This window comes from Macaca thibetana, chromosome 5 (assembly GCF_024542745.1).
Source record: "Macaca thibetana thibetana isolate TM-01 chromosome 5, ASM2454274v1, whole genome shotgun sequence".
In the NCBI taxonomy this organism is placed as follows: domain Eukaryota; kingdom Metazoa; phylum Chordata; class Mammalia; order Primates; family Cercopithecidae; genus Macaca; species Macaca thibetana.
Window position 1 is genome coordinate 13160254 of NC_065582.1, and position 288358 is coordinate 13448611.

Below are 288358 nucleotides of genomic sequence, written 5' to 3' on the forward strand. Positions count from 1 at the left end.
AGAAAAGTTTCACCAGAAAGTCCTCCCCTACAACAGTGCTCCTACTCAATCCTCTCATCAAACAAGGGCAATATGGCTGGACTTCCAGTGGAAAGTCATTAGCCATCCACCTTACAGTCCTGATTTGCCTCCTTCTGACTTTTTTTTTGTTTTCTAATCTTGAAAAATCTCTGTAAAGAACATCCTTTTTTTTTTTTTTTTCAGTTAATATGTAAAAAGACTGCATTTACATGGTTAAATTCCTAGGACCCTCAATTCTTTTAGTATAAACTAAATGGCTGGTATCATCACTGATAAAAGTGTCTTGAACTTGACGGAGCTTACTATGTTGAGAAATAAAATTTATATTTTTTATTTTTATCTTTTAATTCCATTTTTCACAATCTTTTTGAAATCCCCTCATAATAACTGGGCTTCCTGAGGACAGTTCCTATTAATTGTTTTTTTTCTGTGCGTGGGCCATATTTTCATTTTTCTTCATATGCCTCATATTTTTTGTTGAAAACTGGACATTTAGAATACAATCCTGCACCATTTAACTATGGGAATACATTCTGAGAAATGCATCATTGGGCGATTTGATAGTTGTGCGAGCATCATAGGTTGTGCTTATACAAACACAGATGGCATAGCCTCCTACACACCTAAGCTATATGGCATAGCTTATGGTCCTAGGCTACAAACCTGTACAGCATGATGCTGCACTGAATGCTGTAGGCAATCGGAACACAATAGTAAGTATTTGTGTATCTAAACATAGAAAAGGTGCATTAAAAAATATAGTCTAAACAATTTTTAAAATGGTACCCCTCTATAGAGCACTTACGGTGAATGGAGCTTGCAGGACTGCAAGTTGCTGGGTAAGTCAGGGAGTCAGAAGTATGTATGCATGCTGCCTGACCCTTTGGGAAAGTCTCTTTACATGGAAAAGTCACTACCATCTTCTGATGCAATAAATAGAATACTAGCTCTTCTATTTATAGCTTCACTATAAATAGCTGTTCTATATAGATGTCTGGAGCTAGAACAACTATATTGGTATGTACAGTGAAGGGCAATGAAGGCTAGAACAGGAGCAGGGGAAGAATATGTTGTTCTCTGTCCATCATAGAGTTACTCACTATCCCAGTCTTGGACTATCTACCTCTGCACCTTTTCTATGTGAGGAAAGAAACATTTATATATTTAAGCTACTGGTTGTCATTAGTATTGTCAGTGGCTTTGGTTTTTTTTTTTTTTTTTGGTTTTTTATTTGTTTGTTTCTGAGACAGAGTCTTGCTCTGTTGCCCAGGCTGGAGTGCCCTGGCGCAGTCTTGGCTCACTCAACCTCTGCCTCCCAGGTTCCATCAGTTCTCCTGCCTTAACCTCCTGAGTAACTGGGATTATATAGCTGCCCACAACACATCCGGCTAATTTTTGCATTTTTAGTAGAGATGGGGTTTCACCATGTTAGCTAGGCTGGTCTCGAACTTCTGACCTTAAGTGACCCACCTGCCTTGGCCTCCCAAAGTGCTGGGAGTACAGGTGTGGGCCACCGTGCCCAGCCTTGCTTTGTTTTTATTATCTGATATATGCAGAGAAATCTGATCCCAATACAGGGGTAGTAATGTACTTATCTCATAGAAGATTTTGTTATAATTTAACTGAGAGACAAGTGTGGAGCACTTAGAGTGACACCTATTGTGTAGTACTTTTCTGTAAGTACCAGCCATTCTATTACCTAGTTCTCTCCTTAGTTTCAGAGCCCAGGAGGAAGGAAGCAAGTTAGACCTCACTACTAAGAAACCTAGAGAAGAATGTAGAGGTCAGAGAGGATTATAGGCCATTATTAACAGAAATAGGACAAGAAAAGACCATTAAAATATTGAACCCATTTATTTAGGAACTCACATTTTTAACTAGACATGGCTGCATGATAAAGAATTTGGCTAATCTTTGTCCCCAGTTCCTGATAGATAGCCTTTAAATTCTTGGAATTTCCTAAGAGATAGGAGTATCTTTCTTAATCATAGTGAGCCCTTCAGATTACACTTGATAGTTTATACTAACAAAGATGACTCATAGTGGGCTCTTAGTTTAGGCTAATTAGATGAATTAGAATGGGATTACCAGAAGGATCAACTATGTAATTAGAGGGTTAGGCCTTTGAACTGGGTGATAACAGCCTAATCCCTGAGGGAGGTAGGGAGGTTAGAGATTGAGTAGCATGGCCAAAAATTCAATCAATTACACCTATGTAATAAAGTCCCAATAAAATCCATGGACACTGAAGCTCAGGAGAACCCCTGGTTGCCAATACTCTTGAGTATTGCCACACAAGTGTCTGTGGAATAGAATGCCATCTAGGACTCCATAAAGACAGGACAATGGAAGCTTCAGGTTAGGCCCCCGTCAGACCTCACCCTATGAGTCTCTCCCTTTGGATGATTCTAATTTCCTTTTGGTATAATAAAAGTATAATAAAAAAATACAGCACTTTTGTAGGTTTGGTGAGTGAATCAAATGTGAAGAGGTTGTGGCAACCCCCAGATTTGTAGCCAGTTGCTCAGTAGTGAAGGTGGCCTGGGGAACCTCAAGCTTGGACCTGGTGTCTGGAGGGTGGGCAGTCTCATGGAGGAGTGTGTCCTTAACTTGAGAGGTTTGGCTCAACCCCAGGTGGTTGGTGTAAGAAGGTCAGGGCAAGGGCAAAATAAACTGACTTATTTCTCTCTTCATTCCTTGTATGACATCAGCTTTGAAAGGCAGTGGTTTAGTTCTGGGCTTGAATTCTTCCTGTATTTAGCCCAAACTGCCTAGATGTGCCCATACCACATTTATCTTTGCATCTATTAGGCATTATGGAGTAACATTGAACTGCAGAAAATCAGTTCTCAAAAAGGGAACTGTCATGACTATCAAGAATATTGAATTTTAAAACTAAGGAAGTAACATAGCACCAGCTTAATTTGATTTGGGATTATATTACTTCTGTGGCAGATAAAAACCACAAACTCCTTAGCTTAAAGCAAACATCTAAAATAGCAATGTGAACACTCTGCTGAAAGGTCTTAACTTCAGAATAAAAATTGTGCCAGCTTTGAAACAATTTTATCTTCTTGCCAGCATAATTCATAACCCTCAATTTAAGAGCAAAACACCAAATTACTTTTAAACTAAATTTTTCTTTAGGACTACATTCCTGGAAATAAAATTTTTATAACGAACTTAAATTCTTACAGAGAACTCCACTTGTTTGTAGAGTATAGTCCTGACTTGCTAAGTAAGAGACAGTGTCTCACTCTGTCGCCCAGGCTAGAGTGCAGTGGCATGATCTCGGCTCACTGCAACCTCTGCCTCCTGGGTTCAAGCAGTTCTCCGCCTCAGTCTCCCGAGTAGCTGGGATTACAGGCACACACTACCATGCCTGGTTTATATTTTTTGTATTTCTAGTATAGACAAGGTTTCACCATCTTGGCCAGGCTGGTCTTGAACTCTTGACCTCATGATCCACCCGCCTCAGCCTCCAAAAGTGCTGGGATTACAGACGTGAGCCACTGCAACCGGCCGAGCTAAGTTACTTTCATGGATGATTATTTCAATTATTTATATTTTTTATATCTATGTATCCATTTTTCTCCTATAGAAAAATGAGAGCTTTCTTTGACCCTCAGAAAACCAATTTTTTTTGTACAGAACTTACACAAATAATTAAGCTGATTGCCAAAATTAATGAGTTTTCCAGCATATAAGCATTTATGTGCTCAATTCCAGACATCCCTCTCATCAAGCGCTCCTATTTTATTTACAAGTATTCCCAAACATCATTAACACAAAATTCATTGCTCTGACAAAGTTTTGGCAAAAGTAAAATGGTGACTTAATGACAAGTTCCTAGAACTGAAGGGTCATTATTGATGTGAGCAGGCAAGGGCCAAGTCTGTACTCCAGGGAATTTAAGGATTCTTCTCAAATTACCTCCTACTATGGGTTTCTGGCCAGGAAAACCTGATAGTGAGAGTGGTGTCTGATTCACAGGCTGGGAGGTCCTTGAAATCTGAATAGGCAAGATAGGAGTGAGGAGCTAGGTTTTGAAGTCTGAGTTGCTGGGGTACATCAGGCCAAAGCAGATTCAGGGATCCTAACATGGTGGTGACTACACAGCTACGACGGGGTTCTACTGGCTTCATTACATCCGGCACAAGGACTGGTCAGTGGTAGTCTTTCAGTCACGGCCCCAAAACTATCTTATAAACTTACACTCTTCTGCATCCTTGGTTTCAGATGGTGCCAGGCTGCATCTTATCCTGATCCCACATTCCTCACTGAGCAGCTCATGTGTCCCACATTGCTGATCCATCACTTTTTACCCCACACTCACAGATTTGGGTCAACTCACTCTGAACACTATTTTGATCACAACCACACATCAGCTCAGTCAGAATTAGGGCTAAAATCGAATCAGTAAAATTCAAATGTACCACTTTGGTAGTTTCCAGACATCTTGATGTTGAATGTTTTATATTTATCTAACCCTTTCAAATCTCTTACTATGTGCTAGGCAGCATATTAAGTACTTTACAAATATTAATTCATACAGCTCATGATTTAGTTTTATAAGAATTATTCCTGATTTGCAGATGCAACAAGTGAAGTGTAAATAGGTTAAGTAACATGTCCAATGTCTGCCGCATGGCAAGTGGTAGAACTGAAACTCAAACCCAAGCAACTGAAACCCAGATTTCAGAATTGCTTTGCTCTGCTATGTCATCACCTGGATCTTCGTTGGATTGGGTTCTCCCAAGGCAAGACATTGTACTCAATTTGTTATTTCAGCAATCATAACTCACCTTATATATCATTTGACAATTTTCAGAATACTATTACAAACATCATTATGCCAAGTAAATAATGTTTTATTTGATATAACATGATTCAATATTTCTATTAAAAATTTATAAAAGTAAAAACAATCAGGGATCAACAGTTTTTGGTGTCTGAGTTTTTCCATCTTTGAAGGAATAAATACAGAGATTGTTTTTTTTCCTGTGGAATTCTTTGGTAAGAAATAACAGAACTTTTTTTTCTCTATTTCAGCTTTTAGGTTCAGAGGGTACCTGTGCAGGTTTGTGACATGGGTAAATGGCATGTCATTGGAGTTTGGTGTACAAACGACTTTGTCACCCAGGTAGTCAGCATAGTTCCTGAGGATAGTACCTGATGGGCAGTGTCTTGACCCTCACCCTCCTCTCACCCCCAACCCTCAATGGGCCCCAGTGCCCACTGTTTCCTTCTTTGTGTCCATGTGTACTCAATGATTAGCTCTCATTTATAAGTGAGAATGTGTGGTATTTGGTTTTCCATTCCTGCATTAATTTTCTTAAGACAATGGCCTCCAGATGCGTTCATGTTGCTGCAGAGGACGTGATCTCGTTCTCTTTTCATGCCTGCGTAGTATCCCATGGTGTATATGTACCACATTTTCTTTATCTAGTCCACTGTTGATGGGCATCAAGGTTGATCCTATATCTTTGCTATTGAAATCACAGAACTTTGTTAGTTCTTAAAGTATGTGTTTCTTACATTTCATATTACATGTATATTCCTACATGTATACTTCATAGGAGCATAATTTATGTAAAAATCACTATTTCTCCAACTCATCTTAGGTTTTGATCCTTAAAATTTTCTACTCACTTTATCATCACTACAAAAATATTGATAGTTATTTTTGAAACTTTACTGAAATCTTGCCTCATGAAAATTTTCTCTGATTATCTCAGGCCCAAATCATGGCCTTCTGTAACACTATGTTCTGTCAGTTTATTTTTGTTTCAAAGCATTTCAAAACTGTATTCTGAAATTTAATTTATCATTTAAATTTTATGTTTTGTTCTTGTTAACTCTCTCACTATGTTGCAAATTCTCTGCAGACAGGAACTTTTCGTAGGGTTTTCAGTTCCTCAGTAACTCTGTATTTTGTTCATAATTGATGTTTATTCAATGATGTGAGAGGAACAGATTTACCTTTATTTAGGACCAACCCTGCATCAGATAAGACAAGGCACTGGATATATGCCAGTCCAAAAAAAAAAAAAAAGTCCCTGCTGTCATGTTGCTTACGTTGTAGTGGGGACAGATTGACAATACATGATAAACTCATTACTGGAATTGCACATGAAACATAGTTTATTCTACAGCCATGGAGCTGTCCAAGCCTGATTTAAGCATGGTGGCCAGGCCTCAAGGAGAAGCAGTGAGGTGCAATGCAGGAAGGTGCCTGGCTGCAGGGCCGCATTGAGAGTACTCCACACACAGCCCATGGCAGGCCCAAGTCATGAGGGGCTGAGGCATGGTGGAGATGAGGGAGGTGAAGCCTGGAACATTGTCACCCATGGTGGCGAGGACTTTGAATGGCAGTGGGTCAGATCACAGCAGGCTTTTGGGATCAGGGAAAGAGGTAAGGCACTGTTCTAAGTGTGATGGAAACTGACTGATGTGTTTTAAGGTGAATGCCAATCTCATTTTCATTTGTAAGAAGCACGTTGACTGCAGTGTGAAGGAATTTTACAGGTAGTCATTTAAATGGCCTCAAAGTTCGGTCTCTCCCCTGAGTCCTACTTTCTAAAGAAGGGAAACAAATATTCCTAAAGCCACAAAATCAATCCAGAAGCAGAGGTCGAATTCAAATTTAGGTATGCGTAATCCAGAGCCTCTGATCTTTGATAAAAGAGGTCCTAATAATCTTTCAAATGAATTATTTCACTTTATCATTCAACTTTAAGTCAAGATGGCAATTATCTTTTATAATAGCATTGAACAGGGTCTTCATCTATGTTGTGTAGAGAGACACACGCTTTACAGGAAGAAATGGTTTTCTCTTGTTTACTGACTTTTAAGAGGTCTAGTGGCACATCTCTGCCACTTAGGAATCAGGGGCCACTAATCTAGAATCTAAAATCCTACACATCGATAGTGAAATGGCTATTTTACTCATCTGATAAGCAAAGTGAGCCAAATCTAAATTTTCATAGAACAATACTAATGTTGATAAATGTTAAGAAAAGGCTATGTTTTCTGTTTTGTTGTTGTTGTTGTTGTTGTTTTATTTTATACTTTTTTAGAGATGGAGTCTCGCTCTGTCACCCAGGCTGTAGTGCAGTGGCGTGATCTTGGCTCACTGCAACATCCACCTCCCCGGTTCAAGTGATTCTCCTGCCTCTGCCTCCCGGGTAGCTGTGATTACAGGCGTCCGCAACCATGCCCAGCTAATTTTTGTATTTTTAGTGGAGATGGGTTTCACTATGCTGGCCAGGCTAGTCTCGAACTCCTGACCTCAAGTGATCCACCCATCTGGGCCTCCCAAAGTGCTGGGATTACAGGTGTGAGCCACCACACCCAGCCCCATTTTTACTTTTGATGCATCTTTTCATATTCCTGTTTATCGCAGTTGTCTTGTGATCATTTCTGTAGATGAAACAGCAGTGAATTGGCCACTAAAATGGTATGCCTTGTGAGTATTCATGCCACTGGGATTCACAATAGCAAAGACTTGGAATCAACCCAAATGTCCATCAGTGACAGATTGGATTAAGAAAATGTGGCACATATACACCATGGAATACTATGCAGCCATAAAAAAGGATGAGTTTGAGTCCTTTGTAGGGTGATGCAGCTGGAATCCATCATTCTTAGCAAACTATCACAAGAACAGAAAACCAAACACCGCATGTTCTCACTCATAGGTGGGAACTGAACAATGAGATCACTCGGACTCAGGAAGGGGAACATCACACAATCATGGGGAGGGGGGAGGGGGGAGGGATTGCATTGGGAGTTATACCTGATGTAAATGACGAGTTGATGGGTGCAGCACAGCAACATGGCACAAGTATACATATGTAACAAACCTGCATGTTATGCACATGTACCCTACAACTTAAAGTATAATAATAATAAATAAATAAAAAAAAAAAAAAAAAAAAAAAAAAAAAAAAAAAAAAAAAAAAAAAAAAAAAAAAAAAAAAAAAAGAAAGGCTTTCAGCTTGGTCGTATTCAGCTTGTGTGAACTTCTGAACACGATTACTGTGACACTGATGTATTCGGGACTATTGTATTCGTATTACTAAAGAGTCACTTTAAAATACAATATTCTCTTTAAGAGGCTCTCAGGCAAAATAAGGACTACAGATGCCTGAGAAAAGGAGTTAAGTGTCTAGAAAACAAGATTATCCTTCTTTACTTGATCTTTGGGAAAGAAAATTGAGCTGGAATGTTTCAGTTGCAGACAGCTATCAAGAATTTCACTTTTTCTTTGCCTTTACTAACTCAAAGAGCAAAGGCAACAGAGATTTCTTCTCTTTCCTTGTCTCGCTGTTTTATTGTATTGCTACCCTTGTAAATAACCTAACATAAACGTAATTGGTAGATCCAGCACCCTAACACAGCTTGATAGCAGCTCAGCAGAAAATGCCCCAGATTCTACCCTAGAAGTATTCAATAAGATGCATCCTCATGATTAGCTACAGGTAGCATTTTATCTACTTTCTCTGTGTACAGAAACGTGGAAAATAGAATAGTCGTTTAAAAGACAGACACATCACATTCACATGTTTTGCTGTTTGATTTATCACATAGCATGGATACTGATGGCAGGTACACTGTGTTTCCAAACAGTTATAGGAAGAATTAAGGGCCAATATTAAAACTATATCTACTTTTGCAATCCAGTGGTTTTCTCTTGAAGACAAGGCATAGTTGATGCTTTTGTTTAAAATTCATTTTCTTGGCATAAGACCCTCATATCTTATTTTAGAATATTTATTTGAAGTCAATATGAAAAATCAATAGCAAACTCAATGCCCAATCTTTTTGAATGCCCAACCTTTTGAATGCCTTTTTATGGATTATATAGTATATTCCACAAGTGCAAACTAGCTTCCTAGCACAGAATATAAAATTTTAAATTAATTGGATATGAAAGGAATACTGAGAAGTAAATTAATTTTCTGAATTTTCTGTCATTTTCTAATCACAGATAAACCTGTTCTTAAACTTCATATGGATTTTATTATTATTATATTTCTCAAGCTTGCAAGTTGGATTTAATTTGTCCAGGTAAGTGAGAAAGTTGGTATATTTCTTTAGCATGTTCTATTGTGTCAAGTATGTTTTCTCTCCTTGGATAAATTCATAATAAACAGCATGGTCTCACCCAATAATGAAACTCACATTATGAGAGTATGAACAGAGTTTTGATTTCCTGCTTTACCAGCTTGAGAGACCAAAAAAATCACAGTTCTTTTACTAATTACATTAATGTGAACCTACATGTCCTGGGATAATCCCATTTACTTGGAAATGTTGATCATATCATTCAGGCATTTCTGCTCCTGAAATAGAGGTAATGTCAGAATTCAGGAGCATCATCTTGATGCTGGAGGACAGCACAGTGTCATGAGATGCTGGTTGCTTATTTTTGAACAGGTGTTGCCAAGCTGGAGACTCCAAGCCTGACCAATAAGAAGTCCAGCTTTACATACCACTACCAACAGCATGGATGCATCAGAGGAATGTCCTGAAAATATCATTGCCATGGAAACTTGATGTGCAAGGCAGTACTGGTTCCAAATACCACAGGCAGGAAGATCTGGAGCAAGAATCACCATTGTATGCAAAGAGTATTGCATGTGGTTCCTGCTCACTGCTCTGCAAGTCTCATTATCTTACTACTGATCTAGCAAGGCCTATTGAAGGTAACCCTGGGAGAAGGGAAAGGTAAGCAAATCTCCTTGATCCCCCTTTTCCAGTGTTACATCAGCGATAGTCATTCCATACTTTTAGATACCTGAATTCCTAGTTTCATGCTAAAAAAAATTATGTGTGCATGCCTGTTAAGCACAAAGCACTGGGCGAGTGCATTAGAGACTGAACACAGAGAGATTTCTGTCTTCAGGAATATTGATCCCACAAGCAGCCCTTCCCCACAACAACCTAGGCTTTGGCATCGTGCCTGGTTGCCAGCTTCAGCTCTGTATCAGGATGAGATGCCCCAAGAGAAAATCTTAAACTTTCCTGCTTACTCATCTCTATTGGTATTACCTCAGAAGGAAGAGGAAATGGGAGCTTGAAATTTTCTTTCACAGGGAGACAATTTCTGTGCTTTTTTGCAATGTTTCCCACCTTTTTCCCAGCGAATCTTGAGTTGTTCTGTACACCAAGAAGTAGCTGGAGTGAGGAAATCGCAACCTATGTCAACTTGCAAAATTTCTTGCCTTGGGCTGACTGATTATAGCTACAACAACAACAGCATCATCATCATCATCAGCAGCAGCAATAACTTTAAATAAAGTGATCTTATTTTAAGTTTTTAAAATGAAATACCAGGTGGATAGCAAATATTTCTTTCAGAAAGGCTACTCCTGCTCTCTTTCCACCTCAATTTTGTCAGGAACATTCCAGAAGAAATGAAATTATGTCTATATTCATACTCCTTCTACATTCATACACTTTCATTTTCCTTAAACATCGTAACTATAATTGAAAATGTCAGTGAAAAGTCATGAACTCTATTTAGAAAATTTGCATGAATTTCCAATATAAATGTAAACCTATAAAAAAACTATCTCTTTGGCCCAATTTTGTAATCATATATAGAAAATGTTTTCTTTAAATTTTATCTATTTGAGGATATATATTTAAACTCTAGCTTTTTCATTTGAAAATACTTTTTATTGTGACATTTTCTGTTTTTCTGGAAATAGTTCTGTAAACCTAATGCATTCTAAATTGAATTTTGTATACTTTCACAATTGTTGGGGCCATTTTGATAGTTCAGTCAGCAAAAACAAAATCAATCCATACAGGCAAAAAACTTTGAAAGATTATGCTGACAGATAGAACATATACATTTTAAAGAATCTATGACTTTTCTTCTCTATATAAACTAAAAATAGCTGTTTCTCAAAATCTTTGGAAGGAGTAAGCAAAACTTGAAATAATCTCATAGTATGAGAAGATAAAATAATTTCAATGTTTACTAAAAGAGAGTTGAAAAACTAAAAATAAATAGTTTGTCATTACAGAAATACGGTTCACAACCCTTGCCAGAGAAGCAGCTGAGTTCATGAGGGTGGGGTAGGATTGCCCCTCAAGGATCCAGGACACATGGTCCCCTCCCGTTCCCAGCAGTCAATTTAGGAGAGAATCATAGTTTCCATATAAACCACTGAAGTATAAAAGGTGTCAAACACACATTACCTTCAGGAAAAATAGGTCCATGTACCCTGCACTCATCCTTCTGAGGATTCCAGAGTCCCTAACTCTCCCCTTTTCTCTAAAGCATCAATGGGATGCTTTCAGTTGGTCATAGACATTTTCTGGCATGGTCTATCTTAAAAATGGATCAAGGGGCTATTCTCACAAATTTAATTTCTGGTGAGGCTCTCTGCTACATTTGTTTTATTTTGTATATTGAAACTCACTGCTAATTTCATTTCTAAAAATCATTCTGCTCTAAAATGATGCATGTGAAAGTCTCTGATACTGTCAATAGGAAGTGGATAAAATATTCTAAGCGTAAGGATAAGATAATCAGCTTTACAATTCACAAGAGTATGTTAACAGCACTGTGGCAACTGGTTTGCAACCTGGACTCAGGATGACCAATACTGATGCTATTTGTAATAGTATAAAGGTAAGGGCCTGAACTAAGATGCTGATTGTGAATAGAGAGAACAGGGGAGAAATTCAAGAGAGATTTCTGTAGAAGTACCGGAATCTGATTGCTTAAATATACGGAATGAAGACGTAAAGCGGGGAGGGGATAGCTCCCAGTTTTCTATTTGTTGACCTTGATAGTAAAGACATTAAAAAAGGGAGACAATGTGAGGAGAAGAGCAGGGAGAAGACAATAACAACTGCAGAAATCAAGAAAGAGACAAGAAATATGCAAGCTAAGGACAGGACTGGAAATGCCGGTACTGGAGCTAGCAGGGTACACGCTAGTTAAAGCCATGGAGGCTGATGGAATCACCCTGGAAGGGTCAACAGAGGCATGTAGCAGTGTCAAAGCTTGGAACCAAGCTGAGCTGCTCCTAGCATGCTCATATGTCCGAGCATCTTTGAAGTGAAATGGCGTGGAACAGGTCTATCATGGGCCTACTGTAACAGGAAACACAAAGAACACCGCAAAGGCCCTGATCTAAGGTAACATCATATCCTAGAGGCGGTTTTTAGCTCTGCTGACATCTGTTCCTTAGACCATCCTCAGACCAGGCTCTGTGGACTTCTGCCATCCATGCTCAGTACATAAATGTGACTAGGAAGAAGAAAGGGTCTAGAGGCAGAAGACAGAGGATTAGAGTGGCTGTACCCTCAATGTAGCTCAAAGAGTGAGGATGAGAGACTGGCCACATTGAAGGTGAAAGTGTGAGAGGTTGTAGTCTGAGCGAACCATATCAAAAACATAAGCATTGAGAGGCGTAATGGATGCATTCGAATGCGAAGTCCAGAGTCTGGTCTTGAGATGGAATGACTAAAGCTGAGGAGAGAGGAGATACATTTGATTTGAAGAGACCAGGGAACTGAGAGTCAAAATGTGAGTTGCTTATCCACATAAACATTTAAATGATGTAGCTAATGCAGAGTTAAAGACGAAGTAGTGAATTGAGTATGCAACGTTATCAATTAATAGGGTATGCAAAGGGATCGATTAGTGTGGACTTCCTTAAGAAACAGTATAGGTTAGTGAGAAAAAGAAATGTGGCTAGATAGTGTGGGCTGTACTGCAGGCGAGGGAGAATAATGGTTTAGAACTGTGCTGTGCACTGCGGTGGCCATCAGCTTCACGTGGCTATTGAATACTTGAAAATAGCAAGTCTGAATTGAGATGGGCTGTAACTAAAAATATATACCAGATATGCAAGACTTACTGCAATTAAAAAGACTTCAAAATAAGTATTCAGTTAATAATTTTATATTGATTTCAGGTTAAAATGAAAATATTTTGGATCTATTGGATAAAATGAAATACACTGTTAAAATTAATTTCACCTGCTGCTTTTTATTCTTCTTTAAGATGGCTACTAGAACATTTAGAATTTCCTCTGTGACTCACGTCTGTGGCTTACATTATGTTTCTATGGACAGGGCTGGTCTAGAAGTTTAAATGATTCTAGATAATCACTCTTTGTTCTTTCTTCCTACTGAGCACTGGTACATACAAACCCCAGAGCTATTCATTTTTATAGTTTTGATATGTAGCCTTATGATATAGTAACAAAAATAGTTATTGAAAGTACATGAGTGCGGCTGGGCATGGTGGCTCACGCCTGTAATCCTAGCACTTTGGGAGGCCTAGGCGGGTGGATCACCTGAGGTTGGGAGTTCAAGGCCAGCCTGGCCAACATGGAGAAACCCCGTCTCTATTAAAAATACAAAATAAGCCGGGCATGGTGGCACATGCCTGTAATCCCAGCTACTTTGGAGACTGAGGCAGAAGAATTGCTTGAATCCAGGAGGGGGAGGTTGCCGTGACCTGAGATTGGGCCATTGCACTCCAGCCTGGGGAACAAGAGCGAAACTCCGTCTCAAAAACAACAAAACAAACAAACAAAAAAAGTACATGGGTGCTAGCTAGGACAAAATACTGAGGATACACTTTGTTCCCACTTCTTCCCTGATTCTGGGCATGGATTGGCGTGGGATTACACGGTTGGACAGTGAAACTATAACTGACACTACTCTACTGACCCCGGTTCCCTGTCCCTTACTTCCCTGAATATGTTCTCATGCAGGTACTTTCTTCCCTGGAAGGAGGATGTCAAGTTGGGTCACAGGTCATGTTATAGGTAATTTTACATATTAACATAAAAATCTAAAAAGTTAAAATTTTAAATAATCCATATTACTAAACATATAGCCTGCAATGTAAAGTGATATAATAAAATTACTGTATCAGAGATTTAGGACATCAGCCAATTTTAAGTTGTGACCTCCAATACATCTAGTGTTTTAAAATAACTCTCTTAACCATTAGTCATGGCTCATATTCACAAAGAATAAAACAGCGCTCTCTTTTTAATCACACAAACTCATTTTTTCTTTACATGTACTTTTCCCTATTAAAAACAAAAATACGGTGTCTAAAAATAATTTCATGGAATTTTTTCATGGAAGTAGTCACCTTTTCCTTTGTGGTGACAATCTTTATAGACACTGTAATAAAGCACACTGAAAATCTAAAGTGATACATAGCATAGGTTTAAGAGCAGGCCAAGGAAGACAAGAGGCCAGAAAATGATAATAATAATAGTTGTGAAACAAGAGGAAGCTAAGGAAAATCCTGGTCAATAATATTTAATTCATTTCTTCATTGCTAGAGGTAGGCCAAATATTTGCCAATGAGCTTCACAGCAGTCAGAGAAAAGACAGAAACACAATCTGATGAAATATTCACAGACCATGAGACAAGAATAAACCAGTTAGTTTAGCAAACTATATCTTTTCCTTATAATGAGCCTAAAGAAAAATTCCTGCTATAGTTCTTTAAAAATAACATACTATGTGATAGTGTTTATTCAGTCCAAGGGGAAATTTTAGTTTTTTTTTTTACAAAATCGTAATCAAATATCTGCTGGCATAAAGGCAGATACATTGACCAATGGAACAGAATAGGGTGCCCAGGAATAAACCCATACATGTAAGGTCAACACATCTTTGACAAGAGAGCCAAGAATACACATCGGGAAAGGAAACAAAGTGTTTTCAACAAATGGTTTTGGGAAAACTGGATATCCACATGCAAAAGAATAAAACTGGACCCTTATCTTGAATCGTATGTAAAATTTAACTTGAAATGGATTAGACTTAAATCTAAGCTCTGAAACTGTTCAATTCCTAAAAGAAAATGTAGGGAAAACCTTCATGACAATGGTCTTGGCAATGATTTTTTGAATATGACACCAAAAGCACAGGCAACAAAAGGGAAAATAAACGAATGAGACTACTTGTTTCAATTGGAAAACCTTCTGGGCCGGGCATGGTGGCTCATACCTGGAGTCCCAGTACTTTGGGGGGCTGAGGCCGGCGGATTACCTGAGGTCAGGAGTTCAAGACCAGCCTGGCCAACATGATGAAATCCCATCTCTACTAAAAATACTAAAAAGTTAGGTGGGCATGGTGGCTGGCACCTGTAATCCCAGAGGCTCAGGAGGCTGAGGCAGGAGAATCGCTTGAACCGGGAGGCAGAGGTTGCAGTGAGCCAAGATTGCGTCACTGCATTCCAGCCTGGGTGACAAAAGTGAAACTCCGTCTCAAAAACAAACAAACAAACAAATAAACAAACAAAAACTTGCACAGGAAACAACCAAGAAAATAAAAAGGCACTGTATGGAATGGGAAAAAGTATTTGCCAACTATCTGACAAGGAGTCAATCTCCACAATATATACGGAACTCAGACAACTCAGTAGCCAAAAAGAAAAAAGCAAAAACAAAAACCCTCCAAATAACCCAATTAAAACTGGGCAAAGGACCCAAATAGACATTTTTTCAAAGAAGATACCTAATTGGCCAACAGGCATATGAAAAAATGCTTAGCATCACTAATCACCAGAGTTGCAAATTAAAACCACAAGGAGATATCACCTCACACCTATTAGCATGGCTACTATAAAAAAGAAAACAGGTTACAAGTGTTGGAGATAGGGAAACCCTTGTACACTGTTGCTGGGAATACGAATTAGTCCCACCATTATAAAAAACAGTAAGAATAATCCTCAAAAAATAAAAAATAGAATGACGATATAATCCAGTAATTTCATTTCTGGGTATACATCCAAAGGAAATGGAAATTAGTATGTTGAAGGGACACTGCATTCCCATGCTTGCTGCAGCATTACTCACAAAAGCCAAGATATGGCAGCAACCTAAGTGTCCATCAATGGATGAATGAATCATGAAAATGTGGCACATATACATAAGGGAATATTATTCAGCCTTCTGTGACAATGTGAATGAACCTGGAGGCCATTATGCCAAGCGAAATAAGTCAGGGGCAGAAAGATAAATACTGTATGATCTCACTTACATGTGAAATGTGGAAAAAGTCAAACTACGGAAACTAAGAGTATAACAATGATTGCAAGGACTGGGGAATGAGAGAAATGGAGAGATGTCCATCACAGGCTGTAAACTTTCAGTTATAAGATGAACAGGATGTGTTCAGTAATCTGATTGTGATAACCATTACACAACATATACTAAATAAAAAAGTCAAAAAAACATTTTTAAAAGGAGGAAATTTAGTTTTTTTAAAAATATGAAATTGAGTATCTATATCTATATTGACACATATGCATACACATATATAATCCTCTTAATCAATACTTTTCTTTCCATTACCCTGGCTTCACAAATAATTCTCTGACTGTCCAAGTTTCCCTATTACATATTAAAATTGGGTCAGTTTTATCAAGCTATTAAAAGTTAATTTTCTGGTTTTAATTGTTTAGCACCCTGTTCTCTCAAGTAACCAATCTGATTAATGGATTCTTTCTCAGAAGCAATATATGATTATGGGTTAGTATGTTACCTTTCCTGAGAACTGTATGTAATTTGATGACCTCCTGGTCATATGCCAACCTAGAGATTTTCAATTTTTAATTTTATTTAGCAGAAACTGTTTTCCCAAAGAAAAGTCAAGTGAATCTCTAATCTAACACATGGACACAGTGGGGGTTACCCCAGTTGAAGCACTGGGGCTCTGGAGTCCAGCCCTGTTAGCTTTGCCTTTTACCACACACAGTGGCTATAGAAGACGCTTAGCAGCACCCTGGCATTATGCAGAGTATGGCTGGTTTCCACACTCCTGCCTTTAAAAAAATGCTGTGCTTCTCTAGCACAATGGTAATATTTGAGAGTTTATCAACCCCTCAATTCTCTCCACCTAGAGAGAGTCCTACTCTGCCTTTGACTGGAAGCCCCCTTAACTCCCATTTTGTATGAATGTCTCATAAATATAATAGTAAATGTGATCACCAGATGCTACTAAGTTCATTAGGATATATAAGGATTACTGAGAGGAAATAGGATTGCTGCTATAAAATAGAGTCACAGAACTCAATATCAAAGACGCAAATGATTATCTACACTAGGGCAGTGTTTGACAAGCCATTAATGAGGAATCACCTGGAGAATCTGGTTAAAATGCAGAGTTAGTTAGAACGTGTCTGGGTTGGGACATCAGATCCAAAATTTCTAACAAATTCCTAGATGATGCTCAGGCTGTTTGTTGGAGGACTACCCTTTGAGGATTGAGGTTGTACGGCACCTCTTAGTACTGCCTTATACGTTCACTGATGGGTACTGCAACTCCACACAGATAGGACCAGCAAGTGCTCAGAATTTTTGGCAATGAAGGTCTAGATCACCTGATATTGAATCCTGAACAGTTACAATGTTTTCTGAGAACAAAGCACATGTGAAATACAGGGAGATGGAGGAAGTTATAAATAATAACCATGACCTCATGATGTGTTGCAGATATCATGACTCATTAAATTTTTATGATTTTGTAATATACCAATTTATTGTTTTGACTTTTTTATGTCTGCAGTTTTACTTGAGGTGAGACTGGTAGATTACAATCAAGTAAGGATTGTGGCTGAAGTGTAAGATGAATAATTAGAAATTGAAAACCATGAGACATAAACTCTTGCATTTTGCAAACTAGAATTATAGTTTCAATTTGACATCATGTTTAATAGAATTATACAGGGGACAGCAATCATTATGAATTGTAAGGAACAACAAAGTATAATCTAATTCACATTTACAATAGAATGTGGCACTCAGAAGGTTTGAGGGATAGTGATACATTTAATAATTCTTGGCATAACCATTCAGAGTGGTTATAGTCTGTACCGTATACTAGTCTATGTAAATAGAAAAAAATGTAATAAAAACAGTTTACTCTAGAACTTTCCCAAGGGTCAGATTAGCTTTTAAAATATTGACTGAAGCATAGATGGATTTGTATATAATGTGTATGTGGTCTTTTCTGGAATATCATAACATAATAATTTTGGATAGTTAATCCTTAGACTATGAATTTCATTATTTTGTTTTATGTTATATCATACCATAGAAGGTAAACAGAATATAATGAATACTCATTTGCCATTACTTAGCTTCAATATTCATAAATATTCTGGTTTTTTTTTTGTAAGACAGGGTTTCACTGTGTCACCCAGGCTGGAGTGCAATTGTGCAATCATTGTTCACTGCAGCCTCAAATTCCTGGGATCAAGAGATCCTCCTACCTCAGCCTCCAGAGTAGCTGGGACCACAGGTGTGCACCACCATGTCAGGCTACCTTTTAAAATTTTTTGGTAGAGATGGGGTCTTGCTATGTCACCCAGGCTAGTCTCAAACTGCTGAGTTTAAGCAATCTTCCTGCCTCAGCCTCCTAAAATACTGGAATTACAGGCATGAGCCACCATGCACAGCCACATTCTGCTATTCTTAAATCTATACTTTGATTGATTCCCCAATTGCCACTCAATACTATCAACAAAGATAGTAATTAATGATAATTATCTTATGGTTAAGAATAATGACAATTACTATTATTATAAGTCCATTTTAGGTATAAGATACATACACTGAATGTACTGAAATCTTAGCTGTAAAATTTTCACAAATGTATACAGTTATATAAACCCAAATCCATTATGGTATAGAACATTTCTACCTTTCCAGACAATGACTATGTTCCCCTTGTCAATTACACCTCTCTCAAGGCAACTGTTCTGATTCTGTCCTTAAATTAGTTTTGTCTGCCTAGTCTAGAATTTCAATAAATGAAATTATAAACACAACATCCTAAAATTTATGAGATGCAGCAAAACGAGTGCTAAGGGGGAAATTTATAGGTACAAATGCATTTATCAAAAAATACAAAAAAAATCTCAAATCAACAACCTACATTTACAATTTAAAGAACTAGAAAAAGAACAAATTAAACACAATGCTAGAAGAAGGAAGTAAATAATAAAGCTAGGTGCAGAGATCAATGAAATAGAGAATAGAAAAATAGAGAAGATCAGTGAAACCAAAAGTTGGTTTTTAGAAAAGATCAACAATATTGATAAAGCTTTTAGCTAGATAGACTAAGAAAAAAGGAGAAGACTTAAATTGCTAAAATCAGAATAAAAATGGGGATATTACTACAATTGTAGTACACCAACTGTACACCAACAAGCTGGATAACCTAGATGAAATAGATAAATTCCTAGAAATACAAAACCTACAAAGGCTAAAGCATGAAGAAATAGAAAATGTGAATAGACCTGTAACTAGTAAGAAGATTGAATCACTAATCAAAAATCTCATGAACAAAAAAGTTCTGGACCTGATGGCTTCAACAATGAATTCTACCAAACATTTAAATAACTAATAATAATCCTCCCAAAACTTTTTCAATAAATTGCAGATGAGGCAACATTTTCTAAATCCTTCTATGAGGCCAGCATTAATTCATACCAAAGCCTGACAAAGCACTGTAAGAAAGGAATACTACAGACCAATATTCCTTATGAAAATTGATGCAATAACTTTAAAGAAACTCTTTACAGCTTGACTTTTGTTCAAACTACTTTATAGACATTCAGAATTATTGTTGCCTTCTTAGACATGATTGTCATTTTTAAACACTATAATATTCTGTGAATTTCTTTCAAAATAAATGTTTTTATTAAACATTTGATTATTACAGAGAAAATATAAGATGAAATGTAATTATTCATGTATGCTGTCAACTCTAAATGACCTATTCAATACAAAAAGCGAGTGATGTTATCTACAGTGTTTTATGGTGTTCTTTCGGAAAAAAGGCATTTCCTGTGATTTCTTTTGCAGCTTATCTGTATTCTAAAACATAATAACTATGGATGAAATCATTCTAATTTTAAACAACAATATATTTATATGTGTGCCAGTTTGTTATAATAAAATTCCTATAAAAACCTTATTGTTTTCTTTAAAACTGAAGTCTTAAAAATAACCTATTAAAAAACAGATGGCTAAATGTATTCTGTCATGAACTTAAGGTTGTCTTTAAATACAAATAACCATTTGGATGACTACACATAAAAATCTCTGATAAAGTAATTCACTCAAATATATTTGACGTTAATTTCACGTACTTTTAATTACTTCTTCTTTGGTCATTTGTCATCTTATTATCCTAAGCTTATTTAATTAATATTAATTGATTTTAGTTTATATACTGTTTACTCAAAATTGATCAAAGACCTAAATATAAGATCTAATCGTATGAAACACTTGGAATTAAACACAGGGAAAAAGCTTCACAATATTGAATTGGCAATGATTTCTTGCTATAGCACCAAAGGCACAGGCAATCAAAAAAAAAAAAAAAAAAAAAAAAAGACACACTGGACTTCATAAAAATGTAAAAAAAAGTTTGTGTATCAAAAGATAATATCAACAGAATAATATAAAGCAACAATAAAACTGTCATATTATAAACTGCCATAAATTATCTGAGAAAAATAGGGAGAAATAGAGATCATTAATAGATAGAGGGATGGCTTCACAGTCAGATAAGGGAAAATCATTATACAAGAAAAAAGAGGATGGAAAGGAGGAAAGTGGATGGGTAAAAAAGAAGGAAGGCAGGGAGGAGGGAAGGGAGCGAGGAAGGGAAGAAAGAAGGAATAAAGGAATGAAGGAATTTCCATCAGTATTTTTGGGTTAAAATCTTTGGATTGAATTCCAGAAATGGCATTAAGAAGACTACTGAATTCTGTGTGTGTGGTATACCTTAATTTATTGATGTTCCCTCTGCCAAAAAAAAGCCCCAAAAAAACAAAAAAACAAAACAAAAAAACACCCAAAGCAATGAAAAAGACTTGGACATTAACCAAAAGTAGTGCTGTACTCCCCTATGTATCCTGCTGCAACTCCAATTTCAACAGATCCAAAAGTTATTTCTCCCTACTTCTCTATATTTTGGTTTGGCTTTTATGTCTTCACAGGGCTGTATATAATGTGTTGAGTAGAAAAATAAGACAAATTCTGGAGATACACACATAAGTTTTGTAGAATAGTATGAACTCAGAGAAATTAATATTAATATTTCTAACTCTGTTTCCTCATCCATAGAAAAGGTAATAAGCCCCCCACTGGATTGCTAGGTGAAACTAAGATGATGATTTGAAAATTCGATTTCCCCCGCTTTCACATAGTAGATCTTCAATGAGTAACAGTACCCTCATTTACTCATAGTCTCCAGCAATCCTTTTTAAGTTCAAACTCACATAATCAACCTAGTTTATTTCTTTGCCATCTGTCCTGTAAGTTTCTGGGGAAATTTTTTTTATCCTATTTCTCTACATTCAAATTCATTTTCTCTATCTCCTAACATACCTCTATTCTGGCCCAAATAATGATAAAAATTCATTCTTCAAAAATGCTCTTCTTATCATGTCACTTTACTGTTTAAAATTTATTAGAGGGTGTTCATTACAATCAGAGTAGTAACCAAACTTACGGTCAATATCAAGCGTCTTTTCAGTTTCAGCTAATTCTAATTTGGCTTCCTTTCTCCCCAAATTTTGCAGTGTCATCTTACATCCTTCCACATGCATCTCCACCTTTCTACCCAACTCCACCATGTTTGATTCCGATCTGTATGCTGCCTGCATTCCAGCACCTTTCCCCAGAACATGCAGATTGCTCTTTTCTCATGGTCTTGCTTTTCCAATTCCCCGCTGGTCTTGCGAAGCCTTGTTTTCACTTCCTTCATGATTATTTCTTCTCATTTCCCTCCAACCTTGATTGCTTCTTGCAAAATTACTATAGTTTTTTACTATGCTTATGATCGTTCAGGAATTTATATAAAACTTTATCTTTAATTAGTGTTCTATATTGTTAAATACAGTGAGTTCCAAGTTTCTCTTCAAAGAATCAGTATGTCAGTATGGTAAGTTTCTTGTCCACTGTTCCCCATTTTAAAGTTTAACTTCCTCTTTCTCTTCGTCTCCTTGCCCCTAGTTTCAGTAAAAAACCTTTCCGCCAGTTCTAATCAGTAGTTCACATCTGTTCCCCTGGTCACCTGCTCCATCCTCAATCACCTCTGGTCACCTGCTCCATCCTGAGTCACCCCTGGTCACCTACTCTGACCTGAGTCACCTTTAGTCACCTGTTCCTTAACTGTCCTCCCTGCCGAAACTGCTCACTGCGCCACTCTGGCTCATACCCCACTCTCTTTAAAACAGCCAATCAAAATTAGCTTAGACTATGTGGTCCAACCCTAGCCAATAAGGGAATGACACAGCAGTAGGGGCTACCTGGGTCAGGAATAAGAACCCCTTCCCCTCCCTTGTTCAGGTGAGCTGTCACCATGGCTCCATCCATGAGATGCACCTTTCTATAGAAGTAAAATTGCCTTGCTGAGAAAATTCATGTTTCAGTGCTATTTCTTTTGCAGCACTGAAAATTTATTTCTAACATACATGCTAGCAATTTCATACGTATTTATTGTCTCAGGGAAAGAATGTTTTTAAAATTAATTGTAAATCAATATTCCCTAATTGTGAATATATATAGTATATGTGTATATATAGTATATACATATATACCCCTATGTATCTATGTATCTATGTATACGTATACATATGCTATATACACACTATATACATATCTGTATATACATACATATACATATGTAGAGTATATATGTATACACTGTATACTATATACATATGCTATATACACAGATGTATACACATATATGTATATATGTATAGAGTATGTATATATAGCATGTGTATATAATGTATATATGTATATAGTACATATTCTATATATAAGTAGTGTGTATATGTGGCATATAGTGTATATACCTGTATACTATATATAATATACATATACTACATATACACAATTAGTACATATTGATTTAGTATTTATTAACTATGTATATATCTTGTGAAATACACAAAGAACAATACAAGAAAAAGTCATTCTCCAACCTACTTTCAAGAGATAAACTGTTAAAAACTTACTGTATTTTCTTAGTCATTTTTTCTTTGCTTGTACAGTTAACAACTAGAATAATATTTATATGTTTATTTGAGTGCATTCCTATTTTATTTCTCTTTATCCTGCATATCTGCCCATGAAAGTCTATATTCTTTAAAAACATAATTGCACCGCACACATCATATTTAATTAAAGATGAATATATCAACATTTGACCTCAGTTCCCACACCAGCTACCACTTAACCCTTCCCCTCATATCCGTATTTTCCAAAAGCATTTTCCATGCTCATTGTCTTTATTTCCTTGTTTTCTTTTCTCTTTTCAACCTACTGAAATCTGACTTATGCATCCAACATTACAACAAAATATTTTAATGAGATCAGCAGAGAAATCCAGTGAGTGTTTGCCAGAGCTCATCTTACTTAATTGGCAGGATTTTACATTGCCAGTGGCTACGTCTATCCTACTCTATTCTCATCCTTTGACATCTGTGACAACCCAGTTTCTCAGCTTTCCTTCTAACTCCTAGTCCACTTGTCACGTGCCTTTGTGGACTCATCCTCCTCTTCCTGACTTTTATGATAGTGTTTGCCAAGGATTGGTCTCAGGCTTTTCCATTCTCTTTATTCCTTCTCTCAAAGTAACTAGCTTCACTCCCCCAGCTCTAATTGGCAGGCATTAATGACTCTCAAATGTAGATCTTCAAACCAGGCCCCTCTTCTGGGCTCCACTCTATTATATCATTAGTTAAGTATCTGATATTCCCATGTGGATGCATCACCGGTAACTGAAACTCCACATATCTAATGTGGAACTCGCAATCTCCCTGCATAACTCGGTCCTATTCAGCTTTCATATCTTGCTGAATGGCACTTCCAATAATCCATTGGCAAAAGCTTTAAACCTGACATTTAGGCCTACAACTTTCTTCTTGTTCATTCCCATGCCCAATAAAACAGACAATTCTGTAAACTTTAACTCTCCTGAGTCTATCCACCTATTTCCACATCTACTGCCAGTACTCTCATTAAACTTATGATCCTCTCTGGACTGAATTCTCACAATTGTATTCTGACTTTTATTTGCTCAAAAACTCTTCCAGTCTATTTTTGTCACTCTTGTCAGTGTATTCATTTAAAAGTGTATGTTTGATAATGCCACTCTCCATCCTTGGTCCATCCTAGGACCCATGTTTGACTTATCATTAATTTCCCTAAAATTCATATCCTTAACAAGTCCTACATGGCACTGTGTGATCTGGCTGAGAAACGGCGTAAGCCCTCGGTTGGAAAATTAATAAATCCACGCAGTTCAAGCAAACTGTAGGTGTAATACCTCCAGTGATAAGAGGGTTTTCAGAAAACCAAAATAATCCAGGAGAGTGAGCTCTAAACATCTGCAACCTGAAAGAAAATTATTTCCTGACTTTCGCTAGTCTAATACTGTGCTTTCAATTAAAGAATACCGAACGCACAGCTTTAGAACAGTAAAAGTGAGGAAATAATTTTCCTCCTTCTATTCTTTTGCCCCTCTACCTTCTTCCTTTTCCTTCTCTTATAGTGACTTGAAGCTATCAGAAAAGGTAGCAATAAAAAGGAGGTGGAGGGGTAGCAAAGTAAAACAATGAGAACTACCCCTTGTCTGTTGTTGGTATTGAGACTGTAATACCAGTAGGGAGAGGATGAAAGTGGTGATTTTTAGCAAAGACAGGAATTCTTTTTCAGATATGATTGTTAAACTGAATTAGGATAATAAGTTACAAAACTCAGACTGTTTCTATGTCTAGAGGACACAGGGAGACTTTTTATCATCTAGGAAAAGTTAAACAACTCATTTGGCTTGTCATCATTTTGATTCAATTGGCAAAAGTAAATTTGAGTATGTGGTAGGGAAAAAGTAGAGTTGTTTTCTAGTTAGACACCACAAATCTTACTTGTTCAATATGCCAGTTTGAAGAAGCAACATATGTGGGATTCAGTGATGGAATGGTAAGTGAGAATGAGAAATCTATACTATGCATGTGATGTCTTCTATCTTGTGAGCATGGGGCAATCCTGAGATAGGAGCCATGTGGCAAAGCAGAGAGCCTTACTAACCCTGTAGCTCTGGGGAAAGCAGAGCCACCGCAATCAGCATGTACTTCTCACCCACAGTCCCTATTATGCAAGAGAAAAATATTTCACCACCATTTTCAACATGGATTGAATATATGCTCTCAGGACAATTTAGGTTTATTCCTATTGTTCCAGTGTAATTATCAAAATTTTAATTCTCAAAATGTCTTCTTTTCCCGACAGTATGTTACATAGTCATATATAACAGAGATTAAAGATACCTGAAGCAAAAACTGATTCAGCTGCAAGAAGAAATGGATAAATCCAGTTTGAGATATCAAAACTCTCTCTCAACAATTGATAGAATATACAGACAGAATATCAGAACATCAGAGGGCCAGAGGGGATATAGAAAAATTAAAACTATTCATCAACTTGACCTAATTGACAAGTATAGAAAATTCCATCCTACCATAGCATAACATACAATCTTTTCAAGTGCAGATGAAACATTTACCAAGATATATAATGTTCTGAGCCAAAAAATCAAGGCTAACTAAATTTCAAAAGATTCAAGTCATAAAAACTATGTTTTCTGCTCATAATAAAATTAAGTTAGAAGCAACAGAAGGATTTCCAGGATATCCAAAAATATTTAGAAACTATATGCCACAATTATAAGTAACCCACAAATCAAAGAAAAAAAATCAAAAAGGCAAATTAGAAAGTATTTCTTACTGAATGAAAATTATGAATATTAAAGCATAACATATCAGATTTTGTGGGAAGTTACTAAATCAGTACTTACAAGGAAAGTTACAACACTAAAAAGGCAAAAGATCTCAAATCAGTGACTTGTTTATGTTAGGATACTAAAATATATATACATATATGTTTAGGCTGGGGTTAATTATATATATAAATGTATATATTTATATGTAAGTCTATGTAAATTTACCTTGAATCTTATATATTATATATACATATATAAATATATTATATTTATATATAAGCATATGTAAACATATATGTATATAATTACATAAAGTTAACTCCAGTCTAAACTGAAGAAAAAAATAATGAAGATGAGAGCCAAAATCAATGGAGTAGGAAAAAAAGGAAAACAATCAGAAAAAACAATGAAATAAAAAGTAATTTTTAAAGAAATCAATAAAATTGATAAGCCTCCAGCCAGACTGATGGGGGTTGGGGAGAGAGATGATAAAAGCTATTAAACTACTAATATCAGCAACAAGAGAGGTGACATCATCATAGGTTCCACGTATATTAAAAATAATAAGGTAATATTATAAAAACTTTATGCCAACAAATGTGACAACTTAAATAAAATAAAAACTATCCTTGAAAGTTATAAAACACAAAAGCTCATTCAAGAAGAAATAAATAATCTGAATGGACTTATATTTATTAAAGAAACTGAATTAACAGTTAAAAATCTTATCACAAAGAAAACTCCAGGTCCAGATGGCTAATTGAGTTATGCTAAACATTTAAGAAAAAATAAAACCAATTCTATACAAACTCTTGGAGTTATTTCAGCAATAAAAGGTTGGTTTAACACTCCAAAACCGGTAGGTATAATTCATCGTGTTAAGCAACTAAAAAAGAAAAACTATATGATCATCCCAACAGATGCAGACTCTCACAACTTCTGTTCGATATTTTATTGATTATATCCAGTGGAATTTCTTTCTTTCCCGAAAGAAAAATAAATGCATCCAGACTGGAAAGTAAGAATGAGAACTGTCTTTATTCATAGACTACATAATCAGATATTTAGAAAATCTTATGGACTCTACAAAAAGTCTACCAGCATTAATAAGTAAATTTAGCCAGGTGGCAGGATACAAGATCTATATACAAAAATCAATTGTAATTAGCAATCAAGAATTGAAGTTTTAGGCTGGGCACAGTGGCTCACGTCTGTAATCCCAGCACTTCAGGAAGCAAAGGCGGGTGGATTACTTGAGGTCAGGAGTTTGAAACCAGCCTGGCCAATATAGTGAAACCCTGTCTCTCTCTCAAAAAATAAATAAATAAAAAAAAATTAGCCAGACGTGGTGGCATGTGCCTGTAATCCCGGCAACTCCGGTGTCTGAGGCAGGAGAATCGCTTGAACCTGGGAGGCAGAGGTTGCAGTGAGTCCAGATCATGCCACTGCACTCTAGCCTCAAAAAAAAAAAAAAAAAAAAAAAAAAAAATCGAATTAAAAAAAATCAGTACAATAGCATAAGCAATTAAAAAATTGGGGAACAATCTGTCAAAGACATACAAGACCTGTAAAAAGAAAACTACAGAATGTTGCAGAGTGAAATTAAAGAAGACCTACATATTTGGCAAGATATACCTTGTTCATGAATCAGAAGACTCAATATTGTTAGGATGCCAATTGTACTCAAATTGATCTATATCAAGTTTTGATCATTATGAAAATCGCAGCAGACTTTTTTTGGTAGAAACTTATAAGCTGGTTATGAAATTAATATGGAAATACATATTATACATATGTTTGGGTAGATTGGTCAAAATATTTTTGGCAAAAATTAACAAATTGGATGACTAACATTAGACAACTTCATGACTGATTTTAAAGCTTAAGTTATCAAGACAGTGTGGTGTTGGGCTAAAGACAGACAAACAGATCAATGGAACAAAATAGAGATCCAGAATAAACCCATACATATATGGACAATGAATATTTGACACAGGTCCAAATGCAATACAGTGGGAAAAGCATAGTCTTTTCAATATATTTTGCTGGAAAAACTGAATCTCCATATGCAATTAGGAAAGGATGGATAGACAGAAGGAATATAAGAAAAGTTAACACATGAGCTTCTCCATAGCTCAGTGTCCTTGCTGATATATATATAGAGAGATTATAGTAATTTCTATATAATAATATTTTGGGGAGTACTAAATATATGAGCAATTGCAACATCCCTAAAAATATAGCCAGACACATAGTAGGCACGATATAGCTGTAAGCTATTATTATAAAGGTAAAATGTCAATATCCATATGCAAGAAGTTCTAGAGAACTCTAACAAGAGAGATACTTTGTATAGATTATTTGACTAATAATTTCTTAGAAAATTACACACACACACACACACAAACACACACACACACACGCACACTGATTAAACGGGCTGAAACTGTGCTAAAAAAGTTATGAATGACTCCCTATGGACAAACAATGGTAAAATTCAATATAATAGAAAACAAAGAAAATGTTCTAAAATTTTCCAACAAGAATGGCCAACCATCTAACAAGGAAAAGTATCATATTTACATTCATAAAGGGGCAGGAGAGGACAGTGCCTAATCTCCTGAATTTAGGCTCAGTCAAAAACTAGCTCTGAAACATTAAACAAGATACTTCTTCATCACTCAATTTCCTTGTTGATATAATATAGATTATAATAATTTCTATATCATAAGATTTGGGGAATACTAAATACATTAGAATTTGTAGCACCCCTAAAAATACAGCCAGACACATAAGAGACATAATATGGCTATAAACTATAATTATGCTTAGATTTCTTGGTACAATATTCGATGAAGGAATACAATAGAATGACATTTTTGAGGTGCTTAAAAAAGAAAGTCAATCTTCAAATCTGATACCATTTGAATAGTCACTTAAATGCAAGGGTAAAACAACAGAAAAATGTCATAAATATAAGGAAGAAATAAAGATTAGTATATCAGACATGATATTAATAACACACAACAACACATCTGCCATTATTAATGCTTTATCCAAAATTTATTGAGAGGTTACTAGATACTAGATATTATTTTAAGTTCCTTATACATATTAACTAATTTAGTATTCACATAAACCCTATGTGACAAAAAGAGGTTCACCAAAGGTCACCCAGGGTATATATGACAGACAACCAAAAGAGTTACCCCCTTAGTAAGCCTTCTTTGCAAGATTTGTAAATCTGAGTCAGATCTCAAATACAAACCATCTGTTCCTTGTTCCCTTTCTGAGGCTTTTCTCCATGAAAGTTTGTTTGCAGATGTTATCTTTGAGAAAGGATCCTTGAGCATGATTTCAGTGGAGGCAGAAACTTTTGGTTACCTGCTCTGTTGTGTTCTCTTTCACATAAAAATTCAATTAGTGGTTGAGTCCAGTCATGAACGAAATCAAGTATTTCATAACAAACGACTGGTACTAGCAGGTTGGGACACACAGGGAAGAGTGTGCTTGATTGTTGGTTTTGGCCACCTCGTGCATGCATTTCTCTTGATATTTGAGTCGTCATGTCAAGGAATGACTAAAGGTACAGAAAGCCACATTCAAGTTAGAGAACATGAATTTTTACTGGGTAAGAAATAACAACCATCGGTTAACTATGCAGATTCTTGAGCCTTCAATGATGAAAGAAAATATAGAAGGAAAAAACGAAAAAAAAAAAAAAAAAATACCCTGCAGAATCAAGCATGGCCATGTGGCCCAGTCATTAGAATCTACTTTTGTAAGTCTTGTAAAACTGTAAATTTTGTAAGTCTTTTGTAAGTCTGGATTTCTTTTTCTTTCTTTCTTTCTTTTTTTTTTTGAGACAGAATCTCGCTCTGTCACCCAGTCTGGAGTGCAGTGATGCGATCTCGGCTCACTGCAAGCTGCCTCCCAGGTTCAAGCGATTCTCCTGCCTCAGCCTCCCGAGTAGCTGGGACTAAAGGCACCCGCCACCATGCCCGGCTAATTTTTTGTGTTTTTAGTAGAGACAGGGTTTCACCGTTGTGTTAGCCAGGATTGTCTCAATTCCCTGACCTTGTGATATGCTCGCCTCGGCCTCCCAAAGTGCTGGGATTGCAGGCGTGAGCCACTGCGCCCGGCCAAAAGTCTACATTTCTATGAAACTGCAGTTCATACTTGTTGGTGATAAGACTGAGTATATTGTGTGAGTCCCTTATAACGCCTTGCCATGTCTGCCCAAAGTATGGTGGAGCCCCAAATTGGGTAAGAAATATCCAAACTTCAAAGACTTTTGTAAGTCACATTTGTGAGTCTTGAGTGGAAGCTGTCCACATCCTGCAGTTGCCATCTTGAAACAAAGATTCGTGGTAGAAACTGTCTCTATTCCAAGAGCCATTTGCTTTTGAAAAATCTTTAGAATATTTAATTTTAAATCTTCTAATGAGAAGAATGTCAATCCTTTTGTCAGTGGGTCAAATCTTGTGTCTTTTCAGCTGGGAGACATGAATCCAGGCATCTATACCCTCAAGTTTAACTGCTGTTCTAGTCAAATTTATCTGCTATTTCTTTCCAATGTGGTTTCTAGGAATTTTTTTCTATGCTGTCTTTTCCAGATGATAAAGTCTTTGTTTTTCAGGTCATGCCAAGGTTCCTCGGGAGAATATGAAGAAAATGCAACTCATACTTGTTGGTGATAAGACTGAGTATATTGTGTGAGTCCCTTGTGGTGCTTTGCTATGTCTGCCCAAAGTGTGGTAGAGCACTAAATTGGGTGAGAAATATCCAGACTTTAAACATGTTACTGTCAGAATCTACGTTTCTAGCAAACAAAAGTTTCCTCTCACTTTGGAAATTAGCAAACATTGACTAGGATATTCAAAATCCATACCAAGGAGGTGACTGTATGAAACCCATTTGTAAGGGTTCAAAAGTACCCTGACACTTGAGTTTTTGTTCAGTCTCCACCTTTACAGTTTAACTAGATTATGCTGGTGCAGAAGAGACAAGCAACCGGAGACCTTCTCAGCAACCTCAATAAAATTACCCCACCAATGTCGACAAAGCACAGTGATCAATTTGTCCTTCTTGAGGTGGGAAATTTAATGAAAACTGTTTGCAAGGTTCCACCTGAGGTCCACTGGTGACAACAAACTGCCATTCTGAAAGTGACAGATTATGAAGAACATTCCTTAGTAAGGTCTGAAGATGACAGGCACAGTATGAAATGGGGAGAATTTGTGGATTATTAGAGATAGCCACCACTGGAGTCATTTAACTTTGAGAAAGAGGTCATGTGACAGTGGCAAGTCTTTTGGTTGATATGATAGTGCCAGGATCAAACATTCGCAAGATCACCTTTTAAGACACAGAAATTCTCCTTGGGCATTTAAGGGCAAATAAGAAACTGAGTCCTTGATACTCATTTGGAAAGGCATCACTGATTTCCTACTTCCTTTTTCTCCCCTTTAGTTTCATTCCGTGAGGGTGTGGAGGTCTAGCAACAGGACCATTTTCCTTTCCAGTTTTTGCTTGTATGTTAAATTTCCCTATTTCTGACATCAGGCCACTCAGAGAAAGTGAGGCAGGAGCTGACGCTGCACATGCTCCAGGACCTACACCTGAATGTTTTCTACAGGTGAGCAGGAGCATCCCCCTGAGGTTTCCAACGCTGTCATCCTTGTTTTGGTGTGTAAACTCTGAAAGTTTTGTCTAAAATTTATAGCTTTTTAAAGTTCCTCTGGTTTTACTCTGAAATGTGGAGTCTCTTAAATCATACTCAAGGTATTCACACTGCCTTTTTCAACACATTTTGTTGCATTTGAGGTTCCTAATAACCTATAAATCACTTGATAGAGATCTGGGAACCCTGAATTATGTGTTTCTAGAACTACTGCAAATTTCTCTGTAAATTTATGCCTATCTTGCATAGACTTTTGAAGTTTTTGAAAATGACATTTAGCTTAGACCCAACCAGGGTTTAAAATCTGCCATAATGAGCTTATTCTGATTTGGTCAACTTTAAGAGCCAATTGGCATTTAGTGTTTCTAGATGGCCAGAAGAAAAGGGACATCAGAAAGAGTGTCAGGGAAGAGGAACTTGGAGGGCAATTGGGTGAGAGAACCGGAATAGTAAAGATAAAAGCTTCTTGAGCCAAGTGGTGATTTTGGGCACATCTAAAAAAGAGCTTTTCACATTTTTCTCACTTGTGTCTTCCATGGAATACTTACTGAAGCAATTGTGGAATCTGGATTTGTATTTTAAGATTTCTTATATCAATCATAACATATATATCATTGAATGTTTGGAATTTCACTCTCTTTCCGTAAGGCAGCTCTCAAATGAACAGTTTTGTTCTTACAAAAGGTTTCTCAAATGGCCTCTGAAATTCTAGATTAAGTCATTTAAATAGAGATACATAGTATTAGTTATAGTGCAAAATACATGTAGGAGGCAGGAATATGGCTTGGAGGGGATATGAACTTGGGTTTAGTCTGAGACAAAGGCAAAATGATCTGGCAATGGATAGTCAAATGCGTTGTTTGTGTACCTCCTGCCCTTGGCTCCCCAAACTAAAGGTTAGGTAGTCTCCAGTGGCAAACCTGATAAATGTGCAGTTGGGGAAGATGGAAAGTTTGACCAAGAGATCTCATTCAAAATCAGTGTCTCACAGACAAAACAAGACTCCAAATCGTTGTATAAGCTTTTGATAAAGTTTATGGCAATATCTGTCTAGTCAATACCAATCTGAGGAAAACACCTTCTGGGCATCTAGTCCCAAGGGATGGCTCAGTGAATTGACTTAACAGGACCTGTGCTTATTCTCTTTCTTATGAACTTCCTTTTTTTGACTCCCATGAGAAAATTTTGAAGAACGCAGTGACAAAAAGCAATAGTTAGTAATAAGGCAGATATCTATTGAGGATAAATTTGTTCAAGTCTGATGAAATAATCAAAGAGTTCTTGAGAGGAGATCTTAGGGGATAAAATACATTTAGCACTTGGTAGCTTGATAAAAAGAAAGAGGGACTGAAATCTAACAGAAGACTTAACCCTTTGTTGTAGTCAGAGTGATTGGCCCCGCCAAGCCAGGAAGCTCAAGAGGCCTCAGTGATTTGCATTATTTTGAATTTAGGATCTTTGCTTGAGCAACAAGGGATTTCAATGGGACCTCCAAGTTGTCGAACACCCCAAAATATCAGTAGAAAACCTTTCGATAAGCAAAAGTTCCATTTAGTCGAACCTACTGCAGTAGGGAGAGCGCCACCTGGACGGGGTCCTAGGGTATTTTGGGTAAGTCAGAAGCAGAACAGTCGTCGAGCTTTGGAGTCTGGACACAGTAGTTGAAGGCGGGTTTTTCAAAGTGGGGAATGGAGTAAGATTGGGCAAAGTTCATAACCTACTAGTTTAGGGTCGGTTAACACCTGTAAGTGAGAGTTTGGGTAAGGAAACTGTTATTAATAAGCAGGCTGTTTACCAGAGTCAGAATATTATTGTCTTCAATATATTGTTTTGCCAGCATTTCCTGAAGCAAACAGTGAATTTAAGTACTGGATTGCAGTCTTATCTTTTCCAGGCTAATGTTTCCTAGAAGAAACAACTAAGTCATGTGTACATAACTGGTTCATAGTTTTACCTAAGTCATGTTCACAGCTGATGCCAATTCTTAAAGCCTATGATTTTAATATCAGAAAAAGTAGAACTTCAAGTAAAAATATCGGAAGTTAAAAAAATGACATTATTTACTACTAAGAAGAAAATTAGATCAAAATGATATGGTATCACATTATGTTAAAAAATAACAGAAAGAACTACAGTCAGAAACAGAAAAACATGTCAACAATTATAACTGGAGATTTTAACAAGTCATTCCCAAACGAGATTTGAATATTATAATAAGCTCAAAATTAATACCCAACAAAAATAAAGCACACACAGAATTAGTTGCAATGATCCGCTATATCCAGGACTACAAAGAAAGCCTGAATGCATTTCTGAAAGCAACATCATTTATAGCAAAAATTAAATATAATAAAATTAGAAATTGATAAAAATCATATAGCCCTAAACTAAGAAAACATAAATAACTTTTGGGTTAAAAATATAAACAAATTAAGATATATTTGTGACTGTTTGCCAAAGGAAGCACTACGTGTCAAACTTGAGAAACGCAGGTAAAGCAGAATTTAGACAAAACTTGTATTTTAGTGATCAACTGACTGATTGCAGAGATGGGGTCTTGCTGTGTTGCCCAGGATGGTCTCAAAGTACCTTCAAGTGATCCTCCTTCCTCAGTCTCCCAAAATGCTGGGATTACAGATGTGAGTCACCACACATGGCCCGAAACTTGTATTTTTAAACTAAAAAGAAGAAAAATGAACTAAGCATTCAACTGAAAAAACTTGAAATGAAGCAACAAAGTAAAACTAACAAAGCAAGGAGGTAGGGAATAACAAATCAGAAGTAAAGTAGATGGTCAGAATGGATATGAGAGAATGTACAATGTATATACTATCATCATTATTTTGCCATCCAAAACTGTCATCTCCCATATCTACATGGGAGGCTGAGGCAGGCGAATAGCTTGAACCCAGGGGTTGCAGTGAGCTGAGATGGCGCCACTGTACTCTAACTGCACTCCAGCATGGGAGACAGGGTGAGACTCTATCTCAAAACAAACAAACAAACAACAACACATACACACACACACACACACAAACACACAACAAAACCTATCATCAAAGAAAACAAAAACTCAATATGTAAAAGAGGTGTTATTCTGGCTGGGGCTCTGCTACCTAACTCTCTTTCTCCACTGACTGAGCAATGCTTTTTGAAAAACCAGATTGAGAAGACCTGTTGTAAAATAGGTCTTGCATGAAGCTAGTGATGAACTCACAAACCAGTGAAAAGGACTTTCTTAACCTTTAAAATCTGCTAGTGGCAAAAAGTGTTTCCACGGGCTAATGAAGAAAAACAAGAAAAAGTCCTGAGCAACTATTCCTTTTTACCTTAAGACATTCTTACACAACTACTGCATGGTTGTTTCTGGAGACCTTTTTTTTTATTCAAGTAAACTTTTTGCCAGCATTTTCTGACTCAAAATATAGGAGCAGGAAGATAACATTTTTGTGAGAAAAAAGTTTAAATACAGCTTCCTGCTGCATTTCAATAGTATAGTAGTTAATATGATACTAATATACTTTGGATATATTTTGAGTTTGTTGGTTTTCCAGTATTCACCCACTGCTAGGCCTGTGGGTGTTGGACATGCCTGTGGTTCTCAATTTTGCTTGACTGTTAGAATCCTGATGTCCAAGTCTTACTCCAGTTAGACCAGTTCAGCCAGAAAGTCAGAAGGTGTACTCAAGCATCTGTTTTTTCAAAATCTCCTTTTGTGATGCCAAGTGCAATCAAAGTTGAGAATCATTGTAATAGCAAATGGTTGAATGGAAACTCCACCTTCTATTTAAATCTTACCCCAGTCTGCCCTTAGCTGTTCTCTTTTCACAGATCTATCAGTGTCTGAAGATAACTACGGCAGGCTGATCAAATACGCATATAGCAGGATGACAGCAAGAGAGTGATACACTGCCTGTGTTCCAAATCACAAAACATCTAAACAGGCTGGATGATGGACTGAGTCTGATGGGATGGAATTTCATAAAGATACATAAAAAAGCATCTTGGATACAGTAAACTTAACTCCACAAATACAGGGTAATTTAGATGTGACTAAGTAGCAGTACACATGAAAAATTATTGAGGAATTTTGTTGACTTTAAGGGTAGTGTGAGTCAACACTGTGATTTGGCTGCCAGAAAATAAACTCAATCCAAGGCTGTGTCAACAAAGGCATACTGTCCATTCTGCATGCTCATTATAGCACTAAGTACTGAGCCATGTTCTCAATCGCATACTTCACGAACATGGAAAGCTAACAGTATGGTTAAGGGGGGAAACTGGAACTGTCATCTTGGGGAATGAAAGGGATATTTAGCCAGGAGTAGTTAGCTTAGGGAGACCATGACAAATATTTTCAAAATATTTGAAGGACTCAGTTGTGGAAATGAGATTAGATTTATTGTGTAAAACTCCAGAAGTGGAGAGCAATAGAGAGATGGAAGGAAATGCTTTTCAGCAGTGTTGCTCATCGACAAATGGATTGAACAGCCACAAAGAATGGAGGGTTCCCTGTCCTTTGAGATATTTAAGCCTTCAAGTGAATTATGGGTGAGGAGTTTCAAATCTTCTAGAGTTGAACCAGATAAGAAAGTCTCTTCTTCCGGTAAGATGTTATGGACCTATAACTTCAGTGTACTTAAAAGTAGATTGGGAGTGAAAGGCAGACTTTTGATGTTATGTACACTGCTGAAACCCCTTAGCATGGTCTTCTGTAACCTGCTCACCCTGCCCCAAGGAGGCAGCCAGCCAATGCCACCAGCCCCACGGAGACCCTAGTGCTTTTCCAATGGGGAAATGCAGTCACTTTTCTTCCGATATTACATCCTTTCTGGAATATGTCTCACACACATGTCTCTTTACCAGCCCCTTTTTCAAGTAAACCAACTTCTCGCAGAAGCTGACAATATGTCTCTTTACTCTCCACGAAGATTCTGGCCCTTCTCCTCACCTGTCAGAAGTGGAGGATTCCAAAGGGATCATTAGCATCCATCCCAACAGCCTGCACTGCATCCTGAGAACTGCAGTTCTTGCATCCTCAGGCAACTTTCAACTACACAGACCAAGGGAGAGAGGGGATCCCTCCGAGGTCCCATAGGGTTCTCTGACATAGTGATGACCTTCTTTTGGAACTTTTAGAACCCCCAGGACATTTCCAAACTTTGAGCAGGGCGCTGGGGCCCAGGCGTGCGGGAGGGAGGACAAGAGTTCGGGAGCGGCGAGGATAAAGCGGGGACTCCCTCCACCCCACGGTGCCTAGTTTCTCCTCTCTCCACGTGGTCCAGGGTGGTCGCATCACCTCTAAAGCCGGTCCCGCCAACCACCAGCCCGGGGACTGAACTTGCTCCTCCGGCCGCCCGCTCCCGGCAGGGGACGGGGGGCGGGGAGGGAGAGATCCAGTGGGGGTCGGGGGAGGTGGGGCCGCCGGGGAGGAGGCGAGGGAAACGGGGAGCTCCAGGGAGACGGCTTCCGAGGGAGAGTGAGAGGGGAGGGCAGTCCGGGCTCGGCACGCTCCCTCCCTCGGCCGCTTTCTCTCACATAAGCGCAGGCAGAGGGCGCGTCAGTCATGCCCTGCCCCTGCGCCCGCCGCCGCCGCCGCCGCTCAGCCCGGCGCGCTCTGGAGGCTCCTGCGCCGCGGCGCTCCCGGGCCCCGCCGCCGCCGGCCGCCCCGCCGCCCTCCTCCCGCCCCCGGCACCGCCGCCAGCGCCCCCGCCGCAGCGCCCGCGGCCCGGCTCCTCTCACTTCGGGGAAGGGGAGGGAGGAGGGGGACGAGGGTTCTGGCGGGTTTGGAGGGGCTGAACATCGCGGGGCGTTCTGGCTCTCCCCCCCTCTCTCCAAAAAGCTACACCGACGCGGACCGTGGAGGCGTCCTCCCTCGCCCTCGCTTCACCTCGCGGGCTCCGAATGCGGGGAGCTCGGATGTCCGGTTTCCTGTGAGGCTTTTACCTGACACCCGCCGCCTTTCCCTGGCACTGGCTGGGAGGGCGCCCTGCAAAGTTGGGAACGCGGAGCCCCGGACCCGCTCCCGCCGCCTCCGGCTCGCCCAGGGGGGTCGCCGGGAGGAGCCCGGGGGAGAGGGACCAGGAGGGGCCCGCGGCCTCGCAGGGGCGCCCTTGTCCCCACCCCTGCCCCCGCCAGCGGACCGGTCCCCCACCCCCGGTCCTTCCACCATGCACTTGCTGGGCTTCTTCTCTCTGGCGTGTTCTCTGCTCGCCGCTGCGCTGCTCCCGGGTCCTCGCGAGGCGCCCGCCGCCGCCGCCGCCGCCGCCGCCTTAGAGTCCGGACTCGACCTCTCGGACGCGGAGCCCGACGCGGGCGAGGCCATGGTAGGTTTGCGTTAGGGTTTGCGGAAGACCCGAGAGTTTGCTTTAGGGTTTGCGGCGTTAGGGTTTGCGGAGGACCCGAGAACCTGCGCGGGGGAAAGTGTGTATGTGCTTTAAGCTTGTGTACGTGGGATCCAAAGTTACTGAGCTCAGTGCAGGCTGCTTTGGAGAAAAGTTTTCTTCTTTTTAAATAGAAACTTGTTGCTAGAGAGGCAAGCAAGTTACACGAGTGAAGGGCCCGGAGGAGAGGTGCCCAGTGAGAGATCCCGAAAGCTATTTCAGACTGGTTTCCTCTGGGCCAACCAGGGGGTCTTGAACTGTGCCCAGTCAGCGGGGCTCTGGCGAGTGTGAGTTCATTTTGGTCGGGAAATGCTCGTTTCTTTCCCCAGCGGATTCATGGGACTCCAGACAGATTCTGGGACACTGGTTATCAGTAAAGCCAGCCTTACTTTCCCGGAGTGTGCATAGCTGCGGAGCACCAGGCGCTGTGCGCGACTTTAGAAAAAAAAGTGTCAGGGACTTTAGTAACCAGGCTCCAGGGCTTTCAGAGTTCACTTGAAATTGGTCAGACTTGAGATGTAACAGGAGATTAGAGTCAGATCACAATCAAGCAAGGCTTGTTTCAACTTTATAAGCTCTTCATTCCTAAAATCTGGTCATGAGATACTGAAAACTAAGGTTTTTTTTTTTTTTTTTTTTTTTTTTTTTTTTTTTTTTTTTTTTTTTTTTTTTTTCTTGTTTGGGTTTTTTTTGTTTGTTTTATTTTGTTTTGTTTTGTTTTGTTTTAAATAAGAGGTGTTTAATCCTTTGCCTACAAATGTTGCCGAAATACTTTTGAGGCATTCTGATTTTCAAAAAGGATTTGTGTTTGTTCCTACTTCTTACTGGCTCATCTAAAAGAGTATATATTTATCTAAAAACTTCATACCTGCCATCGCCATAAAGAGTACGCTTAAGAGAGTTCTTAAAGAAGTTATATTCGTCATTTCAGTTCAAACACTTGCAGTATCGCTTGTTGGAACTACACTACAGTGGTTTATTTCAACAGATGGCAAGTGGAGAGGTATACCTGTGGTGTGTTACAGTCAACTTTAAGTTGACTATTGATTAACACATACACAATGTGTAGAAAATAAGTAGCCTTATATTTTGAAATATTTTATTTTTATTTTGAAATACACTTTAAGGTTGAGAAGAGTAATTTTTGAAAATCAAACTACCTTTGTATTTAAATTTTGGGGAAACATTAAAATGTTGGAATGTGTAATAATTTAAGATAGGGGTTAAAGGAATGCCTCTTAAGTAAAAACAATATAAATGAAATAGCAGAACAGACTGCATTCTGTGAATTGCAAAAATAATTTTCAGTGCCTATACTCACATTGCCATAACTATAGTGATGAAAATATCTTTCTGTTCTTAAATACCACAGAAATGTAATATTGGGCTCAATAACACTTCTGATAATTTGAGTCCTTGATTTTGCAGTACCTATTTGCTATTTCTGCAAAGGCAAAACTAGTAAAAGTATGATTTAGTAAGGCAACATCTCTGTATTGGCTATGGTCCCTTCCTTTGGTTTACAGTAAGAAAATGTGCAGTAGAAAGTAAAATGAGAAGCATTCCCTGATAAGCCAATAGACTGTATGAGAGTCACTCACTGCTGGGTGAGTCTTGAATTCATGTACCCTGAGTGTGTGTGTGTGTGTGTGTTTACGTGTGTTATGTATAGGTATGGGATTGGAGAATAAAAATGTTAACTTATTTTTAACTTTCAAAAGTGTCTTCATTGGTGATGTAAAATTTGCCATTGGTGATATGGCAAATTTTACCATTGCCGTGAAAATCTCTATGCATTTTTGTTTGCAAATGTTGCTTTTGATATTTAACCATTTTTATATTCTGTATAGTGAATATGGGTTAGTGTCCTGCATGTGATGTGGGTTCTTTTCCCATGTGATGTAACATCACTTCCCATATGAAACATCATCTCTCAGTTCCATAGACCACAAAGCAGTATTTCATTGCTCCATTAAAGTTTCGTTCCCCAGTGGGTGAATAGAGCCTTGACAGGGCATGTGTCATTAATGTGTTCAGTGAAACTGCTGTGTCCTTGCTATGAAACATGTCACACAACTGCCAAGAAACTGATGTGAAGACTCTATGTCTCTCCCTGGTGGCCTATACAAGTGCCTCATTTAGATTTAAGCACTAGAGAAGAACTGGGGAGAAATCAATTGTTAATTTTCTATAACTACATGAACCCCAAGAAAATATTTCAGAAGGCAAACAGAAGATGCTAAATATCTGTAGGACCAATAGATGCAATTTTTTCATAACTTTCACCTAGGAACTTTTTTAATATTTAAAAAATCAAAAATAGCACACAAGCTATGAACCAAAGTTAGCCATCCAGCCCTTCACCCCACCTGTAAAGCCATACAAAAGATTGTAGGTAAAAATCAGAAATGGAATGAAGTTCTCCTTATTCCTTGACTTGTATTTGCATTTACTGGATTCCTATTTCTAGTTATTTGTGGTTGCATGACTTACTGAAAAGTCTTAAAATGTTTCTCTGAAGGATGTTAACACAAACAAGACAGTGTCAAAAAAGTAAGGCAGGCAAAAGTAAAATTAACTGGACATGATAGGGACAAAAGAGAATAGCAAGTCCAAAGCTGTTATATTTACAGTTTTACTTATAGTATATGATTGAGTATGTTTGTCAACATCCACTCTTATAAGAGATTTCTGACATTCCTCTGAGTGATGCGGGCCATATGAGGTTTTAGATATAGAAAGTTCAATTCATCTTTCATTTTGATTTCTACTCCATTATATTCTTCTGAAATATGAATATCTGATTGGTAGCTATTTATTCACAAGACAGTTATCAAAATTGCTTTATAGGAAGCCGTTAACTACTGATTTTAGTGGCATGTCTCTAAGACCCATAGATCTCTATTCCTGTCCTTTTGAGTTCAGTGGAGAAAGACAGAGGGTGATGGATTTAGATTTCATTCTGGACTTCCGGTTCTGATTCCAGTTCCTCTTGAGAGTAAGGTCCTGGCCTCCTAGTTATCTCCATGTGTCCAACCTGGAATGCTGTTTCTCAGCTCTTGCTGGGGTTTTCTCCAACAGAGGAACTGGCGTGAGACTGATGAGGGTTTCCCGAATCCCTGGGACTGTGCTTGCCTGCTTGCCTTTGGCAGTCCTGGGGTTCTTACTAGAGTAGGAGTTTGTAACCGTTATCTGTGATGTCCATAACGTGTGTTTTGCACTTCGCAAAGAGCTTTGCAAGTTAGCTTTGTTTTTCGCTACATTTCCATAATACAGACATTATTTTATTTCATTAAGGATGATGAACCCAAGATTTGAATGACTTAACCAGGAAAAAGAATAGATTTTTTTTTTTTCCTTTTCTTCTTTTAAAAAATGTTTTATGGCATATAAAGACAGTCTCCGACTCAGAATGGTTCTATTTAGGACTTTTGGACTTTACAGTGGTGCAAAGTCAATACACATTCAGTAGAAACCATACTTCAAGGTTTGAATTTTGATCTTTTCCTGGGCTAATAATATGCAGTAAAATACTTTCTCTGGATGCTGGACAATGGAAGTGAGCTGTGACCAGTCAGCCATGTGATCACGAGAGTAAACAATAGGTACACTGCTGTATATTAAATGTATTTTCAACTCAGGAAGAATTTGTCGGGATGTAGCCCTGTTGTAAATCGAGAAGCATGTGTGTTTTAGAGAAATGTGGTATGGTTTTGGGCCTTTGGGCCTGTGATTCAGACTCCTTTCAGCCCCTCTGCTGGTGTCTGGCACACTGTAGCAGCATACAGGAAGGCAGAGAGAAGCACTGTGTGTGACTTTGCAGTTAGGGGCACCTTGTTGCATTTATTTAGGTCCTAATTCCCCACAACGGGACAAACGGAAATAAACCCAGACTTTCTTCCAGGCTTTACCACATGGTGTTCGTTTGACTAAAGATAAATTATATTGGCCGGGAGCGGTGGCTCAAGCCTGTAATCCCAGCACTTTGGGAGGCCGAGACAGGCGGATCACGAGGTCAGGAGATCGAGACCATCCTGGCTAACACGGTGAAACCCCGTCTCTACTAAAAAATACAAAAAACTAGCCGGGCGAGGTGGCGGGCGCCTGTAGTCCCAGCTATTCCGGAGGCTGAGCCAGGAGAATGGCGTGAACCCGGGGGTGGAGCTTGCAGTGAGCTGAGATCTGGCCACTGCACTCCAGCCTGGGCAACAGAGCGAGACTCCGTCTCAAAAAAAAAAAAAAAAAAAAAAAAAGATAAATTATAAATGACCTAATCCATAGTAATATCATAAGAATGGCTACTTAACTGGAGGCTTAACAAGATTTCCTGACAAACAGTTTTTCAAAGTTGCGCTAAAGTAACTTCAGTGAAAGATTGTGATTTTCCCTCTGCCGAATGACCTTTCACAAATAAGTGGATTTGGAAAGAACAAATTTAAGTTGGCAGAAGCATTATTATACCTCCTCTGACTTCTGAGCATATATTGTTTCACCTTTCACCAGTTACATTATTCCTTGTAGATGTGCATTTTATAAATACTATATGGGTCTACCTTTTTTTTTTTTCCTTACAAACACATATTTGTAAGTACAGATTTGTATAAATTGTGGATTAAGGTATCATTGATTTTTCTCACTACAAAAACATATATAGCAGGGAACTTTAAACAAGGAGAGATGCCGATGAGTTTGATTTATAATGTGATTATAAAATGTACTATAAATATTTTAGGTTTGTGTAGTTGTTTTTCTGAAACTTACTAGTGTAAATTTTTGGGGTGACTTCTTTCCTCGGTTGATTAATTGTTTTTTCAGAGTTTATGTTTAACCATGAGAAAGCAGAGATTGTTTTTATTTAATTAGCTTTATTGGGCATCCATCATGGAATTAATCAAGTTGTACATTAAATACTTTGTCAGTGGATTCATACTGTTTCCTTGTACTGCTCATGCCCTGGTGGCTTTCAGGTGTTAGGAGTTATCCACTATAATTTTTTTTCCAATTTTGAAATCCAAAAGTTCATTTTCTTTTTTTTTTTTTTTTTTTTTTTTTTGAGACAGGGTCATGCTGTATTGCCCAGGCTGGAGTACAGTGGCATGATGTCCGCTCACTGCAACCTCTGCCTTGTGGGTTCCAGTGATTCACGTGCCTCAGCCTCCCACATAGCTGGAATTACAGGCATGTGCCAATAGAGCAGGCTAATTTTTGTATTTTTCATAGAGACAGGGTTTTGCCTTGTAGGCCAGGCTGGTCTCGAACTCCTGACCTCAGGTGATCCACTTGGCTTCCTAAAGTGCTGGGATTACAGGCATAAGCCACTGCACCCAGCCCCAGCAGCACATTTTCTTAAATTATTTGGGGCTATAATCCTAATCCGAACTGACATAAAGCTGTTTATAGTCATTGTTCTCTAATTTAAATATTTTTTATCTTCACTGGGAAAATAGTAATGTGTTTATTTACATAATGCTGCCATCAGTCCTGCTGATTAATATGTCTATGCACTTCCTCCATTGCTTTACTGCTTTGGGACTGCCTGGAAGAGGCAGGGAAAGGTAATCCAGGAATTCAAGAAAGAAGCCATGTGGATGCTCCTAATTCCTTTTTACCCATTAGTACCAGGTTCATTTGGTCTTTAATCTCCTTCAACTCAGGGGCATGTTAATCAATTCTTACTAGTGGCAGCTTCAGTTCTAAGCAGGAAATTACAGTTCAGTGTGTGATGCAAAAAATGTAGAGTGAGTGATCTTGTCTATAACAAGCTTATAATCATTTTGGAGAAAAGAATTTAGTCATTAAAAATACTACAAGTGAATTAAACTGTAAATCGAGACCGTAATAGTGGTTTTGTAAGAGAGTCTTGTGAGTTGCCACCAGTTGTTGGCTAGCCTTCTGGGAGTTGCATGGGCAGGTCTGGGAAAGGTGGAATGATATGAGACCCAATGTTAAAAATGAGTAGATGCTAATTACAGAAATGGGGGAGAGAGGGATGTTTTGAATTTTGAAGAATGACAGCAAAGTACACAGGAAGTGAAGGTCAGGGATGTTTGGGGAACTAGAAGCAAACCCTCTGGTGCAAAAGTCAAGAGCTTTAAGGGAAACCGAGGAGAACATGGTGGGAAGTGTGAAAACCAAGAGCAAGTCTGAGTTTGGGTTGAAAGCAACAGGAGCCAATGAAGATTCTTTAGTGGTGTGCTGAAAGTGAGGTTTTAAGGAGTTTAAGCTGGCATTATTGCACAGAAGTGTCTAAGAAAGCCGACCAGAAGCTGATTAGAAGCTTCTCCGAAGCCATTTTCAACTGCAGGTTTTCTTAAAGTGTCTGGCAGTGACTCTGCCTTTCTAATTATGGTGGCCAACTATATATGGTATTCAAACTCCTCTATATGCTCCTGATTGCTGGTCATGATAGTGGTGATTACTTTTGACTTACTGTAGGCACCCATCATTGTGCTATCTGGATGCATTTACAAAATTATAGAAGTAGACATCTATGCCATTATGGTTTGCATTCCAAATGGAGCAAGCAGTGTAAAGAGTGCTCATGCTTAGATACACATACACACCCCCACCCCCCCACACACATATACGTGCATACACCTCTTAATAGTTCTTCAGACTGCCAAGTGTAACTTACATATTCTTTCTTGCATGGCTAAGAATTTGTAGACAGTTCATTGAAATAGAATATTTAGACAATCAGAAGTGTATAAGATTAGAATCTCCATATTTGCACATATATTTATTTGTAGGTCAGTAGGCAATTAAAAAAAAAAAAAAGAGAGAAGGAGATAACCCTCAAGTGTCCTGGAAATTCCTACTTTGTAAAATCTGCTAACAATGAGACCAGAAAGGTGGGGGTGGGGATGTGAGGAGGTGAGTAAACTACCAAATAAACAATATAAATACTTTAGCTGTTTTTATAAAAGTTTTTTTTTTTTTTTTTTTTTTTTTTTAATATGGTGGAGTAATTTACTCAAACTCAAGAGATGCCACCTACTAGAGAAAGGACATACTGAAAGAGGAAATACTCAAATGCACAACTTTGTGTAAAAAGCAATACTTACAAGTTTAAAAGACTCACTTCTAAAGGAGTTTGGCTTCCACCTGTCCTCATCTGGACAGGTGGAAAGATGTATATTTTGGGGAAGATCAAAAAGGTGTGGTTTGTGACTTCTATATTTATAAAGGTTTCTATTTAGACATTTATTTTGTAATTTAATTTACCTAAAATTGGTCCCTAAATTACCATTTTCTCTTACTTTTATGCAGTAGTAAAGAATGCAGTCATAAGTGATCAAGGCTGGGATGAAAGCTAGCTATTTTGCTAATTGCAGAACTATGCACTCTGTTTACACTACCTGTGATAGTGCCTGGAAGAACTCACTGTCAATATTTCTGCCTGTTTCAGTCACATCACTGTCGCTTGTGTCAGTGACGGAACTTGTTTAGAGATGCAGTGCAGTGGATAAGAGCACAGGACCTGGACTGCCTTTCTGTATTCATGTCCTGGCTATGCCTTTTAGTACCTGTGTGGCCTTGGACAAGTTACTTAGTTTCTCTGTGCTTCTTTTTTGTTTGTTTGTTTTTGAGACGGAGTCTCACTCTGTCGCCCGCGCTGGAGTACAGTGGCTGGATCTCAGCTCACTGCAAGCTCCGCCTCCCGGGTTTACGTCATTCTCCTGCCTCAGCCTCCCGAGTAGCTGGGACTATAGGCGCCCGCCACCTCGCCCGGCTAGTTTTTTGTATTTTTTTAGTTTCACTGTGTTAGCCAGGATGGTCTCGATCTCCTGGCCTCGTGATCCGCCCGTCTCGGCCTCCCAAAGTGCTGGGCTTACAGGCTTGTAGCACAATGAGTAGATGCTAATTTTTAATTTTTGTTTGAGTCTGCTTTGTGTATTTACTTTCTCCGTTTTTTTTTTTTTTTAGGCAAAGCCTGGCTCTGCAGCCCAGGGTGGAGTGCGGTGGCGGTGGCGCGATCTCAGCTCACTGCAAGCTCCGCCTCCCAGGTGCACGCCATTCTCCTGCCTCAGCCTCCAGAGTAGCTGGAACTACAGGTGCCCAGCTAATTTTTTTTTTTTTTTTTTTGTATTTTCTTTTTAGTAGAGATGGGGTTTCACTGTGTTAGCCAGAATGGTCTCGATCTCCTGACCCGTCTCGGCCTCCCAAAGTGCTGGGATTACAGGCGTAAGCCACCGCGTCCGGCCTAGTTACTTTATCCTTTTAAAAGTCCTCTTCCAAAATACAGAATAGAATTAATGCCTGCTTCATCAGGTTGTTTTGAGGATAAGAATGTGTATATAGGTCAGGTGTGGTGGCTCACGTCTGTAATCCCAGCACTTTGGGAGTCTGAGTCAGGTAGATCACTTGAGCCCAGGAGTTTGAGACCAGCCTGGCAACATGGAGAAAACCCTGTCTCTACAAAAAATAGAAAAATTAACTGGGCATGATGACACGTGCCTGTATTCACAGCTACTCTGGAGGCTGAGGTGAGAAGATGGCTTGAGCCCAGGAGCCAGAGGTTGCAGTGAGCTGAAATCATGCCACTGCACTCCAGCCTGGCCAATAGAGTGAGACTCTGTCTCAAAAAAAGAAAAAAAAAAAAAAAAAAGATAAAAGAAAGAGCATGTATATATATATAAAGCCCTTGGAACCATGATTGGCATGTAGTAAGCTTTCTGTAAATTTGTGTTAAATAGTCTTCATGATCAGAAAACAAAGAAAATATAGCATGTAAGTTCTGTGTCCTAGACATACGACATAACTGATTATTCAGCACCTTGCAACTAATTTATTAAATTTTTAAAATTATAAGCTTGCTGACAATTTTCCCTATTTCTAAAATATAGCAAGAAGATGTAATACTGATGTTTGATTTTGAAACAGGTGAAGGAAATGCAGGGTGTTTAATCATTCAGTGTCTGGAGGCTATATACTGTAGTTCTGCCTATAATATGTTCCCACTTTCCCTGGGTGCCTGGGTTTGTTCCTCTCCTGAAGGGCAGCACAGGTGTCCATAGACCACACCAAACCAAAGAATCTGGGATGATGCTCTCTCCTTAAATGCCTCATTCATACTTAAGTCATTTGGCTGAAAAGGACTTTGGTACACATAAGCTTTTTAGGATGCCATATAATTTAATATGAACTCATCTTAAATATATTTAGAGCATATACATTTTCAAGTTTAAATGTTTATTAATGAAACATGCTACTGTTGCTACTTTGATGTGTAAATATCTATATTATTGCCACAAAAATAAATATGCACTCTAAATTTACAGTGAAATCACCACAGAATACCTAAAATAGCAACAAATTCACTGAGGAAAATATAAAGAAAACTTAATGGTAGAATGCTATATGCCAGAGTTAAACTTGTGTGAATTTGTTCAGGAAAACGTGATTGCACTGTTCCTAAGGGACCCTCTTCCTGAATGGTAACCAGTCCAGTGTGTGCTGTCTGAGATGTGTGGACACCAGGATGAATTATGGAGTAGATACTTTCCTTCTCTGAGAGTTAGCTGATTTGCTTGAGTACTCTAGTTTATGCAAAATAGTTGATTTTGTTTGCTGGTTCTCTTTGTCAGCTTGCCAGTCAGTGCTGTGACTTGCATGGTTACCCTGTGCTGAAGACTATAGCACTGGGGGCGTTGGAGGCCCGTGAGCAGACAGGAAAAAGGGATGAAAAATCAGTGGTGGACACACTTCCCAGCTCTTGAACAGCTGACAGCATAATTTTTGATTCAGTAACATACAGAAAGTATTCACTTCCCTAGGATTCCAATGCAGATGTTAGTTGGAGTATTTTAGAACTTTTGACCAGATAACCCCATTTTTAAATAGAATTTTTTTTTCTGACTGGAACTGGAATGAAGCACTAAACACTAAATAGTCCCTCAGGTAGTATGTAAGTACATTAAAAGTTAGATAATACTATATTATTCATTCACATCTCTATGGATCATCTTTTTAAAAGTGATTTTCATATTATTTGTATTTCAGAATGAGAATTGTATGTAAGCATATAATGAAATGAAGCTTTATATTTCCATGCTATTTTATTTTCCCAATTATAGAATTCAAATTAACATTTTAATGTGATTTTCTTCACAGTAATTTTTCATTGTCACACTAATTTATTTTTCTTTGAATTTTTTTTTAATTTTAATTTTTTTTTTTTTTTCGCCACCGGCCTCACTCTGTTTCCCAGGCTGGAGTGCAGTGGCATGAACGTGGCTCATTGCAGCCTCGCCTCCTGGACTCAAGTGATTCACCTACCTCAGCCTCCCAAGTAGCTGGGACCTCAGGCACATGCCACCCCACCCAGCTAATTTTAAAAATTTTTTCCAAAAATGAGGTCTCACTAAGTTGCCCAGGCTGCTCTCAAACTCCTGGGCTCAAGTGATCTGCCTTGGCATTCCAAAGTGCTGGGATTACAGGCATGAGCCGCTGTTCCAGCCTAATGTCTTTTTCTCTTACAAGTGCTTTGCTTACATTTTTATTGTTAGAAACAGGATTCAAATAACTGCGTATTTAATATTCTTTTTATGTAGAAGAAACAGTCTTGAACTTGATGATACTTTTGGTTCCAACTTGCTAAAATCCTGGAAAAGGATGAAACATTTGTGAAAAAAATCAGACCGTGGCATTGCGGTAGTCGAGGAAGGGTCATGCGTGCGAGTGAGTGTCACTCTGAGACAGGCAGCGCTTTCTCCCTTGTGGTAATTCGATATGGTATGGGAAGCCGACTACTTAATCTGCTTCAGCCAAGCAGTGTTCAGAGTTTCATGCCCTTTTACTGAAATGGCAAACATAATTACCTTACCTAAAATGATGTGTTGGTAATGATTTTACCGAATAGTTCACTTGGTGAACAATAGTGAAAACAGTTCGCCTTCCCTTGTCTTTGTTTACACTTAAATTAGCCCCTCCATGTCCCTCCCTGCCCCAAGAGTGGATGGATTTGGCAAATCAGACTGAAATGTTGAAGAAAATGGTCTTGACTCTCTTCTAACTGCAGTGACCACACAGCTGCTGTGAATCCTGTGACTGAATTCCTATAACCTGTAAAAGGGATTGTTATTTCCACTCACTCAAAATTTCTTGGAAGTAGCTAGTTAATATCAGATACCAGATGTGAGGCTATTTTTTTTCACTGTCATTTAATTTACTATAATATCATTGCCTACATGGAATATTTTTAATTCTTTCTTTTTGTTTGTGTCTGTTTTGTGCATTTAGTTACTTTATCCTTTGAAAAGTCCTCTTCCAAGTTTATGTTTTGAAAAAGAGAACACTTATTTAGATTCATGTTTGCTTACAGGTCATGACATCTATGACTTCCCTAAAAAACAAACTAATCCTTTTGTCTCAGAGCCAAATTTTAGTTTTAACATAATAGTGATTCATTGTTTGTTCTCTTTGAGTCCTAGATCTTTCCTTTAATTTTGGTGTCTGTCCATGACAAATTAGAATTTTATTAAGGCCAAAATTATTCATGAGTCATGACCATCACACTTACAATTGGGTAATTTGAAGCTGCTTCAGATACACATTAAAGCAAATAATGATGTCATAAATTTTAATGCAATATTTTTTTTCCCTTCTTAACATTGCAGCAGTGAAGCCTGTTCTGTTAGAGACCAATTCTGTTTTACTTGAGAAAAATGTACCTCTGTGGTCATGTCCATCTGAGCACAGTATAGTTATTATATTACTATAATATAGCACACAGTGACACATAACTTAGTAAAGATTAAAAATATTTAAAATTGGTGATTTTTTTGTGCCATGTTGATTAGACAGTTCTTATTCTTCTACCTGTCTTTTTTTTTTTTTTGAGACGGAGTCTCGCTCTGTCGCCCAGGCTGGGGTGCAGTGGCCGGTTCTCAGCCCACTGCAAGCTCCGCCTCCCGGGTTCACGCCATTCTCCTGCCTCAGCCTCCCGAGTAGCTGGGACTACAGGCGCCGCCACCTCGCCCGGCTAGTTTTTTGTATTTTTTAGTAGAGACGGGGTTTCACCGTGTTAGCCAGGATGGTCTCGATCCCCTGACCTCGTGATCCACCCGTCTTGGCCTCCCAAAGTGCTGGGATTACAGGCTTGAGCCACCGCGCCCGACCTCGTCTACCTGTGTTAAAACTAGGAACAGTGTTAGTGTGACTGCCTCTAGTCACGTTAAGAGGACACATGTAGAAGACTGATGCTCAGGCTTCCTCTAGTACAAAACACCTGAAATTCAAATTTTGCTTTTCTGTGCTGTTTTCCTAATTAAATGTATCCTTGAAGTTGAGTTTAACTTTATTACACCCCTGTTAAATATCTGCAATGTGTTGGGAAGGAGGACACATATGCCTGATTTAAATTTAATGTAATTGTATAGATATAATTTCATTTTCCATTCAAAAATTGAAATGATATAAATTAATATATGTACAGCTAAAATTAGATCTGTAATGTGGAGATGAACTCCATGCTGTCCTTTGTGCACTGTGTATTACATATGGGTATTAAATACGTGCTTAGTGAATGGGTTAGAAAGAGTTTTTTCTTTCTTTTTCTTTTCTTTTCTTTTTTTTTTTTTGAGACGGAATCTCTCTCTGTCGCCCAGGCTAGAGTGCAGTGGAGTGATCTCGGCTCACTGCAACCTCCGGCTCCCGCATTCAAGCAATTCTCCCTGCTTCAGCCTTCCGAGTAGCTGGGATTACAGGCACGCGCCACCACGCCCGGCGAATTTTTGTATTATTTAGTAGAGACTGGGTTTCTGCAGGTTGGCCAGGCTGGTCTTGAATTCCTGACCTCAGGTGATCTGCACGCCTCGGCCTCCCAAAGTGTTGGGATTACAGGCGTGAGCCACCGTGCCCGGCCTAGATAAGAGTTTTATTAGATACCCTTGTAAAATGCCAAGCAACCAGTTTCCATTAATAAGAACAGCAACAAGTTCCAGTTAAAGATGTACCTGTTTAAGAGCTGTCGTTCTTTTATAAAATATGACCAAGATGCCTTAAACATGGGCTTTAATACATGTTACTGTGAATTTCACTCTGACTTAATAGTACACAAAGCTCTGAAGACGCATGGCTTCACCGGTGGTACATTGGCACATTGTTTTCTGTCCATGTTTAAGTTCATTCTTGTCCAGAACAGTTTCTGGTTTTGTAAGCCTAAGCTATTAACATCTGACTTAATTAAATCGATAGGGAGCCTTTTATCTTTCTTTTTTTTTTTTTTTTTCCTATCTGGAGGCTTTGTTTCCCACTGACATTAGCGGTTCCCTTCCTATGTGCAACAGGAAAAATGTGCAGTCATTCCAGGAGCACGGTCTCCTCAGAAGGTTAAAAGTGATTGTAACTTAGAGGTTAATGTTTCACCCCAGTGGAAAGTGTTTCACCCCCCTTCATGATATGCCCCTGAGTGCTCACATAGGGTAGTACTCTTTTTTTAAAACCAAAATTTTAGACACGTGTTATTCAAGTCTTCTTTACGAATTACACATTCTTTCCTTTTATGCCATCTTTGACCCTAGTATACTATTTTGCAATTAACACATTTTAAACTTCTTCCAGACAATACTTCTTCCAATAACTTCTTACTTCAAACTACTTTTACTAATGACAGAATACCTATGTCCATCACGGTGAGGAATTATTCATTGTTTACACCACCTTGTATTACTTACATAAATATCCTACGAAGAAAAACTACAATTCATATTGGGACTAGATTTTCTTAAATTTAAATTCTTTTGGAAAATCAGATTCTATCGGCTCTGTTGTCTTTTCATCTATAATTGTACATCTTCCCACTATTTTGATTTATAGATGATGTTATTATATTAGGACAGCTTGGCTTTTAATGTAATATTAGCTAGCTTTATGGCTTGAAAAACTTAGTACATATACTATATTCATAAATACGGCACTGGACACTCTAGCATATGACGTGTGCACTCAATCTGAAGAATTAGACATTTTTTCCTGCTCTGTGATGATTGATTGATTGGTGGTGGGGGTAGAAGGTGGCCAGTCTTTGGCAACGTAAAATTTTGTTAAAATTTTGTCAAACTGACGTATTTCATTGCTAAATTTTGAAATCAGTATTTTTTTAGAGGGAATATCTCGAGTTTATGAGGACAGAAATAAATATTCTTAGAAAATTGAGAAGGTTTAGTCTCTGTACATGCAAACTAGGGGGTGTTTAGATCAGAGCAAATGTCTTGCAGTAGGGGTTGACGCCGGGCCATGTTTAGTCATCAAAGCATGACTTCTATTCTGGGAATGTGGTAATTAAGAGGTAAATATTATTTACAATAGCCCTCATAAATCTTTAGTTGTTCAACAAAATAACTTGCCCTCAGAGTTAGATGATTTGGCTGAAATTATTTAATTGGGTTATTCCTACTTGATCCAACATTTGATTATAATATATGTAGTAGCGCTAAATAATTTGGGATTTCTGGCCTCTGGCTGGCTGTTGGAGAAGTTTTTTTGGCAGGGGGTAGGTGGGGGGCATCCTAAGGAACAACTTTCCCTCTACTAGCATTCTTTACTAGAAAAAGCTCCTATTTAGTTTTTTCCTAAACGTGTGTCTTATTTCCTTTTGGCATTGTCTTTCTTGCTCCCAGTTATAATTGTGAGCAAACAGCAATAGAAATTCTGTGTAACTTTCAACACAGTTTGGTCATCAGAGCTTGCCAGCAAGTATGTCTATTATGAGAAAACTGCATTTGCCACAGCTAGACCATCAGCACGTGAAGTCCATTGTCTTATGTTCTGTAGTTGTTTTTTCCTATTTATGCTCTATTCTGATTCAAGTTCAGCATCTCAGTGATTATAATTGTGGGGAAAAAATTTCATTTTGAACTACAAACAGAAAAGATACCAAGTTGTTGTATTTGAAAGATTATTTTAGAATTTGGTTATACCTTCAAGTAAAATAAGCTGAAGAACCAGATATTTAGGCACATTTTGACTATAAAATAGATACTCTACATAAAACAAGAATAGCTTTATTTTATTTTATTTTATTTTTTGAGATGGAGTCTCTCTCTGTCGCCCAGGCTGGAGTGCAGTGGGGCAACCTCTGCTCACTGCAAGCTCTGCCTCCCGGGCTCACGCCATTCTCCTGCCTCAGCCTCCCAAGTAGAAGGGACTACAGGTGCCCGCCACCATGCCTGGCTAATTTTTTGTATTTTTAGTAGAAATGGGTTTCACCATGTTAGCCAGGATGGTCTTGATCTCCTGACCTCGTGATCCGCCCGCCTCAGCCTCCCAAAGTGCTGGTATTATAGGCATGAGCTACGGTGCCCAGCCTACATATGACAAGAATAGCTTTTATATGTCTATATGTCACTTCATAATATTTGTTTATTATTTAGCTAGTTATTGCCTATAAACCAGTATTTAGGTATTATATAAAGTCTGAGGAAAACAGTTCGATAAGATTCCAAGATGTTTTAGGTATTTAAAAGTTTTATATATACAATAGTGACTCATTTGTTATGGTATATGAATATGGACAAGAACTTAGACTGAAGCAAAAAATAACAATTAGTTACATAGCTATTTCAAAGCCCATGCAGTAGTTTTTAATGTTCAGTGAAGTTAAAACATCTCCTGTTCAGTTATGCTGGATAATAAATATTAAAGCAGGAGATATTAGAAAAATACAACACTTACTGTGCTATTTATAATTTAAAATATTAAAGATAAATAATAGAATAACTATAAATATTGATACTATGATAAAACTTTTAGCATGTCCACGTTCATTTTGATAGATACAAAAAATCAGAGCCAAGCAAAATAAAACACACCTAAAACTTTATGAATGTTAATAATTTTCTATTTTTGCCATAAATCTTTGGCCGTTGCGTCGTATTTTATTTAATAAAGAACAGTTGTTAAGCTGGGGCTTGGTCCACCGTATGTCAGTATCAGGATGCGATGATTCTTTCCTGAACCATATTCTTCTCTCTCTTTGGCTTTGGTCTCTTGTAAGGCTCTTCTGTAGGTGGCCTTGGCCACACCTGTGACATCTAGGGCACAGTTGTGCTGCTTTTACTCATTGTGAACTTGGTCTTATGTTTTGTATTGTGCCTCTGTTCATTGGCTCCTCTTTATTTTAGTGTAATTCAAAGTGTTAATTGGAGGTTTTAAATGTAGTTTTGACCAAATTGTGTTTGAGGTCACATGTACCCAGTTTAAAAAACAAAGAAAAAAATTCAACTCACTTTCCAGCTTCCTCTGCAGCTAATATTGCCCTAGAATGGTTCTTGCCTATAAGAGAAAATCTAGTAGGGATTTATGGGAAAACTTTTGCTTTTTTTTTTCTGCTAAGGCACTGCTTTTCTTCTTGTTCCCTTATTTATTTCCTTCCGTGGAAATGATAAAATGTTTTAAAATTTTAAAACTTTACCTTTGTTTCTCAAAAGAAGACTTTCAGACTTACATAAATCAAGATTTTAATAATTAATGTGTTGCCTCGACTATGGAGTAACTTTCTAAAGTTGTACTATCATGATCTTAATATATTGACCCTTAGGGTTAAAATAATTTGTGTCCTTATAACCTAACATTCTTTGCTTGGCTGATAGATTTCTTTAAAATGTTATATGTTTATATTTTATACATACTTTAAGAAGCTTTATTCAATAGCCACATTTCAAATAAATAAAGGTTCTGTTTTTTGGTAAGCCTATACCTTTGTTTCTTCTAGCTTTTAAAAGTGTTAATAGCCTGGGAATGACCCTTGACCGTCTCTAATTGTTTGGGAAATTGTAACTAGAAAGAACTGAGAGAGGACAAACTTGGATGAGAAGTCTCAGAACTGATAGTAAAAACAAGTGCAAACAAGAAAATATTTTATGTACTTCATTCAGATTAATAAGGAATTAAACACTTGAACTAGTCAGAAATCTAGTTTGATTCTCGGCTTTTGCAAGCCTGAATTTGTCATCATAATCATCAAAATGAGAAATTACGAAAGAATGTTAATTTAAATTTAAAACAGCTGGAAATAACAATACATTGCATATAAGCTTATCTTCTCATCTGTCAACAACTGCTTGCAGATGTCACATGAACTATTTTAACTGCAATTATAAACTCAATGGAATGTTTAGAGGTGATTCCAAAAATGTCATTGGCTGACATAGAGTTATTCCTAAGAAACAGGCTGTCCAACACAATTTTAAATATACTCAAGATAAGGAGTTTCAAGTTAAGGTTTTGGGTTAAAAAAATCAACATCAAATGATAAATGAGAAATAAATCTTATATTATTTTTTCTAATAGTTTATTTATAAACACAACATATTTCTATTTCATTAATTTTTTTTTCTCAGTTGTAACATTCTGGAGCTGGAGCCTATAGGCCAATCTGTAGTATATCTGAAATGATTAAAGATTTTATACTTGACAAGCCGTCTCTCTGCAGATTACTTTCTTCTCCTTGGAGCAGTGGATTCATCATCCTCCACTCCAGGGTAAATGTCTAAAATCACTTCTGCCACATTATTTGCCATCTGGTAGATTGTTGCAACACCTGTGAGTCAGTATTATCTGCACAGTGTATTTCCTCTGCTCAAGGCACTTTGACCATATGAGGTGTTTGCATCTGATCAATCGGGCTGAAGCTTGCCCTAGTCTGAGGCTGGACCAAATGATCTCTAACGATATTCTTACCTGATAATCTAGAGGATACGAATCAAGACAATTCAAGTGCAGAAAGCAACAGTAAAGCATATGTTCTAATGTGTAATATATCTTCAAGACAATCTGGACCATGAAGTGTATTTTTACTTATTGAGTGTATATAGGGGGATCATTTTATAGGATTGATTATATTTTTTCATTTCTTGATTCTTTGATACTTAAATTTTCAGTTTCATATTCTCCTCTTTCACAAGTTGTCCCCATTTACATATGCAAAGATAGTTGTTTGCCACAAAAATAAACATTTAACAAACTCCAAACACATAGACTGTGTAATTAGCAAAACGAAATAATAGTGGCTGAGTGATGAACAGAAGTGATTTTCTCATTTGGCTCTGTGACTTCCAAAGTTATTAACGACATTACATATTCTTTTCTATTTTATTTAAAAACTAACACTCATAAAGTTAATTCTCATAATTTTGCTGGGTTTAATAATTCAAAATACAATCAAAATTTTTATTTAGTATGCAGTTTCATTCTATTAAAATCATCTGCTAAATTACTGTTAAGTAGTCCTATAGCATACATTATTTAATAATTGCAAGTAGTGACATGTCATCAACTGTATAATACGTATTATTGATTCTGTTATTTTATTTTTCCTAGCAATGCACAGGGAACCAGTACATTTCACAAGCAGAGAATACTAACTTGTCATTTATTTAATATTCTAAATAAATGAAGCCGCCTCCATAGTGAATTTAAAAGTGAGCAATTTTAAGTTTAATAACTCAAATTTTTATGGTGTTAAGTAATGTATATTAAATATAACCTCACCCTAATGACTCAGCTATAATTAAAGAAGAATTCATGACCAGTCTGGGTAACACCATGAGACCCCATCTCTACAAAAAAAAAAAAAAAAAAAAAAAAAAAAAATTAGCCAGGCATGGTGGCATGTACCCAGCTACTCCAAAGGCCAAGGCTGGAGGATTGCTCAAACCAAGGAGCCTGTAATAGTACCACTCTACTCCAGTCTGGGAAACAGAGCAAGACCCTGTCTCTTAAAAAACAACAAAAAACCTACACACGAAAATTATTGCTTCCCATTGATTTTCAGTGCTATCATTATTTAACCTCTCTACTATTTGCCCTCACTTTTTACAATTTTGCTTTTATCCTTCTCTCTTCGGTCTCCTTCTCTAAAATTTCTCCTCTGCTTCTTTTTTTTTTTATTTTTTTAAATACTAGGAAGACATTTATTATTTTTATAGCTATGGTCAAACCATAAAATAAGTTTATTTCATTCTCTGGTGATTTCATTAACAATTTTGAGAGTATCAGTTAAAATGGGATTTGTTTGGGTGTAACAAAATCTAACTGTCGTGGCTAAAGCAAATTGGAGTTTATTTTTCTCTAGTAACTAAAAGGCCTCAGTGGGCATTTAAGGGCCGGTACCACATGGAGCAACATCATATCATCAATGTCCAGACTTCTGTGCTTTTTTCACTTGATCATTTTTAGAGTTTGACCTTCTGTGCTTCATTCCTCGTGGTCACAACATGGCTGATTGTTCTGCAGTTTTATGTCTGATTTCAAGGAAGAAAGAATAGGGAGAGAGGAAGTTGTTGCCTCAACACATTCAAACCAAAGCAAAAGTTTTCTCTGAAATCCCCAGTAGGTTTGCCTTTACATCTTCTTAGGTAGAAATGTATTTTTGCCATTCCTGGCTGTAAGATAAGCCGATAAAGGAAATACATGCAGCTTCTAACAATATTGAAATTCTTTTCGTAAAGAAGAAAAAGAGAATGAATGCACTTTGGGTACGTGTCTTGGTCTATTTTATGTTGCTGTAAATCACAAACTGGTTGATTTATAATAAAAAGAAATTAGTTTTCCTCACAATTCTGGAGACTGGAAAGTCCAGGGTTTCAGGGCTGTGTCTGGTGAGGGACTTCTTACTGTGTCTTCTCATGGTGGAAGGCATCACTCAGGAGAAATTGCTCCAGAGTGCAAGAACAGGTGGAATTGTATATAACAAACTCATTCCTGTGATAAGGATCACACTCCCAAGATAACACCATTAATCCATTCAGGTGGGCAGAGCCTCATGACCTAATCACCTTCTGAAGGTCCCACCTTTCAGTGCTTTTGCATTGGGGATTAAGTTTCCAACACATGAAGTTTGGGGAACACATTCATGCCGTAGCAGAAGACAACTGCATTTGTGACATTGTGTCATTGTAATTTGTAGATTTGTTTTCTCCAGGTGGTTTGCAACATTGGTGCACTCTTTGTATACCCACCTGAAAGATGAATGTTACTGAGGTATTGTTTTTAAGTGAGAAAGATGAATGCTACCATGTAAGACCTTTTGACTGTCCAAAAGATTAAAATTCCCGTTTGGAGAGGTAGCACTTACATGAAAAACTCACAAAACTTGAGAATTTAAACTTGCTAATTTCATTGTGTCAAATTGCATAACAGAAAGGAAAAACTTGGAGGCCACTCCTCTTGAAAAAGTATTTGAGTAATGTCAATTTCAGTGTAAGACCAATTAAATCATGTCAAATTAATTAAATATAACATTAAAACAGTTTCTTTAACATATTGTTGTTGATTTCAGTTTTACTTTGTAATTTTTGTGACATTGGAAACAGGAAATTTTCAAATTTTGACTTCTTTTGGATCATTTCCTCTCCATTGCTTAATGTGTAAACTGTAATAGGGCTTTCTGCAGCCAGCATGCTCATTCTTTTCTTTCTGTTAGACTGTGCCTTTTCTGAGAACAGTTGGTACTGATGGAGATTTCTGTCCTTCCTTTTCTTCACACAAGTGTCATATGAAAATTGGGGGGTCAGCTATTGTCAGATCACAGGCTCCTCTGATAACAGAATACTGTGATTCCGACTTCGCTGTGTTGATTTGTAGATACCACACTGTGTGATCATGACAAACATCTAAGCATAAGAGGGGAAGGAAGGGGGCCGGGCGCGGTGGCTCACGCCTGTAATCCCAGCACTTTGGGAGGCCGAGGCGGGCGAATCACGAGGTCAGGAGATCGAGACCATCCTGGCTAACATGGTGAAACCCATCTCTACTAAAAAATACAAAAAAGTAGCCGGGCGAGGTGGCGGCGCCTGTAGTCCCAGCTACTCGGGAGGCTGAGGCAGGAGAATGGCGGGAACCCAGGAGGCGGAGCTTGCAGTGAGCTGAGATCCGGCCACTGCACTCCAGCCTGGGCGACAGAGCGAGACTCCGCCTCAAAAAAAAAAAAAAAAAAAAGAGGGGGAGGAATGATTAAAATTTATTCACTTTACCCATGAAACACCTGGTACAGATGCAGTGTGTTGTCCTCACAGAGGAACAACAGTGGTTCCTCCTTCCAGGTGGCGTGTCCACAGCACTGGTACCAGATAACAAGAACCTTAGACTTTTCTTGTTGCTGCAGTGTGTGTACTTGTGCCTCTCTTAAGTGTCTGACACATTACTCACGGAGAAAGATATACAAAAATGGAAAACATAAGCTCACAAAAATGCATTTAGTGCATTTATGATGTTAATGGAAACCTTGGATACTTTTCTCTGTTACTTCCTTACTATTGATATTTTACAATGTTGCTTTTATTATTCAAATTCATAATCATATACATGTTAAGCAATTTTTTTTTTGGTAAGTAGACTGTATATCAAACTTGAGGGATTTGTCATGGAAAGACATTTAAAAGATGGCAGAAAACAGCTATTATAAGGGCATTTGAACTTTAGATAAATTTCCCCTTGGTCAGTTTCCATAGATGATCATCTGATACACTAGGATTTGGCCAGTTTATATTATTTACATTTTTTCCTCTGCAACTGTAGTATTTTCTTTAATGTTTTGAATTATTCTTCTTAACGTGCCTTGAATAAGGGTAATTGCACATATGCTGATGTTTTCCCATTAGGCAGAAAATATTTAGAAAAGCTATACTAGCAAAAAACAGGTTAACTTGTTTTCAAATTAGAATTTAATTATTTTATTTCAAGCTTTGATTCCTTTTTTAAAAATTAAGTAAATGTCCTTGAGAGCCATACCTTGTGTGTGTGTGTATTTATCAGTTACTTGCATCTTCAATTGAATGAAAGACAAGAGTAGGTTGTATTATGGCAGAGTGGTAAAAGAATGGATGTTCTCATGGGTACCTCAAAGGTCAAGTCAGAATTGGCTTCCCTGTGGATGGTAGAGAGGAGTGGAGAAGGTGCTCATCATGTGGCAAAACAAGAAAAGTCTATGACAGGCCTCAGTGTTTGCCAGCTGCAGTGGAATTCTCATAGCTTTTATTAAACTCTGTGTCCTAATCTGAAACCACCTCAGGAGAGTATATATAGCTAAAATAGGAGCTCAGTTATTTTTTTCAGGGGCAGTGATCCAGAGGACACTGTAATAGAAATAGATAATTTCAAAGTTGAAAATATGTTAGATACTATTTTTATTCTCTATCTGGAAAGTCTGTATTGAGGCTTTATTCTGTTCTGCTTTCTCAGATAAATACCCTATTCAGGTCACTGGAAATAATATGTCAGGTTTTAAAAGAGACTTCACATGTAGCCAAATAAACCTGCTAAGTATATTTAGAAAATCATGCTAGTGACTAATATCTTAAACTGTTTCCACAAAAACAATGCTGTTAATAGTAGGATTTACCCTTTTGCATTGGAAATGAGTTGTCAAGGTTAAAAAGATGAGTAGCCAGATATTCTTGCTAAGTATGTTTTGAGAAGAATTTTAATAATATAAAGTTTTTATTAAACGTAACCTATTAATTTTAAACAATACTACTGACTGAAGTCATTAGGTAGCTGTGAAAATAAGTTAACCTGGTTTTTGCTAGTGTAGCTTTTCTAAATATTTTCTGCCTAATGGGAAAAGAGGGATAAGATCCAACTACAATTGGAAGCTCGAACATTTAATCTAATCAAGTTTGCAGAACTACTATTAAGATCATATGTAACTATCAGATATTTTGTAATCTGAGGACTTCTTTCTAATAAATAGAGATTTCTTCCCAAGCATTATAGGAATATGTCTCATTGTTTTATTTTTTTTGGCATGGGTTACTAGGAAATAATATTTTCAGGGAGTTCAGGGACCCGGATTTGATTCCCAGATAATTCAGATGAACCTTCTTTAATCATTCTATTTTATGTTATTACTGGAGAGTACAGGGTAGGTTGAAACAGCATAGACTGCCAAATCAGAACTGGATATGAATTTAGTGATGTGCCTTAGGAGCTGTATGACCATAATTCTGTGAGTCAGACTTTCTGAGTCAGGCTGTGAACTGGGCAAAATAGTGTATACGTTACAACATCGTAAGAGAGCTCATTTAAAGCACTGTCTCATGTTAGCTACCCATGTTCATAGTTCTGGAGGCTGGGAAGTCCAAGATCAAGGAGGCAGCAGATTAGGCGTCTGCTGAGGGCCCACTCTTCATAGATGGTGCCTTGTTGCATGTCCCCCTCACATGTGTGATAGGGGTAAGGAGGAAGCAGGCTCTCCCAAGCCTCTTTTACAAGGGTACCAATTTATTCTTGAGGTCTCCATTCTCATGACCTCGTCCTCTCCTGAAGGTCTGGCGTCTTAATACCAAAACGCTGGAGTTGATATTTTAACATGTGAATTTTTGAGGGACACCGACATTACAGACCACAGAACGGAGGGGTGGAGGGGTTTCTCCATGTGGCAGAAGACAGGAAAGAGGAGAGAGCTTATGCCATAGCACTTATTGGAGTTTCAGGATAAAGGCAAGGCAGGGTAGGGTAGGGTAAACAGTTTAGAACTGGCTGGTTTGAATAATTTCAGTAGGCTCTGAGGTATAGGATTAACCAATCCCTAGTTGCAGGATACCTGACTGTGGGAAATTAAGGCAGAGGAATATTGTCTCCTGGGGTATATGGCCAGATAAAGGAGGTGTGGCTCTGGATTGGGTAATTTGCATACCAAAGGTGTGCTCCCTGCTGAGGTCTTTGCTGTCTCTAAGGATTGGCAGCCCCTGGAGGGCCATCTCTCTCAAGCCATAAAGTTTTTTTAAGATGTCAAAGTATATAATACACAGAAAAATTTGAAATAAATAAATATATATATGTGTGTGTGTATATATATATACATATATATATATGTATAAAACATCCTCTTACTTGGCAGCATTTACAATGATTGATCATTATTTTTCAGCTCTGTCTTCAATGCGCTCATTTTACCTCGGTGGTGGTTACTCCATCCCATTCTCCATTGCTGGCTACTCTCCTTGAACTTTTAATGTTGAAGTGTCCGGGGCTCAGCCCACTGTCCTCTATTCTTTTTCATCTCTATTCACTCTCTTAGTGATTTAACCCAGTTCCATGGTTCTAGATATCTTCATATCTGTATCTTTCGTCCAAATCTGTCTTTTTAACTTTAAAATATAACTAGCTCCCTTTGTCATTTCCACTTAGATGGCTAACAGACACTTCAAATTTAGCACATTCCCAGTTGAAATTTTTATCTCTCTACTTGTCATCAAATTCGCTCTAGCTCTACCTATAGCCTTCCCTAACTCAGTCAGTGGCAACAAATTGCTCTAAGTTGGTCAGGTCAAAATTCATGGTATCATCTTTGACTTCTTTCTTTCCTACCCCACATTCAGACTCATCAGGGAATCCAATCCTCTTGGCTGTGTCTTCAAAAATATATCCAGAGTCTAACCACTTGCTACATCTCTGACCTGAGCCACCATCGTCTTCCACTTGGATCAGGGCAGTGTTCTGTTTGCCAGTTTCACTGGTTCTTATCTTCACCTCCCTAGAGTATATTCTCAACTGAATAGAAAGAAGAATCCCTTTAGGATGTAAGTCACATTATATTCCTCTCTTGTTACATATAAGGCCCCAGAATAGCTACCTACTTCACAAAAAGTAAAAACCAAAATCTCTACCAAGTAATAGCAGTCATTGCCCTGACAGTGTTTCAATTAAAAGAGTTTAGTGATTGGTTCATTTTATAGAGGTGTGGACAGTGTCAAGGAAACAGAAAATAACTAAAGAACCTGAAGCATCCAGGTACTAGCAACAGTGGGAAGTCCTAACCACCCTAGTCCTGCAGGGGCAAGGTGAGCAAATAGTGCTGTCAGCCCTGGAAATTGCTGGGCACTGTAGGAGAGGGGCTATCAATAGGAGCTGTAACTGTAGAGTGCACACACTTCTCTAACTATGGTGAGGCACCATAAATGTGGTGAGGCAGAGGGAGAGTGAAGAGAATGATTATCCAACCTATGTTTTCTTCACATCCCAGCCAAATACTTGGCATTGTCAGTCTTTTTTATTTTAGCTATTCTGGCGGTGATGTAATGGCATCTCATTGTGGTTTTATTTTGCCTTTCCATGGAAAATGATGAAGTTGGACATCTTTTTACAAGCTTGTTGCCCATTTGGATATCCTCTTTTATAAAATGCCTGTTTAAGTGGTTTGTTATTTTTCTTTTTGGTTGTATATCTTTTTTTTTTTTTTAAGACTACAATTCCTTAAACATGATTTGGTTGCCAGACTTTTGAAAACTGTGTGTCTTGCAGATATCTTCTTCTATCTCTTACTGGTCTTTTTTTTGTCTTTCTTTTTTTACTGACCAGATTTCTTTAATTTCAATGTAAGGTGTTTTTTTTTTCTTGGTTTTCCTCTATGATTAATATTTTTTATGTCTTAAGAAACATTTGTCTATCCAATGTTATGAAAATAGTCTTGTAGAAGCTTTATTGTTTTTTCACTTTCAGATTTATATTTACTATCAAACTGGAATTGATATTTGTGTAGCAGAGAGGGTAGAAATCAAGACTAGTTAATTTTAGTTTGGATAACTAGGTAACAGCATATTTCTCTGCTGCTCTGTAATATTACCCTTGTAAATAAATCATGTCTGTATACGGTTTCTTTCTGGACTCTGTTTTATGATTGTATGCTTTGTGGCATTAGTATCACACTGTCTGAAATTCTGAAGTTTCATAGTATTTTTCTTTTCCTTTCTTTCTTTTTTTTTTTTTTTTTTTCTGAAACAGAGTGTCACTCTGTCACCCAGGCTGAAGTGCAATAGTGCAATAATGGCTCACCACAGCCACAATCTCTCAGGGTTCAGCAATCCTCCCACCTCAGTCTCCCGAGTACCTGGGACTACAGGTGCTCGCCACTACACTTGGATAATTTTTGTGTTTTTCTGTAGAGTTAAGGCTTCACTATATTGCCCAGCCTGGTCTTGAACTCCTGGGTTGAAACTGATCCTCCTGCATCAGTGTCTGAAAGTGCTGGGATTATAGCTGTGAGCCACCACGCCAGCTTCATTGTATCTTAATATTTGACAGAAATACCTACAGTTTGTTGTTCTTTAATATCACCTTGAATATAGATATTGAGATTCCATTGAATCTAAAAATTGATTTGGGGAAAACTGATATATTAGCAATAATGAGCTTTCTGTTTTGGTCTTATAGCATTTATCCTATTATGTAAACATTTTTAAGTTTTTCTTTTTGTGTAGAGACCTTGCATATCTTCCTTTTCAGTACTTAGGTATGAGACATTTTGAAAGCTATGGCAAAGGATATTTGTTTTTGCATTTCATTTTCTTTTTCTTTCTGGGTATAGTATTCTAGGTTGGCATTTATTTTCCATATTTTAAAGGTTTTTTTCCTTATTACCTTCTGTTTTTTATTACATCCACTATCAATCTTATTGTTGCTTCTTTGAACAAGAAATGATTTTCACTTTTACCATATAAAATTCTGTCTGTGGGGCCAGGCATGGTGGCTCACTCCTGTAATCCCAGCACTTTGGGAGACCAAGGCAGGCAGATCACGAGGTCAGGAGATTGAGACCATCCTGGCTAACATGGTGAAACCCCGTCTCTACTAAAAATACAAAAATTAGCCGGGCGTGGTGGTGGGCACCTGTAGTCCCAGCTACTAGGGAGGCTGAGGCAGGAGAATGGCGTGAACCTGGGAGGTGGAGTTTGCAGTGAGCTGAGAGTGTGCCACTGCACTCCAGCCTGGGCAACAGAGTGAGACTCTGTCTAACAAAAAAAAAAGAAAGAAAAAAAAAATTCTGTCTTTGGATTTCAGTAGTTCTATTATGGTATAGTATTTTAGGTGTAGCTTTCTTTGTGTCTAATCTGTTTGATGATCGTTGCAATTTTTGAATCTATAGCTTGATGCTTTTTGTGATTTTGGAAAATCCTAGAACTCTATTTCTTTAAATATCCTTTCTTCTTTATAGTCTATATTCTCCAGTTAAATATATGTTAAACATTTGCACTATCTGCTCTATAGCTCTGTGTCACTTTTCCTATCATCTATATCTATTATGCTTTCTTTTTCTAGTTTTCTCTGGATGTTTTCTACTGATCTGTCTTCCAGTTCACTAATCCTTTCTTTAGTTCTAATATTATTAATTCAATATATCAAGACCTATTTTCAGTTATTACATTTTAAAGTTCTCAAATTTCTGTTTTGTAAAATAAATTCCATTCTTTGCTCAAAATCTTCATCTTCCTTTCTGTTTTCTCAAACATACTAGTTGTAGTGCTTTAACAATACCTATTTCTGGTTTTTTTTTTTTTTTTTTTTGAGGCAGTCTTGCTATGTTGCTGAAGGTGGTCTTGAATTTCTGGGCCCAAGAGATCCTCCCACCTCAGCCTCCTGAGTATACAATACCTATTTTAATATCAAGCACATCTGAAGTTTCATTTTTATTGTCTATTTTTTCTATTTTTTTGTTAGGCTTATTTGTAAATATTTTTCTTATTTGCTGAAAATGTTTGATTGAATGTTTGATGCTTTATTTAACAATTATAACTGTCTAGATTATGCAGTTTTTTTTCTACTAGAGAGGATTCAGTATATCCTCCAGTAATCAGCTAAAAGGGGGACAGATCACTCCAGTTCCATTCAAGTATGACATGGCTAGAAGCTTTTCTGAAGTCTGTGTGTATCAGTCTGGTATGGCCTACCCACATTCCTTGGGAGTTGTCTTTCGGGATACCCATTCAGAGCCTATGAATTTATGAGATTTGTTTTCTTTGGTGTTTTCTGAACTTTAATTTTTGTATCCTCCGCCCTGTGAGACTGTTGAATACATTCTTATGCTTTTCAGAAGATATTTGCTTAGCTTCTTTTCTTCTTACCATGGGTAATTTGAAAACTTAGTGCCTCAAAAGGAAAACCTTAAGTATCAGGGAGCTTTATTTCTCTCTTGTCTTGTGTACCCTCTGTTCCTGATCTTAGCCCCTCAAATGTGACTGCCTTTAAAGGCCCAAACTTCAATGTTTTGTCTCTCCAGCTCTGTGAAAATGCTGGCAGTCTCACTTTTGTTAACTCTGTTGTTTTCCACCTGGATTTTCAGCTTCTTACCCATCCAAGGACTATCATATTATATTACCCAAGGGAAAATGTTGCTCTCATAATGTCAGCTCACCTCTGTTTATTTTCCTGCCCAGGATCTTGGCAATTGAAACCTTGGCTGCCTCTACAGTTATATCTTCAAATAGGTGTTTGTTGCTTTTAATTTCACCTCATATTTCCTAGTTGTTCTCAGTGGGAACATTGTTTTGTCACAAGCTATTCCATCATGGTCAGAAGTGGAAGTTACTAAATCAACTACCTTGATAATTATTGTGCTTGTTAGTATGGCTTAGTGACTAAGGGAACACATTTTTGTTTGGATAGGCCCTTGGTTTAAATTCATCTTACTGTGTTTGAGATACCATTCCATTGAAAACTTAGTTTTATCGTCTGTAATCAGAAAAAAAGACCTTTTTAAATAGGACTCTTATGAGGATTAATTGGAAAATATTAACATAAAAGAACTGATTACAATAACTATCACATAGTAAATTTAATAAATGTGTCTCAAATGATACAGAAACCTTATGAAACCTGTAAGGTTAAATCATGCATTTCTGAAAGTAATAATATTTACTTTACTCCCAATGGGTTAATATGAACCAAATCATTTGAAGATATTTCTATTAAATATTGATTACATGTGAAAGAATATAACATATACTTAAGATTTATAACAATAAATGAATGCCAGTGTACCACTACTCAAGTTAAAAATAAAATACTACCAGTTCCATTGTGTTTTATGTATATGTATTCCTTATAAATATTTCATTGAGTTTTGTTTGCTTTTGAACTTCATTTAATTGGAATGATGTTCTGTGCATCTCTTTGCAACTTGCATTGTTATAACTTGCTTTGTCTTCCAATCATCTCTGTGATTCATCCATGTTTATAACTATAGTTTTTTCATTTTCTCTTATTTTCAATGTGGTGAGATTATGTTGTATAATATCCCCCAAATATGTATTTATTATTAATAGAAATGGTGTGCTTTCTGATATTTCACTTTTGGCCCTTTTTCCTTGGAACTGTATTTGGGAATTCGTTGAAGATGAATTTCACTAGAGCAGGTTTTTGTTTGTTTGTGCTCAGCACATGTGGACACTATAAATAAAGACCACTTTCAAAAGTATTTTTGGCTTAAGGCTGCTGGAACCACACAGATAGTGTTACTTCAGACCACAACTAGGGTGAGAGCTTTCTCATGATTATATCCCAAGGAGGAGGAGATTTCTTTCTTCCTTTTACCCAGAGCAAATGTTGAGACAGGCAGATTTCCTTGCAGTCTCGTTTTGTAGATCAGAGTTATTTTTCTAGTTTGCCCTTATATTGAGAGAACACCACAGATTCGTTCTAGCTTAATTTAGGGGTCTACTATTAGACTCTTTAAGAGAGCTCTGGGCTTTGTTGCCTGTTAGGTTGTCAAGTTCAAAGCCCAGGTTCACCAGCTGGAGCACCTGTTCCAGGGTGAATATGACTTAATGTTGAATACTCTTTGAATTATTTCACTTCACTTTTGCACCCCCAGGAATACTTTACCATCTTAATAGATCTTCATATGCAGACACACATATGTTTACGCATATAGAAGTACATATGTGTGCATGTATGTAGATAAATAGATAGATGCACTTTTTCAGAAAGAGTCTCTTCTACCGAACTTTTAGAAACAGAAATGTCTTAAGTCTGATTTGTGCTGCTGTGACAGAATACCTAAAACTGAGTACATTATAAAAAATAGAAATCTAGTTTTCACAGTTCTGGAGGTTGGAAAGTTCAAGATCAAGTTGCTGACAGGTCAGGAGCCTGGTGAGGGCACAGTGTCTGCTTCTAAGGTGGCGCTTTGAAGGCTGCATCCTCTGGAGGGGAGGAATGTTGCTCCTCACATGGCAGACGGACGGAAGAGCCAAGAGAGAGAACCCATGACACATGAAAGCCCTTTTGTAAAGGCATTAAACCCACCCATGTGGGCAAAGCCCTCATGACCTAATCACCTCTTAAAGGCCCTACCTCCCCCTCATGTCCTTACATTGGCAATTAGAATTCAACATGCGTTTTGGAAGGGACATTCAAACCATTCCAAGAAATAACCGATTCAGTTTTTATAAGAAATTTTGGAACTGTCCCTAAGACCTGGTGACTTTCAGTCCTCATGTTCGGAGCCTACATCTGATGTCAGCTACCGTGGTGTCCACTGTGCAGCCAGAGCCTCTTCAGTCATAGGTATGGGGTGAAATAGGTTTCCACCTCTTCCCTGAGCTTCGCTGACACAGAGGCTGGGCAGTTGCTTAGTCGAGTGGGATAAATGTATTCTAAAGAAAACTGACAGGTCAGAGACAGCTGAGCTTACTCTTTATTGCTTTCTTACCTTTCTCTGTCTCGGGCCAGATTTTCTTCCAGGCTGATGGCTTCTTCCAACTCTGAATTCTAGTACTCTCTGCTGTTTCATTTTGTATTCCATGCCTTCCTCTCTCCTCTGATCCCTTCCGTCTGCCTGAAAGCACTTCCCGTTTATTATTTTTGTGTCCTATAAGAATAAAGTTAGCAAAGGTGTTAAGTATGTGTTTATTTTTCCAGGGTTACATAGGCACGTGTATAATGTAGGGAAACTGGTTGACAGTCAGAGACAGAAGATACATACACGTGCACCTACACACATTCGTTCACTGTTGTCCTTAATGCAGTATTCAACATTACAAATTCTTGTAATCTTAATAAAACTGTGGCATAGTTTTCCTTGTTTATTTAGGGAGCACCTATAAAAATCATGTATTTACTGATTTATTCATTCACTATTGTCCTTTTTTTTTTTTTTTTTTTGAGACGGAGTCTGGCTCTGTCGCCCAGGCTGGAGTGCAGTGGCGCGTTCTCGGCTCACTGCAAGCTCCGCCTCCTGGGTTCACGCCATTCTCCTGCCTCAGCCTCCCGAGTAGCTGGGACTACAGGGGCCCGCCACCGCGCCTGGCTAGTTTTTTTGTATTTTTAGTAGAGACGGGGTTTCACCGTGGTCTCGATCTCCTGACCTTGTGATCCGCCCGCCTGGGCCTCCCAAAGTGCTGGGATTACAGGTGTGAGCCATGTCCTTAATGTAGTATTCAGCATTACAAATTCCTATAATCTTAATAAAACTGTGACATAGTTTCCTTGTTTCTTTATTTAGGGAGCATCTATAAAACTCATGTATTTACTCCTCAGAAAACTTACATGGGCATATAGTTATGAACCAGTTTGTATATTATGATTTTATATTCACAATATTTTTATATGTATGATCCTAGGTTAAGGATATTTATATTAGAATGTTCACTGAGGCCTTAAATAAGTTCTCATTGATACTTACATTGAATATTATCTCAATGTACTTGAGAGAAAAGGTATTGCAAGAAAAGTTAAGTATATTAGTATATCACTTACATAATTTAATTTTCTTACAATTTTAGGACAATTTTATATAGGATCAATAATCATACACTTTTTAAAATGTTTACTTGTTTTTGTTTCACCAATCACAAGAAAATAGAGAACTTTTTCCCTTCTACTTCTGAAGTGGAGGAAATCACTTCAAATTCATGGGATCTTTGACCTTTGCTCATGCGGCCAGACTTGCAGTATCCTAAACTTCTTTTTCCTACCTATGTATGATTTTGCCATGTGCGAAACAGTTGTTGCTAGTACCATGAGTGAATGATGATAAGCTTAGAATACGTTCAGCTAAGATCAGTGCCACTCGAAGCCGCCTCAATATCGCATTTCTTCAGTTCTTGAAAAAAAATTCATTGTTTTGGAATCAGCAGATTATTAATGAATGGAGTATTTGAGGGGAATAAATATGACTTTGGCAAAATCACATGCATGGGAAAAATTGGCTAGAGAAAGGGCTAAGTCTTTCATTCTGTGTTGTAGAGAACAGCTTTAGCTTGTATGAAAAAAGCTCTGGAATGGATATGTGAGGGGGAGTGTTGGATACGAAAAGGAAAGAGAAAAAGCTTGCTGTGGAGTGGAATTCTCATTACATTTCTTTCTTACCTACTACTCTGGGAAACCTTCAGTTACAGGGCTGATAAATATTTATTCAGAATATATAGACAGTATAACCTAAAAACATTGGAAGATATTTTAGTGAGGCTTAATTGAGTCAGATTAAATCTACCAACCACTAAAAGATGGCTTTGCCTAGAGAAATTCTTTTTTCTTTGGGCGCAGCTATTAGGGAAAAGCCTGTTGCCTTGTATCTTAATTGAAACCTATGCAAAAAATTCAATTAAAAATGGCCTATATTTTGAATTGTTTTTCAAGTTACAGAAGAACTTTAAGATCTCTGTAGGTAATTTCTAAAAAGCATAAATATCTTACAATGTATATCTGTAACACCACCATTAAAACTTACCATTCTTTGCTCTATATTTTCCAAAACTATAATCAGAGAAAATAAAACTTGCTCAAAGTATTATTTCATAGCCTGCTTTAAAAATATCACTTAAAATACCCTATTTTTCATCTCCTGATCTATCCCTCAAGAATATGATTTTAAAACTGCATTACCTCATTTCGACTTACTTGTTTTATGTCCTCCTTGTTATTAACTATTTTTATTTTTTTCTGTGTAAAAAGCATTTATTTCTTTATTTTCTCTAAATTTGGAAGCTATGCCTTATTCAGTGATACCATGTTAACATTTTAAAATTTTTAAAATATTTAAATATATTTTATTCAAACAGTCCCAATAATTAAATTTATTTCACTGGCAAATGCAATATAAACCAGTTGCTGCATCTCTCCTCTCCAAAGAGCGTGTCTTTTTCTAGTGATGTATTTGGAGATTGAAGACTTAAATTATTTTATTTATTTATTTACTTTTTTAAAATGAGAAATGAAAACTCGGATATATGCATGGTGTACACTGTGACGTTTTGATTGATGTACATTGTGGAATGATTAAATCAAACTGATGAGCAGATCTAGCATCTGACATACTTATCATTTTTTGTGATGAGAACGTTTGAAATCTACTCACTTTATTATATTTACCATAGTCACCATGAGTACATTAGATCTTCAGAAATTATCCCTCCTGTCTGACTGAAACTTTGTACCCTGTACACGACGTCTCCCTGTTGACTGCCGCACCAGTCCCCGAGTCCTTGGTATCCACCATTCTACTCTCTGCTTCTATCAGTTTGATTTTTGTAAGTTTCTACATTTAAATGTGATCATGCATATTTGTCTTACTGTGCCTGGCTTATGTTGCTAAGCATCATGCCCTTTAGTTTTATTCATCTTTTTGCAAATGGCAGGATTTTCTTCTTTTTTTATGGTTGAACAAAGTACCTTTTTTTCCCCCTACTCTCCCAAATATATGGGCTCAACCCCAAAATTGGCAGGTCTAAGAAATCTTTCCAAAGGGAAGTCTATTACATTTAATTTCTAAATATAAGTTGCAGAAAATTCATCATGACAATCCAATTCAATAAAAAGTATGGTTTTTCAGTTTTTACTTCAGTAAGGTATTGTTTTAGTTTCTTAGCTTTTCAGAAAGTCTCAGTCTTTTCAATGAGAAACTCTCTTAGGGCATTTAAAATATAATTTGCTAACAATGAACTTTTAGATGAGTAATGGTGGCTGTTATCACTGGCCCTGGATGGCAGTGGGATGAGCTTGCAATGCCAAGGATGGAGCTGAGCAAATGCCACTGGAAGCTAAATACATGAAAGAAACCAGGATTTTGTTGCTGCAATGACTATATGATGGTATGAGTACAAGAAAGGGCTAGAACCTGGGCATCTGAGGAGAGAAGGCATTGATAGCATGGATGTAAATGATGACTGATATTTGAATGCAATGTGGGGCCAGAGGTGGACACCATGGAAAGGTCTCAGACTTTGCATACAGGACACAAACTAAAGTAACTAACTAGGGTTAGAAGAGGAGCCCATTTTCTGGAGATAGGTTACTCAGAGCAAGAAATGCAGCAGGTCAGAAAGTTGTCGATTTGGGAAGCTACGTATTAATGTACCTTACCTCCTCCCTGACAACAATCAAGATTGATAACCACATTTAATTCAGTTTTAGTGAGTAAGAGGGAGGTTTTCTAGCACCAGCTGCCAAGACTAAAAAATGTACATGTCCTAGCTCTGGGAAGTGTCTAGTATGATTAATGCTTGATACTTGTTCATCTAAATATGAATTTCCTACTGGAAAAGAAATTAAACTTCTGGATATTCATTTGGTAGATCGGTAAGGTGACTAAAGTGTGGCAAACCTCACAATGATTATGAATAAACTTTATTAAGAAAAACTGAGGCAATTAGCTTATTTGTTCTCCAAGACTGAGGAAATATTTGTCCTCAAATATATGATAGAACATTGTTTGCTGCTGGTAACCAATCTTTGCTTCCTTCTACTAATGACTTATTTTTCAGTATATCTTATTTCTCACTCTAATGAGACTATGTCTAAATAACTTCTCTCCTGAGGGCTAAAAATACAAAGAATTTTCACACATAACCAAGTAATAAAGAATCTATATTATTGAATGAATAATTTACAAAAGAAAGTGGTGAGAAGCAGAATACATAATTTCAGATTTATGATATATGAAATTTCAGATTCAGGATATGTCCAGTGAAATTGTGTTTCTACCTTTATGGGGATTAAGTAAAAGACTGTATATTAAATATAATGGAATAAAATTCCCCCAAACATGGTAAATCTATACTTTTCCTGAATATAAATTTTCCTTTAGGACACCAAATCTTTAATTAGGTTAATTATAATTTCAGGTAGATTAAAGAGGACTGTTGCTCTTTAAACATAAGGATACTTACATGAGAATGAAATCTGTGAGAAAGAATTGGAACCTGAAAAAAAATGAAGAAAACTAGCAGAAGGTATGTTCAACTAGAAGAAAGAGAATTTAAAAGTTAAACCCAAGGTGGTGAATAATCACAAACATTGTTAATGAAGAGCACTTCTTTTTTTTTTTTTTTTTTTTTTTTTTTTTTTTTTTTTTGCTGATTTTCTTTAAAGTTTTTTAGCTCTGGTAATACATACTTAGAATTATTTTAGAATTTAATTATCTATGACTGCACCAATATGATTGTGTTAGCAGTATGAGTCTTACTTTCTATTATTGAAATCGTTGTTAACAGATCAAATTAGTCATTATAGTTTAACGCTCTGTGCATAGAGTGGCATGACTTAGATTAGAAGAGGTGGATAATATTGTTCTCATATTGATATTACAAGCTTTTATCACAGATCTAGAGACCTTTGTCTTCTAGTTCTTGTGTATTTATCATTGCTTATTCCATTCAGTTGGCATCTAATTGAAATGGAAACGAAAACAAGTACCACATGTGTGTTCCTTTATAGCCCCTAACATTCACTGTTTAGTTATATAGGTCTAGATTATGAATGGTGCTTAGAAAAAAAAGTATGAATAAGGAATAATTAATAAGGAATACTTATTTCCATCACCTGTTATTATACTCTGTCCATTTTTTCCTAATTTTACCAGTCTACATTTAAGTTCTCTTTTCTAGCCACCAAGCATTATTGTCTAGCCATCATTTACTGAGTGTTTAATATGTGTCCAGAATTGAGCAGAATGCTTTGTATATAATTCATATAACCAATCCGGCAAACATCCTTGATTTTTCATGTTACCTAATTGCCTAAACCTTCCAGCAATCTATCAGGAAGTCAAAAAGCTTCTCTTCCTCTGAAATATATTCCAAATCCATCCATTTCACTGCATTTCCATTGTTATTCTCCTAGACTAAGCTGGAATCATCCTTTGCTCTGGTGATTGCAATAGAACCTAATTGTCCTATCTTTTTCTCACTTTACACCCTTAAAATCTAATCTACTTCTTGAAGCCAGGGTGTGTTTCATTGTAAATGAGATAATATCATTTCTACATCTCAACCTACCAGTGACTTCTTTCCATCATATCTGGACTAAAATCTAGACTCTGTATGGATGATAAGACCTGTCAGAATCGGAGTACATTTTTTTTTTTTCATCCCTACCACATGCCATGCCCGCTCTTTTCAAAAGGCTACAGTTCGTTCTTGTCTAACATGTAAGCACATTCTTTTCAAAGAGCCCAGAATGTTCTTCCCTAGATGGGCATGACTGGCTCTTTTTTGTGGAGGTCCCAGCTACCAATTCCTTAAGGGAATCTACCCTTCCTTATCTGTTCTGAAGTAGACACCCAGTTTCTATCATGACCCTCAGTTTATTGTCATCAACACTTCATTTTCTTTTTTTATTTATTGTTTATTCCTTAATTGATTCTACTTCTTTAGAATAAATTCCAGAAGCTTTGAAGTGTTTTGTTCATAGGTGAATTCCCAGAACCTAGAGTAATTTTTGACTTTCAAAAAATGCTTGTAAGCATTTAGTACATTTTATTAAATAAGAAATTAGTGTCTCCTGTAATCTCAGAATATTATAAATGTATATTGTTATCATTTAATGGATTTAAAAAGTCATGAATGAGGGAGATAAGCCCAGGGTTATCCAGTTATTTCAGTGGCAGAGTCAGAATTTGAGCTCACGTATGTCAGATATTAGAACTTTACCTATAGTCTTTGACCTCTACATCACATTATGCTCTCTCCCATGTGCCAAATTATTCTCTTAACTTACTATATCAGCTAAGATATGTGTAAAACAATCTCTGGCATAGGAATATAGCATTCATATAATAAATCTGTATTTATTGCATTGTCAATGCATTACAGTAAATAATGCATTACTTAACTAGATACATCATTCAGCTCTAGGTAGATGAGTCATCAACCTAAAAATATCTGACTGACTGTATAGTAATGTGGTAATACATTCATCGTAGAGAAATGAACCTATGGGTTGAATATTCTTAGTAATGTGAATACGAATATGTGTATCAGTAGGATTATAGATGTATTATAGTTTAGTATTTACCTAGCATACCAATGGATGATAATGATTATCTATAAATATTTCTGAGTGTTTTAATTTGGCGTTCCCTAGAAGTAGACTTTGAGACAGGGAATTGAAGCAAGGAGTCCATCTAGGAGGTGATCCCAGGGTACTTTGGCAGGAAAATGGTAAAATGAGACAGGATGGGAGAGGACCCAATAAATGATATGTTATCAAGCAAGCTATCATTATGGGTATCTGGAGTTTAAATCTGCTGGGGGACTCTATGAAACAGTGTAGAACACACAACTCAGACTTATCATGACCAAGGTGCAAGGGAGCCGGGTATTTGTATTTATACAAAAACTCTTGTTAAACTTTGGCTTAGGGCTCTGGGGAGCATAATGCCTTGTCTCCTGTCTGCTGTAAGTGGGCAGCATGGGTTCTGGCAGTAAGAGCAAAAACTCAGGGGATGAAATGGAGATGATAACAGATGGAAGTTGGACTGGTGTCTACTGAAATACTGAGACCATAGACAGCTAGGCAGGCTATTAACAAGGTCTTCTAAACTACTCATATATGCATGGTAATCTGCATGCATTTCTGAATGTATACATATATACAAATTGGAATGAACAGATGAAAGGAGCTATAGAAAACTGTGAAATATAGAAATTACTTAGCTGTAATAGGACAGATAGAATATACAGACAATGCTCTTAAGTACATGGGTTTCTATTTGAATGTATATGTTGGTACAGACCCTTGACAATCTGTATTTTCAGGAATTGTAGGTATATTTGAGAAAGTTATGTTTTTATGTAATATGTAACAGTTCTCTTTAGGACGTATCAGTGGATACCCTAAGAAACATTTAAATATTTTCCTATGTTTATTCATCCCACTTCACACTGGTATAGATAAATAGTTTTTTGATAACTCAAAACCTGTGTTAAGCAGAATAATGGCCCCCAAAGATGTCCACAACCTACTCCCTAGAACCTTTGGACATGTAACCTACATGGCAGAAGAGGTTTTGCAGATGTGGTTAAATTAAGGATCTTGAGATGGAAAGATGATGATCCTGGATTATCTACGTGGTTCCAGTGTCTTCTCAGGTCTCTTTATAAGTGAAAGAGAGAGGATAGGGAGTCAGATTCAGGATGATTGATGTGAAAAAGACTCATCTGGTCAGTGCTGGCTTTGAATATGGAAGGAAGCCATGAGCCAAGGAGTGCATGGAGCTTCTAGAAGCTAGAAAAAGGAAGAAAATGTATTCTTCTCTAGAGCCCCTGACAGGCTTTGCCAGACACCTTCTCACCTTGGCCCAGTGAGAACCATTTTAGACACTTCACCTGCAAAGCTGTAAAAAAAGATGCATTTCTAATGTTTTAAGCAACTAAACTTGTAGTGCTTTATGCCAGCAGCAATAAGAAACTAACAAGCTACCTAATAAACAGATGTAAAAGCACCTCAAGTAAAAAAAAAAAAAAAAGACCTGTGTTTTAAAGATCATAGCAATATTTCCACTGTCCGTGTGTCACTGAAGTGATAAATGCTGTGTTTTGACCACTGAAAGAATTTGAAATTCGCGTAAGCAAAACTAAGTTGGAATTCTGCCTAATTACTCTCTATTTAATCTCAGATAACTTTTAATTTCTCTTTGCTTTATGTTCATCATCTAGAATATGGTTATAGTAAGTTCATTGTAAGTATTAATTTGAATAATCTAGGTGAAAGGATATTGTAGTCTGCAACATAGTAGATGCTATTTTATTTGACTTTGTTAGCAAAAAATAGTGCTAAAAGAAATCAGATATCTAAAAGATATAAACTACATAATCCTAGTCAATTTGTAGATTTCTGAGTATTTCTGTATCAAAGTGGCAAGTATATGTTGCATTTATGATGATTAATTCATAACTGTTAAAAGATTGACTATTAACTGAGAGTAAAAATTGTCCTTGTTATTATCTTATGCATTTTAATTTGCATTTTCTATGCCTTAAATAGAAATATTTAAAAACAATTCATGTGTGCAGGAATAAAAGCACTTTAGTGAACTAGTAAATGGTAAACTTCTCCACATCATTCATGAGGGAGGAGTTATAAAACTGTTCTAATTCTCAATTTCCTAAAACTTTGGTAAAATAGTATTCTATGCCATCTTCTCCCTTCTGTATGTTCTCATGTTTGCAAAGATTCTTTGGGTCACAGAAATAAACAAATCATCCCTGATGAAAGGGTCATCTTAGCTGCCAGTGACCAAAAGAGCTGCCTGCTGAGGAGTTTCATAGTGTTACTGCAGGCTGCCATGGACTCATGCGTGAGGAATTCACACAGCTAATCAATTCCATAAGGTGCAGTTTCTGGCTTCTCTCTTCTTAAACCCGTACATAAGGAATTGGCACTCAAGTGTTTCATCCTGTGGACTCTACATCATTCCTTCACACCCTCTGCCATTTCCTGGCCCTCCCCAAAATAGACCCAAAGCAAAACAATAATAAACAATTTGCTGTTTGACTTTTAGTCAGCACTACCATTCACCAGCCCTTAAGAATGCCACCGCAGCTGGCTGTCACTGACTGTTTCAGCAGGATCAGGCTGGAGGTAGGAGAGGCAGGGCAAAATTTCTCCTCCTTGTAGGTTTTAGTTAATTGCTGTCAATGACAACTAGCTGTTGTGCACCTGTTTCCATGCATTTAGTTTCTACCCTCCATCAATAAATTCTAACAATCATTTATGGAACATATTCTATGTCATGTACTATAGTTTTGGTCCTTAAAATAACATCTGAACATAGGTATTGTTGTTATCAAATGAGGAAGCAGACTTCACAAATAATGACTGGGCCACAAACCTTGCTACTAAGTGGCCTAGCCGGTGGACTTGGAAGTCTAGGCTCTTTCCCTATAGCCCCCCTTGATTTTATTAGCCAAGTTCTAATTCTAACGTGGTAAAGTCCTGTTTCTTAGTTATGTGTGATATAACTTAGATTTGTGTGTAAGTTACTATTTCATAGTTTTGTGTGATATAACTTTGATTTCCTGAAAGGTGCTAGGAAACAGAGGGCACAATTTATATGGAAAATAAAGGCCTGAAGAGTCACTCATCCTCCAGTCTTGAGATGGCTTTTACATAGATCATATTGGCACTCCGAATGGCCTGCTGACTTTCCATAATCTGAGTGTAATAGAGACAACACCTTTTGACTCCAAACGTACTAAGGTTATGCCAACAAAAACCCATGTGCACATTTACGTCTGACGTGGGAAATTTTAATCAGAGGATGTCTTCATCTTTTCATCACTACTGAACTGACTAAAGACTCACTCGAAGACATTTCCGTTTTAATAGTGAAGAGAAGGAAGTGATTCTCTTTGCATCTCATCCCTTTATCTCTACAGGCATTGTGCTCCTATGAACACTGAAGAGTGGAGGATGGGTTTTTCTAGGCAGTAACCTTAATACGTTTGGAGTCAAAAGGTTTTGTCTCTATTACACTATGGAAAGTCAGCAGGCCATTCGGAGTGCCAATATGATCTATGTAAAAGCCATCTCAAGACTGGAGGAGGAGTGACCCTTCAGGCCTTTATTTTCCATATAAATTGTGCCCTCTGTTTCCTAGCACCTTTACCGAAGCAGCCTGTCTGCCATTTTCCACTTGTTTAGTGCTTTCAAATCTTAAAGAACTTCATTAACTCCATGGAGGCCTTCAATTTAATATTGAGGATACTGGAGTATTTATCACAGAAAAGATACAGCTCAAAAATTTTAACACAATGTCATGGAAAATTAAAAAAAAAATCTATTATATTTTGGTAAGAATTGTATACTGAATTTTTCAGAATGTAAGCTAAATTGGATTTAATCTTATACTTTATAAAAACAAAGAAATATGAAATTTATTCATCTATTTTTTTTTCTTTTATGACATATTCCAAATATACAGAGGAGAAAAGGGACCTAAAAGACTCAGTCACCCATGGTGGGGCTCTATCAGATTCTTTCATTTTGCCTTATGTTTCCAGATATTGTTATGAGATAAAAACTTACAGGTAAATTGAAGACCCCTGTATAAGCCTTCAGAAATCTCATTCCCTGTCCTCCGCCAAGTTAACTAATATTCTGAATTTAGTATTTTTATTTTTGTGCATTTTTTTCACGTTTACGCGTATCATTGATCTATCCGACTTTTTGTAAATTATGTTGTGCTGAACAAACATTCTTCAACATATTATTTTCTGTTTTTGTTTATGTTTTATTTTAGGGATTAAGCCTTGTTGATGCCTATAGCTTTTATTCATATATATATATATATATATATATATAAAAAATCTGTTGTATGACCCATGGTTTAGCAGTTCTCTGGTAGAGGATATTTCATTTTCTTCAAACATTTTGCTACTGCAATTAGTACTGTAGCTGACATTTTGATGTTTCCTTATGAAACAGAATGCGTGTCCTTTTAGTTTGTAGGAATTCTTTGATCATTCTATTAATCTTTTGTCAATTATGTGGTTGAAATGCCTTGAATTTTCAAATTTATTTGAATGAAAATACTGACAGTAGTCGCTTATGATTTTTGCCATTCATTCAATAAATAGCTATTCGCGTTTCAATTCTAAAATTCTTTGTAAGTTTTCTCTTTCATTCTTGGAAGACTGTTTACTCTTTAGTCTCTTTAAATAATTTTGTTTGGATTTTGGCTCTCTCTATTTCTGTGTTTATATTTCACTATTTTATACTGTTGCTTTGATTAAATCCTTCCTTTTAGATTGTTTAATACATTCTCATTCTTTTTCTAACTTCTTAAGTTGAATTACCTTAAATTTATTCTTCTCAGTCTTATAGTTTTTAATAAATGTATTTCATGCATTTCTCTTTTAACTTCTTCCCACACGTTTGAAAAAGTGTTCCTTTTATTGTAAAGTTCTGGTTCTCTTTCTTTTTTTTCTCTTTTGTCCTATTGAGATTTCCTGTTAGAACTCATGGGCTACTGAAGTTTCCAAATGTATAGACATTTTTTGCATAAAGTTTTTGCAGTATCTATTAATTAATGATTTCTATTGTAGTTACACCATGGTCAAAAACATTGGTTCTGTAAGATACCAATTCTTTGAAATTGTGATCTTTTGGAACCCAGCTGGTGGTCAGTTTTCATAAATAGTTTTTGTACATCTGAAAAGGCTGTCAATCCAGACAGGATTTTATGTATGTACCTATGAGAAGAAACTTGTTAAATTTATGTTGGATATTCTCTATTTTACTAAATTCCTGCTTCCCCCGAAGGGTTTAGGCATGCAAGTCCTTTAGAAATCTAAAAGTAATAATGTTAGGTTTGTAATTGAAATGGCTTCTCTGTGGACTCTGCGTCTTTTACTGTATTGTGAACCTTTGATGCATTGTTTTACATTTTTTTTTCTTACTGGCATTAGTATTACTACATATATAATTTTTTTTTACAGTTAGTATCTGTATATTTTCTTCAGTCTCTTTATTTTAAACTTCCAAAACAAATGTAATTTTGTTTTAAGTTATTCTTGTAATCATCATATAGTTTTATAAAAATCAAATTTGATTATCACTAATGTGTGAGTTTGATAAATCCGTGTAATCAATTACTGATATGTCACAACACAATAAGGGCTGTGGTCTTCATTCATCTGAACAATCACTTTACATTTAGTTTCAGAGATCAGGCTAATAATTAACCTTTCTGCATGTACCCAGTGTTATGACTCCTGTAAGGATTAATTTTAAAATGTTCAATATTTATTTTGCCTTTGGATTTTGCTGAAAATTTAATTTTAGAAATAAAAAAATCTCTAGTTCTTTCAGATTTTCCATTAATTAAAGATTGTTTACTGATCTATTTTTTAATACTGCATTTTGGCATAATTTTTTATAAATGTTTACACTGTAATTTTCAGTAATTCAATGTAAAGCTAACAGATTTTTTTCAAAGATGAAGAGAAACAATATGTTATAGAATATAATACCTGGTGCGATAGTTAAGTAGGGGTTCTGGAGTTTATTTTTGTTTCTGCTGCTACTTAACTATGTTATTACAGAGAAAAAAATCACGTAAGAGACTCAGCCAAATTCTCTTCTGTATAACAAGAGGGAGTGACTTTCTATCTCAATTTCAGTTTTCATATTTAATGACTTACAATTGAATTTTTGATATATATTTGACCACTTTCTAAGATTTTATTTTTACGTGATTGAAAATTTTATATTCTATAAATATTTTTGGATACATATATACCTCACATTCAACATAAGAAATTCTTAAGTAATTGAACTTTGTGTCTATAATTAAATATATACACTAATAGATGATAAAATAAAATATTTTTATTCTGAAAGCCTAATTTTAGGTAATGAAAATCATTTTATGGGTAAATAAAGTACACATTTTATAGTGTGCTAAAAAGTACACAAAATTTGACATTTAAAAAAATAAAAAATATTAAGTAACTTGGAATGAAGGGAGCATATCAAAGCATTTGTGAATAAATAATCTCAAATTGAATTTTTCCAACATTATCATATCTCTTTTCTATTTAAAAGAAGGTTAATAGCATTCTTTTCTTTGAGTTTGTCTTTTATATTTTCCAAGCTTTTAATTGTCAGTGAAGGGAGGGGACGTGAGTATTTTTAAGGTTTATATCAGCATCCATTCTCCTCTACTCATTGTTAGGCCAAAGTGACTCAACATCTTTGAGTCTTCCTTGTTTGAGACAAAGTCTATACTCAGCTTCTAATTTCAGCTCTAGCTTCCATTCACTCTCAGGCTTTGTTAACATATCTAAGTTTAGGTTGAGATTATTGCATTATTGACTTGCATTATAAATTTCTTCTTTCAAGAATAATATGACCTTTTAATCTTGTTATGTATGTTTACCCATCATTTACATAAATTTTTATTTTGTATTCTATATGGTTTTATTCTAACAGTCTTTTGTAGTTAAATATTTTTATACTCATTCATTTGTCATAAATCTTCAAGTAATTTTTAGAAGAATTTTGTAAAAGTGTATGACTGTTTTTTAATTTTGTGGGTAGACTATATCAATAAAATACCTAAATATCTTCAGAAACTTCTTTTAAAGTTCATATCACTTAACTTTGGTAAAGAGTTTTAGCAAAAGCTTATAATTAAAATACATGACAGTGCTCACAGAGCATTTCTGATTACTATCAGGAATAGGGGTTTATTCTGGAAAGTTGTTTTTCTGAAAGCCTTAATTTTAAAAAGTACAGTTTAATACCTGTTATATTCTTATGTGTATATTAATGCCATAATAAGCAATCTTCCTCCCTTTGTTTCTTCCTTCTTTTCTTTCCTCTTTCCTTCTTTTCCTCCTTTCTATATTTATGCTGTATACGTACTACTTGAAATATCCAGACACTATACTATTTTTTATGTTTAATTCACAAACCATATTTGTTGATATGGATATTATTGCTCTTATTTCATAGTTAAGAAACTGAAACTTTACTGAGGTTAGATAAGAGCCACAAGTATAGCAGATTTTATAGCATATAACCCTGCAAAGCTCAAATTTGGATTGAGATCTTTATTTATTCTAGACCCTCCTCTATGTCGTTCTATGTCAGTTTGCTTTGTTATTTATTATGGTAAAGTAATCATTCTTCACTTCAACAGTTATCTGTGAGGTGATTCTAAAACACAGAAAAATCTTGTTTTAAAATAAATTGTATGTATGTCATCACCTAATAATGAGCCTATGTGGGGTCCACACAAAACCAGTTTACTGCAGTCTTGGCATAGTGTAAAATTCCCAAAGTTTTGACATACATATTAAATTCTTCAAGATATATTTTAAAAGCCCTTGCCAATCCAAAAGGAAATGTTTTTAAAGTTTTTTAATGAAATTTTTATATATTTTAATATTTTAATTTTAAATAATATTTTTAAAAATCTTAGGCTGAATTTTCACTTTCTAATTAGCAAAGTAATTATTGTTTGCTGTAAGCCAGCTTCCTCCTTTTTCTTGACCCTCATTTGTCTTCACTCCTTATAAGATACTTAATGAAAGAGAACTTGATTTTTGTTCATTTGTTTTTGAGACAGGATCTGGCTCTGTTGCCCAGGATAGAGTGCAGTGGTACAATCACAGCTCACTACGGCCTCGAACCTGGGCTAAGGGGTCCTCCTGCCTCAGTGTCCTGAGTAGCTGGGACTACAAACTCATGGCTAACGAGCCTGGCTAATTTTTAAATTTTTGTAGAGATGGGGGTCTCACTATATTGCCCAGGCTGGTCTTGAACTCCTAGGCTCAAGCAGTCCTCCGGCCTTCCAAAGTGCTGGGATTGCAGGTGCGAGGACCACGCCTAGCCTTAAAACTTGATTGTTATTTACATGGTGCACTTAAGAAGCCTAATCTTACCTTCTGACCTAGGGTTTGCAGTCACAGCCCTTAGAGTTTTTTAATAAAGACTGTGCTATTTCTTTTTTTTTTTTAAGGGATTTGTTTTTATCTAATTTATTTCTGCCTTTATCTTTACTCATTATTAATCATTCAAACTAAGATTGGGATCGTCATTTATGTATGAATAACTCAAATTAGATTATTTTTATACATAGTCCTGGTGAAGATATTCAGTTCATGCCTTCAATTTGCATTTATCTTGATTAGTGTGTAAGTGCATCTCATTTCCCTATGCTTCTGTTTTCAAAGCTTATATAACTACACTATTAAATTTTATGCGTGATGTAACAGGATACAATCCCATGATATATTTCCATGATGTCAAAGCTTTGAATTATGTAAATGGGAAAATGAAGCAAATCATACCACTTATTCGTTATGCATTGTCATGCAGCAGACACACAGTCAAGTGATGCTGTTTAATTTCCCTATCGGCATATTCTTAAAGTGCCTGTCTTCGTGGTATCAAAGCACTCAAGCAATAAGTAAAATTCTGCATCTGGTTAATAAATTCAGCAAACAGGAATTTATCAACATCTGGCATCTGCTTTATTTTACTGGCTTTATACGAATAACCGATGTATGGTGACCTTTGATAAATTTGGGGGTTGCTTGAAATTTTAGTAGGGGTTTGATATTGTTTGTGTGCTACTGTGAATTTAATATGGCAACCAACTTTCTCATGATTGCTTTACTCATGCTAGAAACCACAGCATCAACCAATCAAAAGTCTGCTTAGCATTTGGTGTTATCACATATTTGCACAACTTTCCAAAATATAAACACTAGGATAGAAGACACATCAATAAAATGTAAGAATTATAAGGAAGAGGAGGAGGTTTTTAAAAGTATATTATTATTCAGCAAATAATGGAAACTGATGCTTACAAACTACTAACTTAAGAGGGTTTTTTTTTTCCTTTAAAAATTAATGCAATGATAGTGCAGAACATCATCATATGAAGATAAAAACTGCATAGTTGATATCTTTTTTTTCATCAACGACTTTCTTATCATTATATGAGTATTATAAAAATATTGTGATGGAGATGCCAAAATTGCCTCTGCTAAATGCCATCTTTCAGCCTAAGGCTATACAGGAACGGGCCTTGCCTACTGAACTTTGTACCTATAGGCCTACTACATTGCCTCCCACCTGAACCCTAGATTATAAATGGAATGGAGAGTTACTTTTCTACTCAGAGAAGAACCTTGATATTTCAGAAGGAAAAGTTAGCCCAGGACACTTGAGCATTTCTAAGAAAATAGGGTATTTTTTTTTCTTTTTAAATTGTGTACCTGCTGCCCTGAATTCTCTAGACATTCTGAGCACTCTGTATATTCTTACTCATAACTTAGTAATAAATTGTGTTTATAATTTGGAGACTGGTATTGTATAATTTAGTTCACTGAAATAATTTGATCTAGTGACTTCATAGCCAGACAGAGTCAATGGATTCATAGAAATGAGAATCCAGGATTAATCACCATCAAACATTTTCAACATAAAGTGACATTTTTTTCCTTAGAATGGGATTTTTACTACATTCAAATTTTACTAATGCTGTAAGCATGAAAATTTTGAGTCAGGTAATGAATTTGAGAATGGATAGCTAATCTTTAAAAATATAGTAACAAATGTTTCTGGGAATTGTGGCTATTTTTCCCTTTTGGAATGATAACCAACATTTTTGGAAATGAAAACGTTGATAAATTTGTGTGGACTTAAATATGGAGTCCACATAAGATTGAGGTCATAGGACAGAAACAGTATTTGTTTCACATTTACATTGCTGAGGTATTATGAAGAGGTTAGAAAGGTGATTTTTATTTAGCTTGCAGAACAAATATTTTAAAATCACAGAGTAATGTACACTACGAAATGCCTACATATATTTATTATCCATATGAATAAAACAGTAGAAGCTGAAATATAAAATAACATGCCAGTGCTGCCAGAGAGATTTAAGCCAAGTATCTACTACTCTGGAACATCAGACATGTATATTGATATCTATATATATTATTATTATTATATTACATAATTTATATATTATTTTATATATCAGTATAATATATATTGTTTTATACAGATTATATTATATATTTTTCACTAATGTTATTTATATATATTATATATTATTTATATCCAATGTCTACATAATTGTGCATAATACATCCTGTCTCTAGTCAGTTGTCATGACAAGGGTTTTAATCATTTATGCTTACTTTAGGATTCTATTGTACAATTTTTATTCGACATTATTTCGGTTTTTATTAACAGGGCATATCAAACACCTCCATACACACTTTACTACAGATTTTTTTTGTCCCAAATATTTTTAGCAATTTTATTTCTTTAATATGAAAATAGTTTGGGAACAAGCTTCTATCATCTACTATTTCTTCAGTTATTTTTATTTTTATTTTTTATTATACTTTAAGTTCTAGGGTATGTGTGTACAACATGCAGGTTTGTTACATATGTTTACATGTGCCATGTTGGTGTGCTGTACCCATTAACTCGTCATTTACATTAGGTATATCTCCTAATGCTATCCCTCCCCCCTCCCCCCACCCCACAATAGGCCCCAGTGTGTGATGTTCCCCTTCCTGTGTCCAAGTGTTCTCATTGTTCAATTCCCACCTATGAGTGAGAACATGCGGTGTTTGGTTTTTTGTCCTTGTGATAGTTTGCTGAGAATGATGATTTCCAGCTTCATCCATGTCCCTACAAAGGACATGAACTCATCCTTTTTTGTGGCTGCATAGTATTCCATGGTATATAGCCCCATTTTCTTAATCCAGTCTATCATTGATGGATATTTGGGTTGGAGACAAATGGCTAACTAGAATAACCAGTGTAGAGAAGTCCTTAAATGACCTAATGGAGCTGAAAACCATGGCACAAGAACTACGTGACAAATGCACAAGCTTCAGTAGCCGATTCGATCAACTGGAAGAAAGGGTATCAGTGATTGAAGATCAAATGAATGAAATGAAGTGAGAAGAGAAGTTTAGAGAAAAAAGAGTAAAAGGAAATGAACAAAGCCTCCAAGAAATATGGGACTATGTGAAAAGGCCAAATCTACGTCTGATTGGTGTACCTGAAAGTGACGGGGAGAATGGAACCAAGTTGGAAAACACTCTGCAGGATATTACCCAGGAGAACTTCCCCAACCTAGCAAGGCAGGCCAACATTCAAATTCAGGAAATACAGAGAACACCACAACGATACTCCTTGAGAAGAGCAACTCCAAGACACGTAATTGTCAGATTCTTCAGTTATTTGAATGCAGATGGCCTACCACAGGACACAAGAAGTTGAGAATATGCTAGGAGAATTGCCAGCACTGCTCAGTACGGGTGTTTGCCCACATCTATCTTTTGACTCTCTCATTTGATCTCTTCTTGTGCTTCTCACTTCCCTGGGTGGCCAGTCCCTTGCTGAGTATTTCTGGCCTTCAGTATCTGCTTCTTCCGGTTCCTTTGATGCAGCACCCACTTGGGCTCTCTTCTGTAGTTCGCTAAACTCAGTTGCTTATCATTGTTATATTTCCATAATATCTGAATTACTAACTACTGTCTCAACTTAGGAGACATCCGCTTGTCTTCTGCAGCACCTGACTGAGTTCTTGCCATATAAATTTTTGCTGAATAAATTCAATGTTTGGCTTTTCATGTCATCATAAACAAGACTTACACCAACAATCATGGGGAAATTTGAATAAAATTAAGATCAGCTCTGACTTTTACAATTTTACAACTTACAAGTTAGTGTTAACAAAATGTATAAAGATGGTGATATGCCATTTTGAAACATATTGAGCATTTTCTTCTTTAGAACAGCCTTCAAGAGAATTATGAAACACATTTAAACTTAAGAAAGCTGAGAATCTGGATGATTATTAATAATTATTTGAGGGTAGATGAAAAAGAAAAGGGAACGTTTATACAGTTTTAGTGAGAATGCAAATTAGTCCAACCCTAAGGAAAACGATATGAAAATATCTCAAAGAACTAAAAATAGAACTACAGTTTGACCCAGCAACCCCACTACTGGTATCTGGGTGGGAATATATAAGAGGAAAAGAAACATCCTATCAACAAGACACCTGTGCTCATGTTTATCGCTGCACTATTTTTAATAGCAAAGTCATGGAATCAGCCTAGGTTCCCATCGGCAGAGGATTGGATAAAGAAAATGTGGTACATACACACCATGGAATACTCTGCATCCATAAGAGAATGAACTTATGTCCTTTGCAGCTGGAGGCCCTTTTCCTAAGTGAATTAACACAGAAACAAAAAATCAAATACTTCATGTTCTCACTTATACGTGGGAGCTAAACAATGGGCACACATGCACATAAAGATGGAAACAGTAGACACTGGGGCCTCCAAAATGGGGGGAAAGAGGGAGGAGAACAAGGGTTGACAACTACCTATTGGGTACTGTGTTCACTATTTGGGTGATAGATTCAATAGAAGCCAAATTGCAGCCTGACGCAATATACCCTTGTAACCGACCTGCACATGTGGCCCCTGAATCTAAAATAAACCAAACAAAAAAACGAGCAAACAAAAAGAAAGCAGAGGAACTAGGGTTTGAATTAATATTTTTGATACACATATCACTATCTTCCTCTTAAATTATGTGCTTAAATATGTGAAGAAGGAGGAGAAGAAAAAACAATTAGGAGACTTACTTTAATAATGTATCATTTGTAACTTTTCTTCCTAAATCTGGTTACATGTCAAGAAACTGTATAATGTGAATCCCTCTAGTTCACCCTTCCTTTCCTTTATGTACATCTTGGTTGCAATTCAGATTTTCTTTTTTCTAACGAACAGAACGATCAGTAGCAGTTGCACCAAACATTTCAATTTGCAATATACATTTAATAGTTTTTCAAGTGAAGGTTACATTTTATCTTTTTTAAAAATTATCCATAGAATAATGTGTTTTAGGATGAATGAAACCACAGTGTACTCAGTTTAAAATTAAGATCTGGTGGTCTGAGACATCACATAGAAAGCATAATTCAGTAGCTATCTGACAGTTTCCCAATTGCTATGACACTAAAGATAAACCATACCAGATAAATCAGCCCCCTAAGTGGACTCTCTGGCCTGGCTTTTTCAGGTTTTAATGTGCCTATGGAATGTTCCAAGATAATTTTCATCAGTGTTGATTGTCCAGCTCACACAGCCCTGGGCACTAAAGTGATTGACATAAACCAAGTCGTTATTCCAACAATTAAATCAGCAGGAATTAGCACAAACATTTTTTTTCCTGTTCTGTACACTAAAAATGTTTCCATGCGGCAATGTTAGGATTTAAATGTAACAAACATAATCTTCCCTGTGTTGTGTAACTTTCCGATCTACTATAAAGTGATTTTGAAGAAAGACAGCCTATGGAGCATTTGGTTTAAAAATAAATACCTGGACTCTTCCATGTGGCAGCAAGCAATACATAAGAGATATTGGACAATTAACAATTAATTACATTGGTAGAAATAATTGATGAATTAAGAATGTAAATTTAAATATCCTGTATATTCCTCTTTTTGGTTTAACTTTCAAGTCCAGAAAACTCTTAACCTGGTTAATTAATCGATGATAACTTTACGCAACAAACCTTTGCTGAGTATTTGCTATTCATTTGTTGAACATTATTTATTTTAATACACATGTATTAATTGAGGCTTTACTATATATGCCACTGTTTACGGTGCAATGAAAAAAAATTACCCTAACTTGGGACAGATGTGATTTTTGTCTTTGCTTAGGGCATTTTTGGAATATTTGCTTTTGAAAATGTCTCCATGACCTGTGGCAGTGTTTTCTTCTGAATAGTCTAAATGATGATGGCAAATCTAAAATAAGTAAAGTTATTTGGAGCCATATCTGGAAAATAATGTGAGTATTCCAATTATTAGGGAAGGCTAGCTTTGATCAACATGTCTACATAACTATAAAATAATGAGATTTTTCTTTTCTTTGTGCCCTGAAAACAATTTCAAACCTATGGTTTTGGCATGTTCATAGCCCTTCTCCACAGCCTCTGGGGACAAAACTCCCAAATTACTAAACAGAGAAATCCTAGGACTCATGTACATTTTCTGCCACTCAATGAAGTAGGCTTGAGGCTGATTTCTTTCAGGGCCAGGCATACCATCATCAAGCTATAAACAAATGGTTAGTGCTACAAACCAGTGTGGAAACTGCCAATCATCACTTAATTTAGATGTGGTATTTCCCAAAGCTCTTATATCTGATTTTTTTTATAAGTTGATCTACCAAATGCCTTTACACTCTTGAAAGTTTGAGTTCAGCTGGAAGCTGAGGCACACTGGCCTACTGCAGACATTCCATCATCTCTCCTGGGTTTCCTGGACGTTGCAGGCTACTAAAATTACAAAGCAAAACCTCCTGTGAGCCTGGCATTTAGACTTGCAAGTGTCAACTTACTACTTACCTTGTCTTATTTTATTTCTTCAAAGATCTCAAAACCTTCCTCTCTCGATTTCAAGCTGTGGTTTGTTCCCACCATTTGCCTGGGTCTAGCATCTTATTCTTTGATGTTATTTTTTCTTTTCTTCAACTTTTAAGTTCAGGGATTCATGTGCAGGATGTGTAGGTTTGTTACATAGGTAAACGTGTGCCATGGTGGTTTGCTGCGCAGATTATCCTATCACGTGGGTATTAAACCCAGCATCCATTAGCTATTCTTCCTGATGCTCTCCCTACCCTCATAAGCTCCCCCTGCAACAGGCCCCAGTGTGTATTGTTCCCTCCCATGTGCCCATGTGTTCCCATCATTCAGCTCCCACTTATGAGTAAGAACATGCAGTGTTTGTTTTCCTGCTCCCGCATTAGCTTGCTCAGGATAGTGGCTTCCAGCTCCATCCATGTCCCCACAAAGGACAGGATCTCGTTCCTTTTTATGGCTACATAGTTTCCCATGGTGTATGTGTACCACATTCTCTTTATCCAGTCTATCACTGATGGGCATTTAGGTTGATTTCATGTCTTTGATATTGTAAATAGTGCTGCAATGAATATATGTGTGCATGTATCTTTATGATAGAATGATTTCTATTCCTTTGGGTATATACCCAGTAATGGGATTGCAGGGTCAAATGGTATTTCTGCCTCTAGGTATTTGAGGAATCACCACACTCTCTTCCAGAATGGTTAAACTAATTTACACTCCCACAAACAGTGTAAAGGCTTCCTTTTTCTCCACAACACCACCAGCCTGAGTTGTTTTTTGACTTCTTAGTAATAGCCATTCTGATTGGCATGAGATGGTATCTCATTGTGGTTTTGATTTTGCATTTCTCTAATGATCAGTGATATTGAGCTTTTATTTCATATGTTTGTCAGCTGCACGTATGTCTTGAGAAGGGTCTGTTCATGTCCTTTGCCCACTTTTTAATCTGGTTGTTTTGTTTTTTTTTCTTATAAATTTAAGTTCCTTGTAGACTCCAGATATTAGACTTTTGTTAGATGGATAGATTGCAAAAGTTTTCTCCCTTTCTGTAGGTTGTCTGTTAACTCTGATGATAGCTTCTTTTGCTGTGAAGAAGCTCTTTAGTTTAATTAGAGCCCATTCGTCAATCTTTGCTTTTGTTGCAATTGCTTTTGGTGTCTTTGTCATGAAATCTTTGCCAATGTTTATGTCCTCAATGGTATTGCTAGATTGTCTTCTAGGATTTTTATAGTTTTGGGTTTTACATTTAAATTTTTAATCCATCTTGAGTTAATTTTTGCATATGATGTAAGGAAAAGGTCAAGTTTCAATTTTCTGCATATGGCTAGCCAGTTCTCCTAGCACCATTTATTAAATAGGAAGTCCTTTCCCTATTGTTTATTTTTGTCAGATTTGTCAAAAGTCAGATGGTTGTAGGTGTGTGACCTTATTCCTGGGTTCTCTGTTCTGTTCCATTGGTCTGTGTGTCTCTTCTTGTACTAGTATCCGCTGTTTTGGTTACTGTTGCCTTGTAGTATAGTTTGAAATCGGGTATTGTGATGCTTCTAGCTTTGTGCTTTTTGCTTAGGATTGTCTTGGCTATCTGGGCCCTTTTTTGGTTCCATATGAATTTTACAAAAGTTTTTCTAATGCTGTGAAGAATATCAATGGTAGTTTAATGGGAATAGCATTGAATCGATAAATTACTTGGGGCAGTATGGCCATTTTCATGATATTGATTCTTCCTGTCCATGAGCGTGGAATGTTTTTCCATTTGCTTGTGTCCTCTCTGAATTTCTTATCAGTGGTTTGTACTTCTCCTTGAAGAGGTCTTTCACTGCCCTTGTTAGCTATAATAGCATCTTATTCTTTCAAGAGGACAGTTTGTTCAGTTTGTTTAAATTATTATCACGATCACAACCATTAAACCTTTATTCAGCAACTGAAGAATGTGCCACAATATTTCTCAGTTTGCAAAACATATTCTGTTCATCTTCTGTTTTCTACATCTGTAGATTATAAAGATATATAAATATACTTTAAGCCAAATTTGTAATTACATATGATGGGAATTGAAAACGTGGGTAATTTTTAGATAATCACTAAGGAATAAAATATGCTAAAAATAGGTTGTGAAGAATTGATATGATTTTCTAAGGATGACTTTAATGGAGAAAAGCAGTTATCCTACAATGGTTACTTAATATATAACTATTTTTATGATTATTCTGTTCAGAACATGAATTTATATTATTATTTGGGGCCTTTTCTAATCAAGTGAAGAAAGGTTTTTTTTCGTTTCAAACTTTTAAAAAAATTTTGAACATTCATAAATTACATGAACACTAACAGACATAAATTTGTTTTTGGAAACATTGAATAAATTCTGGATTCATCTATATTTTATTGATTTGTGAAACATCTCAAATTTAACATAGAAATGTTAAAAAGAAATTATATTAAAAGGTTTGTTGGAAAATATTCTATATTTATTAATTTAACATAGAAATGTTAATGTTAATTTAACATAGAAATGAAATGTTAATGTTAATTTAACATAGAAATGAAATGTTAATGTTAATTTAACATAGAAATGTTAATGTTAATAAATATAGAATATTTTCCAACAAACCTTTTAATATCATTCCCTCCTTCAATGAACTAATTTTTATGGTGGTTTACATTTCTTTTTCAATGTTGGTTTACATTTGACGTTAGGATGTTTATTAGTTAATACAACAAAGTAGGTGGTCTTTTCATTAATATTATCAGTCAGGCTTGTAAATAGTGCATGTTTTGTATAACCACTTAAAATTTATATACTGATACAGTATATATTTTGTTCAAGAATACTTCAAATAAAAACAGTAGTTATCATTTGTTGAAGTGGAAGGATCATTATTTAAAAATCCATCCTTAAAAGTAAAATGACTTATGCTTCACTGTGTAGTGCATTGATAAATATTTAGTCTATAGTTTTTTCTATTGCTATGTGTTTAGCTAACAATTGTTTTTAATTTGGTGAACAGTACCTTATTAGGAATATTTCGAAAAATTTTGAAGCAATCATGAAATATTTAACAATTTTGCAAACGAAGAAATATTTTTAAATCACCAGAAATATTTTCATTCAAATGAATATTTACAACCAAGATAGAGTCTTTTATTCCTTAAATGTGTATAAATTTAAACTTTAAAATATTTAATTGACTTAGTGCCTCAGAGAAAATATCTTAATAGTTATTAAGTGTTATGTGTACTAAGCATTATGCCAAATTCTATAAACACATCATCTTTTTAAATCATCACAAGAAATTGCAAGGCAGGTGCATCTAGTATATATTTTTTTTGCAGTAGAACTAATTGACACACAGTGAGAGGAAATAATGTACTCAAGTTCCACAGGTGATAAGTGGTACAGCTGAGTAGAATTCTGGGTCTAAAAACTAGTCCCTTAACTACTATATGTAGATGCATAGGTAGACTAGTAGTTATTTAAAGTTATATAAATCAAGAGAAAACACTACAAAATTTAGGTATAGGATATTTATGTAAAATATGGGCATTTCATTAGGAAAGCTTGCTGGAAATATGGGGGAACTTTAAGAAACAGTGAAATTCAAAGCTATCATTGTCCAAAAGCATGTGGTCTTGTGTTTTTACGTTAGTGACTTAGGTGCTACTCACTTCCAGTATTTTTCTCCTAATTGAGAAATACCCTTTAGGCCTAGATTCCGTGGACGAGGTGGGGCTTCAAGGTGGAGATAGTGTCTTTTTTCTAGCAGGTAATGATGTAAATCCACTTTTGAATGAACAGGTGCACCTATTTCAATTAAGGCGAATTAGTTTCCAAAGGCTTTGAGTTTTAGATATTATAGAAGGCTATTTAAATGTGCCAATTTACATAAAATACATTCTGAAAGATTATGGAAAACAGTTTTGTATAATTCACTGAAACAATTTCACAGTCCTCTCAAATGATGATTTTGAAAATGACCTAAATGGCAGGCACCTCTTTGAAGCAGCTGGCATGATGTTATGTGGTCCCATGGCCCCTTACATTTTCAGATCGATACGAAATTCTCCAGAGTCCAACTTGAACCTTGCAGTATTCTGTTCAAAATTGCCCCTGTTCAGAAGCCTGCATATGTAACCTCTTACATTTTGTGTTTCACAATTTCCATTGAACTCTTCCTACACACCAGAATGGGCAAAAATAGGAATTTAATTTCTGGGAAGATTTCCTCTAAGAGCCTCTGTCCAAAACATCCAGTGCTGAAACAAGAAAAGGTGGTCCTGGCATATATTCACTAGTAATTTTTTTTTTTGTCTTCTTGTCTTTCCTGTTTTGTGTGTGAAGAGTGAAACTCATCAGTTCAAAGACTGATGAGTCAGAATGCTGTCATTTTGTATCCAAATAGTGGAAATTTAAATTGTTAAAATAAAAATACACGATCACTAACATTACCCTGATGAAATAATGATAAGCAAAGTAGTCTTAAATTAACAGGCTATAAGTGCTGGATAAAGAACAATATTTTTAAAATATCTAAAGTCATATAATGAACAGAAGACAAATTTCCATTTATACCTGAAAGACTGGTTTTCAGAAGTTATAATAGAACTTGGGGATTTAAAGATTGTATTTGGATCGTTTATTTTACAGTTAGAAAGTGATGTAGGAAGGAGTTCCCAGAGGAGATGAAACAAATTGAAAACAGCAAAATTCCGTGACAGAGGCGGCTTGAATAGAACCTTTTTTTTCAAAGCAATAACCGACCTCTTCGTCATCTATAGATAGCGTTTTTGGCACAATCAGAAACATTTACTTTGCCAGTCATTGAAAGTAAAAAGAAAAAACAAAATTGGCTGAATGCTTTTAAATTACATTTATTAAATTTCTGCTTTCATACAAAGGCATAAAATTATTGTGTTTAATTTTTTTGAAAACATTATTATAAAGTTACATGCTTAGAAGTTTGTTTATTGTTTTCCTACAGCCATTTTATACCTGAAACCCTAAATTTTGGATATGAATGTATAACAAATGCACATGTTCATTCTAAACATTTTCTTTTCAAATAGTTTTACATTCCTTTAGGTTTCCTAAAGAAATGTAAATTCCTTCTGCCACTTAGCTTTTGCTATTTTTAGCAGTTTCTTAAAGTCTACAAATTCCTTTCACTCAATTTTTGCACTTAGTTCATAATGACTTCACATTTGACATTGATTGTCCACAAAAGGGGTTATTTTTAGTTTCAAAGGTGAACGTTATTTGTTTTAGAAATTCTCGCATATATTTCTTAGCCTAAAGATAGGCTTTCTAACATAAAAAAGTGGTAGTGTAGTCTGTTTACTGAGCACTTGTAGTGGAACAAACTCTGTGCTAAATTCTTGGTTTTTAATAACTAATTTATTTCTTACAGTAACTGCTAAATATGCTTTGAATTATAAACTATTTGCCCAAATTACAGATAATAATATAACCAAATACCATGTGGATTTCACCTAAACTGGAAGTAATTTGGTGACTTCCTTATTTAATCTTTTATTTATTGTACTTGGCCATACTTACTGTATGTTTATGTATAAAAACATGAAACAATAGAACGTTTTACAAAGATACTACACTCACTGTCTTATAAATGGAGAAACTGAGACCCAGATAATTTTAATAACTCTTTCAAAGTTACCTAGCTGATAACTAGAAGCAAAACCCAAATAAGACCACAGATTACTACTTTTCTCAAGTTCTTCAACATAATTCAATATTGCTGTCAACTCAGAGGTCTCGGAAGATAAGATCTTACCATCCGAAAACAGCAAAAAGTAAATTTCATAAAATCCTGTGTGTACCAAGCAATTTATTACTAGAAATAAATATCTTTCTAGAAATAAATAAATAAAGCAAAATTATATTTTTAAAGTTCTTTAGATTGTTGAAAAATCAAGAGCATTAAGGTTGTGTCTCCCCTTTACATTTACCTTTTAGTTTCTTTGGGTTTAAGTTTTTAGATGAAATTTTAAATTCTATTTAGCTCTCAGTTTATGTGTATTTAAAATTTAGATTTAGGATCTATTTTTTTTATAAGGGTGAAATTACACATGGAGAAATTTTCTGTTTATAGCGAGTTTTGACAAATAGAGTTGTATAACCACCATCCCCACAGTCAAGATACATCACTTCTCCCCTTCCCAAACATACCCCTGGTGACACTTTGTGGTCATACTCATTCTCCACCTCTAGCCTTTTATGATGACTGCTGTTACTCCCCCTATAGATTTGCCTATTCCAGAATGTTATATAAAGGAATCACACATCATGTAGCATTTGGAATCTGGCTTGCTTTATTTGTTATAATGCATTTGAGATTCGTTCATATTGTGGCAGATATCAGTAGTAGTCTTCTTTTCATTGTTGGATAGTATTCCATGACATGAATGTACCATTATATTTTATCCATTTGCCCAGTTAGAGAACATTTGGGTGTTTTCAGTTTTCATTATTATGAATAAAGCCTCTATTACCATATTGCATACAAATGTTTATGTGAACATAAGTTTTCGTTTCACCTGAACAGATACTATACAGGACTGGAATTTTAGTAAGTATATGTTTAACTTCGTAAGAAACTGCCCAACTGTTTTTGCAAAGTGGCAGTACAGATTTACATTTTCAGCAGCAAAATATGTGAGAGTTCCAGTTACTGCACGTCCTTGTGAGCACTTAGTGTTGTATTTTTAATTTTATCCACTCTGATGGGTGTGGAGTGGTGTCTTACTAAGGTTTTAATAGCATTTCTCTAATTTAATGGATTATATTACTTCTTATTTTTTTGTTTGTTTGTAAACTGTTTATTTTCTTTGGTGAGTTTGATCAAATCATTTGTCCACATTTGTGTTTTTGATTATATTTCAGATACAAGTCTTTACCAGTATGTGCTTTGTAAATGTTTTCTCACTGTTTGTCATTTGTGTGTTTTTTGGAAAGCAGAATATTTCGATTTTCTGGAAATATAATTTGTCATTTAAAATTTGTAATGTAAATTGCTATTGGCATTAAGTATGTAAATTGCATGGTAAGCAATGTAAATTACTATTGGTATTAAGTGTAAGAAAACTTTGCTTCACCTGTGATCACAAATATTTTCTTCTAGAAAAAAAAAGTCTCTGAAGACTTTTTTTTTTCAATGAATGTGTTTTGTTTCTTCTCTCCATATTTATTGTCCAACTACCTATGCAATGTTTACATTATTTAGTCAGGCCTTTCCATACACTTTCACGGATTCCACTGATGGATAAATTGGGTTTGAAATCCTCTTTTCTCCAGAACTGACAAGTCGTGCATCTTCTCATTGATATTATCTGGCTCCCCTGAAAACCTCTAGTGTGGTCCATTTTTAGTGATATCTTTCTGCTCTGGTTCCTCAAACCAATCTATATCTAAAGGACCCCCAGATTAAAGTTCAATTTCATTCTTTTAACAAATTAGATGCTAATTGCTATTGGTATCAAATGCAAGAAAACTTTAGGTGCAAATTTGTTAAAAGAATGAACTTGAACTTTAGTCTGGGGGTCTCTTAGATATAGATGGGTTTGAGGAACCAGAGTAGAAAGATATCACTATAAATGGATCAAACCTCTAGTTGGTTCCATTTTTTTTTAACTTGGTAGAAAAAGTCCCGTTCTCTTGGAGAATTCATCAAATACTGAATCCACCCCTCTTTATTTTGTCTGCCTGTTTTCTGCCTTACATTGTGCTGGATGAAATCACTCCTCTTGCCCCAATCCCCAGTGATCTTTTCAGTTGGTATTTCACAGAGTATGCAGAAGAATTTGACCCTTTTAAACCATTCCCTCCTTTCAGAAACACTCTCTTAGTTTAGATTTCATGACACCCCATCCCCAGTCTCTCTCTTCTTGTCATTTCACTGGTTCACCCCCTGGGATCTGAATGTCAGATTCTGTAGTTCCCCAGAGATGGTTGTCTATTGCCCTTTCACTGTATAACCTCCTCTACAGGACTGTCAATCACACTCATGGTTACATTTTCCAATTAGATGCATAAATAGCTGTGACATTTGTATTTACAGGGTAGGGTGCTCTGGATAAGTACCATCATGAATCCTACTGTCAACTTAGAATTGTCACATTGATGGCTTAAATGCTCCCCAACTTGAAGGGTCAACATGAATCATTGTTTTCCCACAGCCCAAACTGGTCCTCCCATAGCATCCTCTATTCACCCTGTGCTTCTCATGACAGAAACTTTGGATTCACCTGAACATTCTCCTCTCCCTCGCTGTGCACATATAAACAAATAGTCTATATTTTGCTACCAAATATGACTGTCAAATTTGTTTATCAGTCTCTTTGTCCAAATACAGAATGATTTCTTGTACACACAGAGGATTCAGCAAGTACTTGTTGGATGATGGTGACTATAATTGCCCCATGTTAAAAGACTGTTTAATCAAGAGCCATGATATGAATGTGAAATATTGCTTAAGTGGATGATGAAAACTTCCAGCTGAAGTTAATATGTAAATGTGCCCTTGAACAATGGGTACTATTTTGATGGATGCGATAAAGGAAGAACTAGTTTAATGAGAGACCGAGATTACAGAAAGAGTGAGTTACACATGTGGACAATGAAAATTATTTGACCAGTACAGATTCATATTGGGGAGTGGAGGAGAAAAGTTGTTTTAAGAAGTAGAATCTGCGGTGGCCCACACCTCTTGTCCTAGGAATTTGGGAGACAAGGCAGGTGGATCAATTGAGGTCTGGAGTTTGAGACCAGCTTGGGCAACAGAGTGAGATCCCATTTCTACAAAAAATTTTAAAAATTAATTAGGCATGGTGACACATGCCTGTAATCCCAGCTGCTTGGTAGGTTGAAGTGGGAGGATTGCTTGAGCCCAGGAGCTCCAGGCTGCAGTGGGCTCTGATTGCACCCACTCTCCAGCCTGGGAGACAGGAAAAAAAAAAAAAAAAAGTAGAATCTGAATTATGGAGACAATTAAAACATTTCCACTCTAGTGTCATTATATGCTCTAAAATATTGAGTTATGTATTTTGATTGTGCTGAAGTCAATTTTTAAAAATCAAATGGTATGTGAAAATAGTTAAAAGTAAAACAGCTTCACTGGGCTACTAATGAAAAGCAGTCCTCTGCCTATTCTTTAGTTGTGTTCTCCAAAGACAGTGTCTTTCAGGTTTCTTTATGGTTGCTATTGGTAATTATGTCCATATTCCCAAATATTATACTTTTGGTACTCTTTGATGATTTTTCACATTGAGATTTTACGTATGGCTTATTATTACAGAAGACAAAGATCTGGGCTCTTATTCCTGCTTTTACTCTTCCCCCAAATCCCCATTCACTCTTTTCTTCCTCCTCAATTCCAGTCTCATCTGTTCATCATCTTAAAGGAGTTATGCTTTATCTAAGTTTGGGGGTAAATACAAGTTTGTTGTTTATTTTTTTGCAGCACTGTATTATTTATTATTACTTTTTTCTTACACATGATTTTACAGTTATTTTAATGAATAATTATTTTGATTGTCTCTACCATCAATTATCTTTACAGTTTCTAAAGTAGTTGTAAAACTCCACTGAAAATTGGCAACAAATATAATAGTCTAAAATTCCATTTTTTTTCTCTGTTCTTTCCTGGCAGCCTCTATTTTTCTGCCACAAGTGACTAGTTAGTTTCAAGGCTTATGTACAGCGCCTTGCTCTCCAGTGCTAGAGAACAATTTCCTGGTCTGTATGCTTTCTCTTTCTTAGCATTTTTCTTCATTTTATGGAAGTATGCCATATGTCATGGTATAATTTACATACCATAAAATTTACTCACTGTAAGTGGATAATGATTTATAGATGTGCAACAATTACTACAATTCAATTTTCCAATGTCTTTACGATCACAAAATGCTCCCTTGTGCCTGTGCAGTCAGTCTTTGCTTCCACCCCCAGCCCCAGGCAACTAACTTCCAGTTGGCTTTCACTTTCTATAGTTTTGCATTTTCCAGAAATGCCCTATAAATGAGATTCTACAAAACGTAGTCTTTTGTGTCTGGCTTCTTTCACCACATAATGTTTTTGATGCTCATTCGTGTGGTAGTATGTATCCACGGTTTGATTTGCTGAGTAGTATTTTATTGCATTCCTATAACCTATTTTATGTATCTATATAGCCAATTGATTGATTTAGGAATTTTCCAGTTTGATGCTGTTATGTGTAATATGACTATGAATAGTCATATACAAGTCTTCCTGGGGACATATATTTATTTCACTTGGGTAGACAACTAGCAGTGAAATTACAGGCCATATTTTGTGTATTATGATTTTTCAAGAAACTGTCAAACTAGCTTATGAAATAGTATATATTTTATATTCTCATTAACAATATATACAAGAGTTCCAAATATTCCACATCTTCACCTATATTTTATGTTGTAATTCTTTTGGATTACAGCTATTCTAATGGGTAAAGATAGTGATCATTTGTTGTAGTTTAATTTACAAAATTCACCCTAATAACTAATATGTTGAGCATCTTTTCGTGTGTCTGTTTGCCATTTAAATACAATTTTTGGTGTAATTTCTATTAAAATATTTTGCCCTTTCTTTTTTCCTTGGGTTGTTTGTCATGTAGTTTATTGGGAATTGTTATTCCTTTATTCTAGATAGAAGGCCTTTATCAGATATATGACTTGCAAAACTTTCATCTACATTTTGGGATTGTCTTTTAATTTTCTTAATGGTAGAAAATTTTTCTTTGTAGAGTAAAAATTTTCAGCTTTGATGTCACGTCTAAGAAATTCACAAGAACAAAACTTCATTTTGTTCTAACAGCTTCATAGTTTTAATGCTTACATTTAGGTATATGATATTTTATGTTAGTTTATGAGTATGGTGAGAAATGAGGGTTGTAAGTATTTTAAGTATTTTTATTGTTTTGTTTTTGTCTTTGCATATGATTAACCAATTATTCTAACATAGGCTATCCTTTCCCCATTACTTTGCTTTAGTCTTTTCACCATAAATGTAAGTTGGTTTTGTTTTTTTAATTTTGATGGGTGTTTCTGGATTCTCTCTTCTGATCTATCAGTCTATCTCTAAGTCAATAGCACAACGATATGGTTCCACTGTATGTACAAATCTCATGTTAAAATATGATCCCTAGTGTTGAAGGTGGGGCCTGGTGGGAGGCATTGGATCATGGGGCTGGATCCCTCATGAATGATTTAGCTCCATCCACTTGTTCACGAGTAATTTCTTGTTCCATTAGTTCACACAAGATATGTTTGTGTAAGAGTCTGGGATGTCCCCTTCTCTCTCTTGCTCCCTCTCTCATCGTGTGAGATACTGGCTGCCTCTACACCTCCTACCATGAGTAAAAGCTTCAGGAAGCTTCACCAGAAACCAAGCAAATGCTGGTGCCATATTAAACTGTGAGCCAAATAAATCTCTTTCTTTATAAACTACTTACCTGGGTTCTGCATAAATTACCACAGTTCTGCGTGGCACCAGCATTTGGTATTCCTTTATAGCAATACAAAAAAGACTAACACACACACTGTCTTCATTCCTGTAGCTTTAGAGAAAGTTTGAGGCCTGTAGGGATTTTGATAGGGATTGCATTTATTTATAGATTAACCTTAGGAGAAGTGTCAACTTAAAATTGACTGCTTGAATCTATGAACATGGTGGGTCTTTATTTATTTAGATCTTTAGTATCTCTTAGCAAAGTTTTATAATTTTCACTGTACAGGTCTTAGGCTTCTTTAAATTTATTCCCAAGTCATTTATTCTTTTGGGCTGTGAATGAAATTGTTTTCTTGATTTCATTTTGTGATTTTTCATTGCTAGTATATAAAATTCAGTTGATTTTTGTGTGTTGGTCTTGTATCCTGTGACCTTGCTAAACTTATTTATTAGTTCTATGAAAAAGATTCTGTAAATTCCTTAAGATTTTATACATTCAGAAACATATAGTCCATGAATAAATAAAGGTAGTTTTACTACTTTGTTGTTTTTTTGAGACAGGGTCTCACTCTGTTGCCCAGGCTGGAGTGCAGTGGTGTGATCACTGCTCATTGCAAATCCAACCTCCCCAGGCCCGAGTGATCCTACCACCCTAGCCTCCCAAGTAGCTGGAACTACAAGTGCACTACCACACTCAGCTACTTTCTGTATTTTTTTGTAGAGATAGGGTCTTACTATCCTGCCCAAGCTTGTCTTGAATTCCTGGACTCAAGTGATCTATCTGCCTAAGCCTCCCAAAGTGCTGGGATTACAAGTGTGAGCCACTGTGCCTGGCTAGTTTTACCACTTTTTTTCCAATCTGGATGCTGTTAGTCAATAAATGAATTAATTTGCATTATTATAATAGCTATAGCCTCCATATTTGATTAAAGTAGTGCAAGCAGATTTCCTTGCCTTGTTCCATATAACAGGGGGATAGCAGTTAACCTTCCCTCAAGTAGGATACTAGCTGTGGGTTTTTCATAGATGTCCTTTATTAGGTTTAGAAGATTCCATTCTATTTCTAGCTTACTGAGAGTGTTTAATCAGAATTGAGTGTTGGATTTTGTTAAATCCTTTTTTGTACTTTTATGTAGATTATTATATCATTTTTTCTTTGTTAATATGGTTTCTTGTATAAACTGATTTTCACACATTAGATTAACCTTGCATTTCTGGGATAAATCCCACTTTTTCATGGATTATAATCTTTTTCTGTATGGCTGGATTCATTTTGTTGTTTTGCTAAGAAATGTTTTGCCTCTGTGTTTCTAATAAACATAAGCCTTTAAGAAATTTTTTTGTCTCCATGTGTTTCTTGGACTTTGGTATCAAGGTAGTAATGATCTCATAGAATAAGATGGGACATGGATTTTTTTGTTGTTGTTTTTCCTAATATATTTTTGGAAAGTGTTTGTATAGAATTGGTAGTATTTTTTTTAGTTATTTTCTAGAATTCACCTGTCAATTCATCTGGGCCTGGGCTTTTCTTTTTAGGATTTACTTACTAATTCGGTTTATATGTTAGGTCTACTTGGATATAAGGTGAGTGGGTGGAAGATTTCTCTGACTCCCTGGGAGGAAAATCTCTGTAAACAGCATGTAACTTTCTCCTCTGGTCACAAAGACTCTCAGAGAAAAAGCTTTCTATTGCTTTGGGGAGTGTGGTGGTGAGTGGGTGGGGTTGGTGGTTAGGGAGTATATGTCTGGTTGTCAGCTATCATTGAGCCAGGGGAGACAAGGGGCGTGGAGATTTGCTATTCTTTCTGTAGACTTTCTCTTAATATTCATTCTCTCTCTCTCTCTCTCTCTCTCTCTGTCTCTTACCCTCCCCCCATCCTCCCCTCCTTCCTTCCCTCCCTCCCTCTCTCTCTCTTTCTCTCTCTCTTTCAGTTCATCTTGTCCCTATTAATTGCTGTACCTAGGGTTCCTAAGTTTGAAACCCCTGTTTCAGTTTCTCCATGAAATGAGCCTTTAGGATTAAGCTAAGATTTAGAAGATGCAGTTGCTTGACTGGGCAGGGATGGTAGATAGGGGTCTGAAGGACAAAGTGGTCTTTAAGTAAACTTCAGTCAATATCTCCATTTTTTATCTGTCTCTTCATTTTGTGTAGTACCTGCTGAATAAATATGTCTGTAGATCTGGGGCTTAAGATTAGTTGCTCATAGTTATTCTTATCTACAGATACATGGTATTTAGCTTTCTCTCCTGTGGTACCCCCTCTATTGATTTTTCATCTTCAAAAAAGACACCAATATCTTTCCTCGTTATTTTCAACCCTGTTCCTTTTATCTCTCTGGTTATAATTCATTACACTTATTTTAGTAGAGCTTTGGAAGGAAGTAGAGCTACATACCTGCTTTCAATGGGCCAAGCTTAACTAGTTATATCAATGATATTTTAACATCACAAGGGGAAGGATGTACAGATTAAGTATTTCATTCTCACTGCTGCTGAATTCATGGTCCTTCAAATTGACTTTTGGTCACTGGTTTTGCTTTTTCACTTGGTACTTTTTGGCGTTAGGTCTTTTGCAGTCACCTCTATTCTTATGTATTTTTCACCATTGTTTTCCAGTGTGGCAGAACTTTCTTTCTGATGAACTGGGGACAGTATAAACTATTGTTATTATTTTTTTTAGCTAATAAGAGGTTGGGGCCAAACAGGGAAATTCAATAAGGCTGTGTATACAAGAGACATAGAGTGCAGGAAGAAGATTCTTCAAGGTTCTGAACTTTAGATTCCAGAGTTACAGGAAAACAGAATATATCAATGGTATCCTTATAGAGCTCTGTAATGAATTTGATAAAGTTTATATACTATGGATAAAAAGGGGTTAGAGATGTAACATTGTAGTTCTAATATAACTCTGTCTTTCCTGTTCATATCCGTAGCTATTCAACTTTGGGAATGCATTTCTGAAACCATCTGTTTTAATTTACGTTGCATTACATAGAGGAAGAAAAATGCAAATAAGTGTTTAGAAGATTTTCATTTAAAAATACACGGTGAAGGGGTCTTCATTAATGTAATTTTCACAAATTAATATTTACATTAATAAAAACTTGTTGCTTTTTATAAAATCACTTTGAATCAGGCTTTATGTCTTCCTTCCTTTCTTCGTTCCTTCTTCTTTCCTTCTTTCTTTATTTTCTTCTTTCTTTGTTGCAGTTTGTTTTAGTAAGCTAGTATTTTAAAAACGTTTCTAATAGTTGACTTCATATTTGATTGTAATTGACTGTGAAAATAAATAGAGAAAAATATTCAGATTAAAGGGATGTGAAGTTCCTATCCTACCATTGACTTAATCTGGTGGAAGAGTTAAATATAAAAATAATTATTTGAAATGAAAATATTATACTGGTTTTTCAGTGTTCTCTCTAAAAGGAAAATTGTGTTAATTTTTTAAAATTTCTTGATTCAAACTAAACAGGGAACAACTTCTAAATTAAAACTTTATATACTGTAAAGAAACAAATGCAGCATTATAAATAATTACTTTTTGGGTAACTATAATAAGATTGTAATTAAATTACCTTTAATTTTTTAAAAAATGTTTTACTTTGAATTTAGAAACTAGTATTATTATTATTATTTTATTTTATTTTCGAGGCAGGGTCTCACTCTGTCGCCCAGTCTGGAATGCAATAGTGTGATCGTAGATCACTGTATCCTCGACTTTCTGGGCTCAAGTGATCCTCCCACCTCAGCCTCCTAAGTAGCTAGGACTACAGAGGTGCACCACTATGTCTAATTTTGGTTTTTTAAAAAAATATATGTAGAGATGGGGTCTTGCCGGTCTCAAACTCTTGGGCTCATGCTATCCTCCCATGTGCTGGGATTACAGGTGTGAGCCACCATGCCCAGCCAGGAAAGTATTATTTATAGTTACTTCATGACACGAAAAATGAAAGCAAATTATCCATACCAATCCTCTTCTTTCATTTATTTCTTCACTGAACACCATTTGCCTGGTATGCTACAAGGGAGAAAGTACATGTGCCCGCCACCACGCTTCGGCTCATTTTTGTATTATTAGTAGAGATGGGGTTTCACCATGTTGGCCAGGCTTGTCTCAAACTCCTGACCTCAGGTGATCTGCCTGCCTCAGCCTCCCAAAGTGCTGGGATTACAGACGTGAGCCACCGTACCCAGCCGTACTTTGAAATAAATTCTTAATGGGTTTTAGTTACCCATTTAACTGAGAAATTTAACAGCTCAAGGGCTAGTAAAACTGCAAAATTGAATTTTTGTGTTTTAAGACACAGTATTTCTGGTTAAATAATTCAATTTTGTTTTACTCAACATTGTTTCATAGCAACAAATTCCCCACCCTACCACTTTAGTAACTAATCTGGAATTCTTTAGAACCAAAGGCATGTAAGCAAGCAACAAGAAATTCATCTGGAATTAATTGCAGTACACAAAGCAGGTGTGCCTCAAAATTCACAAGTTCTTTGGGAATAACAGATTCTAAGGAGCTGATAATTAATATTCTTGAGCTCTCAAAATAAATGTAAACTCTTATGAACTCTGTGAAAGGAAAGACATTGTTTACAAGTAGCATGCCTTGAATATTCCTTGGCACATAGTAGTCATTCAATAAAAATTTTAAAATCGTATTTTCCCTACTTTGTTATTTATTTAAAATATTGTATGAGATTCAAGTGGCTTCCTAGTATACCTGCCTTCTTCTTATGATTTTTACAAATATCATCATATTTATGCACACAATAGCTTTGCAAAGTATGTTTTATTATCTACATTTCATAGATGGGGAACCATAGGCTTTGAGGTGTTATTTTTATCACTAACTACATTTATTTAAAAAACTTCCTAGGACATCCAGAATGTATATAAGCTTTATTCATCAGTTAGTAGGATGCCAGGAGAGACCTTTGAGGAAGGAAGTACCAGATAAGAGTGATACTTCAAAAACAGTGATCAGCTGGTGTATATGGGATGCATGGGGAGGGAGAGAAGCAGCAGTAGGGAAAACAATTTGATCTCACCATAATTTCCTACAACAAGGTAATTAAAGTATGAACTTCGGGAATAGCAACAGCAGAGCTGGAGAGGAAAGTATGAATGGGCTTCTAATCTCTTTCGCTGTTGTCATTTACTTTAGCTCTTGTGACATCTCTTACTTTGATCTTCCTCCCCTTGAAGACACTCTAAGTAAACCCTTAAATACTATGGAAACAGGCTCTTTCTTTTTGGCTATAATGCATTGTGTTTAAATGTATGGAATGGTATTTGCTGTGATTGTTTTAAGAAAAAGGCTTGTTCATGCCTTTGAGAGCTCCGGACTACAAGATGCTTAGGAATGTCTCAACTCTAGATGCAACTGATTCTTTGCCAAAATGAGGCAGATCAAGGATGGTGGCAACTGTTGATTTTTGTGTTGGCCCAGCATCTTGCATAAGAGGGGGCATATTGTAATCACTTTGAAAATCGGTAAAACATCATGAGTCCCAGTTTCTGAAACTTTATTCTGTCTCCTGATTTCCTCCTTGTTTTCCAGGTATATTTCCTCTCTGATAATCCTCTTTTTCTTTTTTGACTCTCTCTTTTCACTCAGTCTTTTCTAACAAACTTAATGGATCCTGATTATCGAGGCCTCCAGATCCTAAAAAGATGTCCTTTTAGGGGAGTAATAAGGAATCTGATGACTTCACCTTGGAATTACCTTGCTTCTGAACACATCACACCTATTTGAGAAAAGGTTCACATGTTTGGCTTAATACTGGTCTTTCATATAACCCCTTGCAGCAGGTAGAAAAACATGTTTCTAACTCTTCTGTGTAAAGGGACATAATTAAATAAAAAGAACAGAGGCAAAAAAAATATAGAGTTTCTTTGTAAATGGAAACATTAGAGGAAGAAAAAAATGAATCTCCTTCAAATAATAATAATAAATTCAGCTCAAGCCTAACTGAAAAAAGGAAAAAAATAAAATAAAATACAAATAAACTTGAGAAGAACTTAGGACAGAAACCTAGTATAATCAAGCACTGGGCTATTTGCATACCTTATTTCACAGTAGCTCGTTTCGTTGTTTCAGCAGTCTTCATATTTCAAATGAGGAAGTGAGCCTCAAAGGTTACAGAGATAGTATCTGGAGAAGGACAGATTGAAGCACAAGTATATCATTGCCCAAAACACATACGCTTAGTGTTATTTTATACCATACATGTATGGTCCTCCAAAGCTTGTTCTCTCTTAGAAAACCCAAAACTCTGTCAGACATTGTGTTAGATGTGTATCTTTGGGTCTGCATTGTGTTATCTTAAGTAGTGTGTACATTTGATTGGGGAAATTTAGATTTCACAAATAATATAGGTTTTAAGTGAGTGAAAATATTAAAGTATGCTTTGAGAATTGAACCTATTACACAGTTTAATAAATATCCACTAATATAATTACTGCTGACATGTTTACTATAATTTCCACTACTACGGCTATTACTAACTATAGCTATCTTTGAGTGTCAGCGTATACAGTACTAGGCTATGCTGACATACGTTATTTAATGCCATCAAGTACCACAGGTTTTTTTTCAAAAACACAATTGAAATTAGTCATAGAAGAAGAAAATGAAATTTCAAAAATTTTTGTATATAAATAATATCAAAATTTGTGCTGTCACAGGTATACGCCAAATAATATGCTTAGCATCAAGGCTAATTATAAAGCTGTTATAGTATGGTTTTAGCATAACGTCAGACAAAAGGATCAATGAAACAAATCCAAAAGTCCAGAAAAAGAACCAACAACATATGTAGTCATGTAGTTCACAATAGAGAAAATGCATTATAAAAAATGAAAAAAAAAAACAGTAGAAAAGTTATTATTTATACTCTTAGGCTGAAAAAGGCCTTTCTTTTTTTTTTTTTTTTTTTTTTTTTTGAGACGGAGTCTCGCTCTGTCGCCCAGGCTGGAGTGCAGTGGCCGGATCTCAGCTCACTGCAAGCTCCGCCTCCCGGGTTCCCACCATTCTCCTGTCTCAGCCTCCTGAGTAGCTGGGACTACAGGCGCCCGCCACCTCGCCCGGCTAGTTTTTTTTTTTTGTATTTTTTAGTAGAGACGGGGTTTCACCGTGTTAGCCAGGATGGTCTCGATCTCCTGACCTAGTGATCCGCCCGTCTCGGCCTCCCAAAGTGCTGGGATTACAGGATTGAGCCACCGCGCCCGGCCAGAAAAAGGCCTTTCTAAAAGTGAATATAAAATAAAATGAAAATATGTGTATGGCAGAAAACACTGCAAACAAAAGACAATAAAATAGGAAATTATTTGCAATATACATAATGGATAAAAATGGACTAATACTCTTAAAATAGTGCATGAATACACTAATGAGAAACAAACTGGTGCTTCAGTAGAAAGATGGGCAAAGAACTTGAACTGAATATTAACAAAGAAGAGATATAAATAAATGCTACATATTGCATGATGGCAAAAGTGAAGAAAATTATAATTCTTTTCAATCCTGGTGGGAGTATAAATGTGTACATATATTCAAGGAAGATGTGGTATTGCAAGTTGAAAGCCCTCTAATACATGCTCCATTTAGATAGCCAATTCACTTTGGAATAAAATTTCCTATCCAACAGAAGTGATATAATTCTGTCAGGTATATGTATAAATTCATTGCGCAGCTGTCTATATAATGGTGAATGTAAAAAGCAACCTATTCAGACAATAATAAAGAATTGATGAGATAATTCATAGTAAAAACAGAAATTAGCACAGAAAGGAATGTAATAAAACTATAAGATGATGATACAGATGTATAACTTAGATTTGAAAGGAAGTTCATGATTATGACAAAGGAGGATACAGAATTTATATACTACACACACACACGGATTATATATATTTAAAATGTAATCTTTTCACAAAATGTATATATAGATTGCATGTGTGTGCATGTAGTGTTAAGAGTAAAAGATATGCAACACACAAAAAAGTTATCTTCTCCAAATTGCAGGATTAAGGTAATCATGCTCTTCTTTATACATTTCTGTATTTTAAAATTTAAATGATGAATATATGTAACTTTTTATAACCAATGCTAAATGTTCTAAGTAATCATACCTGAGCATTTTGGGAGGCCATATTATTAGCTCTCATTTTACCCTTTCATTTACTTCACTGCCCTGATTTCTGCATCAATTCCATTTCTGTTTATACACCCTCTGCTGATAACAATGCATACTGTGTCCATTAAAAGACATGTAGAGAATAAACTAGATTAATAAATTGCAGTAGTTCGTGTAATGGAAAACCAGTCAGCAGGGAAACCAATTGCTTTACATGATAAGGTTGAGAAGAAGAATATTCAAACACTGAAGATTATATACTATAGGATTTCACTTATGTAAATTGAAAAACTAAAAACTACTTATGTTGGTAGAAGTCAACAATTCTTGATTACATTTTGTGAAGAGAAATGAGAATAAAGATGGCTTCTAAGATGTGGTCAGTGTTCTGTATCTTGATCTAGATATGACTATAGGGATTTTTTCACTTTGCAAAAATTCATCACACCATATACTCATGATTTGTTCACTTTATTAATTAGAAGGTTTTTTTTTTTCAAAATGGCATCTTTAATATTAATACTACATTTAGCACTAAACAGCATTGACATAAATCGATCTTTAAAATATCAAAGAAGAAAGTAAATTTTACTGAACAGAAATATTTTAATAACACATTATACTTTTTAATTTCAAAAGAATTTTATGAATAAACCTTTAGGGAAAGGATATAAAGTTGTTTTTGAAATTATAGGCAAGCAAAGGAAAATAATTTTGAAATGTTTTATATTTACTTACCTAGGAATACTATGTCTGAACTGCTCCATTCTCTTCTCTTTATGAAACGAAGGATCACTGTTGAGAAATGCCTATGTAAAAAGAAAATAATATGTTACCCTGGTCAATAAATAATTCTCCGTAGGAACATTTACTAAATCTAGTTGCTAGTGGTATTTTAGATTCATTCATTAACTCATTCTGACATTTCTACCTGATTTTACACGGTGAAATTCAAGCAAATTTCAACTTTCCGATGTGTTAAGAGGCTAATAAATTACCTATACAGCTAACTTATTATATCTGACAAGGCCCACTCTTACTTAACTGCAGGGTTTCCCAATAGCGGCACTATTGACACATCAGCCTGGATAATTCCTTTTTTGGAATTTTGGCTTAATACTGGTCTTTCATATAACCCCTTGCAGCAGGTAGAAAAACATGTTTCTAACTCTTCGGTGTAAAGGGACATAATTAAATGAAAAGAACAGAGGCAAATAAATAAAGGGTTTCTTTGTAAATGGAAACATTAGAGGAAGAAAAAAAATTAATCTCCTTCAAATAATAATAATAAATTCAGCTCAAGCCTAACTGAAAAAAGGAAAAAAATATATTTTTTTTTTCCTTTTTTCAGGGGAATGTTCTGTGCCTTGTAGAATGATTAGCAGCATTCCTTACCTCTACTCACTAGTGCCACGATTCTGAAAAGTGAACAAAAGGAGCAACAGGGGACTGTGTGATTGGAAGGTGGGGGAGGATCTATCATTGGCAAATCAACTCTGATTTGAGAACCATTACTCTACTGTTCTGTATATTGGAATATTCAAGTAATCAATTTTAGTTCCTTAGAATTGCCTTAATATTCAGTGAATAATTGCATTTGTTATTTTGTTATTTTTGGCTTCACCTGCATAGTACTGTTTTTGCAATCATATAGGGAAAAAGGTTTGAATTAATATTTCTGAAATTATTTTGCCATTTGCCAAAGCGAAATCAATGAGGATCCCCTTCCAGAAAAGTCAAGCAAGTAGTTTTCTGTGCAGGAAATCAGTACGTATAAAGTACTTTGTTTTCCAGTGTGTTGATTATGCAGAAGTAACTGATTGTCTACTTTGGTATTACATTAGAGAGTAAATGAATATTTAAAATTTCCTAAGAGCCTACTTAGATTTTGATATTTTTGTTTTTTGTTTTTTGTTTAATTAAAACAGGTAACGAACTAAAAAGAAGTGACTGAAAAAAATAAGATTTTATGCTGTTAATAGATATAAAAAGAGTCTGTTCTCTATTATGGCATTATTTTCAACATTTGCGATAGAACTTCTCAGACACAAATTCAACTGAAAATTAAAATTTAAAATTTCCAATTAGAAACTTCCAATATTAAGCTGAAATTTAAATATCTAATTCCAGGGTTCCCTATCTGTGGCACATCAGGTTGGTGTAGACACAGATGATGGGTGGCCTGAGGGTGAAAGAATCCTGACTCTCACACCTTCACTGAAACATTAGGTAAAATGGATTGCTGAGGTTATGTGAAACATTTACAAATCTTGATTCCTTGGAAGGATACATTTGAATTTCTGTATATATTGATGACTCTCTGTCAAAGGGGGATTTTAAAAGTGAATTTTATAACTATGTATTGGAATTTTTCCCAAGTCCAAAATTTTGTTTATTCTGCCACCTCACCCGATTTTTGCTTAAAAGAAAGTGTTTTTAAATAATTAGAATATATTTTTTAAATGTACAGATTTGCCCACCATAGATAGCTGAAGAAAACGAAAGAACCTACAAGTTCACGTGTTATACAACTGTCATTTTTACATAGGAAGGAATGAGAATATGCAAGTTTCTTTGCTATTTTAGGGGAAGAATAACTCAGCAACTAATGGTAGTATGCAGTTATTGACTTTGGTAACTACTTTATGAGAGATTAATGCCAATTTATTATTTGTTTTCTTAGGACACAGAGATGATGTGTGTAATGAAAATTATGATAAATATTTCATTTTAAAACATTTTAGTAAATTTCTTATATTGTTAATCTGACCATTTGAGCAAGTAATCCTCCTTATGCTTTACCTTATAAAATTATCTGTTGTAATGTACATGTTTTCAAATATGAGGTATTACTTGAGTCAAACTTTAAAGATAGTATATGGGGGCCGGGCGCGGTGGCTCAAGCCTGTAATCCCAGCACTTTGGGAGGCCGAGACGGGCGGATCACGAGGTCAGGAGATCGAGACCATCCTGGCTGACATGGTGAAACCCCGTCTCTACTTTAAAAATACAAAAAACTAGCCGGGCGAGGTGGCGAGCGCCTATAGTCCCAGCTACTCAGGAGGCTGAGGCAGGAGAATGGCGTGAACCCGGGAGGCGGAGCTTGCAGTGAGCTGAGATCCGGCCACTGCACTCCAGCCTGGGCGGCAGAGCGAGACTCTGTCTCAACAACAACAACAAAAAAGATAGTATATGGACAGTTAAAAATTTCATAAACTTTTAAAGATATTATATGGACAGTTAAAATTTATAAACATTCCTTGTTTTCCAGTTTGAACATTAGGTAATTTTTTCCCCTCTCCACCAAAATACAGATCTATCGGACAAGTAACCAGACTTGCCTATGACCCTTTGTGGCTACTTCATGAAAATATGATACAGGTTGAGTATCCCTATGCCAACACTCCAAAATCCAAAGTGCTCCAAAATATGAAACTCTTTGGGTATTAACATGACTTTCAAAGGAAATGTTCATTGAAGCATTTTGGATTTTGGATTTTTGGATTAACGTTGCTCAACCAGTAAAATACAACTATTTCAAAAACATACAAACAAATCCAAAATCCAGAACACATTTAATCCCAAGCATTCTGGATAAGGCTTATATTGTGATCAGATGTTTCTTTTGATCTATTCTTGCCTATTATTACAGTTCTGATTATTATTATTTGATGAGTGTATGCTCCTGGGTAAAAGAACATTTTTCATAATTCAAGTCTATGCATTTCCACGTGATTTTCAACTTCATAAAATTATTAAATGTGTCACATTTATATATAACATGGCCACTAACTTAAGAGAGTTGTTTGAAGAGACTGTTGGCACTGGTTTTATAGATTTTTTAGATATTTTTATAGATTTTTAAATTCCGCTCATCAACAAGTCCAGAACCATGAATGGTATTAATCCCAGATGCCTCTTCTGCTTCGCACTTATTATTGACCCTCTGGGTATTACAAGTGGGACAACTTGCATGCACTTGCACCTTTTCCCTAATGGGCATCTGCACAACCCCTAGTCAAAGTAGAGAAACAAGAGAAAATTGAGGTTTTTTAAAAAATAATAACTATGTGTGTAAAACATAAAGTTGTCAATTCTCCCCTAAGTGCTCACCTCATGTTATGACTCTTCATAACCCAAAGAGAGTTATAGAGTGCAGGAGAAACCCCAAAACTCTTTGTCATCTTGTAATTTCTCCTAGAAAGAGATATCTTGTATCATCCTTCTTCTGTTAAGTCAGAAGGGAATGCCTTTTAGGCATATGAATAATCAAGGAAGGGAATGACTCCTGATTCTCTGTAGCTCCCTGACGTTGTCATTGCACACTCAACTTTGGCTTCCGTAGCATCATAAACTCTTCCACTGAATATCATATAGGTTGCTGTTTGCTAATGCATACATGCTGACGATTACTAATAGTTACTAGTACCTCCTAATTGATTCATCCAAGTTGGAATGCAAAATTATATTAACTTTTACATTGGTTGAAGTTTTTATTACAGTTTAGTATCCATTTGTAAGGTACTTTCTGTTTTAAACTGCACCAAATCCTTTGAAAGATAAAGGAATCTGTTAATATTCAAACAAATGACCTCAATGTTCTAGAAAACAGTGGTGTATATAAGGCTCAAGAAAGCATTAAGAAGGAACTTGACTTTCATATGCATAACACTTCCACTTGAAAGATTTTGGTATGTCCACGGCTCAGAACTCATTCTAGTTTACTGGGACCTCTTCATATTCTTCCAAACTAGAATGTGAATGTGAATGTGCCATGGTTAGGTGGTAAACAGTCTTGTCACTATTCACTGAGATATTCACTAAACAACCGTATCAGTTAGGTGACAATGCTCACTTCCTAAGTTACTAGTCATTTAGAGTGAAAATGCAGAAGACGGATCTGAAGAAATACTGCCCCAGAACTTGGACAGTACTGAGGTAGAATAATGGTGTAAAAATTTCAGTTTATCTAATAATCTCTGTACTGTGCATTTGTTTCCTAAAGATGTTATAATGACAATTCCACTCTGGCTGCAAGAGTCATATTACACTCGTATATCAAATGCCTATTTGGATCACCACAAAAACTCTATGAGAAAGGTACTGTTATTTCCATTTTACAGAGTAAAATGAAGTTCAAAGAGATGAAGCCTAATCTTACTCACTTAAATATGATCTGGAGCAAAGATAGAAATCTGGGTCTTTTTAAAAATCCTTTAAGTTCTAGGGTACATGTGCACAACGTGCAGATTTGTTACATAGGTATACATGTGCCATGCTGGTTTGCTACACCTATCAACTAGTCATTTACATTAGGTATTTCCGGGTCTTTTGATACTAAAGCTTCTTTTCCTTTCACACCAGTATAATAATTACAGTCTAGTGAGAAAAAGCGAATTAATTGCTCAATCTTCAAGCCATTTTTATTTCATTTGTCTGCCATAGGCTACTTTTGTCAATGATTGTTATAAATTAAATAATATATCGAAGGCATGCTCTATGCAGAAATAGGAGCAGTGAAGTAAATGAAAGGGTAAAAAGAGAGCTAATAATGTGGCCTCCCAAATGCTCAGGTATGACTACTTTAAACATTTTGTTTTGGTTACAAAAAGTTACATATGTTCATCATTTAAAATTTAAAATACAGAAATATATAAAGAAGAATATGATTACCATAATCCTGTAATTCAGAGAAGATAAACTTTTTTTGTGTTGCATATCTTTTACTCTTAACACTATTTGCACACACATATGCAATCTATATATAAATTTTATTTTGTGAAAAGATTATATTTTAAATATATATATGATCCTTCTGTGGGTATGTAGTATATAAATTGTGTATCCTACTTTGCCATAGAATATATCATGAACCTCTTTTCATATCTAAGTTATACTTCTATATCAACATCTTATAGTTTTATTACATTCCTTTCTGTGCTAGTTTCTGTTTTTACTATAAATTATCTCATCAATTCTTTATTATTGTCTCTATAGGTTGCTTTTTTTTTGAGATGGAGTCTCACTCTATTTCCCAGGCTGGAGTGCAGTGGCATGATCTCGGTTCACCACAACCTCTGCCTCTGGGATTCAAGTGATTCTCCTGCCTCAGCCTCCTGAATAGCTGGGATTACAGACATGCGCCACCATGCCCAGCTAATTTTTGTATTTTTAGCAGAGACAGGGTTTCACCGCATTGTCCAGGCTGGTCTCAAACTCCTGACTTCCTGATCTGCCTGCCTCGGCCTCCCAAAGTGTTGGGATTACAGGCGTGAGCCACTGTGCCCGATCTGCTAGGTGGCTTTATATATTTGCTATTATATAGACAGCTGCGCAATGAATTTATACATATACCTGACAGAATTATATCACTTCTGTTGGATAGGAAATTTTATTCCAAAGTGAATTGGCTATCTAAATGGAGCATATATTAGAGGTCTTTCAACCTGCAGTACCATATTTTCCTTGAAGAGATGTTCAAATTTATACTCCCACCAGGATTGAAAAGAATTATAGTTTCCTTCACTTTTGCCATCATACAATATGTATTATTTATATTTCTTCTTTGTTAATATTCAGTTCAAGTTCTTTGTCCATCTTTCTGTTGAAACACCAGTTCATATTTTCATTAGTGTATTCATGCAATATTTTAATAATATTAGTCCATTTTCATCTATTATGTATATTGCAAATAATTTCCTACTTTATTGTCTTTTAATTTGTTTGCAGTGTTTTCTGCCATACAAATATTTTCATTTTATTTTATATTCACTTTAAAAAGGCCTTTTTCAGCCTAAGAGTATAAATATAATAGCTTTTCTACTGTTTTTTCATTTTTTAATATTGTATTTTCTCTATTGTGAATGTTATGCTTATGTTTTTCTCCAGTTGATCTTTGAGGAACAGTGTTTTTTTTTAATAAATATAAATATTTTTATAGTTATTTCTCATTTTGAACTTTTACAATACTAATTTGTTTGCCTTAAAACTTCAAATAATACTTAATTGAAAGTCTCTGTCTACCATCATCCCTTTCTTAACAGTTTGGTGAATATCTGATGTGCTCAGTCTAGGTCACAACCTGTCTTTAATCCCAGCTGACTTGTAGTGGAGAGTTCCAGGAACCTTCCAATCACACGCAGGTCCCTATTGCTCCTTTTCTTCAAGGGCTATTCAACAAGCAGACAAAAATAAACTTATCTGTTATGTTTTACTGCAGGTAACAGTGACCACAGATACACCTGTACACTGTTTTTTTTTTTTTTCCCCCAACATTATTGAGGTGTGACTGACAAATAAAAATGGCATATATTTAAGGTATATGATGTGATATTTTGCTGTACATATACATTGTGAAATGATTATAATAATCAGGTTAACAAATCCATCACCTCACGTATTGTGTGGTTTTTATAATCACTTTTATAAATGTTCTCTTCAGTAGTAACCTTTTTCAATTCTGAAACACTTTTGATTTTTGAATTTTGTGTCATAAGAGATTTTTTTGGCAAACATGTTATAAACATTTAATTGGGAAACTGTGAGAGGATGTTTTGTAACTTTCATTTAAACTGAGACCTCCTCTCCACCTCCACCCTTCCTGTATTCAGTAGATTTTCTATGGTTGTGTGGTATATCAGGAATCATCCCATATACTTCAGAAAGTAATGGATTAATATAAATATTTTTCTAATATAGACCTATAGAGATTACGTGATATACTCAAATCACACCATAAATGGTAGTGAAAGTGTAAACCCAACATTCACAGCCAACTTCATTATCTAATAGGGAGCAGCACATTTCATATTCATAACTGACTTGTTTTTAGGAGGCTCTGTTATAATGAGATTAGAAAATGAAATTAGATTATGTTCTCAATATATAGTACAAAAAACACTTACATAGAATAACTTGGATTATTAAAAATAGAAGTGAAAAATGCCTTTCAGATTAAATAGGATTTCAATTTTAAGGCAAATACGTTCATTTTGTGCTTCAAAAATTAGATAGGAAAACTGTAATTTGTTAAAATGTAAGTTCTTGATCCATCCAAGAAACCATGGAGAGGTGGGGGACAGTTACCTGCATTTCTGACAGTTCGTTCATTGACTCTTATTCCCACTAAACTTTGAGAACCAATGTCCAAAGTATTTACTTATACATTTATATTTAAAAGCTGGGATAATCATGACAATATAAAATAAACAATTGATGTTGTATTTTATTTGGCAGATAGATAAAGCTATACAAGTTTCCTTTTTCCTAATTCTAAAGTGTAATTTAGAAAAAAAAATTGTATTTATTTCGTAGATATGGTAACTACTAAAATATAATTTGGAATATTCTACTTAAATGAGTACACTTATATATGCAGTTGGCCGTCAAAAAGAATATTTAGTTTTCTCTGAACTATTTCATTTCTTTGAAGGTGGTATTAATTTTTTTTTTTTTTTGAGACGGAGTCTCGCTCTGTCGCCCAGGCTGGAGTGAGTGGCGCGATCTCGGCTCACTGCAAGCTCCGCCTCCCGGGTTCCCGCCATTCTCCTGCCTCAGCCTCCCGAGTAGCTGGACTACAGGCGCCGCCACCGCGCCCGGCTAATTTTTTTCTGTTTTTTCAGTAGAGACGGGGTTTCACCGTGTTAGCCAGGATGGTCTTGATCTCCTGACCTCGTGATCCATCCACCTCGGTCTCCCAAAGTGCTGGGATTACAGGCGTGAGCCACCGCGCCCGGCGGTGGTATTAATCTTAATCATACAATTTTCTCTGAAATATTGAGAGATTCTGCCAAAATATAAATCTTACTGTGACATTGTTGTTGAAATTCCTTTCTTCATGTGATTATTTGTTCTAAAATAGCTCCCATGAAAGTAAAATTCCTACTGTCAAGCATCCTGCTTAATTATATTGTATTGTTGCTGTAACTAAAAATAAAGCAAAGCATTAGGGCGGATTTCAGTGTAATTTTATCTGTTTAGGAGGGTGATGCAAATGAATACATTTTCAAACATACAAATTGACCAATTTAAAAAGCTATGAAGAAAACAAATAAGCTACTTTAAAATTATTTTAAGATTATATCACAAAATTTTTTTCCTAACAACAAAATATGTATTTTTAATTGTTTTTGTTCATACAAATTAAAATATAAATATAATTTTACTAAGGAAAGTGAAGTAATTTAGGAGTAATTAATAATATTTTTGTTAGGGAACAGAGCATAGATAATATTAAACCTAACCGTTTTAAAGTACATTTGTTTCTAAATCCCTTAAGCTGGTAAGTCATTGATCTTGCATTTTTCTTTGACAGGCTTTTGCAAGCAAAGATCTGGAGGAGCAGTTACGGTCTGTGTCCAGTGTAGATGAACTCATGACTGTACTCTACCCAGAATATTGGAAAATGTACAAGTGTCAGCTAAGCAAAGGAGGCTGGCAACAAAACAGAGAACAGGCCAACCTCAACTCAAGGACAGAAGAGACTATAAAATTCGCCGCAGCACATTATAATGCAGAGATCTTAAAAAGTAAGTATGGGAAATAAAATATATAGTAAGCCTTATATATCAAATGAGTGGAAGTTGCCAGCCTGGTTCTTTAATTTCAATGTTTGTATCACCAAATACACCTTTAGGGCGGAAAGCAAATAGAAAATAATTACTTCAAAATATAACATTTTGTGATTTCACTTTGAGTATTAAGATGATTTCTTAAAATACAAGATAGAAAGGTCCATGCATAACAACACACATTAATTTTTTCAGGCGATAGCCATTGGAAAATTTTTAAAACAGATAGCTATATTTTTACACACTGTATATGTTTATTAACGTAAACATTCTTTATCTTATCAAATAATTATACCTTAATTTCCAATCTGATTTGGATTGAGAAATGCTTCATTTGAAATCGCCTTTTCAGATGCCACTTGTTGCCTTGCTGCTTCATAGATAACTGGCTCAGAGTGGGACTTAAGCTGATGAGGTATCTAGCATAAAGCTTCACAGAAAATGATCATGTTGCATAAAATGTCATAGCATCAATTGGTAGGGTAGGACTGGGCACAGAGGCTCATGTCTGTAATCCGAGCCGTTGGGGAGGCTGAAGTGGGAGGATTGCTTGAAGCCAGAGTCAGAGACCAGCCTGAACAACACAGCAAGACCTCATCTCTATTTAAAAAAAAAAAAAAAATTAAAAAAATTTTTTAAAAAGGTGGTGGAGTAATTTAAAAACCTACTTGCCTTCAGTTGGTAGCTCTTAATCACTATAAAAGTTTGATATTGAAAAGTATTTTGAGAACAAAGGCAAACAAAATGGCTTCATGGTTGTATAACCAATAGTTTATGTCCTTTTCCAAAAATTCTATTTTAGGGGAAATATGGGAGAAATAAACTAGTATACTTAGGAAATACATCATTTGTAATGCAGAATTCAAAAAGTCAACAGTATTATAGGTGAGCTACTAACTCATCAGAAACAAAATTCCAGAGGAGAGCTAAAAGGGAGAGGAAACATTGACTTTGCTGAAGAAAGTTCAGAATGAGTCCCAGTTGGTGGAAAATAGCCTTGCATTTCACTGCAATGCAGCTGCGGCCATGACATTACTCAAGGTTGCCAAACAGTCTGCCTGAAAAGGATTTTTGACTTGAATCTAAAACCATAGCTGTTTTCTCATATGCAACTCAGTTTTAAAGAAAAATAAAATTATATTTATATTTGCATTGAGAGCACATAAATGGTCACACTATAGAGAATGAACATGACTCTCTCCGCACATCTTATAAACTTTCATATATTAAATTACCATTTGCCTAGGAAACAAAAACCAAACATTAGTGTTGTGGGATATTGATGTACTTTTAATAAAGCATAATGCTAATTTTGCTCATTGCCTGGCTATAGAAATGAGCTTAAGAAAATATTCTTAGCTTGTCTTTTCAATGTTGTATCATATTCTTATTCACAAGTCAATTTAGGATCCCATCAGCTGTCTCTTTAGTTATATATTGAACTTAAATGTTAAAATCTGAAATCGAATGTGAGTGACTTGCAGCTGCTGTGGACTTTTTTATCTTGGTGGTTTCCATAAAACTTACTGATTTCCCTATGACTTGACAGGTATTGATAATGAGTGGAGAAAGACTCAATGCATGCCACGGGAGGTGTGTATAGATGTGGGGAAGGAGTTTGGAGTCGCAACAAACACCTTCTTTAAACCTCCATGTGTGTCCGTCTACAGATGTGGGGGTTGCTGCAACAGTGAGGGGCTACAGTGCATGAACACCAGCACGAGCTACCTCAGCAAGACGGTGGGTATTGCCCATTCCTGCTACCCGTGACAGCCCCTTCAATCAGAACCTTTCACTTTAGGGATGATGTGCTTAAACTTCTGGTTGCTTTAAAGTAACTTGGTTCAACTCAGGGTCTCCTATATTTTCTTTGGGGGAATGAAGTCAATTTTTTAGTATTTTGTGTTTTTGACAATACAGTGTCACAAAGAAAGTAATTGATGCTTTATTGCTTGGCAAACTCTTCACATAATGGAGTCAAAGCCTCACGAAGAAAACAATAAATATGCAATGTATGTGTGGACATGTATGTATGTGTGTGTGTGTTGATCTTTAAGAATAAACATTTTCATTTGGCAATAAAATACTTTTAAATGGGTAAGTTTTCGGATGGTGGAGATAACAGTGCAAAGTATGCATTCAAAGTGTAAAATTAAATGCGTGTGTTCTGTGAAACAGTGGTATAGTATTGAAATAAGCCATCTCACTGAACAAATTGATTGTCTTCCTGACGAAAGCAAAGGAAATAACTCTGACACCAGATCTCAGATGTTTTGAATAAACTGGGAAGTTTATCTCATTAAATGGTAAGTTTCTGATAACCAGGAAATGTCTCTTAAGGTTGGCTTTGGATCAGGGATTTTCAGAACAGACACATAAACCCACTTTGTGGGTCTTATGTGGTAGAGGAGGCTGGCTGTGGAACACGCGTATGTGCTGGCGATAACCGTGAGAGTGTTGTTTGAAATCGTGTGCACCTCTGGCCTCTGCACAGAAATGTTTGGAGAAATCCAGTCCTGTGGGTTGGGCTGAAGCAAACTTTTCCCGAAAGACAAAACTGTGGTTGTCCTAATGGCCTTTCCAAGCTGTTTTTCAAGTTAGACTCACACACGTAAATCTGGCTAAATTCAGAACTGTTCTTTGACCTGGAGAATGAAAAATGAAATTGTTTGAAAGATGTGGTGTTAGATTTGATTTTATGATGTGGTATGACAGAAAATTAACATTTTAATTTTATGCAAGCTTAAGCTGATCTACATGGTTTTCACTAATAAAACCTACTCTTATTTCAATATAATATTAATAGAAATCAGAGTTAAGATTACTATCTCAATTCCATGAGCTACGTTTTTTCAGCTAGTTGAATATTTCTATAATTTTTACTGTTATGATCATTTGGCCTCTGAGTTTGGAGACAGTGTCTTATTATACAACCGAAATTAATTGCTTTTTTTTTTCCAAAAATTGAGTTTCTTTATATTGCTCAGCCACTTGATAAAGAAACAAGCCATTTTAGATTAAGACTTGCAAGAAGAAACAAAAAATAAATTATAAAACTAAATTTTCTATTCAGCTTGCCTCTGCCTCAACTTTAAAGGTTAAAAAAATTAAAAGGTGATGCTTTGGGGCCTTCTATCATTTCTATTAGTATCATAGTTAGTTAAGCTTAGCCAGATGAAGTTCATTCTGATTATTTCCTAAAAGCACAGCAAAATAATGTAGGGGTCATTCCAACATGTGTTACCAAGGAAAACAGTATGACTCTAAATATAGTCATGCATTTAGAAACTTTACCAGAAAAATGTACAGTTGTGGGAACATGATAATATTTCAGTGGTGGACAAAATTTTAATATTTTTAATAGACTAATATATAATTGTGCTATGGGGCATAGCAAAAGTTATCCTTAGTTCATTTATCCTCCCTGAATCTTTATCAAACAACAATAAAATAAACAATAAAACATTATAGTTTTGTATTTACTATTCTAAATAAGTTAATACTCCTTTAACAAGTTTTATTGGTATATTCTTGTTTTATCATAACCCTGAAATCAAACAGGATTCTTTAAAATCCTCTAAATTTTAGAACTGCATACTTTAAAATAAATTAAATAGAAATACTTAGGCCAAGCAGATATTCTCTGAAAGGTAATATTCATTTTTAAAACATATTAATAACTAAAATGTTGTTTTTATCTTCAAGCCAAACCCCTTAAGAGGAATTTTGGTATACTGAATCTCTTGACAAAAATATCATTTTCTTTTAAAGTTAGAGAAAATATATATGGATGATTTAGGAATTGAAATATACAATTTTTGGAATGCTATTAATTTATATTTTAAAATAATCCAGTTAAGCAATATGATGTATTCTAGATTATATTCCTAATATGGTATTTGATTTAAATCAAATAGTAAACCAAGATGCTTTGGATACTCTTTCCAACTAAGGACATAGCCTTCTCTCTGCTCTTCCTCTTTCCGTTTCCTTTCTTCAAAATCTTTTCTATAAATTACTTTCAAGCATATTTTTTAAAAACATAGATCCAAATGTATGGCTTGGCATGGTGGCTCATGCCTGTGGTCTCAGCTGCTGAGGCAGCAGAGGGAGGAGGATTGCTTGAGCCCGGGAGTTCAGGGCTGCAGTGAGTTAGGATTGTACCACTGCACTCCCAGCCTGGTTGACAGAGCATGACCCTGTTTCAAATACGCAAAAAAAAACCCCACAGATCTGATGTCAGTCTCCAGCATGAAGGCCTTTCAGTGATTTCTCTTTGCTCATAAAATAATACAAAAATCTTTTTTAAAGGTTTTATTTCTTGATATATCATAGTTATACATATTTTGGGGTCATGTGTGATGTGTTGATACCTGTACAAAATGTGTAATGATCAAGTCAGGGTAATTGGGATATCCATCGTCTCAAACATTGATCTTTTCTTTCTGTTGAGAAGTCTACAATTCTTCTCTTGCAGCTTTTTAAAAAATATACTATATATTGCTGTTCACTACAATTTTCCTGATGTACGGTTGAATACTAAAACTTATTCCTGCTATTTAACTGTGCTTTTGTATCCCTTAACCATCCTCTCTCCATCCTCCCTACTCTTCCCCTTCCCAGCCTCTGATAATCAGTATTCTTCTCTCTACCTCCATGAGATCCACTCATTTAGCTCCCACATAAATGAGAACATGCGGGATTTTAAAGACCCCATCTTTATTACAACCTGCAATCTCTACCCTATAGCCCCTCTTCAGCATCATCTAGTGTAATGATTCTTGATCCTGTGCTTCCAGTGCTCTAGGCTTTCTCCAATTCCTGGGCATCATCGTGTTTCCTCTGCTCCTGGGCCTTGGCACACACACCATTAAGTTAACCTGGCCTTCTTGTCTCCTCTTTCCTGAGGTGCTAGTTCTTCAGATCTCAACTTGGGTGTCCAGTGGCTTCCGCAAGGCCTCAGGCAAGACTTTCTGACCTATTTAGATTAGACCCAATATTTGTAGTAAATGCTTTATAGTTTCCCATACTTTTAAAATGGTATTTATTACGGCCTGTAATCACATAGTTTATAATTATGTAGTCATTATTACATGATTAATGTCTCCCTCCTCCACAAAGGCAAAAACAGGTCTGTTCACTACTTATCCAGTGCCTGCCACAGAATCAGTGCACAAATCTCTTTTAGTACCACATAAAACCTGTGGACCCTTTCATGAGAACAAATGAAAATATAGACATATCCACAGCATTTTCCCCCACAGTTTTGGGGTGTTGATTCCCTGACCCCTAGCATTTTCCCTTTAAACCAGGCTTTAAAACTGCTGCCTTGAAGATGAATAATAATAAAATAGCTGATTAACACACTTGTATAATTTTCAGATAATGAGTCTTTTTGCCAAACAAAAGTTTATGCTATCAATTTAGCTTCATCTTTTAAAAAATATCTGTTTCTGGAGAGGAACAGAAAAGATAACTATTGGGTACTGGGCTTAGTTCCTGGGTGATGAAATAATCTATGCAACATCCCCCCATGACATGAGTTTACTTGTGTAACAAACCTTCACATGTACCCTCAAACCTAAAATAAAAGTTTATATATACATAGACATATGTATATGTATATACAAATATACATACATATATCTTTTCTCGCTTATCTGTAAAAGAAACATATATAGTAATATAGTAACATATATTATTATATACTATAATATATAATAACATATATAATTATATATTACAGTATATTTATATATTATATATATGTAATATTATATATACATACATATATAATATATGTAATGTTATATATATACATACATATATAATATATGTAATATTATATATACACATACATATAATATAATATATAATTATATATTACAGTATATTATATAATATATAGTATATATAGTTATATAGTATATAATATAATTATATAGTATATAATATAATATATAACATATAATTATATATTATAATAAATATATAATACTATATATTATATAATTATACATATAATTATATATAAATATATAATATAATATATATTATATATTACTATACATAGTATATATAGTATATATAATATATATAATATATATTATACTATACATAATATATCATTATATATAATAATAAATATGTATTACTATATATCTGTTTCTTTTACAGATAAGGGAGAAAATTCTTCTTTATTCTCTCATTCATTAGTTAATATGAGCAAAAGCCAACACTACATTTTTCTTACTATTGGTCGACCAAATAAATGCATAATTTACCTGTGGGCCAAATAGATACCTAAGCATACCTTAGGTAAAATGTAAACTTGGAAAACAGAAAATCAGTATATTGTTAGTAAGCAAAGTAAGTAAATTTAGTCTTCCATTAACCATTAGTGGTTTTTCTGCGACCATTGCATATTCATTATCTGCGTTGGTCTAATTAGGTGTCACATTCACCCAATGGGTATTGGAGTGAAAGTATTTATTCAGGAGGAGGTGTGTATGCTCAGCATAAAAATTACTCTATCAAGAGCGAGGTGTTGGAGAGGTTTAGGCTTTAGAAATTGCAAGGCTTGGCTGGGCCCGGTGGCTTACACCTGTAATCCTAGCACTTTAGGATGCCAAGACAGGCAGATCTCTTGAGCTTGGGAAATGGAGACCAGCCTGGGCAACATAGTGAAACCCTGTCACTCCAAATAAGTATAAAAATTAGCTAGGCCTGGTGTTGTGCACCTGTAATCCCAGCTACTAGGGAGGTGGCTGAGGTGGGAGGATTGGTGGAGCCTGGACGGCAGAGGCTGCAGTGAGTAGAGATCGCACCACTGCACTCCAGCCTGGGTGACAGAACCAGACCCTGCCTCAAAGTAAAATAAAATAAATAAAATAAAATAAAATAGCAAGGGGCCAGGGGTAAGATGAGCATTTAGTGTTAAATGTAAGCTGCATATAGATGAAATAATTTTGCCCAGTATACTCAGTACTTAAACGTCAAATATTTGCTATAAGAAAATTGTCTACTTTAGATCACATGGAATCATTTCTTGCTGTATTTCATCTCTTTCACCTCCCAGCTTTGCAGAATTTAGGCTTATTTTTATAATAATTTATAATGTTGATATGCATTTTCTCAGCTTCTTCCCCATCATCTGCTTGTGTGAAAAATCAGAATTTGCCTATGAAATTTCTGAAGTTTTTCTGCTTTTTGTCATTGGTTGATTTTTTTTTTTTAGTTTTTTTTCTATCCTTTTGGTAGGCTATATACTTGCAATAATCACAATATTTATACATTCTGATCTGTAATCAGTCATATTTTAAAATTTATGTAGCAATAATTTTTATTGTGTCATTTTAATTTTTTAAAGATTTGAGGATTTTGAGAATTAAAAATGTGTAGTTCATCAAAACTATGCTATTTCTCCTGAGAATTCTGACCTAAGACACCTTCTCTCCAGACTGTAACTCTCCTTGTGTTTTCTCATCTAATTTTTTTTTTTACTTTTCCCAAAACTTTCCCTTCATTTCAGGCTTCTCTGCTGATTTCTCCACTGTCCACTCAACCTTGTGCCTTGGCTTTCCCTCAGACCGGTCGGTCTGTCTCACTTAACAGTTACAACCTGTTCCCCACCACCTTGTACAAATAAGCAAGTAAGTGAATCCTCTTCTTTTTCCAGTATTCTCGGTCTTAGTAAATGACATCATCATTCAGCCAGTTGGTCAAGCCAAGTTATTCTCCCTTTCACCAAAACTAATTGCTATTCGATCTACCTTGCAAACATCTCTAGGACCCATCCAGTGTCTCCGTGCTGCTAATCCCACTCTGATCTAGGCCACATTTACCCCTCACCTAGACCACTCCTCTTGGACAAGCCTAATAACTGGCCTCCTACCTCCATTCTTCCTTTCCTCCAATCCATTTGCCACTTTTTAGCAGTGATTTTTTTTTTCCTTTTTTTTTTTTTAATTATTTTTTATTAGTATACTTTAAGGTCTAGGGTACATGTGCATAACGTGCAGGTTTGTTACATATGTATACTTGTGCCATGTTGCTGTGCTGCACCCATCAACTTGTCAGCACCCATCAACTCGTCATTTACATCAGGTATAACTCCCAGTGCAATCCCTCCCCCCTCCCCCCTTACCATGATAGGCCCCGGTGTGTGATGTTCCCCTTCCCGAGTCCAAGTGATCTCATTGTTTAGTTCCCACCTATTTTTTTTTCTTACCGCTAGGTCAGATACTGCTAAAAACTCCTCGATAACATTGCCTTATTGGGATGGAGCCAGCATTCAGCTAGTGTTGTGATAAGCTTGTCTTTTCTGATTGGGTTGCTCAGGCCAGCATCTGGTCAGATTGATTGGTACAAATGTTCTAAGTTGTTAGTGTTTTGAATGAAACTCTTAAAATCCCTTAAACTTAATTTCCTGGGCCCTCAGTGATCTGGATGCTACTTAAATGTCCAGCCTCAAATGTCAATGCTTTTCCCCGCAAAAACTACTTACCACTAAGACCCAAATTCTTTTCACTTTTTGGGTTATGTCAATATCTGTCACCTCCAGCATTGTAATGCTGTACTCTGTGTTTGAAACATCTCCCTACACTTGATCCCATATCTCAATGTATCTAGTTAATTTCTACTCATCCTTAGGCCTAAACGTAAATGTAACTTCCAGGACATTCTGTCATGTGCTTCCACAGCATCCATCGTTGCTGTTACTTCCAGAACACTCTGTCGTGTGCTTCCACGGTATCCATTGTTGCTGTCTCTTAGCATCGTTACCCTGTCTCTCAGATTGTTTTATCTTTGTTTTATTCCCTAGGTGGTTTTTTTTTTGTTTTCTGGTTTTTTTTTTTTTTTTTTTAGATGGAGTCTCACTCTTGTCGCCCAGGCTGGAGTGCAGTGGCACGATCTCTGCTCACTGCAACCTCTGCCTCCTGGGTTCAAGTGATTCTCTTGCCTCAGCCCTCAAGTAGCTGGGATTACAGGTATGCACCACCACACCTGGCTAGTTCTTTGTATTTGTAGTAGAGATGGGGTTTCACCATGTTAGCCAGGCTGGTCTAGAACTCCTGACCTCAGGTGATCCGCCCACCTCTGCCTCCCAAAGTGCTGGGATTACAGGTGTGAGCCACTGCACCCAGCCTTATTCCATAGGTTGTAGACTCCATGAAAGCAAAGATTGTGTTTGCTTATTACACTGAACAATAGCACAGTAGTTGGCACATAGCAAACACTTAGAAGTGAATAAAATGAATAGGTGAATAAAAAGAAACAAATTTGGGGTCAAAGGTCAAATTTTGAATATACTGATTTGAAAGAGCCTGAATGGTGAATAGTGTTTAGGTGGAGATACCAGAAGTTTTGATGTATAATTCTAAAATTTTAGAAGAAGGATTGGGTCTTTAAATATAGATTTGGGAGGAAGCATCATTCTGATAAATGTCATTTAAAGCCTGGTGTGCTTATTAATTCTTAGGGCATTCATGTGTCAGAAGAGAAGAGCAAACATCAGTACCAAGGGAAAGTTAACATTCATCATTGACTGTGCCCTGCATTTCCCTCGCTGTATTTGTATTATCATGCCCTTTTCCTGTCCAAAGCATTCACTTATATTTTTGTTTATAGTATAAGGGATAATTTTTTTTTTTTTTTTTTTTTTTTTTTTTTTTGAGATGGAATCTTGCTCTTGTCACCCAGGCTAGAGTGTAATGGCGTGATCTTGGCTTACTGCAACCTCCACCTCCTGGGTTCAAGCGATTCTCCTGCCTCGGCCTCCCAAGTAGCTGTGATTACAGGCGCCCACCACCATGCCCAGCTAATTTTGTATTTTAATAGAGATAGAATTTCACCATGTTGGCCAGGCTGGTCACAAACTCCTAACCTCAAGTGATCCACTCATCTCGGCCACCCAATGTGCTGGGATTACAGGCGTGAGCCACTGCACCTGGCAAATAGTTTTAATTTAAATTCAGTTAGGCAAGTGCATACTGTACACCCATTATGTGGTGCTTCATACTAGGTACTAAAAGCATACTATGCACGAAGTGTAGGTGTATAATGATGTATAGATCTTGCCCTAATAGAGCTAACAAATTAGCAAAGGAAATCAACATTTATCAAGTAATTAAAAGTAGTTTAAGTGTTGTGCAAGAAAAGTACAAAGGCTTATGGAAATGCATATCCGGGATGTTTACAAACCAAGGGAGGTCGAGGCCTAAAATTTCTGAAAGCAAGAAGGCAGTGTTCCCACATAGTTACTAATATTCCAAGTTCTGCAAACGTGTACTTAAGTAGAACCTTTTCCTGAGTTTATTCAATTTATTGCATTATCAATGTAATATGAATGGGAGTGTGTGATGATTTCCTTCAAATATAAAAGGAAATTTCTTATTGCTATATATTCTTAAGGTTAAAAAAAAAAAAGAATTTTCATTTTGTTAAAAGAGTTCCAGGCACATTTTGTAGCAAAGTCACCAATTGGAATGATAGAAATTGTAAGGACAGTGTACCTTAGGTAATGGTAAACTCATGTTTTTTTTATAGATACTTCATAGAAATGTTTTTTCTTTTCATGGGGCTCAGTGAAGGGGAGGTTATCAGAGTGTGTGAGGAAGCCAGCTGTTCATTGAAAAGTAAAAACATATGCACTGTGCATTCCAAAGTGTACTAATCGATAAAAACTGCTTCAAAGTTCTCCACACAAATATCTAAGTGGCTTTGAAAAGTTAAGTAGATTGGATGTCTTTTCCACCTCTTTCATAAACATACACTTTGAGTATATTTTCTTATGAGAAGTTGTATATTTAAGAGATACAACCAAAAAGTAGAAAATGAATTTTGCAGGGGATAAATTATTTGGTGATGAAAGCAGATGAAAGTCATCTGCTTTTGAGGCACACATTTGGATTAAAAAGTTACTTGAATATTAGTATTTACCTTATATATTTTACTAAATCTAGGAAAGAATAAAGAAAAACAACTCAATCTCTGGAGTCTCCTTGAAAATGGTGGGGTTAAACCAAGCTCAAGAAACTAGAAGTTCTTTGCTGTGTTCATTAGTGCCAGACTAAAGAAGCCAGTTTAGTTTGGAAGCTAGGTCGCTGTGAGCTAATTCTGATATATAGAGGCAGCATTATTTTAAATTCTACATTGCCATCTTGAAAACAAGCAGCTACTTCATTTTCATTATTTTATAAAGCAATAATATGAGCATGTATATTAGGAAAGACATGCTTGATTATATTTAAGTTGGATGTTTCATAAAATTTTACAACAAAAAATACTTAAACCTAAGTAAAATATGCAACTATATAATGAAATTAGAGGTATTATTTTGCACTGCAGTCAGAGATATTTCTTCCATCAATTAAACAGAATACTGCAGCAGTCTGGAAAATTAATTTATTACATTCCTATGCATTCAGCAAGTGGAACGTGATTTGTATTGTATCTTTAGCAAGTTAATATTTGGCAAGCACAGTTGTTAGAAATCAGGTTTTATCCTGATGTGGAAAAAGAACTCTATACCAGTACCAGTTATCAGAAGTTTCTTTAAGAATAACATTTGCCTTAAGAACATAATTAATGCATCTGTGAAAAACACCTCTTTTTTCCAATCCAAGGTACAATGAGATTCACATATTTTGTTCAGTATTTCTAAAACTCTTCAATTGAGGTTTTTATTTTAATTGTGGTACTGTGTATACTTTTTATGCATAACAATATGTTAAAATTAATTCAGTAACAGATTTAAATCTGTTAGGCTATCTGTTATTCCATATTCTTTCCCAAACCCAATTTAAGTTCCACAGGCCTTTTATAGCTAGCCATGTGGTTGCAATGCTAAGTCAAAATGCTAAGACTTTTTCCCATTTTGGGGGATTATTTCTTTAAATGTTGTGTAGTTTTAAAATCTGATTTCACAGTTATTAATCATATTCTTCAGGGGGTACATATATATGTACTTAATGGACTAAAGTTTAGAATATTTATATTTAAATTAAATATGGTAGTGAGATTTGTTCTGAAGAGAAGCTGGTTATATTTAGGATATAATGGTGTTTTAGAGGAAGGCATTTTTTGTGTCATATTTGTATCCACACAAACATTGCTTAGAATTTAGTACTAAATTATAACTCAAGATCTTCTCAGTAAGGAAGTTCTACCCCTTTTTCTTGAATAGCCTGCAAGATAAGTACAAGTAGGAATTGTTGCTTTACAGCCGTTGTTATGCTGCTGTAAACAACCTATTGTTTCAAAATGTGGCTTTATTTGATGTCCATTCTTGTTGGTGAGAACTGACTATTAAATATTCCTATTAAAGAATGCCAGTAGATTACAACTGGGAACTTCTCAGTTGGAAACACTTTCCATTTCCTCTTGTTTATTATAGTTTTACAGAATATACAGTCAGATGTTTTTTCCAGTTGCCAGCCTTGCTTAATTACTGTTTTTTATATGTCCTTTTGATCTTCTCCAAAACCAGCAGCTGGTATTATATGCCTAAAGTATACATCAGACTCCATAATGAATTGTATTATTACAACTTTTTTTGTGTCCTACATTGGACACAAGTTAATAGCATTTATTGTTCCAGAACAATTCACTTTATTTTATAAAACTGTTTTAGAAAAATTATAGTTTTCAAAATATCAAATTATAATAGATTATATCATCAGTTAAATACATCATCAATCAGTATTTACTAAATAAACATACATACTTGGAGTTATTAGCTAGTGCTGAACATAATACATAAAGTTTATGCTCTATGAACTTAAATGTAGAACAGAAAATACTATTATATACACAATAAAGCACAAAATAGTCTGACAATAGTATCATGATTCATGTTTTCTTAAAATAATCTACTTACTGTTTCAAACATTGATATGTTTAGCTAGATCTAAACTCTTTTGAGAGAAAATTCTAGTTACTGTGTTAGTTCAGATCATTATTTAATGGCAAGAACAAATTGCATAAGGGAATTAAACTCCAGTGTTTATGGTAAGCTATTTGGTATTTCAGAAATTCTACCATAGTATCTCTTTCTGTGTATATGTATTTTCTCATTCACCCTCACCATGAGATTTCTTTTTTTTTTTTTTCCTTTTTTCTTTTTCTTTTTTCTCTTTTTTTGGAGAGGGAGTCCGCCTCTGTTGCCCAGGCTGGAGTGCAGGTGCAGTGGCACAATCTGGGCTCACTGCAACCTCTGCCTCTCAGGTTCAAGAGATTCTCCTGCCTCAGCCTCCCAAGTAGCTGAGATTACAGGCATCTGCCACCCCACCTGGCTAATCTTTGTATTTTTAGTAGAAACGGGGTTTCACCATGTTGGCAAGGCTGGTCTTGAAGTCCTGACCTCAAGTGATCTGCCCACCTCGGCCTCCCAAAGTGCTGGGATTACAGGTGTGAGTCACCACAGCCGGCCCTCACTGTTAGGTTTCTGATCAGCCGCATAGAGGCAAGGTCATTACTGATGACTGTTATCCTGAGATTCTAGCAAGGAGCTTGATATCATGTAGGTACTCAACAAATAGTTATTGAAAACTAAACAAGGAAAAGATTTTAAATAGAAATTTTAAAATTTGGAGTTTCTTTAACAAAAATTTAAATCTTGGCTGATGTGAATGATGATAAAAAACAAGAAGAAGAAGAGGAGGAAGAGAAATCCAAACACTACACTGAAATCACCATTATCATTATCCCTATTTTATAGGTAATGAAATGGAGGCTTGGGGAAGTTGGCTAATTTTTCCAAGTCTCAGAAGTAGTAAATTGAAGATCCAGGACTCTGATTAATGTCTGTTTCTCAAGACTAAGTAAACTCTTGTTTATTCTTACATATTTAGTGGAGTAGGGAAGTTGCCAGTGATTTGAAAAATGATGTGTATTTATTTTGGGACGGGGACATGCGTGTTTATAATACACTTCTAATTATTATTTTGTCAGTTCAAAAATGTATATTTTTGAAGCATATAGTATCTAATTAGGAAAAAATGCTTATGGAAATCCTTAGTAACATAGGGATTAAATATAGCTATGTAAAAATTAATGAAGGGGTCTGTAAACAGGAAAATAGAATTTACTATATTTATTGAAAAGGCAGTCGAAACTGTAATCATTTATACATGATAACAGTAAGTCAATCGATATATACACATGAGACCAGTACAGAAAGAATCTGAAAAATTGAAGAGGCCTCTTTAGTATGTGACAAGAGCTAGTATAGGTACAATTACATCTTACTACATACCCAGACAGCGTACTCCCGGTAGATATTACTAATTTTCCTGAAGTTGATAGATAAATAAAACTCAATTATCAAGACTCTTTCTACTTTTAATATTATCAAAGGTATCTTTCTCTGGACTCTTAAAATTTTTTCACACTGGTGTCAAGTAGCAGGTCAAAATTTGGGGATAGAGGATGTGTTTCAAGAGAAGAAAAATTTTTTTGACTTTAATTTTTCAGTCTCTGTTCCTTTTGATAAAATTAACTGAATTCAGCCTGCCAATTGCCTCTTAGACACATAAAAGAGAAATGAGACATCAGTTATTAAGATTTTGATTTTTATTCCTTTATTTTATGTTTTGATTTCCTTTATTTCCTTTAAGTAGTTAAACTGCAATACAATTTTTCTCTCCAACTGTACTTCCATTTTATCACTTATAAAAGTCTTCACCTTAGAGGAAAAGACAGTTCTCTAAACAGTGATTTGGTTTTAGTGCTGTTTTACCTGCCTCCTTATTCTTTTAGTCAGTATATTCAAAAACACATTTCTTGTAGCCTTTGAAAGCATAGAGGCACACTTAGTTTTCCAGGAAGACGCTTTCTTAATGTGAATTAGCTATTCTTCATCTCACCAGAATGTTCTTCAAAGCTGCTGTTCCTGAATTCATGCTTGGTACCCATGGGTGGATCCTGATTTGTGAACATTATCTACCTAGGCGTGGATGAGGTCTCTCCATGATCACTGATACTGCTCACTGCAATCTGTCTACCATTTGGAAAACAGGCTGGGGCAGAATTTGGAAGGGCAGCCATCAGTGGGAGCAGGAATGATGCTGCCAAGGGTTAGGGGTGGGAAAACATAAAATCTTCTACAATGGCTGTTAGTTATCTCAAATAGTGCCTTACCTTCACTATCAGGCTCTGACCTGCCTGGTTTCACTGGAGACAATGCCAAATCCTGCAGTGCTTACTTATTTGTTTATGCATTGCTATAAAGGAATACCCAAGACTGGGTAATTTATAAAGAAAATAGGCTTAATTGGCTTATGGTTCTGCAGGTATAGGAAGCATGATGCTGGCATTTGCTCACCTTCTGGTGATGTCCCAGGAAGCTTGCAATCTTGGTGGAAGGAGGTGCTGGTGTGTCACATGGCCAGAGTGTGAGCAAGAGAGGGAGGGGAGAGGTCCCAGACTCCTTTAAACAACCAGCTCTGGCATGAACTAACAGCAAAATCTCACTCCTTACCAAGGAGATGGTGCTAAGCCATTCATGAGGGATCTGGTCCCATGACCCATTCGTCTCCCGCCAAGTCCCACCTCTAAGATTGGGAATCACATTTCAACATGAGATTTGGAGGAGAAACACATCCAAACCATATCAGATTACAAACACTGTGTGTATAAGCACAATTGTTTCTGCTGGTCTGAGCCACTTGAGCCCTTTCCCTCTAGTCACATGGAGTACTTCTTGTCCCCCATATCCACTGCTGCTTCCTTCCTACAGCCCCTGCCCTGCCACAGCCCTTGGAACCACACCAGGTGCTGGTTATCTCCTGTCAATTCCTGTTATATTTGATTTCCCAGAGACATGTGGCCCTGTGACCACATACCACCTGTTTGAAGCTCTCCTCTCTTTCTCTGGCACCCCTTGACAGTCTCCCCTCCTGATGCTCCATCATTGTTATGCTTCTTCCCAGACATATTCACTAGTACCTTTGCCTCTTCCCACCTCATAGATGTTCCTGTGCCCCGGGTTTCTATTCTTAGACATTTTCTCGTTTCATTTAGAGTGCTCATCAAGTAATCTCATCAACGTCCAAGACTCCAATTACAGCTTAAATGTTCATGACTTTTCAATGGCTCTCCTAAACTCACACATATGTGACTGCCTACTAGATCTAAAATCTTAGGTACACCTTCCTACCATCTACATTATTAGAGAGCTTAAATAATCAAATTATAAATTATACAAATATAAAAAATAAGTAATTTTATAAGTTTATTAAAAATTGCTTCTTTTTAAAACCACTTTATATGTCTTCTGTAGTGCTAGTTCTTAACACACATTCCGTAGACATCTTAAAAGATAGAAAAATTGTAGCTTATGAAGATTTTAGAGTGTAAGAACCCTAGGAATTTAAATCTACTTAGTTTTACTTAATCAATGATGTATTTATATATTTAATTTAAAACATTGTTTTTGGAGAAAGAAGAGAAAAAGAGAAGTTCTTCTAAATAAGGTGTTCAGAAGGAGACCAGTTAAACTAAATTTTGACTATAATTCAGAATTGTGTAAAATTTCCTACCTTGTTTCAAGCTCATTATTTTCATAATGACTTTATCAAGATAGCGGAAACATGACTTTATCTATTAAATTATAAATTTTTTTTCTTTTAAACGTAATCAGTTTGTAAGAAATAAATATAAAACTACATTGAGGTAGAAATTTAGTAAAAATTAACTCCACATCTATGTAACTTATGTCTGTGTATTCAGTTTATTTAAAGTAGGACATAACCAAGCATTTCTGGGTTGTGTGGCCAATAGCTTTGCTCTTAAATCACAAAGATGCTTGTGTGTGTGACACTTTTTAAATCCTTAGGATATTTTAAATGTTCATGTCAAAGAATCTGTAACTTTGAAACAGTTCTTTTTTCTTGAACACATTGGTCTGTCATGTCTCTGCTCTGTAATCATTAGTTGGTTATCCTAATTCTAATACGCTTCATAACTAGTGACATAAGATAAACATATGGAGTATTTATTACTCTGATAAAAGATACTGGTTAGGAGCAAGACAGTTTTTACTTTGTAATCATAAAAAACATAGCGTCCTGCATACATTATTCAGTATTACTTATATAGAGCTAATCTCACTCTTTTTCGGACTCCAGTATTAACCATAAAAGTGCTTTATAGCATCTATATAATTTTTTCTTCTTTTTGTCCCTTCTTTGTAGTTATTTGAAATTACAGTGCCTCTCTCTCAAGGCCCCAAACCAGTAACAATCAGTTTTGCCAATCACACTTCCTGCCGATGCATGTCCAAACTGGATGTTTACAGACAAGTTCATTCCATTATTAGACGTTCCCTGCCAGCAACACTACCACAGTGAGTATGAATTAAATCCATTTTTTCTGCATCCTCTACTAATATTACATTATTTTCAAGTAAACATAAGTTTATTATAAATAACCTTTGTGAAATTTACTATAGCATACTCTGCTTCAAATACAAAACAAAGACAAAATTTTGTATAGTATACCATGAAAATAAACTGAAAATTAAAATTCAGTGGGAAGCGCATTTTAGAGGCAACGTAATTCAAATATAAAAGAAGTATGTCTGTGAAATAAAACACATTCCACCAGGGTTCATAAAATATCAGTAAGGTAGCTTAATTGATTTAACATCCCTGAAATCAGATATACTAACTCATAAATCATATTAAAGCTCAGAACATTTCAGCCTTGATAAGATTTTAGGCCAAAAAAAAAGTAAATGTAAATAATTTTATATCTATTAGCATTCAGTTGCTTTCTTCAATCTCAAATATAAAAATATATATGTGTGTGTGTATATATATGTATATATACCTCCATGTTTCTTATTTCAGCAAGATTTGAATAGTGAAATAGTGATTAATTACTTGAAAAAAATTATCTTAATATCATTTCAAATTGATATTCAAACCGTTATTTGTTATTCAAGTTTCCTTTTTTTTTTTTTTGGAGGGGCAAATGGCCGCATATACTTCATGTGATCATATAGGAGAACTTATCATGTTCTCCTATATGATCATATTCTGACCCTGTGAATAGTTGATTATGAATTCATATGCATTGCTACCTAAGACCTGAGAGCTTTCTGCCCCAAAGTAGGGATGCAACCTTTGTTCCTTAGGATATGCAGTGCATGTGGATGAAACTTACATAACTCTAACATTTGTAACAAATGTATAAATAAATTGATCAGAAAACATATATATTACAAAAAAAATTCAGAAAACCTTGCATTTTTTAAAGACTCAACAATAAATGTAATATGCAAACCATGGTCTTCCTCACTGAATCAAGTTGTACTGCTCTGCTTAGTGTGGCAGATGGGGGACGCCTTGTTTGTCCAGGGACAGTTTAGGAAAACCTGGAGGATAGCCTACTTTGAGTAATAGCTGTCTCCTTTTACGTGAGAAAGCAAAGATCTTCCATTTATGAATAGATGTATGCTAATACAAGCAAGAGACCACTACCACCTGAACTCAAGAGGATGCTGTATGTGCAGTTTCATCCCTGCAGGCCCGAGAGTTCTGTTCACGTTCCTCAGCCTGAGCAGAAACCCTCAGTGACTCCTTCATTCTGAGAGTTTTAGCCATTATCTCCATACTCATGGTTTCCAAAGTGACGTTTGAAGATCTAACCATATTTTTGACTTATAATATTTTATCTAAATCTATCTTCTATTGCTATGTTTGTAATTATATTAGCTGTAAGTACAAATAGAAAGACTTGTTAAATCCTTTATTTCTACATTATTCATGGCAGTGTTTTCTCATTTTCTTTGAGGCCTTGAAATCACAGTTGTCATTACTTCTTCTTCTTCTGTTCCATCTAAACACGATTGATTAGTTTGGAGGAGGAGGAGATATGTGTTCCAAGCTAAACTTATATTTCATTTCCATCACTGCCATTATCATCCACTTCATTATGCATGTCTTTGATTTAATGCAGTGATGTTCATACTAGTTTTCAAGCATCAAGTCTTTCTCCTGTTGTATAATGTCACTGTTTTATGAAGTAAGCTTTAAAAGGCATCATTTCATTCATCTCACCAGAAACAGTGACTTTCAATTGCTCAAAGAACTGAGCAGAAATATCTCACCATCCTATTCTGGTGTCAGCCTTCCTTTCTTGTTTTGTCTTCCATTATTCACCCAGTCTGTGTTTCACCAAGTCCTCTTCCCAGAACGGCAAGCTCATTTCCTGCTCTGTATCTCGTTTCTGTTCTGGCCCTGGCTTGTTTTCTGCCTTTCCAAAGCCCTCTCCATTTCTCAGAGTTCAGGTAAAGGTCTTTCTCCTGCATTTGTCTTGTCTAAATACCACGGCCACCTTTGCTTCTTGAATACCCATAGCACTCACTGAATTAACTTCATCCTCACGTGGCTTTATCAGGGTCTGCACGTGGAACTGGATTATGAGAGTGTTTCCAGTAAGTTTATGTCCTCTGCAACATTCAGCTAACAATACTCAAAAATACATGAGCTGTTCCTGTGCTCTCAGCCCTTTACCTGCATTGTCTGATTTAACCCTTAACAAAATCATCTAGAAGGTCAGCAGCAGCGTTTGCCTGATTTTACAGATGAAGGAGGAAATCACACTCCAAAGCTGTTGGCTAAACAATGTACATAAATGCTTGTTAAATAAAATGACTTATTTCCTGGATGTATTTTATAGCATTTGCCATGTTTTTATGATTACTTATTCATATAACAAGTATCCTATAGACTGTTTGAGGTCAAGAAGAGACAGGAAGCTACAGCAAAAAAAGCCTAAGTCTTAGAGTAAGCCGTATCTGATTCTGAATTCAGATTTGCCATTAATTCATTCTTTATGATTGGCTAGGTGTTTTATGGCTCTGAAACTCAGTTTACTTATATATAAACTGTAAAGATGTAAAGAGGATTGAATGAAGTACTGAATGCTTATGCAGTGCTTAGCCAAGTGTCTGGTATCCAGAAGGTAGTCATTAAAGGGCAGATTTATTATTACCATTAATATCCAAGTCTGATTCATTTCCTCATCCATGTGTTTTCCAGTATTTTTAAAACCACTATTTACAGTAAGAAATACATTTTATATTCCAAACCAGGATGTGTGATATACACACACATAGTGTGTGTCTGTGTATATATATATATGTCAATATTAGAGAGTTTTAAATTAGATAGCTAGATAACTTCACATGTAATTAGTTATGTATGAGCATTAAACTGAAACAAATTATCATTTAAAAGTATTGTCCTTAATTATAGTGCTGCTCAAGCTTTCTCATTATCACAACCCCAAGGATCTTTTTATAAACATTTTTTTCCTAATCACTTTCCCCATAAAATTTTAATATCACAAATATACTCTGTCCCTCTTTACACTATATGTATATCTGTGCTTTATATAAAAAGGAAGTATGAAGTTTACTTTTCTATTCAATATAGGGTTAAAAGACAAAATAAAATGTTTAAATTAACATTTAAATTAAAAATTTTTTCTCTCTTAACAGCTAACATAAATTTATAATTGTATTTGCCAAGAAACTTAAGGTAATCTATTTCAAATTACATATGCAAAGTAGCAATTCATATCAACATATAATACAAATATAATAATTTATAAAATCATTCAAAATCACTATTTTTCCAGCAAAAGTAAAATACTTTTTTAAATAACTTCTTTAAAAATGTTTGGAGAGCTTAACTATTAACTTTGCTCAGTACGAGAAAACAACTTTTAACTTTATATAGCTGATAAATATTAATTTAGATATTGCCAACTTTTTCTTTACATCATTTTACATGTAATGGTATGACTAACATTTGTAGAATTAATAATAAAATATAAATTATTATTATTTAATTCTCAAAGCTCCAGTCACACACGAAAGCACCAAGGACCAAGCATAAGCAATATCCACTGGACAACCAATGGCAGCCAATAGGCCCACATAGGTACCACTTAGTAAATGACTTTGAAATCACTCAGTCAATCAAGAGAAAATCCTCCAGTCACAGCCATCTAGTCACCACCATTTCATAGCTCATATATTGCAAATACTTGGGGTATGTTCCATTGCCAATGCTATTTGTGTAATGGCCAATAAAATCCAAGAGAATTTAAGTATTAAGGAATATTATTTTCTTGGGTTTTGGAGAGACAAAAATCATTGAGATACTAAGATTTCAGCCCCACCCCGGCCTCATACCCAATTTTTACCCCCTTAGGGATGATTTTACTTCTTTTATGAATATTTGCCATATTACATGTGATATACGCAAATATTTTTTCTTTTCTGTTTTTCTTTGTGAAAATATTGGTCTCAACCCATTATGAATTATGGCCCACAATTTAATAAAAGCTACACTAGTGATAATATATATATGATGGACATGTAAGTATGTTATGAAATTCTAACATTAGTTAAGATTTAAGAAGAACAGTCACCACAACAGTGACTAAAATTAAAAACACTGACAAAAACAAGTGTTAGAACGTGGTGCAACCAAAACTCATATGTCATCAATGGACATTAAAATTGTTCAACCAATTTACAAAACAGTTGACAGTTTCTTATGAATTTAACAGCTACATATTTATACACAGCAACTTGTGTACAAATGTGTTCTTTATTAGTCAATAACTGGAAACAACTCAAATGCCCATGAAAGATGAGTGGATTAACACATTTTAGTATATGCATACAGTGGAACATTGCTGAGCAATGTAAAAAGAATGAACTGCTGATACACACAAGAACATAAAAGGATCTCAGAGACACTGAGTTGAGTGAAGTACACTAGGCTAAAAAGAGTACATGCTGTATGATTTGATTTACATGAAGCCCTTAAAAGAGGCAGATGTACTCTAGAGTGAGAGAACACAATTCAGTGTGTGTTTTGTGTTTGAGGATGTGGATTGAGATTGACTAGGAAGGGGCATAAGAAACATGGTGAGGTGTTGGAAATATTCTATATTTTGATTGTAACAGTAGTTAATGTGGATACATAAGCTTATGAAAAGATGATAAATTCAAACTAGCATTTTATTGTATGCAAATTACTCCCCAATAAAATTGATTTTTGAAAACTCTAGGTAAAAAATACCTTATTAAGCATAATTTTTAAAGTAGTTTAGGTTTAAAACAGTAGATTTCTCTTTTTTGTTGTTGTTGTTGTTTTTTTTTTTTTTTGAGATGGAGTCTCACTTTGTCAACCAGGCTGGAATACAATGGCACGATCTCAGCTCACTGCAACCTCTGCCTTCTGGGTTCAAGCACTTCTCTGCCTTACCCTCCCGAGTAGCTGTGATTACACTTGCCCGCCACCATGCCTGGATAACTTTTGTATTTTTAGTAGAGATGGGGTTTCACCATTCTGACCAGGCTGGTCTTGAACTTCTGACCTCATAATCCACCCGCCTCGGCCTCCCAAAGTGCTGGGATTACAGGCGTGAGCCCCCATGCCCGGCCTAAATAGTAATTTTTTAAAAACCTTTACAATAACATGTTAAGTCAAATCTTTTATTCATTAGGGAGAGAGATTTCCCAGAGTCATCCATAAGCTGTACGTGGATTCACTAAGATAAAGAACACTTCTAGATCTTGTTAGAGAAGAAAAAGATGCACTTGGCTGGCTCTGAACTTAGAGCACGTAGAATCAAGTAAGAACAACAAATATTATAGTTACATTATTATTGTTTTATTTTACTAAATATTACAAAGCACCAAGCCTCTGCCACACATTGCCTCATGTTCATACAAATACTGCTGGTAGCTCCATTTTTGATACACATCACATAGTACAGAGCGAAGGGTATGGATGCTGTAGGTGGCTTCCAGTTTTGAGAATTTATTCTCTGATTTCTCTTTGAGTTTGAGTAGGTTCTCTAAACTTTGTTGTGACACATTTTTTTTATCTACGAAAGAGCACATAAGAATGTTATGTATAACATCATACAGTATAATATTTATAAGCTAATCTTCACTGAAATCAATCTGTTCAATAACATTATACCATATTATATATTAATCTGATACTGTATAATAGCATAATGTAATACTAATAACTCCTAACTCAAGGATGTTGTGATTTTTATAACCAGCAATTCATGTTAAATATTAGCGCAGTGCCTAAAACATAATAAGCATTCAATAAATGATTGCTGCTATTTTTACTAACATCCTACAAATTTGGAAATTGAGTCTTAGAAATGTTAATGTGTGCAATGCTAAGCAGCCAGAAAACTGCCAAGAAAATATAAAAATTAAAATCATTTTATTTCTGACACCCATGTGTTCCCCCCAATATCTTCTAGCATTTCTAGTATTTACAGAAAAACTTTCAAGTCTCAATATCAGAAAGTATCATAAAAGCCAGAGGAAGTAGCAATTCTCTCTAGCAGACACAGTTAGATACCAATTTTCATATTGGTGTTCTAGCAGATTATTTTTTCCTATTATTTCCTCTCATATTTTCTTCAAATTCAACTCCATGTATTTCCATGGCCCTTTAGTAGAGACTGTCTTTTCATGGAGGGAGCCATTTGTGATTAAGCAGCGATCCCCTAGATTTTCCTGCTTGGTAGTAGTGTTTCTTTATTCATTCATGAGACATTTATGCCAGGTCTTCTGACTCCATAACACTGTACTAGGAAATGTGGGGTACTTTTAAAATGAATAATACAATTCTTTAGCTAAAAGAATTCATGCACCAGAGTACAAACAAACATATTATTTCTAATATAATAAGTGTCTAAAACACTATGCTGTACTTCATTCACTCATTCAACAAATAGCATTTGTGTTTCTACTAGGTACTAATAAAGTGCTAGACCATAGAGATAGAAAGATACACAGAATTGTTACTCTGGAAGAAATTCCATTCTGGAGCCAGGCATGTAAACATACAACTGAAATCAGTGAAATAAGTGCGATGAGGAAGCGTCCTGGAGACATGGGTACAGTAGAGAGGGTATACATGAGTCTGGAGAGGTCAACAGAATCACATATGACAGCCTAGGATGGGCTCTTTCTTAAAGTCTCTTGAGAACCACTAAAAATATATATGCAGAGATGTGGTATCTGCAGTTTTGTATTATAGAAAGAACAGGCTGGTGGCAAGGGAGTATGTGGATTAGAGGAAGCAAAATGGGAGGTGGAAAAATTCAGGAGTAATCTTTTGAAATAATCAAAGAGAGAAATAATAAAGATGGTGGCCATGGCAGTGGATATGGGGATGGAAAGAAAAGAGGTGGAAAAGACATTAGAAATACAGGAACGCATATGACTTGGGAACCGTATATGGGGAATGGTAAAGAGGGAGAAGTTGAAGATGAAACTGTATGGATGATATTCAAAAGACAAGGAGCACCTGTTCGTAGGAGGAACTAAGGAGAACTGAGTTTTTACACGTTAGCTTGAGTGCTTGTAATATTTGTAAGACATCAAAGTGCTAGAGCAATTGGAAAAGATGACTTCAACCAAAAGAAATATAGGAAGTAAGAAGACAAGAGGAACCACAGATGAAACTGTGGAGAAATCAATATTTAAGAAACAGTAATTGGTAGAACAGACACAATAATCTGGAGAAACAATCTGTACAGGAGACTGAGAAGAAGCAAGCAGAACAATCAGAATAACAACAGAGAGAGAGAGACCACAAAGGCCAGTAGAGACATGAGTTCAAGGAAGGAGGAACTGGTAAGAAGTGCCAAATATTAGAAAGGTTCAAGAATGACTGGGACTTACTCTATTAGCTGGACAACATGAAATGTAGATGTTTATTTACTAATAACTTACCATAATCTGGGCACAGTAAGGGAGAATGTGTTTTGAGAAAGGGGGGGAGAAAGCAAAAGAGTGAAAGAAATTCGCATTTACACATGAGAAACTAAATCAGAAAGGGTAAGTAGATTTCCCCAATGTCACACAACTAAAAAAGTTGCAAAGCAGAGATTCGAACTAAATTTATTGGAATACAATCCATTTCTTTTGAGGTATGGTTATTACTGCATTTTTATTGTTTTTAATTGATACATAATTATATGTATTTATGGGGTATATGTGATATTTTGATACATACATATAATGTGTAATGGTTAGATCAGGATATTTTGGATATCTATCACCTCAAACATTTATCATTTCTTTGTGTTGTAAACATTTTAAATCTTCTAGCTATTTTGAAGTATATAATAAAATGTATTAACCATTGTTACCCTGCTGTGCTATGGAATATTAGAACTTGTTTCTTCTATGTAACTGTACTTTGGTATGCATTACCAACCTCTCTTCATTCCCCTACAATTGACCCACCCTTCCCAGACTCTGGTAGCCATCATTCTACTCTTTACATCTGTGAGATTCACCTTTTGACTCTCATAAATGAGTGAGAACATGAGATATGTGTCTTTCTGTGCCCAGCTTATTTCACTTAACATAATAGCCTCCAGTTCCATCCATGTTGATGCAAATGACAAGATTGCATTCTTTTTATGGCTAAATAGTACTCCATTGTATATGTATACCACATTTTCTTTATGATTAACTTCTACAAATTAAAAAATATCAAATACCAAGGGCAAAACAAAAACAAAACAAAATTTGCCCTTCTACCAAAATTTGAATGTAACAACTCTTTTGTCATATTTACTAAAGATACAACTGAAATCCCCAGTCATCATTCTTCACTCTTCATTCCCAGAAGTAACCACCACTCGAACATTGTATTATTCTCACTCTTCTCTATTTTTATGGCACTGGATGTATTAACATACCAGGAGATATTATACAGTGCAGCTTTTAGTGTTTCGCATTTTAAGTTAAAATGTTGGCATTACATTTTTTCTCTTGAGATTATGTTTTACAGATACAGTCATATTGCTATTTATAGACCTGGTTTACTCATTTAATAACTATATAGCATTCCATTAAATAAATAAACACAAGTTTTTATTTTTCTTTTTATTCTGTGACAATGTACTATAGGGAAGTCAACATACACTACAGATTAGCAAGAGAGTACAATCAAAGAGGAGAGAGTGGTGTCAAATAGACAAGGACCTTGAAGTTAATACTGCTAAATTTATTAGTTACTTGGTTAGCATGGACAATGTCCATAAAGATGTAAGAAAATAACACGTTCTGAGGACAGTTAATAAACCAGATTAATTTGGATCTTGAGCTGTGAAAGCAATTGGATATTAAATGAAAAGACAATGCTGTGATTCTAAAGCTTTGAGCACCAGCCTAGGGAATGTCACCTATTCTGTAGAAGTATTAGGGGAGCAGAGGTTGTTTCTGGGTAGAGGAATGAATGACAAGACAAATGTTCAGCATAGCCAAGAAATCTTGAATTATTTTTAATGGATAATAAATATAGAAGACAGGTATTATTGCAATTTGGAAGACAGTCACATTATGGTGGAAAAGAGAAAAAGGATGGAAAAAGATGAGAAAAAAATGAATAAACCTAGCCCGAAGGCTAATTTGCCTATTTATTTATTTGCTGCCTTTGATTTCGTTTATTAAAATGTTGACATTGTTTACTCAGTAAAAGTTACTTGCTTGCAAGAAGTTACACTTACTAGGGTTTGTTTAAGAAGATTTTATTCTTATGAGAATACATCTTATTTCCAAGGAATAAAGTAGATTTATAGCCAAGGAAACCTTCGATTTGGAACTTGAGGTCTCAATGTCTTTGGTCTATTAATCTTTAACAGATCCTCAGTCCAAATGCCTAGACACTTAAATATCCATGAGTTTTACTTTTAGCCATAATGCTTCACTCTTTCCTTTTTAATTTGAAGGTTATACATTATGGCTTCACCAAAAGAGAATGAAGCAAAATAGCATAATAACATTAATTTAATAAACTGTATCAGAGCAGAAATGGAGAGATAGCTGAGCTTCCAGTTAATTGGACCACAGTCTTGTACTAAATTATCAGAAACTACCGTTTTTCAGCATTTTAAAATATGCATCTTTAGTCAGCCCTGAGAGTATTCTCTTTGCCAGTTCAAAATCTTTATGTCCATATGCAGTTATTTTTGAAATCATAAGTCATATGTCTGTTCATCCTCTTTCCTACAAAGCTCATTATGTAAACCTTGTCTCACACTTCAAAGGATCACCTGTTAATATGAATGGATTTACCAGTGGAACTCAGGAAAGAGATTCCAGGCTGTGAGCATTACTGTTTTTCTAAAGGGAAGGTAACTTTGATAAATAGTTTGCCTGCCTTTGGACAGTCTCGTTTCTACCTTCTAAAATACGATAATTGAAAGCATCGCATTCCTATGACTTGCTGATAGATTGTGAGAAATAACAGCAAAATATATACAGCTGAGGAGATTGCATCAATATATCTCTGCACTGAGATTATGGCAGTGATTTGCCTAGAATTGGTTGCTATTAGATCAAAGATTGTCATAAAGTTTAAAGTTACATTCAACCAAACACATGGACAATTTTTGTTAATAAATATCATATTAGACCAGATTTACCAGTTTTTTTCTAAAATTTAATAGACATTTTTTAACCATTTTGGTTTACAGAAAAAGCAGAAAGTATAGAGATTTTTCATATAACATCTTATCCTCTTCCACGAATTTCCTCTATTTTTAACATCTTGCGCTAGCATGGTACATTTGTTACAGTTGAGGAACCAGTACTGACATGTTATTGTTAACTAAAATCCATAGTTTACGTTAGGGTTCCCTCTTTTTTGGGTGTAAGTTCTGTGGATTTTGACAAATGTATAAATGACATGTGTCTATCATTACAGTATCATGAAGAATACTTTTACTGCCCTAAAAGTCTCCGTGTTCCACCTGTTCATTTCTCCCTCCCCTGTATTCCTGGCATCAACCAGCCACTTTGATGTCATATCAACTCTTATAGCCTCATAACATGTTTTTATTGTCATCATTGTTTTGTTTTTGTTTTTCTGTTAATGACGTGTGGCTGTTACAAGGTAATAAGACCAGAGGCTGTTGTTGAAGGACGTTTTTTCTTAATTCCTGGTTGCTTATCCTTGAATTACATTACAAGCTGATAAATCCAGTTACCATGGAATTTCCATTGTTTCAACCTGCCAATACTTCTCTCAAGCTTGTATATCCAAGAAAATATAAAAAATAATAGAGCAGAAAATCACAAACTTCCATACTTATCCTACTCTCCCTGTGTCCCCATTCCCAGTTCTGGTGGCTTTCCAACTCAATTAAATCCTGTACTTAGCCAGTTGGTAACCACACAATGTGACATGTTTTATATCCAAGTCAGTCTTAGATTAGGTGAACTTTTGTATGTGGCAGATTACTGCTTAATTTATACTCAGACAAAAAGGAAAAAATTAAACATATAAACACAATTTTTTTTTTTTTTGAGAGTCTCATGCTGTTGCCCAGGCTAGAATGCAGTGGTGTGATCTCAGCTCACTGCATCCTCTGCCTCTCGGTTTCCAGCGATTCTCCTGCCTCAGCCTCCTGAGTAACTGGGATTACAGGCACGTGCCACCACACCCGGCTAATTTGTATATTTTTAGTAGAGATGGGGTTTTGCCATATTGGCCAGGCTTGTGTCAAATTCCTGACCTCAGGTGATCTGCCCATCTCGACCTCCCAAACTGCTGGGATTACAGGCGTAAGCCAGCATGCCCAGCCTAAACCCATGTTTTAAATTAATGCAATGATTGTATTAGCCTTTCAAATATTGAGAGTGGCAAAATTGTTACAACTATGGAGTTTTCATTGATTCATCCTACTCGCCATCTTTTCCTTTAATGTCTGAACAAACCCCAGCTCTGTCCACTGTTCTCCCTGTCAGTAGACTAACGGAACACTTCCAAACAGTAACACAACAGACACAAACACAAGTTCATGCGGAATCAATAAAAATCAATAGAACGGAAGATAAGTCTATGTGTTCTTTGGTACATACTATTAAGCGTGTGCCTTTTTAACAATTTATATGAAACCTAAAATGTATGTATTTCTGATTTCTACCTGTAATACTGAAGAAGTTACTTAATAATGTTGAATATAAAGGCCACTTTTATGTAACCACTTTCCATTCACTATTAACTGCTGTTTCCAAAGTATAAGCAAATCAGTCTCTGTGTACATAGGTACATAGTCAAGTGTATACAAGCATCAGGCATAACAAACTCAAGATGAACACGACAATTCAAAGACATTTGGTACAAAATTGTTGAAGCATTTTTACCCAGCGTTCTGTGGCTCTGACAATGAAAGAATATAGTTGCTCTTCCAGCTGCTATTCAGACAGAAAGCTTGGGCAAGAAGGGTCTGTATCTATATTCTTCATAATATAATTACAGGTTTCAAGTTCAGATAACATCAGCAGTTGGCATTTGAAAACCAAAACCCTATTTTGCTATTTATCAAGATTATTAATATAGTCAGATTTTGCTTATTTGTTTCTTTTTTTCTTTTGAGTCGGAGTCTTGCTCTGTCACTCAGGCTGGAGTGCAGTGGTGTGATCTCAGCTCACTGCAAGCTCCACCTCCCAGGTTCATGCCATTCTCCTGCCTCAGCCTCCCAAGTAGCTGGGACTACAGGCACATGCCATCACGCCAGGCTAATTTTTTGTATCTCTGGTAGAGACGGGGTTCACCGTGTTAGCCAGGATGGTCTCGATCTCCTGACCTCGTGATCCACCCGCCTCGGCCCCCCAAAGTGCAGGGATTACAGGCATGAGCCACCGTGCCCGGCCTATTTGTTTCTTTAATAAGGTACGAACATCCTGTTGGATAACCCATTGAATAACATGAAGATGCTCTGAAGGAGTATATGAGAGCTCATGGTACCTGCCTTGAAACACGGGTTTCACTAATGCTAGTGGCTCACACTTCCCATTGAACAAGACTAGGGGTAGGAAGGCTATTTGAGGGACACAGCTATGGAACCATAGGTGCCACATAGTAAGCCAAATTTTCATTTGCTGTGTTATTGTGAAAAACCTTATTAAAAGAGCTTCCAATGAGAGTACTTGATTAATAATGCAGTTCGTATCTATAGAAATAATTTGCTTTTCAAAAAAGTCATGTGTTACAGTTGAATTCACATTAAATTAATGTTATTCATTTTGAATGATCTGTGAAGTATTTTAAGAGAGATCTGGGGAAGTAAATCAATAAGTAGTTTAACATAAATCAAGGTGCAGTTAATTTTTTTCAATTAGAAATATATTACAAAGATCCTGCCATTTGCAACAACATGAAATAACCTGGAGGAAATTATGCTGAGTAAAATAAGCCAGACATAGAAAGATGCATATTGCTGATCTCCCTTATATATGGAATCTAGGAAAGTAGAATTCATAGATACATAATAGAAGAGTGGTCACCAGCATCTTGGGGGTGGGGGACATGGGGAAATGTTAGAGGGTGACAACTTGCAGTTACAAGGTGAATATGCTCTGGAGACCTAACGTATAGTACAGCATAGTTACTCTACTCAATGGTATTCTCACGACACCCTCCCAGGCCCCCACACACAGTAACTCTCTGAGGTATGGATATGTTAATTAGTTTAATTGTGGTAATCATTTCACAATGTATACATATACCAAAACATCACTTTGTATAACTTACATATGTACAATATTTATCAATCATACTTCAATAAAGCTGGAAAAATGCATGAATATTATATATGTGTGTGTGTGTGTGTGTGTGTGTGTGTGTGTCAAACATTATAGCAGATTATAGCTCTTTGAAAAAGAATAACATTTCAGCTCAGTTCTAAGGCCAAACAAAAGGTGATAGCATGTTTTAGTTCCTTAAATGTGAATTTGAGGAGTCAAGAAATCTCCAAGTGTAGGAAAACCTCAGTGCCAAAAAGTGTAGAATATGAAAGAATCACAAAAATAGCATGCACAAAATAGCCTGCTATGATGTTCAAAGTATAAGAGCTAGTAATTATTAACCAACATTTAGAATATAATGTAGCAGAACATATTTGGAACACATTTATCTGTTAATATTTCCAAGGAGAGATAAACGCAAATAAGATTTTCTTTAACGTTAATTGTTCTTTAGTTTGAAAAACGCATATACTCATATTTTTGTCATCTGATTTTAACCAGCAAAAAGCAATAGCTGCCAAACGAAAGTCAAGTGAAGCTGTGAAAATAATTAATGAAACAAGTCTGGTAAAAGCATCTTTATCCTTCATACATGTTATAGGCAGGATTGTGGTTGTGTCTGTGTGAGTGTGGTGGGGTCAGTCAGGGGATAGGAAAGTTAGTTTATTCACATGATTCTCAACGTATATATACCTTGCAAATAATTGTGCAATTCCCTGCTTTGCAGACAAAATGTCTTTGAATCAATGTGTTTTATAAATACACTATACAAAAAAAAACCATAAACCTTTAAAGCATTTATGCACTTTAAATTGAATTTAAAGTATTAAACACTTTAATATTCAGAACTAGAAGAGAAACTTCAGTAAGGAGAAATGCTTTGGAGATTAAAATGTAAAGGAGATAACCAAATTTTACTAAACCTTCTGTCCATCATGACCACATTTCCTTTCATTCTAACATAACAATATTTTGAAAATTTTGACCCCCCCCCCATTTTTACATGAGAAGTTTTAAATGCCAAGAACTTGCTTCTCACTTTTGAAGCAGGGTGCTTTCTTTAGGAACCAGTCAGTATCACATGCATTCTATTGGTTTGTATTTTATTATTTTTATTATATATCCTTCTGTTACATTTTAAAATGCATTTCTGAGCCCATGCCATTGATTTCATGATTCATTAATGGGTTGCAAGCAGCAGTTGGAATAGCACTGGTTTAGGTAGTGGCAATATAAATCACATGTTGGTAAAGTGAAAGATATCTTTCTACCAACACGGTATAATGACCACTTGATGCCAACATGGCAGTGTGTCACTTAAACCATATATCAATCAACATTGAAGCAACATGACCAAAATGGTTGTGCCATCATTTATAGAAGAAGATTGTGAGTTTCATGCAGCCAGGAATAATTGCATTGCTATTATAGAACTTAACATAAGTTGTAACTTATTTGATGGAAGGACACTAACAATCAAGAGGATATAAATTTTAAAAATGATGATACTTTTTTGGACAATTGGTAAGTACTGACTGTCTGCATTTTATCTAAAACAATATACGTTCATGATTAACCAAGAAAATATTGACAAAAATGTGCAATGAGTAGAGACTTGCCCTTGAAATTCCCTAAAATTAGTAGGAAGGTACAGTGTTCTCCAGGAAATATTGGTAAGTGAAAAAACAAGGTTTACAATAGTGTGTAAGGGATGCTATCATCTGTGTAACAAAATGAGAAAAAACATATATACAATTTTTTGGCAAGAAGATACCCTGAAAATATAAACCAAAAAGCTAAAAAAAGAAACTTGCTGATGATACAGAACTTCTCTGTATATTTTTCTCATAGTCTTAACTCTTATAATTACATCCATGTTTGACATTTTCAAAAGTAAAAGCACAAAAGTACATAATATATTCAGGATAAAACAAATGACAGTTTATATGAAGACGGTTAGAAGCCAAGGTTTTCATGGAAGTTATTAGTATGAAGTCAAGGTAGTACATTAAAATCCAGTAATGTTAATTGGATTTGGAGGTAACAGTATGAAATGTTTTCTCTAAAAATATACACAAGAATCTCTTGCTTGAGATCAGTAATCTATTCCCAAAAATAGATATTGAGAGCATGTTTCTGTTGTTCTAAATGGTAACAATTATAGTGAGTGGAAGGTAAACCAAAACATAGCTATTTCTTGTAGAATAATTGATACCTAATAACGCCTGTAGAAAAGTGACAAACTATCTTGATAAAATCTAAATTGTATATTGTTTCTTAATCATCCAGCAATTATTGCTGTTACTAACATACAGTTGCTTTGTATCTAGTTACATGGACTGTGTGTGTGCTGTACGAGAAATTGTTACTTTATGGCATAGCATAGCAAGTAACACAGCAATCAAAAAGTTAAAAGTCAACATTTAAATAAAAGACCCATAATACACTGTTTTTCACCATGCTAAAGGAGACATGACTCTTGAAGAAACTCAAGAAGGGACAAAGAAGGGTCAAATCAGTCATTGCAGTTTGCAGAAGGTGATGGGTGGATGGAGGACAAGTGGGCAATCTTAGACAAACTGTCATATTAAGAGGAATGAAGAGACCTTCCCTATGTCTAGTACATGCTGTAGTGACTGCTGGACAGGAAAGCTTTGGTCAATCTTCAGAAATGATGTTCAAGCTGAAGGAAGATATTGAAGCTGCATTTTGGTTGCAAAATGCAGGTTTGCTTGTTTTTCTATTGAAAAATTCCTTCATGCGATGCTGTAAGAGTTATCAGGCTATTATTAAAAGAAAGATGTATTGTCACACTGAGTATGACTGCAAAACTTTCTTAGCAAATGGCCTGTTTGTTTATACTCAATGCACATGTTAAGGTGGCTACATAGGATTCTTACTCTGTTCTAAAATCAATTTGGAATGTAACTCAACATTCTTCCAGCACATAAAGTTGTTTACAATATTATAGAGTGTGAAAGACATAAATAAATACTTCCATTTGATGTCTACACCAACATTAGATGAAAAAATGAGGTAGTGAGAAGTTGGTATGTATTCTGTAAATTAGGATATTTAAAACCAAAAATCCTTCTACTGGGTAAACATTAACTAGGAGAACATTCTACAGGATATACATGCATTTTTCTAGCTCTGCCCCCTGAAAAGATCTAGTAGTAATGTGATGTGATGGCACTAAACACTTCCGATTTCAAATGATAGCCTCTAAAACACTGTTTTCCAACAAAAAGAATTAGGGCTTCTGAAGAAATGGATGATTCCAGGTGTGGAGGAGAAAATGAGCAAGCTGAGCTTGTGATATATGTTCACCCCAGAGAGGGCTCACGTCACGTGGGCACCAACAGAGAGGGGTCTCAGGTAGCAACAGTGGGGCCATTGGACCATCAAAGGAGCAATTGGTGTACTTGATTGAAGCCTGTAGGTTCATAATTTTTACTAAAAGAAGGAAGGAAGGAAGGAAGGAAGGAAGGAAGGAAGGAAGGGGAAAGGAGGGGAAGCAAATGAAGAAAGGAGGGAGGCAAGGAAGGAAGCAAAGAGCTAGAACAACAACAAAACAAAATATCTTTGATAACTTTTTGGTGGAGTACAGAGTGGAAATTTTGCATTACTGGAGCCTTTACAACATGGGGATCTGTGATTCAGAAATAAGTCAGTAAAGATACATTTTACATAGATGTTTCATCCAGCATTGCTTGGAAAAGCCAAAATTGGAAATGATGTAGATAGTTACCTAAGAGATAAATAAAACAAATAATGATACATCGTTTGTATGGAATATTACATAGCCACCAAAAATAATGGAGCAGAACTCTATTCAATGACTTATAAAATTGTCCATGAGATATTGTATAATAGAAAAAATAAATTTCAAAGTAAAAGATCTTACCTTATATATTTCACAAGCTAAAACCCTATATGATTATACAAATCCACATGTTTGCCTTAAAAAGATAAAATCTGGTGTCCTATATGACCATACCACAAATAGTGATCACCTCTGGGGTTGGAATTTGATAGCAGTTGTAGGTAGAGATAGTTTGGAAGAAAACATTCACATTTTATTTCATAATTCTTATGTTTTTAAAGCTTTTTTATAAGCATTATTTTGATACATATGTGAGCAGAGATGGTCCCTTCTAGGTACCAGTCACACCATTGCTAAACCTCACCTGTTTCTTCCAAAGGTGCCAGGTGGCAAACAGGACTTGCCCCACCAATTACATGTGGAATAATCACATCTGCAGATGCCTGGCTCAGGAAGATTTTATGTTTTCCTCGGATGCTGGAGATGGTAAGCAGAATGATATTTTAAAGACTAAATGCCAAGGGTCTATATTGTGATTAACATATTCTACTATTAAAACCACATGTACAATATTCATCATTCTTTGAAATAAGTGACTAAAGAATAGTACATTTTCTACTTCGCATTGGTATTATTTTGAACTCCTTTGTAAAGGAACATACTCATGTTTGTACACAATCCTTTGAGGGAAAACATACAAAGGAAGATGCTTTTAGAAGCTTTTGTTTCATGCCACACCCAGAACCAAGTGAGGTATAGTAAAGATGCTCTGACTGTTTGTCTAGACTCAACAGATGGATTCCATGACATCTGTGGACCAAACAAGGAACTGGATGAAGAGACCTGTCAGTGTGTCTGCAGAGCGGGGCTTCGGCCTGCCAGCTGTGGACCCCACAAAGAACTAGACAGAAACTCATGCCAGTGTGTCTGTAAAAACAAACTCTTCCCCAGCCAATGTGGGGCCAACCGAGAATTTGATGACAACACGTGCCAGTGTGTATGTAAAAGAACCTGCCCCAGAAATCTCCCCCTAAATCCTGGAAAATGTGCCTGTGAATGTACAGAAAGTCCACAGAAATGCTTGTTAAAAGGAAAGAAGTTCCAACACCAAACATGCAGGTAAGAGATCCTCATAAAGAGTTTTAATTTCTCTTACTAGAAATATGTTCTAAACTAAAAGCTGTTTTCTTAACCAAAGTAGCAATTGCTTGTTAGAATGAGGCCAATAAGTTCTGAAAGATAAAATCTTATTTTTTTTTTAACCAATGCATGAGACTGAATTTGCTTCCAAAAAAAGCAAGATGGGAGCCTTGAGGATAAAACTAAATCCAAGTTCCGAATATACTCTAGATTAGTGGCTCCTGTGGGATGTTTTCAAAATACATCCAGGCAATCCACTCCACCCCCACCAAAAAGTATAATGCTTTCAGACATCACTTAGGACAACTGTTCTAAATGCAGACAATTTTTACACAAAACTTACAAACAAAGGATAGGATAGTACCATTGACTATAGAATTATACCTGGAAATGAAAAGATTTAAGCTAAGTATTTGATAGAATTAGAGAAATAAATGAATATATTGTTAAAGGTACCCAAGCCTCATTTCTTAAACTTGGTTTTGCACTCTTCTCCACCAAGAAAAAAAAAAATGAAGTTACTGGACTCAAGCACATTCAGTGTTAATCCCTGAACCTCTTCCTCTTTAATCTCAGAGAATAAGGTGATCCTACTATTTAAGCCAGACCTGTGCATTTGACATTTTCTCCACATTCCTTCAACATTGCTTCATGCCATTCCTTCTTTCTTCTATAACTTCAACATCTTCAGCTCTACTTTTTTCCCCCTCAGTTTATAAAAGTTCCCAAATTTCTTCTATTTTATTAGCCTGTTACTGTGAAGCTGAGCATACTTTAGCAACCGAGCTCTGTCCTCTTCAAAGCTGCTCAAAAATGAGGCATTTGTTTTCACCTCTTTCATCTACCATGTATTCAACCAACTATAACCTGGTTTATGGCCTACGGTGCTATGTTAAACCTCTGTTTAAAGTTTCATTGGCCTCACAGTTACCAAATCCAACAGAGAATTTTGTCCTTAGGTAACCTGTCCTTTCCATGGCCTTTTTCTTCCAGCCCACCTCTTCTATGATGTGACATTGTACTTTCCTACTTGTATACTAAATTTTCAGAGCATTTGTTCTTAATCACTTTCACTCTTTTACATCCACTCTTTACATATGGGAAGATAATGTTCTTTTTAGCAAAAAAAGCTCGTATTCCATTTATTTACTACTATCTTCACTAATGTTCATTATTGTTTTTCCACAGTATATAACGAGTTCATCGTTTTATTCTCAAGAGTTTTGTGTCTTTATTGTAATGTATGTTTTTGATTATTTTCCTCAACTAATATTTCACCTACTGCATAAAATGGCTTTAGTGAATCTAGCTATCTCATTGATTATATTTTTCTTCCCTTATACTGCAAAGTACATCGTAAGTATTTCTTTTTTAGAAAGAACTATATTCCAATTTTACCTACATATTCCTACTGTAATAACCAAAAAGATATTTCAAAAATGTATATGCTAGTATTTTCAGAAGGATACAGACACTCAATCTTTTTAAGCCTTATTAAACTATGTTTTATATTGAATTCTTGAGTGAGTTTAGTATACATTGAAAAATCTGAAATTCCTATGTCTGCATACAGACTAACCAGCTGTCATACTTTTCTACAGAATTCTTATATGAACACAGACAATATTTCTATCATTGCATTTCTCCTAATAGTATACATTCTTTCAAAAAGGCTTTCTGTTTACTGCAACTCATCCTATGTTCATTTTTCTAAGTGTGTAATTCCAGACTTTGTGATATAAATTGGAGCAAAAGAGAAAATATCATATTTTGAAAATTTATATTCTCCTCATTCTCTCTTAATATTTATTACAAAGTGCAGTGGGCAGAGTATATATTCTTTGGTTCATGGCCTTAATTAACAGCTTTTATGGATCATTAAGTATCATATCCCTTTTTAGTAGAGGAATACCAGTAGTCACAACTATGAATTCGCATTTGCAAAGTTTAAAAAAATTAACTAGACATGCTTTCTTTTCTAGAGCCAAATAAATGAAATATGAAAACCAAATTGTGTAGGGATTTTTGTAGCACACTTTCGATTTCCACCTCAGGTCATCTTGCACGTTTCCCTTTACACCTATTCCCGCACATTAGGCATGCTCATACTCCAAAAAGTTTTTCAAAAATAGCTCCAATTCTCACCGGGCGTGTTGACTCACACCTGTAATCCTAGCACTTTGGGAGGCCAAGGCGGGCAGATCACTTGAGGCCAGGAGTTCCAGACCAGCCCAGCCAACATGGCAAAACCTTGGCTCTACAAAAAATACAGAAAGTTAGCCAGGCATGGCTGCACACGCCTGTAATCCCAGCTACTCAAGAGGCTGAGACACAAGAATGACTTGAGCCCAGGAGGCGGAGGTTGCAGTAAGCCGAGATCGCACCACTGCATTCCAGCCTGGGCAACAGAACGAGACTCTATTTCAAAAACTGAGGTCTCAATTCACTGGAGCAACGGGGCAGGGAACAGATTGACCAGTTGGTGATTTGTCTTCTCTCTGCTACTGGAACCCGGCAGTCTAGGATGGGAGGAAGGGGACCCTACTGCTGAGTATTGTCCCTCTTACCTCCCTGCCCCAGAATGCCTCTGTTTCACCTGGAGCCCAGGTGGAAAGGAAGAGTTAGCCACCATCATGCAGCCAGCTGCCAAGTAGAGACACAAGAGTGAGGGTGGGGCTGCTCACTGAGGACCACAGTTCTGCCAACATGGCTGGTTTAATTGCCTGGAAGTCTGGGTCCCATACAAGTCCCAGACTCATGTGAATTCAGCCATGCTTATGTGATCACAGTAAGTCAGCAGACCTTCAATGTTCACTTTCAAAATTTCTGTTTTATGTTTCTTTCATCCATGAAGCAAAGAGCACTTCAAAGGAACTAATGCTTACAATACCTCATCCTTCCTTCCATTTGTTATATCACCAAGCAAGACTTTTATTTTAAGGCCTTTCCATTCCTCTGAAATGTTGTAATTCTAAGCAGAAACAAACTTTTATAAATCTATGAACAATTGCATCATAAAATTAGTAATTTTGTTCTAGTCTGAAATATAAAAACACTGAAATACCTTGGTAGCATAATGAATCCACTGCCTTGATCTTTAACATAAGTGTGTTCTTGTTTGTTCTCCTAGCTGTTACAGACGGCCATGTACGAACCGCCAGAAGCCTTGTGAGCCAGGATTTTCATATAGTGAAGAAGTGTGTCGTTGTGTCCCTTCATATTGGAAAAGACCACATATGAGCTAAGACTGTACTGTTTTCCAGTTCATCGATTTTCTATTATGGAAAACTGTTGCCACAGAAGAACTGTCTGTGAACAGAGAGACCCTTGTGGGTCCGTGCTAACAAAGACAAAAGTCTGTGTTTCCTGAACCATGTGGATAACTTTACAGAAACGGACTGGAGCTCATCTGCAAAAGGCCTCTTGTAAAGACTGGTTTTCTACCAATGACCAAACAGCCAAGATTTTTCTCTTGTGATTTTTTTTTTAAAGAATAACTATATAATTTATTTCCACTAAAAATATTGTTTCTGCATTCATTTTTATAGCAACAGCAATTGGTAAAACTCACTGTGATCAATATTTTTATATCATTCAAAATATGTTTAAAATAAAATGAAAATTGTATTATAAGCTGCTAAGTTCAGTCCATTATCATCTTACATGATGAACGAAAACTGCTATCATGAAGACACTGATCTTTCTCTGCCCTTTCTTCTCCTCTAACCAGACGTCACATATGTATTACTATGATAAAAGTATGATCCTGTGAAAGCCAGTGTCAGAGGACAACAGAATGCTATTGCTTCATCTCTTATGAACATTTTAGCACAGGATACTTTTGAATTTATAACCAAGTGAATCAATATGTAACATCTTGTAAAATAGACTGCTCAGCATTGGGTTAAAAGTCATTCAGTACTCTGGGAACATTCAGAATCTTACCTTGGTAGAAAAGCCTGCAGTATATATTAAAGTAGCTTTAAAATATTTTCACAAAAATAATCTTTTCCAAATATTTGATTTCTTCTGGCCAGCTAAAATACTTTTTGTGAGTGGAAGTGCTTCTATCCAATACATTTATAAAAAACTAAAAATAATATTTAAATGCTCATGCATGTTTAAAAGGAAACATTTCAGCCACACAATTGAAGTGCTTGTTTCATTTTCAAAAAGGCATTACACTAAAATACCTTTATATATATATATATATATATATATTATATATATATATATATATATATATATTTTTTTTTTTTTTTTTTTTTTTTTTTTTTTTTTTTTTTCTTGAGACAGTCTTGCTCTGTTGCCCAGGCTAGAGTGCAGTGACATGATTTCAGCTCACTGCCCCCAACCTCTGCCTCCCGGATTCAAGTGATTCTCCTGCCTCAGCCTCCTGAGTAGCTGGGATTACAGACAGGTGCCTCCACACCCAGCTAATTTTTGTTTTTTTAATATAGATGGGGTTTCACCATGTGGGCCAATCTGATCATGAACTCCTAACCTCAAGTGATCCACAGACGTTGGCCTCCCAAAGTGCTGGGATTACAGGCATGAACCACCATGCCCAGCCTAAAATACCTTTTTCTAAAAGAAATATTTTGTCTGCATAAATAAAACCAAATAAGTGGTTTGTTTGTTGACAGAGAATTATATACTGGTATGTCATAACTACTGTATAAAAATAATTAGTCCTAAAAAGAGAAAATATTCCTCATAAGCATGTAAAGATAGCACATTAACTAAAACATTTTTTTTTGTTTTGAGAAGGAATCTTGCTCTGTTGCCCAGGCTGGAGTGCCGTGGTGCCATCTCAGGTCACTGCAAGCTCCGCCTCCTGGGTTCAAGCCATTCTCCCGCCTCAAGCCTCCCGAGTAGCTGGGACTACAGGCGCCCACTAAAACTTTTTTGACTGGTATAGGTGACAAATCAGTATGATACAAAATATCAGTATCTATATATTTTGCTACAAAATAATGTTTCCTTTCAAAATTTTTAATTAGGAAGTCAGTGCCCTGAAAATATAGTGTTTTCAATACCAACTTTAAAAAATGGTTTTAATGCAACGGTTACTGAATTCCAGCTGTGTGCTCTGTACAGCATTATCATCTAGTTCATGAAGTGAAGTTTTTAATGTCCTGGAAAAGAAAAGGAAAGCAGTCTTCCAAAACACTCTTGTTTACAAATTATAGACATTTTTCTATTTTTTAGTAACAATGGATCTGAAGCTTGTGAGCAGTCAGCATATACCTTGGGCATTCTACATACTGGCTAAGGTCTAGAAAGTATTCAGACTTAAGAACAGTAAGAAAAGAAAAAAAATGAAAAGTAAATTTGACAATGGGTGATTACAAAACGAAAATTGGGATCAAAATAACCTCTTTTCATCTTATAGGGAATCACTAGTACATGGAATCACTAGTATATAAAATCCCTAGTATATAAAATGCTCCTCCTCATCTTTGAAATTCAGCTAAGATTCATTTTTTCATCTTATTGGAGCCAAAAAGAATATAAATAAACATATGTAATCTGTTACTGTTGATCTGGCCAATCATTTTTAGATTTGATATATTTATTAATTTTTAAGCTAAATTAGAAATAAAATATATTCTAAGTTTCAGTAAGCACCCTGAGGCCATGCAAAGAATAGTAGACCCTATACAATGACTGTTATATGTTATCAGATTTAAAAACCAACTAAACTGTGTGCTAAACGTTAGTTTTTTGCGGTAAACCAAAAAATGAAAACACTAAATCAAAAAGTAAAGCCTGAATCATGCCAAAAAAACTATTTAATCTTGTCCCTGGAGATGTAATAATTTTGACCAAAAGTGAGAGTATCATGAACAAAGATAACACATTGCCAAAGATACTTGCAAACGATTTTATGTAAACCGTAAAAATCCCTCTTCAACACATAATGAATGAGATGTTGTGTAGCCAGCGAAGAAAATGGACTAAAGATAAAGCTAAGCAATTAATTAGATTAACAAATGTGATGCAGCAAAAAAGCTAAAAAATACAGTGAGAATGTTCATAAACTTTGCAGAAGAGTCCTCAGATGCCAATTCAGTCAACCTAAATGATAAGAAAACTCTGGAAGTTCACAGCCGTTATCATTTTGGAGCAGTTAATATATCCAAATCTTAGAAAATTTATAAACAGAACTTAATGTCCAGAAACCTAATAGCGCATACTCAGTTTAAAAGACTCGAGGAAAAAATGTTTTGGTGAGCCGTTGTGTAAGATTTATCATCCAGATTTTTGGGGGGAAAGCTTTTGACATTTACTAACTGCTTGACTGAAACAGATTCCTTTATTAGAATTTCTAAAAGTAAACTTTGTTCTTTATATTCACACCACTCAAAACAGAAGTTTGAGTGGCAAATACAAGACTGGATTCAGTGGCATATCTAGAATGCACTTTAAAGAAAAGATAAAGGGTCATGAACTTATCTCTATGCACTAGGCTTTCAAAAGGGATACCCTGCTTATGAAGGAATTTTACTCGATGGATGAGAGAGAAGAAGCAGACACAACAGGTGAGAGAGTTCATATTACAGCAATTCTTTCAGCATATGGCAAAGCTTACAAAACTCCTTACTTACATGCTGAAATTCCCATGTTTATCTGTCTAGGAAGTGCTGGGGCTAAGAGTATACACAGATCTCTTGGCCCACACCCTTCTACATTGCTATGCTGTCCCAAGATCTGAGTTTTCATTAGCAGGTTTTCCAAAGGATATTTTTTGGGGACTTTACCTTTTCAATTAAAAATGAGAGTAACATAAATATAGTATTTCACTCTGCTACAGAAGAAAGAGCATGAATGTGTCTGATTTTTTTCTAGATGAATTCTAGAGAGTCCTGAATAAATCCATTATCGTATTCTAAAAGTGTCTATCGTATACCCAAACAACAATTTAAGGAAGTCAGTGACACATACCATGTTTTAAAGTAGTTACTTATGAAAGAATTACTAATTTATCTGTTCATATGTTTGAATTGTTGGTATATATGGACATTTTTAAAGTGGAAAGTAACTATCTGCTAACTTCTGGAAGTGTGAGCCAGTTTCATGCGGTCTTTTCATTCCATACCTAACAACTCCTTGTCTAAAGAAGTATAGTGTAATAGAAGGAGCTCTGGATTGGGAATCCTAAACTAAGTTTTTAATCCTTACTTTTCTGTGTCCCTGGGCAAATCACCACCTCCCGAGTCTCAGCATGTTAATCTGTGAAGGAAAGAGTTAGATTAAAATTGTGCATGAAATCCTGGCTCTGAAGTTACAAAGTTTGTTCTAAATTACATACAAGGGAAAATCAAAACCAGAACATTTTAAGAACTCCAGAGACACAACATTCTTGAGATTACTGACCCCATTAAGGGGAAATATTTATCCTCTACAAATGTTGCATGTAAGAAATTATAAATGAAAAACCTATCAGCCTTATACTATAATTCTAATTCTACTTCTTAAATCCTCACATATTTCCATAGCTCAAAGCATCATTCTGATTTCTTCATATCAAAGGTGATCACGGATAGAGACTTTGAAAAATTTATTTTCAAACATCTTGAAAAAAATTAAACCATGCAACTTTCATAAGGAAGCAAAAATTAAGACTTCTTGTGCATGCTTTCCAAACCTCAATCAGATGCACATATACTGTATTCAGTCCAGGCAAGGCCTTTGAAGCAAAAATCGATTTCTAATGTTGTTACCATCTGGCATTCTGATGATAGGATTTCATTAGGGATTGGGCCTTTGTCTCTGAGAGTTGACATCTATATAATTGTAAGTACAGAGGTCAAAATGTTGGATGCTACCCATAGACTCACCCACCAGGACTGATTATATATCAGACTTGATGAAACATGACGATGACTGTTCACACTAACAGCAATAACTGTTTGGATTGGATAGAAATGATGGTGAAACACTGTTAAAAACTTCTTTAAAATTAACTAAGTAATGAATGTCTGGCTAAGAATTGAAAATGTCTCAAACAAAAATACTTAATTTTACAACGAAAATTTATAAATACTTTTAAAAGGAGAAGAAAGTTTTCAGGAATATTCAACACCATTGGACTTTATAGCAATATTTTTAATGTGCCATTAAAGTCATGTGGAATTTTTTTCATCATTTTAAGGCAGCTGTGCATCCTCTTAGCCTTTTTGAACGTTCATTTTCTTATATTCAAATATATATGGTTTATATAGCTCTGTTCAGCAATTTTTTTTTTTTTTTAAAGACAGAATCTCACTCTGTCACCCAGGCTGGACTGCAGTGGTGTGATCTCAGCTCACTGAGCCTACACTTCTAGCACTCAAGTGTCTCCTGCCTCAGCCTCCGAGTAGCTGGGATTACAGGCACTCGCCACCATGCCCAGCTAATTTTTATATTTTTAGTAGAGATGAAGTTTCACCGTGTTGGCCAGACTGGTCTCAAGTGATCCTGACCTCAAGTGATTCGCCAGCCTTGGGTTCCCAAAGTGCTGGGATTACAGGCGTGAGCTACCATGCCTGACCCATTAAATTTCTTTATTGGAAATATTATTACACCTACAAAAAATGTAACTCTGTTCATTCAATTTTAAAAGGACCCCTTTTCTTTGATATTAGTGACATCTCTAAACACACACCATCCGGATTTCACAGAGTCCTTCCTAAACGTGTAACAAATGGCTTCTCTCTGTTATTCACACTTGTGTGAGAAACTTACAAGCTCAGTTGTCCCTATCATATTGATGCAGGACAGGCAAGCCCCAAAACTGGGGCTCAGGCAGGGAGGGTTCTTGGCTTCATCCAGGAAAGAATTCAAGGACAAGCCAGTGATGTGAGACAGCAACTTTTATTGAAGCAGCAGCGTATAGCAGCAGCAGAGGTACTTCTCCTTGTGGAGCAGGGCCACCCCATAGGCAGTGTGCCCAGAATAGCAGCCAAGACGCAGTTCTGCAGTCATATTTATACTCACTTTTAATTATGTGCAAATTAAGGGGAAGTTTCTATAGGAGTTTCTAGGATGAGGGTGGTAACTTCTGAGGTTTCAGGTCACTGTGGTGGAAAGGGGTGCAAACTTCCAGGGTTGCCATAGCAATGGTAAACTGACATGGTACACTGGTGAGCATGTCTTAGGGGGAGGTGCTTCTTCCCTGGACCTGTTTTAGCTAGTCCTCCATTTGGTCGAGTGTCTGAGCCCCACCTTATACCTCAGTATCTGCGTGGGCAGTCATGATTGACAACTCACCCTCTAGGGCATGTAAGAAAGAGAACTCGTTTTCATCCATATCATGTGGTAGCTTATTCCCTGGCCCTCAGGGAATCTAGAGCTTCAATAATGGAGAGATATTGGAGCTTGCAGAGTTCACTTAAACAATCATTGGTCTCTTGTCTGCATCTGAGATAATTCGAGGAATTTGGGTTAGACCTAGAAGGGGTTTTCAGTAATTGTAGAGGTCAACCTCTCATTTTTACAAATAAAGTTATGTACAGTCCTGAACTTTTCAAATTCTTTCACCAAATTCATATGCCTTGATTCTCTCTTTTCTCATGAAAAGTTATTTTACCAAGGACTTTGCATCTGCATACAAACAGGGGGAGCAAACAGAGGTTTCCCTATTTGATGCAAATCCAAATGCAAATAGATGCAAATCCAGATATGCCTAGGTTTTTCAGAAGGTTGCATTTTCAAACACACCTTCCCTAGTAGAGCCTGGTAGAGTTTCCCTAACAGAATACCACAGGCTGGTGGCTTAAACAACAGAAATTTATGTTTTCTCAGCTACGGAGGCCAGAAGTCCAAGGCTGGTTTCTGGTGAAGCCTCTCTTCCTGGCTTCCAGATGGCCACCTTCTCACTACGTTCTCACATGGATTTTCTCTGTGCATATGGAGAGAGAAAGAGAGAGATCCAGTGTCTGTTCCTATTCTTATAAGGGCACCAGTACTGTTGGATGAGGGCCCCGCCTTTATGAACTCATTTAACCTTAGTTGCCTCCCTGAAGGTCTTATCTCAAAATACATTAGTGGTTAGAGCTTGAACATATGGATTTGAGGGAGGGGACACAATTCAGTCTTTAGAAATCTTTATGCCCAAATTTTAATTAGCAAGAAAAAGTCGAACATGAATCAAACATTTTGAAGCCAATGAAAATATCCCAGGGCAGTTAGCGTATCTGAGTAATGTTGAGACCAGGGGATAAAAGAAAAGTAAACAAGAATTTTAAAATCTGGAGATGTGCAGAGAGAATAATTAGCTCAAGAATTATTCAAGTTATACTGAAAACTCTACCTGAGAGAGCTTGTTGAAAAACGGCTTTACTGAGCTTGAAGTAAAAATGATAAAATATCTGTATGCATGAACTGGATTTTGCTCCCAAGTCAGACTTAAAACTAGCTGCCTTGATAGTTTGTACAAGATGCCCCACCTGTAATGAGCTTATATTGAATTCTAAACAATTGTTTGATGCTTTCATTCATTACCAATATAGTAACTAAATTACTGGAAGGAACTCTGGTGATAACTGTGGCAATCTATAAATGGTTTTCCAAGCAGAAGATACAACTGATGGCCTCACTCAACACTGGGATTCTGTGGGAGACCAAGAATCACAGTCACAGTTGTTGATTTCAAAGGGCAATTAATTCTTTGGTTGCTGGTTACAAAATTCACAATTATTTTAAAGGTTAGAAGAGTGCCTGATTCACAATAAGCCCTCACTATGTAATTTCTATAATCTTGGGTAGTTTCAAATGTGAAATTCCCTTTCTAAGCAGAATTATAGCATTCGGAAATTAAGCCTCAAAATTCTAAGAGGGAGGAAACTTGAGAAAATATTGGTATTCAGTCAAACATCAAATTTTAGAATCTAAATTTATCACCACTGTGATTATATAAAACAATGTTGTAATGCGTTTTGGAATCAATCATACTTTTTGTTGCATCAGGTCATGAAAGTTTGTGCTTCAAATATATCCTTCCTGACGTTTTGTCCTTTAATATGTAAAAGCACACAGAGACTGGAGGTTTGCTGTAAAAGATCAAGATTAATATTCCAAGAATGAGAGGCAGTTTCGACTTCAAAAAAAATGTTTTTGAAAAGAAAGAAACAAAAAGGAAATGAACATGAAAAAATTAAAAGTTCCTGAATATTAATGACAATAAGTTGAAAACAAACTTTTTATTCAAATTTCTACTTGATTAAGAATGTCTCATATTTCGGTAGGAATTTTTTTCATTTTGAATAAAAAGCACTTTTTTCATAAATCTCATAACCTCAGTTTAAATCAGAACTTTTCAAACATTAACTGTGAAGGAATTGTTACTACATTTTTTAAAGGCAGCATGATCTGGAAAATGTCACTAAGCAATGCGAAATGTTCCTGTACTTCAAACTGAACAAAGGGGTAACACCGTGTCCTTAACATATAACTTGCTTGTAAAGTTATATGTAACTATTAAGCAGCTATTGGAAAAAAATACTCTAACTCAGCAGTAGCTATGCTGGAAATCCTTACCACATTTCTAGCATATTTGAATTTAATTTTTATTCTTTCTGTCGTCAGAGGAAAATAAATTTATAGAGATCCACTGAAATCCAGTGTAAGTTTCATAAAAGATGAACAACAGAAAGTTCAGTCAATGTGATTCAAAGCATAGTTTGTCAAAAAGGAGAAAGGTTAAAGTGTAGAATTGTGAGAGCTTAGAGGAGAAGTGACAGTAATTTAAAAATAAAGCTATAAAAATCTCCAGACAAACAGTGTGTGCATACATAATTTCGAAACACTAACAGACAACTTAAAAGTAAAACAGGACTGTACTATAATGTTCATAAAAAATATAGACTATCCTCCATATTGTAAGTCCCAAGAAACCCTAAATGTTATCCACAGGTTTCAGATTTCAGGTGCTATTTTTATTTTACTATAACCATAGAATATTCCTCTATAAGGACTACTTCTGCACACATTTGGGAAATGAGCTGGTCTTGAAATAAAGCACTATCTTTATACATTTTGGTAAGGCAGTCACAACCTTGTGAACTATATTCAACATCTGAAGGTAACTGGGCATCCACAATTGTAAGCAACTTTATGATTTTGGAAAAATACCTACAGATTGTGTTAGCAGCATTTTATTTTATTTTATCTTATTTTATTTTATTTTATTTTGTTTTTTTGTCCTCTAGTACAAGATTTTTTTTTATTATACTTTAAGTTCTAGGGTACATGTGTACAACGTGCAGGTTTGTTACATATGTATACTTGTGCCATGTTGGTGTGCTGCACCCATCAACTCGTCAGCCCCCATCAACTCGTCATTTACATCAAGTGTAACTCCCAATGCCATCCCTCCTCCCTCCCACCTCCCCATAATAGGCCCCAGTGTGTGATGTTCCCCTTCCTATGTCCAAGTGATCTCATTGTTCAATTCCCACCTATGAGTGAGAACATGCGGTGTTTGGTTTTCTGTTCTTGCGATAGTTTCTTGAGAATGATGGTTTCCAGCTGCATCCATGTACCTGCAAAGGACACGAACTCATCCTTTTTATGGCTGCATAGTATTCCATGGTGTATATGTGCCACATTTTCTTAATCCAGTCTGTCACTGATGGACATTTGGGTTGATTCCAAGTCTTTGCTATTGTGAATAGTGCCACAATAAACATATGTGTGCATGTGTCTTTATAGCAGCATGATTTATAATCCTTTGGGTATATACCCAGTAATGGGATAGCTGGGTCATATGGTATTTCTAGTTTTAGATCCTTGAGGAATCGCCATACTGTTTTCCACAATGGTTGAAGCAGTTTACAATCCCACCAACAGTGTAAAAGTGTTCCTATTTCTCCACATCCTCTCCAGCACCTGTTGTTTCCTGACTTTTAATGATTGCCATTCTAACTGGTGTGAGATGGTATCTCATTGTGGTTTTGATTGGCATTTCTCTGATGGCCAGTGTTGACGAGCATTTTTTCATGTGCCTGTTGGTTGTATGTATGTCTTCTTTTGAGAAATGTCTGTTTATATCCTTTGCCCACTTTTTGATGGGGCTGTTTTTTTTCCTCGTAAATTTGTTTGAGTTCTTTGTAGGTTCGAGATACTAGCCCTTTGTCAGATAAGTAGATTGCAAAAATTTTCTCCCATTCTGTAGGTTGCCTGTTCACTCTGATGGTAGTTTCTTTTGCTGTGCAGAAGCTCTTTAGTTTAATTAGATCCTATTTGTCAATTTTGGCTTTTGTTGCCATTGCTTTTGGTGTTTTAGACATGAAGTCCTTGCCCATGCCTATGTCCTGAATGGTATTGCCTAGGTTTTCTTCTAGGGTTTTTATGGCTTTAGGTCTAACATTTAAGTCTCTAATCAATCTTGAATTAATGTTCATATAAGGAGTAAGGAAAGGATGCAGTTTCAGCTTTTTATTTATGGCTAGCCAATTTTCCCAGCACCATTTATTAAATAAGGAATCCTTTCCCCATTTCTTGTTTTTCTCAGGTTTGTCAAAGATCAGATGGCTGTAGATGTGTGGTATTATTTCTGAGGGCTCTGTTTTGTTCCATTGGTCTATATCTCTGTTTTGGTACCAGTACCATGCTGTTTTGGTTACTGTAGCATTGTAGTATAGTTTGAAGTCAGATAGCGTGATGCCTCCAGCTTTGTTCTTTTGACTTAGGATTGTATTAACAATGCGGGGACTTTTTTGGTTCCATATGAACTTTAAAGCAGTTTTTTCCAATTCTGTGAAGAAACTCATTGGTAGCTTGATGGGAATGGCATTGAATCTAGAAATTACTTGGGTGGTATGGCCATTTTAACGATATTGATTCTTCCTATCCATGAGCATGGTATGTTCTTTCATTTGTTTGTGTCCTGTTTTATTTCACTGAGCAGTGGTTTGTAGTTCTCCTTGAAGAGGTCCTTTACATCCCTTATAAGTTGGATTCCTAGGTGTTTTATTCTCTTTGAAGCAATTGTGAATGGAAGTTCATTCATGATTTGGCTCTCTGTTTGTCTGTTACTGATGTATAAGAATGCTTGTGATTTTTGCACATTAATTTTGTATCCTGAGACTTTACTGAAGTTGCTTATCAGCTTAAGGAGATTATGGGCTGAGATGATGGGGTTTTCTAAATATACAATCATGTCATCTGCAAACAGGGACTATTTGACTTCTTCTTTTCCTAACTGAATACCCTTTATTTCTTTCTCTTGCCTGATTGCCCTAGCCAGAACTTCCAACACTATGTTGAATAGGAGTGGTGAGATCCCTGTCTTGTGCCAGTTTTCAAAGGGAATGCTTCCAGTTTTTGCCCATTCAGTATGATATTGGCTGTGGGTTTGTCATAAATAGCTCTTATTATTTTGAGATACATTCCATCAATACCAAATTTATTGAGAGTTTTTAGCATAAAGGGCTGTTGAATTTTGTCAAAGGCCTTTTCTGCATCTATTGAGATAATCATGTGGTTTTTGTCTTTGGTTCTGCTTATATGCTGGATTATGTTTATTGATTTGCATATGCTGAACCAGCCTTGCATCCCAGGGATGAAGCCCACTTGATCATGGTGGATAAGCTTTTTGATGTGCTGCTGGATTTGGTTTGCCACTATTTTATTGAGGATTTTTGCATCAGTGTTCATCAGGGATATGGGTCGAAAATACAATTTTTTTTGTGTGTGTCTCTGCCAGGCTTTGGTATCAGGATGATGTTGGCCTCATAAACTGAGTTAGGGAGGATTCTCTCTTTTTCTATTGACTGGAATAGTTTCAGAAGGAATGGTACCAGCTCCTCCTTGTACCTCCAGTAGAATTCGGCTGTGAATCCATCTGGTCCTGGACTTTTTTTGGTTGGTAGGCTATTAATTATTGCCTCAATTTCAGAGCCTGCTATTGATTTATTGAGGGATTCAATTTCTTCCTGATTTAGTCTTCGGAGAGTGTAAGTGTCCCGGAAATTATTCATTTCTTCTAGGTTTTCTAGTTTATTTACATAGAAGTGTTTATGGTATTCTCTGATGGTAGTTTGTATTTCTGTGGGGTCGGTGGTGATATCCCCTTTATCATTTTTTATTGCATCTATTTTATTCTTCTCTCTTTTCTTCTTTATTAGTCTTGCTAGCAGTCTATCAATTTTGTTGATCTTTTCAAAAAACCAGCTCCTGGATTCACTGATTTTTTGAAGGGATTTTTGTGTCTCTATCTCCTTCAGTTCTGTTCTGATCTTAGTTATTTCTTGCCTTCTGCTAGCTTTTGAATATGTTTGCTCTTGCTTCTCTAGTTCTTTTAATTGTGATGCTAGGGTATCAATTTCAGATCTCTCCTGCTTTCTCTTGTGGACATTTAGTGCTATAAATTTCCCTGTACATACTGCTTTAAATGTGTCCCAGAGATTCTGGTATGTTGTATCTTTGTTCTCATTCGTTTCAAAGAACATCTTTATTTCTGCCTTCATTTCGTTATGTACCCAGTAGTCATTCAGGAGCAGGTTGTTCAATTTCCATGTAGTTGAGCGGTTTTGATTGAGTTTCTTAGTCCTGAGTTCTAGTTTGATTTCACTGTGGTCTGAGAGACAGTTTGTTATAATTTCTGTCTTTTACATTTGCTGAGGAGTGCTTTACTTCCAACTATGAGGTCAATTTTGTAATAAGTGTGATGTGGTGCTGAGAAGAATGTATATTCTATTGATTTGGGGTGGAGAGTTCTGTAGATGTCTATTAGGTCACTTGGTGCAGAGTTTAGTTCAATTGCTGGATATCTTTGTTAACTTTCTGTCTCGTTCATCTGTCTAATGTTCACAGTGGGATGTTGAAGTCTCCCATTATTATTGTATGGGAATCTAAGTTGCTTTGTAAGTCTCAAAGGACTTACAAATTTTATGAATCTGGGTGCTCCTGTATTGGGTGCATAAATATTTAGGATAGTTAGCTCTTCTTGTTGAATTGATCCCTTTATCATTATGTAATGGCCTTCTTTGTCTCTTTTGATCTTTGATGGTTTAAAGTCTGTTTTATCAGAGACTAGGATTGCAACCCCTGATTTTTTTTGTTCTCCATTTGCTTGGTAGATCTTCCTCCATCCCTTTATTTTGAGCCCATGTGTGTCTCTGCATGTCAGATGGGTCTCCTGAATATGGCAAACTGATGGGTCTTGACTTTTTATCCAATTTGCCAGTCTGTGTCTTTTAATTGGACCATTTAGTCCATTTAATTTTAAGGTTAATATTGTTGTATGTGAACTTGATCCTGTCATTGTGATATTAGCTGGTTATTTTGCTCATTAGTTGATGCAGTTTCTTCCTAGGATCGATGGTCTTTACATTTTGGTATGTTTTTGCAATGGCTGGTACCGGTTGTTCCTTTCCATGTTTAGTGCTTCCCTCAGGATCTCTTGTAGGGCAGGCCTGGTGGTGACAAAATCTCTAAGCATTTGCTTGTCTTTAAAGGATTTTACTTCTCCTTCAGTGATGAAACTTAGTTTGGCTGGAGATGAAATTCTGGGTTGAAAATTCTTTTCTTTAAGAATGTTGAATATTGGCCCCCACTCTCTTCTGGCTTGGAGAGTTTCTGCTGAAAGATCTGCTGTTACTCTGATGGGCTTCCCTTTGTGGGTAACCCGACCTTTCTCTCTGGCTGCCCTTAACATTTTTTCCTTCATTTCAACTTTGGTGAATCTGACAGTTATGTGTCTTGGAGTTGCTCTATTCGAGGAGTATCTTTGTGGCGTTCTTTATATTTCCTGAATTTGAATGTTGGCCTGCCTTACTAGGTTGGGGAAGTTCTCCTGGATGATATCCTGAAGAGTGTTTTCCAACTTGGTTGCATTTTCCCCCTCACTTCCGGCTCACCAATCAGATGTAGATTTGGTCTTTTGACATAATCCCATATTTCTTGGAGGCTTTGTTCATTTCTTTTTCCTTTTTTTTTCTCTAGACTTCTCTTCTCGCTTCATTTCATTCATTTCATCTTCAATCATTGATACTCTTTCTTTCAGTTGATCGAGTCGGTTACTAAAGCTTGTATATTTGTCACATATTTCTCGTATCGTGGTTTTTATCTCTGTCAGTTTGTTTATGGCCTTCTCTGCATTGATTATTCTAGTTATCCATTCTTCCATTCTTTTTTCATGATTTTTAGTTTCTTTGCACTGGGTAAGTAGTTCCTCCTTTAGCTCTGAGAAGTTTGATTGACTGAAGCCTTCTTCTCTCAACTCGTAAAGTCATTCTCCATCCAGCTTTGATCCGTTGCTGGCGATGAGCTGCGCTCCTTTGGAGGGGGAGATGCGCTCTGATTTTTTGAATTTCCAGCTTTTCTGCCCTGCTTTTTCCCCATCTTTGTGGTTTTATCTGCCTTTGGTCTTTGATATTGGTGACGTACTGATGGGGTTTTGGTGTGGGTGTCCTTTCTGTTTGTCAATTTTCCTTCTAACAGTCAGAACCCTCAGCTGTAGGTCTGTTGGAGATTGCTTGAGGTCCACTCCAGACCCTGTCTGCCTGGGTATCAGCAGCGGAGGCTGCAGAAGATAAAATATTGCTGAACAGTGAGTGCTGCTGTCTGATTCTTGCTCTGGAAGCTTCGTCTCAGAGGTGTACCCCACCGTGTGAGGTGTGAGGTGTGAGGTGTCAGTCTGCACCTAGAAGGGGATGTCTCCCAGTTAGGCTACTCAGGGGTCAGGGACCCACCTGAGCAGGCAGGCCGTTCTCAGATCTCAACCTTTGTGCCGGGAGATCCACTGCTCTCTTCAAAGCTGTCAGTCAGGGCCATTAACATCTGCAGAGGTTTCTGCTGCTTTTGTTTAGCTTTGCCCTGTCCCCAGAGGTGGAATCTACAGAGACAGGCAGGCCTCCTTGAGCTGCGGTGGGCTCTACCCAGTTCACGCTTCCCGGAGGCTTTGTTTACCTACTTAAGCCTCAGCAATGGCGGACGCCCCTCCCCTAGCCTTGCTACTGCCTTGCAGTTAAATCTCAGACTGCTGTGCTAGCAATGAGGGAGGCTCCGTGGTCATCGGACCCTCCCAGCCAGGTGTGGGATATAATCTCCTGGTGTGCCGTTTGTTAAGACCCTTGGTAAAGTGCAGTATTAGGGTGGGAGTTACCTGATTTTCAAGGTGTTGTGTGTCTCAGTTTCCCTTGGCTAGGAAAACGGATTCCCTTCTGCCTTGCGCTTCACAGGTGAGGCGATGCCTCGCCCTGCTTCAGCTCTTGCTGGTCGGGCTGCACTGCTGACCAGCACCGATTGTCCGGCACTCCTCAGTGAGATGAACGCGGTACCTCAGTTGAAAATGTAGAAATCACCCATCTTCTGTGTCACTCGCGCTGGGAGCGGGAGGCTGGAGCTGTTCCTATTTGACCATCTTCGACACCGTTTCCCATTAGCAGCATTTTAAACTATGTTTAAATAATTTCCAATCAGTTAGACTTGTGTCATTTTGTTAACATGATATGTGAAAAAGAATCGATTGACCCAAATAAACTATGGCAATGAAGTTCATCTGGTGTAGGAGAAAGAGCCCAGTTTGAATCCCGACGCTCCTCAATAGCTGTTAGGCCATGTAACCTCTCTAAGCCTCAGTTCCTTAATCCACACTGAGGTCAGTGTTGCTGTAAAGATTCAGTGCAATAGTGTCTATGAAAACCACAACAGATTTTGCATGTAAATGATGATCAGTAAATATTTATTCAATACCCCATTTATTGTCCATGCATGTTAAGGTTTCAGTTAATATTTTGGAATTAGAGATATCATAAGCTGATCACATATTTCACTTTTTCCTATACTTGTTTACTCCTTTGGAGAAAGATGGATTTGATTAGTCAAATTCCATAAGATCCTTCCTTTCAGCATCAGTCTGGGCTCACTTGTATTAGTAGTAGGTACATATGGGGAGGAACAAGCAGGAAGGAAAAGAGAAAAAAAATCACAAATTCAACATTTTAAGAAGCAAATTTTATTTTGCAGGATAAAAGATATCAGATACAACAGAGTATGAAATAATTCATTTTAAAACAGCTATTGTAATCTTATTTTATCTACTACCTCTTATTAAAAGTAATAATTTTGGAAAAAATTCATGTTTACACTAGAAAATTAATAATGTATAAGAAAATTAAAGTAGCCCATCATAATACTATTCAAACATACTTATTACATTGTTTATATTTTCATGACTATTTTAATGAATATACAAAACTGGGATCATATGACTTACACAAATTTGTTTCATGCAGTTAGCACATAATTTTTTGTGTACACACTTTTGTTTCACAATGTTTCAATTTTGAATGACCACATAATATGAAAGTTGAACATAATTTTTCAGCCTTCATATAATAATAATTTGTATTTGTTTATACATTTTTGTCCATGGATCTAGTTCCTTCGGCTAGTTCCTATTTGTAGAACCTATGGGTCAAAGCTATTAATTTTTTAGGCATCATGATACATAATCCCAATATTGCCTTCTAGAAAATATAGTGACCATTTATACCCGCACCAATAGTTTGAAAGGCTTAAGTTTCATTGCAACTTGACTAATATTACCTTCAAAAAATCTTGGCTAATTTGTGAGTGAAAAAGCTATCTCAATTGTTTTCATTTGCAGTTTTTTTGATCACTAGTGAGGTAGAACATGCTTCCGAGAACTGACAAAGTATTTCTCTGTGATAAACCTATTCAAGGCCTTTGTCCATTTTTATAGGGTTGCTTTCCTTATCAAACTGTAAGAGCTTTTTAAATGTTACTATATAACTTTTAACTTTGGTATTCTGCTTGTTTGCATTTTTTTGTTTTCTATTGAGAATGTAGTTTACGTTGTTTCTATGTACTAAACAAAATGTTATGTAGTCAAACTATTGTACTTTGCTATCTTTCATTATATTAACCTCCTAACCCCCACACCCCCACCCCCTTTTTTTTTTTTTTGTTTTTTTTTTTTTTGAGACGGAGTCTTGCTCTGTCTCCCAGGCTGGTATGCAGTGGCATGATCTCGATTCACTGCAACCTCCACCTCCCAGGTTCAGGTGATTCTCCTGCCTCAGCCTCCCAGGTAGCTGGGACTACAGATGCACGCCACCTCACTCAGCTAATTTTTGTATTTTTAGTAGAGACAGTGTTTTACCATGTTGGCCAGGATGGTCTTGATCTCTTGACCTTATGATCTGCCCACCTTGGCCTCCCAAAGTGCTGGGGTTACAGGCATAAGTCACTGTGCCCAACCCTCCTTCCCCTTTTAAAAGAAGTGCTGTTGCTTCCTGTTCACCAAAGGCAGAAATCAGAAGATATTTCAGGATTACATAAATGATGAAGGAAATGTCATTACTCATAGAGGAATATCTACACGGCACTCTAAGATTGAAGCTGGGATACGAACAAAGTCTGTATCCTCGGCGCGCTCAGTGTGGAGGAACGTTCTACATGGCAAAGCTTTCACTTCCTATTTTCCTTTCACGGTTCTACAGGAAGGACTTTTGGCTCCTCTGGCAGGCACATTCACGTGCTCCTTCGGATTGCGACACCAGTGATATTTCACTGAACATGCTTGTTCTTAGATTAGAAAATTCCTGGAGTCGTCGCATATCCAGCATCAGGAGGTGAAACTATCCAGAGGAGAAAACAAACTTACAAATTGTAAGCATGCCAGAGAATCTGTGATATAAATTATCAATTATTTTGTCTTAATAAAAATCTTATTTTAAACAAGTAAATGGTTACTTAATGGTAATATATACAAAGTTTAACTTTTTAAACAAGAATTTATTTCAATATATGGTTTGATTTATGTTTTGCCCTAATCATTTAGTCAATTACTCTACCAATATTTTCAAATAATTATTTTCTCCTGTGGGATGTGCATGTGTGTGTTTATTCCATGTGTCTTTTATTATGTATTATTTTCTTATGTATTTTTGGTTCCTTCCTAGGCCGTATACTATTTTTATTCATTTTTTTTATTCTTTCATCAGTATTGTGATATTTTAGCCTTAACCATTTTTTTTTTTTAATTTCTGGTGAATACAGCATGCATTCCTTATTTCTCTTTTTTTACCTAATTTTCTTAGGTCCTAATAGCCACAAGGACTTCATCTCATAAGACATACTATCAATCATTCCCACACCTTCCCTGCTTTGTATTTTCTGGGAATTTTAATCTCCAAATGGTGTCTAAAGGTGTGTGAAGGGGAGAATATTAGTTTAATCACCTCAAAATTAGCACCAATACAGAAGAGGAAAGCTGCCTAACTTCCCCTGGTGATCTCTCTAGCCAACTGTCACACTGTGGGAGAATTACCCAGCAACTTGCTCTTTTATTCCCATCTGCCTGACTGCTTTGTTTCAGAAGGTAAATGACTGGATCCATCACCAGCCTTTTTCTAAACCTGATTATTTCAATCTTAGAGTTTTTCTTATAAATTCCTCCAGACACTACCTGTCATCTGTCTAGCAGAGAGTTATTAGTGGTCTTAATAGGAATTTTACTACAGAGTTTAGAGAATTGAATGAGGGATTTCTAACCAATCTGGTGGCATTTTATCTCCAAGTCCCACTGCTTCTTAAGATTATAATGTTTACATAGCACAAATATTGAAAGAAGTCACATCTTAACAATTTGTCTCTTCAACACGCTGAGGATAAACATGCCTTAATTTGGAAACAGCCTTTACAACTTACTCTCTATACAGAAGTGGCCCCCAAAGATGGTTACAGAATTGGCACTGGTTCTTGTTAGTCACCAACCAGGTGACTTGTTAGGAATCCTGGTGAAGGTGTTTTCCATTGAGAAAAATATAAAATAACTTATTTCTCTTCTAATGGCATTTTGAGTTATTGGTCTTCATATAAAACTATAAAATATTTCTGTTAATATCGAAAACAACATAGTGTAAGAGGAAGGTTAGAAGCAGGGGAGGGAATGGTACTCCCCGAATGAAAGTGGTAATAGAATCTCAATTGAGGTTCTATGTCAAACTGCGCATGGCCCTTGGCAATAGGTGTGGAATGTACGAGGTGTTTAATTTTCTTTTCTTTTTTTTTTTTTTTTTTTTTTTTTTTTTTTTTGAGATGGAGTCTTGCTCTGTCGCCCAGGTTGGAGTGTGGTGGCGCGATCTCGGCTCACTGCAAGTTCCGCCTCCCGGGTTCACGCCATTCTCCTGCCTCAGCCTCCGGGAGTAGCTGGGACTACAGGCGCCCGCCACCGTACCCGGCTGATGTTTTTGTATTTTTAGTAGAGACGGGGTTTCACTGGTTAGCCAGGATGGTCTTGATCTCCTGACCTCGTGATCCGACCGCCTCGGCCTCCAAAGGGCTGGGATTACAGGCGTGAGCCACAGCGCCCGGCCGAGGTGTTTAATTTTCACTGTACAAAATTAAAACCGTTAAAATATGTGTTTTTAGCCTGTGCTATTTGTGCAGCATAAAGACTGAAATCTATTGAAATAGAAAGGTCTTATTAAGTCATCAGAGTGCATTGTTAGTGGCTCATTAATCTAAAAGTGAAACTGAGGATCATATAATCATGTTTTAAATGTAATTGAATTTTATATATACATGTGCTACAATTCACTAGGCTTCTGTTGTGGGAATGAGACCCGTTCTTTGGAGTTACGTGTTGGCTTTCTTACAGACATAATACCTGGGATCCTTTGTTTTTAAGTTTTTATTTTAATAAAGTGGATTAGAAATTCCAGTTTCTCAAAGCAATCTGAAAAAAACCTTATTTTTTGTGTGATCCAAACATCAATAGTTGATTTGTGCATACCTAATTGTTCAGCTTCTTTTTTTTTTTAATTGACTCAACTTGATGTGTCTTTCCAAAGCATTCAGTCAGTTTTCCTAGACTTTCTAGTAATTTTCCATATATTATGGTTCTTTTCAATGGAGTCACTAAATAGGAAGAAAGCATTAAATAAATATGCATGCATTCATTTCACGTAAATAAATCACAATGTTATTATATATTTATATATAATATTATATAAACGCTTGAAAGACGCATTGTTTAGGTAACTAAAACAGACATGTGTGTTATTCAGAGGATTCAAACTGTGGACTATGTTGTTTCAAAAAGCTACTCTTTCACTTCAAGAACAAAGCATCTGGGTACACAAAAACAAACAAAAGCATCAAGCCACATGTTCACAAACAGAGAACAAGAAACTAATAGTGTAAGTGTGAACATGCTGGTGGTTTTTCTGTATTTTCTCATTTCATATCCTTACAATGACTTTGTAAGGATATGCTCAAGATTAATCCATTTATCTTTGAAACTTTTAATTATGTAGTTTTCTTTCCATTTCCTGCACCCCCACACTCGCATCTCAACCCCTCAGTGGCAGCTCTAAGAAACTTCAAAATAATGTGTCTGGCTAAAAGCTGAATGATGTCTGTTAAAAGCCTATGCTAGTTACAATAAATAAGAATAATAAAAGAATACAAATTTAACCTCTGACCTCTTTCAATCGTGAAATGGCTTTTCAGGCTACAATGCCATGAATATTTTCCAAACAGAAGTCAAATAAGTTGCAGGTAACAGAGTACATTTAAAACATTACACCTTGCAGCCTTGTTGTATTTTTTCTTCGCATAATATTATGAGCAATAGACATATCTGAAAGAATCATTGTAGAAATAGCCTCAATTTTTATTTTTTTCACTTTTTCTGTCTTCATTTCATATGATAACCTTCTCAGAAAACTTCAGCTCCATCTACGCACTCAGTGTGCCCATATACTATGGAACCATATGAAGAAGTCTCAAACTATTCTGCTTGACTTTAGATACAATTTCTAATAAATCGCTATCCAGTAGTTTATGTTTTGTGTTCTTTAGACAGACTAAAATATTCAAATGTTATTCATTCCATTTAAAAGTATTTAGTCCAGTCCACCAGCTTTTTTCTTTATCACCAAGGAAATCAGATTCTTTTTCTGTCCACAAGTTATTGTGACTAAAAAGAATTTCAGTACTTTAGACAGCACCTTTCCAATTTTGAGTCCTGTCAGACCCTGTGCAGACATTAGCAGGTTGACAATCCTATTTCCTGCGTGACTTTATTCTTTCATGTGTGCAGTCTGTTTACCTAGTTTGTTTTGAAAACAGAGTAACTTTAAATCTCCATGGCCTCATGAGCTTCTGTGCCACATAATTCTATTTATAGCAAACCAGATATTTCCATGTAACTTCATAGTCTATGAAATGTTTTCTTCATAGCCAAGTAAACTCAACACATTCACTTTTGAGATAATATCTAAAAAGAAAATCTTATCTGCCTCAGACTAAAGGAATGGGTTTCATTTAAATATTTCCTGTTTTCAGTACATCGCCTGAACTATTCTTACAAAACTATTATTTTTAACACAAAGTCTGACTCAATTATAAATGAAACTGTTACAACTGAATTTTAGGTCTAGTTACAAAAATATGTAACAAAGTTGAACTACTGAAAAAACAGGGTGATACCATTCTTAGTTGGAAGACTGAAGTGTCTTCACATTGGATTATAGGACTTCTGCCATTGAACCAATAAGTTAGTTTAAGACACTGTTCAAATGATTGACAAAATGAAGAAACTGAAGAAACTGATTTTTTTTTAAATCAGGTGTAGCACTAAATAAGTTGCAATAATGGTCACAAATATCCATCTATCTTTATATTTTAAATATTACACCCCAAACCATCTACAAAGTTGAAGAGCATGACAGCAGAATGCCAGAATGCTTAGGATAAGAACATTTCCAAAATGTGTACAATTTCCACAGAAGCACCTAGCATCAGTTTTTGCACATGATAAGATGCACACAATGCAAGTACTCTGAGGTCAATTATGAAGAATATATTTTTGAATATATTTTTGCCCAATAGATTGATGTACTTTTAAATCAAACTGGAACTGAAATGTTTTACACAATATACCCTTTATTCTATTCAGTGCTTTCATCTTTAAGGCCTATATTTTCTGGTATTAATAGCTCCACTCTTCTAATTTAGTTTGCAATTGCCTCTTTATTTTCAGTCTCCCTTGATTCATTTGTTTTAAGCTTGTTTCTTGAAAATCGCAAATATGTTTTTGAATTCTAATGTAAGAATTTGATTTGTTCATATTTAATGTCCCATATAATTGATTTATTTTATACACAATCATTATTTATTTATATTGTTATTTCCTCTTTACTTATTATCCTTATTGTTGTTATTTTGAGACAGTTTCACTCTGCCACCCGGGCTGGATTGCAGTAGCACAATCACAACTTCCTGCAACTTGGACCTCCTGGGCTCAAGCAATCCTCCCACCTCAGCCATCTGAGTAGCTGAGACTATAGTCTCGCACCACCACACCCAGATAATTTTTTTTTTTGTGGAGATGGAGTTTCACTATGTTGCCCAGGCTGGTCTTGAATTCCTGGGCTCCAGCAATCCTCCCCCACTGGCCTGCCAAGTGCTGGGGTTACAGGCATGAGCCGCTATGCCCTGCTCTTTCTTTATTTTTGTTGGTTTGATAAAGAAAACCCACTACAAATGTCTACTCAATTTATTGATAATTTCACTTTCTATCCTCTCATGCAGAGCTTCAACTATAATATGAAGATAAAAACCATTTTCTCTACTAAGACCCACAGTCCTCCCACCCACCTTAATTCGATGACGACTTTGCAATACATTGATTTCCATCATGTCTTTCTTGATGTCCCCATGGTAGCGGTAGACTTTCCCTGATTCACCTCACATCTCCTATCCCTGTGTTTGCTAAGATACGTAAAATTCTCCTTTATTTCCTGCATTTCATCTCCTAGCTCCCTTACACTCAGGCGAGGCCACCAAACAGTCCTTAGCCAATAAAATGCAAGAAGTCATGTTGGGTTTTTCTAGACTGAGGCAGTGAAAAGTCTTTGTGAAATTCTGGAACCTCCATCTTCCTCTCCCAGAAAATCAAGGATCAAGGAGAACCACTTGTCTTAAGATGGTACAGCCACAACATGTAAGCAGCTTGAAATTTGAGTGGACTTATGGAGGTCGGCTGTTTGGGAGATTTGCCCAACATAAAGAGGATTTGTATGAGCAAGTGAGAAGTGAGCTTTTAGTGTAGAAAGCCACAGAAATCTGGGGGCTAAGAGTTACCAAAATATAGTTTATTCTATCCTTCCCTTTCAAAAGTCCTAGTTACCATTTGCATTATATATTCTCATCAATATCCATGTGACAATGTTAACTGTATTTCCTTTCTGCATTTATCTTCCCCATATCTTGAGCTCTTTATAATGGTCTATTTGGTGATTGGTTAATATCTTTTCTCAATTCTTTTTCTCATGGGGTAAATGCATGATATACATTCTAAACTCTCTTTTATATTTTATTTAGGCATATACTAGCTCAGCTTGATAGCTTGATCTATAATTCTTTTTTTTTTTTTTTTTTTTCCGGAGTCATGCTGTGTCATCCAGGCTGGAGTGCAGTGGTGCGATCTCAGCTCACTACTGCAACCTCCGCCTCCTGGGTTCAAGCGATTCTCCTTCCTAAGCCTCCTGAGTAGCTGGGATTACGGGTGCCCACCACCACACCTGGCTAATGTTTGTGTTTTTAGTAGAAACGGGATTTCGCCAAGTTGGCCAGGCTGGTCTCAAACTCCTGACCTCAGGTGATCTGCCTGCCTCGGCCTCCCAAAGTGCTGGGATTACAGGCATGAGTCACCGCCCCTTGGTTTTTGATCTATAATCCTTGAGTTGCAGTTGTTTGTGTCATTCACTTATAGATATTATCCTACTGTCTTCTGGCCGACATTCTTGCAGAGACATATGTCAGGCCAGTTTCACATTTTCTACTGCGGTGTAACAGGTGAGTTTAATCTTGAAGCTTATTTGGTTTCCACTTGATATTTAGCATTGGAGACCTTTATGGAGAATATATGTGCATGTTTTGTTATTGACCCAGCCTGGAATTCAGTGTGCCCTCTGAAATTTCAGGTTCAGGTTCTTCAACTCTAGAGACATTCCTTCTATAATATTTGTGGCAGATAGCTTCTAAGATGGTTGCCAATAATCTCCACCTCCTAGTATTCCCACTCCTGTGGAGTCCCCTCAAATGTTATACCGAGATTGAAGTGTTGCAGCAGGCAGTAGAAGAGATGGCAAGTCACTCCCAAGGTTCAGGTATGAGACTTTGGCTTCTATCTTGAGCATTCTTGCTCACTCACTTTCACTCTCTTTCTTAAATCACTTGCTCTGGGGACACCCCTGCTATGGGCTGTTTTGTTTAAAACAACCCATATGGTAAGTCTTTTCCCAGCAGCCACATGAGTTAGCTGAAAGCGGATGTGTTAGCAACAGTCAAGTTTAGAGATTACAGTGTCAGCTGAGAGTTTGACTGCAATCCCACGTGAGACCCTGAGCCAGAAACACGCCACTAATCCTCTCTGGGATTCCTAACCCATCTACACTACGAGATAAAATCAGTATAGTGTTTTAGGCCACTTTGTTTTAGGATAATTTGTTACAGAGATAGATATTTAATGTAATATTATTCATATATTTATTCCCCTTTGGCTATTTGTTTTGTTTCTTCTAGAAGTTCTGTTAATCACCTGCTTGACTTCTTAAATATATCCTCCCAAAGGTATTTTCATTCCCCTCATGATTTTCATCTCCATAATATTTTCATTCTGGACTTTAAAATATTTTTATACCTGATCTTCCAGTCAAATAATTCAAGCTTCAAAGGTGATTGACCTCTCTTGCTATTTACCTACTGAACTGATTAATTGGAATATCAGGATTTTAATTCCTGTGGCTCATTATTAATAGTTAAGAAGTAGTCTGTTTCTAGGGAAAGTAGAACACCTTGGGGAGTTCTACTTTCCCTAGACATGAGACAAGGAAGACTCAACTGGGGCGTTCAGCTTCTTCTTTGGCTTTTGAGAGTCAGATCAATAATGTGAGACCAATGGAGATCTTCCTGTAGATCTCCACAGATCTCGGAAATCAGATCCCAGGTCATTCTCAAGTTACCCTGCTTTTCAGTCTTTGTCCCCAAACTAAGATACTACTGTCTAGGGTCTTAAATAGCCAACAGGTAAGTGTTTCCTCACCCATTCTCTGTGTCAGAGCCCCGGAAGAACCCAAGCCTGCACTTTCTCTATTTCATGTAGAGCACAATGCTTTTTAGCCCAGTAGACGCAAAAAGCTTGGAGTTAGAAATGGGCACAAAAGAAGTCACTGTAGATTATCATTTGCATAGTCAAATTTCAGAGAAAAAATGTATTTTACTATTGAATCTTCAGTCTTAGAAAGTTATGGCCAGGCGCGATGGCTCATGCCTGTAATTCCAGCACTTTGGGAGACCGAGGTGGGCAGATCACGAGGTCAGAGATTGAGACCATCCTGGCCAACATGGTGAAACCCCGTGTCTACTAAAAATACAAAAAAATTTCCAGGCGCGGTGGCGGGCACCTGTAGTCCCACCTGCTCGGGAGGCTGAGGCAAGAAAATGGCGTGAACCCGGGAGGTAGAGCTGGCAGTAAGCTGAGATTGTGCCACTGCGCTCTAGCCTGCGTGACAGAGCGAGGCTCCATCTCAAAAAAAAAAAAAAGAAAGTTATAATATATGTAAAATATTGTTCAATAAAAGACACTAGTGTATTGGGATCTTAACAGTCACTTCCTGGAAATAAAACAGGCTATTTCCTGCTGAAAGTAACTGAGTTAAGGAGACTGGAATCAGAATTTTAATGGTTTTTCAAAACCTGTAATATATGTGGGGTAAATATATTCTTGCATTTTAAATGATATGGGATCATACTCAATCTGGGAACTTTTCATCTCAATAAGATCTTTTAGCTGTTTTTAAAAATTAAGTACTACAGTACATTAGGCATAACATGAGATATTTACAAAAATTTTCTTCAATTCTTCAAAATCCTAACATTTCAGTTATAATTGTTCCCATTTAGAGATTTGGAGAATGAGAAGCTATTGGTTAAATATATGTGTTCTAAATACAAAATAACAGGTTATTTAACTTTCTCAGTCCTGGTTTTTTCATACTTAGATGAAGTTGAGAATCATGTCTATTTCTAGGATTGTGGTGAAATTTCAAAGCGGGGGCTCAGGAAATCAAAGTTGCCCTGTGTGTTAAAGAGAAGTATTATTTTGAAGCAGAGAATAGACATGAATTGATTTTTAGTTGTGAGGTGAGCATGCTGGGGAGCATAGGGTGAGGGGTATGGTTTGCGTTAAGGCAGTATGCCCAGTGTCCTTTGGAACGCTCTTCTTCAAAAGCTTGAGAGAAATAAAAGGAGGCTTCTAATGCCTCAGAAATAAGGTCTACATTGCTATCTTCACATGCATATTTTAGCCACCCTGAGTATAAAAGTCCTCCAAAATCAAGATGATGAAGCAGTGTTTTGCTCCAAAGCACCCTGTTTCTTCTAATCACTTAAAATCCAGCTCAAGAATCTGCCAAATCCTGAATAATTATGTGAGAGATCTAATCTTTCTCCCATGTTGTTATAAATCACAGAAAACAATGTTCAGCTTCAGGCCCACAGAGTTTCAAGTGCAAAGTACACAAAGAGCATTTCAACAGTCACATACCACCAAATAAAAGTATGACCATAACGGTACTCAAACGTGTCAATAAAGGAAAATAAACCAGGATGTCTGTAGACACAGAGGTCTTACAAATCGGGAGCTGTCACAGGGGACTGCTTGGCCCACTTCTAAAGCCACTCTAGCAGAAACAAAGGTGCCAGACCCCTTGCTGCTACAGAACTCCTTTCATCAGCCACTGGGCAAACATAATAATAATAACAGTAATAATAATCATAATAAATAAGTTGCCTCTAGCTACAAATATCTCAACTATTTCTCTTTGAGAGAGGCAGTCATACCTTTATAAGGGTGACAAGGTGATCGATTGGTCTTTGTAGGGAAGTTGGAAAACTTCCAGACAGCAAAGTGCTCACATATTAAATTCAGTGGCAGGGGACAGTTGAGGAAGGCAGAATTATTTCTCCATGAAAGAACATAGATGACACTAGTATGTCATTTTGAAGGTGCTGACGTCTAAGTAAATCCAAGCTGCTGCAGGTCAGAAGTCATGAGAAAATCCCAAATTATTCCTCTCAGCTGTGACAGTCCAAAACGACACCCAGAAAAGTATGAGGCCAATGTTCAAGGAGAGGAAAATTTTTATCTGAAGGCTTAGAATCAGCTCGTGCTTTTGGAAATTCTTGGCCTCGCCATTTCCGATATTTTCCACTCTGCCCTTTTTTCCTTGGCCCTGCTTATCGATAATATTCCAGTGTCATATTTTTTACTATTTATTTTCAATATAGAGTTTTTTTAAAAGTGATTTTTGAGTCCATAAAAAGAGAATGCCTTTACGTTTGCAATGAAAAACAGTAAGTCGAGTAAATAATTATTATGTCTTCATGATTGAGTCTTCTCTCTACTGAAAACTCTTCACGTATTTTCTACCGGCAGAAATTGAGAAGTGACTATGTAGTACGCTATTCAGACCTTCTTTAAATATTGTTATTCAAAAATGTAAAGCTAAAACAATTCGACTAATTAATGTCCTTTAAAAAACCTGCTTCTGTGGGACATTTCCTCCAGGCTTCTTGAGGAGTTATTTAAATAGGCTCACCAAAGAGTTCACTGTCTGGAGAATCATTCAGGCAGAAAAAAAGGGAAGTGATTCAGGTATTATAAAAATGTTTCCTTTTCCTTAGAGCCTTTTAGATTTTTGTTAAATTTTGTGTTCCGAATTCTTTTAGACCCTCTGAGCTCTCAAATGTTCATGACAGTACAAATCTTTTCCTTAACCATTGATTCACAAGGGCAGTGATTCAAGGTTTTTACATGTTTGGAGGGGAAGGGTGGTGGTGTCTGTGTGTGTGTCTATTCTTAGTCGATTTAGTAGTAAAGATGAGTTGAAAAGTTGATTTCATAGAAACTATTGAGTACTTGCTATATCTTATATTGCTTTATGTGCTTTACATATAGATATTAATTTGGTCTCCATTGCACTGGGTGAAGAAGGTAACGTGATCTCCATTTTAGAAACGTGGAAAGGCCGGGCGCGGTGGCTCAAGCCTGTAATCCCAGCACTTTGGGAGGCCGAGACGGGCGGATCACGAGGCCAGGAGATCGAGACCATCCTGGGTAACACAGTGAAACCCCGTCTCTACTAAAAATACAAAAACTTAGCCGGGCGAGGTGGCAGGCGCCTGTAGTCCCAGCTACTCGGGAGGCTGAGGCAGGAGAATGGCGTGAACCCGGGAGGCGGAGCTTGCAGTGAGCTGAGATCCGGCCACTGCACTCCAGCCTGGGTGACAGAGCGAGACTCCGTCTCAAAAAAAAAAAAAAAAAAAAAAAGAAACGTGGAAAGTGAGGCACTAAAAGGTTGAATAAATTTTCCTAAATTAGGAACTAATAAGTGATATAGCTGGGAATTGAACCCAGAGCAGTTGGCTCCAGAGTTCACTCTTTTCACTACCCGGCTGTTGAGCCTTAAAACATTTACACTGTATTCTCCTGGACTCTTTCAATGAGACATGATTGCTAATTCAGGAGCTGTCTCTACATTACATTGGTTTCCTGATTCATTATACAGATGGGGGTGAATGCTCGCTCGTCATGAATGCTGAATCGCTTGGTTCCTTTAACCTAAAAAGGGTTGTCTTTATCCTGAAAAGAGAAGATTTATTTTAAGATAAAAATTTTCAAACAGAAAAAGAATTGAAACTTAGCACATATTATTATTATTATTATTATTATTTTGAGATAGAGACTTGTTCTGTCCCCCAGGCTGGAGTGCAGTGGCACGATCTTGGCTCACTGCAAGCTCCACTTCCTGGGTTCACGCCATTCTCCTGACTCAGCCTCCTGAGTAGCTGGGCTTACAGGTGCCCGCCACCATGCGCAGCTAATTTTTTTCTGTTTTTAGTGGAGACGGGGTTTCATCGTGTTAACCAGGATGGTCTGGATCTCCTGACCTCATGATCCGTCCGTCTCGGCCTCCCCAAGTGCTGAGATTACAGGCGTGAGCCACAGCGCCTGGCTGAAACTTAGCACATATTATAAACACCTAAACAAGAAAGGAGGAAGATGGTGTGACAAGTGGCACGGCAGTTGCCCCATCACGAGTCCTGTCCACTTGAATCTGTGTGGGCTGTGACTGATGGAGCCCAGTGGGGTCACGAGGCTCTCCAAACACCCTTTCAGGAGGATCCCTTGGTAACTCTGCTTCCATGCTATGAGGCCTGAGCAACATAGAAGAGTCACATGCCGATGCTCTGTGCACAGTCTCTGCTGAGCACGGCCTTCGATTCATCCCAGCCCAGGCGCCAGACGTATGGGTGAGGAAGCTTCCACATGATTCCAAGTCACTGCCATTCCAGTGAAGTCCAGCAGAGGCCCCAGATATCACGGAGCAGAGACAAGGCATCTCACTGAATCCTGTCTGAATTCCTGAATCACCAGATCGTCGAGGAAAACAGCATGATTATAATTATTTGAACAAGGTCCGAGGGGCTTTATTTATGCAGTTGTGGTAAATGAAATTGAATTGGGGATCTAGAAATGAAGTACCACCAAAACAAAACCTAAAACGGGTGGAATTTGTTTTTAGGATTATGTGTCAGGCAGATGTCCAAAAAGCCTTGTAGTAGGCTAAAAAGTTTCTCTTCAAAAGATGTCCACATCATCACCCAGGAAACTGTGAATGTTATCTTTTTTAAGGTTCTTTCCAACTGTGTTCAAAGTATTTTGTGATGGGGAGATTTTCCTGGATTATCCAGGTGGGCCTTAAATGTGATCACAAATGTCCTTATAAGGTAAAGGCAGAGGGAGATTTGACCACACCCAGAGACGAAGACAAAGTAAAAACAGAGGCAGAGATTGGAGTAATTCAGCTACCACAGGCTGGGAGAGGAGAGGAACAGATTTTGCCCTAGAATTTTTCAGAGGGATTGGGAGGCTGAGACAAGTGGATCACTTGAGGTCAGGAGTTCAAGACCAGCCTGGCCAACATGGTGAAACCCCATCTCTACTAAAAATACATAAAACTAGCCGGGTGTGATGGTGGGCACCTGTAATCCCAGCTCCTTGGGAGGCTGAGGCAGTAGAATCACTTGAACCCAGGAGGCAGAGCTTGCAGTGAGCCAAGATGGCGCCACTGCACTCCACCCTGGGCAACAGAGCAAGACTCCATCTCCAAAAAAAAAGGAATTTTCAGAGGGAGCATGACCCTGCCAATAACTTGACTTTCCCCAATGAAACTGATTTTTGACCTGTCCTCCAGAACTGTTACAGAATAAATTTCTGTTGGTTTAAACTAGCCAGCTTGTGGTACTTTATTGTAGCTTCCACAGAAAAGTAACACAGCCCTCAAAAAGGGAGTCAGTGAAAGAGACTGAGGAGATTGTTACTGGAAGCTAGAGGATGGAAACTTTTATATACAGTAGTAGAAAGCTTGTCAACACAGTTACCACCAGTAAAATGGAAAATAAGAAATATGCTAATGAACTTAATCAAGGTAAGGAGGCTTTTGGAAGAGGAACTGGAGGTGCACGTGGCTTCTTCTAGCCAGCTATAGTAGAATGTGAGAGCAGAGAGAGACTAACGAAAAAGTAAACTCTTCCTTTTCAAGAACAAGTATCAAGGGTTTAGGAAAGTCTTTCCTGATAGAAAAGGCTTATCAATTAAGAAAGAGTCGGGGCTGGGCACGGTGGCTCACGCTTGTAATGCCAACACTTTGAGAGGCCGAGGGAGGTGGATCCTGAGGTCAGGAGATCGAGACCATCTGGCTAACATGGTGAAACCCCGTCTCTACTAAAAAAATACAAAAAGATGGGAAGGCACCAAGATGGCCGAATAGGAACAGCTCCAGCCTCCAGCTCCCAGTGTGAATGACACAGAAGACAGGTGATTTCTGCATTTTCAACTGAAGTACCAGGTTCATCTCACTGGGGCATGTTGGTCAATCAGTGCAGGACAGTGGGTACAGCCCAATGAGCAAAACCCGAAGCAGGGCGAGGCATCCTCTCACCTGGGAAGCACAAGGGTGAAGGGAATTCCTTTTCCTAGCCAAAGGAAAACTTGATACACAACACCTGGAAAATTGGGTCACTCCCACCCTAATGATGCACTTTACCAAGGGTCTTAGCAAATGGCACACCATGAGATTATATCCTGCGCCTGGTTCAGAGGGTCCAACACCCACGGAGCCTCCCCCATTACTAGCACAGCAGTCTGAGATCTAGCGAGGCTGGGGGAGGGGCACCTGCCATTGCTGAGGCTTAAGTAGGTAAACAAAGCAGCTGGAAAACTCGAAGGGGGTGGAGCCCACCACAGCTCAAGGCATGCCTGCCTCTGTAGACTCCACCTCTGTGGACAGGGCATAGCTAAACAAAAAGCAGCAGAAACCTCTGCAAATGTAAATGACCCTCTCTGACAGCTTTGAAGAGAGTAGTGATGCTCCCAGCATGGAGGCTGATATCTGAGAATAGACAGACTGCCTGCTCAAGTGGGTCCCTGACCTGCGAGTAGCCTAACTGGGAGAGCCTAACTGGGAGTAGCCTAACGGAGTGGATCTCAAGCAAACTCCAACAGACCTGCAGCTGAGGGTCCTGACTATTAGAAGGAATACTAACAAACAGAAAGGACATCCAGACCAAAACCTCATCTGTACATCACCATCATCAAAGACCAAAGGTAGATAAAACCACAAAGATGGGGAAAAAGCAGTGCAGAAAAGCTCAAAATTCAAAAAAATCAGAGTGCCTCTCACCCTCCAAAGGAACGCAGCTCCTCACCAGCAACGGAACAAAGCTGGACGGGGAATGACTTTGATGAGTTGAGAGAAGAAGGCTTCAGTCGATCAAACTTCTCAGAGCTAAAGGAAGAACTACGAACCCAGGGCAAAGAAACTAAAAACCTTGAAAAAAATTTGACAAATAGATAACGAGAATAACCAATGCAGAGAAGTCCATGAATGACCTGATAGAGATGAAAACCATGACACGAGAACTACGTGACAAATGCACAAGCTTCAGTAACCGACTTGATCAACAGGAAGAAAGAGTATCAGTGGTTGAAGATCAAATGAATGAAATGAAGTGAGAAGAGAAGTTTAGAGAAGAAAGAGTAAAAAGAAATGAACAAAACCTCCAAGAAATATGGGATTATGTGAAAAGACCAAATCTACATCTGATTGGTGTACCTGAAAGTGATGGGGAGAAAGGAACCAAGTTGGAAAACACTCTACAGGATATTATCCAGGAGAACCTCCCCAACCTAGCAAGGCAGGCCAACATTCAAATTCAGGAAATTCAGAGAACACCACAAAGATGCTCCTTGAGAAGAGCAACTCCAAGACACATAATTGTCAGATTCGCCAAACTTGAAATGAAGGAAAAAATGTTAAGTGCAGAGAGGAAGGATGGGTTACCCACAAAGGGAAGCCCATCAGACTAACAGCAGATCTCTGGGCAGAAACTCTACAAGCCAGAAGAGAGTGGGGGCCAATATTCAACATTCTTAAAGAAAAGAATTTTCAACCCAGAATTTCATATCCAGCCAAACTAAGTTTCATAAGTGAAGGAGAAATAAAATCCTTTACAGACAAGCAAATGCTTAGAGATTTTGTCACCACCAGACCTGCCCTACAAGAGATCCTGAAGGAAGCACTAAACATGGAAAGGAACAACTGGTACCAGCCATCGCAAAAACATGCCAAAATGTAAAGTCCATCGATGCTAGGAAGCAACTGCATCAACTAAGAAGCAAAATAACCAGCTAACATCATAATGACAGGATCAAGTTCACACATAACAATATTAACCTTAAATGTAAATGGGCTAAATGGTCCAATTAAAAGACACAGACTGGCAAATTGGATAAAGAGTCAAGACCCATCAGTTTGCCGTATGCAGGAGACCCATCTTATGTGCAGAGACACACATAGGCTCAAAATAAAGGGATGGAGGAAGATCTATCAAGCAAATGGAAAACAAAAAAATGTCAGGGGCTGCAATCCTAGTCTCTGATAAAACAGATTTTAAACCAAGAAAGATCAAAAGCGACAAAGAAGGCCATTACATAATGGTAAAGGGATCAATTCAAAAAGAAGAGCTAACTATCCTAAATATATATGCACCCAATACAGGAGCCCCCAGATTCATAAAGCAAGTCCTTAGAGACTTGCAAGGAGACTTAGACTCCCACACAATAATGATGGGAGACTTTAACACCCCACTGTCAACATTAGACAGACCAACAAGACAGAAAGTTAACAAGGATATCCAAGAATGAACTCAACTCTGCACCAAGCAGACCTAATAGACATCTACAGAACTCTCCACCCCAAATCAACAGAATATACATTCTTCTCAGCACCACATTGCACTTATTCCAAAACTGACCACATAGTTGGAAGTAAAGCACTCCTCAGCAAATGTACAAGAATAGAAATTATAACAAACTGTCTCTCAGACCACAGTGCAATCAAACTAGAACTCAGGACTAAGAAACTCAATCAAAACTGCTCAACTACATGGAAACCGAACAAGCTGCTCCTGAATGACTACTGGGTACATAATGAAATGAAGGCAGAAATAAAGATGTTCTTTGAAACCAATGAGAATGAAGATTAAAAAAAAAAAATACCAGAATTTCTGGAACACATTTAAAGCAGTGTGTAAAGGGAAATTTATAGCACTAAATGCCCACAGGAGAAAGCAGGAAAGATCTAAAATTGACACCCTAACATCACAATTAAAAGAACTAGAGAAGCAAGAGCAAACACATTCAAAAGCTAGCAGAAGGCAAGAAATAACTAAGATCAGAGCAGAACTGAGGGAGATAGAGACACAAAAATCCCTTCAAAAAATCAATGAATCCAGGAGCTGGTTTTTTTGAAAAGATCAACAAAATTGATAGACCGCTAGCAAAACTAATAAAAAAAGAGAGGAGAATCAAATGCACGCAATAAAAAATGATAAAGGGGATATCACCACCAATCCCACAGAAATACAAACTACCATCAGAGTATACTATAAACACCTCTATGCAAATAAACTAGAAAACCTAGAAGAAATGGATGATTTCCGGGACACATACACTCTCCCAAGACTAAATCAGGAAGAAGTTGAATCCCTGAATAGAACAATAGCAGGCTCTGAAATTGAAGCAATAATCAATAGCCTACCAACCAAAAAAGTCCAGGACCAGATGGATTCACAGCTGAATTCTACCAGAGGTACAAGGAGGAGTTGGTACCATTCCTTCTGAATCTATTCCAATCAATAGAAAAAGAGGGAATCCTCCCCAACTCATTTTATGAGGCCAACATCATCCTGATATCAAAGCCTGGCAGAGACACACACACAAAAATTGAATTTTAGACCAATATCCCTGATGAACATCAATGTGAAAATCCTCAATAAAATACTGGCAAACTGAATCCAGCAGCACATCAAAAAGCTTATCCACCATGATTAAGTGGGCTTCATCCCTGGGACGCAAGGCTGGTTCAACATAGGCAAATCAATAAATGTAATCCAGCATATAAACAGAACCAAAGACAAACACCACATGATTATCTCAATAGATGCAGAAAAGGCCTTTGACAAAATTCAACAGCCCTTCATGCTAAAAACTCTCAATAACTTCAGTATTGATGGAACATATCTCAAAATAATAAGAGCTATTTATGACAAACCCACAGCCAATATCATACTGAATGGGCAAAAACTGGAAGCATTCCCCTTAAAAACTGGCACAAGACAGGGATGCCCTCTCTCACCACTCCTATTCAACATAGTATTGGAAGTTCTAGCCAGGACAATCAAACAAGAGAAAGAAATGAAGGGTATTCAATTAGGAAAAGAAGAAGTCAAATTGCCCTGTTTGCAGATGACATGATTATCTATTTAGAAAACCCCATTGTCTCAGTCCAAAATCTCCTCAAGCTGATAAGCAACTTCAGCAAAGTCCCAGGATATAAAATCAATGTGCAAAAATCACAAGCATTCTTATTCACCAATAGCAGACAAACAGAGAACCAAATCATGAATGACCTCCCATTCACAAGTGCTTCAAAGATAATAAAATACCTAGGAATCCAACTTACAAGGGATGTAAAGGACCTCTTCAAGGAGAACAACAAACCACTGCTCAATGAAATAAAACAAGACACAAACAAATGGAAGAACATACCACGCTCATGTATAGGAAGAATCAATATCATGAAAATGGCCATACTACCCAAGGTAATTTATAGATTCAATGCCATCCCCATTAAACTACCAATGACTTTCTTCACAGAATTGGTAAAAAACTACTTTAAAGTTCATATGGAACCAAAAAAGAGCCCACATTGTCAAGACAATCCTAAGTCAAAAGAACAAAGCTGGAGGCATCATGCTACCTGACTTCAAACTATACTACAATGCTACAGTAACCAAAACAGCATGGTACTGGTACCAAAACAGAGATATAGACCAATGGAGCAGAACGGAGCCCTCAGAAATAATACAACACATCTACAACCATCTGATCTTTGACAAACCTGACAAAAACAAGAAATGGGGAAAGGATTCCCTATTTAATAAATGGTGCTGGGAAAACTGGTTAGCCATAAGTAGAAAGCTGAAACTGGATCAGTTCCTCACTCCTTATACGAAAATTATTTCAAGATGGATTAGAGACTTAAATGTTAGACCAAATACCATAAAAACCCTAGAAGAAAATCTAGGCAATACCATTCAGGACATAGGCATGGGCAAGGACTTCATGTCTAAAACACCAAAAGCAATGGCAACAAAAGCCAAAATTGACAAATGGGATCTAATTAAACTAAAGAGCTTCTGCACAACAAAAGAAACTACCATCAGAGAGAACAGGCAACCTACACAATGGGAGAAAATATTTGCAATCTACTCATCTGACAAAAGGCTAATATCCAGAACCTGCAAAGAACTCAAACAAATTTACAAGAAAAAAAAAAAAAAAAACCCATCAAAAAGTGGGCAAGGTATATGAACAGACATTTCTCAAAAGAAGACATTTATGCAGTCAAAAGACACATGAAAAAATGCTCATCATCACTGGCCATCAGAAAAATGTAAATCAAAACCACAATGAGATACCATCTCATACCAGTTAGAATGGCAATCATTAAAAAGTCAGGAAAAAACAGGTGCTGGAGAGGATGTGGAGAAATAGGAACACTTTTACACTGTTGGTGGGACTGTAAACTAGTTCAACCATTGTGGAAGACAGTATGGCGATTCCTCAAGGATCTAGAACTAGAAATACCATTTGACCAAGCCATCCCATTACTGGGTATATACCCAAAGGATTGTAAATCATGCTGCTATAAAGACACATGCACATGTATGCTTATTGTGGCACTATTCACAATAGCAAAGACTTGGAACCAACCCAAATGTCCATCAATGACAGACTGGATTAAGAAAATGTGGCACATATACTCTATGGAATACTATGCAGCCATAAAAAAGGATGAGTTCGTGTCTTTGCAGGGACATGGATGCAGCTGGAAAGCATCATTCTCAAGAAACTATCACAAGAACAGAAAACCAAACACCACATGTTCTCACTCATAAGTGGGAATTGAACAATGAGATCACTTGGACATAGGAAGGGGAACATCATACATCAGGGCCTGTTGTGGGGTGGGGGGAGAGGGGAGGGATAGCATTGGGAGATATGCCTAATGTATATGATGAGTTAATGGGTGCAGCACACCAACATGGCACAAGTATACATATGTAACAAACCTGCACTTTGTGCATATGTACCCTAGAACATAAAGTAAAGTAAAAAACAAAACAAAACAAAACATTAGCTGGTCGTGGTGGCGGGGGCCTGTAGTCCCATCTATTTGGGAGGCTGAGGCAGGAGAATCACGTGAACCCAGGAGGCAGTGCTTGCAGTGAGCTGAGATTGCGCCACTGCACTCCAGCCTGGGTGACAGAGTGAGACTCCATCTCAAATAAACAAAAAACAAAAAACAACGACAAAAAAAGAAAGGGTCATTGATTCAAATATTAAATCCAAATCCAGAGAGCTAGCAGGAAAACATTGTCTTGGAATCAAGATGAAACCTTAGATGTGACTACAGAACCCTTTATACAGACCTCGGAAAAACTTATATTTGTGCCTTGTAGACACATTGAGATGGACCAAAAGCTTTCAACCCATCTTCAGGGCATGTCTCTGTTAAGAATAATATTAAGGCTTCTAAAGGTCTTAAGAATGTTATTCCAGATTGGGTGCAGTGGCTCACGCCTGTAATCCCAGCACTTTGGGAGGCCAAGGTGGGCGGATCACCTGAGGTCAGGAATCTAAGACCAGCCTGGCCAAAATGGCAAAACCCTGTTCTACTGAAAATACAACAATTAGCCGGGTGTGGTGGTGGGTGCCTGTAATCCCAGCTACTTGGGAGGCTGAGGCAGGAGAACTGCTCAAACCCAGAAGTGGAGGTTGCAGTGAGCCGAGATTGGCTCTGCACTCCAGCCTGGGTGACACAGTGAGACTCCCTCTCAAAAAAAAAAAAAAAAAAGAAAAAAGAAAGAAAAAAAAAGAAATGTTATTCCATAGACGTCCCACAAGGGGCCTGAAGTAGAAATGGGTTTATCTCTGAGACATTTGTGAGTATAGGTTTTTTTCCTAAATGTTAGACTTATAAATTGACATAAAACATACCCACATTTTTAAAGAAATCATATCAGATGGGACTAAAAGGGACAGAGACAATATCGAATGAAAAAAGGCTTTGAATTCCAAAACTTTTACTGGCAAGATACATGATTTAAAAAATAAAGAAACAGACAAATACAAATCTGCCTAGTCGTAGACATGGACTACTCCTTATAAAAAGGAAAAGTGACTCGGGGTGGAACAAAGAGCCCAGGATGAATACAAGAGCTGTGGAGACAACTCTCAGGTTGTGGGTCTAAGCCTTACCAAGGAACTGGTAACATATTCCCTGCTGGATTTCAGAATTGCTATAAAACAGTGATTCCATTTTTGAATAGCAGTGGTTATCCTCTATCGGTTTGACGATTGTATGTTTGGTGTCTCGGAGAAAGATAAACGCTCTCTTACGTTCACAGGTCAGATTGCAAGAAATTATACTTGAGGAACCGCACTCAAGGTGTCTTATTTACATATCACCCATTCGATGGATTGATTGATTGATTGATTGATTGAGATGGGGTCTCACTCTGTCGCTCAGGCTGGCGTGCGGTGGAGCAATCACAGCTCACTGCAGCCTGGACCTTCCAGGCTCAAGGGATCTCCCACCTCAGCCCCCTGAGTAGTTGGGACCATTGGCATGCTACCACGCTCACCTAGGTTTGGTTTTTGTTTGTTTGTGTTTTGCAGAGAGGAGGTCTCACTAAGTTGCCCAGGATGGCTTCAAACTCCTGGGCTTAAGTGATCCTCCTATCTGGGCCTCCTAAAGTGCTGGGATTACAGGTATGAGTCAGCACGCCCAGCCCCATATCACCCAATTTAGATGATAAGATTCTGGACCTTGAGTCTGAAATGAAGGTCAAAATAGAGACTTTGGGGGGTCTTGGGAGAGGGTGTTTTTATCTTGCATGTTGCTGGGATACAAATTGTTGTAGCCCTAGGGCAGATTGTGGCATGCTGCAGTGTCTAAAGTTGGCCACCAAATAGATCCCATTCAAAACACTTCTCTTAAATGTGCCTTGCTACTCTCCCCTCAAAAAGTGCAGCCTACGTCTCCTCCTCTGGCACCTGGGTGGACTCGTAGTTGTTTCAACCAATAGAGTACAACTACATGTGGAAGTGCTGCTATGCGACCTTTAATACCAGATCATAAATATCATAATGCATTTATGGTCTGGGATGTTTGAGGACCCTCACTCTTTGGACATCACCCCTCGGTATGTTTCTCACAGAACCTAGCCACAGTTCGGGGTGGGTTCAGAACTAGCCTGGAACGTAACCATAACTGGGGAACACTTACCTGCAGCCTGTCCAATGGGTAAATATCCTAACCCAGTTCCAGTCAACATTTCCAGCTGAGTCCAGCCTTTGTTTTTGTTTTGTTTTTTTGAGACGGAGTTTCACTCTGTCACCTAGGTTGGGTGTACACAGAGTCCTGTGTGTAACTATTCTAGGGTTCTTAATGGCTTTAGAGCTTAACCAGGCTGGAGTGCAGTGGTGTGATCTCGGCTCACTGCAACCTCTGCCTCCCAGGTTCAAGTGAGTCTCCTGCCTCAGCCTCCTGAGTAGCTGGAACTACAGGCGCCTGCCACCATGCCCGGGTAATTTTTATGCTTTTGGTAGAGACCAGGTTTCACCATGTTGGCCAGGCTGGTCTCGAACTCCTGACCTCAGGTGATCCTGCCTCGACCTCCCAAAGTGCTGGGATTACGGGCATGAGACACCACACCTGGCTGTTAGTCCAGGTTTTGAGTCACATCAACCCAGGTACCAGGGCACCAGATGGGTTGCTGAGTGAAGAAACCCCCAGGTTATTCCAGCCCTCAGATATTTGAATCACCCTCAGCTGAGGTCACAGACATTATGGGGCAGACATAAGCCATCTCTGCTGTGCCCTACCAGAATTCCTGACACCTAGAATCAGAGAGTGTAACACAATTGTTGCAATTTTACAGTACTGGGTAAATAATGGTTGGTTACATGACACTGGTAACCAAAACAAGGCTAGATCAAAGAATACAAGAGTAAAGGAAGAAACCACTAAAGAAACAGAGAAGTGAGCAGACACGGACATTACAAATGCTATTGTTTACGTGTCTAGGCCATTTCAACAATGAGGCTTTCCATGGAATATAGAGCTCCTGGATAGGGAAAATGAGGCCAGTAAGTAATAAGGGCAACCGGAAATATGTACACAAGAGCAGCACGAAGAAAGTGCCAGCACACTCTTGTGTGATTGCTAGACAGATGCCAGAGAATATGTAAGCAAGTAGTTTGTTTTTAACTTAGCCTGATTTGCCAAAATACCAGTGATGTTTTAAGCATGGGGGTTAGAGGCAGAAAGGAGGAGGGAGAGTGGAAAGGAATTTTAAATTATCAAAGAAAGGTTCAGCCCAAACCATTTTAATGAAAACAAGACTTTATAGCAAAGTTGCCAGATATTCCAGTGGACTCAAAGTCTTTTTAATTCTTGACAGTACACAAGACACTTTTTCTGCAATAACTTCTTTCTTTCACAAACACAGACATACTCATTTTGTAGACAGCATTCCACTACCAGGTAGGCCTTGCATCTCCTATTAAAAACATCGTCCACTTTTTGGACATACAGAAAATATTACATTTTAGACCAAACTGTATCCTCTTTTAAAAGAAATGATCTTTAAAGAACTAAAAGTTGACAGAATCAATGCATTATTCTGATTTGACACGCATCAGCCTGCTCAGATAAAGAAGAACACGTCTTCCAGTGGAGGAAACCTTCGCATACTAAACAAGAGTAATACATTGACCCAATTATTCCAGTAAACTCATAATTAAGAACTGTGTCAGGAACAATCCTAGTATGTGTAAGTGCAAACAACGCTAATTTGACCAGTAACCCAATGTTCTCTATTGCTGCAAAACAAATTATAGAAATTTTGCAGCTTAAAACAGCACACATTTATTAGCCTACCTTCCTATAGATCAGAAGTCCAGAAGGTCGATTCTGCCCAAAGCCTTACAAGGTTGAACTAATCATGTTGGCTGGCCTGAACTCTTCTCTAGAGGTTCTTGGGAGAAATCTGCCTCAAAACTCATGCACGGTGTGGGCCGCATTGAGTTCCTGGCTGTTGTAGGGCTGAGCACCTGTTTTCTTGCTGGAGGTTGACCAGGGACCCCTTGCAGCCCCTAGCACCATTCTCATCCCTTAAGCCATCTGTTTCAGCTTTCATATCAGCAGTGATTAATTTCCCTCACATAGAATTCCTTCCATGCTTAGATTATTTCTGACTTACTCTTCCACAAGCAGCTGGAGAAAACTGTAAAAGGCTCATGTGATTAGGCTAAGCCCACTGAGATTATCTCCCTATTTTAAGGTCAATTGATCAGTAATTCCAACATCTGCAGACTCTCCATGCCTCATAATATAACACAATCAAAGGAGGAACATCCAGCGGAATAAGGAAGAAGGTCATGGGTCATCTTAGAATTCTGCCTAACGCACTTGTTATCATCAACGGAGCCACACTGTAAAAACTACAAACAAAATCCGCTAATTGACCTTCGTTCCTTCCTACTTAAACGGCCAGTTTCAGCTCTTAGGAAGTGAAAGTGGCTTATCAGCCGGGTCTAAGTTTTAGAGTAGAAAGTGAACTTTGAATTCTACTTCTGCCTCTAACCAACACTGTGATTACATACACATGCATTCATCACAATGAACCTCAAGTTCTACCATTTGGAAAAAAGGAACAAATAATACACATTCCAAAGGGTTTTTATGAGGATTAAATGAGCTAGTACATTAAAAGATATCTAGTGCTATGCGTTGTACATAGTGGGCACTCAAAAGAAATTCCCCAGCCCTGCCTGCCATTCCTGTATAAAGCTGCACTGGGCTATAAGCACAGCTGCACTTCAACCTCTACCCCCTCAGGTACTTAGTATATTTTAATTATCAGTATCCCTTATGAAGCATCCACTATGTGTCCACCTTTGCATCTGTAACAGTAAATGAAGGCAGAGCAATAAACCATCAGCAGATAAATATTTCAGATTAATTTTGGGTATAATGATAGTTACAAGTTTGGGCTATACTAGTTAATGTCAATGTACGTGTACTGGCAGAATTTGATACGAATAAGAGAAAAAATAAACATTTGGAAAATTTGATATCAAATACAATGCCGCTAAGTCCTGGAAATGTCCTATTAATTATATTACAATCTTAGTTTTCAGAAGAGTAGACTATAGTATGAGTTCTATTTCTCGCTGATGATTTGTAAAGTAAGTTACCAATAACTATCTTTGTCATGATTCAGATAATGCCCTTGAGATTGACATGTATACTTACTCCTATCTTGCTGATGGAACTTGAGACCAATTTAAGTAGTTCTTCCAGGACCTTAAATAAGTTAATGGAATGTTAACTTATTTAAAGAGGAAGTTTAGAATAATTGTAGGAAGATTGCAGAATAATTGTCTCCTACTGGAGACCAAGTCCCAAGTCTTACACAGACCCCTGAGGCCATAATGCTACCTTTGCTGTCACTGCCACATCTTCTAGATGTTTCCACCATCGCATGCATGGAGACGGCTTGATGCCATGAGGTGAGTGCAAACCAGATTCAAATAGCAAGTTAACCTAGGTCATATTTGGGTTGTTAGGAGCTGAGAATTCCTTGCCAATCCAAAGTGCAGATCGGATGGTTCAGAAATATCAGATTCCCAAGTTTATTTATTCCTGTTGTTCTTCAGAAAGCATCGTAGAAAAATCAGCCACTTTATATTCAGTTGGTAATAACTGAGGAATGGATATGGAAAGTCACAAAGACTTGAAGGAAAACAGATGTTTTTTGTTTTTTCTCTGATACTGGAAAAAAAAAAAAAAAACCCACAACAACTTAGAAAAACATGACTTGCTTGAGTGTTTTTTTCTCCATAAAAACAAAAGTGAGAAACTGCTGCATTTTTCCTGTAACTGAATTCAAAAGCACCAGGTATCAAAAATTATCAAAACCATCACCAAAATATTCACTCTAGATCAGACCAGAAAATTGGCATTTATATTGACTCATCTGCAACTATTCCAGAAATTTGGAAGGAAGCACAGAGCTGGTTTCTGTTTTCTGTCATTGGAGTTTGGAAAGAAAAAAAAAAGCTGAAAGGATAAAGGATTTTGGAAGTATATTACTGAGGAGAACGCTACAATTTTATTCCTCAATTAAAGATAAATTTTCTAAACTCTTGGAAATTTTCTAACTTTTGGACATGAAGATGAATTCAAACATTTCACTTTTGATTTTAAATAAGGAAGTGGTCAGTTTATACATTGAAGAGTCACACTTTTAGTAAGACGAGGTTTAAAACTAACTGTCAGGAGGTAATGCCAATTGTTTTCTTGTTTGGATAGTTTTTCCAACTTCTCTTTGATTCTCTGCTTATTCCTTTGAATTGCCCAATGTGTTTCCAATAAAAGAATTCAAGCAATATAACACTTCTGTTGGGCTGAGAGCTATAGTTCAGTTGCCTAATCACTATTAATCCAAAATGACAATCACAAAAATAATCGTCAATTAAAAAGTTAATAGGAGGCTGGGCGCTGTGGCTCAGGCCTGTAATCCCAGCACTTTGGGAGGCCGAGGTGGGTGGATCACGAGGTCAGGAGATCGAGACCATCCTAGCCAACATAGTGTAACCCCGTCTCTACTAAAAATACAAAAAATTAGCCGGGTGTGGTGGCGGGCGCCTGTAGTCCCAGCTACTCGGGAGGCTGAGGCAGGAGAATGGCGTGAACCCGGGAGGTGGAGCTTGTAGTGAGCCGAGATCGCGCCACTGCACTCCAGCCTGGGCGACAGAGCGAGACTCCGTCTCAAGAAAAAAAAAAAAAAAAAAAAAAAAACTTGTAATACTTTTTCTTTTTCATATTAACTTCTTTTGTTTGTTTTTTGAGACGAGTCTCCTCTCTCGCTCTGTGGCCCAGGCTGGAGTACAGTAGCGTGATCTCGGCTCACTGCAGCCTCTGCCTCCTGGGTTCAAGTGGTTCTCTTGCCTCAGCCTCCTGAGTAGCTGAGATTACAGGGGCGTGCTACCATACCCGGCTAATTTTTGTGTTTTTAGTAGAGACGGGTTTTCACCATGTTGGTCAGGCTGGTCTCGAACTCCTGACCTTGTGATCTGCCTGACTCGGCCTCCCAAAGTGCTGGGGTTACAGGTGGGAGCCATGGCGACCTGCCCCTACTAGTTCTTAAAACTAGTTTATAGGGTGAGGACTTTATTTAAGAAAGAACTAATCAGTAGAAACTAACTCCTTTGTTGATTTCTACAGAGTCTACAGAGAAATACACGGTTCTTTTGACCAGGAAAAATACAGTACAGCCAGACTTACTTATTATAGGATTTTTCTTCTTTACCCTCTGTAAAGCTGCCTTGACTCTCAGATCAGATTGTGTCCATCATCAAACATCTTTTATTCTTCTAAGCAGGAAGCAAGCAACTGTGCATTATTTTATCAATCCGCGTCTCCCCCATTGTTCACTATATTTCAAATGAAGCACGATGAATACAGTCATCTTCCGAAAACACTATTCTGATTCTATTATTTACCTAAACATTTAATTTACAATCTTGAATTCTATATCAGAAGCAGAATCTTCCTTTTAGCTTACAAAGAACTCCACAAAAATCCCAGTAGCATTTTCTACCACTGTCTGGTTTTTCGTAAGTCTGGACTGGACCCTCCACTTTTCCCAAATATTTCTTTTCTTTTCATAACACTAATACTTTCCTGGTGCCATTAAGCCTCTTGTGGTGCCTATCCCATTCCTTCTCAATCAATTGATATGTCCTGTCATATTTCTCAAGAACTATTTTCACTTTAAACTAGATTATAAAAAGAATATAAATTCATTATACAATGTTCAGAAAATAAATAAATTTAGGACTAAAATTTTAAATTCACTTAATTCTATCATCAAGAGATAATCACTGTTAATATTTTGATGTAATATTGTGGTAGACTTTAAATTTGGGAGGTACTTTTTAAATGATATATTCCATGTAATGTCTCCTATGCTCTATTTTCATTAGCCACTACATTATAGACATGTCAATGAATATATATATTTTTTTCACACCTAATTCCTTGAGTTCTCTCAAGCTATGTGTCACTCACCTTTTTGTACCTTGCAACTCCAGACACATAGTGTGAGATGACATCACATAGAACAATGTATAATCTGCAAAATATTGTGATTTTGCAGCTTTTGTCTATTTATAGCTATCAGAATAAACATATCCATTATGTTTAATGACATTTGTTGCATTTTATATAGCCTTTTGCTTCATATAAGAAAAACAGATTGGTAAACATATACATAACCAAATAAATGTGTTTGATAATATATATTTATATTGTCATATGCATAAATACTTAAATAAATATGTCTTAAAATAAACTGAATCATAAAAGACTCTAAAAAAGAAGATGGTCCCAGAGGGAGATAACGTTCTCTAAAAGAAATGTGGATAATGTCTTTAAAATAATCCATATGACCAAAAGCGGAGAGGATACACCAAAGGCATGATGGGAAAATCTCTACATGAGCACACGTAAGTGTGTGTCAAATGAACGTTCCCATGTTATAAAATGGCATGGGAATCTTTCAGTCATGAAGCTGCATCTCCGGATTGGTGGTCTCCGGCCACCAGCTTAAGACATTGCCTATGATCTTTAAATGAGTATATACAGAGCATGAAGTAATCAGAGGCATCTAGTTTGTTCTTGTCACAAACTTCTTGTAAAGGAACAATTACGTACATGCATGATTAAATTAAGGCCTTTTTGCATGATAGAACTGTAGGATTTTTAGCTCGATTGGAGAATAAAAGTAACTTTTCCCTTGCAAAGGAATCATATAGGTGACAAACTAAGTACGTGTTTGCAAGGATGGCCCCAGGATGTACCATAATTGAGCCTGGGGATAAATGTATATGCAAATAGCAGTCATGTTCATGATGAATAAAAAATGTCAATTTTATTTCTTTTTCTTTCTTTTTTTGAGATGGAGTTTCGCTCCTGTTGCCCAGGCTGGAGTGCCATGGCGCAATCTCAGCTCACCACAACCTCTGCCTCCAAGGTTCAAGCGATTCTTCTGCCTCAACCTCCCAAGTAGCTGGAATTACAGGCATGTGCCATCACACCTTGCTAATTTTGTGTTTTTAGTAGAGACAGGGTTTCTGCATGTTGGTCAGGCTGGTCTTGAACTCCCGACCTCAGGTGATCCGCCCGCCTCAGTCTCCCAAAGTGCTGGGATTACAGGTGTGAGCCACAGAACCTGGTCAAGAAAATAGCCACATATGTAGCAAAGGTAATAAAATTATTCCGAAAGTTGCAGTCTAGTAACTAATACTATTTACATAGAAACTAACTTACATGTTGTAATAGTTTTCCCAGTTACTGGAAGTTATAATATGGATTCCACTAGAATCAGGAAAATCTATTATTATATGGAATACTTTTTTAAATCATAGGTAAAGCACAAGGAAATTACTATGTACACTATAGTTTTATTCAGAATTTTTTATTTTATATACTTTTGGGTAGATTTACTTCTTTTCTCAACCAAAATTTTTATTCAGAACTTAGCTTTTAAGAAATACGATGTTAGTATATATTTTGCTTTTCTAATGAAGGTACTCCAGAAATCTCTCAATGTACTTATATTTCATCAGCAGAAAACCATGCTAATTTTTTCCTTAAATTAGGGTTCCTTCAGTTTTATTTCCTAGAAAGTAGTTTCCTTTTTTTCTCCCCATCATTGGCAAAAATGGTTTCCTTTGAAGATAGCAAAGAACTATATTCCATATATTACACAATGCGTCACCTTTAAAGAGATTTTTTCTGAAGCGATCAGAGTCTTCAGCAATCCCCTTGGACTTGTAAAACATTTTACAAGGATCTATAAAAACCTTGCATTTCCACAAGTCATTGAACCAAAGGCATTTTAGGTCACTTCTGATAATGACACAGTCACAGGACAAGAACATGTCTTAGTTAACATTCAGTGAGACTAGGTTTTCCTAAAACCTCTTAAAATTATATAAGCTACCTAAAACTAAGTTTATAAATAACTCAATTATTTTGTATAGAATTTTATAATGTAACATGTTTGCTTCAGAGAATCAGCGACACCTGATGAAAATTTTCTCGAGAGTTACCTAATCTGCTGACACCTTGATCTTGGATTTCCGGCCTCCACAAGAGTGAGAAAACAAATTTCTGTTATTTAAGCCACCAGTCAGTGTTTTTTTTGTTATGGCAGCCCCAGCAAACTAATACACTGTAGATTGTCTTTTGTATTTTCACTCTGTTGATTATATACTTTGATATGCAGACTACAAAAATAATTTTGCTACAAGGATGTAAGATGAACTTCTATTGTAGCACATTATTTGCAAATTCTACCACATTCATTATTTCTTTTGATTAAGAATTAGGTATCCCCAATCAGGCATACTTTGTTTGGTTCCCAGTTTTGCCCTGTATCGTCTATGTGATCTTGGGCAAGCTTCTTATCCAAAGCCTACAATTCCCTATGTAAAAATGAGAACAATAATAATAATCATTTCTTCACATAACTATTGTGGACATTAAAATCGTGTGTGAGATTGGTGTGAATTTCATCCCATTTATTCAGTAGTGCAAAAAATGAAACATTTTTTATAAATACTGTAATTTTTGTCTATAATGTGATTTTCTTTCTCTTTTTAGGTAATATATACCCAATGAAAAAAATAATGTTGGTCAACTACGGAAAAATTTTGTCATTTCAGACTTTAAATGTAACCAAGTAGCATCTTAGCCATGAGGAATTCACACATCACGGTGCAGAGAGAGAACACCTGTTCTTGGATACCAACATCTGTTCCAGATGGTCCTGTGTGAATTTCTGCACTTTCTGGTCCTTGGATGAGGTCAGCCAACCACACTGGCATTTGCTTAGATGTCTGCTTTTCTTGAATTCTCCAATTGCTAGTCAACACAATCTCTATTTTCCTTGACTTGACTGTCAAGGATCTCAGATACATGGTTTCATATTTGGCCATCCCTAGTCTCGTGGGCTTGGAAGAAACACAGATGATATTCAAGACTGCGGAGACTCAGTACATTTCCTCAAGCCTTTTCTGCCTCAGCAAGTCATGCTAGCATCTCTACACTTCTGCTGCTATCACCGGCTGGCACACATCAGGAAAAGCCCACACCCTGCTTGTTCACTTTTCCGAGAAAGCAGAGTTCACAGCTCTGTTTAGATTATCTCAACTAAAGCTTAATCCAACCAATGGCTCTCTGGAGATGGAGCCAGGGCCATCCAGCGTCCCTGTGCAGAGAATCTCACTGTATTCTGTATTCTTCCCTCCGTAATTACTTGTCTTCTTCCCAGCCTGTGGAATTTTAGATACAAACTAGGTGGCTGGGAAGGAAAAAGCCCAGCTCTTACTATATATTCTCTGTTTATTGTTTAGACAGGGAATCTTGGCTCTTGCTATTCAATAGATACATGTGAAAACTCAAAAAAGTTTTGTCTCAATGACATGGACTTGACCTTGAGGCTCAAAAGTCTACTTTAAAACAACAGCAACAAGTATGCCCAGCAGCTTCCTTGTATTACTACTGTAAGAACTCTACCCCGAGGGCAGTAAGTGTAAAACGTCTTGCCTCCACGCGTCCCTAAATTTGAGAAGTGGATAGGGAAAAGACAGCGGAAGCTAGAAATGTTGGAAATGAAAAGCACAGTAAGTCATTATAATTTTATTCCTCCATGCATGTAAAGTACTTGGAATAATGCCAACTATGTAATAAACACTGATTTATTTTAAATCTGTAGGAAATTAGCAGAGCATATATTATCGGGATTTTACAAGATAGCGAAATTGAAACATAAAGGTTTATTTAATCACTAACAGTCTCAGGCAAGTGGGAGAGGCATAACTAAAACATAGGCTCCCTGATAATTTTCTGTTTTCTTTCCAGGATACTGTGTGGCCTCAGGCATTTGGGTAAAACTAGGAGATACTAATTAGTCCTTCATGTGTGCCAAGGCAGCAGTTCATGTTTTTATCTTTCTTTTAAATGAATAGTAAACAGATCTAAAATAAAGATACCATTTTTGAGATTTTTTCCAGGTTATAAGACTTTCCCTAATACCATGTCAATTTTAACAAATGGATTCTTCTGCTATATAACATGGATATTCCGTGAACGTACAAGAGCATAAAAGCTTTCAGTATTTAAGTAGGGTATAGAGAAGTAACATTTTGGGTATGTTTTGGACACATTTTGTATGTATTTCTATATAAGTCCATATGTCTAATAAAGCTGGAATTGAAAGGAGTCTAACATTGTCAAGTGTGAATATGATAAAGAGGGAAAGTGTGTGCTAATAAATGACCCCATATAAAGCTCCAGGGTAAAGAATAACATAATAAAAGAAGCAGTGTGATTTTAGCTGTTCTACCAGACAAACTTTATTTTGTTTGCTCTGTGAAATTTTCTTATATAATTTTTAAAGAGTCCAAGACAAAATATAATAAGTGAGATGATACATAGATTTTATAATGGTTCACACTGAGGCTTTTTTAGAGCATAAAGGAATATCCAATTCAATTTGGGCAAAGTAGGTGGCAAAAAATGTCAAGTTCTCAACTTTCCTGAAGTTTGGTCAGCATATTTAACAGACCTGTACAATTCATTTTCATCAGGAAGGATAAAAATGTCAGTGATTTAAAAAATGGAGAAATCATTTAGTGATAAATTTGTGCCAAAAAATCCAACTCATTTCTAGAATGAGTTTTTATTCTGTAAAAAAAAAGGAAAAATCTTATTTAAGGAAAGAAGTATTTTCTTCTATGATATATTTAGTAACCAATATCCCTGATTAACACAAGGATTTCATAGACATACAAATGTAAAACAGTCATTTTATCTGTGATTACTTTAAAACTACACAATAATAAAAGACTTTCTGAGGTTGATGCATGCAAGAATCCCTGAGGAACTCTTGTCTTAACTCTTAAGAAAATAACGTGTCATCACATGTCAGATATTCCATAACAGGTTGAGAAGACAGAAAATTAAATTTCATATATGGTGATCTAAAAGGAAAAACTTCAAATAAGCTTTGGAAACACACTGATGATTCAGGGAGAATTAATTTTTTAATCCCAATGGATTTACCAAACATGGAAGACACTATTTTGTTCTGTTCGTTTTGTGTGGGTTTTGCCCAATACTCATTGTTTTGTAACTATGGAATTGTTTGCTTGTTTGCGTTTTTTTACTTTTGAGTGTTGAGAATCCTTTATGTATTCTAGGTACTAGTCCTTCGTCAGATATATGGTTTGCAAATATTTTCTTCCAGTCTGTAGCTTGTGTTTTAATCCTCACCTTTCGATCTTCTTTAATCCTTTCACAGTGCATTTTCAATGCAGTACAATTTATCAATATTTTTTTATGGATTGTCCTTTTGGTGTTGAATTTAAGAATTCTTTGCCTAGCCCTACATCTCAAAAATTTTATTTTTTCGTAAACATTTCATAATTTTACATTTTACTTTTAAGTCTTTGATCCATGTTGAATTAATTTTTATATATAGTGTGATGGTTAGAGATTCAATTTTTTGCTGATGAATAGCCAACTGACCCAGAACCACTTGTTTAAAAATCCATCTTTCCTTCAACAAATTGCTTTTGCGCCTTTGTCAGAAATTAGTTGAGCATAGTTGTTTGGATATATTTCTGGGTTCTCTAGTCTGTTCCATTGATTTATCTGTTATCCCTTTACCAGTACCACACAGTCTTGATGAGTATAACAACATACTATGCCATGAAATTGGGTAGAGTAATTCCATCCTATATATTGTTTGTGTCTTTTGATGTATTTAAAATGTTTTAGCCATTATTTTTTCAAGTATTTTTCCAGTTCCCTGCTGTCCTTCTCCTACCCCTCCAGGACTCCGATGACACCAATAGTAGATCTTTTGCTGTAATCCCTCAGATCCTTTAGGCTCTTTATTTCTTTCCCAGTCTGATTTCTGCTTTCCAGATTGGGTAACTGCTTCATTCTAACTTCTGTTGAGATTTTGCTTTTTGTGTTATTACGTTCTAAAATATCCATTTGGTTCTTCTTCATCTCTTCTATTTATTTGCAGAACAAATAAAAAGCTTCATCAAAAAAATAGAAAATATTTGATGAGGATTTCTATTTTTTCATCTACTTAAAGTGTCTTCATAATTACACAGTGAAATATTTTTATGGCATCTGCTTTAAAATCCTTGTCATATAATTCAAACATCTCTGCCATCTCAGTGTTGGTATCTGTAGGTTGACATTTTTTATTCAAATTGTGGTTTTACTGTTTCTTGGTATGACAAGTAATGTTAATTAAAACCTGAACATTTAGGGTATGATGGTAGAAGACTTTTGATCTTATTGAAACTTATTTTAGCTGGTGTCCTCTGATGCCTCTTCAGCCGGGGAAATGAGGGGTGCCACTTTGTTGCAGATGGGCAGGGGTAGAAGTCCAGGTACCCCAGTTGACTTCTGTTGACACCCAAAGTGGAGGGGCTACTTGGTAATCCTGGCTAGAGGTGAGGTTCTGTCTTCCCTTTGGCTCTCCTCTGATGCTGCCCTGGCTGGGAGGGGTAGGAATTTCGTTTTCAGTCTCTCTATTTGTTCTCCACTGATACCATGAAGTGGCGTCTCACCGCCTCTGGACTGTGCTGAAAGTCTCACACTAGGCCTCCACTTTCATAACCACAGCAGGGGAGAGGGATAGGAAGAGGTGCCTCATTACTGACAGATGGAGAGGTCCTGCATCTTCTCAAGGTCTCCACTGACACTACCTCAGAGGGATGCTTCATGGCCACTCAGCAGGGATGAAAGTTCCAGCACTCTACCCAGGCTTCACTGATCTCACACTGCCAGGTGGGTTGGGGAACCTCATTACAATGGTGAGAATGGCAGTCTGGGCTATCCACTCGGTCTTTATTGTCATGGGTGGGAGTGGGGCCACAGTTTTTTCCACGTTATTTGCTGGAGTAGAGGAGTTAGTGTCTAAAAGTGTTCTTACTAGGCTGCCCTTTTTCTGGTCTCTTAGCTAGAGACAGCAAACTTGGTTGAGGTTTCTGTTGTCTTTGCCTGTTGACCAATCTGGGTTGCTGCTGCTTCATCTCCAGGTCCGGGATACATGAGGTAAAAGAAAACCCAAGGGACACACTGTTGTTTTATTCTTTGGGTTCTGAGATTCCTAGCCAGTCTTCCTTCTTTTCTCCACTTTTCAGAATTTGTTTTGTGTACATAATTAGCTTTTAGTTGTTCTCAGAGGGAGAAATTGGAAAATGTATGTCTACTTCCCAAAAGTGAAGTCCTATGGTGTGATGTTTTAGATGGTACTCTCTCAAAGGCATAATGGAAAAATTCACTTTATTAGTGATTCTACAACACACTGTGAGTCCTAAATTGATACTACTATTGAAGAACTTTCAGGAGAAAATCCTTTTGGAAAACTTCAAAAGTAAATACTGTCAAATAGTATTCTTATGATTAAAGGCATCACATTTATAATAATCCCATATGTTAGTGTATTTCTAATTACCTAAAATTTACTTAAAGATCAGAACACTGTTGGCAGACTACTCCAAAATGATCATTCTCTCTATCTTTTTGTGGGAAAGGAGAAAACCAAATGATATGAAGAATGCCTTTGCATTATCAGCTTGAACTATGTGACTTTTCCCACAGTTGGTTTAGTTCATGATTATCATTCCCATCTGATTATGTCAATCTAGTTATCAAGGTGAAGGTCATCTAGAGGACTGTCCTAGGGGAGTAAAGATGCTGAGCAGTGCACTGAGTCTCACAAGGAAGTCCCAAACTTTCACTATGTCACCGCTCCTAGTAACTCTATGCATTCCTGAGGACAAAATAATTCTAATCTATCTCAATTAGGAGGTGATTACATCACAAAGACAATAGATGTTGAAAACTGAACAAGAATCGAACGTAAGAATTAAAGCATTGTAAATAGTGAGAAGATTAGTCCATTGTACAGGCTCTGCTATTTAGTATGAGAAGTGTGAAAAGGCAGAATCTGTTTTAAAGTCATTTTTGTGCTATATTTACTTGAGGCCAAGATGCTGAATGAAAAATAGCTGAACAGTCAATTATGTGGTTGTTTGTAATTATCTCAATTTTGAGTTTATATAAGCAAAATTTAATGTCAATTTCGGTATGCAATACCCTATACATAAAAGTGCACTGACACATTAAGAGGAAACGAAGAATGAAGAGGAAAAGGGTAGCATTAAACCAGCTCAAATATTTTCTAAAACTGTGACTTAGAGTCTAACTTTGGTGAGGACCGTATATGCTTTGGAATAGATAGTTTCAACAATGAACATGCTTGTTCTCATGATTTTTCACCATCTGTTTGCAGTCATAAATCCGTGAAGCAAATTTTTCTCACTTTTGTGACATTTTCATATGAATTGATTGTGTCTTTTTTTTCCAGAGTTGTATATTTCAGAGTCACAAAAAGGGGTAATTTAAGGAAGATATAGGATTTCTTCTTTCTATATACAAAGCGGTAACAATGAGTGGTTTTTGATCATGTCAACGTCCTACAAATCTAAACAAACATAAAGGTCCTCAATTTATATAGCAACTCATTTAGAAGAGGTCCCACATAATGACTCAATTAGCTTAATAAACAGCAACACCAAGTTTCTTTTAATATTTGCTCACTGTGAATTCTTTCCCCAAATATTTGGATTGCCTAGAAAATTATTACTTCCTGTGTGAAGCCTTTCCTGATACATTCCAATAAAGTTTACTGTCCTGTCTCCTACGCTCTCATGATTCCTTACAAAGATTTAGACAAGTGGTTCTCAACCGGAGGTGATTTTTTGCTCTCCAAAGAACATTGCAATGTCTGGAGACATTATTGGTTGACCCAGCTGAGACAGTGCTACTGAAAACCAGTGAGTAGAGGTCAGAGATTCTTTTAAATATTCTACAACTCACAGGACAGCCCCCACAGCAGAGAGTTACTTAGCAAAAAATGTTGATAGTAATAAGATGGAGAAACCCTAGGACCCTGGTCTAGAATAAGTCACCTTGACGGACATTCTTGACCTGGGATTTATGTCAAACCTGCCTTGCCTGCCCTGTATCAGAGAAGCCAGTGCATCTGCTCACCTCCTGACAACATCACCAGTCCAGAGGAATCTCAGGAACTCTGTTTCTCTGGATTTGAAAAGATGGGCGGATCACCTGAGGTCAGGAGTTTGAGACCAGCCTGACCAACAGGGTGAAATCCTGTATCTACTAAAAATACAAAAATTAGCTGGACATGGTGGTGGGTGCCTGTAATCTCAGCTACTCTGGAGTCTGAGGCAGGAGAATCTCTTGAGCCTAGGAGACGGAGGTTGCAGTGAGCCGAGATGGCACCACTGCATTCCAGCCTGGATGATAGAGTGAGACTCCATCTCAAAAAAAAGAAAAGAAAAAAGAAAACTCATTTCCTCTTTCACATCATCATTATTGAATGAAGAGTAACTTCTGGATCTCCATGCCCTCCTGACAAGAGTTTCACTCTCCTTCCATCCAGCAATCCAGGTCTCACTCTCACCCTCTGCCATAAAATATTGAGAAATCATCTTATCTTGCTTTTCGCAAGAATTCAAGGTCTCCCCAGTCATGTCATCCTTCAGATTCTAATCTACATTGCCTTTTCTGACCTCTCTCCATTCTTCCACAACATCTAAAACCCTTCTTCCACTGTACCCTTCAGAATTTAAAGTCAGTAGTCAGAAAAATTGCTGTTATCTTTAAACTTAACTCTAACCAAAATATGGCTTTCTCTTAAGTGAATGGTTTTTTCTAATCAGCTCACTTCAGAGATGATTGTTTCTTGGCCACATCCCTGGCACCTCCAGACCAAGGAAGGCCTTGCTCTTGAGACCATTCTCCCCTCTACCCCCACTCAAATCCTTTAGTTTCAGCTTACGCATCAGCACACTCCATGCACTTTCCTCCATGTTGCAGTCATCTACTAAACTCTTCATAAAAGTCTTTATTAAGAGTTCTTTCCTGGATGACTCTTACTACTTGTAATCCTATATTACAACACCAAAACTCATACAGATTACATAATATCCTGTCTTCTCAGTTCCTTGATCTTCTTTTCTACAATATTTAGTTAATAAGTGAATGAAGGATCTCCTACTCCACCTATCTCATTCTCTTACTCCCATGGCCATATTCTAGGTCTTGTCTTTGTCAATATCCACAATCCCTCTAAAATATCAATTCCATGCATTCTACTCTATGAGACCTTTCCAGATCATTCCCTCTGATTACAACTATCTTCAGCTTGTTGAGAATTGCTAACCATTAACCAACTACCTCCTCATGATATCATATCTCTCTGATCTAATTTAAATTAAATTTTATACTTCCTAATTATAACCATTACCTTGTCGCTCATCATGCACTCTTGGCAAACACTTCAACCCTGATAAAACCCAAGTCTGTACCTGCTCATCATCTGCCCACATGCATCCTCAGTCTCCTAGACAATTATTTTATACCTTCTCTTCCCTCTTAGAACACCTAATATTTCATCCCCAATCTTTACTTTCAGCTACTTTTTTCATTGAAAACTTGGAAGCAATCAGAAGGGCACTTCCACAAGGTTCTTCCCAATATCTGTGCATTGACCAGCTTCTGATATACCAAAATTACCTCCTTTTAAGCTGTTGCCCTCCTGATCTTATCTGTGGCCAACTCCTGACTTATGTTCTAGATTTCATCCAATCTTACCTACTAGAGGACATCATTCCAGCAATTCTACTCTCTTCTTCATGATCTCTTTCTTTCTCTGAACTGGATCAGTCACTCATCATTAAATTATATGATTCTATCTCCCATCTCAAGTAGAACAAACATCTGAACACCACATTTTTTCTCCATCACCCTTATTTTTCTGCTTCCTGTTTTTGCAAAATTCCTTGGTAAAATGGTTTATAGCTGGATGCCTCAAGTACCTCTAGTCTCTTGCTTTCTTGAACCCTCTCAAATAAAAATTTTGTCCTAAGCAATTCAACAAATATTAGATTTATCAAAACTTGTCACAGGCACCAAAATCCCCGGGGACCTCAGAATGTGTGTTGGATTAATGATTTTTTAAACCCCACATAATATCAAGTACTTCGGAATTTTCTTCTCATCTTTGTATTATTGTCATTCACTTATTTGCCTTATTCCACTATAAACTCATTGAGGACAAGAATTAGACCTCACCCAGCTATCTGTATCTACTAAGATATTTAGCTAAGTATCGCCTTCCACACTACTATTGTAATCACTATCAATATAGCTAATATTTATTGAATTCTTAGGATAAGCTAAGCACTATTCTCAGTACTTTCAACAATTGATTCACATAATCTTCATAATAACCCTAGAAAGTAGATGTACTATTATCAGGTGAAGAAGCTGGAGCATGAAAAAATTAAGTAATTTCCAGAAGTCACACAGCTGTGATGGATGAATCACAAAATCTGACCCAGGTGATCTAACTCCTAAGCCAGCATTGAGAATAAATTATACATTTAAATTATCGCTCAAATACACTTAATGGGCTAAGGGCATGCCATTGCTATACTTCAATGAATATCCATGAAATTCAGTGTAATTGGAGTTGAGCTTATTTTCTTATTTTTTTTTTCCAAGATGGAGTCTTGCTCTGTTGCCCAGGCTGGAGTGCAGTGGTGCAACTTCGGCTCACTGCAACCTCCGCCTCCTGGGTTCAAGCAATTCTCCTGCCTCAGCCTCCTGAGTAGCTGGGACTACAGGCACGCAACACCACACCCAGTTAATTTTTGTCTCTACTAATTCTTAGTAGAGACGGGGTTTCACCATGTTGGCCAGGCTAGTCTCAAACTCTTGACCTCGTGATCCCCACACCTTGGCCTCCTAAAGTGCTGGGATTACAGGCATGAGCCACTGCACCCGGCCCAGCCCGGCTTATTTTCATAAGAAAATTAAGTTGAACAACATTGGTTTCAAATTTCTTCAAATTTTTATTCTTTTATTTTCATTTATTTATATTTTCTAAATATAATAGAATATACTTTAATATTTTAGATAATAGAGAATAAAATATTTGATTTGGAGTGAAAAAGGAGAACATACAGGATTCACCAAATGATAAATCTGTCGCATTGAAATCAGCTAAAATTTTGAACAGGAAAATAATAGGAAAAGCCTTTTTTCTAGCCCACCCCCCTTTTTTGTTGTTTCTCTCCCTGGAAAAAAACTTTAAAAAGCACAATGATTGGGAACACTTATGGAAATAAATGGTTTGGGAACTCATGTTAATAATAATTCCAATAACATTGTCATGTTCGATAAACCCACTGAACACTCAGAATCATTTGTATTTATATTTTTTGGCTTGACTTTCATAATTACATAATTACATTCCTGAAATTAGGGTGCAGGAATGTTTAGTCAGTTACTAGGACTGAGGATTTGAATTTCATTTACAAAATGAACGATTCATTACTATTGAAAAAGCAACAGTTTAAGTGACTGTCAAATTATAGTTCCTTATTTCAGGACTGCAAGCAATTGAGCTCTGAGCATCCCACACTTCTAAGGAATAAATTTTGCATAATCATTCAATCATTTTGAGTGGGCAGCTATATAGCTTTAGCACCTTTGCTTCATACACTCAAATCTAATTACATAGCACTGAAGAGAAGTAATCGTCTTCCAGAAATGTCTATTATGTTTGCAAGGCTTATCTGCTTAACAGTTTTTGTCCAGTGTCAGGCAGAACTGGCTGCACTTTGTGTTGGAAATCATGCTGTCCTCATTCTTTTTGGAAATAAGTACTTTTGTTATTCTATAGATGGCACCATGCAAGGCAAATATTCAAAAGGAGCATCTCACTGAGTTTAAGCCTCTTCTACCATATTCTGTGGAAACTTCATGTGGTGGTTTCTTTAGCTGCAGAGAAATTCCAGTGAAGACAATCCCAGCCTTGATGCTGATACTTGCTGATACTATAAATGACCTTCCCTGGGTTCTCTACGTGAATGGTGTGCACAAGGAATGACGTCACCATCACTTTAGTTATTTGAAGACAGCCCGAAACATCCCAGGGGAGCTGTGAGAACAATCAGCCCCTCCTTCAGGAAATGAGAGGAAGTGCCAACCCAATGGAAATTTATTTATTGCATGTTTGAAGGCTGCTGAAATAACAAAACATCCTTAACAAGCAAACCTATGCTATACAAAACTAATAATAATAATAGTATTCTCACACTCGGGCAGTGAATGTCATTCAGGCAAGTCTAAGGAGCATTCTGTTAATGGCACTCCCAGAAAAGGAGAGGGCAATGTGGTAATATTAAATAAATTACTCATCAGTGAAAAACTTTCCTTGACCCATTTGCTCGCAGGAAATCTGCTCCAAGTTGGCCTTGGCACCAACCAGGTCAACAGCTTCTGCGTCAGAGCAAATGCCTTGTCACAATCATATTGTGCTGAGAAATCCCTACTCTCAGGTTCAAATAGTTAAAATAAGACCTGCTGCAGGAGAGCAGACACTCCCCAAATCAGGTGAGATGTCAGCTTTCATTTGTCAAGCCTGCAGGAAATCTAAGGTTTGAACCTCTTCATCATTTTCTCTCCCTTCCCAAAGCTGAGCTCTGCAATCTGGAGACATGTTGTGTGCCTGCCCTGGGTCAAAGTGCAAGGCCATCCCTTACCTACACTGTACTTTCAGAGTCAGATCAAGTGTGGGAACCTGGCTCTTCCTTTGAGCTTTCTCAGTTACATTTTGCGAGTTACTTCTGAATTGTACATCTCTGTCAATCCCTGAAAAGGAATTCCTTTTTGCCATTTTACACGATTATTTCTTGTTAGAGTTTGTATTTTTCCTCCTATTGAAGGTCCTCCTTTTTTCCAGTAGAGTTGAAATAAAATTATACATTAAAAGGTAGGAAGACAGAAGAAGGAATTCTGTCTCAAGAATGTACCATAGAGGCCAGATGTTGAAGCTTATGCCTGTAATGCCATCACTTTGGGAGGCCGAAGCAGGAGGATCTTTTGAGCCCAGGGATTCGAGGCAGCAGTGTGCTATGATCACACTACTGCATTCCAGCCTGGATGACAAAGGAAGACCCAGTCTCTTAAAAAAAAAAAGAATGTACCATAAAAATCCTGCGTAAATTCTCACCCTGCCAGTCTGTCATATAGATTCTAGACTCAAGACCACAACTTCAAGTCTTACCTGAATTTCCAGCCTGCCATTCTGCCCTTTGCAGCCCCCACATCATTAATTCCACCTATCGAGCTACATCGTTGCCCATGAGGGTATGAATAGTAGGACTTGGGTCTGGAAGCTCTGCCAAACAGCTCTACTTGTCCAGGCACTTTTCCTTGTCAGTGATCAGCAGCTTCTCGTTTGCAACATGAGTCTGGGCCATGGTGCCCTGAGGTCTGGCTGCTGGAAAGCCCTGGAAGAAGACCATCCCTGCATTGCTATGAAGTGTAATTCTCTACACCTGAGTGGCCCCATTTCTCTTCCAGGGCTGCCTGAGCCACCGACCTTTTGTTTTAGCAGCAATAGGAATTAGTGTGAGCAAGGAATATTCTCTAGCACAGGCCTGCAACTAGAGACGCTGTCAGTCTGAGAACTGAACTCTACCTACAGACACCCAGAGGCCTTTTTTTTTCTGACTTAGGACAGACTGAGACAGAGAATCCTGGAAGTTGTACTACGGCAGACTCATTGATAGCAGAGTCTTAGGGGATGGACAAGCAGACTCTTAGCCTGAGTCTACCTGAGAGACAGTAAGAGAATAAGATGTGGTTTGAAGAAATTAAAAGTGGCAAATTTAGCCAAAAGAAGATCTGCTGTCTCTGCAGCAGCACACTTTCTGAAGATGACTCTGTGGAATGCAGACTGGCTCCAGGGTGACCTTGAGAGGCATGTGTGGAAAACGGCAGGGCCACATGAGGGAAGGAGCCTGGATCATGAAGTCAGGCCCAGAGGAGACTCATCCCCATCCAGGAACACTTGGATCAAACAAGGACTAAGTCACTCCACAGAAAATCCATGAAATGTGAAGACCTTGGCAGTTTCAACTGATCTCCCCAGAGTTCTTAAATGATTAATACCTCTTGTAGTTCTTTTAATTAATACCTCTAGTGAGCCCCTTCAGTCCTCTGTGTCTGCCTGCCTGCCTTGAGCAAACACAGGGGAGAGTGGGAGCCGTCAGGGCAGGGAGAGCTCTGTACTTTTAAGACAGAATCAAGTCTTCCTGTTGCAGAGAGAAACTTTGATTCAAGAGAGCTGACCTCACCCAGGGCTATGAGGACATGAGCCCTCTTCTACTTCAGGCCCATTGTCACGCCCCACCATGCCCGTGTGCAGACAGGTGGGAATAGCATGGTACTGCTTTCATCCTCTGGGGCTTCTGTATGGCCAGCTGGGGCCTAAAGTGGTGCAAGCTCCAAGCTAGTCTCTGGCTGCAGTCAGATCTTTCCATTTCCCCAGATGCACTGGATAATAATATCACTTTCTATGTGTGCAGAGAAAATCAAAGTGCCTTTTTTTTGGGGGGGAGCGGCAGGGGGAGATGGAGTCTCGCTCTGTCACCCAGGTTGGAGTGCAGTGGCGCAATCTCGGCTCACTGCAAGCTCCGCTTCCTGGGTTCACGCCACTCTCCTGCCTCAGGCTCCCGAGTAGCTGGGATTACAGGTGCCCGCCACCACGCCCGTATAATTTTTTGTATTTTCAGTACAGACGGGGTTTCACCGTGTTAGCCAGGATGCAATCTCCTGACCTCGTGATCCACCTGCTTCAGCCTCCCAAAGTGCTGGGATTACAGGTGTGAGCCACCGTGCCGGCCTCAAAGTGCATTTTATAGAACCTGTTGGTTTCCCCCTCTCCTCAGCCCAATTGGCGGTCTGTCCTGCTTGCCAGGCACTTGTCTGAATTTAGGGCAATGCTCTCTAAGATTCCATGCAGTCAGCTGTGGCCTACAGGATACTGATAATCAGAGGAAGGGCTGCAGTGCCCTTTGGAGCCATGGAGGGCCTGCTTTCTGTCACAGAGCTATCCTCCCAGCTGGCCCAGAGTAGCTGTGGGGTGCTTTTCTGGTATTGTCCTAAAACTTGAGACAAGTCTCAGGTCTCTCTGGGTTTCCCTGGAAGATCCTGGTGTGTGCTGCTATGGTTGTTTTTATAGTAAACAGCCAACAGACTTCAAGGAGGGATGAGCTGGTCAAAAAGACTTTCTGCCCAGGTCTAAGAATATCACGAAGTTAGTGAAAAGATTGGAATAATGACAGAAGCCTATCAAGCCCTCAAGTCACCCATGGTGACAGCCAGTCCTCCAAAGTAATAAACTCTGGGTTTCAAAGCACTTAATAGAAGTCCAAACGGTTCTTCACTTGGGGACACAGTATACTTATTTGGAAAAGGGCAGAAAAGTGAGAGTGAATTTTCATTGCATAGGCTAATGATGATCACTCAAAAAGGCATCAAACTCCCTCTAATCTTGGCTGGGTGTAGTGGCTCACACCTGTAATCCCAGCACTTTGGGAGGCCAAAGTGGGCAGATTGCTTGAGTCCAGGAGCTTCAGACCAGCCTGGAAACATAGCAAAACCCCGTCTGTACAAAAAATACAAAAATTAGCTGGGTGTGGTAGCCTATGCCTGTAATCCCAGCTCCTTGGGAGGCTGAGGCAGGAGATTCACTTGAATCTGGGAGGTGGAGGTTACAGTGAGCTGAAATCATGCCACTGCACTGCAGCCTGGGTGAGAGTGAGACCCTGTCTCTAAAAGAAAACAAACAAACAAAACAAAAAAAAATGAAAAAAAAATTCCTCTGATCTCAAGTGACTGATGCAAAGAAAAAAAAAAAGGTCTTAAAAGTATCTCAGAAGGATGCATAATTGCTTCAGAATAAATTAATGCACACTTTGAAAGAAAATACTCATCTTCAGGGAAGTCTAAAACTGTTTGCCCAAGAAACTGCAGTATGGAAGCAAAGCTTAAAGAACAGTAAAAGAAGTGTTTGAAAACTCAAACACAGGAATGAAACCGGTTGTAAATAACAAAGAGAGACAGCTAAGATGTCTGACTGCAACTGTACTGAAGATCACACATTTTCCTGATCTCTTTCAAGATTACATGAATGACAGCAACGTGGAATTAGAGACAAAGAGTGAGTCAGAAAATGGAGATCACCTAGGCTAGCAGTCAGAAGTTGAAGAAAGTCATTGAAGCTATTAATGTAGATGTTTCCACTAAAGGCCTTCAAGGAGAAAAATAAGAAATATTCAAAGAATTATTTGAAAAAAATCAAACAAATGCATAACTTATAGGACAAATAAAAGGTCTCCAAACTGAGCAAGTGTCTTTGCAGTCTGAAAACTCACAGCTTGAAAGTGGGATTCAGAAGCTTCAGCTGAAACTTCAAATACCGCCTAAAATACATCAAGAACATATAATGAAGCTTCAGAGAACATCAGCTAAGGACAAAATGTGCTGCTTAGAAACAGAGAACAAACTTCCCAAAGCGTATGAAAATGTGTACTATGCATCTCAGAAGTTCAACCTCTATGGGAAGATGGCCAAAGGCCTGGGCCAAAAATTGGAAAGAATTATTTTTTCCTGTCAAAATCAGGTTCTCTTCTATGGGAAATGGCTTAAGAAAGTTGGATGGCAGCTCTGTTGACCAAGAGAACTCTCAATGAGTTAAGAAAAGAAAATGACCATAACAGATAAATATTGCCTAAAACAGAATTTTAATTCCAGTCTTTTCCAGTGGCCCTTTTTCTCCTGCTGTTCTGCATGCAGCTCACAGGTCCTGACAACATCAGGAGAGCCCCTGAATCTGCAGGGAGAGCTTGAAGCTGTGACGGGGTCGGGAACCCAGAGTCACATGAAGGTTTGACTCCATCTTCACAGCAGCTGACCTCTGAGCACCCATAATCGCAACAGAAGAATTGTCTGTGTTTTCTCTTTTCTAAAGCAATTTTATCTCTTTTTCATTTAATTGCTGTTATTTAATTGCTCCTATTGAAATTTGATAGCAATATAAGATAGTGTGGTTTTTTTTAAGATTAGTTTCTTTTTTTAGTATTATACTTTAAGTTCTGGGATACATGTGCAGAACGTGCAGTTTTGTTACGTAGGTATACACGTGCCATGTGGTTTGCTGCACGCACCAACCCGTCACCTACATTAGGTATTACTCCTAATGTTATCCCTCCCCTAGTCCCCAACCCCCGACAGGCTCTTGTGTATGATGCTCCCCTCCCTATGTCCATGTGTTATCATTGTTCAACTCCCACTCCCACTTATGAGTGAGAACATGAGCTGTTTGGTTTTCTGTTCTTGTGATAATTTGCTGAGAACGATGGTTTCCAGCTTCATTCATGTCCCTGCAAAGGACATGAACTCATCATTTTCTATGACTGCATAGTATTCCATGGCGTATATGTGCCACATTTTCTTTATCCAAAGATAGTGTTTTTTTTTTTTTTAAAAAAAATACATATTTATTTAACATAATTAGTAAGAATACATTATTTCCACTTCATTTGACCCTCTAGAGTTAGATAGTGTAAGTACTACATTCTGATTTAAATAAAAAGACCCCTATTACTTAAACTATCATTGACGTTTGACATGGATGGAGACATTTAAAACAAGAAAGGCCATTTCTGTTTGTAAAAAAATAAGAACAGTATAGATATTTCACACAAAATTTGGTTGTAAGTTCAACACATTTTATCTACTTCTTCCACTAAAAATATTCTAGTCTTCCATAACACTTCATTTAATCCATAACACTGCAACTGAATTTTGTTCTCAGAAAAAGAGAGGTATTATCCAAATTCTTCTCTGCTGAGAGAAATATGAAACTGGAAAAGGAGTCAAACGCAAGACATTTTTATCTGTGAAGCAAGTTAAAGATGTAGTAATTGTTGCTCACCTGTGCGTTTGTATCACAAGTGCTTATTGAGCATCTACTGACTGTCAGACACTGGGCTGGGTGTGGTGGACTCGGTGGGTCTCACTTCAGTCCAGGCACCCTGAGAGGGCTCAGTGGGCAGAGAATGCCCAGGAGGGCAGTGCCAGGGGAATGTCAGGAAGCAAATCCTTCCTAAAATGGAAAAGGTATAACTTGAGGGGAAGTGTCCATCAACTCTGTATTGGATACAGAAAATATGGTACATATACACCATGGAATGCTACACAGTTTTACAAAGAGTGAAATCACGTCCTTTGCAGCAACATGAATGCAGCTGGGGGCCAATATCCTAAGCGAACTATCACAGAAACAGAAAACCAAATATAATATGTTCTCACTTATAAGTGGGAGCTAAACACTGACTACACATGGACACAAAGAAGGGAACGATGGCCACTAGGGAATATAGGAGAGGGGAAGGAGTTGGGGGGACAACGGCTGAAAAACTACCTGTTGGGTACTATTTACTACTACAGAAATGGATCCAATCGTATTTCAAATCTCAGCCTCATGAAATATACCTTTGCAACAAACTTGCACATGTATCCACTGAACCTGTAACAAAAGTTGAAAAATAAACAAATAAATACATACATAAAAATAATTTCCTATTGGTAGAGAAATAAAAAATAAATAAAACACACTCTCTTATTGAAAAACCAGATCAGTTGTCCTTAGTATACCCACATTCTAGATCTGCCTCTTTGCATCAGCGGATCATGTGGGGTGTTCTCCTGTTCACTACCTGTAAACTGGATGCTACATGCCATCTGCATGTCTTTGCTGATAAGTCTATTCAAATGTTTTGCCCACTTTTTAAAAGTGGTTTGTTTCCTTACAAAAAGAAAAAGAAACCTACAGTAAGACAGTCATCAGCCTCTAATTTTATGGTTCCTCTGGTCCCTTCCTATCTGCCTCCACCCAACCTAAGGCAATCATTATCCTGAAACCATTGTTTTTATGGCTTTATGATATATATACATAGACATGCATATAGGCTCCTAAATGGATATTTAAAAATTATACTTATTTTTGGCTGGGAACCGTGGCTCACACCTGTAATCCCAGCACTTTGGGAGGCCAAGGCGGGTGGATGACCTGAGGTCAGGAGTTGGAGACTAGCCTGACCAACATGGTGAAGCCCTGTCTCTACTAAATACAAAAAAGTAGCCAGACGTGGTGGCACATGCCTGTAATCCTAGCTACTTGGGAGGCTGAGGCAGGAGAATCACTTGAACCCAGAGGCAGAGGTTGCAGGGAGCCAAGATTGTGTCACTGCACTCCAGCCTGGGAAACAGAGTGAAACTCCGTCTCAAAAGTAAAATAAAATAAAATAAAAATTATACTTATTTTTAACTTTTGACTTTAATAAGATATAGCTTAAGATTAATCCTTAGTATCAATGTCAGGCAGTGTCTTTTTTTTTTTTTTTTTTTTTTTCATTCTATACGATGCTGCTAACAGGTTGGGATTCTTTGTTAAGGAGAAGATGACATAAATTCTCTTTACACATTTTCTTTCCATGCAGGTTTTTAAAACACTTATTTTAATCCAAGTGATGTATCTTTTCACACTGATCATTGATCCTTAATTTACAAATTATCTCTGCTTATATAACATGAAAATAATAAGTCATTTTGCCTAATTCAAACTACCGGTTAACTCAGTGGAAAATAAATCACTCCTACAAGTTATTCGAATTAACCAGTCTAATGAGTGCAAACAGCACATGCAGAAGCCCCATAAATCCTCAACAATGGTAGGCTTGATTGTTTCTTCCGACTCGTAGATAAGAAACTGGTAGCTGAATGTACTCCTGACCCTTGAGACTCCCTGATCTTGGAGAACACACTAATCCACAGTCAGTCAGGTAACGCCTAAATCAAGGATGCTAAATGTACTCCTAACGATTAAGACTCCCTGAACTTGGAGAAGACACTAGTCCACAATCAATCAGTTAAAGCCTAAATCAAGGATGCACACCTGTTGCAAGAAGAAAACATGTTGCTCATGTATTTTGAAGCACGAGCATTAGCATGGTCATTGCTATGCTGTGAGGATTTCTTCTCCAACACACCTCCCCAAAGTCTTAAGCAGCCGACCTTTCTGTGGCCTTCCTGACCTGGTTGTGTCTGTATCAGATACAACTGGACAATGCTGGCTGGGGCCATTGCCCAAGGGAATTGCACAGATTGGGAAACGAGGTCTTACATGCTTTCAACGAGATACCACCTTCAAATCTTGCAGACTTGACTATCATTTCACAAGTGGCACGGAATCCAAAAAGATTTCACAAGTGGAGCCGTTGATGTTTGGCCCATTCACTACACTGGGAAGAAAGGAAGTAGGTGAGTATAGGCTTTGGGGATGAGCACAAGCTCCACTGATTCCAGCTGACTTATCAACCTATTTCTAGAATTTCTGTCTCAACAAATTTTGAGCAACAAATTCAAAGGGCTTTTTTCTAATCTTTTCATTTTCTATAATCTCTCTGGAAATTAGGATTTTTTTTCTCTCTTTCTTAGCAGATTATATAGCACTCATTTTATTCTCTCACTCGACAAATAAGTATTGAGTTAGAATTAGATGCCAGGTACTGTGCTAGATACCAAAGACACAATGCTAAGCAAAAGAGACAATGGGACTTGCCTTAAAGGAGTGTATTAGGTTAGTGCAAAAGTAATTGCAGCTTTTGATTACTTTCAGTGACAAAAACTGCAATTACTTTTGCCCCAACCTAATAATTAATCACACTGTGATAAGTATTATGAAGGAGAAGGTGGTGTTCCCTGATTTATTCTGGGCAGCGTATGACAGACAGATCCTTCGTAAAGAAGTGAAACTATGTAAAAGTGAGATCTGAATACGGATTAGCAGCTATCTACGGAAAATGTATTTCCTGTCGCACCTCCTCTTTCCATCTCTCCTCTTGCCACTCTCATTCAGAACATACCTGCCCTCTGAGCACTTCATTGCCCAGATAGGAGCCCAGTTTTCCCACTTCCAGCCTGCCTAGTCCAATCTATTCTTTTCTCAGATACCCTTCTAAGTACTTTACATATAGCCACTCATTTAATCTGCACAACAGTCCTAGGCATGACTGTCATTCCTCTTTCACAGGTCAGCAAGCTGAGACACAGGCTCAATAACTTGTCTAGAGACAGAGCTAATAAGAGGCAGATCTCGGATCCATATCTGGGTAAGTTTGCTCTAGAATCTGTGTTCTTAGCTAGTGCACTTGACTGCCTCTTGAAGATTAATTATGTGCCTCTTGTTTACTCATGCTAACTCTTTAATCCTAACATCAACTCTGTGAGTTAAAAACTATTACAGAAATAAAATAAGAAAACAAAGACAAATACACAGTGAGGAAACTGAAGCAAAATCATAAAGTGACATATGCAAGGTTACAATTCCAATTAGTAGAAGAAACCATTTTTCTAGTCAAATGTTTGAACCCTGAGCCAAATCTCTTTCAAATATTCCTCAACCATCTACCTCCTGTGTGTGGACTGAATTCAAGTGGGTTCATGCAGGTGCAAAGCAAAGTTTCCAATCAAAGATGAAACATAATCTCATATTTACAACATAATCAGGATCATGGAATTTTAGTGAGGTCATATTTTTTCTATGCAAATTATATGTATGCAACAATACTGGATTAATAACTCTTATGCAAGTAGCATTATATTTCTGTCTTCCTTTTCTTTTATTATTGTCAATGATAAAAATTTCTATGCCAGCCATTCATTTATAATTCAGGACACTTACATAGTGATTTAATGAATATATAATAAAATATTGAAGCAGTTACGTCATCTGGGATATAAACCCGTGGTTCATCGTCACGTGGTGGCCAAGAAATAATTCAGAACACGGACACACAGGAGGAGTTTAAGACTGGAGGTTTAACAGGTAGAAGAAAAGAGAAAGAGCAACAGCTTCCTCTATTGCAGAAGGTGTATCCCAGCGGAAAGGAGTGGCTGGCATCCAATGCCCCGAGTTTTATAGTCCAGTTTGAGGAGGTGGTGTCTGATTTACATAGGGTTCACAGATTGGTTCAATCAGGTATGATGTTTGTATAGTGCATGAGGAAGGCTGGTCGCCCCACCCTAATCTTTTTATGCAAATAGACTTTCCAGTTGATGGGTGCCATCTTGTCTGCTCCTTACAATATATGTGGCTGGTGGAGAAGGGAAGATGGAGCCATCATTTTGAAAATGTCTAGTCCTTAGTTCCTGCCAGCATTCACTGATGCAGGCTCCCAGCTTGCAGGCTGCTATTAGAAAATGATTTGGGGCTGCTTTTCACTAAAAAGAAAAAGACTTACTGAGGACTCCTGTGTCCTATCTGTCTAAGTGATTCCTTCTTAACTCCTATATCAACATGTCTAACCCATTGGCTTAGGATATACAAAAGAGAAAGAAGATGATCTAGCTATACATTGCTGAGAAACCAAGCCTTAGCTAGGCAGACTGAGCAGTCACCTGGAGCATTTTAGCAAGGCTTGTCAGTAGCGAAAACCCATTCTACTATTCTCCATACTTCTAGAATTCTCCTTTTGTGAATGGAAGGGGAGTAGTGAACCTGACTAAACAATCAGAAATCTCGAGTCCACCTATACATGGCTTTAAGTCTGCTTAATCAGAAATAAAAGGCCCTCTGGTGCATGTTGCCTTTTGGTGAACGATGGTCTAAGCCAGCCATAGCCAATTCACCGCTGATTAGCAAAACAAAGCAGATGCCAGTATTTGCTTCAGTCAAGCACCCCCCACACTGTTCCTTATCTTTTTTATTTTTTATCTTTTCTACCATTTTCTCTCTCTCTATATATATAATATATATAATATATATTTATATATATTAGATATTTATATATATTATCATATACATATTAATATATATATATTTTTGAGACAGAGTTTCTTCATGCTTGTCACCCAGGCAGGAGTGCAATGGCGTGATCTCGGCTCACTGCAAACCTCTGCCTCCCAGGTTCAAGTGATTCTCCTGCCTCAGCCTCCCACGTAACTGAGATTACAGGCACCCACCACCACACCCAGCTAATTTTTTTTTTTTTTTTGTATTTTTAGTAGAGACAGGGTTTTGCCATGTTGGCCAGCCTGGTCTCCAACTCCTGACTTCAGGTGATCTTCGGTCTCCCAGAGTGCTGGGGTTAGAGGCGTGAGCCACCGCGCCTGGCCCACTGTCTAGAATTTCTCCTAGAATTGACTCACATTTCATAGGTTGCTTTAATAATAATTATAAATATTTCAACCTACTGTTCAAATGTTTATGGATGTACATTCATCTGGTTGTTTTAAAACAGTCTTAGGAATGGTTGTTTACCTAAAAACATATTTCTTTCAGATAATTATATATAATTTCCACGATGGGCTTGGGTTTGGATACTGTGCAATATAATATCTAATGCATTAAAAAAGACATTACAAATAATTAACATTAGCTAAATGGGCAGCTGTGAAGTGTGTTTCTCAGCAGATATTTTTTTAATAGACTAGATTCCCATCTGCCCAGCACAGTTACTGAGAAGCTGCCTAGATGCCTAGAAGCAAATACAAGAGAAAACAGCTTTTGAAAAATCGTATTCCCCTTGCTTCAAGGATAAGTAATCAGTCTGCTAGGACAAAACTGTTATTTTCTAAAAGTTTTCTGGCTTCCTGAGCAAAGTCTAAGGAAGTTATGGCAATAGAAAGCAATGCTGATTTTATAAATGTGAGTTTTCACTTAAAAACATGAGATTTGTTGAGGTTTGGCTGACAAATATTTCAGGTTATATCCTTGGAGAAGCTCTGATTCTCTACCTGCTGATGACACACATACTTAAACTTTGTTCAACCAATCCAGAAATAATGAGCCCACATCCTAGGATGAGCTCCAGAGTTTGACAGTAGCACAGTGAAAATGCACATTGGAAACATCCTTGAGGAAGAGGTCTGGACAGCTGACAGAGCTTAAAGACAGTCTGTTAGCTGCAAAAAGAGAAGGCCAAGCAGTATTATTTACAATGCACATTTCTCTCTTGTGTTTATCTTGGACAAATCCCTCAAATCCTCTATTTTCTTATAGTATTGACTGACCAGATAGACGCCTTTCTACTAAGACTTGCATTTTATTTTCAGTCCTGTCATCTTTTTTTAGTGGCTCCATAAAAGATATAAGCACAAGGTGCCAAAGAATGTAATTCAGTGATTGCAACTCACCAAGGAGTTTACTCTGTTTCCCTATGGCATGTTCTGTAATTCTTTCTCTCTTTTAAGAAACTGATGGAGTTGTACCTGTCAGGAATAGCTAACTGCTATACTTGGCATTTCCTCAAGTTGTGCTAACAAGACCTTGAATTTGACTCTGTTATCTTAGCTTGAAATATTTCAACCCTACTATAAAATGGGACAAACCCGCCCAAGAAGTGGGGACAGGAGTGTATATATGTTTTGGAAGAGGAAGATGTAGTCTTATCTTCTGCAGTGTGTCACCAGCTAAGATTTTTAACTGAAAGTACAAAGTTCGAGTTCACACCAGTCATTACTTCTTAAAATGTGTGGCTTATCGATGCATAGAAAATGCAAACAACTTACAGAAATAATGTTGCTTTTTATTTTCTGCTATCTCATGGGTCTTATAGTTAGAAATGTGTTTCCAAATTCCACAACTACATGTATTATTAAACCATTTCTATACCCCTCTGAAATCATTAAAAGAGGTATGTAATAGAAACCAAAGTCAATTCCCTTATTACATAATAAATACATTTTTTCAATATGTCCGCACTTTAATTCTGTGTGCAAGAGTTGTGTTGATGAAAAACAACTTATCTGAAATGACTGTTGAAGGAGTTGCTTTTCCCCTCTGCATTGCAATAGATACTTCAGCTCTGAGAGCCACTTGGAGGTTTTTTCTAGGTAAGTATTGTTCCTGGCTGCATCCATTCGGCACATTGGAACTCACAGAACCTCAGCTGAGAACATTCTAGGGCTAAGTTACAGGAAACCAAAAATTAACAGAGATTTATTTGAAATTTTGTGAGCCAATGAACACTTGATAGACTAACTGCATACAGCGAACCTCGTCTGTACAAAAAATTAGAAAGGGGGCCAGGCATAGTGGCTTACACCTGTAATCCGAACACTTTGGGAGGCAAAAGTGAGAGGATTGCTCAAGTTCAGGAGTTCAAGACCAGCTCTGGCAACACAGCAAGACTTTGTCTTTACAATCCTTTTTTTTTTTTTTTTAATTAGCTGGGCATGGTTGCACATGTAGGTAGTCCCAGTTACTTGGGAGGCAAGGGGTGGGAGGACTGTTTGAGCTTGGAATGTCAAGGCTGCAGTGAGCCGTGGTCATGCCTCACTCACTGCATTCCAGCTTGAGCAACAGATCAATATCCTGTCTCCAAAAAAAAAAAAAAAAAAAGTAAAATAAAATAAAATAAAAATACAAAAATAAAATAAAAATACAAAAATGAAAATAAAAATTTAGCCAGTCATGCTGGCTTACGCTACTCAGGAGGCTGAGGTGGAAGGACTGCTGGAGCCCAGGAGTTCAAGGCTTCAGTGAGGTATGATTGCATCACTGCACTCCAGCCTGGGTCACAGAGTGGAACCTTGTCTCTCCCAGAATAAAGTAACTATATGAATGAAGCACCAAATAGTTACTTTGGGAAGTTGTGAAGGAAGTTTAGCACTGGATGAATTAAAATCAGAGAGTACAATCAATGACTAGATTGAGTACATCAAGGCAACTCTTTGAAAAATATTTTCAATTTATGTCATTTTACTGCCAAATTTATTTCATTTCACTTTATTTTTTTATTTACTTCAAATTTATTTTAAAACTTATTTTTTTCAAATGACAAATAAAAATTTAAGCTTTCTTTGCAACAAATTGAACTTCGATAGTAATTATGGTTGAGTAAATTTCAGTCGCCATCTGTTTCACCTTACTGAAATGGATCTGGGTTCCACACAGCACCTATATTTGGGATTTAGTTTTCACCAAGTAATGTATAGACATCCCAGATATTCTATAGCCTGACAGATTGCACAATTTGGCAGTAACATGTATTGGTGTGGATGTGTATACCAACACAATATTCTCTTAAAATATACATTCGAATCATTTCCTGCTACTGTGCTATTTTAGTGTTGAGGTCTAACCAGGTCAGTGTGTTCACTTAAAAAGTAACATTCACATTGTATTTCATTTTCCACTTGTAGATTATTGTTACTCCCAACTTACTGTTTCTAGGCTGGGGACCTGGTTTGGAAAAAAGCCTTCCCTTAGTTCTTTTGGATCACATGAGACTCACAAAGTAGCTTTCCTATCGTGTTTCTTCACATCTCATAGAAAACTAACTACAAAGAATGGCATCAAGTCCTTATCTATTGCCATGCCATGGCCAGCAAGAAGCGAGTCACCCATTGCTGATGGTGCCAGCTTCGTTGCCACTCAGGTGCATCAGAGTCTAAATGATGCTTTTTCTGTGTACTCATTCTTAGTACCCTGTGTAAAGGAAGGCTGCAGAAGAGGATACAAGATTGGGTGCTCCCTGGGGAGGAGGAGCTCAAGCTCCAGGCTAAGGGGTAGTGGGGGTGGAGGGGTGTTCTCAAGTGCCAGTCATTGAATTCCAAACTTCTAAGGAGGCAGGATAATAAAGCAATGGGGTTAAGTAACAAGAAATAAAAATGTAATCCTACACCCCCCAACCAATGGAAAGAAGCCCCTCTTGGCCAAGGAGACCCCAGAAAAACCTTGAAAACTGAGTTTCCAGCCATGATAGGCACATCTTGCTATACCCCCACCCTTTCTAACCACCATTAGGCTTTCTACCCTGAAGACTAAAGAGAAGCCAGTCCTTTGGAAAGACTGGCCCCACCGCTGATTACAACCAAAGGCCTGACTGCTGCTCTCCCCTTTTGTGGTTTCTGCACAACATCTGACCAGCATGCCTTTCTGATAAGAGACCGCCGATCATGGAGTGGTTCTGGCCAGTCTAGGGAGGATGCAAAGACAGGGCTTTCATGTCCTCTGCTTCACTTTTTGACATCGAAAACTCCACCCTAACAGTATGCTAATGCCACCATTTTTTGGACATGGGTCCCATGAAGAGGCATGAAGCTTAATTGTGCATGTGTCTGCTCTCCCTTTATGAATATTCATGACCCCCCCCAGTTCATTGAATATGTATAGTCACCCCGCACACACATGAAGTCCTCCTGTTCTCTTTGCTCCTCCCTCCAGGTGCCTGTTTTTGGCTTCTGACCAGAGGCTGTGCTTCCCAGCCTGTAAGAATGGCCACCCTGTAGACTACAATCCTTTATGAAAAATGAAGCTCTGTTTTCCAAATTTATGAACCTTGTAATTCATCAGTGGACAATAAATTGGGATCAGTGAACCTAACTGGGAATGGGAAAGCAAATAAATCACTGAATTCAAGCACAGATAACTCAATTAAGAAACCAGTGCTACCCTATCCCCAACTCTGTAATCTCATACCGTGTTTCTCCCCCTTTCTTCTTCTTTACATAAAGCTTCTACAGGCATCAAATTATTTGAATTTCCAGCACAATACTTGATAACTCTCTGGACAAACCAGTCATCACTGGAATCCATCAGGACAATGGAAACACGTATTGAGCTGATTCTCACTTACCACTTTGTGGCTACATGGGCTGTTTTATTTGTTCCTCAAAGCAACCCAGTGAGACAGGTCCATTATCTTCTTTGTCCAATTAAAATAGAGAATAAGAAAGATTAAGTAACTAATCCAAAGACATAGCTATCAATTCCCAAGACAGCTTGACCCCAAACTTCATTCTTTCTTTTCTGTTTTCAGTTGTGGAATATTCAGACAGAATGCCCAGGGGATCTCAATCCCACCTGAATTTCTGTTTGCCTTCAGAAGTGGCAAACTGGCAGCCCCCCAATCTGTTAATATTCAGACCGCAGAATGACTCTGTGTGAAGCACATAGCATTTGCAAATTTGGGATTAGTTGCAAATATTTAAAACTCGAGAGATAATAAAATCAAAATGTAAATTTCTGGCTTCTCTTGAAAAACTCCTATACCCATTCGTAGACTGTAAATTAAGCCCCTATTAGGAGTCCATAGAACCAAGTTAAACCCCATCTGATAGCAACTTATGAACAGTACCTGGATATGCAAAGCCAAATAGTCAGAAAAATGTAGGTACACAGAAGGAAAAAATATGCTAACTAAACTAGTATCTTCTATAAACTGAGAGGGAGAACAGACCTGATGGTGAAATGGGAGCCAAGCTCTGAAATGGCTTAGGAACTACTTAATCTTCACTTGACAAATACAATCTGAAGTGTTAGGTATTGCTAAGCAGTCATTGCTGAAGTATGGTCTTTAGAGTTTCTGTGTAATAACATTTCTTACTTCTTCTGCCCTGGCAGCAAAATGCACCCGAGAGTCTCAAAGGTCTTTTCTATCTAAGATCTATGGGCTGAAATCTATGCTGCTTACTGAGACAAAATACCCACTGAGCACTTCTGCACTTGGCAGAAGCTTTAAAATATAATTCTTTGGTTCCATAAATGTCCAAATGCTAGAACTTATCTGATGATTAAGAAGCTTGTCTCTGTGTCAAAGGGAGGTTCATTTTCTATAAGCAAACTTGGTGGGCAGGAAGGTATCATTTATAATCCTGTATTTAAGCACACAAAACTGAATAAATGTTGTAGGAGTATCTGTCGAATTAAAAATAAAGATGTTTCCTTTGGTCTGTCTGATAAGTGTCATGAATTATCTATAAACCCACGTTCCGACCCCACCTTCCATCTTTTTCTGTTGTTTATTTCTGTCTTCTGTTTTTTATATCCTGAACCTCTTATTTTTTTTTTTTTTTTCTTTTAGACAGAGTCTCACTCTGACATCCAGGCTGGAGTGCAGTGGTATGAGCAGAGCTCATTGCAGCCTCAACTTCCTGGACTTAAGTTATCCTCCTACCTTGATTTCCCATGTAGCTGGGACTATTTTTATTTTGTATTTTTTATAAAAAATAAAAATGTATTATTTTTTATAGAGATGAGATCTCACTTTGTTGTCCCGACTGGCCTTAAACCCCTAGGTTGAAGCGACCCTCACACCATGGCTTCCCAAAGTACTGGGATTACAGGTGTGAGCCACCACACCCAGCCACAAACCTCTGTGTTTCCTCGAGATTCCTTCCCATTTTATTTCATGAAGCTCACGTTCCTCCCATAGGACATGATTTATTGGTATCCCTGAAATCTTTGTTCCTTTTCTTGCATTTTGTTATCAGAGGTGGCATGATGTAGTGTTTAAGAACCCTGGGTCTGAGGCAAACAAATCTAGGACTATTTATTTTCAGCTGGGTGAATGTGGATAAACACCTTCCATATATGAGATGCCTGAATTTGTAAAATGGGAATAGCACTTATCTCAAATGTTTCTTGTGAAAATCAAATAAGATAACACATTTAAAAAAAAAAAAACTTGCCAGGAAACTGTTGCTCATTAAATGCTCTTTTATAACTATAAAGAATATATTGACTTTTCTGATTAAGTTGAAGTAGAAACTTAAAATTATAAAATAAAAAATATTTGTCACTTGTCTTACAGCAAAAGGCTCGTATTTTCTACCTCTTCAATTTTTATACAATAATGTGAAAAAAACATACCAAAAAAATTAAGCACTGCTTTAGCTTTGTGTAAAATTTTCTTTGCCTTTTTTCCCCAACCTGTAAAATATTTTTAAAGTAAAATTGAAACTGAGTCTTTAAGAATCCAAGTTAAATTAAAATATTTCGTGCATTACTACATTTAGTTCAATAGATTTTCTTCCCTTCGTTTTCAACAAAGCCTTCAGTGAAAGAGCCTATACTTGAGAAAATATCTGAAAAATAAAATAAGAAGTTAGCATTACATACTCTACGTGCTCTGAGTGAATAATTGAACCTAAATGAGAAGTAAATTACTCACAAACAACCCTTTGAGGAATCGTAATTTACAGAAGTAGAAAGTTAGGGTGAAGAGGTTAACTACTTGCCTGAGGCCGTGTAATTAGTAGTCTGTCAAGGTAAGCAGTTGAGGCAGGTTTAGAATCTAATCCTATCTGGTTCTAAAGCTAGTGTTCTTTCCACTCTACCGCATTGTTTCCTCAATTTCCCACTGGATCTTAAAGACCCATGTCCTCTGTATCACAAAGTGAGATCTGAGGCAAATGAACCAGAATGCAATTATTTTGAACTCATAACACACTACAAATATCTTCATAATCTTTACTTTAAAATATCAATACTCTAGGGCAGTGCTTCTCAACTAAGGAGAACTGTGCTTCTCAGGGGCTATTTGGCAATGTCTGGAGACATTTTTCATTGTCATGATTGTGGGGGCAAGGAGGGTGCCACTGGCATCTGGTTGGTAGAAGCCAGAGACATTGCTAAATGTCTACATTGCACAGTAAAGTGCCCTCAAACAAAGAATTGTCAGCCCAAAATGTTAATGGCACTAAGAATGCAAAACCCTGATCTAAGGACTTCTGACTCATGGCAAGGAAGACTATTTGAACTAACCTTCCCATGGAGGACAAATTTTATAAGTAAATAAAATATACATGATTTTAAAATAAAAACAACACTGAAATAACAGTAAAGAATGGTGGGTCCGAAATCTGAAAAAAATGCAATACTCTTGAGATGTAAGCCTACTATATAAAAAAACTCAGTGCTGTGACTTTTATTCATTAGAAGAAATAGCTACCAAGCTAAGAGCTGGCTATGTTGGCCTTGCAGGAAGAATAGAACAAACCCCAGGAACCACTTAATGTGGAAAATCAATTTACATCCTCCTCCAATTTAAGCTAGCACCCAATGACTACATACCCAGAGTTGCTCTGAACTAGAAATTAATTAGCTCTTGTGCAAACTTGCAGCCGAAGTGTGTGTCCTCTGGATAGTTCAGGGAACCTGAAGCTTTACTCTTTATTAAGATCATCTCAGACTGGTAGTGCCCCAAGGTGCTTGGCAGAAGCTAATGCAAAATTTCTCTTCAAAAATGATACAGTTATATTAAGTCTCAAAGTTGCTTAAAAATAATTTTGTAACTACAATGACCATCATACCATTGAAAATAATCTGACACATAAGTAAACAAATCCCTGTGATAAAATGCTCTGGAAATCACAGCCAACAGAAACATCTACAAGAACTCAACATGTTAGTATAACTAGACACAAACTCCAAGACCCCTGTGCTCACTATGGCTGGTGAGCATCCTACAGTTCACCAGTATCCGTGATGGATGCCCTGCTTCCAGCATGGGAGAGGATCGCAGTTCTTCATCTTTGAATTCAGGTAACGCCAATACCTTCTTTTTGTCATGGCTCTTTATAGTGCAGTTTTAGCGGTCTTTGCATCCAGAAATGTTGTTACAGGCCCACTTCCACTTCATTCTAAAAATTACTGTGGTAATCTGAAAGAATTCCACCTTGGTGTTCAGTTGCAATACAGTGTTAACCAGGTCATAATATGGATAGGAGGTACTCTAGTTCTCAGATTGCCAGGGTGTTTAATCCTGGAAACACCAGGAGGTTATTCATAGCCTCAAACCTGTCTGTCTCCAGGCACTCGGCTCATCTACCTGACAGGCTCTACAAACAGCCTTGCATGTGGCTGAATAACATAACTGTACAGTTCTGGCACCAATATAATGTGATATTTTGATATTTGTATTTCTTATATCCTCAAACTATAACCCCTTGATGGCAGAAACTACTCTTGGCTCAGGCTATTTATTCTACAATTATTGGCATGGTGCCCAGTCTCTCCTAGATAATATACATTGGAGGTGAGATTGTGAATAAGTGAACAAATCCTCAAAGAATTTATCACATAATATTCCCAATAGTAATAATCCAACCATTTAGATAAATATTTGTAAATTTACACTTTATGATCAAAACCAATACTACAGTTTTAGGACCTCAAATATTTACCTCTGTAAGGAAAGTGACCCTCTTATATATAAAACCCCTATTTTGGGCCTTTGTTATTTAGTAGAAAGTCTTTGCCACTAAGAACATTATTAAAATGATAACATTCTCTTAAAAATATCCTTACCTCTGGCCTGGCTTAGATCTCCATAGAAAAGAGTATTGTATAAACAGAGCTGAAAATGATCTGTTTTGTATGACCAGATTTGTTCAGGGACATACACCGTGTAGTGTGAAATGAATATAGAACCATTTAGGGGAAGAAAACAAATGTTGTATCTTGAAATGTTGTAACTGTGAATGTCTGCTTGAGAAATGTTCACTTATTGATGAAACTTTTCTTTTGAAATATATTTTATTAAGAATCTTGTGTATATGCTGTCTTTCACGCAAACTTTCATTTAAAGGTGAGTTATTTTGCAGTTTAATGTGCAGAATGTACTAATTATATGAGGTTTAATTCTTCTTGAATCACAGATCACTATGCTTGGATAATTAATGCCTCACTACAAATATTAGGGAATTATGTTGTATGTAATTAATACCTAGAAATATAGATACTGCTAAATATATGAAATGTTGGACTCACTTTTTCCTTTCTCAGCCAGGGAAAGGCCTTACCATTTGTAAAAGAGAGAACTTTCCTTCAGGGGATGTGCTGGAATCAGGCATTGATACACATCTAGCTCCAGGGAAAAACTGCTCCTTGCTGAGATCTGCCTAAAGGACTTCCTGCATCAGAGTTTGCAAAAGGTATAGCAGCCGTGCCCGGAGGTAGTCATTTTAGCATCTCCCTTGTGCCTTCTTTCCAGGAGGACTATCTGGAACAATGTAAAATATGGTAGCCATACGTGGACAACACAGTGGTGGTTTGTCCACTGTCCAATGGTGGACACATAGTGGTAGTTTGGGGAAGGTCATTGGTTTCTCCCTTTAACTTAAACTCATCTGAGACACTCCTGTATGAATTTTTTTAAGGCTGTTATAGCAAAAGACCACAAACCGGGTGGCTTAAAGCCAGAAATGTATTGTTCCACAGTGCTGGAAGCTGGACTTGTGAAATTAAGGTGTTGGCAGGGCCATGCTCTCTTCAAAGTCTCTAGGAGAGGAAACTTCCTTACCTCTTCCAGCTTCGGGTAACCCCAGGTGTTCCTTGGCTTGTGGCAGCATCACTCTAACCTATGTCTCTGTCTTGATATCTTCATATGGAGTTCACTGTGTCTGCTCCAAATTCCCCGCTTCGTAGAAGGACTCTAGTCATATTGAATTAAGGGCCCATCCTACGCTAGCATGATCTCATGCAATTACAGCTGAAGAGACCCCGGTCCCAAATGAGGTCACATTCTGAGGTACCGTGGGTTAAGATTTTAGCCCATCTTTTAGAGAGACACAATGCACCCCAGTACAATAACAACTCCCAATTAATAGCAAAGCAGAGTCAGGCTGAATTGCCTTTGTTCTTTGAATTTTCTGAACGTCAAAGTGTCCCTCTTTAATTTCCTCATAGAACTGGCTCATGCCTGGCTACAAGCAGAGAGAACCAGAGAGGGAGCCACAGTTCAGTAGGACACTGAGGCCAACAGGAGAACATCTCTGTCCACCTTCAACTTGGGTGGCAAAAGCTTTCCACAGAGAGCAATTACCCCAAACAAACACAGGAGAATAGTCCCTGAGGTGAACGTGGCTCTAACCTTGAGAGAACAGAGACAGCTGCCCCAACCCATCCAAGGTGAGCTCTAACAGGCAAGCCAAAACAGTCCTCATCCCACCTCTGCCCATTGCTCTCATGCACAAACTCACAGGTATGCACAGTTTTACTGCCCTCCATCCTCCAGTCTACACCATCCAGTGTTCCTTCTGGGATTTCATGTCTAGAAGCTCCTCAGAGGCTCTGCAGTAATAGGGTTGCCTAAGTCTAATAGCAGGAGAGGGAGACAAGAGGGAGACAGGTTGGTGGGGGATAATCTTCTCTCATAAAAATAGTCAAGCAAATGTCAAAGAGGTTACAAGGGAAAATGCCATTCATCAAGGCATGATTCACAGGTTCTATCATTTAATTATCACAACAAGGAAGTTTGCTTTAGGATTATACAATGTGTCTAGTGGAATGGCCCTTGCACATATTGCAGGCAGTGTCTTACAGGAATTACTGGCTGTAAGCGGTGGCTCATGCCTGTAATCCCAACACTTTGAGAGGCCGAAGCAGGCGGATCATGAGGTCAAGAGATTGAGACCATCCTGGCCAACATGGTGAAACCCCATCTCTACTAAAAATACAAAAATTAGCTGGGTGTGGTGTGGTGTGGTGGCATGCACCTATAATCCCAGCTACTCAGGAGGCTGAGGCAGGAGAATCACTTGAACCTGGGAGGTGGAGATTGCAGTGAGCCAAGATCGCGCCACTGCACTCCAGCCTGGGTGACAGAGGGAGACTCTGTCTCAAACACACACACACACACACACCCCCCAAAAAAACAAAACCAAAACAATACCAAACAACAACAACAACAACAAAACCCAGGAATTACTATCCTGCTATTTATGGCCATTCTTGTTGCTACTGAAGTTTGTTGGAGGGCATGTGGGATTGAAAGGATGATTCATGCAATAAACCTACTCAGTTAAAGAGAACATAGGAAACTGTGGTTTCAGAGACTTCCCAAATCTGACTTTTTGCTATAGGGCCAGTCACTATATAAGAAGTGCAATGGCTTGCTTTTAGTGTCACACCAATGATCCTTTCATTGCTTTTTGTTGTTGTTGTTCTCCCAAAGGAGGACTGATCTATTGTTTTTATTCTCCTCTGTCATAATTCTTAACTTCACTTGCATATCTTTATTGAAAATGTTATTGCTTTGTCTTTGCTGGACAACCATTTCAAATTCAACACTCCTCCACTTAAATTTTGGATGAGTTACATGGAAACTTCCTTCTCAGGAGCATGTGCAAAGTGCGTTTGTAACATTCAAGTTCTGAAGAGCAAATGCATCTACGTCTTTTCTAGAACAACAACAAAAAAAGAATAACTGGAAAAAAGGAGCAAGTGTGGTAAAATATATTTTAATTTATTATGAATGACAAACGTTGCAAATACTTTTAAGTTAAAGAGTACAGAATTAGTATGTTAAGTGCCAGGTCACATTTAAACAGTTAGTTCATACCTAGAGGATTATCCAAGCTATCACTGACATTGGCAATAAGACAAGAATAACATTGTTTAAAAGGATTAAATGTTCTTGAAAAATACCTCAAAGGAATCAGATGTGGCTTCACTACTTTCATCACTATGCATATTTCTTTGCCTATTTCTCTTTTTTATCCAAAAAATAAGGAGTCTTTCAAAATAAAAGTGGGAAAAAAAGTCATCTCTAACTCTAATTCCATGTCTTGGATTACTGCTGGTACTTAATACAGTCATCATGGAAATTATTTTCTGAAGAAGTGCAAATATTTTATTTCTGTTTATGCCAAATGATAGCAAAAGACAATCAATTGAGAACAGAGAAAGATGCAAAATTCTGAACTGAATCTAGATAGAAGTCAGATCCTTGTAAAAATTGTGTGTGTGTGTGTGTTTGTTTTAATGTCAGGGGTACCACAGACCAATCCTTATTTACACACACAAAAAAAGATTTTACGAAATGAAATAATGAATCAATTGCTCCATTAATGAATAAATGTATAAAGAAGAGTATATAAAAAATAAAAATGCATTTAGTGCTGTAATTTGTCCCTTTGCAGATTACATCCTAAGTTTTAGGGATAGAAATTTAATATTTTTAATGAAATAATGGCAGTATCAGATGGTAGTTGCATTCTAAATATCATTTCCTAGAAGAATAAAAGCTTAGAAATCATAAGGTACCCATAGACATTTTTTGTTTTGTTTTGTTTTTTAACTGACAACTTATTTGTGAAATTCAGAAAATCGCATGATTGTCATCAGTGAGTTAACTGCTCTGGGTCTTTGTTGACGTAGCCACTTTCATGAAAAAAGAAATTTAGTTTCTTTTGGGCAAGAAATTTGATAGCTAATCATGAAGCAGATTGTAGACCGCTTTGCTACACTGAGCTCCATTCAGTTACTCAGAATGAATAATTGCATTAAAGGATGCTTATTTGAATAAATGAAGCCACTGGATGACCCTGAGTAGAAAAAAATAAAAGCAATGAGGCAGAGAGATACTTTTTCAACCATTTGGATTGTGGAGATTATCACAGGATCTATACAAATTGGGAGGCTTACCTCATTATTGTCATTAATGTCATTACTGTCATTATTGCAGAAGGGTAAATGAAAATAAAGATGGATTCTTCAGATTAAATGTCTCCTTCAAGTGTCCCACAGGACAAATTCATCCCAAAACTATATTCACTGAATATTTATGAGTTCCTATTATGGGCCAGACATGTTGCCACAAGGTGCCTGAAATCAGAATCAAAAGAACAAAGTCCTTGATTTTACAGTTTCTGTCCCAGTGAGTAAGAACAGCCTGGCACCTCCCTGTGAAATTTTAGCACATCAAGAATAAAGCAAAGATCCTTGATGATGCCCAAGAGGAAAAGAAAAAAGGCAATCATCTCAATGGCTCCCAGATTCTTATCAACAACCCAGAGTGACTGAATGTTTTGGAGAAATACCTTCAAAATTCTGGGGGAAAATTTTGAACTGATAATTTATGATAAGCTAAAGTAGCAACCAAATGATAAACTTTGCATTTGGGAACACAAGGGACAAAATGTTTATTGTTCCTTTTTGTTGTCTTTCACATTCAGTCAGAGGGATTGCCTGTGATTGCCCCTAGAAAATACTAGAAAGTGATTTCCTAGGGCTTTCTTCCCTTTCACATATTAAAGAACAGTCTCATTTTTAGGCATGAACATTTTCAGTCATATTGTGTTGTATCAAGCTTAGAAACTTCTCTCTCCTCTATCCTCCTCCTACCCTCCAACACATACCACACACATGCTGTACACACACACACACACACACATATATACAAACACAATTCATTTCCGACTCAGGTTTGGAGCTAGAAGTAGGAGGGGGAAGGAACAATGTCTTCTCTCTCTCTTTCATTCTATCTCCTGCTCCAAACACTTCTACTGTGTCTGGAAACGCTCAGTTGAGCAAGGATACCCTGAGTGGAGGGATATTGCTTGGTAAAAATACATGCAGCTGCCTGAATCAACACAGACTCTCCCTCTGTTCGCATAACTTAAGGTAACAACATTTACATGTGTTATTACAAAGAGAATCAGATCATTTGTTTTGTTTGATGAACTTAACTACTTTACCCCCACAACACGTCAGAACAACACATTCTGGTGTTGGGCATTACAATTTAAAAGAGCTTTCCCATGTGTACTCTCATTTGAACTTTACATCCCTGTGAAACGTGCAGGCCAGATATTTTCATTCCCATATTACGCAATAGACAACTGAGCTTTAGCAGGCTCTGCGGCCTGCTCATGACCACAGGTAAATAGCAGAGCAGAAATTTAGCTCTGCATTTTGGACTGCAAATTGTTCTTCACATTTCATAAATTCTCTGTCTTTTCACTTCATAAACACAGTATCACATCAATGTTTTCCTTTATTTTGGTGTATTAGGGCATCTCTAAGCAGGCTTACCACTTGCATTCAAATCCAAGAGAAAAGTAAACATGCATCTCTGCCATCTCTCTTCTTTCCTGGTTTCAGTAAGTGCCTGAAACCCTCACACCCAGGCACTAGAGCATGACGTGTTCTTCTAAGTGCAAAGTGTGCTTTTCGTGTCATGTACTACCTGTTGGTGCTCTCATTCAATGTGTACTTGGGTGACAATATTTATTATGGTCACAAAGCACAGTTTTAAAAACTTTACCTGAGTAACTCATTAATCTTTACAGTAAGAAACTGTATAAGGTACTATTAACATTCTCATCTTACAGATAAGAAGACTGAGGTAAGATACAGAAGATAAGTAACTTTCCCACAGTCACAAAACTAGTATGTGGCAGTGCCCACAGCCTAGTCTTAACTGGTTCCACTTAGTCAGGGCTTAGCTTGTGCCTTGCTAAGACTGTGTCCACACATTCAGTTAGACAGCTGTGAAAACTATCTTGCTAATTCATCTGACTCGCTGATGGATTATTGAGGGACCTTGTGAAATTGTAAAATGAAGGTTGCACTTTTGAATTTCCTTACGTCTCCAGACTCTTCACATCACTGCCACCTTTCCCCACTTGCCACTAATGCCAGAAACTCACAGAAACAGAGTCTGTGAGTCAAAGGGAATTTGAGACATTATTCAGCTCCACATCATCCAGTCGAATGAATCTTTACCGCAACTTTTCTGTGACATTTGGCTGCTGCTGCTGTGGGTCTCTGGAAGCACAGAGAGATCTCTCATTGCAGAGGTAGATTGTTTCCTGGCTAGACTGTGCTAGTGATCAAAAAAATGTCCTAGAGTTGCCATTTTTCTCTCTGTAACTTCTAGCACTCTTCCTAGTTCTATCCTTTGGATACACGAAAATAAGTCTATTCTTTTTTCAACATAACAATATAACAAATGAAGCCTATGATGACCTAGATTCCAGACATTTTAATTTTCCTTTGAAATCTACCCAGTATGATCCTCAATAACCGGGAAACCCAATCAGAACCGTTCTCCAGATGTGATGAGATCTGTTTTGTGCAAAGTAACACTAGACTCTTATCTACCTAATTTTAGGTATTGATTCTCAATTAAGATTCTAACATTAAGCTAGGCCAGCTGTGGTGGTTCAAACTTGTAATCTCAGCACTTTGGGAGGCTGAGGTGGGCATATCACTTGAGGCCAGAAGTTCCAGACCAGCCTGAACAACATGGTGAAATCCTGTCTCTATGAAAAATACAAAATTTAGTTGGGCGCAGTGGCTCACGCTGCAATCCCATATACTTAGGAGGCTGAAGCATGAGAATCACTTGACCCATGAGGCGAATGTTGTAGTGAGCTGAGATTGTACTACTGCACTCCCGCCTAGGTGACAGAGTGAGATTCTAACTCAAAAAAAAAAAAAAAGAAAGAAAGAAAAGAAAAAGAAAAAAGAAAAAACAACAATAAAAAAGATTCCAACATTAAGTTATTTAGTGGCCACAATTCCCCACTGACTAATGTCAATCGATCGCAGGGTGTAGCTTTGAGAATGAAATGGTTTAATGATTTCTAAAGAATTATCTCAGCACCTAACAAGTAATAAGCACTTGGTAACTAATAGTGAATGTTATTATTATCTACATTTCATAATTTGGAATTTGGTCTATTACTTAATGGTGATCCTTCAACATATTAGTTTTTTCTTGAGTTTTGTCATTCTTAAATTTCAGAAGTAAGCTTTATGGCTTTGTCTGAGGTCAAAATTAAAACGTTGAATGTGTCAGTGTCAATAAAATGCCAAAGCCTGCTCTCTGGGAGGAGTCTTACCACCCAGTGCTTCTGTTTTGCCAGCATCGTTGGTTATGTACCCTTCATTTTATTTTTGCATGTCCAATTTCTGTGTGTCACGGGCACATGGATTTCATTAGATAATTCAGCCCTGTCCTTCTCATTAGGATTGTTAATGATTATGTCAACATTTCATTTTATAAAGATCTCCATAAGTTCCCTGTGAGATACCGATGGTCCTGGAAATACTATCTGAATCTTTACCTGTATTGATTTTCCAGGGCTGTCATAAAAAATTATTACAAACTTTGTGGCTTAAAACCAAAGCAATGCATTTTCTCACAGTTTCAGAAGCCAGAAATCTGAAACCAAGGCGTCGGCAAGGAAATGCTCTGTGAGAAGGCTCTAGTGGAGCCTTTTCAACTTCTAGTGGCTGCCGCTGTTCTGTGGCTGGTGGCTGCATAAATCCAGCCTCTGTCTCCATCTTCACGCAGCCTTCGCTGTGTCTGTCTTTTCCTCTTCTGTCGTGTATTAAGAGACTTGTCATTGGGTGTAAGGCACCGGATCATCCAGATGATGTCACCTTAAGATCCTTAACTTAATTACATCTTCAAAGAGGCTTTCTTCCCAATCAAGGTCCACATTTGCAGGTTCAGGAGTTGGAACAAGTCCCTTCTTTCCAGCGAAAGCCTTTCATCCTGTGACTCTCCTGCCAGTCCCCTCACCCATATATCTGCGCATCAAATCATCTCACCTCTTCTAGGCAGAACCACAATTAAATCATCCTTGGGAGAATCTTATTTATTTTATTTTAAAGGAGAAAAAGAGTCTCTATAACATTTATTGATAAGACTTTCCAATAAATTTCCTCAGTTGTTGTATTATTCCATTTTTTAATTTAAATGCTCCAACTTTTTATTCAAATCTGTTCCAATTGAAAAGTCTTCAGTGGCAGTAACTTCAAAGGATTCTCTTTCCTTTGACTAAGAGGATATCTAGGTTACAGACCATTATTAAAATGCCTTATAATACTGTTATAAAAGAAAAATGAATACAACTCCTTCAAAATTTCTTCATTTGTCTTCTTCTTCTCACATAAAGTTGTTATTTTAACCACTTTTGAACTCTTCACAGGATCTCCAGAAACCTTTGCATTACAAGACAATGTAATCTTAGAGTCAAACTTCCTAGGTTTACATTTTGCCTACTCTGCCTGGTCTAGGACCTTGGGAAAGTCACAAAATCTTACTCAGTTTTCTCATCTGTAAAATAACAATAGAAAATAATTCTGACCTCATACATTTCGTGAGAACTGAACAGGATGATGCAGTAACATCCTTAGCACAGTATTTGGCACACTGAAGTGCTCAATAACCACTGGCTGTCCTTTTCATTGCTATCGATTTCAGAAATAGACAGAATACCACCTGTCCAGGGACAAGTTCAATAGTCTAATTTGATGCTTAGCTAAAGGTTATTGCATTTTATGCTATTAGGAATGTCCCCTATGATGGGCTTCTTCCTTTCTTCCTGCATTCCTTCCTCCTTTTTCTTTTCTTCCCTCCTCCCTTCCTTCCTCCTTTTCTTCCCTCCTTACTGCGGAGCTCCATTGTTGGTTCCTGACCTGCTTATTATTCTAATATGATACCTTCGTTCTAATTACCTCATTCTTTGATTCTAGAGAACTGGACTATTCCTTTTAATTTCCCCTGACAGGGGATTTTGTCCAGGCATCTGGTGCTACAGAAAATTAATTGCCCTTTCTGATCTTGAAATAAAGTATCTCTATTCTCATATACAGCCATCCCACGTGTGTGGTAGTGTTGTTGAATAATTTACTGGAAATACTTTGGTCAGAACAGTCAAAACAGTTATACCAACAGATTTTTCTAGGCATGTGAGATTAATTTTTAGGCATCTTTTTGAGACAAGGCTGGTTTTAATAATACTTTCTCGAAGCATCTGGAGCTGAGAGAACTCAATATTTTACTCAGCTTAGCAATGGGCAATCATTTTCATGTACCAAAAATGTAATTGTATGTTTTATAGAATTGGGGAAGCTTCCAGTTATGAACAAGTTTGTGAACTAATAGAGCTGTGTCCTCCATCCTTGGAACCCAGTTGAAGAGATGTCACAGAAGCAAGAGGGAAGCAAATGCAACATCTATCTTAACACAAAACAGCAGGAACCTCTGGGAGACACATAAACTAGTGGTTGTGTCCCAGCCGGAAAGAAAAACAGCATCCTGTCAAAAGAGCGGACCAGGACAAGGTGCCACAAATGTGGGGCTCAGTTTGAGGAAGACATTCTAGTGGTGCATTAGTCTCCTTCACATTGTTCTGTTCCTGACATGTTATAAAGGACAGGCAGGATAGCAGCAGTGTCCACAGTGCCATGCGCAGGGCTGGGTAATGTCTCTCCAGCAACAGAACCAGCTGTGCTAGAGACAGACATAATGTCTGGAAACAAGCTGTTCAATGCCTTGGTATTTTCTCACCAACTCCCACATTCTCGGCCAGACAACTGCAAGTGACAATATCATCTTTTGGAAAAGAATGGTGACTGGAGTAGAGGAAACCACAGGTTTCCTGTAGAGCATAATATTACCTGAGACGGGGTGAAATGGTAAAAGCTAAAGCTTCAATTTGAAGGCCAAGGCTTTCTGTCCTGAGACAGGCCTCCAACCCTTGCTCCTAAACTCATGAAAATGAGAAAAAACTGGGGTTTGTACTTACTCCTCTTCCAGGCCTACAGACATGAAAGACCGACAACGAATTGAAGAGCCTCTTCAAAAAGAAGAATTTATAGTCCTGCAAAACAAGAAATTTAAGAAAGAATAATACATATTCTCAGATATGTAGGAGAAGATGTTAGAAACATAGGAAAATGATTTAAGAAAAAAATCAATGGAAGATATTGGGTATGAAAGTGTAAGTGCTGAAATAGAATCTAACATATGGGTTGCAGAGCAGACTACAACTGAGCCTCGAACAACACAGGTTTGAGCTGCAAGGGTCCATTACACATGGATATTTTCCAATACAAGTTACACTGAGTGTGCCTGCCTCTCCTCTCTCCCCTTCCACCTCCTCCACCTCTTCTATCTCTGTCTTTCCTGAGACAAGACCAACCCTTTCATTTCCTCCTCCTTCTCAGCCTACTCAACGTGAAGACAATAAAGATGAAGACATTTATAATAATTCGCTTCCCCTTAATGAATACTAAATATAGTTGTTCTCCCTTAAGGTGTTGTTTTTTTTTTTTTGAGACAGAGTCTCGCTCTGTCACCCAGGTTTGCTCACTGCAACCTCTGCCTCCTGAGTTCAAGTGATTCTCCTTCCTCAACCTCCTGAGTAGTTGGGATTACAGGAGCCCACCACCATGCCCAGCTAATTTTTGTAGTTTTAGTAGAGACGGGGTTTCACCATGTTGGCCAGGCTGGTCTTAAACTCCTGACATCAGGTGATCTGCTCACCTCAGCCTCCCAAGTGCTGGGATTACAGGCACGAGCCACCATGTCCAGCCAACCTTATCATTTTCTGAATAACATTTTCTTTTCTACAGCTTACTTTATTGTAAGAATACAGTATATAATACAAACAACATACAAAATACATGTTAATCAAATGTTTGTATTATCAATAAGGCTTCCAGTCAGCTGTAGACTATTAGTTAAGTTTTTGGGGGAGTTAAAAGTTAAATGTGTATTTTTGACTGCACAAGGCGTCAACCCCCACATTGTTCAAGGTTCAACTGTATACATAGATTACAAACAAATCAGTGCGCTGGAATATTTGAGCAAACATCTCTTCTAATGGGCGTAGGAAATGTAAGAGATGAAAAAAATAAGATGGAAAAGATATGAGTACAAGTATTTCACTCTTCTTAAAGTAGTTTAAGAAGAAGAGGAAAAAGTAAAATGAAATTTAAAAAATAATGGAAGACAAAATAATTTAGAATTTCTTATAATGAAAGAAAAGATGCAAGACTTCAGAATAAAACAGAATATTGAAAAAAACCCATAAACTTAGTGAAAATTTGGAAAGTATTTGCATATACTTGCAAGACATGGTTATTACAAGATCTAAATGACAGATGAGTATTAATAAGAGTAACCTACAGACAAATAAAGATAGAAATTGTAACTCTCAAAACAACAACCAAAAATTGATCTAGGAGATAGGGAAAGTAGTAAAAAAAAAAAAATCCTGATTGATATAATACACAAAACAAAATGGTAGAACAAAAACTGAATAAAATGCCAGTTTCAGTAAAAGTATGATCTCATTGATCAAGACAGACTCTCAGCTTGTGTTTTCTTAATCCTTTTCAAGCCATAAGTGACTTATGAGAGATATGTTTTAAATGACCGTTTTCTCTTTAAAATATTTTTCTTCTTTCGATACATGCTAATATTTGCCAACTGCTAAAGAATACATAAAGTAAAAATATAAAGATAAAAAAAGCCAGGTAAATATAAACAAAGCTATCTTTAAAATATATTGAAATTTTAGTATTAAAAACAGACATTTCATATTAAAACACATTAAACAAATTTCTAAAGGACAATTATATGCTGGTGGAAAAGCACTCTTAAACCAAGTGGGTATACATAATATACATACATATGCACATGCCAATTTTAAATCAAAATATATAAAAATAATTAGAAAATTTATGAAGATACATTTTTTTAATTGGCAATTTTTTTAGATGGAGCCTCGCTCTGCTGACCATGCTGGAGTGCAGTGACATTATCTCGGCTCACTGAAAGTTCTGCCTCCCGGGTTCATGCCATTCCCTGCCTCAGCTTCCTGAGTAGCTGGGACTACAGGCACCTGCCACCACACCTGACTAATTTTTTGTATTTTTAGTAGAGATGCGGTTTCACCATGTTAGCCAGGATGGTCTCGATCTCCTTACCTCGTGATTCGCCCACCTCGACCCCCCAAAGTGCTGGGATTACAGGCATGAGCCACCGTGCTCAGCCCAAAATTGGCATATTTTAAGTATTCTTTAAAAAATTCTAAATTAAAATGTAAAAATACACATATACACATACCAACTATTCTTTAAAAAATTCTACATTGAAATATAAAAATACACATATACACATACCAATTTTAAATCAAAATATACAAAAATAGTTAGAAAATTTATGAAGGGAAATTTTTTAAATTGGCATATTTTAAGTATTCTCTAAAAAATCCTAAATTGAACTATAAAATAGGCAAAGCCATGAAAGATCTGAGCAATACAATAAATAAGCTTGAATTAGTATTCAAATATATAGCTTTACATTGAACAAAGGTATGATATCCTTTCTTTTAAGCCATAAAAAGCAAATTGATACTGGGTCACAAAGGAAGACTCTATAAATTCCAAAGAATCAACATCATATAAACTATGATGAAAACCATAATGCTACAAAATTAGAAACTGATAACAAAAAGATAGCTAAAATAGTCCCATATGTTTGCAAACTAAAAAAAAAAAAAAAAAAAAAAAAAAAAAGACTACTAAATTACTCGTGGGTTAAAAAGGCATTTGCAATGTAAATTATAAGAAACACAGGCACGACTGAATGACTGTGAGACCACCATGTATTAAAATTTATGTGAAAAACCTAAAGCAATATTTGGAGAAAAATTTAGAGCTTTGAATATATGTGTATATGCCTATGGGTAAGTGTGTGTGTGTGTGTGTGTGTGTGTGTCTGTGTGTCTGTGCGTGCAGACATATTAGAAAACAAAAAATATTGAAAACAAATGACCTAAGATTCAACTCAAAAGTTAGACAATAAGCAACAGAATAAACAAATAGAAAAAAGGAAACAACAAAGAAAAAGACAAAGGGAATGAAATGGAATAAACAGAGATGAGAATTGGATCACCCCAGCAGGCTCCCTGAGATACAAGAAACTGTGAGTCTGCTTGCTTTCTTAATGGGGAGGTTTGTGGTCTGGGGCAGGTTCTCAGCCCTAGTCACCAGCTGCCTGGAAATAGACTAGATGCTGATGTGAGGGCATGGTGGGAGTGAGACCATCCTTTAGGACTGCAGGCTGCATGGGAGCAGGGTAAGGCCTGTGACTGCCGGTTTTCCCACACTTCCCTGGTGTCCAGTATGACTCAGCAGAAATAGCCATAATCCCCCAGGGAATATAGCTCCATTGCACTGGGAGCCACACCAGCATCCCTTACAGCAGCCGTAGCAAGCCCCGCCCAAGGAGAGGCTGAGCTCAGAGATACTCATCCCTGGCCTCACCTGGTGTCTTTCTCTACCTGCCTAGGTAGCTGAAGACAAAGGTCATAATCTCTTGGAAGCTCTATGGCCCTGCTCACTGCCTGAGGAACCTGAATATTTTACCAGGTGTCCCTAGGGCAAGTTTGCATCCTCCTTATAGGACCATAGCTGATGTACTTTTGAAAACACCACCTCCTGACTGGAGGTCAACCAACACAAAACCAATGCACTGAACAAAAACACAGCCAAGGATCCTCATAGAGTCCATTTCACTCCCCTGCTACCTCCACCAGAGCAGGTGCTGGTATCTATGGCTGCAAGACCTGAAGAGAAATCACATCCCAGGACTCTTTGCAGACACTTCCCAATACCAACCCAGAGCCTGGTGGCTCTGCGGGGTGGCTAGACGTAGAAGAGAAAAACAATCACTACAGTTTGGTTCTCAGGAAGCCCTATTCTTAGGGGAAGGTGGAAAACATCATATCAAGGGAGCACCCTGTGGGACAAAAGAATCTGAACAACAGCCCTTGAATCCTAGATCTTCCCTCTAAAATAGTCTACCCAAATGAGAAGGGACCAGAAAAACGATTCTGGTAATATGACAAAACAAGGTTATTTAACACCCCCAAAAGATTACACCAGCTCACCAGCAATGGACCCAAACCAAGATAAAATCTCTGAATTGCCAGAAAAACAATTCAGAAGGTGAATTGTTAAGCTAATCAAGAAGCCACCAAAGAAAGGTGAAGTCCAACTTAAATAAATAAAAAGCATGAGAGGATATGAAAAGAAAATTCTTCAGTGAAATGGCATAGATAAAAAATAATCACAACTTCTGGAAATCAAGGACAGCCTTAGAGAAATGCAAAATATACTGGAAATTCTCAGCAATAGAACCAAACAAGCAGAAGAAAGAACTTCAGAGCTTGAAGATAAGGCTTTTGAATTAATCCAATCTGTCAAAGACAACGAAAAAAAAATTTTAAAAACTGAACAAAGGCTCCAAGAAATTTGGAACTATATTAATCTTAAAAACCTGAGAATAATTGGTATTCCTGAGGGAGAAGAGAAAACTAAAAGTTTGGAAAACATATTTGAGGGAATAATCAAGGAAAACTTCCCTGGCCTTGCTAGAGATCTATACATTCAAATACAAGAAGCTTAAAGAACATCTGGGAAATTCATCCCCAAAAGATCATCGTCTAGGCACGTAGTCATCAGGTTATCTAAAGTGAAGACAAAGGAAAGAATCTTAAGAGCTGTGAGGTAAAAGCATCAGGTAATCCATAAAGGAAAATCTATCAGATTAACAGCAGATGTCTCAGCAGAAACCCTACAAGCTAGAATGGATTGGGGTCCTACAAGCTAGAAAGGATTCTGCAAGCTAACTTGGGGTCCTACAAGCTAGAAGGGATTCAGCCTCCCTAAACAAAACAACCATTATCAGCCAAGAATTTGGATCCAGCCAAACTAAACTTCGTAAGTGAAGGAAAGATGCAGTCTTTTCCAGATAAACAAATGTTAAGAAAATTTGTCACTACCAAGCCAGCACTACAAGGGACTGCTAAAGGGAGCCCTAAATCTTGAAACAAACTGTCAAATTGCGCCAAATTTATAACCTTCTTAAAGCATAAATCTCACAGTATCTATGTAACAATAACACAATAAAAAAATGAAAGCCCACAAGGTATTCAGGCAACAAATAGCACAATGAATAGAATGGTACCTTACATCTCAATACTAACATTGAATGTAAATGGCCTAAAGGCTCCACTTGAAAGTTACAGAATAACAGAATGGATAAGAATTCAATAACCAAGTTTCTGCTGTCTTTAAAAGACTCACCTATCACACAAGGACTCACATAAATTTAAGGTAAAGGGGTGGAAAAAGATATTCCATGCAAATGGACATCAAAAGTGAGTAGGAGTAGCTGTTCTTATATCAGACAAAACAAACTTTAAAGCAACAGTAGTTTAAAAAGACAAAGGGGGACATTATATAATGATAAAGTGACTAGTCCAACAGGAAAATATAATAATTGTAAATACAAACGTGCCTAACAGTGGAGCTCCCAAATTTATAAAACAATTACAACTAGACATAAGAAATGAGACAGCAACACAATAATAGTGGGGAACTTCAACACTCCATTGGCAGCCCTAGACAGGTCATCAAGACAGAAAGTCAACAAAGAAACAATGGAGTTACACTATACCTTACAACAAATGGACTTAACAGATATTTATGGAACATTCTACCAAACAACTGCAGAATATGCATTCGATTCATCAGCACATGGGACATTCTCCAAGACAGACCATATGATATGCCACAAAACAAGTCCCAGTAAATATAAGAAAATCAAAATTATATCAAGTACTCTCTCAGACCACAGAGGAATAAAACTGAAAATCAATTCCAAAAGGAACCCTCAAAACCATGCAAATACATGGAAATTAAATAACTTGCTCCTGAATGATCATTGATTCAACAATGAAATCAAGATGGAAATTTAAAACATTCTTTGAACTGAACAACAATTGTTATACAACCTGTCAAAACCTCTGGGATACAGCAAAAGTGGTGCTAAGAGGAAAGTTCACAGTATTAAATGCCTACATCAAAAACTCTGAGACAGCACAAATAGACAATATAAGGTCACACCTCACAGAACTGGAGAAACAAAAACAATCCAAACTCAAACCCAGGAGAAGAAAAGAAATAATAAAGATCAGAAATAAATGCAATTGAGAAAATAAATACAAAAGATAAATGAAACAAAAAGCTGGTTCTTTGAAAAGATGAATAAAATTGATAGACCATTAGTGAGATCAATGAAGAAAAAAGAGAGAAGGTTCAAATAAGCTCAATTAGAAATAAAATGGGAGTACAATTGATACCACAGAAAAATAAAAGATTTTATTCAAGGCTATTATGAACACCTTTACATTCATAAACTAGAAAACCTAGAGGAGATGAATAAATTACTGGAAATATACAATACTCCTAGATTAAACCAGGAAGATATAGAACTCCTGAACAGGCCAATAATAAGCAGTGATATTGAAGTGGTAATAAAAAATTGCCAACAAAAACAAGTCCAGATCCAGACAGATTCACAGCTGAATTCTACCAGACATTCAAACAAGAATTGGTACTAATCCTATTGACACTATTTCAAATGATAGAGAAAGAGGAAATCCTCCCTAAATCATTCTATGAGGCCGGTATCACCCTAATACCAAAAACAGGAAAGGATATAACAAAAAAACGAAACTACAGACCAATATCCCTGATGAACATAGATGCAAAAATCCTCAAAAAAATACTAGTTAACTGAATCCAGCAGCATATCCAAAAGATAATCCATCATGATCAAGTGGGTTTCATATCAGGGTTGCAGGGATGGTTTAACATACATAAGTCAATAATTGTGATACACCACACAAACAGAATTAAAAACAAAAATCAAATGATTATCTCAATAGATGCAGAAAAAGCATTTGACAAAATCCAGCATCCCTTTATGATTAAAATTCTCATCAAAATCAGCAGGGAAAGGACATATCTTAAAGTAATAAAAGCTATCTACAGCAGACCCACAGCCAACATTATACTGAAGAGGGAAAAGTTGAAAACATTCCCCTGAGAACTGGAATGACAAGGATTCCCACTTTCACCACTTCTGTTTGACATAGTATTGAAGTCCTAGTCAGAGAAATCAGGCAAGAGAAAGAAAGGGCATCCAAATTGGTAAAGAGGAAGTCAAACTGTCGCTGTTGCTGATGATATAATTGTATACCTAGAAAACCCTAAAGACTCATCCAAAAAGCTCCTAGAACTGGTAAATGAATTCAGCAAAGTTTCAGGATACAAAATTATTCAGCAAAGTTTCAGGATACAAAATTAGTGTAGATAAATCAGTGGCTCTGCTATCTACCAAGAGCAATCAAGCTGAGAATCAAATCAAGAACTCAGCCCCTTTCACAATAGCTGCACTAATAATGATAATGATAATAATAATAATAAAATACTTAGGAATATATGTAACCAAAGACATAAAAGACCTTTACAAGGAAAACTACAAAACACTGCTGAAAGAAATCATAGATGACACAAACAAATGGAAACACATCCTATACTCATGGATGGGTAGAATCAAAATTGTGAAAATGGCCATACTGCCAAAAGCAATCTACAAATTCGATGCAATTCACATCAAAATACCACCATCATTCTTCATAGAACTAGAAAAGAGAATCCTAAAATTCATGTGAAACCAAAAGGGAGCCCACGTAGCCAAAGCAAGAGTAAGCAAAAAGAACAAATCGGAGACATCACATTACCTGACTTCACACCGTACTGTAAGGTCATAGTCACCAAATCAGCATGGAACTGGTATAAAAATAGGCACATAGACCAATGCAAAAGAATGAAGAATCTAGATATAAACCAAAATACTTACAACCAACTGATTTTCAACAAAGCAAACAAAAACATAAAGTGGGGAAAGTATCCCCTATTCAACAAATTCTGGTGGGGTAATTGGCAAGTCAAACGTAGAAGAATGAAACTGGATCCTCATCTCTCACTCTGTACAAAAGTCAACTCAAAATGGATCAAAGACTTAAATCTAAGGCCTGAAACCTAAAGATCCAAGGACATCAGAAAAACCCTTCTAGATATTAGCTTAGGCAAAGACTTCATGATCAAGAACCCAAAAGCAAATGCAACAAAAAGAAATATAAATATATATGACTTAATTAAACTAAAAAGCTTTTCTGCCCATCAGAAGACATAATCAGCAGAGTTAACAGAAAACCCACAGAGTGGGAGAAAATCTTCACAATCTGTACATTCGACCAAGGACAAATATGCAGAATCTACAAAGAACTCAAACAAATCAGCAAGGAAAAAACAAACAATACCATCAAAAAGTGGGCTAAGGACCTGAATAGAAAATTCTCAAAAGAAGATATACAGATGACCAACAAGCATATGGAAAAATGCTCAACATCACCAATTATCAGGGAAATGTAAATCAAAAACACAATGACATACCACGTCACTTCTGCAAGAATGACCATAGTCAAAAAATAATAGATTGTTGGTGGGGATTTGGTGAAAAGTGAACAATTTTACACCATTGGTTGGAATGGAAACTAATACAACCACTATGGAAAACACTGTGGAGATTCCTTAAAGAACTAAAAGTGATCTGCCATTTGATCCAGCAATCCCACTACTAGGTATCTACTCAGAGGAAAAGAAGTCATTATACAGAAAAGATGCTTGCACAAGCATGTTTATAGCAGCACAATTTGCAATTGCAAAAATATGGAACCAGCCCAAATGCCCATCAATCAACAAGTAGATAAAGAAAAATGTGGCATATATATATATACACACACACACACACCATAGAATACATAGAATACATACATATATATACACATATACACATACTATAGAATATTGGCATATATATATATATATATATATATATACACACACACACCATAGAATACTACTCAGTCATAAAAAGAAATGAAATAATGACATTCACAGCAACCTGGATGGAATTGGAGACTATTATTCTAAGTGAAGTAACCCAGGAATGAAAAACCAAACATCACATGTTCTCACTCATATGTGGGAGCTAAGCTATGAGGATGCAAAGCTATAAGCGTTATACATTGGACTTTGGGGACTTAGGGTAATGGGTGCAAGGTGGCGAGGGATAAAATACTACACATTAAGTATAGTGCACTGCTTAGGTGATGGGTACACCAAAATCTCAGAAATCATCAATAAAGAACTTATTCGTGTAACCAAACACTGCCTGTTCCCCAAAAACCTATTGAAATAAAAAATTAAAAATGAAAAACAAACATTAAAATAATGCTATGTACGGCTATACACAAATAAATTGGGTAAATAGGATGAAATTATTGAATATTAGTACCATAAATTGACAAAAATATCAAAATAGGACATTTTGTAAACAATAATCATTATGGAATAAAAAAGTAATTAATAATTCCCCTAAACAAGTCACAGAGATAATTTAACACATGACCTGTACCAAACTTCAAAGAAGCACATTATCCCTACTTTAAACATGGTTCATTCCAGAAAATGATTTTGAAAACCAGAAAACCTGTGTAAGTTTTTATATATCTTTAATTCATTATTGGATAAGACTAGCACAAAACGAGAAATTATATAGCTCCAAATTAAAATATTATTATTATATATTATAAATTCTATTTGAAATTACATGAACCTTTAAATAAAATGTTATCTAATTTAATTCAACTGTGTGTTAAAAACATAATACATCATGATCAAGTAGGATTTACCCTAGGGTTATAAAGTAATTAAACGCAAGAAAATATATCAAGGTAAATTATCACAGATCTAAAAGAAAGATCATTGATCTTTTCAATAGTTGCAGAAAATACCTTTGAAGTAAAATCTCTTGTGAAACTAGAAAAGACAAGCTTGTCTTTAGTTTGTGAAGGCTATGTATTAAAACACCATATAGTACTCGAATAAACATTAGAGGTATTCCTTTTTAGTTCCGGGAAGAGTAATATGCCTCCCATCACTGCTGTTTTCAGTGAAGTACAGGAAATTCTAGATAATATAATAAGACAAGAGAAAGAATTAAGGAGTACACGCATTAACTAAAACAGTCATTATTTGCAAAAATCATTCCATGAGAACCAGAAGAAAAACTATAGACTTAACAAGAGTTTAGAAATTTGCAAAGTTTGTGATCAAAATAAACTCTAGTTCCTCCTTCTGTGTCTCAATCATTCCTCCTTTTTTTTCCAGACTTTCTAGTGTTAGAACACTCTAGGGTTTACTTCTTGTTCCTTTCCTCTATGAACACCGGAAATTTCAAACTTTCTCATGGCTTGAAATACTGCCTGTGTATATTCAAGTTTGTATCTCTATTCGATACCTGTCTCCCATCTCCTCCAGCTCTGGAGACTACATTTCCACTTGAAATCTACTTGACATCCCAAACTTAAGACATGCAAAACTTAACTCATTTTCTTCCCTAAACCTACTTCACCAGCATCATCCTCATCTCAGTAAAAAGCAGTCACATTCTTGAAATTGCTCAAATAAAAATTCTTGAAGTTATCATTGTCTTCCCTTTCTACATCCTACATCCAATCCATCTATACATCCAGTTGTTTCCTTCATTAGAAATTATTCAGAATATGATACCTTGAACCATTTCTATCACTACTGCCCTTTCTCAGGCAATAACACCCATCCTTGGAATTAATGAAATAGCCTCCAAACATCTTCTACTCTTACATCTTCATAATCTATTGTCAGCACTATACCAGAGTTCTCCTTATAAACTACAGGTCAGATCATGCCACTCCTGGGCTCAGAGGTCCTCAGTGTCTTCCCTTTCACTCATGGTAGAAGCTACAATCCTTACAATGGTCTACAGACCCTACATGATCTGCTCCCCGAAACCCTAAGCGCTTCAACATTTTCTCCAGTTGCTCTTTTCTCTTACTCAACTCCTTTCCAGCCCCACTGGCCTTCGTGCTGTTCTTTGGGTTTTGTGCTGCATTGATTTACTTTTGTTGTTTTGTTTGCTTTTTTTGGTTTTTCTTGCTGAAGCTGTTCCTTCTGTCTAGAAAGCTCTTTTTGTTCCAGACACCTGTTTGTCTAACTCTCTTTCCTCTTTCAAGTCTTTGTTCAAATCTCACTGCTTCAGTGAGGTTTATCTTGACCACCCTATTTAGTCCTGCAAACTCTCCCCTCACAATACTCCTGATTCTCCTGACCACATTCTAGTTTGTCTCTTGTCCATAGAAATTATCACTATATACAAAATCAAATTCCTGTGAAAACTCCAGTAGAATTTTTAGAAGTTTAGGAAACTAATTCTAAATATATATTTAAAATATAGTTATATAAAATATATTTGTATATATAGTATTTATAAGTATATAAACTAGTATAGCATTTACATATGAATATATGTAACTATGTATATATAAGTATATAAAATATACATTATGTATATAGCACTGAATAAAATTACTTTAATACCTAAGAAATTTTAGAATATAAAAACAAAGCCAAGTAAATGAACAAATGGCACTTGTAATCCTACCACTTTGGGAGGCGGAGGCGGGTGGATCACGAGGTCAGGAAATCGCAATCATCCTAGCTAACACGGCGAAATCCCGTCTGTAATAAAAATACATTAAAAAAAAAATTTAACTGGGCATGGTGGTGGGCGCCTGTAGTCCCAGCTACTTGGGAGACTGAGGCAGGAGAATGGCGTGAACCCGGGAGGCGGAGCTTGCAGTGAGTCCAGCCTGCGGGACAGAGCGAGACTCCGTCTGAAAGAAAGGAGAGGGGAGGGGAGGGGACAGGAGGGGAGAGAAAGGAGGGAGGGAGGGAGGGAAGGAAGGAAGGGATGGAGGGAAGGAAGGAAGGAAGGAAGGAAGGAAGGAAGGAAGGAAGGAAGGAAGGAAGGAAGGAAGGAAGGAGGGAGGGAGGAAGGAAGGAGGGAGGGGGGGAAGGAAGGAAGGGGGGGGGGGGGGAGGGGGGAGGGGGGAGGGGGAGGGAGGGAGGGAGGAGGGAGGGGGGAGGGGGGGGGGGGGGGGAGGGAGGGAGGGAGGGAAGGAAGGAAGGAAGGAAGGAAGGAAGGAAGGAAGGAAGGAAGGAAGGAAGGCAGGCCGGCCTAAGTTTGTTTATGTGTAACTATAAACAGTGATGTTACAATTTTCCATTCAACAGTATGGTGAAAACCCAATATTCACTCACACGCATGGCAAAGCTAGGAAAATGCAGTGTAAGATCGGAAAACTGGTGCAGTCATTCTAGAAGTAATTTGCCAGTGTTAGCTAATTAATGTGTTTATATCCTTTATCAACTCTCCTTCCCTGGATTTACCAACAAAATGTCTCATCCAGGTCTATGAAAAGACTTGATAAAAGAAGTTCACCAGGGTGTTATTTAAGATAATGAGAGATGAAGTCAGCCTAAACTTGCAATAACTAGTGGGAATATGGTAGACTGATTGCTCTTCACCAATATCGAATTTCTCTCCCTAGGACAGAAGCAAGAATTCACAGGCAGTCTGGAGAACCCACCTGAGAACTAGAAAGAAATAAATGGAGCCGCTGTGGTTAATTCCAGAGCTGGGTCATATCACCAGATCAGCTTTGTTCTGAAGCTGCCATTGGCCCCACCACACTGGGCATTCGACCCAACACCAATGAATTCTTGTGTTTTGCTGCTGCCACTAGGCTTGTGAGAACTCTGCTGGTGCCCTCTATGCTTTCTCCAAATCCCTAGGTCATTTTTCATGCCTCCAAAAGTGAATGGTAGTAGCTCCACATGCTCTTTGACTGCCAGGAGAGAGGGATAGGGGAAAGGGTGTCTTCCTATTTTGCTTTCTGCACAGTGAAAGATGGAAACTGCTTTCACCAAATCTCATGATCTGTGGGGAAAGGGGGAGTTTCTTACACAAGGAGAAGGGGCAGGTGCAGAACAGACTGCACCTGACAAATGTCTTGTTACTCTGCCTTTATGACAGTTCATTATCCCATATCTGATTTATCCCATAGTTGTGCTTCACAAAAATGGTTCCTGCCTGTAATACAATGATGTCTTGCACTAAAACACAAACCACATTTACATCCTCTCACAGAGAGACAACTCCAAAATTGTGAGTTACTGCATCTAACTCAGATTCCATACAACTGAGTAATGTCAATTCCTCCTCAAATTCTGTTGCTTTCTCGTTTGGGTAATTTGCATTTTAGACTAAATTGTATCATTTTTGTAATACTGAGGGAATTTAGAAGATGTAAAAAGAAAAATCATTAAAATATGTAAATAAATATATATCCTAGCATGAAAAATAAGGCCAGGATCTTATTTGTACAATTGACCATGAATTCTGTTATGTAAATAAGACCAGAGTCATTTGTACAGTTGACCATGAACCCATTTATAACACCTCCTCACTCCCAATTCAAAATTCCTTTTGCCTATACCCCAAACCTTAACTTTTTGGAGGACCCTGAACTTATAGGGTCGCCTAAATATTCTCTCATAATGGAGCTAAGCTCTTGTTTGTCCTGTCTTTATAGAATTGAATTAGACTTCCATTAACTTTTATGAATGAATTTGATAACATGATGAGGAGTGTCCTTCCTTCCCCATATAATACAGAAAGGCCCATAAATACTGGGATTCTTTTTTTAGTGGTAAGAATAAACACACACACACACACAAATCCTATTAGCTTAGAGGATGTTTGCTTATATGCTAAATCTGACTGGATTTAGCAGTGCATTTTATACTGTTGTATTTTAATATTTTTATCTTCCACTTGATGGTATGTATGGCTCTTACCAAGGCATCTGGAATATCTATTACTTCCTGCTCTTTAGGGCATATCTATAGAATGCTATAAATGCAGTGGAAGTCATGTTAAACCTTGAGATAATGAGATTATCAAGGTTCCTAAAGACTAAACAAAACTCAGAGCTAGAGGATTGGCACAGCCCTGAGAGTAGATGGTAAAATTCTACGTCTGCCCTCGCATATGCAAAGGTAACTATTTCTGGTGCTGTCTGCTTGGTGGAATAGAAGAAACAACCTATGAGTTTCTAAGAGCTATCTTATTTTGCTCCTGTATTAAATTAATGCCTGTTATAATAACTGCAATTGAATGCAACATGTTTTTAATTACCTTCCTGCAAGATATGGTATTGATTTACAATTACTATTTTGGTTGAGAAAGCAGTCTTTATTCCAGAGATCAAATTATGTGTGTTTATATGTGTGTGTGTGTGTGTGTGTGTGCAGAGATAGAGAGATAGATAGCTAGATAGATAATAGATAGATGATAGGTAGGTAGATAGATAAATATGAATAACTAGATAGTTATAGATATTAAGATACTATATATATCTAAATATTCATCTATATCTATATTTAGATATTTTTAGATAAGAATCTCTATTCTAAAATTTCACTCAGGTTCAGTAGTACTACTTGGACCAAAATCCATTGGTCATTTGATCTTTGGAAACTCTCCCTCTGACCGGTGGACTGAAAAGTCTTTCTAGGTCCCCATATATTGTCTAAGTTCAAAGTCAATGTCCACTGAAACATTTGGGTAGATCTAATTTTCCAGGGCACAGATTGATGGATAGAGAGATTAGTATTCCTTTGGAAAAGTCTAGGAGGAACATTATTTATGTGTAGTTATGATTTTTGTTACTGGGTCACTTCTACAAGGCAGGGCTTTCAGCCTGTTTGACATCATGGCATGCATAGAAAATAATATGTCTACAGTATACCAGAGTAAATGGAGAAATCAGCAAAACTGCATGTACTTGGCCTGGAAACTCTAGCTGCTCACATGCCATCCATTTATTTCAGGCTGAGGAAAACAGTTATCTCAGCAAGCTATAACCCCTGCAAGTCACACCAGTGTGTTGTGACCACCAATTAGGAGATTCTGCTCTGATGTACCTGATCTACTCTTTATTTAGCTCTGGGTCTGTGAACCAGCTTAGATATGCAAATCAAATGTGCAAGTCATTCATGGTGACTTATGCTGGGCTTCTCACTAGAGGGAGGGTGTTTTTAGGATAAAAAATGTTTTATTCACTTAATAGACTGCTCAATCTTTTCAAACACAGGGATCCTATGTAAATTAGCCACAATAAAAAATGTCATCAGGCCAGACCCTTCTGATTAACACCCTGCCTTGCTGTTTATTAGGGCAGCCACACCTGCTTTGCTCTTGATGTAGTTTCCACTACGTTGCTAGGATACCCTAAGATCACCCTGTGTCAGTCTGCTAGGACTGCTATAACAAAATACTATGTGCTGGGTGGTTTAAATAATAAATATTCTCACAGTTCTGAAGACTGGGAAGTTCAAGATCAAAATACAGGCTAATTGGGTTTCTGGTGAGGGCTCTCTTCCTGGCTTGCAGATTGCCACCTTCTTGTTGTGTCCACACATGTTAGAGATAGAAAGAGAGAAAGCTCTCTGGTCTCTTCTTATAAAAACACTAATCTCACCATGAAGACCCTACCATCAGGACCTCTTTTAAGCCTAATTACCTCGTAAAGATCCTTTTCCAAAAACCATCACATTGGGGGTTAGAGCTTCAACAGATGAATTTTGGGAGGATGTAATTCAATACATAGCACTTCCCATGAGAGTTTTACTTAGGGAAATCATTCCCACTGTGAGGTCTCCTATCAGTCTCAGTGCCTTTGAAGAACTTTCCAAGATACTGACCCTCCCCTTACCAAAATATTTCTCAAGGCCTTGATTAAGGGAAAACCTGTGCCGTCTTGAGGGAATATATTTAGGGAATAGGCAAGGAGTTCATATACACTGAATTCACTTTCAAGTTCATATCTCCCAGAGTATTTGGATTGTTTCCTTACTTTAACAAGGTAATTCTGGTTTCTCAACTTTGTTTACAGTGGCCCGACATTGATTCCAGACTTCTGTCAGCTGTTTGAGTAAACAATTGAAACAAGACCCAGTTGTTCACACCAGCACTCAAAATCCAGAATCTCTGATGAGTTCACACACATTGGTAAATTGAGCCCGATTCTCTTTCCTTGGATAAATATCCTAAGAATCAATACCTACATAAAGAATACAAATTTTTGTTGATAAAAATGAACAAAGACCTGTAAAGTAATTTTGAATATGAAGTACATAAAACTTAACTTGCTGGGGCAGGTTGAGCTCTGGCTTTAGTCATAACTCTGGAAATGATGAGATACATATGGAGAACTGGTTTAATATCACAAGGTAGTTGAAATAGGTATGGCATATACCAGGGAGAAACAGATTTCTCAAACGAGAAATAGGTACTCCAGTTGGCAATGCAAATTCAGTTGAGACTGAGGGGTTGGGAAATTCTGATTACTACAAATCTTACCTTAAGTCCCCCAAACTGTCATTTGTATCCTACTATTTCCCTTCTGACACCCCCACCCCAAATGCCCTGACATTCACTGTAAGAGATCCAGCATGACTGTGAATCCAGCTGACACCATAATTTGGTAGCCAACAAAATCAAAGCATGTGTTTTGATTTTGGCGATATCAATCTTTTGGTAGAATTTGGAAGGTCTATTAGCTTGGTCTTCGAAGTTCCCTGGGATTGGATCTTTTCCTTGAGTTGAGAATTTAGGGATTTCAGCTAGTCATTTCTATTATTATTGCTATTATTATCATTTGAGACAGGGTCTTACTCTGTCACCCCGGCTGGAGTACAGTGGCATGATTATGACTCACTGCAGCCTCAACTCCTTGAGCTCAAGTGATCCTCCCACTTTAGCCCTAAGTATCTGAAACTACAGAATTGTGCCACCATGCCTGCCTGATTTTTAAAATTTTTATAGAAATGGGGTCTCACAATGTTTTCCAGGCTGATCTTGAACTCCTGGGCTCAAGTGACCCTCTCATCTTGGCCTCCCAAAGTGCTGGGATGACAGGTGTGAACCTCCATGCCCAGCCTCCATTCTTTTTCTTTCTGTTATCCTGTACCGTTGGAAACAGTCACTTTACCTCAAGTGTTGGAATTCCTCATGTCCTTCATATTCTTCTGTGATAGTAACATTAGCTTCCCTCAAAACCTTGCTTGAAGCGATTACCTCACTCCAGGGGATAATGTAAGTGGTGGTTTCGCCAAGGTGTGTTATGTGCAGCAACATTTTTTCCCATAACTAACAATATTTTTGTGGTTCTTTAGCCTCACCCAAGCTCCCTCAACCCCCCAAAATCTCAATCCCCCACCCGCCACCTTCACTGTCACTCTGAGGGACATTGCCTATAACCCCACTCCCTGTACTTGTTTCTATATTAGGAAACTCTCTAACATATATATTAGGAAACTCTATAACAGAGTTCTTGTAACAAGCTAAATAATATAACTCTGGCTAATTTAGGCAAAACTTCATTACTGGCATAATATCAGATCACTATGAAGAGCTGGAAAATCAACCATAAATAATTGGCATGAATCAAGAAAGGATACAAAGCCAAGATAACACCTCAGGAGCAGTTTGATTGGAATGATAACCTTGTACACTCAAGGGCAGATCTTGGATTTTTGTTGTTGTTGTTGTTCAGTTCATGTCTTTAACCCTTAGTTTTAGTCACCAAGGAAAAGCGGAAAAGTTGCTCTCCCTGCTTTGTCTGTATGGAGGATTTATGGAGCGTGACTCCAAGCAAGATTCACACAAGTCTCTAAATATATAACAGGGAATTGAATGACAAAGACTATACCTGTATTTCTTCATTTAATATTGTACTGTACCAAAGTGTCACTGGAGTAAAGCTTATTTTCATATAAGTACTCTCAGCTTCTCTAGCCCCTTTCTGGGATATATATATATTTTATCTTCTAGTGTCTCAGAGAATTGCTATAATTGGTTAATAGCTGAAGGGAAGAATTTAAAGACGACAAGAAGGAAAATTAATTTGCTAAAGATATAACTAAAGACCAATAAGAGACTTAATAGGCTGGTTTTTTTTGTTTTTGTTTTTTGTTTTCCTTTGAGAAAGGTCAGAGAGCAAGAGAGAGGGAGATTTGATAGTTCGAAAGAGAGAGAGAAAAAAAAAAAGCCAAAGACCATGATAAAGAATCTTTAGGCTGCCTAGGATAGATTTTCTCCTTTTCAAGAGACTATATAAGTCAGTTATTTATTATGTTTTCTGCTTGTTGTTCATGCTGAGAATTATAGTTATGTGCATTTTTGATGAGATAACAAATATACAGAGTTTTATTAAGATTAAAATTTAAATACTCTTGGCTGTGGGCGGCGGTACATGCCCAGCACTTTGGGAGGCCAAAGAAGGTGGATCACTTGAGGCCAGGAGTTCAAGACCAGCCTGGCCAACATGGTGAAACCTCATCTTTCCAAAAAAAAAAAAAAAAAAATTAGCCAGGCTTGGTGGCATGTGCCTGGCCTGTAATCCCAGTTACTCGGGAGGCTGAGGCATGAGAATTGCCTGAACCCAGGAGGCAGAGGTTGCAGTGAGCCGAGATCGTGCCACTGCACTCCAGCCTGGGCTACAGAGCAATACTTCGACTCAAAAATGAAAAGTAAAAATAAATGAATAAATAAATAAGTACTGTTAGTTCTATTTAATTCTTCTGGAGTTGATTTCTATGTCTGAAATTTTATTTTATTTTTACAGATGTCACATCTTGTTGTACTTTGTTGACATTTCCATAGCCTTTTCTAATTGATGTCACTTTTTTTCCAGAAGGATGCTAATCCTCTGGACTTTCAGATTGCTGTTCAATTTCTATGGCAATATAATACTTTTTGTTGACCTGTTGTTTTGTTTCACTTCGTTCAGTCTCAAACGGAAGTAAATGTATCCACACTACAAACAAAGACAAAACTTATACTACAATTGCTGTCTGGATTGGTGACAGTATGAACTAATAGAAGACTTGAAAAAGCACAGTCCTGCACTTTACTGCTACTATCAGCCCCACCCAGAGAGTTTTCCTTATACAGACTATTATGTGCATGCAGTAAACTACAATCAATTATCATTTTCCTAGGCCTAATTTTGACAGTCACATTTGCCAAATAATTTTTAAAAGAGGATATTTTAAAATAGGAATGGGAAGGGGGCATTATCTGATGCAGAGCAAATATTGAAATTTTCTAATTACCTCAGTGTGCAGGCAGTGGAGGACCAATAAAAATTACCATAAACATTTTTAAAGCCAGGAAATTCACTGTATTTCAAGTTACAAAGCACTACAGCCCTCCAATCATACAGATCAATCCACCACTATTGAACTTACAGTTAATTGAAAAACCTTCAAAATTCTTACACTAGTTTGATTGTGGTTTTTAGTTTTTGATACTATAAATTCTCTGTCTTCATAAGTAATTTAATCTATCTTCTTCATAAGTAATTTTCTTCAGAAGAGACTGCATTGGATGCTCTGAGACAAATATCATATTAAATGACCTCACTGATGATCTATTTAACATGTCTCCCTTCCCCCAAATAGAAAGTGAAACCATTGAGGATCACGATTCTGTAGTATTTTTTGTTGCAGTTTCAGCTGTAATAATATATGGCATATAGAGCATGTTTAATAAATATTTTTAGTGTACACCAAATGTGTTCACCAGCAAATTTCTGAACAGAACTTTTCTTTCTCCATTTTTCCACGTCCCTGTGAATCTTCCCACTACTTCCTGATGTTGGTCATTGCCTCTCCAATGGCACAGCTCTGAAAGGACACCAAGTGCCTTCCTCATTGCCAAATCTATGATCCACTTTGCAGCTCTCATGCACTTGAGGTTGTTGTAATGAACTAAATTTGATGACCAGTCTCCACATTCAAAGAACCTTTCCTTGGTTCTCCTTTTTTCTCCCCTTTTCCCTCCAATGGTATCTCCTCTTAATGACTTAATCTTAGCGTTTCCTAGGATTTCATGCTCAGTCCACTTCTTCTTCTGTACTCCCTTCCTTCTGCTCTGTACTCTTTCCCCAGATGTTTTCTTCCCATGTCTTCAGCTCTTCTCAAGCAGAGATTGTAATAGATAATAATAATCTTTCAGATCTGTACCTACAGGGTTTGTGTCTCTCCTTGACTCTAGACATGTATTTCTCATTTTTTAAAACCTGTGTGCTTCCTTGGAACTACACACTCAGTACGTCCAAAACCAAATGCATCCTCTTTTCTCCTCACCAGTTTTCCAGAACTCCTTTCCCACAGAGGTCCCCAAACCAATTAATGACATTTCTGCATTCCCATAGGTTTCTGAACTAGAAATTGAGATTATCTTTATTCCTTCCTCTTTCTCCTTCTACTAGCATCCCCACATTTAATTTATTGCTGAACTTAGTCAAGTGTACAAAGTTTTTCTCAGATGAGCTTCTTGTATTTCCTCTCCACTCTTGCTGCTATCATTAAAACCCATCCATGTCTTTTGTCTATCTGTATAATCCAACACTCTTTCAATCACATCCACTTTACATGCCATCAAAACATGATTTTGATCATGTTTCCTCTCCTATAGCATGCAGTCTAAAACTTCTAGCATGACATCAAAAGCTGTTTATAATATCTTGCAAGGTATCTTACATGGTTTGCCTTTGTGTCCCTACCCAAATCTTATTTTGAATTGTAATCCCATCTCCACCTTTGGTGTGAGGGACACAGTGGGAGGTAATTGAATCATGGGTGTGGTTTCCCCCATGCTGTTCTCGTGATAGTAAGTTCTCATGAGAGCTGATGGTTTTATAAGCATCTGGCATTTTCCCTGCTGGCACTCAATCTCTCTCCTGTGAAGAGGTGACTTCTGCCATGATTGTAACTTTCCTGAGCCCTCCCCAGCCATGGGGAAGTGTGAGTCAATTAAATCTCTTTTCTTTATAAATTACCCAGTCTTGGGTAATTCTTAATAGCAGCATGAGAATGGACTAATACAATATCTTACCAACTTTCCCGCTTCCTCTACCATGTTGGTCCCTAGTCTCACCCAGCTCTGATTATTCTGTGGTTTTAAATGTCCCGGTGGCTTGGCTAATACTGTTCTCTCCACTTAAATTGACTTAATTTTGCCCCTTTTATCCTCTACTCACTTGCATACCCAATCTGAAATTATTATACAGTCTTGGCCTTGACCTCCCTCATAATTTATGATTTCTCCACATCTTGCTATCTTTTTTTAAAGCTGTTGACAACAATTTCAACATGAGTCTGTATTTCCAGCATAGCATTGCAACATGCATCATTCTGTGGCTAGCTCTGAAATACTGTGGGTATGTGAGAATGTGAAGAAAGCATTCTAAAGATTTCAACATAGTAAATTTTTATAACAGTATTTGCCACAGCTCTACACCTTAATTTATTGACTGGACATTATTTCAGGGAAGAAAACAATTCTTATTAGAAGTCACACAGAGTACTTTCCTTAGAACTTTTAGTCTAACAATTCTTATGCAAGATGAAGAATGAACTTCATTGGGAAGCCTGGATTCTAGACTTAAGTTTATCTTGATGTGGACTTTAGGCTTCTTGTCTAAAGAAAGTATGCTAATAATATCTCTTATTTGCCTCCACATGGAATGTTTTTTGGAGGAAATACATATACAAATGAATGGTATAATACATTAAAGCAAATATGATAATTATATGTAATGTTTACACCTGAAAAATAAAATCACAGACACACACTCCTAGTATTTCAAGATACTATTCAAAATTCTTAAACTCCACCTAAAATGGATAATAGAATACCTGTGTCATATGAGTACTAAAAATTTTTAAGAGGTAATACACACTTTCAATCTGTGATTTCAGAAGGACTTTAAATGAAACTAACCTGGAAAATATGGCTTATTAATTTCATATTAATTTATAAATGACTGGTCTTGAATCTTTCCAGAGAACATGTTTTAGTATAGAAAAGCAGAGAATGTGGAAGGGGTTGGGGTCATTGATATAGGTGGGCTGACTTGAGGGTAGAGAACATCCTATGAGAGGGAAATTAGGAGAATGCACTTTGATCCAAAGAACTTCTGCCGTAGACCTTGTCATTATGTATGGCCAGTGGTTTTATCTACAGTGGCATAAACTCCAGGTGATTGAGTGAAAAAACTTCAGCACATTCCCCACATTGACCACATCACTACCAGATGATAAGTTGAGACTGTCAGTAGGTGTTCCCTTTCTCATTCAGAGACTTTTCACAATTTTACAAATATGCCTAATGTCACTCTGAAACTCACCTGTTGGCTGGATCCACACAACACCAGTATCACCACACTGGATTTTAACTGGGTAAAACTTAATTTTTCACAAGTGTTCTCCAAGACAGGGAAAACAAATCCATCTTTTCAGTGTTTTATCATACTGAATAATATTTATCATAAGTTACATCCTGGTTCAATTACAACTCAGTTTCTTCATGCTTAGACAATGCATTGATCCTAGTGTTTCTTTAATTCTGCTTAAGCTCAAAGCTCCAGTATGGAAACTTGTAATCACTGGGTTTCCCAAAGTTTCCTTTTTTCCCCAAAAAAGGATGCATCTAAATTTAAAATGTAATGCTTCTTTGATAACTTTGAATCCACAAGGAATCTCTAGCTTTTACACTATTGCCTAGGATTTAATTCAAATCCTAAACCTATTACAGAGTTAAAGCAAGGGTCTTGTAGATGAATGTGGGTCATACCACTGCTGCAGTTATCTTCTTGACACTTATTTTGGAAATGCTAAAGCAACTAGCAAATCAGAAGACATTAAATTATTAAGTTGGCTAAAGTTTCAAACCAGTCAATGTTTGCCAGAAATCTGTTGGTAGAGTCTATGCTCATTATTTTTTAACTTAGTTGTTTTATATTACATAAGAAGAGAAAAGAGGACACAGACTGATTAAAATCTGACTATGCCACCATGTGAAGATTATCCAATCTATACTTAATTTAAACATTAATAGTAATATTTACTATCTGGCAAGAGCAAATTCTATGCAGGCGACCTTTCTACTACCCCATGTATTCTTACATGTTGACTGGAAAGCAACCAATATCCTTGTTTAGTATTTTATTGGATTTGAATCACTTCTTATTCATCTCATACTTCGATACATTTGGCTTGCAACTGGCATCTCATGTCTTCAAGGACCACTATGGCACTCTGTCTATAAGCTTTTAAATGACGAAGTAATTTGTTTCTTTTTCTTTTGGAAAATTATGCGGTTTGCTTATTTTCTAAACTTTAAAAATAATTCCAAAGAACTCTAATGTAATATTTATCTGTTAAATAATACTGCATTCTAGGCTTGTGAAAATGCAAAGTTAAATTGATATTATAACTTTGAAATAAACACTGCACCAGTACAGCTAATCCATGGAGGCTTATTTTGTTTTAGTCTTCATGCTACAACAAAGCGTAAAAATTTCTATCAACTGAAACCAATGTATAATTTCTGTAGAGAAACACATTTACATAAACCATTGAAAATTAGTTCATGGTTTATGTTAAATATCTGTCTATCCATCTTTGGATACAATATCCATATGTTTTTCTTTCACTGCATCTTATCTCTAAACTCCCATTCCAGAACCACACAATCTGAACACACTTTCTCCATAATAATCCAAATGGTTCGCAATCCTCAACCTGCAGAAGAATAAGGCACTTTCGTGGTCACTGATCAGTCATTGTCTACACACACTTTCTCTTCCCATCAATCACCAGTGGTACTCCCTCACCTAGTCAGCAGCATAACCAAAGGTACGTGGGCTTGAAATGATGGGTGCTTCTCAGGTGTAGTCAATGACTCTGTATCAGAAAAACTGTGTCCATTGGAAGCTAGTGAGGCATTAGTGAAACTCATACTTACAGAGAAACATGGGTCTCAGGTTCTAGTGAGATCCACCACTTTACCTAAATGATTCTCTGATCAACCACTTAAATACTCTGGGCCTCATGGTAAAATGAGGAGTTTAGCCTGATCAATGACTCTTTATCATCATGGGTATTGCTCATGGAGCCATTCAATATATGCACATTAATAAACAAACAAATAGATCAATGGAATAAATGGAGGATGCATACACAGACCCAAATAGCTGCATGTATTTATTTGATGAAATAAGTAGCATGGCCTAACAGTGGGGGAGAAGAGGGTATCTGATAAATTATATTTAGGTAATTGGTACCCTCTGAAAAAAAATTAAATTGCACCCCCAGCTTACTTTTATGCCAAAATAAATTCCCAGATGGGCCACAATTGTAAATACATAAAAAAGCAAAACCACAAAATTCTAGAGGAAAACATAAGAGAAGGATTTTATCATATCTCTATGAAGAAATCCTTCGTAAGTAAGTCACGAAACTACTCTGGTTTCATAGGACAGATTGATGTATTTAATACATTAATTTTCAAATTCCTGAATAAAATCACAGATAAACTTGAAGACAAAATAAAGAAAAAACTGGGATAAACATTTGCAAAACTTATCATGTGGGGTTAATTTCTTTAACATATGAAGCGATCTGATAAATAAATCAGTAAAAGATAAGTATCTTATTTTTAAGTGGTTAAACATGAAGATACAGTATATAGAAAATAATATACAAATGATTTCAAAATACAAAATATACTCAATCTCACTGAAATTTTTAGACATCACCTTTGGAAATAAGAATTGAAGCACTATGATCTGTTTTTTAAAGAGATTTTGTTGATTGACTCTAGTTTGAAAACCACTGAGCTAGATATTACCTGAGATCTACTAATCTCTGAAGATACCTGTGATCACCCTGTCTTTATCAATCTGTGATTCTAGCTATTGTCTCATGTCACTTTCCCTACCATTGATAGGGAGTAGTGTGACATTTATAGTGCCATGCATCCTACAGCAACCCCACACTGCAGCAACCATATACACAGCCCTCTGCATTTCTTTAGCTAAGGGCCTGGGTGTGGCTAGGAGGAAATCATACACATGTCACATTGGGATATTTTCAGAGTCATGCTTTCCCAATTTGGTGCTTCAGTTATATTCTTCAAGACATTTCTCATTGTTGGTCTTTGCCTCTCACATTCACTTAGCTGTATCATCCTGCAAAATTTCGACTTCCTTAGTCCTCTCACTGAGTTGCTGCTGCTTGTTCATTTTTACCAGATGACCTCATCTCATTAATTCACAGAGGAAAAAAGGTTATTTCTTCATTTCTTGACCAATCTTCCAGACCACAGTGTGAATGTCCTAGCACCTCTGTGTTCTTTTTCTCTCTAATTTTGGAGTCAGAGGAAGATATGTCTGTTCTGTATGAAGGAAACACTTTTATCTGTATTTTGGAACCCCGTGCCTCTGACTACTTCAGTGGATTCTGCATTATTTTTCCCTTCTCTGTCTTAATCTTCAATCTCTTCCACTTTCTTCTTGTCTTAGCCTAGTGTTTCTCAACCAGGAACAATGTGCCTCCCTCCCTCAGGGGATGTCTGGCAACGTCTGTAGACAGTTTTGATTGTCGCGACTGGAGTGCTACTGAGTCCAGTGGGTAGAGGACATGCATCCTGAAAAACACCTACAATGGACAAGACACTCCCCACATCCTATGCTCAATATCATGAAGTATTACCTGGTTCCAAATGTCAGCAGTGTCAAGGTTGATTGATGTGTTAGCGTATAAACATGTGCCTGCATTCCTTCTCTCTTCCCTATACACACCAATTATATTTAAAACATCCTTTTCTTGGCCCTTCATCACCCTTAAGCTATTCTTATCTTCCCTTCCCTTTCTTTCCCAGTCAAACTTCTTGAGAACAAAAGACCAAAACCCATTGTTTTCACTTGCTTTTCTCTCAACTATATAAGGCAATGTGGTTTCAGCCCAGGCTATGCCACTGAGACCACCCTAAGAAGGGTCACCGAGAACTCGATGTTGCCAAATCCTAAAACAAGTCTCAGTCTTATCTCAGAATACTTTTCTGTGGCATTTGGCTTTTTTCTTTCTTTTGATAAATGTGTCCTTAAAATTCTCTCATTCTCTGTCTCCCACACCTTGCATTATTAGACCTTGGAATGACAACTTTTTCATTCTCCTTTTTAGGATCCCATATCTTTATTTTAATACAATGGTATTCCTCATTATTCTGTCCCTTGGAGTCTTCTAAGACTATACTATATCCTCTATGTCAAGCTTATGGTATCCACCACCTAAAACCTGACAATATGTAAATATATAACATTAAACGAAATAGTTCTATGGAAGTCAAGGTGAACAAAATAGTTCTATGGAAGTCAAGGATCACCTGTGTTAGGGCCTCATCCTGTATATCTCCAAGGCACTTAAAATTATATATACAAGAAACAAACATATTTTACACTACAAAATGACATTATTCTCTCGTATTTCCTATCTCGTTATAAACACCATTATCCAACCAATCTCACAAACCAGAAGCCACACAGTTGCGAGTCATCCATTCCATTCCTCACTATAACAAGTATTATTAAATCTGCATCATCTATACAAATGCTTTTTGACTTAGGATGGGGTCATGTCCAAAAAAATGCAATCTAACTTGCAAATATTCTAAGTTTAAAATGATCTTAATATACCTAAACTACTGAATGTGATACCTTAGCCCAACCCACCTTAGGCATGCTCAGAACACTTCAGTTGGCCTATAGTTGAGCAAAAATCATCAACACAAAGCCTGTTTTATAATAAAGTGTTGAATACCTCATGTACTTTATTGAATATTGTACTGAAAGTGAAATCAGAATGGTTGTATGGTGCATTAGTCCGTTCTCACACAGATATAAAGAATACCTGAGACTGGGTAATTTATAAAGAAAAGAGGTTTAATTGGCTCGTGGTTCTGGAGGTTGTACAGTAAGTACAGTGGCTTCTGCTTCCATGGAAGCCGCAGAAAACTTACAATCATGGTGGAAGGTGAATGGAAAGCAGGCACGTGTTCCATAGTCAGAGCAGGAGGAAGAGAGAGAGGTGGGAGGTACTGCACACTTTTAAACAGCCATAGCTCATGAAAACTCACTCACTATACAGTACCAAGGGCGGATGATGCTAAACCATTCATGAGAACTCTGCCCCCTTGATCCAGTCACCTCCTACCAGGTCCCACCTCCAGCATTGGGGATTATATTTTAACATGAGATTTGGGTGGGGACACAGTTGTAAACCATATCACATGGGTACCTGAAGTATGGTTTCTACTGAATGCGTGTGGCTTTTACACCATCATAAAGTCAAAAAATTATAATCAAAGCATCAGAAGTTGAGGACCATCTGTATTTCAAATATGACTTCTCCCATCCAAATATGTCACCATGAGGGCCATGACTTAGTTCCCCATCATGTCTCACTTGGATTGTTATAATACTTACTAATTGATGTCCCTACCGCTAGCCTCTCTACACTACTTCAAAGGTCAGCTTTTAAGACCAGGTTTTATCACAGCTCTCCTCTTTCTAAAATCCTTTCAGAATTCTTTATTGCCTGAGCCAGATTCCGAGTTGTTTTACAAAGCACATAAAGCTTTAATAACGTGACACTTGCCAAGCTCTTAAGCCTTATATCTTTCTCCTTTGCCCCTTCCACTTTATGTTCCAATAATATGGAACTGCTTAGACTTTCCCACACTCAACAAAATGTTTCCTATCTCCTCAGCTTTGACATTTTTAATCTTAGTGCTAGAATCAACCAGCATGTTCCATCTAGCAAACTTCTATTCTGCTTTCAAGACTCAGATAGGTGTCTGTCAAGAAAACCTTGGCACTCTTTGAAGATTAATTGCTCTCTTTCATTCTCATTGCCTTTTTGCTTTGTATTTGTGTTCAAGGTTACATTTGCCCCATTGTATTGCAATTTTAAGATACTTATTTGCTTCCCCTATTTAATCATGACTTGTTTAGGAAGGATCTCTGTCTTAGTGGTCAATGATACAGCACCAGAGCCTAGAAAAACGCTTAGGACTTGGTACTCAATTAATGTTTGTTAAAGAAAGGAGGAAAGAAAAGAGGTAAAGAATGGGGCAGCCATAAATTCTTTACTAATTGGCTACAAAAAAGGTCTAAAACACTTTAACTCCAGCATCCAAAGCATTTGTGAAACATCTCTTTGTTCTTGGTAGTGTACTGAGTACCATACAAAGCCAATTAATTTAATTGGCAAAATATGCTTTCAAACAAATATAAAACTAATAACTAATCCTTAATACGACTAAATCTGATGCAATTGTATCATTCCAGTAGCACACATTAGTGAGTAACACTGGCTATGCAGTTTCCTTATTTTAATGTCTCAGTGAATATTTACTTTCTCAGTTAATTTTAATTCCTTAACAATAAAAAGCAAATTTCTCAAAGTGTGTCCCAAGGAACATGGTCCCATGAGATTTTCTCACATAAAGGAGTCCTGTGGTCCATCATGAATGTACAACATACATTCATATCTCTCTACTCAAGCTGGAAAATGTTCTATTAAAAGCAGATTAAAAGCATTAAAAGCTGTGAGAAAGCGTCATAGTAAGGAAATCCATTTACATTTGCTGTGTCTACCAACCCACAAACTCATTTAATCATGGAACTTTTTCATGCCTTCCCCATAACATCTCATGATTCTAATGTTCTGTAAAACAAACTTTAGGAAACACTGGTCGGAAGGGTAGTTTTAAAAACATTAAAACTTCAGCCCTTTCCCAAGTCGAAAATCCTCCCTCACTCAACTGGCTTAGGTCGGGCATGAGGCTGGGCGTGATGCTGCAGGGGATGGATATTCAATTGTGGAACCCCAAATCAATTTCATATTTATTCCAAATAGTTTCACTGAAAAATTTTTAAGTGGAAATTGTCCATTACTTAAAAAATCTAACATCACTTTTCTGTAAAATTATTAACATATTATAGAACCAAAATTATATTACTATTTTGATATAAGAATTAGGATGCAAATAAAAGGTAAAATTATAAAAAATCTTTCTTCAAAACAATTATCTGAAAATAAAACAAATACAAAGGTGAAAGATCTTATTTCATAATTAGTACGACATGAAGTTTTCCTAGTTCATCAAAAATGCGTACTGTAGTTACAAAGAATCATAGTGCTGAAAACTAAATGTCGAGATCACTTAACCCAGTTGTTTAATTTTGGCAGTGAGGACTTTGAGGCCCAGAGATGATAAGTGACTTATCAAATATTACCTGAATACTTAGAGGGGTTGCAGACATAACGCTCGTGATTTCCATTTCAATGCTTCTCCATTTCCTGCTAATGAATTTAAGTCTAGGAATAGTGTTCAGGATTGGAATCAAATAAAATATACATCTGTACCAACCTGTTACATATTCAATTCAATGTAGCTTGTAAAGTGCTCTTATTCATTATCACAGTTGACAGTCACATCAGCATTGTAAGGTGAATAGGGCCGTCCTTGCCTCCTTCATCACCAAGATTTACAACCTAGTCCTAAGTGAAAAGTTCCCTGTGCCTGGGAGATAATACCTTGTTAAAAATGTAGAAAAACTCAGTTTTGCTTTCCAGAGATAGGTCCAGGAATAGCCCAGCAACAGCTTAGACTGAAGATGAGGTTGATACACTTTAGTAGAAACAAGAGTTCTGAGAAATCTGCAGCTAATCAAAGGTTGTATTTATCTATGTTTTGCTGTTGCACACTGCAGATGGAATTTCAATCTCTTAATGGTTAAAAATGCACATTTTCAGGAATCCCAAGTGTTTAACTTGAATCAAGTCTAAAGTAAAAGACAAACAGTCTGGTACATGGGGAGCCCTTCTAAAACCACTCTTCCCAAGACAAAAGAAAAAAGGTTGCTATTGAAGTGGAGCCATTTTCTAAATAGCTCTATCAACTAAAACTGAGGCCTCACTGAATGCAAACGATTAGAGCGTCACAGGAAGATTAGAAAACATTCTACTGCAAACAGCACTCCCAGATTCACAGAAACCAGGTCACTACTATGTAAACATTTTGCACCACTTTGTAAACAGATAAAAATATCAAGTCGGTTTGGTGTAAACAGACCAACAGCAGGAGAAGCCAGCATCCTTCTTAGATGGGACTCTGCCGACAAGCAGAGAAACATTATCAACTGATTTAGAATTGCATTTCATGGTTTCCATTTAAGTAATTACGTTTTCTGAAATCTGGCCCATTTGTTGAGAAGACAGTGACGGGGTAACAGCAAATTCAGGGTGGCCCACTGCAGGCTCCAGCTATTACTCCATAACTTATATCTCTGCTCATACCACTTCTGAAACCAACAACGATTTTATGCCATAATTTAAAATATGAGCTGAACATGGCAGATATGAAAATAACAAATGACCGAGTGCACATAGGCAGACTTTGAGGATAAAAGACAGGAAAACTAGGGAAGAAAAACAAGTCCTGCATATGAGTTAACCCCATATATGGCGGCTGGGACACATAATTTACAAAGTATCTAGCATGTTTTGGCAAAGTATTTAATTCTCTCTCATTCGACCGTAATTTCCTACCCGGCTCATTCCAGCACCCATTGCTTCTTTCTGTCTTCACACTTATCAGAAGAAAAAAGAAAGTAAATAGTGAACAGAGAAAAGGTTTAATCTCTTAAACATGTCTGACATTGAAAAGACCAAATAGACTGGATTTACATTAGTTGTCTTTGAAGATTGTTTTCATGCACACCTTTACTAAATATTTATGGAGCTCCTTCTGTTGCCTGTCCCTCTACTACACACCTGATGGTAAAATGGATAAACTATGGCTTCTGCTCTCAAAGAGCACATTTTATATGTTCAAATATGTTTTAAACTTGTGGGACATTTAAGAAAATGTGGCTATTTATAATCCCTTCATCCTATAAGGCCAAGTAGTAGAAAAAAGGCAGATAAAATACAGACTCAAATTAATACAGCATTCACATTCACTAACCCATATGTGACTCAGGTGCTAAGCTTTTGATATTTTTTAAGAATTGTGGATCTGTCGCCTCTTGTGCCCTGTTCCAAGTTCCCTTGGCCTCACATTCAGCTATAGCTGCGGTGACGAGTTCTATGCGGGCTGCCATTGGCTTTGCCAATGGCAAAGTAAGCTGGCAGTGTAAGCTGGCAGTGCCTCATCTCAGGCATTTGCTGTTGACTCTGGTGTCCTTTCCAGTACTTTTTCCCACCAGGTGACCTGGGAAACCTGCATGAACCGTTCGCATTCATGAAGCACAACCAAAAATTATAGAAGAGCTACCACTTTGTGGGACAATCCTTGAAAAGTGAAGGAAATAAATGGACAGAAAAGTGCTTTTCTCTTTCTTCCTTCAGATGGACAGTTCTGAGATGCAGTCCACAAAGGTTCTCAGAAGGTCACGGTGAAATCAAGCATCTGTCGTATGCAGACACAGGTGATCAGCTGCATAGCATATCTTGTTTTGATATTGCCTCCCTAATTTCACTCCATTGGTCTCTGACTTTTACTCCCTGGGAATATGTTCAATATAAACTTCTGCCTGCAAGCTTTATCTCAGGTCTGCTCTGGGGGAGACCATAAGACAGTGTGAATTGTCCCTCAATGGATGAGTTTTTTAAATGATGTTCAATGCAACTGAATTTTTTTGCATTTCCTTTTGTGATTCTTCCTTTAGACATAATTTTAGGAGTCTAACAAAGATTTCACCTACATATTAAGCAGTATCTTTTTCAAAGCTTCTCCCTTAAATGACACCTTCGTTATGTACAAGAAGTTATATCTAAGCATTGAGAAAGGAATAAAGGAAGAAAAGACAAAGAGAAAGAAAGAAAGAAAGAAAGAAAGAAAGAAAGAAAGAAAGAAAGAAAGAAAGAAAGAAAGAAAGAAAGAAAGAAAGAAAGAAATCAAAGCAGATTTTTAAACTGCTTGACGGAATCTGAGAATCCATGGCATTTGTGAAAGACCATGTCTTATGATTAAGTTTTTGCAACCACAAATACTTCCAATATGTTACCTATAATTCTACTTTATTTGTGTGTGTGTGTATATATATATATATATATATATATATATATGATCATTTTCTGGTTCAAATAAAGTATTTGTTTATATATTGGAAATATATATATTGGAAAAAGAGACAACTATATATATAGACACACACACACACACACACACACACACACACACATATATATATATAGTTGTCTCTTTTTCCAATTCCTAGCATTATTCTTTCCGATCAATTGAGTGGTGGGAAATACAGCAGAGAATGTGCAGTGATACAGAAGGAAGGCCTTCAAGTCTGAGTCAATCTGAGAGATGACCCAGATATCCACTGTGGAACAATGGAGACAGAAAATAAAATTAGAGCCACATGCTAGAGAGAAAATAAGACTTTATCTTGTACGTGATTAGAAAACTCATTAATAGAACACATACGATATATCCTGCAAATTCAAGTTTTCATTTGCTGTTTATGAAACCTTTGCATATCTACTTTATTCTCTTGAAAAATGGACACACACTCCATCCTGTAAATATGCTACAATGTACTTGGTCATTTTTCCTACTGTTGGATATTTCACCCTCTTCAGATATACATCAAACTGACAGTAGTAATTTCTGGGAAAGGGACTAGGATTGGCTTGGTAATCAAAGGGGGATTAACCTGCATCCATAAATTTTAATGCCTTACAAGGAGGGTATATTCATGTATTACTTGAGAAACTTGAAAGTCATAATTTTTGAAAATCTCCCATGTCTTAGTTTATATAAAAAGACAGGCTGACAGGCTATAAAGGAAAATGCCATTTCTACTTTAATACACTCCACAGATCACTTGCTGTGCTTTTGTGACAGTTCTCCCTTTCTTGTACCTCCCTTTGTGCCCAACATCTGTATCTTGTTTTTGATGTCAATTATATCCTGATCTTATGTGTGTCAAATGTTAACGGGGCAAACATCATTGCCTCTATCTGGCTGGCTGTGTTGCTTTATTTACCTGGTGCCTCTAGTTCCATGCCTGCCCCTCTCTGTTCTGCTTTGAATTTCTGGGGCTGCTAGTCTGCAAGCTCCATTTCCACACTCCCTTCTCTGTTGGCTTCTCATTCAGTTCTGTCATTTGAAAGTGCTGCCAGGAGATCAGAAGTCAGGAGAAACTGAGGCATTTCTTGCTTCTGGTTCAGATCCCAATGGCCATTGCTGACAGTTGTTGGTTGTTGCTACAAGAGCAGCAGTGAGGGGCTGCCTGAAGTCTCCACAGCCCCTGAAAGCAGTAGCCACTCACCTAGGTGTGATTGCTCTAGAAATGTCAGAATTTCCAGAGAATACTGAAGAACCTGGTTCCAGGGAGCTTGGCTCAGAGGAACAGCAGCAGAGTCTTAATCTCTACGCATCACTCCCTCCTTTTTTGGTCCCTTGATATCCCTTTCTCTTCTTCCTTTAGCTCCTCTAGTCCTTGTAGGTCCTTTATATCCAATTTCTTTCTACCTAAAATGCTTAGCCTGATTTTATTTTTCTGACTGGATGCTGACTGATCCATTACTTTTAGCTCTAACAATGTTCAAGGTTGTTTTTTGGTACAGAAGTATTTACCCAAACTACTTAATTTATCTTTTACTCCACTTCAAGCCTTGACTCAGACAAGGAGTAATACATTCTCAATTCACTCAGCCCCTGCTATAATACCTGAGGTTGATTGGACTTTAGTAAGCAATCATCCAGGCTTCAAAGCAGAGAATCTGGTTTTATAAATGCACATGGTGAGCATGTCAGTAAAATGCTAAAACATCAAGACGTCAAGTGGAGGTTTAAGTCCATCATCTGGAGGTTTCGTATCAATGATGCAAAGCATCCAAGCATTGGAAAACACCTAGATGACTGAATAAACCTTCCAGGTAGCTTGACTTTATGTAGCCAAAGCTTTGAAAGGCACTCAGACAGTTGCAACCATTTTTTAACATTTGTGCTTTTAGCATATGAAAGCAAAGTGCCTAAAATACAGCATATTCCCATTATGTGGATCTCTGTGGCAATCAGCCCATTACAATGCTTTTAAGGAGGACATTGATGAGTCCTCTGTGGTTTCAGAGATGAGAGGTCAGCAGCAAAGACTGTCAGAATCACATGGCACCAATAGTAGACAAATAAAGAATGCTCAGAATACATGTATTAATATGCCAGTTAATATTTCTGCCCAGTTTGTTTTCTCAGCAGTATTTTGCTATCTAGGGACAAAAAAAATGTGTTTTGCTTTACAAGTGTGACATGATTGATGCTTTACTAGGAGAGACTTTTCATAACAAAACAGATGTCTCCTGACAAGAAAGTTATTGGTACAAGCAAACTACATCATTGCAATAATGTTAAGGTTCAGACTCAAGCAAAAGATAGTAAGAGAGTGTGGGGGAGGATGGTGGGGAGAAAGACAAAGCAAGCATGAGGGAGTGAGATACAAGGGAGTGAGATATAGTTTGTTAGAAATGTATATCCTTAACCTACCACATGGGCTTGATCTGTGATGTATTGAGACAGGACAGAGCTCTCAGAAGGCTAACATATGCAAGCTTTAAAAAGCCAATCTCTGCACGTATTCATTTGTCAATATCTTATCAGTAAGCACTTCTGGTTTTCCAAAAACTCTTAACTTTATGATATCAAAATGTCATTATGTGCAAATTGAAGGTGATAATTCCCTTATTCCATCATGACAGATTCATAGGATCATACAATATATAGAATATTGGATCCTTTGGAATTTTGTTCTAGTATTTAACTTACTGGTAATGTTTTTCATTATTATCAATTCATATAGGACATAAGTCTATAGAATTAAGAGAACAGGTTTTAGAACTAATAGGCCTTCTGAAGAAAGGCAAAGGAGGGTAAAGCTATGTGTCTCCATAGGAAAGGAACGTTTTATACTTAAAAATCAATCAAACAAAAAACAAACAAAACATAAAAGTTCAGGATGTAAACTAAAGTCACAGATCTAAGTGGAATTTATTTTGTAAACTTGATTTAACAGTTTCATAATTTGCTTTTCTTCAACTTCCCAAACACAATTATTAAGATCCTTAATATCTAGCAATAAATCCTATTCAAGTATGTCACCTATATATGTATATGGTTTCAGTAGAAAAGATGATAATGTCTTCCATCACCTACAAAGCAGTACATTCCTTGGACTGTAAAGCATTTTCAGAATATTTTTCAACAACTTAACATTGTTTGCATCTCTGTCTTTTAGATTTATGCTCTGAAGATGCTCATGAAACGTCATCTGTCCCTGATACTTTTTTTCCAGGTTGATTGTTACTTGCTACTGTTCTTTCTTAGTTACTTACCCATATTAAGTATTTTTGAGGTTGCTTTTTAAGGAAACTTGAAGGCACTTTTTTCTTCACATCCGGCTTCTGACTATCTCACTTCTCGTTACGTAGCAGAGCCTCAGGACAACCTGCTGTCAATCAGTCTTCTGCAAGTGTCCTGCCAGGCCAAGAAGCACATGACAAGGATGGCTTCAGTGATACCTAGGTGGTCTTGTATTGCAATGCAATACTGAGTGATAAACATTCTTGCCAAACAAACACATATAAATATTCCCATCAATGGTTTGATTAGGTGTTTTATAATCAAAACTATGCAGTCGTTTCATGGTTTAGACTTGCTCAATATTAATAAACATTCAGTTATCTGGGAAATAGATGCCAAAATCTCAGGCACTCAATAAGGCATTTGGAATCCATGATGTGTCTTTCTACTTTCTGGTTTATTAGAAGATTTTAGCAGAGATCTTGATGGTGAATTTGGGTCTAGTTTCTCTTTTTTTGGATGTGAACTATTAATACATAACAGATTCTGAAAATCTCTAAAGGAGTTTTTATAATTGTCATAGGATATTGACTCAAGCATTTTTCCTCTTAGAGGAATGTAAATGTGATATACAACAAAATTTAGATAGATTAAAGAATAGATAGTAATGTTTCTTGCAGATGTCCTACTGTGGATATGTGATTGGAACTTGCTTGTGACTAAAATAAACAAACAACAAAAATCAATTGCACCTTTAAGACTTGGAGGCATAAGCAGTGTGCGGAATTTAAATACATAATAAAGCATTGTTCTTGTAATTCCTAGGACATCAAGGTTCAGCTTTAGAAATAATGGGAAGCCTCACTATAATGAGAAAAATGCAGGAAAAAAATGTAAAAGTATGTCAGGGAGTCCCTGGAACCATATTGCTACCAAAAGGCACTTTAAATTGTGCAAAAGAAAAGGTATCTTAATATAGTCGGATTTATTCTTGACAAATTGCACTTGAGCCACAGGGAATTCTTCCTATGAGAAAATTCAGACTATAACCTTCCTCTTTGCTTCAGTGAGACAGGCAATTCAAATAGAGCTGAGAATGAAGTTCAGGGAAGCTGAGTCCTTGGACTACAGCCATTCCCATGATAACATTCCCGATCTTTCACCCAGTACTCTCCAGAGCACTTTAAATTTGTATAAAAGTTATTTAAGACAGATTTATTATTTGAAGTTAACATTGAGGCCGGGCGCGGTGGCTCAAGCCTGTAATCCCAGCACTTTGGGAGGCCGAGACGGGCGGATCACGAGGTCAGGAGATCGAGACCATCCTGGCTAACACGGTGAAACCCCGTCTCTACTAAAAAAAAAAATACAAAAAACTAGCCGGGCGAGGCGGCGGGCGCCTGTAGTCCCAGCTACTCGGGAGGCTGAGGCAGGAGAATGGCGTGAACCCGGGAGGCGGAGCTTGCAGTGAGCTGAGATCCGGCCACTGCACTCCAGCCTGGGCGACAGAGTGAGACTCCGTCTCAAAAAAAAAAAAAAAACATTGAACAACCGCATCAACAGAGCTGGAAAACGTGAAAATAGTTCTGAGGACTCTGGGTGCTAGCAGGCTAGAATGTCAGCTGCGGAACACAGAGAAGAGTCAGTGGGATATGCAAGAAGATGATAGCCCTGAACAGGGCTGTTCTCTCAGTCATGGCGACAAATGCTAACACAAGTTCCCAGGGGGAAGAAAATGCAAATGGAACCTTCTGTCCGAATCATGGAGTGTATCCATTTGTTTCTGTTTCTAGGGTGTAGAGATATTCTCAATAAGTTTCTTCAAATATTTTTCCATAAGCCCATGTTTGAAAACTTTGAGTCAGGAACCTGAAAATACCTTTTCAGATAGATCCCGTGAGTCATGGAGTACCCTTTATGTCCCTGAGAGTAGCTTTAGTAAATAAAATACATTTTAGTTTAATATGATTTCTAAAAATAATATTTGGTTTATTAAAATCAAATGTGAAAATCTAAACTTTTTTAATTTTTAAAATTCAACTAATACATCATTTTTTTTTCTATTCAGCAATATGGTAAATTTTAGCAAGCATCAAGAGAGACGCTTTTAGTAAACATGCTCAATTACATGTATCAATTTACTGTATTTGATTTCTTTGAAATACTTCAAATGATTCTTACAACCCAAACCTAAGTACTTGACTATCCTTATAAGTCTATAATACATTTGATTTACAAATACAGTGACTCACAAGTTTTTCTGAACTCCTAATGTAGTTTACTATCAGTACTATTTCCTCATACTTTTTAACTCAAAATCATGAATCTAAATTAATTTTCAATTATGTTATAAATTAGAACATAAGTCAAATCTCTTATATTCTCTGCCAAATTTATTACAAATACTTAAATATTACATAATGAAGATAATTTCCAAACAACAAAAAAATACTTTGAATTTATTTTATTATTTCTATGCTTATATCTGACTGGAGTTAAACTATACGTGCAACATATTAATTAGGGAATAGGTAAACTTGATATTCAACTGGAATTCCCTAGAGTAGGAGAAATTGATGTTGACAGCTGGTTTCCTGTCTCACTATCTTAGCATTCATTCCGATTGGTTGGTTCCAGTGGGGGTGTGGTAAACCAGCTCTCCAGAACAAAAAGCCCTGATTGATAGCATATGGCAACATTTAACAACCCACTCTCACGAGCCAGTTTGAGCAGACTTCTGAATACCATTGGTTGATCCCGTATGGACCTGTTGTTACAGGTTTTGCATATCGCCTCTGGTAGAGTCTCAGTTCCAGCAATAAAAGGACTTGAAAACATGTTTGCTATATGTACACTATTGGTGGAAATGTGAAATGTTGCAACTGCTTTGGAAACAGGCAATTTCTCAACATGTTAAACGTAGTTACCGTGTGGCACTGAAGTTTCACACATAGGTATGTAGCCAAGAAAAATGAAAACACACATCCATGAAAAAACATGTATGCTAAAGTTCATGGCTCATAATAGCCCCAAACTTGGAATAACTCAGATATCTATCAACTGATGAACGATGAACAAAATGTGGCATATCTATACAGTGGAATATTATTTGGCAGTAAAAAGTAATAAAGTTATGATACATGCTACAAAATGCATAAACCTGAAAAACATTATGCTGTATGAAGGAAGCCAGTCACAAAAGGCTGCATATTATGTAATATAATTTATATAAATATCCAGAATAGGCAAATATATAAAGATAGAAAGTAGGTTAGTGGTTTTCCAGAACTAGAGAAGGGCTGCTGAATGAAGGCTTGGGGATTAGGTAGTAACTACCAATGGATGCAAGGTTTTTGGGGGGAAGTGATTTAAGTGTTTTTAAAATAAATTATGGCACAACCTTGTAAATATACTAAAAGCCATTGAATTGTTCACTTAAAACAGGTGGCATGTAAATTATATCTCAATAAAGCTGTTAAAATATTCATTTGCTTAATCAAGTTATAATTTTATTTCTTTCTCATGTAGGATTTTAGGCCAGGCATGGTAGCTCATGCCTGTAACCCAGCACTTTGGGAGGCCAAGGCAGGTGGATCACTAGAGCTCAGGAGTTTGAGACCAGCCTGGCCAAGATGGTGAAACCCTGTCTCTACTAAAAATACGAAAATTAGCTGGATGTGGTGGCATGGGCCTATAATCCCAGCTACCAGAGAGGCTGAGGCAGGAGAATCGCTTGAACCCAGGAGGCAGAGGTTGCAGTGAGCTGAGATTGTGCCACTGCACTCCAGGCTGGGCAGCAGAGTGAGACTCTGTTTCAAAAAAAAAAAAAAAAAAAGAAAAAAAAGAAAAAAAAAAAAAGAAAAGAAAAAAGAAAAGAAAAGAAGAAAAGAGTTAAGAGGTAGGTAAGTAGTAGAGTGTTTCTTCATCTACTCTGGATTGACTAGATGGATTTTTCCATCCCCAAAATGTGGCTTATATTTTCAAGTCCAAAGTGGTGACTTCCATATACACAATCTCCCACCCAACTGGAAAGGAGAAAAAGCCAGGGTAGTACACACCCAAATTATCTTAATGGAAAGACCAGGAGTGAGTATAACAAACTTTTGTTTATAATGTAGTCATATGGCTACAACTATAGGAGTCTGACAAGTGTAATCTCTAGATGAATGGCCATGTGCCCCACTTAATCTCAGCAGGTCTGATTTTTTCAGATTCTCTAAAAAAAAGAGAGAGAAAATGGATATTTGGTTCACCACGTGCATCCGCAGTACCACTAATGAAATAGCTCCACCTTTCCAAGATAATGTGGGGTAATTAACCTAAGAAAATTGGGATTAACTTCTCAGTAAATGAGGTTTCATTCTTATAGAGAGGGTTTTTTGCTCGTTTGTTTGTTTTCTGGATCAATAAAATTTGAAAGTGCACACACCGCGACAGTTTTTCTTGGATCTTAAATAATGAGTTGAGCCTTTTATAGTCAGCTGCAATGCCAGCAAGGACTCACAGTTCATGCCTTCCAAATGGGTGCTCTTGAAGACTTTGTCTTTGGAGTCTTGTAACACATAATACCCTATTTTCTAGCATAATATGAATCTGTAATCCTCTCATATAAATGACTTTACAACCAGATTAGACTCAACTAATTTACTTATTGCTTCTGTTTAGAATTTGTATTCGTCCTCCCTGGTTGTCCCTCAACTTTTATTCTGATATTTAAATAGCATTGAGTTTTGTTTCACATATCTCTAGGATCTGCATTTGGCTCTTCTGAGTGCAAATGATAAAGTCACTCAAATAACAGTGATTGTCACAGTCCAGATCTTAGCCCCCAAGTGTGCAAAACCAGATAAGAAAGATCTTAGCAAGTGCTGGCTTGGAGCTTATGTTGTCCTCTGTAGGCTAGAGTCAAGATCTTTGTGTTTTCAGTAAGGACAAAACATGTTAATTGACAAAAATCAAAATTAGTCATTGCTATTTAGTATGCTTACCTGATGCCTTTTTATTTTATCTTTGTTGCTAATAGGTATGAAAAATCATTTTGATAAGTACCTCTAGTTTCTTCAAGAATTATTCCATCTCATTTATATATACAGCTATAATGGGAAGTATTATATTACATATTATATTATATATTGCATTACTGACAATATCTTCCTTTTATTCTAGGATTGTGTAGTTACTAGAAAGCTGTTTATACCCTTTGTCCACTGCTAATAATATGTTTGACCTCATTGCATCCTACTCCCCCAAGGCTTCCTCAGTCAAACGGAGAAAATAAGACTATGACATAAGGTGGTTGTCAGTTTTAAGATATAAAATATTGAGCACACAGTAAATTCGCAAAAATGTTTGCAATTACTATTTTAAGTGTCACCTTGCATAGTCTTAGACAACTATTAATATCTGTCAAATTACAGAAGAATTCATTTCTCAAGAAAAAGACACTCTCCTTTCAGAAAACAGACAAAAACTCTGCTACAGGATTTTTCTTCACATGTATAGTGATCCTTCCTCCATACAGAATAATTACATTTGTGCTGCACGTGGCAATAAGATCATCTTTATCTCAATTCCTGCCCTTTTTCCTTTTTCCTGGTGTCCCACAATATGGCATTCGTTTTCTCTGTGTGGAGTAGGGTTCTCCTAGTTCTTCTCCACTGACTATGGTTTGATAAAGACAGAAGATGATTTAGGACATTTTTCTTATCGCTCTCTCGTGTGAGTGACTACTGGGCCTGAGCAGGAAATGAGGACTTAACAACACGGCAAGGTCTTCTGTGTCCAAAGGTGCACCGTGGTTGGCTGTATTTGGTGTGCTATTGGCAGAGGGCATGTGCTTTAGGACTCGTCTGTAAGTAATCGCACTTCTGGGGAGGTAATTTGCGCATTGCATGAGATATTCTCTTGTGGCTTCTACATTAAAAATAGCCACTGTCCTTTGCTCATTGCATATGTCAGTGTCGCCCAAGGCAGCCCCATCATCAGGATAAAGGGTTTGCTCCATGAAAATCCCTGGTCTAGAGGGAATGATGTGAAAATTAACATGTGTGAGTGAGAGAATATCTATCATCTACCTATTTATTTTCCTGTCTATCTCCACATATATTCACATATGTAAAACATACCTTTATTATCAGAAACATAAATGGATGTATGTTTGTATATAGAAGTGTAAGTGTGTATTTGATGCCTGACTATAGGAAAACTTCAGGAGAAACTTTGAAAAATTTTAAAGAAAATTAAGATCTATATTCTATATTTCGGGGACTGAAGTCTAGGTGTTTTCTTGCTCTGCAGATTTTATGTTGTGTTTTTACCTTTATCCATTAACTCTGTGCAGCTAGTCTGTCCTTTCCTTAATATTCGAAGAGTGAAAACATCAAAATAGTTTCAAACCAAGTAGACCGAATATGTGAACAAGAACTACAAATTTCCTTTAATCAGCAATACAATTTGATACAAATTCCTATATTTAAAACAAATTCAGAAACTCATCTCCCCCCAGAATTGCTTTACCTCCCCAGTGTCAAACCTATGACTTAGTCAAGGAATGGGTTCTATTCGCATGAACTGGGATCTTGAAAGCTGACAAATCTGTGATTGTGAGAGACACTGACACCTAGGCCACATGCTGTCCTTCTGGAATTCAGGAGACCAATGTTAGAAGTTGGTCAGCAATGTCTGCAAAGCATCTGAAGAGTTGGAAGACCGTGGTGATGATGAGCAGGAAACATTACTCCAAAATATGGCACTTTGGCATATTGAGTATGTTAAGCTGGAGGAAATTCACAAACATGTAAAAGCAGAAAGAGGTCTCTGACCTTTTGTTTCTTTTTCTCTGACCTTCTCCCACCTTTCTCACCTAACACCATAAAAATAATTATCTGACCTATCTGCCCTGAAAGTAAATCATACGATGCTGACTCCAAAGAGGTCCTGCCCTATATTCTGAAGCCAAGAAGAATTGGAAGAAACTGGCCTTCCTAAGTTCCCCCCAGTTTATTACCATTAGCTCATACTCCCTTTGGTCCAACTACTTATTCTTTATCAAAACTAAACATAAAAATATACAGATTTTGCTTTGTCTTTGAGTCTTCATTTCTAAAGTTTCCCATGTCATATAAAACTTAAATAAATTTGTTATACTTTTCTCTTGTTAATCTGTCTTTGTTTCAAGGGTACCAACCATAAGTCTTACAATGAGTGAGTTAAAATATTACTTTTCCTCCCATACAAGGGAAGCAGGTAAGAGGTAAAACTCTTATTATGTAAGCAGTGGAGATCCAGGTGGTTGTGGCTAGACTTTAGAGAAACAGCTGTAAGGCGTGAGATCCTGACTACAATGGTTAAATGTGGGATTGGGTCCTAATCCCCAGAAGTCCATGCTAAGGGAAGTAATATAAAGATTGATCATCAGAACAGGAACTCTTACAAAGAAAAACATCCAAGAACAAATT

The 288358-nt window shown here is 37.0% G+C and overlaps 1 protein-coding gene across 2 annotated transcripts; it reads left to right on the forward strand.

The window, feature by feature from the left end:
* The first annotated feature begins 37082 nt into the window (after positions 1 to 37082).
* VEGFC (vascular endothelial growth factor C) lies at positions 37083 to 158230 on the forward strand. 2 transcript variants are annotated; one of them, XM_050792560.1, is made up of 7 exons: positions 37083 to 37842; positions 118766 to 118979; positions 120571 to 120761; positions 136217 to 136368; positions 153837 to 153943; positions 154243 to 154576; positions 157728 to 158230. In XM_050792560.1, the coding sequence occupies exons 1-7, from the start codon at positions 37687 to 37689 to the stop codon at positions 157840 to 157842; spliced, it is 1269 nt and encodes a 422-aa protein (XP_050648517.1). In that variant the 5' UTR covers positions 37083 to 37686; the 3' UTR covers positions 157843 to 158230. The 2 variants fall into 2 exon arrangements, with proteins under 2 accessions (XP_050648517.1, XP_050648518.1); XM_050792561.1 differs by lacking the exon at positions 37083 to 37842 and adding an exon at positions 116463 to 116769.
* The last annotated feature ends 130128 nt before the right edge of the window (positions 158231 to 288358 follow it).

What these genes read in the sequence shown, in the direction of transcription:
- VEGFC (XM_050792560.1), top strand. Translation starts at nt 37,687, where the DNA reads ATGCACTTGCTGGGCTTCTTCTCTCTGGCGTGTTCTCTGCTCGCCGCT. An exon ending in CCGACGCGGGCGAGGCCATG is followed by an intron (nt 37,843 to 118,765) that starts GTAGGTTTGCGT and finishes TTTCTTTGACAG; the next exon opens with GCTTTTGCAAGCAAAGATCT. An exon ending in CTGCCAGCAACACTACCACA is followed by an intron (nt 136,369 to 153,836) that starts GTGAGTATGAAT and finishes TTTCTTCCAAAG; the next exon opens with GTGCCAGGTGGCAAACAGGA.